The following is a 288,358-nucleotide window of genomic DNA, read 5'->3' on the forward strand; positions in this document are numbered from 1 at the left end:
TTTTTTTTATTTTTCTTTTAAATCGAAAATACGAACAAACCTCTTAGGGCAAAGCCCCTAGAGGCTAGGGGCGAAGCCGCTAGTTTATAATAAAGTAATTGTTTACTCTTTGCTAATCCTAAAAAATCCTTGCTAAAATTTGACTTTTATTTTCATTGAAACTATTCTTATTTTCATTGTCGTCCTTGACTGACACACAAACGATCTACATAAATATAAGATATTACTAACAACTGCGTCGACATTATGTCCAATCTGGCATTACTTGCAGAACTCTCTATATCTGTCAAATATTGCTTTCTAATGATGATATCATGACTATAGCCATATATTGTTACTGGCGGCTACGCCCCTAGGTGAACTTCCCCAAAATAGTTATAAATCTTCTCTGGACACATAAGAAGCTTCACTATAAAGGAGAAGCATATCGGTTTAACGGTTACCGAGATCCTTCGCTCCAGAAAAAAGTTTACTACTTTATATAATCGTATAAATATATAAACATTATTAGCGTCCATCACGTATACAACTATCATGCTAATCAGTATAATACGTTTTTAATCTGTTTTAAATGAACACAGCATAATTGCTAATTTTGTGACGTTAGAAATTCTTTCTTGCGGGACATTTGATAGATATAGTAGAGTAACTTTTTTAGGCTTCATTTAAAACATGAAATTCTTTCCTACATCCTTCTTTATCAGCTTAGCTACTCTATTAATGATATATTCAGCATGTAAGACTGTACGTTTTTTCACTAGAAAATTAGTAAACAATGAAGCTAGTAAAAGTGGCTGACTCAGATTATGACGTCAAAAAAAAAATTACCAATGAGAGGCCAGTATACACTGTAATTGACCAATGGTAAAATTTATAGTGGCCTCTCATTGGGTAATTTTTTTGACGTCATAATCTAAGTCATCCACTTTTACTAGCTTCGTAAACAATAACAAAATATCCTTGATTAATTAACTGATTTTTAATACACCAAACTGCTTGAAATTTAATGTGTTAAATTTTGTCATTTATATAACAGATCTATAGTATATACAGATAACTATATGCCCTCCTTTTCTAAAGACCTTTTTCTTCTGCTAGCAAATTGTTTTCTGCTACTTGGCTGTGTCAAAATTCCGACACTATTGGTTGATTTTCAAAGACCCAATAGAGAGTCGGCACAAGGACCTTGGGATGAAGACATATAGTTATTTAACCCCTTCCCCTCAATGGTTTACTCTAATATTTACCTACAATACCTTCAAAAAATTAAACATTAAGATTTTCTTTAATTTTTTTATATGAAAATGAAATGTTTCGACTTCCTATTTGATCAAATTGTTCTAAATAGTTATTGTTGCCCTACTTATAAACATAATTATCCTTGTCTAAGAATATTTATGTAATCATATTTTGTTTAATAAAAAAAATATAAATATATTTATGTAAGTTCTTTATTTGATTAATCATCTTTTTGTGTCCTAGGCCATATTTGATGATTTTTCAAGAACTATTTTAAAACTTTTTTTATCCACGATTCAAAGACGATAATAATACAATAATCAAACATACTTGGAACACGAACATATTACATTGACAAAATTTCAGAAGCCTATCTTATATGGCTACTTAGTAATTATAACTTCGGTCAAACTTCTTTTGCAATTTGGATATAAAAAGTTAATGATAAATAGAGCTAAATGTGCCTATCATTTAATAAATAAAAATATAACTATTATATTTTATTGCAGCTATTTACATTATGAAAAAATTAGTAAAATTTAACAATTAAATGTTTTGCTATATTCAATCTAACACTTAAAAGAACTAAAATTTAAAATTGGGAATCTTGTTTTCATTCATTTTATTTTCTGATTTCGTTTTGGCATGTACACTTTACTGCAAAGGACGATAAGAGTATTTTCTTAAGAATTTAGAACCCTATACCAAAAAAACAATTCAAATTACTTTTAATTTATAAATGATTGAAAAAATGCTTAGACAATTTCTGTAAGTGCTTTTAGAATAATAAGAAATGAAACATATACATTTTAGGTGGTTAAATTACAACTAAACAACTAGCACTTTTTAAAACGTTTTTTTCACTTTGTGAGTCTTTTTTTCCCCCTTTAGGTGTTTAGTTTATAGACCTGTAAATATAAATATTTCTCACTGCGTGTTTATTTATCATATAAATGAATATGTTTATGATTTGGTGAGAGATGATTTATGTTTATATGAAAGGAGTAGTTCCGTTAAATGTTTTTAGGATACTCTAAATTCTTAACAAAGTATACAAAAATTGAGATTAGGAAAGTTGCCTTTGAAAAAATGAATTGTTAGCATAAATTACAAGAATATCTAGAAACCAAAAAAAGGGATTTCATATAGCAAGTAATTAAGTAACTCCTAAAACTTTGGAATGCTGATTTGGTGACATTAACACCCCTAATCAAGTTAATGTTTCACAAGAGTTAATTTCTATAGTTAATATATTCAAAACTACATAGTCAAAATTGACGGCAAACGCTTCATAAGACTTGTTATAAAGATGAATAACAAGAAAAAATTTATCACCAAATTCGATTTTAAACGATCTTTTAGGAAATACTCAAAAATGAATGAAAATGAATATGATATATTATGATTAAAGGCTAAAAATATATAATTTTGATATGCCTTTGCCCAGGCCACGAAAAACTAAAAAGGCAAACTGTCAAGAGGGGGTCTGATGCCATGCGCCTAGCGATTGCCCTGCATTGCCAAAGTGTTCATGAAAGGGTAAAACATAGTGGCACCTCTTTAACCCCAACAATACGATACAGGCCGGGGGAGAGCATAGGGAGGCCCAATTTAGAAGTTCAGGGCGACTGTCTCTCTCTCTCTCTCTCTCTCTCTGAAAGGGTCAACTTTTCAAATCTCAAATATTGATAAGATGAAAGTGGGGATGGGAGCAAGGAAAAAGGGGGGATGCAATAGGGTTAGATTTTTATATATTTCATTTAATGGAGAATGCCGAGAGGCTAGTACGGAAAAAGGGCAGGAAAATGATGGGGAGGGGGAGTGGGCTTTGAGAAGCTGCAAAAGATATCTCCACTTAAATATCTGTCACAGTGCCTTCGAAGGTGCTTTGACTTTTGTGTCAGAACCTAAATTGCGACATTTCATTACCTTAGGTAAGGTAACTTCATTTCACTTTTCATTAAAATCTAAAATGCAGCCGTTTGCTTTTATAAAGTTCTTCATAAAACCACTCCTGAAGTGAGTTATTTAATGTCTTTTTTATCAGTTGCTAAGGTCACGGAAATTCAGCCTTAAATAAAGTATATATAGAGAGGTTTTATGACAGACTTTATAATAGCAAAGTTGTTCAAAAATTTATATAAATAACCTTTGCTTTTCTTGTCATGATCATGATTTAACTCCTACGGGATGAAAATTGTACTTAAAATTTTCAAATATAATTTTCTCAAAAACGGCTGCATTTTAGATTTAATTGAAAAGTGAAATGAATTTACCTAATCTAGGGTAATGAAATGCACTATGTTCCAATTTAGGTTCTGACACTGAAGTCAAAGCACCTTCATACGCACTGTGCTGTGTCTGAAATTTATCTCGGGTTGTGTAACATTTGGAGCCAATTTTCAGGGGCAAGACAAAACTCAATTTTGTTCACAAGCGCACACACACACTCGGACACATATACACTCACAAACACACACACAAACACACATGAATAGCACACACACACACACAAAGCATAACAAATATCAAACAAGGAAATCAATTTTAATTAGGCGTTCAGACATTTGTTACCGTATTTAAATTTTATAATAGCAAAGCTGAATTGTTAGAAAATGAATTTATTCTTAAAAATATTAAATTATTGAACAGACAGCAATTTTGTGCTTTAAATTTTATGCATTTATTTAATGTGATTGGAAATTTAAAATCTTATTATAACATTTTTAAAGGCTGCTAGCTGACAAACGGCTGAACGTAAATGTCATGCCCGCACACCGTTTTAAGCGGCATAAGAAGTCCTAAAAACAATCTGGAATAGTCAAGATTCAATTATGCACACTCACAGCCAAAGCTTCACCGAAGAAAACGCGTAAAATAAGTTTTTTTTTGCGCATTTATGTGCACTGCGAGATAACTGTGCATTACTAGGTATTAAATGATTATTCCAGATTATTTGTAGGCCTTCTTCCCTTGGGCTTTCAAATTTCAACACTAATTGTAATCTACAGAAGGTGTAATTTTGTGAATATTCCTGTACATCAATTTGTTGGCCATTATCTTTTTCCTTTATATCTCAGACATATATTATACTGAAATGTTAAGTAAATGTATTTACAATGAAACACTAAGCCGCAAGATTATTATCTCAGTTTTCAAGAAATAATGATTCAATTATGAGTTAATTTCATTACTAATGTTCTTTAGTGAACTCAAAGTACTGCAAAATATTATTTTTTTTATTATGTATTTTTTGTTTGAGAAGAAGGGGACATTGGGCTTTTTTTTACTAGTCCCCAATTTTTTAATAACGTTTTCTTGTTCGTTGTCTTAACAACTTTGTGTTAGTTCATTAAGTTGAGTGTCCAGACGTTTCAACCACTAATTGTGATCTACAGCAGGCGTAATTTTGTGTATTATCAAAGGAAAGGTACAGCAATTTATCGGCCATTGTCTTATCCCTTAAGATCCATGCAAACGGCTTTAAATACCTTAAAGGCTTAAGAACTATTTAAACTTATTCTTTTTCATTTCTGTTTAATTGTGTTTATAATGCACTTGTTTAATACTATTGTGTCTTTTATGATAAAGTTACTGCCCGACCAATCATAATCTAAGAATAGCTTCTTAGCCAAAAATTGTAGATATAAACCAAGATTCTCTATAACTTTATGTCAGTCCGACTATGTCATGCAAAATTTGGTGCAAAAAGTATCGATATAAGCATATATAATACACATACAAATATCATTATATTCGAAAAATATCGTTCATGACCACTTTGATGTCATATGTCAGACACATCATTTCAAAACATACAACATCATACAACATATTAAAATATTGTTATTTATTGTTTCAGTGCTACTTATGGATAAACTTATCCTTGATATTTTGAAAAGGAAGTACACCGATGCTAAATAGGCTAATATATAAACTTTATATATACACACAGCACTTAAACTCTCGGCGAGTAAAAAGCTTCCAACGACAAAAAAAATATGACATATAATATCCATATATTTTCTTGTGCAGCTGCTCTATAACTAGGATCTGTAAGAAAGTCAATACTAACAATAAGGAAAGAGACTACATATGTCTTTTAATATATACTAGCGGTTACGCCCCTAGAGGCCTCTAGTGGCACTTTGAATGTTTTTTTATTATTTAAAATATCTAATTACAGAAATAATTGGTTTATGTTTCGTTGGAGTCTTTTTTTCGGGAGGGGTAATTTTTTCTAGGGGCGATTTCTCCTGATAGGGTGGTGGTACCCTCCCCCAAAATAGTTATAAACCTTCCCGGGACTGAAGCTACCCTGTTAAGGAGAACCCGGTCGGTTCAGCGGTAAGCGAGATCCTTCGGTACAAACACACAGACAAACACACAGACATCCTGTTACTTTAGTATAAGGATTGTATTTCTGTTGCATTTACAAATCGTTTTATTAACAAAAATATCTAAACAAGGATAACAACATTCATAAAAGTGAAGATCTAAACATAAGCACTTGTAGCTTGTCAGAATTGAATAAGCAGAATATAAATAAGTCTAAATAAAAGTGGAGGTAAATTTGTTACAAAACTGATTAAATACAGAATACTGTAATAAGGACGTTATACCATTTATAGGACTTGATTATAGAGATGCTTCGCTTATAAAATTGTACCTTGTTGAAAAAGGTTAAATATGTCTCAAATGAACGCAAGAATATTTTGGTAACGATAATGTATTTTCTCGTATTCATTCGAATCCGGTGGATAGGAACCGGTTCTCATCCATACGAAAAAACTATGTCTAGCATCGTATTATATCCAGTTTTCTACGAATATAGAAAAGTACAATCATAAGATTAAAACCAGTTTTTTTAGCCGGTGCCTTCGGCACCACGGGGCTAAAAAAACTAGTTTTAATCTTATAATTGTACATTCTATATCCGCGGAAAGCCGTTTATAATACGATACGAGAAATAACTATTCTACGCTTTCCAAAACGTACTTAACTTCCACAGAAATCATTATGCCAAGTTTGAAATCGATAGGATAATTCTGCTTTTAAAAAATGCTTACAATAATGTGGTATCTAGCGAATTTGCATATTGAGTGATTTATTTTCAATGCTGCCTACACAACTTGAAATTCATCTAAATGGTTTCTTTTGTCTAAACTGATATTTGATAGTTGTTACTGCGATATTTGTGCACATAATTTTCCTTTTTAATAGCGAAGCTACACTATAATTCACTTTGTCTTGTCTGTAACGCTCGGGGGGAAATGTGATTTTCTGCTGTTATTCGGCTGATTTTAGTGTAGATTTTCTGTACCAATAAACAAGTAATTTACTTGTCCGTTAGTTTGTCAGTCCATGATACAAAATATAAATATCAGTGAAAATATAAAATATGTGAAAAACGTTTCATAATTCTTGATTTAAACAAATGCTTTTTAAATCTGTATTTCCATCTATGATTTTTTTGCTTCGCTAACATACTGATGTTGTCATTCTTGTTTCATTTTAATTTTGTTTATTTTTGTGTTTCTAGAAAACATGATAAACATTTTTGCTTATAAAAGTTTCCGCTGAGCCCTACGGACTCACGGATAGGGAAAGTTCGTCTGAAGAAAAAATATTTATCACGTGGTTTAAAATCACATACGGAAATAACCTAAATTCCCTCCAAGTGATGACAAAAAATTGCAGGCGACTTGTGCAACAGCAAACCTTTTATTTTTCAATCTTTTATTTAAAAGTCTTTAATGTGGTGTATGAGGAATTAAACATGTTGATGGGCCAAGGTAGTATACCAATCAATACCTATTCTTGTCGGGAGTCACATAAAATATTTTTCACCCTCAAATTCAATTTTTTTGTTGACATTTCTAGACAATGAAATTGGGGCCAATAGTTTTGTCAAAATTGAGGAAATATAAAGGTTTTTGCCTAGGTGCCATATCTATGTCCCTGTCCAGAGCTGTGACGCAAATTGAAAAGAAAACAATCTGTGTAAAATATTCGCTACCCAGAGCAAAATTTTCAAAATTTATGGAAAAGTAAACATTATGTAAATGCGGTTTTATCAAAAATTATAACTCTATTTTTTAGAAGCGAAGTTACTCTATAATTAGTAGCGAAGCTACTCTATAATTCGAAATGTCCATCTGTCCGTCACGAATTGGGGGAAACGTGATTTTCTCGGCTTATATACAAGATAGAAGGCCGACTTTTTCAGGGATTAAATATGTTAATATTCTTCATATTTTCACCAAGTTTCATCAAGATTCGTTAATTAATTGGGGTGCTAGATCGATTCCTATATTTTTAAGTTTTAATGATTTTTTCAACTATTCACGATAGACGGCTGAAATTTTCAGGGATTGTATACCTTAATATTCTGCATACTTATAGGAAGTTTGATTGAGATTTGTCTATTGGTTGGGGTGCTAATTCGATTTTTAGTTTTTTAAGTTTCATGATTTTCTTTACACCTATTCGAGATAGACGGCTGATATTTTTAGGGATTAAATAAGTTAACAATTTATATATCCCCACAAAGTTTATTTTCCGGATATTTATCCAAAATTTTTGAGCTTCGCTACTTTTGGAGGTTGTCATCCTTGTTTCAAGAATAAACTAATAAGGATTGACTAGAAAAGCATGCAAATCATTTAAGATAAAAAAATAAAATACAAAAAAAAAATATTTTAAAAAGTCAGTATGGGAACCTTTAGTAGAGCATATAAAATAAATAGTCAATTATATATTAGTAGAAGACAGTTATGAAGCTGGAGCCGTAATGCTTCAGTTGTAGCTACAACTCTTATTCATAGAAGCTCAAAGCAACAATGGCTCAAACATGGATGTATGGTCATCTTATTTTCACTGGAGCTTGAGCGGAGCCTGTAAAAATTTCTAATAGAATATGTCAAAGTGCTGCAAAAAATGCAGTTAAAATTTTTATACATTTGAAGTAAAGGTCCATCTACCTATTTCATATTCCCTGTCATGATTAGAATCTTGTAAAAGGATTGGCATTACAAAATACAAAATACAAACTCAACAGGAAATGTCAGGAGGCAAGAAAAAAAGAAATCTATAAAAATAAAAAATCTGAATGTTGCAAGTTCTAGGTCAAACAAACAATAAAAAAGCAGTAAAGTTTCATTAGTAATAAAAAAAAATTTTAGTAGCGAAGCTACTCTAAAAATTTTAATGTCCATCTGTCAGCTACGTTTAGAAGGAAACGTACTTTATCGGCTGCTATTCCAGATAGACGGCTGAAAATATTTGTGAAAATACCTTATACAAATGTTTCAAAAAACTAATTTACTCTGATTCAATATTTTTAGTGACGATTCTTATAAGCTTATACTCTATAACTAAATTCCCCTAAAAGTCTGTATCTATGTATTATCCTATATAACAGAAATGTATTTTCCTCTTCTGAGATATAGACAGAAAGTTGGTATATCAACCGTAAATTTTGGCAACTTAAAGGGGAGTGTATCCACCTTTAAGGTGTGTATTTACACACACCTGACAATGACGCACGCGCAACAGATACAGGGGAAACAACGCCGCGATTATTAATGAAATCATGAAATTTATTTACTAAATATGAAAAATTATACATTAATAATACATGAAAAGACTTAAAATAATTTTAACAAATGCGCTAAATGAAAAGTAGAAAATAATGAAAATGTGTTATAATACGAGGCAACAAAGTTAAACATACAAGTATTTTTTTATTACAATTAACATCACCTAGACTACAACAAAGCGTTTAATAGTACAATTACTAAAACTGGTAAAAACTTTATATTTTAACATATCACTAAAGAATATAAACTATTAAGATATTATACATAACCATGACTACTTAAACTCTAAACATTAACGAACAAATATTATACATTCATATCAAGTTCAGCGATTTTAACATATAATATTACAAAATATAACTGGATTGTTTTTATGAAATAAATGAACTATTTAAAATTCAATTACTATATAAATGTACAATTAAAAGACTAATAAAACTATATTTTCTACATTATCTTTAAAAAAATTATACAAAACGAATAGCATTCATTCAATAGAACTTTTACTTGAATTCGACACGCACTCCTTCAATATCGTTGGAGGTGGCCCAAGCTTTAAACAGCTGCTTAGCTTCCCTCAATACCTAAAGATTAGTCATTCTAAATAACATAACAAAATAAAAACATTTTGTCTTTTCCCTCTAAGTAACCAGTAGAGCACATACCCCCCCCCCCGGCCCCCCCCTTTCCAATTCGAATTCTAATATCACGCAAGGGTTAGGCATAAGAAAATTTTTACCCTTTATTTATTTAGCTGGGTTTTAATTCTCAAAAGGATTGGGAACATCGAGATAATCGCCGAAAATTAAAATTGTAAAGATTAAAAGAAATTTTTAAATTACTAATAAAAGATTAATGTACAATTTCTTCACAGGAATATATCCCTATAGAACAAAATAAAAGATACAATTCAAGTCAAATTTTATAACGTATACGCTGATACAGTATAATTTACCTCATCTCCATGTGGTCGAAGAACGAACAATATTTCTTGGTAGTAGATAGAGGACATTGATTCCTATACAATAATTTTAAATTGGTTTAAAGAGACGTAATCCGACAGTTGAAATATGAATGACTAATTTAAAAAAATTACAAGAAGAACAATTACGTTCAGTAGAGTAAATAATAAATAATAGGTATTTTTGTTGTAATTTTGTAAATATATTGAAAACCTCTTTATATTTTCAATACCTGTTAACTGTATTATAAAAGAAATATTATAGACAATTGCATTATACAATCTTCGATTTAAATATGGGCCTGCTAACATTATTGAATTCGGGAATAACTAACATGAACATAAATCGTAAAGAAAACGGGTTTCAGATATTGTAAGTAATCGGTAAGGGCTAAAATTAGGTATTTTTGTTGTTAGCGTTATTTCTATAACATGTTTGTGTATTGTTTTGGACTATTTCCATTTAGTATCAAATTTCACCACCCCCCCCCCCCCCAAAAAAAGGGCTTTTTAAGCACCTATTTCAAAAATAAATCCCTAAACTAAATCGTTTAATTCGCATCACTTTCTTGCAAAACAACAAAACCATGTATCTATGATATACCAATAAAATAATACCGTAACATATTTAGAATCATAGAACTGGATGCGGCCGTCCATGACAAATGGAACTTTCATCACAGGATTGTTGTTCCCATCACCGCAGTCAACCTTCTTCATACACAGGACTATGTCGTCGGGCTTTAGCAGTTTCCCCTCTTCAGCTATCTTCTCTTTCAGGGTTTTCTAGATATTATCATTATCAAAGCCAAGAATCAAGAATCTTGAGGGGTGAGACAATGGAGGACGAAAGGATGTACAATGTACATCATCTATCCTATGATAATGTACAAAATTACCGCTTCTGTATTTTTAATAAATATTTAATCAAAGTTTGGAAGTCTACTTATGAGATAACATGTTTGGACTCTTATATGGAAAAAAAATAAGCTTTCAAAATCTTATAAGGTATTCATAGTATCTGTTAAATAACTATTCCGAATTAAGAATATTTGTAATAATGTTTATTTTTTTGGCATAAGTTTAAAAGCGAAATTCAGTAGATAATATTCAACAAAACTACTAAAATGATTTTATTTATTTTGAAAAATGTTCTAACCTGAAGGTTCTGGAGTTTTGGTCTCAGATCCTTGCCTTTCTGATAGAAGCAACCTATAAATATAAAACTTGTTTTTACTTAGATTCTTTATAAATGAATTAGCATTGCCCATAGTATTCAGTTTCTTTATATTCGAAGGGGTAGGAAAGAGCAGAAAAATAGCTATAAAAACTCTATCTAAAAATCTAATATCTTAAAACCACTAACGGACATATGAGAAGCTTTATTAAAATGGAGAACTCCATCGATTCAGTGGATATCAAAGTCTTCCGCTAATAACCTAATAGCACAGTTGCTCATAAACTGTCCGTCAAACCGAATTGTTTCTACTTTGCATATTATGAACACTATCGTCCTTGTCCTCATTAGTTAAGTACTAGTTTTGAAAAATTGCTTTTACTTGGTTATATTTAGTTTTCTTAAATTTTTTACAACAGTAAAAAAGTCAACGTTCCATTTACAGGAATATAGAGGCGAGACAATGTTTTTTAAGAATGTCATTTACCATTAAATGCCACCTAAATTCAAATTCTATCCGTGGGAAAATATTGATAACTGTATGTATAAAATAGCAATGCAAATATACAGCTCACCGAATTCAGCTGACCCATTTTAATGAGAAAAAAAAGTCTCACCCAGGTACTTGTACAAATTTCGTTGATTCAGTCTTTGACATATTTCTCTTGCTTAAAACAAAATTATTCAGAAAAAATATAATATGGCTATTTAAACAATTTTATCATCCCGTAAACCAAGTTTAGAAACTTCTTTAAAAGTCTATACATGTTTAACTTGTTAAAAAGGTGTTACGAGGCTCAACAAACAAATTGAATGTTGTAATGTTAATAAAATGACTGTTGTTATTAATAAAAAGAAACAAAATTGTAATCACTAAATCTAAAATCAAACGTACTTTGTGGAAATATTTCATTTGTTAAAAATAAGTAGAAATATACACGAACTGAAAGTGTAAACAATGTTTACCTTGACCATGCTTTCTTCTTCCGACTCTGAATTACTTATGGTTTGGAATACATATTCATCTGTCAGTTTACTAAATACAAAAGATCATAAAAAATTGGAAAGGTAATATTTGCATTTCTTTTTGTGTGCATTATTGATGGTCATTCTATTGTAAAGTAGTAGGATTTTTTAATCTGAAGTTAAAGATCTCATAAAACATTAGACCGAATAGTATGTACTTTTCAGTGAAGCTTTATGATTGTGGGATGGTTTTAGGCTAATTTTAACCTCCCCTAGAGGCTAGAGTTGTGTCACTTGTTTAGAAATAAGGTAGGAATAGGCTTAGAAAATCTAAAAGTTGAATAAATCTTGAATAACTAAATTTGAAAGGTTTTGGTTTGATTCAAAAACATCAGACATAAAAAAATAAATTAATAAACAAAAAATACATCAATATACCATACTGCATAGTATAGTATAGTTGCGGACAGAGTGAAGAAAATATATAAGTTCTCAGTTTATAATCATTAACTTAATACCTGAAAAGTTGCATATCATTAGGAGCCTCTGACAGCGGCACAATTGGACCTAAAAATATATTGAGAATTTTTTTTGTGTGGAAGGCATGGTGAAAAAATACTAATATAAAACTTTATGGCTTTAAACCCTACTTCTTCGGGGTACATTGAGGAATGTAACACATTCTTAAAACTTTGGTTACTTTTAGTGAAGTTAGGAGTACTGTCCAACCTTTTCAATGAATATTTTCAATCTACAGAAAGTGTAATTTTGTTAATTATGATCAAGAATGTACTGTACATTTAACCATACATTACCTTAATCCTTCAGGTTCCTACGGTGGTTAAATTTAAAAAAAAGACCTTAGTAAAAAGGACGAAAGAATGTACCTCAGATCACGCAAAACAAGCAGCATCAGCTTGTAGAGCTTCAGTAAATTTTACCTTTTCTGCCTTTCTGAAGTATGCCAATAATGTGTTTATCAGCAGCAAGTAGCAGATCCAACAACATCCTGGATTTACCGTTGTAAAATACGAATAATAGTACATGTAGATAATTTCATCCATAATTTATTTAAAATATATCTATAATACAAAGTAGAACGATGTCTGTCTGTCCGTCTGTCCGTCTGACCGTCTGTCCGTCCGTCTGTCTGTCTGTCCCTTAAGATCTCGGTAACCGCTGAACCGATCGGATTCTACTCTTCAGGGTATCTACCTATTGGTCCTGTGGTGGTTTTAAGCTATTTTCTCGGGGGGTGGGACACCCCCAACCCCCCCAAAAACCAAAAAATCCCCCCCCATTTTTTTTTTTTTTTTTTTTTTTTTTTTTTGAAGGAGTTTCCATGGTCCTTTATGGTCTCTCGCAATAATTTTTTTTTATCACCTCTTGGGCAAAGCCCCTAGAGGCTAGGGGCGAAGCCGCTAGTATTAAAAAAACCGGGCTAAGACAATAATCAACTTTTCCATTTAATTCTTATTAAACCTATTATCTTACAAATATAATGGATTAAACTCATGGACGTCCAAGCTTTTTAATTTTGAGGGGGGAGGGTAAAAATTTAAACCCCCAAATTCATTTTGGGGGGGGGGGTATTCACCCCTTTATTCCCCCCTCCATTGGACGTCCTTGATTAAACTTCACCGCAATTTTACATCGTGATATTTTATAACTTTTAATATTCATAAAATGTTAAGAAAATCATGTTTGAAATTTTAGGCATTTTACACAACAATAATGGCGAAAGGTCATGATAAATTTCACACAAAAATCCAGCAGTCTATGATAAATAGCAGCTAAGATATTTACATATCCCCCAAGACGTTACAAACAGATGGTACTTTTTGAAATTATAGAGTAGCTTCGCTATTAACATTGTTTTATTGAAAAATAAACTGAGATAAACTTGTGATTCCACGAATCCACACGGTTCCTGTCAGTTATCTTCACTACCCTAAAAAAGTTAGTTTTAATGAGAATAATATTGTAAAAAAAAAATGGTAGAAAAGATGTTTTCATATAAGAGGTTTTTAAGTAACACTGGTATTTATATAATTTATTTCTTTTCAGTAATCGGAAGCCCATTATGTTATTTTAAAACAATTCATCGCCGTTTTTCAATTGTCAGCAGAGCTATATTAAAAATTGTCCAGATTAATAAAAAAAATAGCACACCTATGTTGATATCCGTTCTTGTGCAAACGAGCCCGGTCCTCGAACATTTTCTACAATATGTTATCATTAGAAGATAGATAACAAACTTGGTAAGGTGTATGTTTGATGTGTAGGAAGAAGAACAGTTAATATTTTACATATTTCCCAATGTCTGGTATTTTTGGTCCGATTTTCAAACTTTTTTTGAGATGACAGTATCATAATAATTTTTTTACATTGTTCTGAGCATCCAATATGTAATTTATTTTTACCGTTGGCATGTAAGTCATCACATAAAATAAAACATGGTTTTGTGTTTATTTTCTCCAATAAATCTTTTCTTGATTTTAACAAATACTCTTTAAATCTAATTGTACGTATTCCCATCCACGATTTTTTTGTGCTAATCTACTTTTGGATGTTGTCATCCATGTTTTGATTGTAAATAACAAGCTACATGCATCCTAGATAACAACGTCAGTATACGTAATTGACTCAGTTTGATGAGGACCATATATATAGAGCAGCTTTAGCATGGAACTATTCAATATAAAATATTAAAATCCTACCACTACATCATCGAAAGATTTAGATTCATATGCCAGAATAGTCTCTTCTTTGTAAATTCCAAGCCGAGACATCAACATAAACCTTTTTATATGTTTGTTTATTAGTAAGCTGTAAAGGTTAAAAACTTTCTAGAACCTCCTAAATTTTTAAGTTATGAGTGGAGTTATATGATTGTTATTTATTGCATCGTATTATAGACAGCTTCCCGCGGATATTATAATGAAAAATTATAACCAGTTCTGTTAGACCCGAATGAACAAAGGCTCGGTCTAACAAAACTGGTATTAATTTTAAGATTTTTATTTTCATATTCATGGGAAATTGTCTGTAATACGATGATATACATGATTTTTCAGTTTGACTTGGTTCTAATCCAGTTGTTATTAATCGGATTAATCGTTTTCGAGACCATTCTGGAAAGTAATAAGGATTTTATGAACTTAAAAAACAAAGCATAAAGAAACTCTATCCAAAAAAAGCCTTGAAACTTTACAATAAGATGATTAAATAATTTTGAATTTTACCTTCCTTGATCGAAGGTAAGGCCCAGGTTCATAGCTTGATTGTCCCTTAAAAGATGCATATTATTATTATGGTTTCTTAATAAGGTCTCGCCTTTTTGTGAAAGTTTTTGACGTGAAGAAAGCAAAAATCGTGTGAATAAAAATGTTGCCTGCGGCGGCAGAGTATCATAAGATGTTATAATGAGCATAATAGAAGATTGTCAATCAAAATAATATGTTGCGGTGTAAATCTATTTATGATCACTTGGATCATGCACCAGTTTATCCTGTACTCTAATAAGTACAACTTGTAGAGGGCTAAAATAAAGATCACATCAATCCTTAACCCCATCCCCATCCCTCCTACTGGATGAACAAAATAAATGACGGAAAATAGCAACCTAAATTTACGACAATTTTCCCCTGTCATAATATCCACATATATTAAACATCCATTGCGGTGATCGGATGTTGTTTAAATGAGTAACCCTTATGAAAGAAACAAACTATACCTCCTATAATAGTCCCACTTATCAACGTCAATAGAGGTGCTCTTGTTAGCTACAATCTAAATATGAAGAAACATTAAAATTGTAGTCTTAAATTTTACTTATTAGTGATTATTGTTCTATGAAATGTTAGGTCAGGTAAGATTCAATGAAGAAAGTTGGCTTTAAAAAAAGGCCAGACCTCCCCCTCCCTCTAATTTATCCTTGTAATAAAGTAACATGATCTCTGTCTGTCTATGTGTACTTATGAATCTCGCTAAACACTGAACTGATATGGTTCTCCTAAACAGGGTAGCTTTTCATAGTTCCTGGAAAGGTTTATAACTATTTTAGGGGAGCGTACTACCGATCTCCAAAGAGAAATCGCCCCTAGAAAAAAAATTACCTGGTACAGAAATTGTTTTTCTTTTTCAATCCTACCAATTAGCTGACCATTGTTCCTTTCAAGAGGTCCATAAATGAGCTCCTAATTTTAAAGAAAAATATAAAAAAAATAATTTCTGAATTAGTTGACATTATACCAAAATAAACAATAATAAGGACTGTATAGCTTTAATTTTAAAAATAAAAATATAATTAGGTTTAATAAATTCTTTTCATTGTATAATTCTGTTGATAGTTGTTAATCAAATGTATAAAAAATGATAAATCTATCATAAATGTGAGTTTAGGCCCTAATAAGGAAAGATGTTTTTTTATTCTTGAAAATTTTGAATTATGTTAAAATGCATATTTGGGTATCAGCAACATACTTTATAAAAAAAAATCCTAAAACCTTTTTACCTCAATAAAAGTAATGTCTATTTCATCTAAATCTTCTAATTCTTTGAAAACAGGTCTCAAACTATTTTCCTGAAAATATAGATTAATTTAAGACAAAGATTACTTTTATTGAATAACAACGGCGACTGAAAAATGAAAAATATTCTATGGAGCATTTTGGAAAACATAAATCTGCCCCAAGTTACAAATTATCTTATCAAAATTCTAATCTAAGATATTTAGTCAGTAAAAAGGTATGTTTCTATCAGAAGCTATAGTTTTAAGGCAATAAAAGTTAAATTCAAAAGAAAGTAAATAAAATAAATGTCCAAATTTGCTTTTGGGACAGCCCAAACAGTTTTTTTTTTCTAATTCGAAAAATAATAAATATAAATATAAGAGAAGAAACTACCTTACTTTTCATTTTATTTATATATATTTTTTCTTAAAAATCTTGAAAAATGTATTAAAAAACACTCAAGCTCATTAAAATTGATAATTAAACAAAAATATAACGTTTAAATATAGTCCAGCAATAACAATTAGTGGCCTAACAAAATTGATAAAAAAATGTTCTTTCTAGCTTGAAATGGATCAATTTTGCCGATATTTTTTTTAGCGGAAAGACTATTAATGTAGATTAGTTGCAAATTCTGCATCTACTTATAGTCAATTATCGCATCGTATTAAAGACAGCTTTCAACGGATATTAAAATGAAAAATTATAAGATTAAAACCAGTTTTGTTATACATTTTATGTTTTTTTTATTATTCATGGGAAAATGTCTCTATGATACTACACATTTTTCAGTATACCAGAGAACCGGTTCTAATCCAGAGGATATTAATCGGTTTGAAAGCCAGACTGGAAATAAATTACCTGAAGAAGAAATCTAAACATATCCAGGGAGGTTTGCTCATGCTTGTAGCCACATCCTGAACAATAATATTTACAATTTTTAAAAGCGCAGCTAATTTTCTACTTTTTACAACAAAATATTGTATGATATAATTATCCTGTTCGTCAGATCCTGGAATAACAAGGTACAATATTATAGGCGAAGCATCTAATCAAATTCTAAAAAAAATGAAAGTAAGCCCTTTTACTGCATCCTTTATTTACGCAATTTTGCGAAAAGAAATTTGTACAATTTTGATTAGACTTGCAAATCAATGTTCTGCTTATTATGTTTTGACATTCTACAAGAGTTTTTGTTCGTTTGTCCTTCCTTCTGATTTTAGAGCTTCACTCTTATGTATGTTATCTTTCACCGCATGTTCCTAGGGTTACTAATTAAAAATCGTTGACTATATAACTTTAGCTTGCACTCTATGTTTGCGTTAGATCCTGCCTCTAGCAACATATTCTTATGTTTATTATTGAGTATCAATGATTTATATGAACTTATGCTATATGTAAATATTCTTAATCTGTCATTATCACTGTATTTTAATATGTTGACTGAAATAAATATTTGATGTTGATGTTTGATGTTGTTTGTAACTTGTTTTTTTTATGGCAGTGGATATTACGTCTTTACCCACTAGCCCTTGTCAATCCCTGTCAACAATAAGATCCACAGGCAAACCAACAAATTAATAAAACTTATAGAACAGATTCTAAACATATCATAGCTTTTTCACAGTTTCATAAGACTTGCGGCACAGCTTTTATAAATACCTGGTTTCGCCTCCAGCATGAAAGCTTCAAACAAATGGCTGAACGGTCCGTGTCCCAGATCATGACAGAGACCCCCAATCATCACGCATATTTTATCCTTTCTGGTGCAGCAACCTAACATTAATAACAAGTAAACTTATATTCAGCGCAGCAATGTAATGGTAGACTTTAAAAAGATTTAAAACTGCAATGCAATGTACTGTTTAATTTATATCCATTTAGTAGGTTTTTCACTGAATATAAATTCATGTTAATTTAGTCGACAAAACTTTATTAAACATAAACCTATTATATTCACTTAAAAATACTCACTGCTGGAAAGTGCTTAAAATCACATGCTCTCGTTCGTGTATAGTCCCCTTTGAATAGCCTCAACCAAGGATGTTAAAATTATTTTATGTACTCATTATACTAAAATACTAAAGATTCAAAATAATTTATGTATTTATGAATACTGTATTAAAAGCATTAAGGAACCACTAAATTGTTAATTAAAGGATTTTTCATAAAGGTACAAAAATATCAGGTGGAGTTTTCAAAACTACTTGATACAAAATTAAATTCTTTTAAACACCTTTACCTGGATAATCTTTCAATAGTTCATCAATAAATTTTTCCGCCAAGTGCATAACACCTGACATGATCAGAAAACGTTGCAAATATTATAATTTTAAGAGTTAATTAGCTACAAATCAACAAAAATTAGGTTTAAAACTGCTACAAAGTAATATCAGAATCAGGAAGAAAAACAACTTAAACAAAATAAAACAAGGATGACAACATCCATAAGTAGCGAAGCACAAAATTATGTATAAGAATTTAAAGATTAGTTGTCAAAAACATGTATATTTGGGGAAAATCACGAAACCTTTTCAACATTTGTTTTTAATTTTTTAATCCTTATATATCAGTACTATGACTAACAGACTGACGGTCAAAGTAAATTACATACTGGATGCTCAAAACAACGGGAAATTAAATTTTAATATTTTTAACTAAAAAAATTTTGAAATAGGACCATAAACACCAAAGATATGAGGAAAAATGAAAAAAATATAAAAATAGCGTTAAAACCTGCAAAAAAGCAGTCTGACCCCATTGATGTTTTCTTGAAAAGACAGGAAATTTAATTTTGATATCTATAACTGAAAAAAAATTTGAAATCGGACCATAAACACCAAAGGTATGAATAAAAATGTGAAAAATACAAAAATAGCCTGAAACCTGCTTGAAAGCAGTCTGGCCGCCATAGTTGTTTTCTTGAAATGACAGGAAATTTTATTTTGATATCTAAACTGAAATTTTTTTGGAAATTGGACCATAAACACCAAAGATATGGAGAAAAATGTGAAAAATACAAAAATAGCCTAAAACCTGCTAAAAAGCGGTCCGACCGCCATTGATGTTTTATGGTTAATTGTGCTCCTTAATAATGGGAATGTTGTCAAAAAAGTTCAGCCTTTTATCTTTTGTAGGAGCCGAGAAAATCACGTTTCCCCCAAACTAAGACATACGGACAGACGGACATTTCAAATTATAGAGTAGCTTTGCTACTAAAAATGCTCTAGTGTAATGAAGAACTACGTCTACAGACACACGGTTTTCATAGAGTAGTTAGTAACTTTTTATGAAAATAGCGGTTTTGGCCCTAGCATCTAGAGGCTCCGTGTTCAAAGGGTTAATTAGTTAGAAACAAACAAGGATGACAACATCCATAAGTAGCGAAGCAGAAAAAATATGTATCAGAATTTAAAGATTAGTTGTCAAAAGCATGTATATTAGGAAAAAAATCATGAAACCTTTTTAACATTTGTTTTTAATTTCTTGATATTTATATTTCAGTACTATGACTAACAGACTGTCAGTCAAAGTAAATGGATGCTCAAAACAACGGGAAATTTAATTTTGATATTTTTAACTACAAAAATTTTAAAAATCGGACCATAAACATCAAAAATGTGAGGAAAAATGTGAAAAATATGAAAATAGCCAAAAGCCTTCAAAAAGGCAGTCTGACCGCCATTGATGTTTTTTTGAAACGACAGGAAATTAAATTTTGATATCTATAACTGAAAAACTTTGGAAATCGGACCATAAACACCAAAGGTATGGAGAAAAATGTGAAAAATACAAAAATAGCCTAAAACCTGCTTAAGGGCAGTCTGACCGTCATAATTATTTTATTGAAAAGACAGGAAACTTAATTTTGATACTATAACTGAAAAAACTTTGGAAATCGGACCATAAACACCAAAGATATGGACACAAATGTGAAAAATACAAAAGTAGCCTAAAACCTGCTAAAAAGCGGTCCAACCGCCATTGATATTTTATAGTTAATTGTGCTCCTTAATAATGGGAATGTTGTCAAAAAATTTCAGCCTTTTATCTTTTATAGGAGCCGAGAAAATCACGTTTCCCCCAAACTAAGACATACGGACATACGGACATACGGACATACAGACAGACGGACATTGCAAGTTATAGAGTAGCTTCGCTACTAAAAATAGACTAATATGGGTGTTAAATGATAATAAAATAACCTTAAAACATCCCTTAACCTATGTGAAGCTTCCCTAAAAAGAAATTTAATCAGTTCAGTAGTTATTGAAATCTTATGCAAAAAAAACCTTACTATTTTATATAATAGGTTAAAAGCTTTAGCAAAAATAATCAATTTGACTTCTTTAGTGCAAGTGTTATTATTGAGTTGCAACGCCGATGCTCGTGCCTAAAGAATGTTCCCATCTTGTGTGCTTGCTACACGGATACACGTAGAAACTTGTCCCCAGCTGTTTTATCGAGCTCAGCCGACGAAATTGGTTGGTGTCGATGATTCTCATGCAGATTTCAGGCACCTACATTTAAACAAGATTAAAGTATTGGCTCGGCAGCAATTGTCCAATTTAAACCATTGAAGGTTTTGTTGAGTAAGCTCAAGAGCTTTCTAGAAAAAAGGCTAAACATTAAGACACACAGTTTTAACAACATACTATTTGTGTGGTCGGTTGTGATACTTTTAAAACCAAATATATAGGTCCAATTAACTATCTAAAAAAGGATACAGCGCTGAATTTTTGCTTGTTGGCAACTTTTAAGAGGTACAATGTGGAACTTTGAAGGAACGGTGATTTCAAAAAGTGTCAAAACCCTCACCCCTCCATTCCTTTAAGAGGCCTGTCTTCTCCTTTTTTCACCCCCCAGCAATTTTTTTTTATCAAAGAAGGTATTAAAACACAAATAGTTTTATTATTTTGGTTAACTCACAGGTTACTAAGAAACAGTAAAGATTACATCTTTTTATGTGCAGCAGTAATTTTACCCTTAATTATTAATTACACCTCAATATGGCCGTGAACAGAATCATTGATAAGAGTTTTTTTCTTTAAACTTTTGGAGGTTCCTCTCTTTAATCTCTCCACGTCCTTAAAAAATGTTATGATATTAAAATAATGAAAAGGGAGAAGTAGGTTCTGGGTAAAATCCGTAAAGGTTATGTGTTATAAGTTAAAAACCGTAGTAGAACGATAAAAAATTTATGTTAACTTTTGAAAAAAAAAATTGTCTATAGTTCCTTTTAATAAGAAATACACATATTTAGTGAATATTATCGTTCTACTACTATTTTTAAGCCTTAAAACACACACCTTTACGGATTTTACCCGAAACCTACCTCTCCCTTTGTGAAAACCTAAGAAATTTCCAATGTATACGCAAACAAGGAAACACTTATTCTCAAACAAAAGTATCTAAGAACATATGTACAATTTCATAACAAAAAAAACGAAAAGAAATTTACTTTTTTAAAGAATAAAAATTTTCCAAAATATCAAGAAAATCATATTTTTTGGATAAATGCAACTTATATGGCTGTCCTATTGCCACAAAAACATCATAATGACTATTTTGGTGATGCCTAATTGATTGTAATTTATTGTAATACAAATTTACATATGTTAGATGGTATTCTTTTAACTTATGCTTGCAATCAAACTTTTTAAATGCACTTCATGCAACTATCCCTTTAATCTTTTATATAGTTTCATTTACCTTTGGGGTAGGACTGCCAAATTCATTATTAGTAGAACGATCTAAAAATAATCCATAGCTTACTGTTTCCGAAAACATAGACGTCCAAGGGGGGGGGGGTAATGGGGCGATTACCCCCCCCCCCCAAACGAATTTGGGGGTGCCGTAGGCTCCCCCAAAATTTTTTTCATTTTACCACCCCCCCCATTTAAAATTTACCCCCAACCATTTAGGAGGGGGTATTTACCCCCCCCAAACAATTTTGGGGGGGTATATACCCCTCCCAAAATAGAAAATCTCTAACAAAAAAAATTTTTGCGCGCTTCGCGCGCATTTTTAATACCAAATTTTTGATAAAATTTAAATTACCCCCCCCCAAAAATTTTACCCCGGGGGTAAACAAATTTTACCCCTGCCAACAGATTTCAGGGGGGGTAATTACCCCCCCCCCCAAGCAAATTTTACCCCCGGGGTAAAAATTTGGGGGGGGGGGTAAAAAAAATTTGCGGCGCGCTTCGCGCGCCATTTTACCCCCCTTCCCAAAACCGAATTACCCCCCCTTAAAAAATTTTTACCCCCCCCAAAATAAAAAGCTTGGACGCCCCTGTCCGAAAATATTCATGTAAATAGAAATCTTATAATATAACAACAAAGTTGAAAATATATTTTATGTACAATTTTAGAAAACTAACCCATTGATTTCTTTTTCCGAAATTCTTTAATGTACTGTGGATTATAATATAATATAAAAACCACTTTTAACACCTTTTATGTGATGAAAAGTACATAAAAAAATCAAAAATTCGCAAAAATTACACTTAATTATCTTTAAGCTTGAATAACCTAGGTTAGGAGAGGGACAAGAGCTATCAGAACCAAAGGACACGTTCACTGTAACATCCAAATCTAAAACAAACAACGATATATGCTTAATTAAGTAAAGTATTAATATAGTAGAATCTCTTCCTTTGAGTTACAGATATATCTACAAAATTAGAGAAGTTGACGTCTATTAGTCCTATTAAGACACATTTTATGGTTATAGGAATGCAGTAATCCTTATATAAATAGTAACAGGATGTTAGTCTGTCTGACTCTGTTGAACCGATATGGTTTTCCTTCTCCAATAAAGCTTCCTATGGCTACAAAGATGGTTTATAACTTTTTTTGTTTGGGGGGGGGGGGGACAGTTCTTTCATCCTACCAAGAGCCATTGCTGGAAAGAAATAGTTTTTTTCTTTGTCTAAATAAATCAAGTGAAGTTAGAATTTTTTGGAGGTAATCGATCCGAGAAACATTTTACTGTAACTGATTTACTATGATATTTTGTTACTTTTTAATAATCGACCCTAGAAACATTTTACTGTCATTTAACATGATATTTTGTTACTTACCCTTCCCAGGCGACTCCAAAGATTCCAGAAGTACTTTTTCCGTGGACATTATTACAAAATCAAATAACTTATCTAAATTCATTTAATATGTCAAAACATTTTTTGGCATTCAGGGATTAAATTATACAAAAAAAAGAGCTTATGAAACGATTATGCATGAGCTTCTTCAAAATTAATTTTAAGAGAAATAATCAAATTTATCCAATTGTATCTTTCTTGAAATACTACTTGTCATTCTTTCAGCTGTGTAATGTTTGTATTTTTGTTTACCATCAGCTGTTGCATTTTTTTTTACATTTATCTTTAAAATGTTGCATATTAAGTTTATTGATTTAACATAATAAAAAAGGTGAAAAGTTAATTTTGTACAAGAAATTAAAATTAATTTCATTATTTTCAATTCCAAATATCTTACTCTAAAATGGTGAGCTCTTTGTAATTCAAATACGTTTCATACTCTTTGCAATTTTTTTCATATGTTTAATTTCCAATCGATAGATTATTACTTGGATGTTGCATCAGATCTTAATGGACTCTGATAAAGTAACAATGGCAGCTGGCTAAAAACGATACCCCCATCCAACCACGCCGTTGCCAAATCCCTGGATGAAAGAAATGACCAATAAATAAGGTCCATATTAGCAAGCTAGATTGACGACAAAAAATTTTCAACCTGTCTATATATTCATTGTTACAATACTCACAGCTTAGGTAAATCACAAGAACAAATTTTGAACACTTTTAAACACAATTTAATACAAAATATTTACAAAACCAAACATAATATTTATGTTAATAAGTAAAGTCGATCATACAATCGTATATTACTTGTACTCAATAAAAAAAAAGTCATGAGTTGCAGATGGCAGAAATCCAACTAACTGCAAGTAGCCAAAGACAAATAGGCGTGTCAGGTCAACTACCACCCCCCCCCCCCCGAGATTTTTCTTCTCTAAATGGGATATTTGCATTACCCCTCTTATTTCCAATTTGTTGCACTACCACTACCACTCCCTCCCCCCCCTTCTTCCTTTTCTCATCAATAAATTATTTCCACCAGTAGTAATAATTTGTGCGCGAGGGCGTGTCAGGTCAAACTTTTGTAAATGGTGTCACGACTGCAAGGCGTCTTGACAACAGAAAATTAAAATTTCGCCATATTGCTCAATATTGGGGCTGAAAAAGAAGAGGTGGAGGAGAGGGTGGTGGGCGAAATGAATACTAAGAGATATAAGTTTTCCGGAATTTTAATGTAGGGAGTAGATTTGAAATCTGCATCAAATTTTAAGGATTTTTTATAAAATTCGTTTTTTGTAAAATTCTTTATCTAAAAGCGAAAATACATTTTAAGTTAATTAATTTTGACCAATAGGATAGGTGGATTTTAAACTACCTGCGCTCTAATTGGTTGAATGATGTACGACATCCAATCAGAGCGCAGATTTTTTAAATCCACCAATCACAGATGCCAAAATTAATTAACTTAATTTGTATTTCCGCTTTTAGATAAAGAATTATACAAAAAACGAATTTTATAAAAAATCCTTAAAATTTGATGCAGATTTCAAATCTACTCCCTACATTACAATTCCGGAAAACTTGCCTTGTCTCTTTTTCAATTTTGTAACCCCCCCCCATTACAAACAGACACTCATGGTATATAATTTTGTCAAGATTTCAAAAATAGTTTTAATCCTCTTAGATAACAGTAAATTAATCAAGATAAAAGCAAATAAAGCATTACATAGTTGTAAATTCAGAGCATAAGCATTTGAAAATATTTTCTAAAATAAAAAAATTTTTTACTTAACTATAAATTTTTTAACCATTTAAGCTATTAGTAAAAAACTTTTTATTGTTTGTAAATTTGTTACAAAAATCATCAATAATGAATGAAATACAATATCAAGAAGGCACAAGACATATTCATCAAATTAAAACTATTTTGTACAAGATAAGTTTAATTCATAAGAACTATTTTGGGGTATAGTCCTTTTCACGACATCCCTCCATAAGGAGCGATTCTTCGTATTTTTCACAGTAGCTTTTCTCCTATTTCTAGCCCCTGCAGGGGGCTCTAACCCTGCGGGGCCAATTACCTAACCTTGTTGGGCAATCACCTAACACAATATAACCTAACCTAACCTAAAATAACCTATAAAAAGCCATTTTAAAAATACGAAGAATCGCTCCTTATGGAGGGATGTCGTGGAAAGGACTATACCCCTATTTTGAAACCTATTATTGAGAACAGAGGTATATACATCACATGCGTGCCAGCGCCAAGGACGCCCAAAGGGGGGTGAGAGGGTTATGGGGTGTTTACTTTTTCCCACCCCCCCCCCAAAAAAAAAAAAAAAAAATTATGAGGCACCCTGAAATTTTTTGAAAAAATATTAGATTAACCTACCCCCACACAAAAAAATTGAAAAACATATTTATAGCCCCGACACGCCCCCCCCCCCCCCACCACTGAAAAAGGCTTAAACCTCCTTGGCCTGCGCTATTTAATATCACTGTTTTGACTCTGAGATACATATCATTTGAGACAATATGCCACATCCTATAAAAACAATTTAGGCTAGCCTAGTAATTAAGGTTTCCCAACCTAACTTAGCCCTATTAGGATTTGGAAACCCTAATTTATAGGCAAGTCTAAGATATAGCATAGAATTTGGCCTTCAGGTTGCAAAATTTTGAAGCGTTGGAATGTGTAATGTGTGACGTCATAAAAATAAGAAGAGACAAAATGAAAAGTATGAAAGGAAACCCTTAATAAAGAGATAGATTTTGACGTAGTTTAATGTCACACCTGACACTTTCCAGCGCTTACAATCTTTTTTTATATCAAAGAATTTTCAGTTTCTTATATGCTTCAGAATTTGAAGACCTTCTAGTTTTGGGTTCCAGGTGGTGAATAACTGAATTCCTTCTAGGTGTGCCTGAAACATATGCATAGTTAAACAAGTTTTATATTAGGTAGTGTGGACATTTTTTTTGGAAAAAGATTATTATCTGTTTAAGAATAGTTTATAAAAGGCGTTGCTACAAAACACCTTATATGACAAAAGATCTAAAAGGCAAAAGACTTAAAATGCTCAAAAGACCAAAAAAGAACTAAATAAAAGGTATTGTTGGTCTGTCCGTTACGACTTGCTAACCACTGAACCGATTTAAGTTATCAATCTTTAGGAGATTTTATTTCATCATTAAACTCTTTCGATTTTTGTTCTTCTCCTCCTACCCCCCCCCCCCCGTTGCACACAGAGCCCGTTGATTTTAAAGCAAAGAAGCTTTTTCAGAATATTTAAAATAAGAAACCTTTCAATCTCATTGCATTATATTTAATAATTTGATTCTAAAGACAATCCGAACCAGGTAGACCAAAAACAACCAGGAGGGGGAAACTCTTAAGTGAACTGAACTTTTAGTGATGCCTCAAAACGTGCCCAATCCAAGAAAGATTGGAGAACCATTATGCGTGGCCTACGTTCTGACAAGAACTAAAAGGCAATGCTGATGAAAGACAATCCGCTATATAAAAAACTGTAAGAGAAGCTGTGCATCTACTATTAACAAGTTACCTGATGTCCAGAGGGGCGGAGCAAGAAAAAAAGTTCCTCATCACAAACATTTTCCAACTCCTATGCAAAGAAACAAAATAAAGTAGCATAACACAAATTATATCTAGTACGTTCGAGGATGGGTGGGTGTAATAACCCTCTTCAATTTTTAAAATTTATATTTATCCTCCCCCCCCCCTCCTTTGTTAGGAATGTCATAAACAGAGTGGAGTTAATTCCAATCCCGCAGTCCCTTACTTATTTTTGGCGCTAAATGCATGCAAACAACATGCTACAAAAAATATTGTAAATCCATAAAAAATGTGAAAGTAAAATGTTAAACAGATACTCTTTTATTATGATAATTCGTGACAGACAGCCAATTGTTTTGGAGTTTCCAATTTTAGAGGTCTTTTGGGCCATAAAAAGAAACAGAAAAAATAAGTTCGTTGAAAGCAAATTCTGTACTATAATCTAATTTTTGAAATTCAGATTTATGTTACTCGTTAATAATCGGAAAATAATTGGTTTGTAGATGAAAAAGTAGATTGAAATTAATTGATTACCTTGATATGCTTTTTGTCAGGGGATACTTTTTCACCTTTGGAATTTACCAGAAATACACTAAAAAAACAGTAAAAAATAACAATAAAGACAAAAAAAAAACAAATAAAATATATCAAACTTTAAAGCATTAGGCCTGTCGATTGGCTCGATAGTCGAACATAATGTCACAATTTCAAAACATAACTAGGGGCTGATTTTGAAAATCCTTATAATCGCTTTAAAATCTTATAATTATGTCTGTTATTGCAAAAGAGGGACTCTTACTATGCTGCACTTATATAAAGAAAGATGATATTTGAATTTCTTGATTGGAATATCATTGCTAAGGATCATTTGCTGCACCCTATAACTCCCTTCGTCCGTCCGTCTGTCTGTCCATTATCTATAACGCATTATGCAGATTTATTATTTCGCCAGGTTCCCCTTAAAGATAAGATCCTTTTATGAATGAAAACTTTGGCTATTATGAATCTCGACTCTATGGCTTAGTTTGCTTCTTATGGATATTGTCATCCTTGCTAAAGTTAAACTAAATGGTCTTACCGTTCCATAGGGTTGGATGAACAACCATAGGTGATACGCTTCAAGGTGAGGGGGAGATCAGACGGGGAGAGAGTCTTGCCATTGGCAGATACAAACTCAATCCAGGATTTCTAAAAATTAAGTATAATAGTAGCTGCGGTCCAAGTCTATAGGACAGGGTTAAAATAATCTAAAACCTGATCTGGTAATTGTTCTGTTCAGCATTCTTTAAATTGTGAAACGATCTATCCAGCCATCTGCAGACCATTTTAGCATAATTTATATGATATTATTTGATTATATTTCAATGAGAGTTATGTTTGTTTTAAGAAAGATATAGTTTAGCAAGAATTAATATTTAATATGTCTATTTACAAATGTTCTTCTGTTTTGATTGATAAGTTGTGTAGAAATTCATATTCTTGCTTTTTAAAACTTATACTATCTAAAACTATAACATAAGTTCATATTAATCCTTTCAGTTTGCAATTTTTTCAGCTAATAGTTGCTATGCTATTTTTAAAAACTTTTCCACTATACCTCAATATCATCTATCTTTTTTGCAAGGCTACTCTGTCCCTCATCTATACAGATTGATCCTAAATATAAAAATAATTATTTAAAAATATTCTATATTGGAAGCTATAAGCTTAAGCTATAGTTTTTAAAAAGTAAACACAATTTTATAGATATTTCTTTCTGCTTTTTACGAGAGGTTAACAATTCCTTGGACCTATAAAGATTCACTTTATATTCATAGGCTATAGCACCAGAATCATCATAATTTTTGCATTAACTCACCTATGCATTTGTACTGGTCCCTAAAAGCTATCCGTCTGCAAATATCTCGTGCCTGAAAGGGTAAAAAATGATTGCTTGATTTAACAGGGATGTAAAGGGGTAAGACAATAGCATACAATTTCAACATATTAAACGTCAAGAAACAACATTTTTCTATGAGTAGTTTTGCAGCTAAAACTAGGTTTACAGACAAACATACAAACAAACAGAGTTGGGAAAGCTAATGTTTATATAAAATATCATTACCTCGGATAATTCTTGGGATCTAGAATTTTGTATACTCATTAATAAATGGTTGTCTGTCAACTGACTAAAATAAAAAAAAAAATTAAACATGTAAAGTTAAATTGAAAAACCATCATATTATAATTAATTCTAATGCATATTTACAAATTTTTTTCAGGGAGTGTAGGGGGATGCATCCAGCTTGTATAGGTTGTATTTTAGGCTTCCTAAATCCCGCCTTTGTTGGCTATATATAGATATACAGACAACTTTAATTTTGCAAGGGGGGTTTGAATACACCCCCCTTCTGAAGCAATCTTTATTCATAATAACTAAAATTTTCCTTGGTTTCTTTAGTAGGTTGACATACAGACAATAATTGTGTAGAGTAGCTGAGCTATTAGTTGAATTATTTAACGAAGCTGTTAAGTGCCTATAAATATGACGTCATATTATACAAATGACCAATTATAGGCCAATACACTAACTAAATTACCAAAGGCAGGCCAGTATAATTTTTTTGACCAATGGTAGGCCAGTATGATATTATTTTTATAACTATGCTTATTCACAAACCTGTAAGCGTACATATTATCACAGGCTTCAGATAGGGGAACTGGTTTATCTACAAAATAAACATGGATGGTATAACAGTGGTACTGATGAACAGAATCGATCACCATAGATAGATAGATAAATAAAAAGAAAGAAAGAGATAGAGACAGTGAGAGAGACAGAGAGAGAGAAAGAGAGAGTGATATGCATGCAATGAATTCATTTGGAACAACAGCGGTACTGATGAACAGAATCGATCACTATAGTGTATTTCGCTACTAAATAAAATTCCCAATTGTTATCATTTAATGACTACTCTAAAAGACTCACGGTCCGTAGGTTTAACACTTAAAGGGAGTGTGAACGTAAAAATTTCTCATCTGATTATCAAATCTTAACATTTTCTAAGCACATTTCACTACACTGATCAACCAAAAACGTCCTATTAACAAAAATATCCAGGAATAATGCCTTGATTTTATGGTATTTTGGGAGGGAAAAAGGAAAAAACAGGGAAAATCTGAACGTTTTTGTTTCTTATAATGTTTGTAGGGATATTTAACTTGTCATATATAGTTGAAACAATTTACTTACTGTTAAGGATTTATTTTATGATATAAAATTGCCAATTAGTTTTTTTATAACGTAGTAATTAGGTAATAAAGACCCATTTTAAATTCGTATTATTGACAAAAAAATACCTTACTGTCTACAAAGGGTTGAATCTCATAGGTTATTTAAAATAATAATATCCTTTTTTATTGTGTTGGACAATAAATAACCCACTTTCGAGAATTAGTTTACACTTTTATCAGACTGTTTATATAGAAATATTGCGTCTTTATTATTTACAATTTTGTAATTAAAGGTGGGCGAGAGATGGGCCATCTAAAGTTAATTCGATACTAATAAAAAAACCTGTTTCTAGGTTTGTTATTGTATTTGGTTTTCAATTAAAAATAATGCTTATTTTATCAATTTCTAAGTAACTATACATTAGTTTAAAGCAAGGATTATATTAAAAGTTAGCTTAACTGTTAGGAAAAATCTAGAACTATGTGAAAAAGTTTAATTTTAGCTATAATGGGAGAAAAAAGCAATTTAATGCACATTTTATATAATATGGAAAATTCCTTCCTTTCCCTGTACCTTATAAAAATCGTCGGAAAAAGCCGTTTTTTAAGCAAACAAAAGCGCGTTTTGCTCTATCTGTGAGATATTATGAATAAGATAATGTTAAGATTTGATATTAAGATGAGAAAAATTTACGTTCACTGTCCCTTTAACGTCACTTTCAATAGGCATGTATGAGGTAATAATGTGTATTAATAAGGCAAGATGAATCTAAAAAGCATTGTACTACAAATGGATATTATCGTCATTTTTTTTATCTTTAACAAAATTTGCTTCTACCTTGTTCATCATAACAGAGATGAATATGTTTGTCAGCTAAGCAGAGCATGTCTACGACCATTTGGTCAAACACTTTCACCACCCTGAACAAATTCAATATGTAAAAAATACAATTAAATACATTAATCCATTATAAGAAGTTGGTTAATTTTTTTAAATGATATATTATAATAACAGTTGTAGGATAAGGGACAAAAATCAACATTCTCCTACAATTGTGAAGATTGATTTTAAAAGCTTCCACCTAATTAGTTTTATGTAAAACATCCCCCAGCATATAATCAATCTTTTAATTGTACAACCTGTAGCTTGCAATAACATGCGCCTGTTTTAGGGCTAATCTATTCCTTCTACTTTTACTATTGTTGTCACACACCTGTTATAGCAGAATAAAGTATAATTTTAAACGTCTATTACAATCCGTGGTTTTGTCGATACTAGAAACCGACAACTCTTAAAATGTTAGACATTTAGTTACTAATTAAATGACACTTTGTTTTCTCAAGGGAAGGAGAGGAAAATAGAAATTCTGGTACCCAAAGTAAAAAAAAGTTTCTCTCAAAAATCAAATGAATAGGTTGTACAACATAGCATCATCCAAACTTTGTACAAAAGTTGTACCTGTGCTGATATCCCATTGCGTGCAGATTTGCTCTGTCTTTGAATAAATTCTAAATTAAAGAAAGTGATATAAAATATACGTGAATATCATGACAAGGGAAAAATTGTTGTCAATTTAGGTTGTTTACATGGATATCTTTTATTGGTCAGTTCGTTAAACCAGTAGAAAAGAAGGGGATGGGGTAAAGAGAGGGTGTCTGGGGGATCGTTTTTTTTGACCAGCTACAATTTTTACTTCATTACAATATATGATAATCTGGTGTGATTAATTTTGAAAAAAGACACATTTCTGTCCATCTAAAGCAACATGTTCCCTGTCGATCAGTTAGTATTGTTTTATTCTTAAATATGTTTTGTTGTCAATAGAATCTGCACAAAACAGTACTGATACTGTCATAAAACGCAAAGAGGCAAACAATACCAGGACACAAGTGCAAATTTGGTCTTGAGAAATGGCATTGACATCAAAGATAAGAAAACATATTTGTTGCATGGTTTCGAACCTTTAACATAAAGGTACAAAATTTAATTAATTTGCAGCTGAAAGTTATAAAGTAGCTCCGCTATTAAGATATTAATCTTATGTCTAAATCTTTTATAAAAAAATATCATTACCACAACACTAGAAGCCTCTTTCTCAGCCAAGGCAAGCCGTCTTCTTTTGTTTTCATCCCATTGAAGGTATGACATCAGAATGTATCTCTATAATATTTTATATTAAGATCAAGTAAAAGAATGGATACAAATTTGGCTACTGCCTTTAATGATGGTGGATTAGGTCTAAATAAATAGATTCAACTTAGTGTGGCTGCATTAATACTTTGCGGCTGCGTTTGAGGTTAGCTGCTTCTGAGAAGACTTCGGCATATTGTTTTCATAACAATAATGGAACAGCTTAAAGTCTTTAAAACATAATACAACTGATTTATGAACAGCTTACCTCGTAATCGAAGATTATATTGACGTCCAACGCTTGAGAATCCCTGAAATATAAAATCTAATGATTATACTGCGCCGTAATGCTCTGTCGGCTTTGGCTCCTGGACACGCATTAAAATCTAAGAAACCCCTTTTTGTCCTTGAAATTACAAAAAAGTCTAGCTTACAAAATATTTTTTTGTTATTATTTCATATATTTATAAAAGATTATTATTTATATGATAAACCTTTATAAATTTACCAGCTCCTAGTGGAACCAACAGTGCAACACAGTTCTAGTTATAAATGTTAATAACACTTTAATTTACTATTTCTACTACGGAATCACTTATGGAATATTATGCAAACGATTTCTGAGACGTTTGGGCAATCTGTCAGGCTTACCCTAATTACAATACTGATAATCTAAAGCTCACCGTTTGAAATAATCCCACTTGTCGACATCTATGCTTGTTGTCTTGTTGGCTACAATCTAAAAACAAATAAATCATCTACAACCAATATATATCACAGCTGCTGAGTCAAACTAAAGTCCAATACTTAAATTTTCATATAGGTTTTAGTTACTTGTATAAATTTGAAGTTTAGAAGGGAAATATAAAAAGTTTTGGTCAATCCGTTGCCAATTAAAATATTTTTAATCAGCCTTCAAAGTGTTAGGCTTTTCCCCCTCTTTTTTGTAATAATTCGCAGTTAGAGCCAAGTAGCAATACAAATTATCAGCTTTATATTGTAAAATTGAAATTACCTCATACAAAAAATATTTTTCCGGACCTCTGGCAACATATTCACCTCCATTCTCTGGCAGTGGACCATACATCATTTCCTAAATATTAAAACTATCAAAGGAGAGGAGCCAAAAAATCAATATGAGGGATAAAAGGTTTACAACAAAAACAAAGCGGGAGGTAGGTTGTTTTAAAATTCCGTAGAGGTGTGAGTTTTAAGGCTTAAAAACATTAGTAGAACGATAATATGATCATTAACTTTAAAAACAAATTTTTTTGTCTATGGTTTTATTCAATAAGGAATACACATGTGTGGTGAATATTGTCGCTCTACTACTGTTTTTAATCCTTAAAACTCACACTTTTACGAATTTTAGCACAACCTTTCTCCCCCTTTGTAGCATATTAAAGCTCCGTTTCAAATAAAGTAAATTAGAATATTTTAAAAGTATAAGAAAATTGGGAATAGTCCCTTTCGTGGCAACGACGCTTAAGGGGCGATTTTTCGTATTTTCAAAATGACATTTGATAGGTTATTTTAGGGTAGGTTAGGTTATATTTGGTAAGGTGATTACCCCACAGTGTTAGAGCCCCCCGCAAGGTCTAGAAATAGGAGAAAAGCTACAGTGAAAAAAACGAAGAATTAAGGAGCATTGCCACGAAAGGGACTATACCTATAAAATTTATAACAGAGAAGATGATGTATATCTTATAAAAAGTAATGCTATGGAAGATTCTACAGAAATACGGAGCCAGAGGTAAAGGACTGCGAGTAATTATCGATTTGCACGAGACTACTTTCTACAAGATTAAGAGCAGGGAGGGCACAAGTGAGAGCTGGGTACCCAGAGAGGCCTCCGAGAGGGATGTCCATCTTCTCCAGTGCTATTCAACATATTCCACCAGGTGGTTATGAGACAGGGAGCCAAGGCAAAAAAAAGAAAGGCAGACAAGACAGGACTGGAAGTTGGCATCAGCTACTGCTGGATTCCAGGTAGCACTTTTCCCAGCTCAGTAAAGTGGGAAAAGAGTGGTAACTGTGAAGCAAAAAAGATCGAAATTGATAAAGGACTATTTGCTGACGATACGACCATAGCCGATAAAAAGAAGGAACTAGAACAAGGTGTACAGGAGACTAAGAAAATAATTAATAAATTCGAAGAACGCCACAATGACGACAAAGAAGAGTAGCTAAATTTTGGGAAAGAGGACAGCAGTAAGATACGTATGCTGGGCTGCTACATGGGAGAGGAAGAAGACACGAGACAGAGAATTAAGAGAGCCGGAGCCACATGGTTTAATGTCAAGAATAGGCTGAAGGGGTCAAAAATGTCTAAAACCATGCAGGCAAGAGTAATAGAAGCGTGCGTGGAATCAACCTTGCTATTTGACTGTCAAGCAAGAACCTGGCACGTGACGGAAATAAACAAGCTACAACAGACGATGGACAAAAAATTCAGATGGCTTTAAAGTAAAAAGATAAAACCCCCCCTTATCCAAATGCAAGAGGATGGCTACAACATGCAGGGCGTCAGGAACGAGTTGAATGTGAAATCAGTCAGGTGGAAAATTGAAAAGAGAGTTCTGGAGAGAATAGGTCACGTGTTTAGAATGGCAGAACAGTGAAAGCCATGGTCCTAGGATGGATGGAAGAGCTGGAGAGTTATGAAAAAGTCCCAGATAGGAAAAGAAAAACTATCCTATACTGGAAAAGACTGCTAAAACAATTTTAACAATTTTATAAAAAAAACATTGGCGAACTTGTATAAACACCTTATCGCTAACAAGTTTTGGAATAGATAATCCAGAACCATCCAGTTCAAAGGGAATGCAGAAAGAGAGGGGGTGAATCTAGTTTGAAGAGATCCGAAAATAATTATGTCCGCCATCTTCCTTCATCTTGGAATTGATGCAGAAGAGGAGGAAGAGTTTATATGTAGTAATGAAGACTGTGGGTTAAAATGTGAAAACAAGACAGGTCTAATTATCCACAAAAAACGTGTACATGAAAAGTCAACACACAAAAACCGGTTTCCCAGTGAGAAATGTGGCGAAAGTTTTGACTTCCAAGGATACCTGAAAAATCAACATGACAACATGGACATGTGACAAGTGCAACAAAGTGATTTCGAAGACAAATTTTAGTCGACACTAAAAGTGCTGCAATCCAGAGCCGGAAGGAGCAGCAGTAGGTCAGAGGACAGAAAGGAGACCTTGCGAATATTGTGGAGGACAGATTTCAAAAGCCAATATTGCAAGACACAAGAAAAAATGCAGAATTGATTACAGGTAGTGCCTTACGAGACAGAAAACCCTATCAAGATCAAGATGGTGTTGCAGCGGAGGAGACAGAGGAAGGCTTGTGCGAGGATGAAAATGAAGAAGCTTGTAAAGAATCCCAAAAAAATATAAGGCAATTGAGTTCATCAATTGCAGAACAAATCATGAAAGCCCTAAATCCAACCATCGAAGCATTTAGAAACGAAGTTAGAGAATTATCTGGCAAACTGAACAAATCCGAAGAAGAGCGCCACAAAATGGTCACCGAACTGGTTGAAAAGACTAGTGACATGGTGACTGCTACAGATATTCCAAAAATCACCAACCAAGATGATAGGAAGTCACAAGAGTAGGCCATTGCAGGCAAAACACCCAGCTACATTTTAAATATGACAAGACAAACAATGGCTGTCTATCTGATATTTCAACGGGGATTTCTTTTTACAATTAGGCATGAAGGCTTTCGTAAAGAGCAACACCTACAGATGTTTTCTGGCTACGGAGGGAGATCCAAGCAAAAGTGCCCTAGATTATTTTAGAAAGGCAAAGAAATTGGCGAATGATAGGTATAGAGCCAGGGTAAAGACAGCAATGAGAAGAGGACTACAGAAGGGTCAAACAAAAGAAAGTATCCTGGTCGATCCAGAGGTTTTAACGAGTGGAAATCTCTGTGTGGATATATAAAAAGTAAACATAAACATAAACATATTTATTTGGGCATAAAAATTAAACATAGTCATAAAATCAAATAAAAAAAACATAAAAACACAATTCAAATTACTATAACAATAAACAACCTAAATCCTAATCAGTTCTGCCCGGGTAACCAAGTACTCTGAGTGAATTATTCCTGAAAGCAAAGTAGGAACACGAGAACCCCAAACCCTAAGCCAAATAGAAGAAGAAACATAATCAAGCTAAAATGTGTTCAAAAGTTTTTTTTGCATCTACTGCAGTTCACAATCCGTTTTTTTTATTATTCGTATTGAAATGCATCGATTACGAGATGGTATATATTTTTATTTTTAAAAATGGTGAACCACCGATGAAAAGTGAACTCTTTCCAACCTATATTGCAAAATTTGTTGCAAACATTTAATTAGTAAAAATGCAATTTATGTTTTGATTATCTACGTAAAACACATGATATAATAATATACATATATATTGAAAAAAAAAACGCATTAAAACTCTTCTTGGTGCGATTTGGTACTTTTATTATGTAAAGACATGAAAACTATTTTTTTAACTATCATGCAGTGATTCATCCTATCTATCTCAAGCTTATTAGTAGTAATACAAAGTATATTATATATATATTTAAAATTGTACAATTTCAATAGATTATTATTATTTTTAACAAAAATCATCAAAAAAACTAGAAATTATTGTATACCATTCTATCTTATCCATATGTTAATAACATATGGATGTGAAATATGTGTCAGCTAAATCTAGATCATACTTTTACCATTGGCAAATCAGAATGCCTTTTTTTTATTTGATTATTTTTCTACTTTGCATCTTGCTCAAGGTGTTAGATATTCCAGCCGCCTGTATGTGCACCAAACCAATTAATCTCATCCTGTATATGCAAAACCTTGGGCTGCCATCAGGGAAACCAACAAAAAAAAACAAAAAAAAAGAAACACCTTAACTGTGATGTACAACAATTTGATATATTTCACTCTAAAATCATAAATATGTTAATATGTTTAATAAAATAACCTTTATGAAAAGAATATCATTTGCATCAAAACCTTCTTCTTCAAACAGGGGCATCAATTTGTTTTTCTAAAAAATATTGAAGTAATTAATCATTTAGAACTCATCCGGTTTTTAAACAGTTAATTTGGATAATACATAATTATTAAAAACTAGATAAAAAATTTAATATACTGCAATCCTCTCCTTATGTTTGAAGCCAGCCAATATAAAAAACAAACAGCCATTCTCTGTTGGCAGTACAGACAGATCATATTCGTAGAGTAGAATTACTGTTTAAAATCACTAGAGATACGCCCCTAGCCTTTAAGGGCTTTGTATTCTAAAGGAGAGAGCCTTAAAAATAAACTTATAAAATAGCCTATAACCATCACATGACCTATGTAAAGCTTACCTAATATAGAAAACCCAATCGGTACAGTGGTTATTGAGATGCCAAGCTTCAGACAAAAACCTTACTACTTTATATAATAGGATAAATTGGAATTTTAAATTTGGCAGACCAACCAAATAGTCATAAAGAAAGATAATAAACCAACTAACTTCTGCATTTGCAGAATAGTTTTTCTAAAACTAAACTAAGTGTGTTTACCTCAATGAGATAGTCAAACATTTTCAGGGAAGCCTGTTCATGGGTCCAACCACATCCTAAGATAAATATAATTAAACAATTAAAAACCTTACATAGCTGTAAAGAAGTAAACAAGGACACTCAAAATTAGTGAGACAAGGTTAAAAATCTTGTAATTATTATTTTAAAAATTAATTATTCGTCATGTCAATAAAAAGAGTGATTTTGTAGATATCAAAGGGAAGGGAGGCTAGACTCTTGGTCCTTCACCTCATACCCGTGGTACAGGACATAGCAAACAACCGACCCGTTGATTGCACAATCTTTGTCTGGAGATCCTAACTAGGCATGGTAATGAGTTGCGCCTGTTAAGCACAAAGCAGGTAGGTACTATTTTTAAAGTCTTTGAAAGACGATGGAAGCATAAGTCTTCCCAGCTCTGCAAATGCACATTGACGTTTTAAGCAAAAGCATTACTGACAAGGAAACGGACAGGCCTGTTTTATATTTTAAGTAGCTATGCTACTACAAAAATTACCTGGCCTGGCTTTGTGCACAAAGAACTCCCACAGATGACTGACAAAATTATAAACATACAATATTTGCTTATTTGAACCAAGATATCAACATCCATAAAAGCGAAGATTAGCCAGTCAGAAAAAAAAAACTAATAATCTCCATGTTAAAATGAAGACCTAGATTTTTGGTATAGTCACAGAGTTGCTACTTTTCAAAATTTTCTAAAAAAAGGACTTTAATGAAATTTCTATAATGATTATAGGTAATCAACATCTTAAAAAAAAACATTTTCTATGATTAAGCTTTGTTGCATGTTTTCCTGAATGGCCCATGTCCCAAGTCATGGCACAAACCTAAAAAAATAACATTAAGATTTATTATTTAGAGATGTTAGAACATTTAATGTAACCATGATAATTTTGTCAGTTGGTAACAAAGAAACAACAAATAAAACAATAATTTTGATGAACAAAAGCAATGTAAATGTTATAATTGTATTAACTTAGTGAGTGTGTCCTGTTATATACTATAAACTGTGTAGATATTGTATTAAAAAAAGTTATGTTCCCTATAATATCTAAAAAAAAGTTTTCTGTTATTATATCAGGATATAACCATAATAACATTAGAATAGCGTTTTGTCGATAACATGTCAGCCCATGCCATGTCTTATTACATGCCAATTTTAAATTGAATGTCGACACAATGCTTCAATTGTTTTGACAGGGAGTTGTGCGGACATAACTACAGGTCTCTAGAAAAGAGCTATAAAAACGCCTATCTCAGAAAACGCCTTCTACATTTTTAAAAACAGAGCCTTGTTTTATATCTTACAATATATTATTATGAAAATAAAACAAACAAAAACTTTACCTGCCAGCATTACTGCCAGACGATCCTTTTCTGTACAACATCCTAAACACAAGACAAATTTAAATGCAAATAATTATTCACCTCTTTTCATTACAACAACCATTCGACTTAGAACACAGTAATAGTGGCTGACTGATTATGACGTAACAAAAAAAATTAGCCAATGAGAGGCCACTATAAATTTTACCATTGGTCAATAACGGCCTCTCATTGGCTAATTTTTTTTGTTACGTCATAATCAGTCAGACACTATTACTGTGTTCTTCGACTTAATTCTATTCATTGGGTTATAATTGTTCAAGAATTTGTTTTTCTCGAGATTTAGTAATATTTCATTTGAGATCAAAATACACAATATAGAAGCTCAAAGTTTTCTTACATAAAAGCTAGGCACAACAAATGGAAAGTAAAATAACAAGAAACAATCTTGTTTGACAAGGACATTGAATCTTCTCACTAAGTGAGGGGTCACTGGACAGTAAATTATACTGATACTCAAAGTTTTATAACCACGGCTAAAAAACTGGCTAAAAAACTGTAGGTACTTTTACTGAATTTTGATTAGATGATTTCAAACTTTTAGTGTCTTATTTTTCCACCATTTTGATGTATCTCAATTTAATATCAATAGACTTATCCCTGAAAAACTCTGGGATCTTCTAAATCACAGACAAAGGGTTACGAAGCTTTATAGAAAACAACTTGCTGGTTTAAAATTAAGAATTTACCTATATATTTGCCCATGACGTGATGAACAAACTGACCAGCTCTCTTCATTACTCAGCTTGCTGGTTTAAAATTAAGAATTTACCTGGATATTTACCCAAGAGGTGATGTACAAACTGACCAGCTATCTTCATTTCTCAGCTTGCTGGTTTAAAATTAAGAATTTACCTGGATATTTACCTATGAGGTGATGTACAAACTGACCAGCTATCTCCATTACTCAGCTTGCTGGTTTAAAATTAAGAATTTACCTGGATATTTACCCATGAGGTGATGTACAAACTGACCAGCTATCTTCATTACTCAGCTTACTGGTTTAAAATCAAGAATTTACCTGGATATTTACCCATGAGGTGATGTACAAACTGACCAGCTATCTTCATTACTCAGCTTGCCATGGTTTAAAATTAAGAATTTACCTGGATATTTACCCATGAGGTGATGTACAAACTGACCAGCTATCTTCATTACTCAGCTTACTGGTTTAAAATCAAGAATTTACCTGGATATTTACCCATGAGGTGATGTACAAACTGACCGGCTATCTTCATTACTCCTACACAGTACAATTAAAACGGAGGAATACAAATTTAAAAAATCATTGTTAGCATTCAAACATGGGTAACAGAATCAAAACTTTCAAGATTTTCTACTGCAAAGGTTAATTTTAACTTTTTATAGGAAATAAATTTTCATTTGTATATTAATAGTTTTTAAAAATTCAAAAGATTAATAATAATATTACATAGAAGGCGTCTTAACTTTTTTGCTTTTTATTTAGAATAGCTAGCCGGTGCTTTTAGTAAGTAATAGATATAAAATTTTCCAGAGAATTCAGATATGCTATCGGTTTTTTTTGTAGACCTCTTATTTTTTAAGTAATTTCAGTTTTTAAAAAAAATAATTAAGTCGGTTTTAAGGTACTAAAACGCAACAAAATAAAAGAAGAAAATTGCCAGTGTGAACAAAAATAGTAAGATCTTTAATTTGACACCTTACTTTTAAAATTCTGTTGAGTAGCTATTGAAAAAATCTATTTTTTTAACCTCGGTTTAATAAAAACTTTAGACCTAAATATTTTTTCAAACAGACATAAAAAATATGGGTTCATATATACCTTTAGAATCAGAAAAATATTACGAATCCATCTAAGCAAAATTGAAAAAGTTTTAAAAAAATTTTAATAAAAAATATAAGTTTTTTTTAAGAATCATAATTTTCGGCTTTAAAGGGTTGACTTGAACAAAACCTGAACAAAACCTAAACAAATGTACATACACTGTAACAGATATTTTTTAAACACAAGAAACAATAATGCATTTTTAATTGCATTGTTTTGAAGTTTATAAACAGACTGAAGCATATTTTTTCATAATTTTTCATTCTTTACATGTTATGTAAGTATCACTATTTTTATTGTAGTATCTATTGTATATATTGTATGAACATTATCCTTTTTTTTTGTCAATTCTATTGGTTAAGTTTTGAGGTGAAGCTTCTTGATTTGTCAATTTTTGAGATTTTTGATTGGTTAGTTTAATAATTACAATTAAGTGTTGCCTGTAAAAATATGATATTTTAGGCCATTTATATTTTTTAAAGTTTTTACTTTTTTTCAATTTTGCTTAGAATGGATTCGTAATATTTTTCTGATTCTAAAGGTATATATGAACCCATATTTTTAGTAGCGAAGCTACTCTATAATTCACTATGTCCGTCCGTCCGTCTGTCAGTCAGTCAGTCCATCCGTAACACTATGGGGGAAACGTGATTTTCTCGGCTCCTATTCAAGATAGACAGCTGAAATTTTTAGTGAAAATTCATATGACATATGCCCATCTAATCTATACATTGTTTTGTCCGTCTGTCTGTTAATTGGGGTGCTAGATCGATTCCTAGATTTTTACGTTTTTGTAATTTTCTCGATTCCTGTTCAAGATAAATGGCTGGAATTTTCAGGGATTGAATAAATTTAGATTTTACATATTTCGATTAAGTTTTATTTAGATGCCTTTATTGGTTGGGGTGCTAGATCGATTCCTAGATTTTTAAGTTTTCATGATTTTTTCAATCCCTATACAAGATAGACAGTTGAAATTTTCAGGGATTGAACAAGTTTACTTTATACATAATTCCACCTATTTTTATTAAGATACCTTTATTGGTTAGGGTGCTAGATCTATTCCTAGTTTTTCAAGTTTTTGTGATTTTCTCAACTCCTGTTCAAGATAAACGGTTGGATTTTTTAGTGATTAATTAAGTCAACATTCTTCACATTTTGACCAAGTTTTTTAAAGACTTACTTTTTTTTGGGGTGCTAAATCGAATTTTAGATTTTAACGTTTTTTCTTATTAGCTTCAAAAAACATTATACAATATACATTTTAAAAGGTTTCGGGATTTTTGTTATTGAAGTTTTTTATTACATACTCTATAGATCATTTCCAGTTGTCTATTTATAGTTTTTGAGCTTTGCTACTTATGGATGTTGTCATCCTTGTTTATATCTGTTTGAGAAAATATTTAGGTTTAAAGTTTTTATTAAACCGAGGTTAAAAAAATAGATTTTTTCAATAATTACTCAACAGAATTTTAAAAGTAAGGTGTCAAATTAAAGATCTTACTATTTTTGTTCATACTGGCAATTTTCTTCTTTTATTTTGTTGTGTTTTAGTACCTTAAAACCGACCTAATTATTTTTTTTAAAAACTTAAATTACTTCAAAAATAAGAGGTCTACAAAAAAACCGATTGCATATTTAAATTCTATGGACCATTTTACATCTACTACGTACTAAAAGCACCGGCTAGCTATCTTAAATAAAAAGCAAAAAAGTTAAGACGCCTTCTTTTTAAATCTTATAGCTGTTTTTTTTTGTAAAATGGTTTGTTTAGTATCTAAATTAAAAAGAAATATTTTTTTAATCAACAACTAAACAGGTAAAACTAAAAAAAATAAGGTTAGGTTTTTCTTTAAAACCATAAAATATTTGAAATATCCGTTTCAAATCCACTGTGCCTACTGAATGCTCCCATCTGAAAAAAGGAAGAATTATTATATATTTGACACTAAAAAAGAGTTTTATTCTATTCTTATATTAATATCAACATAATGGGGAATTGAAATAGGATAAGTTAATGAGTATATCTTCTAAGATTCAACAGGGAGTTCACATTATGGAATTTAGGTGCATATAATTATCCAATAAACTTGGTAAAACTTATTTTTACTTATATTTACCTGTTATGAGTGGCTCCTGGGTAGACCAAATAGCTGGTTCCTTCATTTCAATTTAGTTCTGTATATACTTGAGGTTAGGACCCTAGCCGTAAATGAAAAGGGGGGGGGGGAATATCGACCCTCAACTTTTAATATTAGTAAGAAAAAGTAACATTTGGCTGATTTCCTTTGAGAAGATTAAGGTGCCCTCATCCAAAATAGTTTCCCTTGGCCTATAAGAAGCTGCTCTGTAAAGGAGAACCATATCCGTCCAGCGGTACACGAGATTCGTTACAGCTTATACCAACAATGAAATTAATTCGGAAAACAAATCACAAAACCTATACGTGTTTTTCAGCTGTCGTTGGGGGGCAACACAATGTAAAGTTGACGATCTCTTCATTTGCCCCCCAAATATTATTTTATATTAATTTCGCTTGTTGGTTATACCTTATACCTGGATTCGTTATACTTTTATGTAAGGCTAGTGTGTAAGGCTAATTTTTTTTTATTAAAATTAAACTTAACTCAAACCTCAAATGAAATGTGAATAATGTAAAAGAGATCTATATTCGCAAATTAATTAAAATCTTGCTAACCGCCCGACAGATTAGTTATTCCATCAACCCCACAGAAAACAAAGACTTGTATTGTATATTTAATTTTAGAACTAAATTGACCTAGTTGATTGATGTACTTTAAACGACTGTTAAAAGTTAAGCAGATAAAATGGTATAATTAATGTTGAAGTAACATTAACATTAGTAGCTCATAATTCCAGAGTTGGTTGGTTTCATTCAATGCGATTTGGAAGGGTGTAGCGGCTAAGGGAAAATATAGTGCAATGCTATAGAAATATCATTCTAAACCTTTTCATGTAAGGCATAAAAAAATAGATATGTTATTACTTGGATGTTGCACTAGATTTTCCTGTACCTTAAAAAAACATTCTCTCCTTCCTACTGGATTAACGAACTGACCAATAAATGATGTCTATGTTAGCAACCTAAATTGGCGATATTTTTTCCCCTGCCAATGTAACCACGTTTATCCATTTATGAAAATGTTTGCTACATTTTAATGAACTCGACCTTTTTTGTTATAAGTTATCTTAATTTTATCTGCTGCCTACCCAAATTCAAGTGTGTCAATAATAGCTTTACAGATTCGAGGTACCTAGAAATATAATAGATATTTATTGCATTGTATTATAGACAGCTTTCTACGGGTATTTAAATAAAAAATTAAAATCAGTTTTGTTAGGGACTAAAGGCTAACAAAACTGGTATTGATTTATGGTTTTTATTTTAATATTTGTGGAAAATTGTTTGTTATGCTATACATGATTTTTCAGTATTGCTGAGAACTGGTTTTAATTTGCGGTTAATTTAATGTAGACCAAGTAAATAATAAATTGTACGCTTACTGAAAATCTTCATCGAATAATTCATTGCTCTATTATTATTAGCATCCGAGAAATTGATATTTTCTAAATAACAGACAGACATATGTACATTTAGAAATTTAGATTTACTACTAAAAAGTTATTCTTACCTCTAGGTTTCCATGAATATTATCGTTTACCACCAAAGATTTGAACGTTTCGACACAATCTATAAAATAAAAAACAAATTACTATAATCCTAGAAGTGTAGCGCATAACATTAATGTCTATCGTTACATTTTTAATAAGCAATTTTTTGTTTCCTTGGAGAAAAAATGGCAGTTAAGTCCATAAGTAGCGCAGCTAAGAATATGCGAATACAAAGGAAATTTATATCATTATTCTTTTTCTCAATTAAAGAGTATCTGTTTACAATGTATCTTTATATGATATCAGAGCATAACTATTTAATACCCTGTAATACATAAATGTTATTTTTATTCCATTCAATCAATATATATAAAGGTACTCAATCTATTTTTTTTTCAGGAGAGGGAGGGCACTTTTTATCTCGGGGCCATATCTATATTGCATTGGTATATCCCCCACCCTTTCACCCTCCAATTATTCTTAAACCTTCCCTAACAACAATGGGACGATATGTCTATCCGTTTACGAGATCCTTTAGGACATATAGACTGACATGCTTTTACTTTAGAATATAGAATATGATTGTATAATAAGAATATACAAGTGTGTTTATAATGATATCTTTATATATTTTGATAACTCAGCAAAATTTTAATATCAATCATTCTAATCTTGAATTATAATCTTTTTTTATATAAGCGCAAGGCTCCTCATATTTCAACTACTTCTTGTTTCGTCCTAAGAGGGTGCGGGGGCGTGGTGTTACACCCCCATAGAGAAACCATCTTGGAATGCATAAACTAATTCACAAGGTGAAAAAGCAACATAAGCATTATAACTAAAAAATAGCCTAAAACCCTAAGCCGTCAGTATATTCGCTAACAAGAAAAGCAAAATTAGTTCAGCGGTTACCGAGATCTTAAGCTTCATATTAACAGACAGACTTAAAGATAGACATCGTGGTACTTTGAGTTAAAGATTTATTTTCAAGGTTTAATAATCTCGACATAACCAAAAGTTATATAAACCCAACTTCACCTACCCTAAGCTATCTAAGGAAACCTATTTGATATAAGCAGCTACGTCCCTAGTGGCATTTGATGGAAGGGGAGTTACTGGACCCTCCACTTTCTTTGTTATTTTTAAAAGGAAAAAGAATATTGTATTTTTTTTCAAGGGGTTATTTCTCGTGAAAATATGGAGGTATCTTCACCATAAAAAAATTATATACCTATCCTGGGCTATAAGATTCTTCACAGTAAAGGAGAAACAAATCGGTTCAGCGATTGCGAGTTCCTTTGGTACAAACACAAAGACAGACAATATCCTGTTACTTTTATATAACGAAATAAAAAATACCCTGTGTTGTAATATGCAGGGTAACCGAAAAAAAAACATGCTTACTTCCTATAGGATCACAGCTCTGTTTTTCACACATTTTAGCTGAAAAGTAACATAAAAAGTTTGATAATCTTTAAATGTTAGTGAGTTAATTAAACAAAGAACTATCATCGACTGTAACATATCTACTAAGAGATATAAGTTTTCCGGAATTTTAATGTAGGGAGTAGCTTTGAAATCTGCATCAAATTTTAAGGATTTTTTATAAAATTCGTTTTTTGTAAAATTCTTTATCTAAAAGCGAAAATACATTTTAGGTTAATTAATTTTGACCAATAGGATAGGTGGATTTTAAACTACCTGCGCTCTAATTGGTTGAATGATGTACGACATCCAATCAGAGCGCAGATTTTTTAAATCCACCAATCACAGATGCCAAAATTAATTAACTTAATTTGTATTTCCGCTTTTAGATAAAGAATTATACAAAAAACGAATTTTATAAAAAATCCTTAAAATTTGATGCAGATTTCAAATCTACTCCCTACATTACAATTCCGGAAAACTTATATCCTTTAATATCTACAGAGAATACAATAAATGGCCTTATTGCAGAGCAGCTTCGCTTTTAAAAGACATGGCAGAGCTGCAACTGAAGTTTTAAAAAATAGTTAAGATAAAAAAGGTTTCATTGGTTCTATAATCAAATTTCAAGACAACAAAGATTATAAAGAACCTAGTAATAGTGTCTAACATTTTATCTTTGTGATAAAAATCGAAGTATGAGAGGGGAGGTGGGAAAGGAAACCCCTAAAAAAAATTGATTTTTGTTACGTCACAAAGATAAAAAGTTAGACACTATTACTAGGTTTAATATAAATTCTAGATTGTCACATTGTCCCATCCCTATATCCCAGAGGGTGAGTGAATGACTTTTCGCAATAAAAACCGCAGGAGGAACATTGAACAATTTGAAACATGTAGGATCAAATGATCATGCAATAATATTAGAAATAGAAATTTTACACCTACATTTTTAAACGAAGCGCAGCGTAGCTAATCTGTAACAATAAGGTCTGTTTTGCCAAGAAAAATAAGAAAATTAAATTTGCATTATTTAATTCACAGTATTTTTAAATAAATTTTTGTTTATTTAATTTGCTCTAATCGTTACAATTGTTATCTATACAATGTTAACAATCTCTATGGGCCCTTATTTCTTTATGATAGACTAGCGGCTTCGCTAGGAGGGTGGAGTTGAATCCCAAAACCTATTTTTTTAATTAAGATTTTTTAAGTAAAAAAATTTTGGGGGGAGTGTAGTTTTTGTCTAGTGGGGATTTCTTTTAGGAGAGTGGTGGTACCCTCCCCCAAAATAGTTATAAACCTTTCCAGGGCCTATATGAGAAGCTACCCTGTTAAGGAAAATCCGATCGGTTAAGCGGTTAGCGAGATCCTTCGGTACAAACAGACACACAAACACACATCCTGTTACTTTATTATAAGGATAAATATTCTCTAGGAGTAGAATTAGAAAACTAAAGCGAACTAAAACACGACATTTTTTTTTTTTGGGGGGGGGGGAATTTAGTTGTACATCTTTCTTTATATAAAAAATTTGGTTATTCTGCCTTTTCCTCCCCTTAAATTACAAACCGCTGTGCACGCCACTGCATCCAAAGTTGAAGAAAAATCAAAAGAAATTTAGATGCACCTAAAAAATGTTATACCCTCCTTGTGGTTTTTTCACACCCCATGGACAAAAAAATTTAGTGGTTTAGTATATGCATGTAAAATTAATAACCAATAATGTTTTGTCAAATCATTAGATTCTACTCCACTTTAAACCCCTCCTGCACGCCCCTGTGTGTAAGAATGAAATGAAATGCAAAGTTTTAACCATCGCTATGTGTTAAAAAAATGATAATTGTCTTTTCATGGCTAAAGACTTCACGCAACTAAAACTGAAATTATCATGCTGATTTTTTATTAACATTTATAATTACTATTTCATTCTACATTGAAAGTACAAGTTAGGAGCACAACTACTCTAATCATTATAAATTTTATTCGTCTGTTTGTTAAATATAAAACCATGTTTAGAGCACGCCAAACAATGAAAAACATCTAATACCTTTGGGGCTTTTCTATAATTAGGGTGTATTCGTCCGTAAACCTAGAACGGATGGCTTTTTCGTTAATTTAGGCATTTTAGAATTGTTCTATCGATTTCAAACTTTGCATGGTGGTTCCTGTAGTAGATCAGTACGATTTAGAAAGCGTAGCAACTCTATAAACGTTACCAGAATGAAAGTCCATTGATTTTTATCATTCTTAACAACCAATTTTAATGTGATGTAATAATCCGATTGATCTGATTTTTTAATACTGATTCCTATGGCAACAAAATACAATGTTATAAGCGAAGCATCTCTATAATCAAGTCTAAAAATAAAAGTATGTCCTTAAACATTATCATGTATTTAAGCAGTTTTTCAAGAATTTTATTTACAATTTTGTGTCGACTTTTGTACATTTAAATTCTGATTATTCAGTTCAGACACTCTACAAGTGTTAAGTGTTCGTATGTCTTACAATTTCAGAGTTTCTCTTTTATGGATGTTGTCATCCCTGTTTTATTGTTTTCTTGTTTATAAAGGAATAATAATATACACACAGAAGTAAGAAAATGAAAAGTTGTAGGCTAAATTTAGAAAATAAATGGATTCAGTTGTCCTTGTTAAAAGTGAAAGTGAACAATAGGAAATGTGTTAATGAAAAGATAAGAAAAAATATACTAATTTTAAAATGTTTTAATACTTAATCAACTAGAATATCCACCTAAGTTTGATTATTTGTTTAGAAGTACATTTAAATTATACAAATACGTTTGTATTTTTGCTCCCAGTCTGTATATCGAAATCCTTATAATAAAGTAACATGATGTCTGTCTGTAACCGATCGGATTCTCCTTAACAGGGTAGCTTCTCATAGGTACCGGGAAGGTTTATTACTATTATGGGGGAGAAATCCCAAGAGAAATCGCCCCTAGAAAAAAACCCCCCCCCTTCAAATAAAAAGAAAACTCACTCTTAATTTTTTTCTTTTAAATCAAAAAATTGGGCTATCGAATTTAACAGCCCTACCCCCCCCCCCCCCCACTTAAGATTCCCTAGAGGGATGACAATTGATTAAAGACCTATGTTTTAGTTGTTAATATAATTATAAAAAAAGTGGGCTTGTAAAGGAACTATTTGAGATCAAAAAAGGTCTATTTCATAAGCATTTTTGACCAAATAATTATAAAACATATAATAAGGTAACAGGAAAACAGTAAAAGTGTCTAACTAATACGTCAGAAAAAATTAACAATTAACCAATGAGAGGCCGCTATATATTTTACAATTGTGAATACTGGCTTCTCATTGGTTAATTGTTAATTTAATCCGACGTCATAGTTAGACACTTTTACTGTTTTCAGGTAACAGACATATTTTAAATTTTACATATTACAATTTTGTATCAATTTATAGACTTAATATTATATACTATAGATTGAACTTTCCTCTAGCAAGTTGCACTGAAAACTGCAACATTACAATTGTATATCGGGTAGAATCCATTTATTCATCAGTGGGCCACTTAAACCATACCCTATAATATAAAATAATAGCTTGTCCTTGGGTGGGAGGAGTCGACCGCCTTCACTTTCAAATTTAGTTTTAAAAAAGAAAAATAATTAATTTGGTTACGGTTAGTTTCTTCTAAGGGCTTTTTCTCTTTGGAGGGTGGTGGTACCCTTCCCTTAAGTATTTATTAACCTTTCCTTCGCCTATGAGAAGCTAAACTTTAAAGGAGAATTATTTCGGTTCAGCGGTTAGCGAGATCCTTCGGTACACAGACAGGCAGACATCCTGTTACTTTTATATAAGGATTACAAAACTAAGTCTTTCTTTCGTCCTACTATTTTTTAGTAGATTTACTTATCTTAAAGCTATAGATTCATAAATACTGGATTTTCCAAATAAGATATTAATACCAAAGGAAGGAGTTAAAACCTTGCAAAAACGGGATTTTGCAACATTAAAAGGTTAAAACAATTCATTCTTTAAGTTTTAATCTTACTTGTTGAGATTATTATCGTGATAGGGCGTGGTTTATAACTATTGTAATATTGCATGTAATTTGTAATTGTTTGGCATATCAGTAAAACAAGGATAACAACATCATTAGAATAAAAGCTAATTATAACCAATAAAAAACAAGGATGACAACATCCATAAAATCGATAATATCAGAATATAAATGTATAAGAGTCGAAGCATAATTGTAAGTAAATTTGTTGAAAAACTGCTTGATACAGGATAATGTTTATGGACATACTTACATTTTTAGGACTTGTTTAAAAAGTTGTTTTGCTTCTCATATTGTACTTCGTTGTCCTAGGAATCTGTATACCAAAAATCAGATCAATTAGATGATTAGATCACATAAAATTTATTAGTAAAAAAGTAAAAAAATCAACATGATTAAAATGGACGTACGGAATTCTGGTAATGATTATAGAGTTGCTACGCTTTCTAATTCGTACCTAACTACTACAGGAATCTCCATGCAAAGCTTGAAATCGATAGGTCAATTCTAACATGCCAAAATTAACGAAAAAAGCTATCCGTTCCGGACGGACGGACCAACCGACCCTTATCATAGAAATGCTTCGCTTTTCAAAATAATAATTTACACATAAATGTAACCAACAATTCTAAAAGCTCTCACTTTTCATCGTTTTAATGTCATGCTAAATGTCAAACATAAGAACGGACTATTTTCTATCATGGAGTCGCTTTGCCAAATAACCAAAAAATTCATTTATATTCAAAATTATTACAGGCCTATCGTTCTGACCCTAATTATATAAAAGATTCACCTTTAACATTTTTTTTATATACACATTACACATATAAGCTAAGTTAAAAGATGTAGTTATGTTGTGCAATATTTATAAAATTGCAAGTTGGTCTATAATAAATAAATCTTAATAGCAACCAGGGAAAAGGGAATGTGATTCTGACAAACAATTCTAAGTGAAAATTTCCCCTCAACCCCCTTCCCTTTTTTCTACTTTTTTTTATTAACTTCCCTTTCAGTTACACCAAAAAAAACAAGTTTTACTTCAACAAAATATTATTTATCGTTAATTACAAAAGGAATTAATTGGCTAAATAGCAGCCCCTGATAGCAACAAGCTATGCTTTTATCCAGGGATCTAAAGAAATAAGACAAGGCCTATAAATTAATGTAAACCCCAATGATGATACACAACATTACCCCTCCTGTAGATTAAACTTAGTGGTTGAAACGTTTGAACACTCAACCTATTTAATCAACCAAACAAGTGTAATAAACAGCCCATTGTCCCCTCTCTCTCAGGCTTCTATATGTCTGTGTTGTACGTGCGCTTCTTTAATTTTTATTAAGTAACAGGATGGCCATCTATCTGTCTGTTTCTAAATATCTCGCTAACCGCTGGACCAACATGGTTCTTCTTTACAATAAAGCTGTTTATAGGTCCAATAAAGGTTTATAAGACTATTTCATCAAATTCCTGATTAGGAAGTGACCTTGGCTAGCTATTGTGAATTATAAACCCAGTATATTTAAAATGTTTATGACATACAGAAAAATGCGCCAAGCATTCCATCTCAAGTTCAAGTTCATAATAAATGCATTGATTTTCAAATTTGACAGGTGATCAGCTGATTTGTTTGCAGCTCCGCTACAGTACATTTTTTTTGTTTATTGGCGGGTTAAAAAATTGAAACCTAATTTTCTGGAAATTACTTAAATGGTCGACATAATAAACTTAAGCATGTTTTACTTCATTTTTTCATTTCTTTACTGTTTACCATTCTACTATTCCTTTTTCGTTGAAATGATATTTGCTTGTTATTGTTGCGCTTCTTTTGGTCATAATTATCCATGTTCATTTGACAGATAAACAGCTGATCAAATAGGGTTACTAACCTTTCTCGTAAAAAAAGGTTTACGCCAAAAACAATATTTTCAAAAACTATTTAAAATACACTATAATATAAAATAGAACACTATAAATTACATAAAAAGGTATTAATCAAACTAATTATCACTTTAAAGTATATTTTTATGAAAAATGAACATTTAACGTTTAATATAGCAGACAACTTCTGCAGAATAAGAATATTTTACTATTAAAGAAAGGAAAAAAGGAAAGTATTTTTCGACGGAGTCAAAAAGTGTATAAAGAGAGGGGGGGGGAGATAAGTAAAGAAAGAGAGAGAAGGCGGGACAGATAGAGTGGGGAGATTTCAGATTGGGGAGGCAGCTCGACGATGTTCCTTCCCCACCTCCCTTACACTAATGATACGACATACCCTCCCAGAGGGCATTCCCCCCACCTTTCCCTCTGCTATACCCCACTGTGGGTGGTTGGCTACTCTATAGAACAAAAATCTTATCTGAACAAGGATGGTAACGTCCATAAAGCAATTAATTAAAACAACAAAATTCTCTATTTCTTTGGAAAATTGTTACAGTATGTTGCAACATACACTAAACATCTTTTATTATTTATTGGCTATTAAAAATCTCAGATGTAAAGTAGCTGTGATGACAACATCCATAAAAGCGAAGCTCTGAAACGGTATGATAGACTAACATTAACTTTTGCAGAGTGTCAGAACTGAATATATAAAAATTTAAATATATAAGTTTTGACAAAATTATACGTTAATTTGTTGCAAAACTTCTTAAATACAGAATTCTCTTTAAGGACATACTGACATTTTTAGAACTTGATTATAGAGATGCTTTGCTTAAACTATTGTACCTTATTGTAATAAGAATCGTTACTCTAAAAATCAGATCATTCAGATGATTAAATCACATAAAATATTGTTGTTAAAAGTTTTTAAAAAAACATGTTTAAAATGGACGTACGGACATTCTGGCAAAGATTATAGAGTTGCTACGCTTTCTAAATCGTGCCTAACTAATACACAATCATCATACAAAGTTTGAAATCGTTAGGACAATTCTAACATGCCTAAATTAAAGAAAAAAACTATCCGTTACAGTCGTAGGGACCTACCCTAATTATAGAAAAGATTCACTTTTAAAAAGGTAGATAAAAAAGAATAACTAGAAATTGATTTCTTCTCTCTACCTTTTTTTTATTGATTTAACAAAATCTAACACTATTTTATTTAAAATTATCTTATCTTAGTTCAGACTTAATACGGATGTATTTGTACCTTTAATTACAAATATAATAGCTCATCTTTGGTTTCGTTAAATATTTTAGCAAAAAAAGCAAATAAATGATTCTTAATTGTAAAAAAAATTGTGCTTTCCCACTATGTGCCTGTTGTGCTTTAAACTATAACCAATATAACCCGCGCAGTTCCCACCTATTTTTACAAATGTTATGTATGCTTATGTCTAATGGTTAGTAATGAAATAGGTATGAGAGACAGATGGACAGACAAACAATAAATAAGACTAGCTTCTAAAAAAGTAGAAAAAATCAACATGTTTAAAATGGACGTAAGGGAATTCTGGTAATGATTATAGAGATGCTACGCTTTCTAAATCGTACCTAACTACTACTTGATTCACCATGCAAAGTTTGAAATCAATATGACAATTCTAACATGCCTAAATTAACGATGGACCGACCATAATTATAGAAAAGCTTCGCTTTTAAAAACAATCAACAAATAATCAAACAAAATAAATTTATTGTAAAAAAATAAATACACAATTAGAAATAAATAAAAGTTACAAATTAATAATTGGAAAATGAGATCAGATCAAGCCCGTTTTATTATCAACTTTCTTTATATGAATATTTTCAAAGGAGAATAAATAATTACATTTAATGCCGAAGTAATATTTGTAAAATAATCAATGAAGATATTAATGACACATTGATTTCAACAACACATTTGATTCCTTCATAATTTAATGATTATTTTCTCTTTATTGAATAAGGGTTTAAATTTACTGTTTAATATAATAAACACAAAAGATAAAAAATTACTGCTTTAAGGCTACTATTTTTTCAACTTTCAAATATTCCAAAAAAAGTAAGGATAATAAAAAAGATACAATAAATTTAATAAGAAATAATAACAATTTTTAACTTAATAAAATGTTTTAAATAAATAAAATAATAGAAAAAGAATTAAAGAGTTTTAAAAAAATAAAATTTCTGTTATGATATAGTCGTTTGTCGTAGTATTTTAGTCAATTTTAGTCAAAGAGTCATGAGTCAATAAATGGATTTATACAATAAGTCAATAATTATATTAAGTTTACAATTAAAACACATGTATTTTTCTATATCTACATAAGATAGTTTTAATTACTTTTCTTCGGTTGAGTTTTTGTATTAGTCTTTTTTTCAATTGTCAAAGCTTTATGGTTTAAAAAAATTTAGGACGTCAAAATTAATTTCAAACTAAATTTATATCGAGTCAACAAGTCAATTTGGTCGATACAAAAATATACGTCAAATACGTCTTCAAATAAAATAAAAATATGTTATTAAAAATCTGTCTCTGGTCTTTGAAGTTTTTGTCATTTGTCAGCATGTTAGTTTTTCATTTGTTTTGTGAAGAAATTTATACTATTAAGTCATCTATACAATCAAATTGTATAATGCCAGTGTGGCAGTATATTTTTCTTTTTTTAAGTTAAGTTTTTTAATATTTTGGGTCTTGTCATTTCTTCAAATTCAAGTCTTTGTCTTTTGTCGGCAAATGTAGTAATTTATCATTTTCATAGTCATTTGAATTTAAGTCTTGTGTCAGGTTTTGTAGTTCGTCATAAAGTCATTCGTCATTCTTTAGTCTAATTTTACAAGTATAGGATATTAAGAGGATAAGTCCAACTTCTTCCTTCAGGTGGAACAAAATTATCCAATGGAAATGGGAGAGGGGGATTTTCTTGTAATTGAGCAGTGGTAATTTTTCCTCAAAGTATAAATTTATTGTTAATATATGGGTAGAAGTTGAATTTATCTTCCATGGTCTACCCTTCCCTGTAAATTCAACACGCATTAAAAATGATTTCTGCATTATTATAAGATGTAAATTTAAAGGGGGGGGGGGAAGTTCTGACACATTTGCGTAAACGGTGAGTATAGGCTTTATCTTTGGACTGAGAGGATAGGTTATTAGGGATAAAATCATTCTTATATGATGAATTTCCCCCAGATTTAAGATTTTTTTGATAGGCCTCCAGGTTCTGGAGCTCCAGGCCTCCAGGTGGTCTCTGTGCAGGTAAAAATGAAAAAAAAAAAATTTTTTTTTAAAGTTAAAAATCAACTTATAAAACAAAATATGCATATTTTTTCTTCAAATATGTGAATAATATTAAAAAAGATGCATATTTTGTTTTATAAGTTGACCTGTAACTTTAAAAAAAAAAAAATTATTTTTCATTTTTACCTGTACAGAGAACACCTGGAGGCCTGGAGCTCCGGAACCTGGAGGCCTATCCAAAAAATCTTAAATCTGGGGGAAATTCATCATATAAGAATGATTTTATCCCTAATAACCTATCCTCTCAGTCCAAAGATAAAGCCTATACTCACCGTTTACGCAAATGTGTCAGAACTTCCCCCCCCCCCCTTGTTCTAAAGGGGGGAGGCGGATGTGCCACTTTTTGAAACCAAAAGTATAACGCGCATGATCTCAGCTATAGTTATAAAATTCGGCACAGAAATTGCTTTGGTGGAGAACAATATGGAACTGTGAAGAAACGGCGGCGGAACCGCCGCTCCCGCCGAAAACCGCCGTTCCCCGCCGAAATTTTTTTTGCCTTTTCTCGCCATAATAGACAATTTTCAATCATCTGAGAATTTTTTTTTTAAATTTCCCTAATATTTTCACTTGACAGTTATAAGATTTTATACTTAAGTTCATCTCAGATGATTGAGAACTGTCCATTTTGGCGAAAAAAAGGCAAAAAAAATTTCGGTGGGAAACGGCGGTTCCATACTGTTCTTCAGAAAAGCAATTGCTGTGCCGAATTCTATAGCTATAACTCTTTTATGGGCCGAGATCATGCGCGTTTTACTTTTGGTTTTAAAAAGTGGCACATCCGCCTCCCCCCTTTGTTTTGCATGGATAAATATTATAGTCGTTGTCAAAGTTTTTACAATCAAAAGATGAATAGTTATTTATCGCCATGCGTAGCGTAGCTTCTCTTTAACTTGTTATATGTTCATTCCGTCGACATTGCTCTGGTTTAACATCGACAAGTCTCCTATGGATTGGTCATCAAGGTCAACCTGTAAAAAAATAACATGTAGATAAAGTGTCTCAAATATCACCCATGTGACGTCATAAAAATGAGGGATTATCCATCTCTTTTTAGAGGTTTTCTTTCGCACTTCTCCTCTCATCTCCCTCATTTTTATGACGTCACATGACTGATTTTGGAGACACTTTGTCTCACTACATAAAATTATATTTTAAGTTTAAAACTGTTTTAATTTATTTGGGATGTAAGTTTGTCTGTCTTAGGATCTGTCTTAGGAATTTTCATATTTATTACAGACAAGTTTTAATTGGTTTATCTACATAAGTTGTTTATGTTTTTTATTCTAAAGGAAGCTATGTTATGAAGGGTAAAGGGTTGCTTAGATTGAAAGTAATGTTTCAATTTTAAGCATCAATTAGACTCTCCCAACCTAAAAAATCGTGTTCAAGTCCATGATTTCTCCCAATTCTTTCAAATAAACTAAACTTAAGTAGAATTTAAAAGTTTATATGTATGGTTATACAGTATCAAGGAACTTCAAAGTTACAATTACAAATTGGAAATACCCATTTTTGCCTTGTTGTACATAATTCATAAGCGTAGCAACTTTATAATTTATCTAACCTGTTCATCATCATAAGGGCCAAGCATGCTGGGTGTTGGTGTGGGTCCCTCTCCAAATATATTGTCAAACTGAGAGGTCATGTGTTTGCCCTGCAATAATAATATGGTAGAATATCTAGTAAAATTGTCAATCGTACTACACTGCAACCTCCAGGCCCCTCTATCACTTATTTATCAACTTCTGGGTCAATCTTCATACTTTTTCTTAACCTAAACCTAATTTATGAAAAAAACAAGGATGACAACATCCATAAAAGCGAAGCTCTGAAATAGAAGGACAAACGAACATTAACACTTGCAGATTGTCAGAACTGAATTAGCAGAATATTAATGCATCAGTACAAACAATATTTTAAGAAAATTTGTTGCATAACTGCATAAATAGATGATACTGTTTAAGGACATACTTACATTTTTGGGACTTGTTTACAGAGATGCTTCGCTTATAACATTGTACCTTGTTGTAATAGGAATCAGTTTTCAAAAAATCAAAAGAATCGGATAATTTTAACATATAAAAATTTGTTGTCAAAAAAGTTAAAAATCGACATATTTAAAATGGACGTACGGACATTCTAGTATTGTTTATAGAGTTGCTACGCTTTCTTAATTGTACCTAACTACTATAGGAATTATCATGCAAAGTTTGGAATCGATAGGACAATTCTAATCTGTTTAAATTAACGAAAAGAGCCAACTCTCTGTGACGGACGTACGGACGGACGGACCGACCCTAATTATAGAAAAGCTTCGCTTTTAAAAACATTTATATTTTCAAAAAATCTTCTACATGTAGTCAAATTTTCCGATGAAAATTAAACTTTTTGGTGGGCTAAAACCGTATCTGTAGAAAAATGAATTTCAATGAAAAAGTTTGGTGCTTTCCCTGGAGGGGCCTAACGAGCCCTGTAACCAATATAACCTAAATTTATATAAAACACTAACAACATATAAAACTATACACCCACCTTCTGGGATTAATACACACTTTCAGGAGAGCCGCCAGAAGTAGTTTATAAAGCTTTGCTACCAATGTACATTATTATAGTTATTACCTTAGGATCAGCCTTGTCAATAGTAATCTTAGCAGCTGGTCGAACCCCACGGGGCTCTTCTTCGCCCTAAACAAAACAAAAAGTCAAAACTCCATCACAAAATGAATTCATTTTTGAGCATAAAATCAATTTGTACTTCTTTATTGTCATATTAAATTGGCAATTGAATCAAATTGGTATATAAATTTTTATTATATCCCTATTATAATTATGAATGATATGATATTTTATTTTATAAACTAAAAGTGTAAAATAATAAAATTTATGATTAGTCAGTTTATTGCTATATATGTGATATTAATTTGATTAATTAAACAAGGATGAAAACTTCAATAAGTAGCAAAGCACAAAAAAATGGATTGATAAATCAACAAACGGCGGAGATATAGAGCAAATTTTCAGTGGTGCTAAACAGATAGAAAGCAAAAAAAATAAAAGGTGAAAGATAAGACTAAGGGACACCATAATTTGTATATTTTACCAAAAAAAAACAGCAATCCATCTTAATTAAAGCAGTAGGAAATGTCATACTTCCAACGTAGCGTAAGTACGGACAAAGTGAATTATATTGTAGCTTCACTACTAAAAGTTCAACCTTAAACTATTCAGCATTTGCTAAATTGTCTTTTAAATCTAATTTTCTATATTTAGGGTCTATCCTTACGCCCGTTCGTAATGTTAAAATCATACTATCGCCGTCAAAACTTTTCTCATGATTTATTAGATAATAAAATAAAACTATTACCAAAAGGTAAGTTTTATCAATATAAGCTAGGAGACTGTTGGCCTTCTCAGAGAACTGGGTGGTCACGGAGTTGTCAATGTCCTCCTCCTCACTGTCGTTGCCGCCCTGCCCGTCCTCGTCGTCAGGACTGTTAATCTTGATCACAGGCAGGTCACGCTGGGCCAACCTAAATTGATTGATTAATTGATTAACCATAGTTTCTTGGTTTTTTGAACCTAAGTTGTCATGGTGTATGTTAAAACGCTTTTGTACAGCCAATAGAGCAAGCTCAAACATAGTTTGACTTAACATGAACATTAAACTTTAATTCTATTGTATATAGAAATAAATTTAAGAACTACTGAACTGATTGAGCTCTCCATTTCAGCTTTACATATTTCCCTACTCCTTCGAATATAGAGCCCCTAGATAATACAACAATATAAAATTGCATCAAAGTTATGCAAAGCTGTCGTCCTTGTTATGAAACAATTAAAATGATCTTATTTCAATTTGATCTATTGTAACTCAAGACAATGAATTATTTATATAAAACTGCTGTAGTAAGCGTTTTTGAACTATTAAACACACCAATTATCAAAGAAAGATATTTAGTTATTTATATTTGATTTTTATTGTTTACTCATAGTCTTTAAACAATTTACTTTTAATTCCTCCCTTTTCTAACTTTTAAAAATACCCTTTTCTAGCCCCTCCCCTCTTTGATTTTTTTGTTCTCTTAGTTCTATGGGGATGAAAGGGATGATTCATACAAATATTACAAGATTCTAACCAATTTAAATTGCTAAATGTCTATCCCAGTCCGTGTATTACATCAATCAAAAATGTACTTAAACATATTGTATATCATAAAAAAAAATGCTAAGAAAGCTTGAAATATGATTCATTTTGCAAAATTTCATTTTTATATTAATATAATACCTACCCAACCTTTATTAATTGCATATTAAAGAATGTATAACATCTTAACAATAAAATATATTTTTACTTCAATTTATTTGAAAAGAATCGATAATAATTTTTCTCGTATTCATTTGAATCCGGTGGATAGGAACCGGTTCTCATGAATACGAAAAAACTATGTCTAGCATCGTATTATATCCAGTTTTCTACGAATATAGAAATGTACAATCATAAGATTAAAACTAGTTTTAATCTTATAATTGTACATTTTATATCGGCGGAAAGCCGTTTATAATACGATACGAGAAATAACTATTCTCGTATTCATTCGAATCCGGTGGATAGGAACCGGTTCTCATCCATACGAAAAAACTATGTCTAGCATCGTATTATAAACGGCTTTCTACGAATATAAAAATGTACAATCATAAGATTAAAACCAGTTTTTTTAGCCCGTGCCTACGGCACCTAGGGGCTAAAAAACTGGTTTTAATCTTATAATTGTACATTCTATATCCGCGGAAAGCCGTTTATAATACGATACGAGAAATAACTATTCTCGTATTCATTCGAATCCGGTGGATAGAAACCGGTTCTCTTCCACACGAAAAAACTATGTCTAGCATCGTATTATATCCAGCTTTCTACGAATATAAAAAATGTACAATCATAATATTAAAATTAGTTTTTTTTATCCGGTGCCTTCGGCACCTCGGGGCTAAAAAACTGGTTTTAATCTTATAATTGTACATTCTATATCCGCGGAAAGCCGTTTATTATACGATGCGAGAAATAACTAAACACTGCTAAATAAACATCATTGAAACACCTTTCATCCATAAAGGACTGTCTAATGGTTATTTGGTCTGTCAAACACGGTTTTACAGAAGCTGTCTTCATAAATTAATTCTTTTATTTAAATAAGTTCTAGGACACTTTTAAGGTAGAACAGACCGTCGAACAGAATAGTCATAGATTTGCCTGACGACAAAAAAAAAAAAAAAAAAACTTACTGAACTCCCGTAAGTTCTCTGATGCTTCTCTTGATGTAGGTAATAATCTCAAACTTGTTCTGATATCCCTCCTTCTCGTTCTTGATCTCCTCGAACGCCATGTTGATGATGGCCATCATCATGTTGATCAAAATCATGTTTACGACAACTAAATAGATACAAATATATTTAGTCTACACATCCTTTATTTTGAAATAAATAATCTTCCCCCCATTTAATATTCATGAAAATATGCCAAGTAAACCTTGCAAATATTAGAGAAAAGTTTAAATGGCAAAATCCCCAATAGTAGCTGAGTATCCACGCATATTTCCCAAGAGTAGTTGAATATCCACTTTTCCCCTATGGTAGTTAAATATCCACAATAGTTTCCTATTGGTATTTTAATTATATCCTTTCATAATGTTGATTCCCATGACAATAAAGCACATTAATGCAAACAATTCACACCTATCATTTAACTTTAATACTGATTTAGGAAGTAAATATTGAAAATTCATAAAAGCAAAGCTCTGAAATGAAAGGACAAACTAACATTAACAGGATAAAAATGCATAAGTCTATATAAAATTATTGTAATTATAGTAAATTTGTTGCAAATTTGCTTGAGTATACGCTACTGTTTAAGGACATACTAACATTTTTAGGACTTACTCATTGAGATGTCTAACTTATAATATTGTACCTTATCGTAATAAGAATCATTATTCCATAAACTTTTAGATAAAACTTATAAATAAGCCGAAAAATCTCCATCCACTTATTGCACCTTGTACTTTAAAACAAGGATAAAAAAAAATATTAAAAGCGTAGTTGGGCATACAATAATCAATTTGATTTGTTGGTAATTACGTTCTTTATTATGTGCTTTACAAGAATCATAACGCCAAGTTTGAAATCGACGGACGGAAAGATGCACAGACCCTTATTATTAAAAGCTTTGCTTTTTAAAATGCTCAATCTAATGATCAGGGCTAATAATCCATTATTTTTTTTGACTAAAAATCCCTAAAGAAACGATTTTATAGAGTTGATATAATTTCATAGAAATGTAGAAAATCTTTGCTTTCATTTAATACATTATATGACAAAAAAAATTGTTAAAATGTTAAAAAGCAACATGTTGAAAATTGACCTATGGACTTTCTATTATAGAATTGCTACGCTTCCTAGATCGTACCTTTTGTATTAAATCGATAGGACAATTCTAGCATGTATAAATTGACAAAAAAGCTAACCAAAATAATTGTTTAAAATTTTTTTTCCCCCATGGTAGTTGAATATCCACACATTTTCCCAATGGTAGCTGAGTATCCAAAAATGACCCCAATAATAGCTAAATATCCACGTGGATACTCAGCTGGTATTGAGCCGTTTAAATTATCTGCTATTATTCCTTTCTTCCCATGGTGTTATGTAACATATACAAGAATTACTTTAGTAGCTTTGACTCTAAGGGCACTCTAATAGCATATATTTTAATAATTATTTCTCGCATTGTATTATAAACAGCTTTCCGCGGATATAGAATGTACAATTATAAGTTTAAACCAGTTTTTTAAGCCCCGAGGTGCCGAAGGCACGGGCTAAAAAACTGGTTTTAATCTTATGATTGTACATTTTTATATTCGTAGAAATCTGGACATAATACGATGCTAGACATAGTTTTTTCGTATGGATGAGAACCGGTTCCTATCCACCGGATTCGAATGAATACGAGAAAAGCTGTATACAACATATCCTTTGAAAGGAGTCAGTGAGGCAAGCGGATACTTATAGAGATGCTACGCATCTATAAAGGTAAATAAAAAACTTCGGATCTACTGCAGTTCACGGTAAAATATTGCTGGTAACGAATATTGCCAAAAATCTATGAATTTTAAAGGCTGCTGTCTGCCAAATGGCTGAACGTACAGATCATGCCCACACACCATTTTAAGCGGCATAAGAAGGCCTACAAATAATCTGGAATAGCCAAGATCCAATGATGCACAGGGAAATCTTCACTGAAGAAAAACCGCGTAAAATAGGTCTTTTTCGCGCATTTCTCTGCACTGCGAGATAATTATGCATTATTGATTTATGGCTATTTCAGATTATTTGTAGGCCTTCTTATGCCGCTTAAAACAGTGTGCGGGCATGATTTGTACGTTCAGCCGTTTGGCAGCTAGCAGCCTTTAAAATTCATAGATTTTTAGAAATATTGCTTACCAGCAATATTTTACCGTGAACTGCAGTAGAACCAAAACTTCTTAAAGAGATGAATAAAGAAAGAGTAAATGAGATTTTATTTGAGGGATAATAGTTATTTATCACATCGTATTATAAACAGCTTTCCGCTGATATAAAATTGTAGAATTATAAGATTAAAACTAGTTTTGTTATTCCCAAGAAGCCGAAGGCAAGGGCTAACAAAACTGGTTTTAAAATTATGATTGTACATTTTTATATTAGTAGAAAACTGGATGTAATACTATACGATACATGATTTTTTAGTATGGCATAGAACCAGTTCTAATCCAACGGATATTAATCGGTTTCGAAGCCATACTGTAAATAGATATAAATTTCTTACTTGAGAAAGCAAAGAAAATCCAAGCAGCAAACTCGCTGGCCTCCTTCAGGCTGGCAAAATTAAATTTACCAATGGCCATAGCAAGGGTGTTCTGTACAGTTCGAGGCATATCCCTGCAAAATTTAAAATGTCGAGATTTTATACTTTACATTACAGTAATAATAGGATGTCTTTCTATCTGTCTGAAATATGTATGTCTGCTAAAATCTCATTAACAGCAGGACCAGTCCTTACACAATTTTCAGGGAAGTTTTATATTGGTGCAAGAAAAGATTTCTCACCGGAGAAAAAAAGTTCTCTCCTCCCCCAAAAATACTGTTTACTTTTAATAACAAAAAAATAACCTACACTCTGAGCAAAAAAATCTATATCCTCCATTTTTAAATTTTTTATATTAAATAATGTTTTTAAGGTATTAGTTGAGTCATTTTGAATTCTAAATGACGTGATGCACCTTTACAGCGTATCCATAACGCGAGTGTTGGCCTTAACCAAATCTTATTACTATTCTGGGACGCCAAAGCTTTTTATTTTGATTGTGGGGGGGGGGGGGGGTGGCGGGTTTGGGGGCTAAAATGATGGGTTTCGAACGTTTGAGATTGGTATTCTAAATCATTTTTTTAAATTTTGAGAAGGGTAACATAAGGGGTTTCAACGTTTGAGTGGGGGTAAACGTAACTTTACCTTCACCCATGGACGTTTATTCAACTATCACAGGAAAAAAAGACTAACCTAAAGTTGGAGAGGTAAGATGAGAGCATAAAGAAGAAGAAACAGCAGAAGCTGCCAAAGACAATGATGAACTCGACCACGAAGGTGGAGAGGCCAATGAAGCACAGGCGGATGGTGGCAGCAATCTGTCGGAACGCCTTCTGGAAACTAAAATATTCAGAAAATAAAAAAAATTTATCCAGAATTTTGTGCATTTTGGTAAAGACGAGCATTAACGCCAAATAAGTTGGAATTTTATGCTTGTAATGTTCACATGAATAAGTACGACAATATTGAAATAATTTACCTAAGAAGTTTGCAGAGCTTGAGCATAGATGTAAACACAGTAAAGGATGAGCAGTAATCATAAATCTAAAAATAAATATCTTTCAATATGACGACAAGGTCCAAGGACTCCAAGTGGAGGGGGTGGGGGTAAAGGGGGAATTACCCGCCAACTAAATTTGGAAACATATTAGACTTAATTACTCCACCCCTCCCCTCCCCGAAACAAAAATATTGGAAGTCTAGTGATAATTCTTCCTTTTTTAGTAGCGAAGCTACTCTATAATTTGAAATGTCCGTCTGTATGTATGTATTACCCTGTCCCGTTTTAGAAAAATTTTGTTAAAATTTTTGCCCCCAGCCATAATATGGTTAATTTATGCAAAATAATGACCCATGCAAAATATTTTTTCTGTAATGCAAAAATTGAAATTTCATAAAAATCTTTAAAATTGAGATGAAACAAAAGCTTTAAAAACGGTCTTTTTGCAGATTTTAAAAAGTTTGTACCATCTCAATTTTAAAGATTTTTACGAAATTTCATTTCTAGTGTGTCAATATAACCCTAAATACTTGATATCCAGAATTATGAATCAGCCGGATATCTGTATCTATCGATTCCAGCCCAACCCCATTATTTATGTATGAAATCTGGCAATTTTTACTTTGGAAAATTACTTGCTACACCTTCTTCCATTATATGTTAGAATTGAGACTGCCCCCATTTTTTTGGGTAAATTTCAGGTTTATATAGGCACACTAGAATTGAAATTTTGTAAAAATCTTTAAAATTGAGATGGTACAAGAGCTTTAAAAACAAGTCTTTTTTGCAAATTTTAAAAACTTTGCAGTGCTTGTACCATCGCAATTTTTGCATTACAGAAAAAATATTTGCATGGGTCAATATTTTGCATAAATCAACTATATTATTATAAATTATATTTTTCAAATCCGGGACAGGCTAGTTTGTATGTATGTATGTATGTATGTCTGTCTGAAACGTTTTGGGGGAAACGTGATTTTCTCAGCTCCTACAAAAGATAGAAGGCTGAAATTTTTTGACAACATTCCCATCAATAAGGAGCATAATTAAGTATAAAACATCGTTAGCGGCCGAACTGATTTTAAGCAGCTTTTTAGCCGCTTTTAATTTTCAAAACTGATTTTCTTTGCTCTTGTAAATGAGAAAAGGCTGAAACTTCTTGTCAACATTTCCATCAACATGGAGCATAATTATGTATAAAACATAAATAGCGGTTGGACTGCTTTTAAGCAGCTTTTTGGCCGCTTTTATTTTTCAAAACTGATTTGGTCGGCACTTGTAAAAGAGATAAGGCTGAAACTTCTTGTCAACAATCTTATTGATATGAAGCATTATTAAGTATAAAACATCAATAGCGGTCAGACTGCTTTTAAGCAGCTTTTTAACCGCTTTTATTTTTCAAAACTGATTTGCTCGGCTCCTGTAAAAGATAAAATGCTGAAACTTTTTGTCATAGTTTCTATTAATATTGAGCATAATTAAGTATGAAACATCAATAGCGGTCGGACTGCTTTTAAGCAGCTTAGAGCCGCTTTTATTTTTTAAAACTAATTTTCTCGGCTTCTGTAAAAGATAGAAGGCTGAAACTTCTTGTCAACATTCCCAACAATATGAACCATAATTAAGTATTCCTCATCAATAGCGGCCAGACTGCTTCTAAACAGCTCTTTAACTGCTTTTACTTTTTGCAACAGATTTTCTCGGCTCCTATCTTTGGTAGTCTGATTGCTTTTAAGCTGCTTTTTGTTTTTAAAACTTTCAGATATAAACCCCAAGTTTCATGATTTTAAGTTTTTGCATATTTATCTCCTTCTTTTCTTTGTTATGATAACAGTTAATCAGCTATATAAATTACTTTGTCTGTTTGTCTATTTTATTATAGATTTTGTGCTTCGCTACTTATGGATGTTGTCATCCTTGTTTAGATATTAATAGTTGTGGAGAAAAAGTATTAAAAAAGTAGAAGTTTCATCATTTTAAATTTCCTGTTTTATCTAGTTTCTATAAAAGCGCAGAATATAATTATTATCTTTCTTTAAAGACGAACCATCCTCCATAATTGCTTTAATTTTCTAATATTTTCCATCAAATTAGTTTAATTGATTAGAAATAAATGTTTATTCCGAAGGCAATTATAGTTTGTTTAAAAATCAATTATAAACTAAAAGTACTTTTTTTTCGTGCGCAGGCACTATATAGTATCAAACAAGGAAGCTCAAGTTCAACAATATCACAAAAAGTGTCTTATTGAGGACTGACTGACCTCCCCCCCCCCCCTAAAAAAATCAAATTAAAATACCTGATTTATGCTTTGAGCATCGTCAATAGAGATGAAATCATTTCCTCGAGTTTTCTGAATCTCTTGGGTGAATAGAGCCACTTTGTAAAGCTAAAAAATATTTTTTTTACTACAATAAAGGAGTGAACATTTTTCTATTAGAGTCTTACTTTCAGGGGGGGGGGCGATCCTACCCCCTCCCCCTCCCTCCCTCCCTAAACGGTTCGTCCAGCTATTTTTAAATCTCAGCGGACATACTGATACAGAAAGACATTCTGTTACTTTAATATACAGGATTGAAATTGCAATTGCGCATTTTTTCTTAACCAGCAGTATAGCCCAGAGAGAGAAGGGACATTGGCATGTTTATTACATAAGTCCCCAAAGTTTTATATTAACACTTTCTTATTCGTTGGCTTAACAACTTTTGAGACTTTTGATTGGTTGGTTTTTTAAAAAGAGTTTCCAAACGTTTCAACCACAAATTGTAATCTACAGAATGGGTAATTTTTTGTATCATCATAGCGGATGTACATTAATTTATGGACCATTGCCTTTTCCCTTTAGATTCTTATAAAATATCTAATAATCAAGTGTCATGTTTCGCCTCCCTCTAACTTGCACCTATAGCAAGATAAGAACTAATCTACTCAAGAATAATAAATAGGTTTTGTGATTTTCTTTGTTAACATAATTGTCTCTGGTTTCCTTACCTTTACACAATACAGACCGATAGTCATAAGTGACATAGTAATGGTCAACACGTCTACAACGTTCCAAGTGTCACGTAAAAATTCTCTGATAACATAGATTACTATATAGATGAATGATCAGGTAGCTTTCAATGATGTAGTTGTCATAATAATAAGCGAGTTTAAAAATATACTGAAAACATTATGAATTTGCTAAGAATTTCAGAATTTATTAGATTTTGTGTTATTTTTTTATTTAGTACTCACTACTCATACCCTATGTAGTAATATTGGTTTAACTTCCCACTTATTTCTCCCCCCCCCACACCTTCTTACCCACTTCCCTTTAGTTACAGTACAAAACAATTTTTATTTTAGTATTAACCCTCAAAAATATCCATATTTTCAGTAATTCAATATTGGAATTAATTTGCTAAATCACAGCCCTGGGTAAAAGAATCTTTGTTAGGTATTGTATAGTAATCAATGCCTTGCGCCAAGTGATTTAAGCAACAGCAAGGAGTTCATAAGGTAGTAGAAGGTGGAGACAGCAAACAGGAACTCAGCCGTGCTAGTCACGATGCCGCCAAAGTCGAGAATCTTGGTCAGGGTGATGACATCGATGCGGTAGGAGGGCATGATACCACCACCAACAAATTCCGCGATGATCTTGACAATACCGAATTGGTTGACCTGTAAAAATAAATGGTTTGAATTATCAACTGCTAAATACAGACTTAGTGAATTGAAAGAATGTTTAGAAAATTTTGACATTAACCACTTGCAGTTAGAAGGTTAATAGCCTGAAACCTGTCTAGGAATAATACGAAACTAACAATGGAAACACATCTTTGAAAATTTTTAAAACAGAATTTTAAATTTTGAATGAGATGAAATCTTTCTCTTCTTTTGCCAAGGTATCTATACTCTATAGGGATAAGACAATGGACGATAAATTGATGTATTTTCCTGATAACATAAAACAAAATTAATCATTCTGTAGATTAAAATTATTAAATAAAAGTCTCAACACTGCAAGTTAATGAACCAACCAATCAAATTTTAGTTAAAGTACCTACATATTTAATCCAGCGAATGAGATAACGTGATAACAAAAATTTGGTTACTAGTTTCATTAAAATGTCCCCTCCCTAGCTGCTTTTACCTGCGCATTATATACATTAAACTCAGTGATGACAGCCCTGGTCCTGTTATCAATCCAGCTATTATTCTGCAGCACCTCAATCTTGTCCATAAGTTCCCCGATACTGCCCTTCATGCGGAGCTCGTAACCACCACCCGAGTACTTGCGGTACAACGCGTCCACCGGCGAGGATTTTCGGTCAGCCTCGGAAATGAACCCAAATTCTTTCATTCTCTCACAGTCTTCAGCAATTATGGGTTTCCAGCCAAGGCAATATGTTCTAAAAAAAAATAATATTTCCTAATAGGGTAAAGGGATAGGACAATGTGAGATTAATTAAATTTTAGAGGTCCAGCTAAATATTAAAAACAGATTTAAATTGGAATGATTGTGAACAAGTAAAGGGTATAAGAGAAATATTAGATTAGCACAGTCTTATAATGCTTTAAGCATAAATAGCACATTTTTTCTGTGTTGGACTAGAGCAATTGCGCTTAATATAATATTTAATGACAGAACTAACAAAGTAAAGTTTTTTGTACGATAGTACCCCAAAGTCCAAAACAACCAAAGAATGAATGTTAGATTAATTGTTCAAACACTTTATCCCTGAGATTAAAATTAAAAAGAAATGATGCAAGTATATGATCTAAAAACTTTTAAAGTCTTGCGTGCATACAACGAAGTGGAGCAGCTTCGTTTGTCTGTATCAAAATGGCTACGCCAATCTAACTTCTCCCTAATTTTAGATTAGAGAGAAGAAGACGGCTAGAAACCTTTTCAAGATATTTGACAACTAAAAAGAAGATTAATGTAATAACGAAGACGACCTCCAACATAATAAGAAGATTAATGATTGTAAATACGAAGATTGAAGGATGTGATGTTATTAACTTTTGCTGCTAATGATGATGTGTAAACTGTTAACCACTGTCAAATGGATGATGTCTGTTTCAGAATAAAACTTCTAACAACACGAGGTGATGCCTTGATTTACTTTACGTGGTGGCAGCGATGGGATCGTACTATTCATACCTGTCATCTTCTTGAAGTAGAGGAATGGGCAGATCACCCGTGCAACTCTCCACATAATCTCTCATCTGGAGGGGTGCCCGACAGTTGCCATGCTTCTCACGGACCTGACGGACCACCGCGTAACCAATAATACGGTTTACTCGATCGTCAAGATATCTAAAATGTTTTTTTTTATAACAAAATTCTCTACAGTTTAGAAGTCCTATTTTTTTATGTTACGCTATTTAAGTTTACCTTCTCATTGTCATATTTTCTGTTTTTAAATTTAGTTTCCCGCCTTTACTACTATTGTCGGACACTCTGTCATTCATATTTGGAATAGTTATAGACCTCGAGAAAGTCAAAATAACAATAAATAGATAATATATTTATAAGTCACGAAACACAGACTCACAAAGCCTATCTAGAAATAAGAGACTCACAAAACCTAAACATCAGGATGGCGCATATTTGTCTTACCAATGAAATGATATGGTTCACCTTTTCAGTGAAGCTTCTTATATGTTCAGGGAATGTTAATTACTATTTTGGGATATCTCTCCTCGAAAAAAAAATATTTTCCTTTTTTACCTTTTCAATTTGTGACTAAAATTAAAGGTAGTGGTCGAATTTATATGACCTTCCCTTAATTGCCCCTAGAAGGCTTCTAGGAGCGTAGCCGCTTGTATAAATATGAACTTACCCTCTAAGACCATAAGGTGGATCATCGTTGTACCAATTTTGTACCCTCACATTGGGAATCAAGGTTTGGTGCAGCCACACCCAGAATTGATTCACTTCTCGCACCTACAAATAATACTAATTATAGAGAAGAAGTCATTTAAATTTTGTATGTTTAAAGAACAGATCTATAGTATAGATGTGTATACAGATAACTCCCTCCCTCCCTTTTCAATGACCCTTTTCGTCTGCTACCAAATTGTTTTCTACTACTTAACTGTGTTAATATAACCGACACCATTGATTGATTTTCAATGACCCAATTGAGAGTCAACAGGCACAAGGACACTGCAATGGGGAGATACAGTTATTTAACCCCTCCCCCCTCTAGGGTTTTACTCTAATGTTTAAAGTTGCTTAAGTGTCGCAAGAATAATAATTAACAACAACCGTTTGAAATCGATAGAGCGATTCTATCAATTAAATTTTTAATTTCAATATTACAATAGATGTAAGTTTAAAATTGATGGAGTGATTCTACCTTCATAAAATCTATGTATGGGTTGGGATAGTTGGAGCCAGTGTACGGATTCTTCCAGGTCTGTAAGTCCCGTTCTGGATCACAGGGTTCTCCATCCGGGCGCCCACATAACAGTCCACCATGAACCTAAATCAAGAATTTTATATCAAACCTTGCAGAGCATCAGTTAATGGGCAAGATACAAATACCACTAGACAAATTAAAGATTAGTATCAAGTAATCGTTGCAGACTGATGGGCAAGGGTTACTTTAAGAGAAGCTTTATTGAAAAAACTAGTTATCAAAATAAACAACTTTTACTCAGATGAAATAACTAAACTGTTTGTAAAGAAAGATGATTTTTATAGTCTGTTTGTGATAGAGGTCTATAACATTCACACAACTACTATATGAGATTGGCTTAAAACATTAAAACCCCTGGAACACCAAAACTATGTCCTTTTCCGTCTATTTTGCTCATGTTTTTGTATCAGTGCATCTATGCTAATGTATATTGTCAATCATTGTTTTAAGTATAGTCCTTTTCGTGGCAACGCACCTTAAGAGGCGATTCTTCGTATTTTTCACAGAAGGTTTTCTCTTATTTCTAACCCCTGCGGGGCCAATTGCCTAACCCTGTGGGGCAATCACTTAACCCAATATAACCTATAAAAGGCCATTTAAAAAAACCATGAATCGCCCCTTAAAGAGCGTTGCCACGAAACGGACTATTCTCATTGTTTTTAAAAAAAACTAACCACATTGGTAGCAAGGGTATCCTTCATGTAGAAAGAAAGGTTGTTTCTGTTTCCATTTGCAACGGTCAATACAACAATCAGGTAGAGAAGATACACTATTCAATTATATTTCATTTGCATTAGAAACATATCAGGGATCATAAGGGATAAGATAATGGAAGATATTTTGATATACATCCTGAATAATGACCTATGTAGGCTAAAATTGTTGGTTAAAAAGTTTAGACACTACTAATCGGTAATCATCACAGATTAATAAAAGAATACCTAAAATTTTAAGCCAACAAATAACAAGTTTTATTTACAGTCCATTGCCCCCACCCTTCTTGCAAATTAATACAGCAAGAAGAATTATGTCCACAAGTAGCGAAGAAATAATTAGCAAACAACATTTTTAAGATAATAACAATGAATTAAGGACCAATAAAAATATAAATGGCCATTTTCCTTCATTTATAAAACTACAAATGATATTTTATTGAAATTTTATAATTTATGATATAATTTAAAAAACTTTATCAGAAATGAAATATTGCCTAGAATATCTTGGATAGTTGTATTCATCTCTCCCTCCTGCATACGCCGGAATCTAAACATACAAGATTAGTTTACATGAAAACTAGCGCCTTAAAAAAATACTATTATTTTGTTTATAGACATGCAAACCCCTTAGAAAGCCTTGAATAATTATTCATAACATCGTAATATAGACAGCGTTCCACGGATATCAAAATGAAAAATATAAATATTAAACAAGTTTTGTGTTCTTTTAATTAAAAATTATCGTAATACGAGGATATAAATGATTTTTAAGATGGCTGAGAACCTATTCTAATCCAGCGGATATTAAGCCATATTAAAAATTATTTTCTCGTATTCATTCGAATCCGGTGGATAGGAACCGGTTCTCATCCATACGAAAAAACTATGTCTAGCATCGTTTTATATCCAGCTTTCTACGAATATAGAAATGTACAATCATAAGACTAAAACCAGCTTTTTTAGCCGGGTCCTTCGGCACCTCGGGGCTAAAAAAACTGATTTTAATCTCATAATTGTACATTCTATATCCGCGGAAACCTGTTTATAATACGATGCGAGAAATAACTATTCTGACACTACAAGCTAAATAAAAATTAAATTCGGCCGAGATATTACAAAATTTATACAATGTTACAAACATACAAACATTTTAGACATTATCAGTTTTGCGTGTATTGGACCTTTTAATCCTTGTTTTATCAACAAACAAATATTTTACCTGAGAGGTTCCAAATACTCTGGATCATATTCTGTTGGCTCTACTTTCGCTTTAGCTGGTGGCAGATTTTCTAAAACGAGAAATATTATATGAGGCATTTTTCAAACAGATTTAGCCTGTTAGCTACTTATACCTATTTAAGTTTTGTTTTCCTATTCGTTGACTTAACAACTTTAGGGAATTTTATTGGTTGGATCATTTAGTTGAGTGTCCAAACGTTTAAACAACTAATTGCAATCTACAGAAGAAGTAATTTTGTGTATCATCATTGGAAAAACACATCAATTTATCGGCCAATTGTCTTATCCCTTTAGATCCCTGAAAAACAAAACATTATACATTATTACATGGATGTTGTATCAGATTTTCATGCATTCTAATAAAGTGAAACTTACAGCTGGTTAAAATTACGAATACACGAACGAATGAACGGACAGGCAATTTTTAGGGAACCATCATTTCAAATGGCCCAAAGAGCATACAAATGATGAAAAAGAATTGAAAAAATTTCAATCGGTGGAATATGTGAAGGATATACTAAATGCATTTTTGAAAAGGCATTAAAATTAAACCCTTTGCCGATGCACTCATTGTGGATAAATTGTTACTGTTAAAATAAAATTGATTTCATAAGTTTAATTATTAATATTGATTTTATTCTTCAAATTTACTCTTGTATAAATGTTGATAAATTAGATAAAAAAAACGTATTTTGAGAGTTCTGCACGTGATTATTAATATTATACGTTCTTAATATCCAAACTAATTATGAATCAATTCCAAAACAACAAATAATTGAATAATATTTCTATTAAAACGTTTGACAGCAAAAATTATGAAATTCTAATGGCGACTCTCCACTTTCAGCGACTAAATTCTTCTTTGGAGGGCGGAGGTTCTTTCCCACAAAATAGTTATAATCAGCGTTGCGGAGCAAGTTTGATTTTGGTGCGGCTCCGGTTCCGGCTCCGCGGAGCCGTCTGTGATGATGGCGGCTCCGGCTCCGACCTAAAATCAAGAAAAACTCGACATATTTTTTCCCCACGTCTATTTTAGACTTTTGAAGGTTTTAATAATTCAATTTTTTATAAAAATCGACTTGAAAAACTTAAAAGGGGTATTTGCACAAGACAAAACAGAGTTACCAAATTATAATTTATAAAAAATCTCTTTGTTTATCTAGTCCGGAGCCGGCTCCCGGCTCCAGCTCCGCAACACTGGTTATAATAAACCTTCCCGGGACCTATAAAAAGTTGATAATATATTACTTTTAGATTAGAATGTATATGGATGAGAAAAACTGGAATTAAATATCAAACCTGTTGCTTTGCTGCTGATTACTTTCTTGTTGACTATAAATAACTATCACTTTTGATACAATAAAAAGTTTTTTTGTCATGTAATTTAAAGTTTGTACGTTTATTTCATGTTGTATGTGGTGTAATACATATTTTGTAGGGCCTTTCGGCCCAGCATTTTAACTATTATTTTATGAACATTTTATTATATGTATTTACATGCTATAGAATGTGCATGCGCGCGACTACATGCAAAAGCATGCTCCGCACATGAATGAGAGTACAAAGGTTGAGACCCAGGCGAGCATCATGTTGGGCCCGCAGGTCAACATGGACAATTGGCTCCACATCTAGTACATTATAAAGGACCCTCTATTTAAAGAAGCGCAGCAGCGCAATAACTACTGTATGTCCGTCTGTAAGTGTAACGGTACAGTAAATTTTATTCTACTAATTATGTATTGTAGTTAACTGTCCTTTGTCTATATGAAATACTAGCGGCTACGCCCCTAGCCTTTAGGGGGTTTGCCCCAAGAGGTTTGATCAACCTAATTTTTCGTATTTTAGATTTAAAATAAAAATAAAAAATAAGTCGACCCCAATATTTTAATTTTAGTCTTAAAAAGAAATTTTTTTTTGAGGGGGGTATTTTCATTTGGAGCCGTCCGTCCAACCCCCTAAGAAAATAGTTATAAACCTTCCCAGGATATATGAGAACCTACCCTGTAAAGGAGAACCCGATCGGTTCAGCGGTTAACGAGATCCTTCGGTACAAACAGACAATCAGACATCGTTCTACTTTGTATTATAGATTGTTAACTTCGTACCTATTATTAACAAATTAAATTGCTCTACATTATAAAACGATTTGTGTTATTTAATTTATACAAATACCATGTGTTTTTGGTCAAATTTATAGTCTTAACATTTTCTATTTATTCATCAATATTTTTAGATTTTTGCTATACATAATATTTAATTTTATGATTGGTTATTTTTAACATTGAAAAGAAAATATGTTTTATTCATAAAAATATCCAACGGACCATAAATAATTCTTTTCTAATAATAATATAAAAATAACATCTTTTGTAAATAATAAACTTTTTCTTCTTAAACTTTAATAAAAATAGAGAGTCCTTTATTTCCTTTATTTTTTTGTAAATTTAGCTTTCGAAAAAAAATATAAGAAATATTTTTTCACTTTAAATTTAACTTTTAACAGACAGAAAGAAATATACAAGGTACTAAATGTGTAAACTAGAATAATAGATTGAATTTGATATAAGAATAAGATTAGAGATTAAATAATAGGCGAAAGCCCAACCCCCATTAAGATAAATTCAAGAATTAAAATTGCCAGGGATCTAAAGGGATACGACAGTGGCAGATAACTCATTGTACATCCTCAATGATGATACACAAAATTATACTTTCTGTAGAATACAATTAGTGGTTGAAACGCTGGGGTAATTAACCTAATAAATCAATTAATTTGTAATTTCGCGGTTTTGTTATATTCGCGGTTTTGTATCCACTCCAATAAAAGTACCCAAATTTGTAAAGCCAACGAATAAGAAAAGTTATTATTGAACTAGTGTAACAAACAGCAAATGCCCCCTCCCTCCCTGTGAAATTGCGCAAGGTAGCTTTCCTAAAACTCCCTGAGGTGGATACTTAAAACATTGTCGACGTCTTGAAGTCTTGTAGTCTTCAAGTATTTTGGCAAAAAGTAATTCTTAAAAACTTTTTCTTGAAGAGCTACTCTTTGAAGACAAGTCTTCAAGTAGGTGGTTGAAGACGTCTTCGAAGTGTTCTCAATTTACATCGAACAGTGTGTGTATGTTAGTCTGTAAAATAGGCACTTTCCTTCAGTAGGAGGTCATAGGGGGACAAACAAGTATTTTTACAAATTTTTTTATTTAAATATTTATTTAATATTTCCACGGATAGTAAAATTAAATATCATAAGTTTATTATCAATTGCTATTTTCCGAGGGACCGAAGCTTTATTTTATTATTCATTGAAAATTGTTTGTTATACAATACAATATCCAATTATAAATTGTTTTATGCTATTTTCTACCCTTCAAATATAGAGTTCCTAAATGCTAGGTGCGAAATCGCTTGTGATTTTCATTTTGAAAAAATGTAAAAAAAACTTAAGAAAAAAAGTTGTTAACTCTTATTAAACATGAAAATGAGAATGATACAGATAAAATTAGATATTTGGGTTATATCAACCAACAGAGTGAAATTCCTGCAATTAAATTTTTGGGTGTGTTTATTGATTCTCAACTTAACTTTAAATACCATATTGAATATTTAAGGAAAAAAATATCTAGAAGTTTGTTTTTAATCAACAGAGTTAAGCATATATTATGTGAAAAATCCTTAGTAACACTATTCCACTCTTTTATAAATAGCCATTTATTGTATTGCTTGGAGCTGTGGCTTAGAATCATCTATTAAGCCTTTAGTAGTTCTACAAAAAAAAGCTATTAGAATTATACACAAATCCGCTTATAACAGCCATACGCCACCTTTGTTTAGGAAAATTAATGTTTTGCCTATTAAGGAGCTATCTATTTATACAAAACTACTATTTTTTTATGATTTTATTCGCTGGAGGCTACCAAATTCTTTTGATGGTGTATGGATTAGAAATAATCTAAGAAATCAGAGACAACTAAGAAATTCTAGTGAGTTTTATATTCCAATAGCCAAATTTAAAAAAATTGAAAGGTTTCCATTATTTTCATTTCAAAGACTATGGAATAATTTTTGTCATGAAAAAGATCTTTTAAATGAGAATATTCCTAAAAAAACATTTGCATTAAATCTTAAAGATGAACTTTTTAAATCTATATGTAATATTGAAGAATGTAATCAATGTACTTATTAAAACATTTTTTATTTGCCTGGATTTATTAAAAACCTTACATTATTAATTACAGAAATGGTTTTAAAATTTAAGAAAAACTAGCCTTAAAATTTGTTGTAACCCTTCTTTCCTTCTCTTTTTCCCCTGTCCATTTAATTTTACCTACATTTATTTTGACATTATTATTTCTTATTTTTCTTATTAACTTAATGCCAACCTAAAAAAGGCAATGCAAACATCTCGGATACGCATATTCCTACTTTTAGGGAAGCCTAATCAGTGCCACACATAACATCTAGTGTTAGTCATGCAATTTAAATTTATAAATATTATGAAAAATTGTAAAGTACACCTGGGACTAAGCAGTAGCTTGGTGTACTATTGTATGTACTGCTTCGTAAGACGGGGCGTAATCTGTCACTGAATAAATGTTTTTTATGTTATGTTTTTATGTTATTAATGACAGGATAAAAGGTGGGAAAGCAGTAGGATTTTTTAACGGAAAATTACGCGAAACTACACAAAACTTGACGTGTCTTGAAGTGTTTTTAAGAAGAGGTAAAAATTTAACCTCGAGTCGTGGAAGACTGAGTCGTCGAACGTGTCTTCAAGTGTTTTTGATGTTTTTAAGTATCCACCTCTGGCAGGGGACTTTAAATCAAAGATAATGACGTTTACCCCCACTTGCATACTTGGTTAATGTTATGAGTGAAGCTACTCAAAACTCACTTTCATTATAAACAAGGATGTCCAGACGTCCAGAGGGAGTAACAACTTTACATTTAACCCCATTCCAAAAATGACATGGTTTTTATAAAACAGGTAATTTTTAAACATTTTAGATATGTATAAAATTTGTGTGTTTATCCCGTTTTATCAAAAATAATGTTGGGTGGGTTTAAAATGTCCGTTATCCGATTTTATGCCCGTTGCAACTTATCAATATAGAGGGCCCGTCCCTTTACGGATCCTAAGTTTATATAATTAAGCAAGTCTAAACCTAATAGCTATATTGAATAAAATAGTTGCAATTTTGTATGTATATGTATGAAGATGGGAATATTTTGGTTAAAACAAAACAGCGAAAAATTCAATCAGTTTAATTTGTACTAAATGAACGTCGCTTTGCTATTTTTGTGTGTTCCTGTTTTTTAAAGTGTCACATTTCTCTAAAGCTTGACATTTTGACCTAATCATTCAAAATGTAAGAAATAAAACATGACTATTTAAATAATACAACTTCGATTGTTGCGTATTGTTTTAAGAATCATCCTATACCCCAATGGTCAAAAGCTTCTCTTAAAAAACAGTATAGAAAAACCTTTTGCTCCGTTTTGGACTTTTGTGAATTTAAAGGTAATAGAAAGGCAACCCCCAGCTAAGATTCTTCTTCTTTTATTACTATATTAATATTTAAAAAATACTCCCCAACTAAGAAAATTAGTAGATCTACAAGATTCTTAAATTCAAACATAAATTAAAAGCAATTTAATAAATAAAATTGTGGACTAGCTTCTCTATAGCTAAATTTATTTGCATCCGCATTTCCCTAAAATACTTAAACATTTCAATAGCGCCGCAATAATACCTACTTGAATAAGCAGATTTTTGTGGAGTAGAAAGAATCACAAAAATAACGAATGTTAAATCCTAAATTCATTGACTTAATTTTCTATATTATTACTTTTAAAGGCGTGCAGAATGAGGATGTATAGTTATACTGTATACAACCCCCTTGACAAGGGTCTATTCCTCCCTGATACATCATCGTACACTGCCAATTTAAATGAGGTGCTAAGGTGAAAAATCACATCCTCATTTATTTTTATGGGGACAGTGATGCGGAGCCGTTTAATTTTGGTGAAATTAATGGCTCCGGCCCCGGTTTTGGCTACGGCTCCGACCAAAAATATAAAAAAAAACATATTTTTTTTGCCAATGACGGTCACAGGGGCGTCCAAGCTTTTTATTTTGGGGGGGGTAAAATTTTTTTAAGGGGGGGGTAATTTTTTTTTACCCCCCCCAAAATTTGCTTGGGGGGGGGGGGTAATTACCCCCCCTGAAATCTGTTGGCAGGGGTAAAATTTGTTTACCCCCCCCAAAATTTACCCCCGGGGTAAAATTTTTTGGGGGGGTAATTTAAATTTTATCAAAAATTTAGTATTAAAAATGCGCGCGAAGTGCGCAAAAACTTTTTTTTGTTAGAGATTTTCTATTTTGGGGGGGGTATTTACCCTCCCAAAATTGTTTGGGGGGGGGGGGTAAATACCCCCTCCTAAATGGTTGGGGAGGCCTACGGCACCCCCAGGGTAGGGGTAAATTTTAAATGGGGGGGGTAAAATGAAAAAAATTTTGGGGTGCCTACAGCACCCCCAAATTCGTTTGGGGGGGGTAATTGCCCCATTACCCCCCCCCTTGGACGCCTATGGACGGTCAGACTACTTTTTAGCAGGTTTTAGGCTATTTTTATATTTTCCACATTTTTCCTCATATCTTTTAGTGTTTATGGTTCGATTTTCAAAATTTTTTCAGTTAAGGATATCAAAATTAAATTTTCTGTTGTTTAGAGAAAACAACAATGACGGCCAGAATGCCTTTTTTGCAGGTTTTTAGCTATTTTTATATTTTGCAATTTTTTCCCGAATCTTTGGTGTTTATGGTCTGATATTCAATTTTTTTCAGTTATAGATACCTATTGAAATTAAATTTTCTGGCGTTTTTAGAAAAAAACAATGTCGGCTATCTTTATATGTTTTACATATTTTCCCATATCTTTGGTATTTTGGTCCGATTTTCAAACTTTTTTTTGCAATGACAGTATTAAAATATTTTTTCCCATTGTTATGAGCATCTAATATGTACTTTAACTGTCGGCATCATACAAAATAAAACAAGGTTTCGTGTTTATTTTATCCAATAAATCTATTCTTGATTTTAATAAATACACTTTAGATCTACTTGTACATATTCTTATCTACAATTTTTTGTGCTTCGCTACTTATGGATGTTGTCATCCTTGTTTACTTTAAAATATTTTAAACTTTAGGGGAGTGTATCCAACCTTCTCACAGTGACAATGAAATAACACAACCTCCCTTTGATCTTCTTTGATAATAATTCAGTTTAATATTGGAGATGCGATCCTCAATTTTCAAATTCTTTGAACGTACATATGAGACTTTTACAGAAATGCTTCGCATCCACAACTATCTATCTATGCTTGATATAAAGTCAACACTTTATAGAGCAGATTATGAATATTTGATTGACGCGTGCCCTGCAATTATCTAGTAGCACTCAGGGGCAAGACACAATTACTTTAGCTAGGCCCAAGGCATTATTTGTATCAATTTATGCATTCATAGGCCTATCTTTACCTATATGACACCATATATGGGTAACGCTAGCCTATTCATGGTAATCTGTATGTGATTTGCTAATAGTATATGTTTATTAAAGATATTATGTTTATTGTTAATGTAATCATATAAACAATCAGTACAAATATGTATGCCTACAACCATGCCTGATTTACGTCACATATTAACACACAGACATTTAATTGCACAGACAAACACTAAAATCCTGGTCCAGAGCTAATGTTATAGCATGTACCTCTTGAATTTATTCAGTTATTTATTGACTCCCCTACCATCAACTTCTCTTTCTGGCTTTAAAAGGTAATGACTTAGTTGTTTGGCATGCATTGTAGTTTAAATTTAGGCCCCTTAGTACTTAGCATGAATTGAGCTCAGGCCCTATGTTAGAATTATAACACTTAGCACAATTCACTGCTTGGGACTTAGGGCACATTTCTGTCCTACTCTACTTATAATTTTAACACTTATCCTGTAAATATTTTCATACTTACTTATGCACTTGTAATATAAATACACTTTATAAAAACATTTTCCTTCCTTAATACTTAATATACTTATATAATTCTGATCGAATATTAAAACCAACCATTTATTCTTAGGTTAAAGCAACATAATACTTCGCGTGGGTCTTTTGTTGAGCTTCCACCAGCTCAACCAAATTCGTATTATACTTGTGGGAATAGAGGGTTAAGCATTCTAAACAAACGAACCGACGATGAGAATGTCTATGTGTATTGCAGTAAAAGTAGGTTTTTAGTAGTACTCATAGAAGAGCGGTCTCCATACCTAACGTTGGACAAATGCCCCATTCGCACACACAATGGTGCAACTTACCGGTTGTATCTTAGAAAAAATTTTACTTCATAAAATTTTTTTCTTTTTTTCCTTACCGTACCCGAACCGCCTAAGGCAGGTATTTTTACCAAAATCGAATAATTGTAGTTATGGCAAAATCGGATTTTCCAAAACCTGTGAAACTATTTGAGAGCAAGGTTAGGACTATGAGGCGTTTGAAGAGATAGGGACTGAAAGGCACGACACAAATGCAATTGAGAGCCTCGTGTACGAGCAGTTGCACTAGCTGACACTCTAGAGGCCCTAGAGAATGCTAGCATATTTGTGGCCATTGGTCGCCGCCCTATAAGGACACTCGCACTGGTTGACACTCTAGAGGCCCTAGAAATACCAGCACACCGGCACCTCCATGTCCGCCTCTCTTTAGTAAAACACTTGAGTTGGAATAATCTATGATTGAGCTATGTGCAAAATTTTGATTTTTGGACTTAGTCAGAATTTTGAAATCTAGGAGTTGTGCTAGGTGGCGGAGTATATATATAAATCTTCGGACTTAGTATGATTTTTACTTATTCGAAAATTCTCTAAGTGTTGAAATACTTGAATCTTTGATACTTAAACCAGAACTTATTAAGAATCAAGCATGGAGTAACTCTTCATTTATAAGCTATCAAAATACTATTTGTAAAGGACCATTTTGAACTGTCTTATTAAATGAAAACTTAGGAGCAAATCTTATAGAACACGGGAAACGCTGTTAGTTGGGATACATATTGTCTTTGGAGCCATGTTTCTGAAACAATATGCCGAAAGCAGTTAGTACTCTTGAGTCGTAGTAAAGGGCCAAAAGATTATTACAAACTTGTAGCATTTATTCTCAAGTTAAACTGTACTAATACTTTGGTACCGTTAGAACCGATTTTCTGAGATTTGCACTTACTTATACATGCCTAGGACTTATATTCCTAATGTAATTCTGATTTATATGCGGATGTATCAAAATAACTATTTCCTCCAAAATTTTGAGTTAAAACAAAATATTTCAAAGTCTCAGAGATATTCTCAACATCGATCGGTTGGAATGATATAAGTATAAACAAATTACTTTATGCAATCAGCAATAATTCCAAAGATTTCCTGATGCTCTGAACAAAATATTCCACTTTTGGACTTAGCACCGTTCTATTTCTTTTGTTACAGGGAGAATTTTGGATCTCTGGACTTATAGTAATCTTTATGAAATTGGAAACTTGGTTGGAAATTTACCAAAATTCGGACTTGTAATAATTGCAATTTTTCCAACTAGATTAACAAATTTCATTTTCCACACTTAAGAGAAAATTTTGTTTTAGAGTATTTCTGTCTTAGCCAAAATATTCCAATTATGGACTTAGAGAGATTCTATTTCTTTTGGTGAAGGATAATTCTAACACTCTAATACTTTATGACTTTAAAATCCTTAACTTAGCGAGATTTGCACTTAGTCAAAATACTCCAATAGTGGACTTAGAGTGACTCTATTTCTTTTGACTTAAGGGCAACCTCTAAAAGTAGCTTTGTGAATGAACTGTTAGGGAATTTCATCTCGGACAAAATATTCCACGTCTGGACTTAGAGTGATTCTATTTCTTTTGTCCTAAGATAAATTTACTAATTTTGTACTTAGCATAATTTCATTGAAAAGTTTTGGACTTGGTCAGAATTCACTGATTTTGTACTTAGTATAATTTCATTGAAAAGAATTTTTTTTGAACTTAGTCAAACTTCACTAATTTTGTACTTAGCATAATTTCATTGAAGAGTCTTTGGACTTAGTCAAAATTCACTAATTTTGTACTTAGCATAATTTCATTGAAAAGTTTTGGACTTGGTCAAAATTCGCTAATTTTGTACTTAGTATAATTTCATTGAAAAGGAATTTTTTTTGGACTTAGTCAAAATTCACTAACTTTGTACTTAGGATAATTTCAATAAAAAAATTTTTTTTTGACTTGGTCAAAATTTATTAATTTTGCACTTAAGATATTTTCAGGAATTTTTTTTCCCTAAGCCAAAATTTATTGAGTTTGTACTTAGAATAATTTCATTAGAAACTTTTTGGACTTAGTCAAAATTTTCCAACTTTGGACTTAGAGTGATTCTATTTTATTTTGACTTAGAAAGTTTTTAATTCAATCTTAACTTAGACAATTTTTGTTTGTATGTTCCTTACAAACACATACATAAATACAATAAACAGTTCACTCAACAATAAGTAGGACATGAAAACTAAATTTTTACTTGCTTTGTTAATGCTAACATTTCTATTTCATGTACCACCAGGATTCAGCAGTGAAAGTGAAGACAAGTTAATTACTAGTGATAGTGACCATTAGTGATATAAAAGTATAGTCAACAATATAGGCCCTATATGTACTGAATAGCACACTTTAAGAGACAAAGTTCTATAAACCAAACGCAGCAGGAGGTTGCAGCAGCCTACCTTGGGAGAGTAGGACCTCTCTAAAAGAAGTAGCAGAAGTACTACGGAAAGTACCCTACTGTCTTTAAATATCCGGAATCATAAACTTTTTTACATATCGAGAATCATATGTTTACTTAGGCTTACTAGCACACAGACTATAACCAAGTAACATAAAAGTGTGTCTACATATAGCCCAGAGTTTTTATAACCTAACAGATTACCTTTAGATAAATTAGAAAGAAGTGCACTAAAACCAGTTAGATTAGTTTTCAAAAGTATAAGTATCGTTTAATTCAAAGTTGATAGGCTCCTTTGAAGTTTGATTGACAACCTCCACATTATAGGTTGGCCACCTAGTGTAGGATCTCACACTTCCTCAGAGTAAACTTGCACTTGAATATTGTATTACTACTAATTATAATTAGATTACATCCGGTTAGATAATTTTGAAAACAATCTTTACATATATAAATATAGGTGTATCTAAATTGTATATCTTACTACAGTTATAAGAATTGAAGTCATAAGTGAAGCCCCAATTTTGCGCAAATTACTTTATAGGATTGGAAGGGAAACCCCTAATACAACTATAAGTAAGAGGTGGCGAGATCTTTGACATTCAGGCAAAATTGTTGCAATATTATTAGAATATAGACGATCCTTTGGGAGTGAACCTTAGTAAGTTATATTCATAATAGCCTTACAGGAATAAGTAGATCGTAGGCTATAAACACATATCCTTAGAGTGAAGTAAGAATTCAACAAGGATTATAAATTGCTGTTTCTTTTCTCGACAACCATAATTTGCTAGGAACGTCGACTCCTGAGCAAACTAAAGTTAATTTGCGATAGTATATAAGCATACCCAAATTGACTCCGCTGCAAACATTACTTAACTTGATAACCAATTTGAATAGCTAACTAGCTCAAATTGACTCCATAAATAAACCTATATAAAAGTTAAGTAGGAGTGTTTCTACAGTTGAGCTTAATTAAGGATAAGGGTGCATTAGTGCACACTTTAGAATATCAATCAAAGCTCACACGCAAGTATATACGACGTAGAAACAACTATAGGTGAAGCAGATACCACACCCATCTATAGCTAAACACATTTTAAAGCAAAGAATTGTTAGTTTAAACAGATTCTTGACTGTTTTAAACTATACCCATTATTTGTACTCCTCTCGAACTTTCGCTATTTTTATCTTAAAAATAGTACAACATCTCACAGGCATTTAAAGAACTTACAATTAGTTCTAAGACTTTACAACTATTATCATGTCATCTTCCCGCAAGCAAGGCCAGAAGGATGATGAAGCTGATAAGGAAACCACTCCTTGTCGGGGACGCTCGACAACACCTGGTATAAAAACCCCTTCAGCTAATACAGACACTAGAGACTCTGATGCTTACGAGGAAATACAAATATCCAATCTAGAAGAATCAGAACAAATTGGTGAGAGGAATATGAGCCCTGAATTGAATGCGATATCTCTGGCCTCACTATCAACTCAAGCTAACTTACCAGACTCGTGGAAAACTGTTTCCCGCAGGCGGACAAAAGTAGCAGAGCCAGCAGAAGAACTTCTACTCTCACAGAAACTGAACACAATACAACTTGGTAGACCTAACACGAGTGGTTCACTTGAAGTTGGGAGGAATCTCTGCACAAACTGTACAAAGAGTGTAGAACACAAGAGAACCCACATCACCAACACTTTGAAATCTAAAGAGAGAAGAGCTAACTACAGAGACAGACAAATTGCCAAAGTAGAGGCCATCTCAAATTATCATAGAAGAAAATCCACCGTTAGAGAAATGGCTACAAAATCACCCAATCCCAAACCTTATCACAGGGATAACAGGGACAGGCAGTTTCAAAGGAATACCAAGCGGGATTATCAGGCTTCTTATAGATTATCACCTGGACGCTACTGTGTAGCATGTGTACAATATTCTCACAACATATCTGATGGATGTAGATTATTATGTGACGATACAGGAAGGTTATACCCAACTGTATTGACATCAGCTTTCTGCACAAACTGTTATAAGACATATGGTAAAGAGTTATACCATTCTCGACACCTATGTCCTGGAAGGCCAGCCATGATGGAATTGTACCATAGTGGTAAGGTGAAACCTAGTGGTGTCTTCAGGCAAACATATGAAGACTGGGCTAAAGCCAATGCTAAGGAATCATCTAAAGATTGTAACCTCAGTGGAATCAAAGCTGCCACAGCGGAAATAATTCCCAATGAGCCTAACGATCAAGTAGGAGACAACATTACACCAGCAAAGGAGGAAGAAAGAAAATTGTACCTTCATTGCTCTGGTTGTATGCCAGAAGAAATAGATTGTAAATATGACTATGATGTACGCATGACAGCCTTACTTGACTCAGCCAGATACTATAGCAAGTTGTTTGGCATAGTAATGAACGATGATAAAAATCAGCTGGAAGAAAGTCATGAGCTACCAGTCACATGTGAAGATCACAAGATCCCCGAACCCAGAGAAGTAACTGTCATGATTCGTCCCACATCATTTTCAAGCCGTCATTACCCAATTCTCTTTTCAATTGTAGCTGAAGACCATGAGGATGTCGCACCTATGATAATTGGACTGAATGGTATTAGAAGCCTACAGCTAACATGGACTCCTGTCACAGATAAGTACCGGTTAGCGCCATGTTTGTATTCTATACTTCACCCTGAAGGACCACTGAGCAGTATCTTCTGTTCTGAACTTGAGCTCCAGCTCTGTACAGGAGTAGTTAGAAAGATCAAAGCTAAAGAAACCCAAGTGATAGTAATGAATATCAACCACTTTTTCAACCTAGCACCTGGAACACAAGTGATCCTCAGCGACGATCATATTTCAAACAAAAACGCAGGAATTAAGATCTTACCTGGACAAACACAACTCATTATCAATGATGATGGACAACTCAGTGGCAGAGCTCTAATAATCAACAACTCCAATCACACTATCACCAACACAGTTATCACTGGTTACATAGAGTCCAGCGACCAATCTATTGTCAGAGAGGTAGTCGTTGATTTTGACTTCTCAGGATCATTCATATATGGACTACCTATGCTACCAGAAATAGACGAATCTGATGACGAATTGGATCAACTTGCCATAGCCCGAAACACACCAGCTATTAATTAGATCACTCTAGTTACTAGTAACCAACCCAATAATACTCTTATACCAATCTGAAACACAAAATCAATAATCACATTGATTAACTTATCAAGCTGATAGATACACTTTAAATTATACAGCTATCGAACAGGGCACTCACATATCATGAGTGATTTTAATCTGATTATCATCTTAATGCTAATAACATTTCTAGTCTCATCTATTCCTGAATACAGTAAATTCGTTGAAAACATAGATGATGTTGTAGAATTTAGGTTAAGGTGTATGGTCAAGATTGAAACTCTCACACACTAATATTTCAAATCAATATACAAAAAAAAAAAACTTGAATAGTAAGATAGCTAATGTTTTATGGCATAGTTCTAGAATTTTCATACATTCACAAGTAGACAGAAAAGTCCTGGACAATCAACAGTGCCAAAATAACACTGGGATTTTGCCTGAAGACTATTATTACTTGTGAAGCAAATCTTACACTAAAATTCAACCTAAGACAGACAAGACAAAATTGTATAAAAAAAATATATATAAGACATGATCTAGATAGTACACTCCTCCACCCCAGGAGCCAGTATACTTAGGGAATATCATTAAATTGATTGAACTATCTAAGACCGAAATCTGAATCGTTGAGCACACATTTTAGATATTCTGAGAAATACGCACATAAAAGAGAGAAAACTAGTTTAAGAAAATTTCACTTGCTTAAAAGTGTTGTGACTTTTCCTTGGTTCTAAGTTTACACGCCTATCACAGTATAAATTGAAAGCAAACATAGAAGTTTTCAAGAGATATCTGGACTTACAGATCATACTGAAATAAGACTTTTTATGAGCATATTCACAACAGTATGCGTAAACGAACCAATAGCATATTCGATCTCACTCATGTTCACAAGTTAAATAAAACTTTTGTCTCAATTCTAGCACAAAGGTGAAACTTAGCGGACATTAATAGAGTTTTGGCAGCCGGACCAATTTTAGTAGTTTAATTAGCATATTGACATGTAAAATAACCTGTCAAATGAAGCTGGCACCACTTCTAGCTTTTATGCAATAGTCTTATTATAAATTGCATTGCCAGAACTCACAAACCACTTTTATCACCTGATCTAATTCTTACATGATCATACAATACTATATCGTTCCTGGTGATAAGATACCACACTTATCGTTGCATTTGCAAGCTAAGGAAAATAGTATTGGACCACCCGAACTTAAGATTTTTGTTAGCCTAAAAACCCTATGAATTATAATTCTTAAGTAACCTTGTGGTTAACATTAGGTCTAGGAAACATCTCGGATACCTAACCTATCAGCCTATAATAATGCCTGAAATATATGCCCAAAACCGTATTGCGACAAAAGTATATCTAATTTGTATATAATAGTGATAAAGACAAAACTATTGATTAAGGTCTGTACGAACAAAACTATACTTTTCATGCTTTTATTATGAGAACACAGCAACAGTATATATTATGATACACAATTTCACCCATCAATGATTTTATTTAAAGATCTAGTAAATTAGGCAAAATCCATTGCCTACCCTCAAAGAAAATTTCAGTCAAGACAAAATTAAGTTTTTCTTGCATATTGTACTCAGACGTCTTTAAAACTTTAAAACTTCATGCGAAAATTCATTCAGAACTATAATATAACCCAAATACAAATGCATCTTGTCAACAAATGAATAACAGGTATATTACATTTCTAACCAAAGTAAGTTTGAACTGTTATAACAACAAACACAACTAATAATAATGCCATAAAATATTTAAGTTATAAACCATATGAGCTAAATTATAGCTCATACTATAAGAAGAGAACACTTTTGCTCTTCTTTCTTTAAGCGACATTATATGCTGTACGCAATTTCTGATAAACAGGGGCATTTAAAAGTTTAAATAATAAAATTCCCCTAGATCTACTTTAAGAGATACCAAAACATATCAAAACCTGCCTTAGTTGCTAATTAAAGATACAATTACAACTAAAATCACATAAAAATATAAGGTAAACTTACAAAAGGTTCGTGGAATTAATAAAAGCAATACTTTCCACATAAGACCAGTCCTAACATCACACATATCCTCTCACAGTATTAATAAATTGCAAGTTTTCAAAATAAACATGGTTGAAAGGAGATCTGATATAAATACAGACAAGTTAAATACCCTTTCAAAATCCAAGAATTTCAAACCAATTGACTAATATTTTGACACTTTCATAGAGGATACAAAAGAATAATTATAAAGTCTTACAATAAACTCATGGACTAAAGGATAGTTAACTGAACAAATACGTTTCCGCTTATAATTCCGGCTAAAGCAAAATCTGCGACCAGAAATATGTGCACAGTCATCTCTTTATGCACAAATAAGCAGCGGAATGATTACCATTATAACAAAATGCAAATTTAATTAATACAAAACCCATAATTCTAAACACGTACAGAATTCATATATATAAAAAAAAAAAAAAAAAACATTGAACATAAATTATAAATATCAGATATCAAGAGATATAAGTTTATTCCAATAACAATTACTTGCATTTCCGTTTACCCTGTAAACTCGGGAACAATATAATAGTATGTTATTCTAATCTGATAACAGAGATATCATAATTTATGTAGAATTTTCCCACTCAAGGTTATATATCCAGTGGTAAAATTTACGTCTTCTCTATTAACAGGGGGAGACCAACCATATACAATACACGTCGACTAAATAAGTCGATCCCTTCAAAAATATTTATACACAAAAATATATAAAAGGAAAATTGTATATGTATAAGTTTTGAATCTGTATAGTCTAAACAGAGTCAAACGAGTAATACAAACTGTACAAATATACGCATGGTACTACATAACCAATATATACAGAATTGGGTTGAAATACCTAATATGAACCATGTAAATTACACAGACATAACAATATTATTAGACAACCTATATATATATGCCTTGAACTGAGATGAACTTGATTAGTTATTAAGCCTATAACCAATCTACATACAAAAAATATGTCAAAACTTTAATTATAGTTAGAAACCGGAAACGCCCACTCAGGATCTAGCAGTAGCGAAAGTGGGATAATAAATAGATCTGGAAAAATAAGTTAGTTTATCATAGAACTCCAAGCAGTGAAGACCTTATCTATTAGTGTAAGTGTATCAGTCAGAAAAGTAACTTTTGATTGTGGATATAAGCATTTATTAAATAAACTTAGCTGTTTAACAATGTATCCTAAGATAATATTAATAATACTAAGTATGTACTACTATAGTACAACAGCAAACACAATGACAGACTTGATACCCACTCACTATCAAAGTGGAGAGTATATAGGCTACACAGCTGTAGCAATTCAATCCATTCAAGTTGATATATCTGTAGGCAATACAGCGCCTGAAATAGCAATCTATGATGGCCTGAAGACTCAATTAGACATTAGCTACGATGGACGCACATTCACTTCAGCACAAACTAAACTTATAGGCAAGTTATATACCAAAAAGATTAAGGACTTGCTTATTGATGTAATGAAACTTATCCGCACAATCAAGGAAGCTATTGAAACAGTAACTCCCTTAATAAGTTCTAACCGCATTGAAGTGACTAATAACGTAAATAAACTTTCTTATAAGCTAGATCATGATAAGTTTGATTTTACACAGTTATTGCTTGCGGAGATAGTGCCACAAATCGTAAGTGGTATAACTCTTCATGCCAAAGCAGCTAACTTTGTGCAAACAGCAGAATACTCTTATGTTGATAGCCTGAGCAACTTAGCCATCACGAACTTAGAAGAGCTTAAAGCAGATTTAAATTTCAGACTTACTCTAATTCAAGATCTTGCAAAGACGGATATCACAGACTCTATTAAAACTTTTGTAAGGCAAGAGCTTAACTTGGACTATACTCATAATCTTGGATTGGAAGTCCAAAGCCGTTTAAGTGGTGGTACAACATCATTCACCACTATACTATCCATGGAATTAAGTTCTGAGCCAATAAAAATCTACAGATACGCACCAATTCCTTTTGATGAATGCTACATCGATTCCATTTATTATTTGGATAAAACCAAAAGAGTATACAGACAATCTTACTATAACGCTTATCTACCGGTTGAAGCTGACCAGTGCCTTAAGGGACTACTTAGCGTTAATGAAACATTGATAACCAAGCACTGTCCTTTGGCGAAACAGACTTATCCCTATGCTTATGTGCAAGATGGAATTGTCTTTACTAGCTTGAGTGAGAATACTAATCACAGTTTAGAGAATGCATCAATAACTATTACATCCACTCCTTTTATTATAACAGGAGGATCATATAATCTCACATTGGGAGATACGATCACACAATTCGCACTAGGCTATGACCGACAGACCACGGCACGAACTTTACCATTTGCATCGGAATCACTGTGCCCACCTAAACCTAAAGAACCATTGACCATTAGAACCATCTTCGCTCATATAGAAGAAATAGCTATATACGTGTCGATAACAATTATCATGGTTATAATATTAGACAGGATCACTACATTCCTAGTCAGACTCTTGAAAAGAATATTAAGAGTATTTCAGAGGAGTTTGCGTATACGCGGTAGAACGCTTATCCCTCAACGACCAGATGCACATCATCATAACCTAACGGTAATCTACGGCAGGAGAGGTCACCCCGCCGCAACTACCGCTAGTTATCGACCTAGAAACTCAAACAGAATAGTCAGATAAACATACAAGTTAACATGATTCCTATGACTTGATTTCTAATGTATCCGGATGGAAAGACTTACGGACATTCCCAATGATATAAAAGACTTTGCCAAACGGAAAATATAATACTCTCGTACTTACCTATACAATATTATACTTATACTCTTGTACGTTCTTATAAAATTCTCTACGTTATTATTATAGGATTTACCTTAAAAGATAGTGATAGAAACGGTAAGAAAATAAATCGCATATATAGTAACTATGATACCAAAAGAACATAGCAGGTAATATTATTACTTATTTAATCGTTATAAAATAAGCGAATTTTAAAACTAGGCTAAAACGCTTCATAAAGGTAACAATTTAATTTAATTATTATCATTACTAACGTGACAAACGAACAAGTAACGCTTATAGAGTAGCTACGTAAATAGGAATTTTACACAACATATATTAAACCAGTAATTAACAAGTATGTATGTTACTTAAAAATCTCTATATTTTAACAAAAGTAGATAATCTTTAGAAAAAAGTATAAAAATTTGACAAATACTTCTCTTTGGTGAAAATTATAAAGTTAAGACAATTTCGAAAACAGAATATAAACTTTCATTTAACAAATCTTTGGAAACAAAATTGTGATAATAAGAAAGATTTCTGACAAGTTTTAACAAATTTAGTTAATATATTTTTTTTTTGGACTTAAGCTGTATACTGGCACATAAGAAAAATTCCGAGATCATTAAAAATAATTGAGCAATAAATGCAATAACTTATATATATATATAGGCACATAGCCTATCAATGACTCTACTCGAATCAGGAAACTTCTATTTGGTGGAAATAAAACTTAGATTTAGCTTTAATGACAGACCTAAGAAAATTTTACCCCGAAACTTAAAGTTTTACGGCTGTTGTAGTAAGAATTAAAGGGATGTTAAGTTCTATAGTTTTGAAGGGAAATGATATTTACTCTAAACCTTAATAATTTAAACAATTCTTCCTTAATGAAATTACCCGATCAATGATACTGCTTTAGTTGCTCAAATATAAAATTTACAAACAGTCTTTACATATCTCTCTTAAAAGTACTTGAATAAGCATATTTAAATAGCTTTGTCTAACGTCAGTCTTTCAGTCTACTTAGATATTGGTTACAAAAAAAATATATGCTATTTACAAGTCCTCTATATATATCACAGCACAATTAAAATTCACGATTAATGCACAGGGATGGATATAAATGAAAGATTAGAGAAAAGGTACTGAGGCGCAAGTTCGACTAAATATCTATATACATAACCCTTAAAAGCTAACAAGAATGAATAAATTGTGATATAAGGCTGAAATTAAAGTTGTTAATATATTATTGAGAAAAGAAATTTAGTTCATTTATGAAGAAAGTAATTGAGACTACAAGTTTTAAATTAGGGAAAAAGAAAATACAACCTTATACCATTATTTCCTTACATACTAAGTTCCTTACAAGCTAACATGTAAATATATAACAAAATAGCAACGGTGTAAATTATTTGGTCTTGTACAGTATAAAAGTCATAACGTCTAATATTTTACTAAATAGTGATCACTATTTGACTAGTTACATAGATTAAGAGTTTTGTCACACATGTCTGAACAGTTTTTGTCTAATAAAATTACAATGTCTACGACCAAGCTAACAATCGCCACTTCAACGCGTACGCTTAGGGCCGGCAGAACCCCGTCGCCGAGGGACACCCTCAGCATCGGACTCCTCCCTGCTATTATCCGACGAACGCGCAACTGAAGTCAGGCTAGCCGTCTCTGAGGCAGTCTCTGGCGGAAGAGATGGGGTTGGGGTCTCAACTGTAAGACGCAGCCGTTCTAAACCTCCAACAATTCTCTCCGGCAATGGGAACCGAATCTCACTACCCATAGAACCGAACTGGCTGGATGGTATTTCGATCTCGAAAACGTCCACCAGAGGAATTGTACTTTCCGCTTCCTAAAATAGGGAAGTAAATATTAGTTAAACAGAAAGTCTTAACAAATATCTGGGAGAAAAATAATAATGTCTACCCATATAGAAAATTGAGCAATCCTGATACTTTAAAAAAAAAAAAATTATTATATAAATCCTCTAAGGTCATAATGCTAACCATTGGAAAGGGTTAAACACTATAGTTAAAATAACTTATTGTATATAAGCATAGCTAAACTCACCAAATCCTTTACCTTAAGTCACGTAATTTTGGCGAATAATAATATTAAAAGAATTTAGCAAACTTACCGCTGAAAGGTCTGCTGCAGATGGAGAATCAATGCGACTAAGGCATAGAGATGAACTATAGCTGGATCCTTCTGCAGACCCTCCAGTGCTGGGCGGGCTAAACCTTAGCATGGTTGTATAATGCTGCTCCAGGTTAGCTGAATTTGTCGCCTAAAATATAATAGATTTTATTAGTTTAATCGCAACACCAACAAAGAATCTAGGAAAATCAGGAAATGAGAATGCCTAAAATCCTGTAAAGCTATATGATTAGGTAGCGATTCGACCCACTTTATAATAGAATTAAAATCTTAAAACGGTTCAAAAATGCTTATGCAACCATACATTTTAAGATTAATATTCTACCAATAAAGGAATTTTAGTTGCAAATACCTCTAGATACGTGTACAAATATACAGCCTCTTTCTGAAAATTAATATAGAAAAACTAAAGCATGGATACTTACATAAAGACGCTCTGATTGATCAAAGATCAATGGACGGAAACCAGGACTTCCCGACGGGGTGCCCAATCCCGCAGGCACATTACTTCCAGTAACTCGATCCTCAGTGGCAGACAGGCGGTGTACAGCAAACAGCCCAACTCTGGATCTCACCTCAGCTGGAGTTGATGGACTAGCAGAGGGAGCCTAAAACAAAAAGAAAACATTAAAGTCTTAATCTAACATTTAAAACCCCAATGAGAAACGTGCGGCACGAGCAGACTCTCAACCTTCCCAGAGGGAAATACTATTAGTTTGCTAATTAAGATTTTAATAAATGTTAACTGGTATCTCAATTTGATTGCGGTAACCGAGCGGATTTCTCTGGTGACATAAAACGACGACAAACGGTGAGCGATATATATGGAAGAGCCGAAAGTCAACGTTGAGGAAGTGAGAATAGGACAGAACAACCCTGCAACATCATGATGCTTTATTAGACAAAACGGGTGGCTATACAAAAAAAAAAAATACAAAACAGAAAAAAAAAAATATACAACAGAAGAAAAGCTCACCTGTGTATCTGACAGAATATCATCCATCACAGAGGACGCGGCTTCATACATGCCTGTATCCGACGGCTCCACAGTTGGCGACGTAACTCCAGATCTAGTCCTGTTACCGCAGTGAAGAAGCTCAATGGTCCGGACGCCTATATCACGGAGGCGCGTACATACATCTCTTATCCAGCGAGCCAGCGACCTGTCTGAGGTGTTATCTAAACGAGTTAGAGTCTCAAGCCCTACAGCACCGAAGAAGACCACTAAGAGAGCACAAGAAAATAAGCCTAAACCCAACAACATGTTGAACAAGCCATCCATGTTGAGTGCGTCCAGACTCGTCTTCTGGTCTCTCCTCGACTCGGCAGACCCAGAATCACCTCCGGCAACATCGTCACCAATGTCACCGCAGGAGTTCTGCATCACCGAATTGAGGAGAGACCAGATGATTTGTATCGTTCTACTAAGCATCAGTGAGAGATGCTCGTTGCCAAACATCTCCCCTTGATCCCTTTCGGACTCTACAGTATCAAAAGTACTCCCATAGTCATCAACGTCAGCAAGGCTTGGCATCCCAGACGCGTCGCTGTACACTGAACTCGAGTCGTCTAAGGAGGTTTCGAGAAGCGAGGAATTGGCGAGAGTGGCCGCAGCCGCTCTCATCGACTCCTCGAATCTCTCCTTAATATTCTGATGCGCGTCCAGGCTGTCCGGAATATACATAATGAGCGGATGTAAATTTAAAATAGAGAACTAGTGATTCTGAAAGGCAATATAGTAAAATTAATTTTATGAAAAAGACTGTACACACGAATATTTTTTTTTCAGTATTTTAAGCAACTATGGTTGAGCTACCTAACCATTAAAACTTTGATTTATCATTTAAAAGTAAAATTTATTTAAGTTAAAGAATGTGTAATTAATCTTACACGATTCAACGCTTAAAAATAGCTATCGTTAAGCTATTCAAACATTAAAACTTTGTTTTATTATTTAAAAGTAGATTCAATTAAGTTAAAGAATGTGTAATTAATTTTACATGATTCAACGTTTAAAAATAGCTATCGCTGAGCTATCAAAACATTTTCATTATGATGTATCAAGCAACTAAAACTTATGCACTAGCTAAATCTGAATATTTTCAATGACGTTTTAAAAGTACCTACGATAAAGCTAGCTAAATATAACTTTTGTAAGCGACCATTTTAAAATAAATATGGTTGAGTTACTTGTAACGTAAATAACCTATCAATTAGCGTCATTATAACTGAATTAAGTAAAACGAAAATCTTATTTTAAAACCTATAGCACAATTGTTTTAAAAGTTTTAAGTCAAGATTCAATAAAATTTTGATTACAAAAAGGGACGCTGTAATCAAATGTTATACAAATAAAATGATGGAACATATCTGTATCAATATAAGTTTTGCTTATGATGAACGAATTTAACTTTTACAGCCGGAAAACGTAAACAAAACAAGGTACGTCAATCTACCTGATGATTCAGATATGTCCTATCAAAACTACAAATATTATATAAAACAAAATTGTCATAGATTGAAGATATACCCATATTGTTTCTAACCCACTTTCGATCAAAAATATAGTGATAAAGGCCTTATCGACGAAGAAAATAAGATTCTTGAGTCTTAAATAGAGGCTAACGAATGCAATAATGGGCATATCAACAAGCTATAACATAAAAACATTTATATAAAACAAACGGGTTACTATATTTTATCACTTTTATATAAATTCTCTTGGAATTAGCGGTAAAATTAAACACTCGAACGCAAGCTCCGCTCGCAAAGACAATTGTTGATAAAATGAGCATAATTATTGGGCCGCCAGCTTTTTATAACCTCGCTCAAATCCAACCCCTATCACTTTTGACCGCCCAAACATAAACAAAGGGTTGACAACTTATTGTTACATAAAATTTAATTACGGACGTCGAACGATATATTTTGTAGATATTAAGTCTAAAAGGTATACTTGACAGCGATGTAATGTAAGACATTAGTCTTTAAAATGATTAAAATTTATTCATGTTAAAAATAAAATAAATACAGCTAATGCCAACAATGGTATAAACCATATGTACATATACAAAATATACAAACAAGGGTTACCAACTATTGTTTGTAAAATCTTATATTTATACATATATATGAATAATGTAACCAAAGAACTTAATACGATATGTAAATATTAATTGTACTTATAATATTTATATAAAAATATTGTTTAAATTCAGGAAACAGTTATATTTAACAGAAATAGAGATAACTAATCAATCCATTATAGGTCTATCTGTAACGAAAAGAATTTCTAGAATATCCCAGGGATAAAATGATTAATAAAAGATTATTAAAAGTTCTTTTGTTTAGATTACCATAGCCAGGATACCCCAAGGAACCGGTTGGAGCACGCGCACTAACTCTTTTTAGGATCTACCATGGACCAGCCTGGAGATAACCTAGATGATCATGGAGTATTGGAGCCCTACCACCACCCTACCTTGGACGGATTGCGGTTGTGTTCCTGTCAACACCTTGACGCTATAGACGAGAACAACAACATTATCACCACACCAGAGTACGATGGATTCTCAGAGAACCTGTCCATCACCATCAGGAATTTCTTGTTAAATACAGCCCTGAATACCAGAGAAGATAGTAGAGTGGAGACCGATAGTGACATTAGCTCCAGCAGCACACTATCCCTCTCTACCAATGACCTCAACCAACTCTACTATGACCTGGAAAATCACTCAATCACCTTGGACGAGAATGGCAACGAGGTAGCACAAGTGGACGCCCTTAGCTACATATCTACCTCACCCCCAACCTCAGTCTACACTTCGAAAGAGAGCATTTCACCACCTAGTTCATCATCAGAAGAAGCTGAACTATCCAGAATAACCAACGCAAAAACATTTATTGATGTGACAATGTTAGATAAAACTAAACCCCTAAAGAAAAGAATGTATTCTATTTGGGAGGTTTATCATCTTGTATACCCAGCCATGAAAATACGCAAAGCTTACTTTCTCAATGGAAAGCGTATTTAAGTTGGCTTGGAATACATCTATAGTTTATTATATATGCCTATACTGGGACTACTAAACTTTTTCTTTTTCTCTTTTTTCTTTTTTAACAACTTACCCCCATTGGAGATGCGATCCTCAATTTTCAAATTCTTTGAACGTACATATGAGACTTTTACAGAAATGCTTCGCATCCACAACTATCTATCTATGCTTGATATAAAGTCAACACTTTATAGAGCAGATTATGAATATTTGATTGACGCGTGCCCTGCAATTATCTAGTAGCACTCAGGGGCAAGACACAATTACTTTAGCTAGGCCCAAGGCATTATTTGTATCAATTTATGCATTCATAGGCCTATCTTTACCTATATGACACCATATATGGGTAACGCTAGCCTATTCATGGTAATCTGTATGTGATTTGCTAATAGTATATGTTTATTAAAGATATTATGTTTATTGTTAATGTAATCATATAAACAATCAGTACAAATATGTATGCCTACAACCATGCCTGATTTACGTCACATATTAACACACAGACATTTAATTGCACAGACAAACACTAAAATCCTGGTCCAGAGCTAATGTTATAGCATGTACCTCTTGAATTTATTCAGTTATTTATTGACTCCCCTACCATCAACTTCTCTTTCTGGCTTTAAAAGGTAATGACTTAGTTGTTTGGCATGCATTGTAGTTTAAATTTAGGCCCCTTAGTACTTAGCATGAATTGAGCTCAGGCCCTATGTTAGAATTCTAACACTTAGCACAATTCACTGCTTGGGACTTAGGGCACATTTCTGTCCTACTCTACTTATAATTTTAACACTTATCCTGTAAATATTTTCATACTTACTTATGCACTTGTAATATAAATACACTTTATAAAAACATTTTCCTTCCTTAATACTTAATATACTTATATAATTCTGATCGAATATTAAAACCAACCATTTATTCTTAGGTTAAAGCAACATAATACTTCGCGTGGGTCTTTTGTTGAGCTTCCACCAGCTCAACCAAATTCGTATTATACTTGTGGGAATAGAGGGTTAAGCATTCTAAACAAACGAACCGACGATGAGAATGTCTATGTGTATTGCAGTAAAAGTAGGTTTTTAGTAGTACTCATAGAAGAGCGGTCTCCATACCTAACGTTGGACAAACGCCCCATTCGCACACACAATATTTCGTTATTTAAAGGAAGCCTGCAAGAAATACCACGCTTTAACTGCAGAAAGACTGCCACAAGTAGACCAAATACCCCAAAGTTGAAGCCTTCAGCTTCTATAACAAAAAAGTTCTATGCATTTTCAAATGACATTTTATGTACAAAGAAAATTTTGAAAGAATTGCAATGCTCATGTTGAAAACTTAGAAATTAAACTACTTGGCCTAGAAACAAAATTATAAGCTTATTTTTGTCATAAATTTAGGTTTCTAGTAACTAATTATATTTTTACAATAAAAATACTCATTTTTATAGTCAAAATCATTTTAAAAAATAAGTTTAACTTGCGTTGTACCGAGTGTACTGTAGCCAATCAGAAGGCTGAATCAGCTAAGCAACCAATCACAGCTGAGCTTGTTTTAGTTTTCCCCTTTGTTTCTGTTATGATTTTCGTTCACAAATGCAATTTAAATCGAATTTTTTTCGTAGATTTTGACTATGAAATGTGGTGTTTTTATTGCAAATATGTAAATCAGTTACCGGTAATCTAAATTTCGGACAAAGATAAGGTTATAATTTTATGTCTAGGCAATGTAATTTAATATTGTTTTTTCTTTTATGAGCATTGTAAATCTTTCAAAAATTTCATTGTACATAAAATGCTATTTTGAAATGACTAGAACTTTTTTGTTATTAAAGCTGAAAGCTTTAAATTTGTAGTATTGGGTCTACGTGTGGCAGTCTTTCAGCAGTTAAAGCGTGGTAAATCTTACAGGCGTCCTTTAATAGTGTTTCAGTTTTCTATAATGTTATTTTTCATTTTTTATCTGGGATCTTTATTTTTTTACTTAAAAATATAAAATTGCGCATAAAAAATGTATATTTATTTCTTGAAAAGAGAGATTAATATGTATTTATAAAGAATTTAATAAAAAAACGAATTGAAAAAACTTTTACGTCTTATTCTTTTCATTTCTATATTATTTAAAATCAATAATTTATTAATTAAATTAAAATAACAGAGGATATAATTGATTTTTGAAAATCTTCTAAAGTTCATATCTTAAATCGATTCTTTTTAAATTAAAACTGTTTTTATCTTTTAATAAGTGGAAACTTTTATTTTGTGAAATACGTTTTCGATTTTTTTAATTTACAAGGCAATTGAAAAAAATATGTTGGATGAAATCATTAAAAGAAACACCCCGCCCGTCCTACGAGAATTCTACATTAATCGTATAGGTTTGAAGCGTATTAAACCGATTGTTTGGATTTTTTTTGTCTCAACCGAAAGATATCAGAAAATAATTGTCAGAATAGGTTGTACTTTTCATGGAAGCTTTATAAATGTTTTGTGCCCTTTTCCGGACTTCTCCCGACAACTCCCAAGGCTAGCACCTCGTAGTTAATAATAGACTAGCGGTTACGCCCCTAGAAGCCTCTAGGGGAACTTAAGTTGGGAGTGGAAAAGTCGCCCCCACTCCCACATATTCAATTTGAGTTTTTTTTTGTGGGGCGGTACTTTTTTTATTGGGAGGGTAAAGATTCCCACCCTTAAAATAGTTAAAAACCTTCAATGGAGCTTCACCATAAGGGAGAACCGTATTGGTTCATCGGTTAGCGAGATCCATCGCTAAAGACAAAAAAGCTTACTACTTTTTTTGATACAACTAGTGGCTACGCCCCAGAGGCCTCTAGGGGCACTTGAGGAGGGGAGTGTCGAATTTGATAACTTAATATATAATTTTAGATTTTAAAAGAAAAAGTAAAAAGAAATTTTTGAGAGGAAGAATTTTTTTGAGGGGGTGGGGGGTGTCTCCCCCCCCCCATTTTCGATTTTAGTTAAAAAAAATTAACAAATTTTTTTGGGGGGGGATTTTTATCTAGGGGCGATTTCTCTTGGGATGGTGGTGGTATCCTACCCCAAAATAGTTATAAACATTCCCGAGCCCTATGAGAAGATTAACCCTATTAAGGAAAACCCAATCGGTTCAGCGGTTAGCGATATTTTTCGGTACAAACACACAGACAAACAATCAGACATCCTGTTACTTTAGTATAATGATATGGTTTATTTTCTAGTTTAACAGCACTGCTATTCTATAACATTACCTGTCAAGTGTTCAGGGTCCCAGTAAATGGTCGGTAATTCTTCGTCTGAATCCAAATGATCCTGGTTCCAGTGGGCCTTCTTGCGCACACACGCTATGAACACAGTCAGAATACCAACCTTAAGGGGATAACATGTAGTTATAATGAACAAGAACGATTACAACCAATCGTAGCGAAGCTGTTTGAATTCATAAGAAAATAATTTACGGCTACCCATTGAGAGTGTGAGTGAAAATATTAGAGGAAACAAAAGGAAAAAAAGAGACAAAGGGAAAGAAAATAAGGAAACGATATTTGGCTCATCGAATCTCGTTTAAAATACATTCAAATGTTTTTTTTCAGCACGTCGTAAATAAGGTATTCGGAGAAATTTTCTTTTACAATATTTAAAAATTGAATTGTTTGTACTAAAATTTGGATAAACAGCCAGACAGAAGGACAGACAATAGCTGTTATAGAGTTGCTTCAATATTAAAAATACAAATGATTGCAAATATGTAATTAAAACAGCGGCTGTTAGCAGCTAACATTAAAAACGTAATCTTGCCAGCTTTAGCTGCTATTTATTTACTAACAAGCAGCAAATAGTACATAATTGCAGACTGTAACGTTTGAACGTGATATATTCGTTTAGTTTTACCTTAATTGGTGATTCCACGAAGACGTTCCAGAAGAAATTGACCAGCAGGGCAGAAAACCAGGCATAGGTCTTCTCATTACCAAACTGAAACACAGAATTACAATAAAATATGCCCCGCTATTCATTAGCTTGATGGTCTTGACTTTGACAAGTAGCACTGTGCAGAAAACCAACCAAAACAAATAGTGTTATAACCCCCCCCCCCCCCCCCCCCCAAGGTTTGGGCCCCCAGCTGTTAGGCATAGAACAAAAACTAACCTCTCTCCTAATATTTTTAATTTATTTTGAAAATATAGGGGTTGGTGTTTAAGGGAAAGCACCAAATATATGTTCATATAGACACTTACCTGTAAACCATACATAGCAACCATGCCAAGGCCAGCAAATATACAAATGATAGTCAATAGCCAGGCAATAAAATAACAGAATCCAGGCCAATCACCTGTCTTCAATCTAAAATAATATTGTTTAAAATTAAGGTGATAAATCAAATCACAAATTCAGCGAAAAAATCTTGCAATATGTGCAAAGTACACCAAAAAAACTAAAATTAAAAGTTCTAAAAGAAATAGAAAATAATAACAAGCTTCGCTTTATTGGACATTATTGAACTTGTTTTGAATTACAAAATTAAATGATTTAACAGAATCCTATGGTATAATACCTGTAACAGTTAGTGACACATATAAATTGACCCCCCGGCTTGTTTTAAAAAATAAAAGTAAAGGTATTTTTAATTCATTCGTGGATAATAACCTTTCAATACAAGAATGCATCTAATCAAACTTACATGATTACTTGAGCTTTATCTGACCATTACCTTATTTTAATACAATATAAGCCCTTGGGGGTAAGAGGTTGGTGTATTTATAAATACTCCGCTGTGTGTTTATAGGGAAATTACCTAACTTCTTTAATTGCTATAAGTTTAAAATATATATTAGTGTGGGTCTAATATGTGTGAAGGTAAGAAAATTTAAAGAAATTTTTAAAGATTACTCCGTAGGGGGGACTTCATACAAATCATTCCATCCTAATGAGAAAGGTGCAATTTTAGGTTAAAGCTAATTATTAAATTTTTAATTGTTTTCTTCATTTAAAATATGTTATCTAAGATCGTTATACAATTGTTCTAGAGCATACTGTCTGAATCAGCCAATAGGAGAATACTAAAGGTAAAGGTACATTGAAGAGACATCTCATTGTTTGAAACACTTCACAGATCTTGGTACGTAAGGGCATATTTTTTTCATTTCCTTCGAATTATGAGTCAGCTATGGGGTCATATGGACCATCTAGATGTATTATGTCTATTCTAAAAACTTACTCTTCCGGCTGTAGTTCCCTCTTGTAGGTCTGTTCAGGTAGAATAATCTTCTGGTCTGCAGCCGCTGCTTCAACTGTTCGGTCTATACGGCTCGTGCGCTTGCCCATTGCGGCAGATCTAATGAAAATATACATTTAATTTCAGGAAGCCTTACTTACATTAATTATAAGCCACTTTAATTCAATCTGAATTTTACGCAAAAAAGTAATATTTTTTTCCAGTACGGCCTTGAAACCGATCAATATCCGCTGGATTAGAATCTGTTCATAGTCATACTATAAATCAGAATTTTCCACGAATATTAAAATAACAATCATAATATTAACACCAGTTCTTTTAGCCCAGGACTTCACGTATAACAAAACTGGTTTCACTACTTATGAATTTTGTTATCATTTTTCTGAAAAAGTAGCCTTGAAATGCTTACTTTCTGAACAAGAGAACCATAAGAACAGTTGGAACTATTATGATAATACTTGAAATTACTCCCATCTACAAAAAAAACAATATTAATGAAAATTTTGATTTTTGTGTTGTGGTTATTGTCTTATAAATTCTTTATTCTTTTCCAATACTTTTAACAGTGATACTTTTATAAACTTGGATTGTGTCTGTATTTACAGAGCAACATTTTTTGTTTCATATAATTATACCTAATAACAAGGATGACAACATCCATAAGTAGCGAAGCATAAAAATTGTGGATAGGAATACGTGTAAGTAGATTTAAAGTGTATTTATTAAAGTCAAGAATAGATTTATTGGAGAAAATAAACACGAAACCTTGTTTTATTTTGTATGATGAAGACGGTTAAAGAAAATTACATAATAGATGCACATATCAATCGGAAAAATATTTTGAAACTGTTAATGCAAAAAAGTTTTAGAATTTAAAAAAGATATGGGGAAATAAGTCAAACATATAAAAATAGCCAAAAACCTGCTAAAAGGCAGTTTGGCTGCCATTGTTTCTTTTCTTAAAACGCCAGAAATTTGATTTTAATATCTTTTACTGAAAACTTTTTGAAAATTGGACCATAAACACCAAAGATATGGGGGAAAATCTGAAAAATATAAAAATAGCCAAAAACCTGCAAAAAGGCAGTCTGACCATCATTGTTGTTTTCTTCAAACGACAGGAAATTTAATTTTGATATCTTTAACTGAAAACTTTTTGAAAATTGGACCATAAACACCAAAGATATGGGGGAAAATCTGAAAAATATAAAAATAGCCAAAAACCTGCAAAAAGGCAGTCTGACCATCATTGTTGTTTTCTTCAAACGACAGGAAATTTAATATTGATATCTTTAACTCAAAAATTTTGAAAATCGGGCCAAAAACACCAAAGATATGGGGGAAAATGTGAAAAATATAAAAATAGCCAAAAACCTGCAAAAAGGCAGTCTGACCGTCATCGTAATTTTCTTAAAATGACGGAAAATTTAATTTTGATATCTTTAACTGAAAAATTTTAAAAATCGGACCATAAACACCAAAGATATGGGTAAAATTTGGAAAATATAAAAATAGCCTAAAACCTGCTAAAAAGTAGTCCGACCGCTATTGATGTTTAAGAGTTAATTGTGCTCCTTAATAATGGGAATGTTGTCAAAAAATTTCAGCTCTCTATCTTTTATATGAGCCGAGAAAATCACGTTTCCCCCAATTCATTAATTACGGACGGACATTGTGAATCATAGAGTAGCTTCGCTACTAAAAAGGCACTTTACAAGTATAATGATTTTAATCCTTGCATCAGGATTCATGTTGCAATAAGGAATAACTTTGACTGCGTAATTTTTGAGCTTCGCTTTTATGAATGTTATGATGCTTGTTTTAAGGACATTCTATTGAAAGTGTAAACTTTTATTATCCTTTTTCTATAAAAATACGCATGAATACATTTAAATAGTATCAAAATTTTAAAAATCATTGTTTAAAATCTAAAGAAAATGTTAAACAAAGCAATTTTGATTATTCATATAATTAGTAACACTGAACAAATCATAACATTTCATTTACAAGAATAATTATGTTAAAATAACAGTTTAAGAAAATTAGTATGTATATTATTTTTACTACTTTTGTAAACAATTAGGTCAAACATATCACAAGTGATTACATTAGAAACTTGTAGGGGCTAGTCCTTATATAAAAGCAACAGGATGTCTATGTGTGTGTGTGTGTTTGTCTGTATAAGTGTGAAGCGAACGATATCTTTAACGCTGAACAGATATGTTTCTTCTTTAGAGGTCCAGGGAAGGTTAATAAATATTTTAGGAGATGGATAAGAAATAAATTTGTTCTCTTCTTTTCTTTATACAACTTTAAAACGTTGAAGAACGACCCCCTCCCCATTCACACAAGTGCCCTTAAAGGCATATGAGGGCTAAGCCGCTAGTAACAATATAATTGACCTGAATTTCTTCTATAGTAACAGAGAAAATATTGGCCAGTTTTCCAAAAGAGTTGCCTACGTGCTTCTCATTTACCCCATACCTAAAAAATATTTTAAAAACTTAAGAAAAAAGATGCTTATTTAAAATTTAAATTAAGGATAAAGGTTTCGTGATTTTTAATCTAAATAATATAAAGGAATTATCTTCTTAACGAAAATTAAATAGATGACGCTTAAAACTTAATTTTAGCTCACATAATAATTATTTGAATGATAAAATAACTGAAATTAACTGAAATAAGACCGCCAATTATGGAGTAGAAATTTATATAGATGATAAGCATCTAAGTACGACTTACCACATAGCATTTGTCATCATGGCCAATGAGAAGCAAGCCATACTCACACAAGCTCTTTGAGTCCTGAAAACAAACAGCTGATTATAAAATTGTAAATGCAAGAACTTTTATCAGAAAGCCGCCATTTTGAGGCCCTGTTGAAGCCTCTAACAATCTTAAACAATAAGTTTAAAAATAAATAGTCTAAAACCATCCCGAGACTTATTGAAAGCTTTCTTAATATGTAGAACTCCGTTAAGTTCCTAGACCAGAAGCCATACTACTTTATAGAATAGTTTAGAAACCTTAATTATGTAGTCCTGCTGTTAAATATTGTATTCCCAACAAGGTTTTATTATGAGGTAGTCAAACGTTTACTAGATTTTATGAACACGTGACTAGTATAACAAGAAACAAATATTATTTTTAGTAATCATCACCTGGTAAATCTACTTCTAAGAGGTCTTGAGAAAACACTCCACCAAACATGATCATCTTTCAGTGTGTTGAAGATACCCTACAAAATAAATACCCAGGTAATCTACTTGGGTTATTAGGAAAGGAAAAATTAGAGGAATATATGGTTTATTATTCAAATTAAATCTATCGAGAAAAAAATCATAAATAAAATTAATGTTTGATGTGTTTGCGTCAAAAGAACTAATTTGGTGTCGTTTAATGAATGCATTGTCAAACAATTGTCAGTGATATAAAGGGACAAGAAAATTGCCGATAAATTGGTGAACATCCCCAAAAATGACACACAAAATTCCATCTTATGTAGATTACAACGTAAAGAAGCAACCAATAAAAATTCTATAAAAGTCCCCAAAGCCAACGAATAAGAAAAAGTTATTATAAAACTTTGGGGACAAGTGTAATACACAGCCCATTAACCCATTCCTTATTGAAAAATTGTATTTTATAACTTTTCATTATATATGATTTATAGAAATAAGATGTAATTTGATAATACCTAGTAAATTGAAAAAGTAGATATTTTATTAAATTTCTATATATTTTTTTACTTTTTGCTCTATTTGCAATTTCTATCGGACAAAAGCACATATACACAAATACTTACTTTTTTGTCTGTCCGTTAAGCTATGGGAAAATGCGATTTTCTCGACTTCTATTTAAGATAGACAGCTGGGATTTTTTTTATGATTCCCTTAGTCTCGGTCTGTCTGTCATGCTTCAAAAGAAATAGATACTTAATCTAATCTTAATATCTATTACAAAAGTTTTGGGATTTTTAGAAACGATTTATCGCAAATTTTCTATTTTTTTTTCACAACTGAACATTTGCTTTTAAACTCCCTTTGTCTCTTTTTTGTACTTTGATGGATATTTAATCATAATTAAAAAAAAAATTTATTAACCTGTCTCATTAAGAATCCAGCATCACAGTCAGCATTCAAAGTTGAAACAGGAACCTATAATTTTTAATCATTTACGTATGTAATTCCTAGTGTTTTTGCAACTTCTTTAAGGCGAATGACCCCAATAGAAAAAACGCACTTTAAATGCCGCGACAACTTTTAGCGTAGCAACTTTTAAAGAAAAAAGGCTTAGGACTACAAAATAATAAGAATTGCTTTAAGAATAGGTGTAGCCCCCTCCTCTTTTTTTTCTCTTTAAATGATAAATTTTCAAAATGGCATATTCAGCAATAAAATCTGGAAGAGTAAAAGAAAAACTTGTACTTTAAATAATTATATTTTGAATATGAAGCCTAACCTGAATGAGAGAATCAAATGAATCTCTGTCAATTGCAAGCCATCTATCTGCCATAAACCTAAATATTAAATGTGTAAAACTACACAAGTTTTAATATTTTTTAAAACTCTTAAAGTTGATCTATATATTTTTTACAGATTCATTTTTAAATGCGAAGCTTTTCTATAATTAGGGTCGGTCCGTCCGTACGTCCGTAATGGATAGCTTTTTTTTGTTAATTTAGGCATGTTAGAATTGTCCTATCGCTTTCAAACTTTGCATGGTGATTCCTGTAGTAGTGTGGTACGATTTAGAAAGCGTAGCAACTCTATAATTATTACCAGAATGTCCGTACGTCCATTTTAAACATGATTTTTTTTTACTTTTTTGACAACAAATTTTATGTGATCTAATTATCTGATTGATTTGATTTTTGGTACACTGATTCCTGGGAAAACAAAGTACAATATTAAAAGCGTAGCAACTCTATAATCATTACCAGAATGTCCGTACGTTTATTTTTAACATGTTGTTTTTTTTACTTTTTTGACAACAAATTTTTATGTGATCTAATTATCTGATTGATCTGATTTTTGATATACTGATTCCTGGGTCAACAAAGTACAATATTAAAAGCGAAGCAACTCTATAATCAAGTCCTAAAAATGTAAGTATGTCCATAAACATTATTCTGTATCAAGCATTTTTTCATCAAATTTACTTACAACTCTGCTTCGACTTTTATATATTTATATTCTGACTATTCAGTTATGAAACTGTTCAAGTGTTAATGTCCGTTTGTCCTACCGTTTCAGTGCTTCGCTTTTATTAATGTTGTCATCCTTATTCATGTAGGAATAAGTAACAGCCAATAAACGAAATAAATCTAAAATAATATTTGGGCAGCACATACCTAAAAATGTCGTCTTTTCTATTTGTCCCCAAAAATCACGTAAAAATCAGTTGAAATTACCAGCTGTTTTTTCGAATTAATTAAGTTGTTGGTTACAGCTGTTTTGCATGAAAAAAATTCACATCTTATCAATCTCTTTTGTCTTTTTAAATATTTCTACAAAAGTGTGTTTTAGAACGTCCATATTAACTTGCATATTTTAAAGCTTTGATCAAACTGTAAAAAATGTCCTTGCACTTACAAAAGTTGCCAGTTCCAATAACTTACCTGGATTTGATGCCAGTCTGTAGGTCATGAATGATGATATAGGACAGATACCAGGGCTGCATCTCTCTGATACCACTGTTGTCGTGCCAGATCTTTATGTAAGCCAACGGTCCCAGAGGTCTAGAAATTGAAATGTTAACACATATAAGGTAGGCAGCCAAACAAACATCTAGAGGCTGGATTTTTCTAATTGGCATTATGGACTGTTTAGTTACTGGCGTCTGCGGTAGTAGCTGTAATGTGGATACTTTAATAAAGGAAGGATTGCTTGACAACAGCTGACCATATTCTAAGTGGCTAATGTAAAATTTTCAGCTTTCAGCTGCCACCAGTTGCATTGTATTCTAGATTGTGGACTATTTGTTTACTGGCGGCTGCAGTAATAGCTATTACTATAGAGGCTTGCCTAGTTCTGTTAGAAATTATACCTGTCCACGGTCATAAGGAAGGTATCCAGGTCTCCTTTCTTGAAGAAGTTCATATCAGGATCTGAGAGAGTTCTAATCTGTGTCTCACCCTCCTCACCAATCAAGATAAATTGAACCTGAACATAAAATCAGAGTAGGATGGATAATAGATATATCTTATCTGTAGCTACAAAAAAAAGTCTGAAAAAAATCATATTTTGTAGGATTTTCTAGCTCTTTTTTTAGAGGGGTGGGGGAATGTAAGTAGGAAAGTAATTATTTTTTTTTGTTGGTAGGTGCAAATCTTCCTTCTCCTTTTTTTATAATAAGAAGATGATTTTATATTGATGAAGACATCAAGAGGGATACGTTAATTAAAGATAAATAAGAAGAATGCTGGCTATGAAGTCATATAGATCTTATTTCTGTGATGTTATTATGCTGTCTATTTCAATGTAATCCAATACAAATACTAATAGTCTGATGTGTTTCAGAGTGGATTAAGCTTGTAATACCCCAAGAAAGGTGACTTGGTGAACAACATTCTTTACGGGAGGGGGGGGGGGGGGGGTGTATTTGCCTGTGTATATCCTTGAATGATATTGTGTAAAAATTTCCTACCTTTGATTCCGTGCCATGAGAAAGCATAGGACCAGTCTGTACGATAATCTCGTACATGTACGTGTCCTCGGCCAGGTTATCCTTCATCCAATGAGGCTCTTGCTACAATAAAGAATGTTTAGCATATCATTTAAAGTATTGTGTGTAAGTAGGTAGGTCTAATAGTGTTATCCACCTTCGAATCATTGAGATTTTAAAACAGGGAATGAAATCACAGATCTAAAGGGATAAGACAATGGCCGACAATTGAGGTTCCTCCCCAATGATTATACACCAAAGTACCCCTTCTGTAGATTACAATGTGTAGTTGAAACGTTTGGAAATTTAATGGACCAACAAATCAAGTCCCCAAAGTTGTTAAGCCAACAAATAAGAAAACATTATCTTAAAACTTTGGGGACTTAAGAAAACTTTAAAAAAAATATTTTACCTTTTTAAGATCCTTTCTATCCTTGACCATGGCATAGATAAGAATTATGAGGAAAAATATTATAGCAATCAACAGAACCATAAATATTGTTGTGTTATCCTAAATAAAAGTATTATAGCTATTAACAGAACCATAATTATTGTTGTGTTGTCCTAAATCAACAGAACCATGAATATTGTTGTATTATCCTATGTAAAAATAGTATAGCAATCAACAGAACCATAAACATTGTTGTGTTATCATAAATAATAATATTATATTAATCAACAGAACCATAAATATTGATGTGTTATCCTAAATAAAAAATATTATAGCTATTAAGTAGAACCATAAACATTATTGTGTTGTCCTAAATCAACAGAACCATGAATATTGTTGTATTATCCTATGTAAAAATAGTATAGCAATCAACAGAACCATAACTATTGTTGTGTTATCCTAAATAAATATATTATAGCTATAAACAGAACCATAAATATTGATGTGTTATCCCAAATAAAAATATTATAGCTATTAACAGAATTGTTGTGTTGTCCTAAATCAACAGAACCATGAACATTGTTGTATTATCCTAAATAAAAATAGTATAACAATCAACAGAACCATGAACATTGTTGTGTTATCATAAATAAAAATATTATAGAATCAACAGAACCATAAATATTGTTGTGTTATCTATAATACAAAGTAGAACGATGTCTGTCTGTTTGTTTGTGTTTGTTTGTCTGTTTGTAGCGAAGGATCTCCCTAACCGCTAAACCGATCGGGTTCTTCTTTACAGGGTAGCTTCTCATAGGTCCCTGGAAGTTTTATAACTATTTTCCCCCAAAAATGAAAAATACCCCCCCAAAAAAAAAAAATTTTTCTTTTTAAAACTAAAATTAAAATAGTGGGGTCGACTAGCCCCCCCCCAAATTTTTTTTTCTTTTTCTTTTTTATTTTAAATCTAAAATACGAAAATTGGTTTGATCAAACCTCTTGGGGCAAAGCCCCTAGAGGCTAGGGGCGAAGCCGCTAGTCTTAAATAAAATATTATAGAATCAACAGAACCATAAATATTGTTGTGTTATCCTAAATAAAAATATCATAGCTATAAAAATAACTATGAATATTGTTGTGTTTTCAAAATAAAAATATTATAGCAAGCAATAGAACCATGAATATTGTTGTGTTATCCTTAATAAAAATATTATAGTAAACAACAGAACCATGAATATTGTTGTGTTATCCTAAATAAAAATATTATAGCAATCAACAGAACCATGAATATAGTTGTGTTATCCTAAGAAAATAAGTATAAAACAGAAAAGATAGTGTATGTGTGTTTATTAAAATCTTCCAAACCGCTTGGATAATCATAATTTACACCATAATTACAAATGATGCATACCTGTTTTTAAATCAATTAGGTACTAGTTAATAAAAACTAGGTAAATTTTTGTCACGAAAACTGTGTATTCAACAGCCTAATAGAATTTCATGGATTATTTTTAAAAATACAATGAAACTTTTTTTTATGACAGTGGTAAAGGTGTAATTTTTCAGTAAATAAAATATATTATTGTCAATTATACAAATAATTTAATTTTCAAAAAACACAGAGTGTACTTTTCCTAGTTGTAGAAATGACAGCACTTTGATTTGATTTGGAATAGGAAAGTAAATATTACGTTATCAAAACCTATATGTATAGTAAGATATATAAGATGGAAAGAATTTTAATGTTAAGAGTAGATTTGAAATATGCAACAAATTTTAAGGATTTTTTTAAAAATTCTTTTTTGTATAATTCTTTATTTAAAAGCGCAAATACAATTTAAGTTAATTAATTTTGACATCCGTGATAGGTGGATTGAAAACTACCTGCGCTCTAAATGGTTGAATGATGTACGACACCTAAGCTTTTCCAATTGGAGCGCAGATAGTTTTCAATCTAACAATCACAGATGTCAAAATTAATTAACTTAAATTGTATTTGCGCTTTTAGATAAAGAATTATACAAAAAACGAATTTTATAAAAAAAATCCTTAAAATTTGATGCAGATTTCAAATAAACCTCTAACATTAAAATTCTTTCTAACTTATATATCTTAATGTATAGAAACCTTGTTACTCAAAAGACTAATAAAATACTATACCTGGAAATCGAAATCAGTGAAAATGAACTCAAAATCAATCTGATTAGGCATGGGGAAGTACCCAGTTCCAAAGGTGGATAAATGTGTTGACTCACAGTAGGACAACACTGATGTGCCTTTGTCTTCAGCCTAAACAAGGATGACAACAATTATATAATTATTACTCTACATTTACTAGTAAATTGAACAGCAACAAAATTACTACAACACCATGGACAAAAAAAACGATATTTTGTTTGAAAATTGATTCAAAATTGAAAAAAAATTTAAGCCAAGTTTTAGGTTCACAAATAATTATTCCAGTACTAGAGGACTTTCCATTACACTGTATTAAAACATTTCTTGGTGTAGAACAGTTATTTATCGCATCGTATAATATACAGCTTTTCTTTGATAATAAAATACAAAATTATATGGTTAATTTCATATTTGATGGCCCGAAGGGGTACGCAGGGGCAACAAAGCTGGTATTATTTTATGATTTTTATTTTTTATTCGTAAAAAATATCTATAATACGGTGCGAAACATGATTTTTCAGTTTGGCTAAGACAGTACTAATCCTTTGAAGTTTTCTAACCTGCAATCCAATTCCTTCCCACACTTCAGTGGTTTGATTAAAGTAGTAACAACCAGAGGTGTAGATCCTTAACAATAAAAAAACTTCTAAGTAAACCTGGCTTTGTTACAATTTAATGTCAAATTCAAACTTGAGGTTGACTTGATATTTTAAAAATGCATACTTAGTTTACTGTACATTTAAAGGATTAATTTATTTAAGTTCATATTGATAAATAATAATGCCTTGTTTTAATCAGAATAACTTATAGAAATCATAAATACAAGTAAAATTACAATTAGAATATCAGCTTAGAACAAATTAATACACTTTTACCATATAAAGACTTCTATCCTTATTTTTAAAACCGACCTGACACTATAATCTGTAGAGTTAAAATCACTCAGGAGATCGCCAGGTGTAATCTTAGAGCAGACTGATCCATTCAATTTGGTCGCATCAAAATCTGATTTCAGGTTGACCAGACCAAAGAACCAGTCACCAGTTTTGTTCTTTACTTTGTCCACGCCAATAAACCAATCTACCCAATCTATTGAAAAGAGATGTTAGGTAGCTGACAGGAATAAGGCTAAATAAATCTAAAATAATATTTGGGGGGCAGATGGAAAGTTCGTTAATTCTACTATGTGTTGTACCCAAGCGACAGCTGAAAACACAGGCTTCATGATTTTTTCGAATTAATTTCGTTGTTGTTATAAGCTGGTTAGGGTATAGTCCTTTCCACGACATCCCTCCATAAGGGGCGATTCTTCGTATTTTTTTACAGTAAGTTTTCTCCTATTTCTAGCCCCTGCGGGGAGCTCTAACCCTGCGGGGCCAATTACCTAACCCTGTGGGGCAATCACCTAACCCAATATAACCTAACCTAACCTAAAATAACCTATAAAAAGCCATTTTCTAAATACGACAAATCGCCCCTTATGGAGGGATGTCGTGGAAAGGACTATACCCGCTGGTTATATAATTTCACATATTAATATTTAAGTAAACCTATCTCTGCAGAAAATTGCATATTTTTATGACTATTTTAATTAGGTTAGGCTACATAATTCATAGAATAAAATTAGATTTATTCCAAAAATGATAAGAAGGATAAGGGGAGTTAGGGGGGGGGGGGGGTGGTCCAAAATTGTTTTGAGAGAATTAACCAACAAAATAGTATTTATTACACACCTCCATCTCTATTGGTAACATCATTAACTCTTGTAACGAAGTCACAGTCATTAGCAACCATGAGACTTCCAAACTTGGCTAGCACTGCAAGATTGCTAAAAACAAGAAAGATGGTAAAATAAAAGATACAATTTCAAATAAAAATATATAGAAAGGTTTTCAGGTTATGAAAAAAATTAAATAAAATTTTTTAATTATCTTAATTAATGTTTAAAACTACCAACCTTGATGGATTATAACCTCTGATTTGAAAGTTAATTGTAGAGTAGGTTTTGTCCAGCACGATCCTGTGATAAATAATGGGAAGGCGCCCTCTTCTTTTGATTACATCCATATTTTCCTAGAATCATTTAGTTTTGGGGTAACAACGCTCTTTATGGAATGGCAGGGGTGTATAGTCTGCACAAGATTTATTTTTCTTCCCCTGCTGCAAATTGTTTTATTTTTATTCCCCTCCTAGTTTTTTCTAGCAAGGAAGGGTAAAAAAGGAAAAACATTTTCAGAACTATTTATTTTATTCATATTATACCCCCTCCCACATATTCTTTTTTTTCAACAAGGAGGGGAGAAAATATTTTTAGTTGTCTTAATTTTTACATCCCCCCCCCCCCCCCCCAACCTCGTATTTTTTTTATTTTTTTACACCCCCTTTAGCAGGGTCAAATTTGCAGAAATACACCCCTGTTGAATGGTTGAATTGAGACTTCGCCCAAAGCATGGGTTGGTAGAGAACCCTCCCACATTTTTTGTTGTTGAATAAATCAAGGAAAAAAGTGGCTTTTTTCTTTCATGTAGCCAATTCTCTCTCTCTCTTTGGTAAAAGTGTAGGATTAATCATCCCAATATATAGTCAATTATCAACCTGGAGTAAAATATTACACTTTTCTGAAAATTATTGGTCAAGCTTATCTGGTTTTATTTGGACAATCATAATCGCAATCACACAAATTTCTACTTTAAAAGGATATGGATTAACAAAGATTTTATCTTATTTAAACGCAAATGAAATAAATGTATTCAACGGTCAATGTAATTTAATGAAGATTGCAAAAGCATGAAACTTAAATAGGAAAGTGCCAGGACTAACTGATTCAGTTTAAAATACTTGAAGAGAAGATTTGCTAATTTACACTCAATATTAATTGCATATCATAACAAAAATGGCAACAAGACTGAAACACTACACAATACCTGAACATTAACTACGGTTGCTTCTGGCATGTCAAGAACACCTATTCCAACATCCTTCTTTTTCATTCTCTCTACTCTCACCTACAAAATTAATTAACACAGGTAATTGTTGTATTATATCTAGAGACATATTGTCTAAATCAGCCAATATATAGGAGAATACTAAAGGAACATTCAAGACATTTCATTAGTTGAAACCAGTGTTTCGGAGCCGGAGCCGGGAGCAGCAACATTTTTGGTGGAGCCGGAGCCTTATTTTTCGATAAAAACGGCTCCGGCTCCAGATTAGCTAAAAATGATTTTTTAAAGTAATATTATAATTTGGCAACGGTCTATTTCCATATAATAAACTGAAAAACTATTGTTAAAAGCGAAGCTTTTCTATAATTAGGGTCAGTCCGTCCGTACGTCCGTCCGTCCGTCACTCCGTACGTCCGTCCGTCCGTAACGGATAGCTTTTTTCGTTAATTTAGGCATGTTAGAATTGTCCTATCGATTTCAAACTTTGCATGGTGATTCCTGCAGTAGTTAGGTACGATTTAGAAAGCGTAGCAACTCTATAATCATTACCAAAATGTCCGTACGTCCATTCTAAACATGTTGATTTTTAAACTTTTTTAACAACTAATTTTTATATGATCCAATTATCCGATTGATCTGATTTTTTGTATACTGATTCCTAGGACAACAAAGTACAATATTATAAGCGAAGCATCTCTATAATTAAGTCCTAAAAATGTAAGTATGTCCTTAAACATCATTCTGTATCAAGCAGTTTTTCAACAAATTTACTTACAATTTTGCATCGACTCTTATACATTTATATTCTGATTATTCAGTTCTGACACTATACAAGTGTTAATGTCCGTTTGTCCTACCGTTTCAGTGCTTTGCTTTTATGGATGTTGTCATCCTTGTTACTTAACAAATAGACACACATCCTTCTACTTTTATATAGCTTTAATCTAATAAAAGCAAAATATTTTATATTATTTATTTTATTTTATCAAATTCAAGAATGAACAAAAATTGATATATTAATTTTAAGGTAGGAGCCGGAGCCACATCAAAATTAAACGGCTCCGACACCCTAGTTGAAAATTTTTACAATCTTGGTGTGTAAAGGAATATTTTTAAAAGCGAAGCTTTTCTATAATTAGGGTCGGTCCGTCCGTCCGTAACGGATAGCTTTTTTCGTTAATTTAGGCATGTTAGAATTGTCCTATCGATTTCAAATTTTGCATGGTGATTCCTTTAGTAGTTAGGTACGATTTAGAAAGCGTAGCAACTCTATAATCATTACCAAAATTTCCGTACGTTCATTTTAAACATGTTAATTTTTTGGTACTACGTCAAACCCTAGATACGTCAAACAGTAGATGCGACAAACGCTAGACAGACAAACAGTAGACAGACAAACCCTAGACACGACATACGCTAGATACGACTAACGCTAGAGTGCGACAAACACTAGAATATGACAAACGCTAGATTTTTTCTAAAGGCGACAAACAATAGATACGACAAACGCTAGACACAGTGGTCCTCAAGGCAAAAGAAGTTTGACAAAACCTACCATAAAAACGGACTATATGGCCATCAAATATACACATTGGGTGGCCAGGAACTGATTTTCTTAAAATCATAGCTGTTCCTTCTTGGGGTTTATTCCATTTTAAAGTTAACAGACCAAATTCCCTAAAAAAATCAAGGTTGTTTGTCACGATTTTGTTGCTTTGGTTTCAAACCCTTATAACTTTGGCTGTATGAAAGACTCATGAAAGCTAAACCTATCATTGGAAAGCCTATTGAATGACAATTTCAGACATAGCTTTAGATTTTTTGTAGCTTTCTTACTTTTTGCTCTACAAGGAAAATTGTAACGAAAGGAGGAAAATTTATTGATAAATCTATTCTCAGAAAGGCTTTCACTAGGGTATTTTGATGTAAATTTTTCAGGATTTTTCTTATGTTCAGTGATTCTTTTGATGACAAATGCAAAAAATACACTTTTATACATTTAATTTGGTATATTTGGATTTTTTCTACCTTGTGCCAAATTTTTTTTATAAAAATTATAAGTTGGGGTATTTTTTTTTGACCAAAATTGTACATAAATTTCAGGAATAAATATTAAGAACCATCAATTGCTACATTTTACATGTGTAGTTTTAAATTACCTATATCTATGGCTGTGTAGGAGCCTCAAAAATGCTAAACCTACCATTGTAAAGCTTGTTGAACACTGTATCCAGATAAAGCAAAAAATTGACCAAAAAGGCGTGCACAGGATTTATGTTAGGTGTAATAAATTTCACCAAAAATGCTTTCTTTCCTACAAAATTTGGAGTAGAAGGGAGGTTACAAAGCAGTAATAGTTACCACATGTTCTGTTTCAACACCAATCTATGGAGGGGGTGTGCCCCCCCCCCCCAAAAAAAAAAATGTTGCAGGGCTTAGGTGCCCCCCCCCCCCTAAAAGGAGGGGGGGTAACATTTTGATAGTTGAAAATAATGCAAAATTTAAAAATTTAAAAAAATATTTTTTTAAAACCTCAACAAGATATAACATACCCCCACCCTGGCCCCCCTCCCCTACCCCATATCTATGGGGAATAATTCACAGTTGGGGGAGAGGGGGGGGGGTAAAAAGTGCATGAAGAGTCATCATCATTGCCTTTTAGTTCTTGGCAGAACGTAGGCCATATACAATGGTTCTCCAATCTTCCTTTGTTTGGGCACGTTATGAGACAATGCTGAAACATGGAATTTTTTAATCTTTCAGTTCACTTAAAGGGACTGTAAACGTAAATTTTTCTCATCTTAATATCAAATCTTAACATTATCTCATTCATAATATCTCACAGATAGAGCAAAACGTGCTTTTTTATGCTTAAAAAACGGCTTTTTCTGACAATTTTTATAAGGTACAGAGAAAGGAAGAAATTTTACATATTATATAAAATGTGCATTAAATTGCTTTTTTCTCCCATTACAACTAAAATTAAACTTTTTCACATAGTTCTTGATTTTCCTAACGGTTAAGCTAACTTTTAACATAATCCTTGCTTTAAACCAATGTTTAGTTACTTAGAAATTGATAAAATAAGCAATATTTTTTATTGAAAACTAAATACAATAACAAAGCTAGAAACTGTTTTTTTTTATCCAATTAACTTTAGATGGCCCATATCTTGCCCACCTTTAATTACAAAATTTGTAAATAACAAAGATGCAATATTTCTTTATAAACAGTCTGATAAAAGTGTGAACTAATTCTCCAAAGTGGGTTATTTATAGTCCAACACAATAAAAAAGGATATTATCATTTCAAATAATCTCTGAGATTCAACCCTTTGTAAACAGTAAGGTATTTTTTTTGTCAATAATACGAATTTAATATAAATCTTTATTACTTAATTTCTACGTTATTACAGCATGAATTAACAATTTTATGTCATAAAATAAATGCTTAACATTAAGTAAATAGTTTAAACTATATGTAACAAGTTAAATATCCCTACAAACATTTTAATAAAGAAAAACGTTCAGATTTTCCCTGTTTTTCCAGTTTTCCCTCCCAAAATACAAAAAAATTGAGGCTTAAATCCTTGATATTTTTGTTAATAGGACGTTTTTATTTGATCAGTTTATTGAAAGGTGCTTAAAAAATGTTAAGATTTGATAATATGATGAGAAATTTTTACCTTTACACTCCCTTTAAGTGTTCCCTCCTCCAGGTTGTTTTTGGTCTACCTGGTTTCCTCTTTCCTATGTGGGGGTTCCAAGTCAAGGCCTGGTTATATCATCATGCCCTTTCCTTAGAGTGTGCCCCAACCATCACCATTTCCTCTGTTTTATTGTCAGTTTAATGTCTGACATGTCACTGCGCTCTAGAAGCTCAGAATTTGTGATCTTATTTGGCCAAAAGATCTTGTGGATTCTCCTGAGACATTTATTGACATATGTCTGTAGCTTGGAGACCACTGCTGTGTTTAGGAACCAAGTTTTAGCCCCATACAGCAAAACAGAGAGAACATCTTAACTTGGTCTTTATGGAGATGTTGTTGGAATTCCAAATTTTGTTCAGGCTGGCAAAGGCTGTCCTAGATTTGTTAATTCTAGCTTTAACATCTGTTAAAGTGCCTCTAGCTTCATCTATTTTACTTCCAAGATACTCAAAACAATCTACATCCTCAAGAATTTGGTCTCCAATAGTAATTGGTTCTTGGGAATTTGCATTTAACTTGAGTATTTTGGTTTTAGGAACATTAATTTCTAGTCCAATTTTCTTGGAAGTTTCAGCTATCATGTTAGTCCTTCTTTGCATTTGACTTCTATTGCTTGTTAACAAAGCAATATCATCAGCAAAGTCCAGATCCCCCAAATATTTGGGATTGCCAGATAGCTCCCAGCGAATGCCATCATTACTTTCACAGTTCTTCATGATCCAGTCAATGGAAAGGAGGAAAAGGAAGGGAGAATGAAGGCATCCTTGTCTGACACCTGTTACAATCTCAAAAAAGGTTGATAGTTTACCTTTATACATTACATTTCCACCTCCTTTATGAAAGATAGCTTTAATGATATTGATTATCTTTTCTGGAATGCCATAGTGTCGGCAGATTTTCCAGAGAGATCTTCTGTCTAAAGAATCAAATGCTTTTTTGTAGTCAATGAAGTTTACAAAGAGCTCAGAGTTCCATTCCTTGGATTGCTCTATGATGATTCTTAGAGAGGTTCTGGTCAATGTTGGAACGATTTAGTCTAAACCCAGCCTGATTAGGTCTTAGCTTTTCATTAACCTTTTTCTTTATTCTATTACGAAGAATGAAATAAGTATTATCCCTCTGTAGTTTCCACATTGGGTCAAGTGTCCTTTTTTGGCTAGTAATGAGATATGTCCATTCTTCCAGTCCTCTGGGCATAATTCATCATTCCATATCTTTGTGATCAAAGGTAGTAATGCCTCGGCTGATGTATCTAGGTCTGCTTTTATGACCTCAGCTGGTATGTTATCAGGTCCAGCGGCCTTGTTATATTGTCAATGTCAAGTGCATCTGAGGGTGGAATCTCAGTTTCTTCCTCTGGAACTGGAAGATTTAGCAGATCAGTGAAGTGCTCTGCCCATCTATTTGGAATATCTTCATCAGTTTTAAGGAGTGAACCATCCTTGTCCCTGATGTGTGATCCTGATTTGTGTACTTTACCTGCAATGCTCTTAGTAATCTTATAGACATCTTTCATTCTATTTCGATATGCAACATTTTCTGCTTGCAAGGCAAGGTTTTCCAAGTGTTCTTTTTTGTCAATTCTGACACTTTTTTGGATTTCCCTGCTGAGCCTATTGTACAGTTCTTTATCTTCTGGAGAGTTTCTAGAAAGTGTCTTTTGTCTTACCTCTCTTCTTTGATCCATGAGATCAATGGATCTTTGAGTGATCCACGGCTTTTGGTTAGCCTTTTTGAAACCTAATTTTTCTTGGCTAGTATCATTATAAACTTTTTTGATACCTTGCCAAATATCTTCAACTCCATCTTCCTCTTGAAGAGTCAACAACTCAAGTCTGTTCTTTACAGTGAGCTTAAACTCTTGTAGCTTTTCAGAGTTTTGAAGGGTTGTTAAATTATATTTCTTCCTGGGATTAGGCTTTGAGTCCTGCTTTTTAAATCTAAGCCGAACTTTAGAAGATAGAAGATAATGGTCTGAATGGTCCTCTTTCAACCCTGACATCAAGGAGAGAACCTTTAAAACGTCTAGATATACAGATGTGGTCTATCTGTTTAAAGGTTCTTTGATCTGGTGATCTCCAGGTGGCAGTATGAATCTTCTTGTGTTTAAAGATAGTTCCACCAATGACAAGTTTGTTTTCAGTACAAAAACTTACAAGTCTATCACCATTGTCATTTTCCTTACCATTACTTAAGCCTAGGCCATATTTGCCCATGACTTCTTCTAAATTCTCATTAGTATTCCCCTCTTGAGCATTAAATTCTCCTAGGAGCATGGTCAGGTCCTTTTCTTTATGACCATTCTTAAATACAGAGTCAAGCTGGTCATAAAATTCGTTTTTGACCTCTGTATCTGCTTGTTCTGTAAGAGCATATGCTACTATAATTCTCAGATTGATGTTTATATCTGAGGATTTGAAGTAAGCCTCCATGATTCTTGGACCATGGGGTTGCCAACTGATCATGGCCTGCTCTGCTTGCTTGGTCAGCATAAGAGCCACTCCTTGCTTATGTCCTAGATTCTCATTCATATGGCCTGAGTAAAGTATTTTCAAGCCAGAATGATGTTTAAACTCTCCATTATTTGTCCACCTAGATTCGGTGATAGCCAGGATATCAACCCTGGCTTTAAGCATTTCTCGGCAAATGTTTTCTGTCTGGCCTGACTGAAACATTGTCCAAACATTCCAGGTGCAAATTTTTGCTGGTCTGCGGGAATTCAGAATCATCCGCCTGACTAGTCCTTTAGCGGTTTCCCAGCCAAACATCATATTCTTGTTTCCAACCTCTACTTCGTTCCCGAGCCCAAAGTTAAATTGGTCTTTACTTTGTGCTGATTGAACGTGAGCAGGTTTTTTTTCTATGGAAGGATTGTTAGCCCCACCCAAACCCCCTGAACTGGGGGAAGTTACCAGAATTCAGAAGGGAAGAGGTAAAAAAGACAAAAAAAATTCCCAGAGATGTCTAAGGATGTGAAGGGGGGGGGGGTGAAATCACCCCCCCCAAATTAAAAAAAAAATATATATATCAGATAATACCCCCCCACCCCATAAAAGGGTTACCCCTGGGGTAAATATTTTTTAGGAAAATGAAATAAATTTCAGCACTCTTCATGCACTTTTAACCCCCCCCCTTTCCCCCAACTGTGAAAAATCCGGGGAGAGGGCTGGGGGGGGGGGGGGGTGTATGTTATATTTTGTTGAGTTTTTAAAAAAATATTTTTTTAAATTTTTAAATTTTGCATAATTTTCAACTATCAAAATGTTACCCCCCTCCCTTTTTAGGGGGGGGGGAGGGGGGCACCTAAGCCCTGCACCATTTTTTTTTGGGGGGGGGGGGGCACACCCCCCTCCATAGATTGGTGTTGAAACAGAACATATGATAACTATTACTGCTTTGTAACCTCCCTTCTACTCCAAATTTTGTAGGAAAGAAAGCATTTTTGGTGAAATTTATTACACCTAACATAAATCCTGTGCACGCCTTTTTGGTCAATTTTTTTTTAAGTCGTTGCTTTATCTGGATAGAGTGTTCAACAAGCTTTACAATGGTAGGTTTAGCATTTTTGAGGCTCCTACACAGCCATAGATATAGGTAATTTAAAACTACACATGTAAAATGTAGCAATTGATGGTTCTTAATATTTATTCCTGAAATTTATGTACAATTTTGGTCAAAAAAAAATACACCAACTTATAATTTTTATAAAAAAATTTTGGCACAAGGTAGAAAAAATCCAAATATACCAAATTAAATGTATGAAAGTGTATTTTTTGCATTTGTCATCAAAAGAATCACTGAACATAAGAAAAATCCTGAAAAATTTACATCAAAATACCCTAGTGAAAGCCTTTCTGAGAATAGATTTATCAATAAATTTTCCTCCTTTCGTTACAATTTTCCTTGTAGAGCAAAAAGTAAGAAAGCTACAAAAAATCTAAAGCTATGTCTGAAATTGTCATTCAATAGGCTTTCCAATGATAGGTTTAGCTTTCATGAGTCTTTCATACAGCCAAAGTTATAAGGGTTTGAAACCAAAGCAACAAAATCGTGACAAACAACCTTGATTTTTTTAGGGAATTTGGTCTGTTAACTTTAAAATGGAATAAACCCCAAGAAGGAACAGCTATGATTTTAAGAAAATCAGTTCCTGGCCACCCAATGTGTATATTTGATGGCCATATAGTCCGTTTTTATGGTAGGTTTTGTCAAACTTCTTTTGCCTTGAGGACCACTGTGTATAGAATTAATCCTTTTAAAAAATTAAAAGGATGTTTGTCTATACCGAAGGATCTCGCTAAATGCTGAACCAATCGGATTCTCCTTAACAGGGTAGCTTCTCATAGGTCCTGGGAAGGATTATAACTATTTTGGGGGAGGGTACCACCACCCTCCTTAGATATTTTGCCACTAGAAGAAATTACCCCCCCCCCCCAAAAAAAAAGTAATATTTTAAATATACTAAAATAAAAAATGAGGTTGATGGAAGTTTTCTTATTCGTTGGCTAAGCAACTTTTGGCACTTTAATGAATTTAATTGGTTGGTTTAATAAGTTGAGTGTTCAAACGTTTTAACCACTAATTTTATACTATAAGGGATGTACATTTTCGGCCATTACCTTATCCCTTTAGATCCCTGCATTGATAGTAATATAAATTTAGTATTTATGAACGAAAAAATCTTTGAATATTTTTTTAAAGTATAAATTCTAGCGTATGTCGCTTCTAGTGTTTGTCGCACTTTAAAAATTCTACTGTTTGTCACGAAATTGAAAATTCTACTGTTTGTCGTAGTCTAGTGTTTGGCGCATCTATTGTTTGTCTGTCTAGCGTTTGACGCATCTACTGTTTGTCTGTCTAGCGTTTGTCGCATCTACTGTTTGACGTATCTAGTGTTTGACGTAGTACCAATTTTTTACTTTTTTATCAACAAATTTTTATGTGATCTAATCATCCGATTGATCTGATTTTTTGTATATTGATTCCTGGGACAACAAAGTATAATGTTATAAGCAAAGCAACTCTATAATCAAGTCCTAAATATGTAAGTATGTCCTGTATAAAGCAGTTTTTCAACAAATTTACTTACAATTTTGCTTCGACCCTTATACATTTATATTCTGATTATTCAGTTCTGACACTATATAAGTGTTCATGTCCGTTTGTCCTACCGTTTCATTGCTTCGCTGATGACTTCATACAATGACTTCATACAATTGCCCCTTCTGTAGATTACAATTAGTGGTTGAAACGTTTGAACACTCAGCTTAATAAAGCAACAAATCAAAATTCACACTAGTCCCCAAAGTTTTTTTAATACGTTTTCTTATTCGTTGGCTTAACAACTTTGGGGATTTTTGTGAATTTTTATTGGTTGCTTTATTAAGCTGAGTGTTTAAAAGTTTCAACCACTAATTGTAATCTGCAATTTTGTATGAAGTCATTAGGGATATACATCAGTTTATCGGCCATTGTCTTATCCCTTTAGATCCCTGGAAAAAAACCAACTTACTTTGATAGGATCTCCAGGCATCTTGTCAATCTCAACTTTATTATCATTCTGATCATAAATATCAACATCCACAGTCATAGTGAATCTGTTCAAATTTTGGGCGGATTCGGGATAAGTCTGAACATAAAAGTCAAAATTACGCCACTTATTAAAGAGTAAAGCTGTTTTGGTAATTTTTACGATTTATTGATAGTTCACCTCAAAGTGCCTATAAAGCACTGAAACCCAAAAATATAAGGGGGAGAAGGTTAATTTTTCCTAACCCTCCAGTGCCTATACCAGTTGTGCCCTTACCCTTCTAGGCTACCAAGCACCCAATATTACCCAACCTAATATGTTTAAACTAATAAACATACAAATGAAAAAAATATCCCAAAGGTATATTGTTTTTTTTTAGTACACTTTGAATTATATTTTAAAACACGAAACCAGTTTGAGCCTTAAAATGATAGAAGAGGAACATAATATTTTAATTTTATGATGTAATATTCCTTGATATTATTATATTCAAAATATTTTTCCAAAAATTGTGTACACTATAACAAATGAAGATTTGAAGGTATTTTAATGAATGCACACAAATCAAAATAACTTCATCTAATCTGTAATTGCTTCAAAATATTTTCAATTTTCTAATAATATATTTAGTTTATATAATTGTGCCTTTTAAAGTCATATTATATACACTAGGTATTGATTCTTTCAAAAATTAGAACCTTAGTAATACTCATACCTGTTTTATAACCTCCCATTCTTTGATGGCAATGCCCCAAAATCCTTCACACTTCATGTTGATAGGATCAGGATTAACATGCCACTGGGTCTTGCGAGTCCTGTTGAGACCCTCCCCCTCCCACCAGCCAAACTCTACGCCGGGACAGAAGTTGAGCGGGAACTCTACGCGTGTCTGGCTCTCCTTGAATGTGTATACTAGTGGTACGTCTGGGATACCGTCGCCATTCGTGTCTTTGCCGATTGTGTGCGGACCTCCAACCCTAGAAAAAAAATAAGCATAAATATCACAGAGAAAATTTAAAAAGGTATCTATTATATTAAAGATCTCTAAATGTACTTTTGTTGAGATGCTATTTCTTTTGAGGAGGAAGGGGTTTCCTCTATTCTCCGACTTATAACCAAAAAAATAATTCATTTAACAATTACACAACAACCCTGAAAATAGTAAAACTATCCGTCTTGTCTTACGAAATCTTTTAAGGCACACACACAACCTACTACTGTATAGAATAGGATAACCTTGTGTTAATAGACCAATATTATTACATACTTTTCCAATCAAGTAATAAAAATTTATAGATATGGTACGGTATAACTGTACAATGGTTAGAGTGATGAATAATAAACTTTGACTTACTTTGCCATCTTAATTTTACATCCAAGTGGTGCCGCTGTGTCAATAACTTCACCAACAACCAGAGACTTGAGTGTTGTTACGGCAATCTCGTCCACTAGGTTAACCATACTTTTCACCTAAGAATAATATTATGTCAAAGAAAGGTAAGAACTTTAATAACAAAATTCTAATGAACCTAAACAATCTGTAATTTCCTATTATATTTAATTGTATACAAGTAACAGGATGTAGGTAAGTCTTATAGAGCTGAAGATCTCACTAACCGCTGGATCGTTATGGTTCTCCTTTGCAGTAAATCTTCTGAAATGTTCAGAGAAGGCTTATAACAATTTTAGGAGATAGTACCTCCACCCTCCAGGAGAAAGTGCTCAAGGAAAAATACTCTCCTACCCGAACCCCCGAACCTTGAGTTAAACTGTTACAATAAACATTGAGTAAAGAGATTATTAATAATTATCTGTGAATATTTGTACCTGTGCCACAGCATTGAGCCTGGTCAGACGCATAGTGTTTCTATTATTTGTCTATATTTGTACCTGTGCCACAGCATTGAGCCTGGTCAGACGCATAGTGTTTCTATTATTTGTCTATATTTGTACCTGTGCCACAGCATTGAGCCTGGTCAGACTCATAGTGTTTCTATTATCTGTCTATATTTGTACCTGTGCAACAGCATTGAGCCTGGTCAGACGCATAGTGTTTCTATTATCTGTGAATATTTATACCTGTGCCACAGCATTGAGCCTGGTCAGACTCATAGTGTTTCTATTATCTGTCTATATTTGTACCTGTGCCACAGCATTGAGCCTGGTCAGACACATAGTGTTTCTATTATCTGTCTATATTTGTACCTGTGCCACAGCATTGAGCCTGGTCAGACACATAGTGTTTCTATTATTTGTCTATATTTGTACCTGTGCCACAGCATTGAGTCTGGTCAGACGCATAGTGTTTCTATTATTTACTAAGTATATTTGCGATTACTTTTATTTAATGAAATCTTCTAATTTTTAACATGTACAAAACGGCCTGCTGTATTGCATCAAGATCCATGTCAGATCTATATAGGAAATAAATGTCTATAAATGAGCTCAAGTCTTCCAAGAAATATATGTTTAAAACTTATAGTGCTCCAATAATCCATAATAAAATCCCATTGGCCAGAACGATAAGACCCATTATTTTACTCTATTAAAAATAAATTCATTTTTTTCATTTCATGTTGCTATTTACATTATATTGAAGTATTTAATTTCTAATCATGAAAAAGAAAATTTAAATTTATAATATAATAAATTTAAGAAAACTCTATTTTAAAAGAATTCGATTGTGGCGACACTTTGTGTGTTCAAATATTAAACTAAAATTGTAGTAATCATATTAACCCTTTGGTGATGGTATTGTAAAGAAAAAAATATAATTTAAAAAATCTTTTTAAAATCATTTAAATTATTAAATATTTACTTTCTTTAAATAGTAATGCCGGGTGAGGAAAATAGATTTATTGAGAAATAGATATGCATATAGAAAACTAGCCAATAGGGAGATAGTGATATCGAGCAAACTCTAGTTTGTCTATATTTGTACCTGTGCCACAGCATTGAGCCTGGTCAGACGCATAGTGTTTCTTTCGAAGGCTATGTTTTTATCATCTGGAATATCAGCATCATCTAAAATCAGAGTAAATATAAACAAAAATCAGATAAACATAGAGGATAATTATTTCACTTGTTGTCAAAAAAGTAAAAAAACAATATAATTTAAATGAACGCACGGATATTCTGGTAACAATTATAGATTTCCTATGCTTTCTAAATGTACCTGACTGTTATAGTATTCATCATGCAAAGTTTGGAATCGATAGGACAATTCTAACATGCCTAAATTAACGAAAGGAGCTAACCGTTATGGAAGGACCGATTGATGGACGGACGGACTTTTAAAAAGAGTCTACACTAAAATTACAGCCAATCTTGCAATTAATTCTTGTGTCAAATTTTCCCTTCGGACGAAATTAAATATTGGGATGGTAAAAAATAGCCACTATTGACCTCTAGCTCCCTGGAAAAAAGTACACCATTACTGTTTAAGCAAGCATTATATATTAATAAATATTATTTGTATTATATGCTTTTCTAACGTCTAAAATGCACAAAATAAAAACATCTTAAATTCAAAATTTTATTGTTATGACATTATGATGATTATCCGTGTTATTAATGGAAATTACTAAAATTATGTTGGTCCAAATCTTCTAATGGCTTTTCTATAATTAGGGACTAAATGTAACGGTTAGCTCTTTTCGTTAATTTAGATATGCTAGAATTGCCATATCAATTTAAAACTTTGGATAATGATTTCTGTAACAGTTACATAAGTTAGAAAGCATTGTAACCCTATACCCGTTATCAGAAAGTTCATTTAAAACGTGTTTAAATCTGAACTTTTTTGACAACATTTTTTTATAATATTATTTCTATTCTTCTGATTTTTGGAATAATGATTCCGAGAACAAGGTATACTATTTTCAGCGAAGCATTTCTATTAATAAAGTTCTACAAATGTAAGTATGGAATATAACAGCATCCTTAATTTATGCAATTTTACAACAGGTTAAGCAATTTTAAAGTTTTATATTTAGTAGCTTTGTTACTAATGTTGGTTTAAAATGTATTTGTTGTAATATATCTGACCTCCTTCTGGAATATCCGTATCATATGGGAGGCTAGAAGCAGCATCCAAATCTGTCAGAGGCAAGTCTTTAGGGTCGTTGGAGTACAGCACTTGATTCAAGCTCTGAAAAAATGTATAAGTAAAGCAGCATCCATAATATTAAGTTATTCCATCAATGTTAATATTAAATATATATTCTCTAAGCATCTAAGCAGTCTATTCATTTCATAGCTTAGTTTCTATCACCACTGCACAAACCCAAACCCTGCACATATATTTTATAAATCATACAACGCTTCACTGTTCTTTTAACATCTGTATAATAAATGTGCACCTTGTGGACAACATTATCCTTTTCGGTTTAACTAGCTGCTAGAGGCTTCTAGGGGCACTTAAGGGATGAGGGCCGAGGGTGACAAATCAAGCATCCACTTCTAATTTTAGTTTTAAAAAGAAAGAAAAAATATAAATAGTAAGTCTTTTTTTCAAGTTCGATTTATCTTGGGAGATATTATAAGCTACAGACAGACAGGTATTCTGTTTCTTTTATTCAAGAAATATGCTTTGATACTTTTATTTTTAAAGTTTGTTGGTAAATACTCACGTTAAGAATAGCTACAATAGAACCAGTGACACCTTCAATAAATGTCTTCAGTTTATTTGGATCTGTCACTGTCAACTTCTTGAAGCCGGAATTCATTTTCTATGGAAAACTTATTTTTAGATTTTTGTGTGGGTTTTCTTGGCAGTAAAAAATATCAATTTATACGTATAAAAATATTCTAAAATTAAATTGAAATTCCTTAGTGAAAATTTATTACTTAATATATTTTTATTTTCACTTGGAATGGAATTTGACTCATGGAGGAAGGGGTCATTGGACTGTAAATAACCAAATTTGTATTTCTAATTCCAATTAATCTTATGTGTTGGCTAAAAAAAATTTGGTAATTTTATAGAATTTTGACGGTTCCATACTTTTTAAACCAATAATTTTAAGCTACGAAAAGGTAATTTTGTTTATCATCATTGGGGATGTAAATTAATCTATCACTAAAGATCCCTGTTATGTGTAAAGTTTTGCTAAATAGTAGCATGAACCACAAAAGCCTAAATCGCACCTAAATACTACAGGAATCACCACTCCAAGATTGAAATCGATAGGACAATTTTAACATGACTAAATTAACGAAAAGATCTAACATTTCTTACGGACGAGCCGACACTGATTATAGAAAAGCTTCCCTTTAATAAAAAGAATACAACAAAGGGGCTTTTAAATAGTTAAATTATGATTGAATTACTTACATCGACAAGCTCTACAGCTTTCTCTCTTCCCTTCATGTCCAGAGTTTTGGCAATATCTCCGCCTTTTACAAGTTGACTAAAATTTAAGATATAAAAATTAATGATGCCTATAACTAAAGAGAAATGGTGATAATAATTTCATTAATTGGTTGGCCTAACGGTAAGGCGATCATGTAGATTTAGATGCAGCCAAAAATAAGCTATAGCCCACTTCTCTGACTTAGAAGTATATAATCAAGATTCTGTTTTGACTTTGAATAGTTTTTCCAAGCAGCCAATAAGAGGAATAATTAGATATTATATATTAATTGCCTAGGTAAAGAATATTACAATTCAACATGGCTGTTGATATTTGAATCTTATTTTAGGTTAAAAAGGCCAAACCTTGTGATTGTGTAGAGTGTACCAGCACCTTGATCCAGCTCATCAATAGAGTTGAAGTTGAGTGTATCAGCTGCATTACCGATCAATACAGTGTTTTGCTTAAGAAAATAAAATTATTTTAGTGGTTCAATCTAAATTGTTAAGCATTTTGTTTTGTAAGTTATTTTGAATTTACACTAATATCAAATACACTTTAAACTGGAATAAATAATCTTATAAAAAAATAAAAATACAAAATATTTTTAAATAGTATTTTTATTAGTTAAGCATGAAAAAGCCTAAGGTATACATGAAATAATAGAATAAGTAAGTTGCTAAAAAAAGACAAATGAATAAAAAACCAACCTCATTTAAAATCAAAATGAAAAGCAAAGTAATTCTAGAAAGTTTTTTATTCATACAATTTTGAAATTTACATAATTTTTAAATTAAAGCACTTATAATTTAAGAAACCTAAGATAAATTCTTAAAAAAACTTTTGCCCCACTAAAATCAGTTAGGCAAACTAAATATTAGGGTTGGGCCGGATACTTTTTTGGCCGGATACCGGATACCGGATATCCGGCTGATTTCAAATGCCGGATATCCGGTATCCGGCAAATATCCGTTTATCCGGCCAAATTACCGGATATCCGGCCGGATAACCGGCTAAATTACCAGATATTAAAGTAGCAAAAAAAAATATTAATAAACTTTTGAGATTTCATATATAAAATTTACATAAAGATAAACATATTCAAAAAATGTTCTTCTAGCTTCAATAATAAGAAAATTAGAGCCATTTAAAATTTTAAAAAGCAGAGATTTTTGGTGTAAAATATAAAAAAAGTTATAGCCGGATATCCGGCCGGATAGTTTCAATATCCGGTATCCGGCCGGATATTGAAAATGGCCGGATATCCGGCCACACCGGATATCCGGCCCAACCCTACTAAATATTTAGAGGGGATAATTTTGCCTCACTTATATTTTAGTGGGACAAAATTTTTTTTTTAAGAATTCCCCTCTGTAGTTTACTACTGTACAGTCATATCCTATTAATAGAGCACCTTTGCTTCCACATAAATAGAATATAGAAAACACAAACATTTAATAGTTATTTCTCGCATCTTATTATAAACGGCTTTTCGCGGATATAGAATGTACAATTATGAGATTAAAACTATTTTTTTTAGCCCCGAGATCCCGAAGGCACCGGCTAAAAAACTGGTTTTAATCTTATGATTGTACATTTTTATATTCGTAGAAAGCTGGATTGATTGATTGATTGATTAGCCATAGTTTCTTAGGGTTTGGACCTAAGTAGTCATGGAGTAGGTTGAGACACTTTTGTATAGCCACTAGGGCTATCAAGCTCCACATTGAAGCAAATTATGACTTGACTCGCTATCTCATGAGAGCTACTCATTATTACCTCACCCTCGCCAAGTATGGCAGGTGTCCCAAATTAAGTCATCGTAAAGAATGACGCTCTCCGCCGAGGAGCTTGGAATAAGGATAGTACTGATATTGTGTACTTGACTATTAGACTATAAAAGTTTTAAAGATTTTTAATCAATATAATAGATTTGAAATCTGCATAAAATTTTAAGGATTTTTTTATAAAATTCGTTTTTTATATAATTCTTTATTTAAAGGCGCAAATACGATTTAAGTTAATAAATTTTGACCAATAGGATAGCTGGATTGGAAACTACCTACGCTCTAATTGGTTGAATGATGTACGTCACTTAAGCTTCTCCAATCAGAGCGCAGATAGTTTTCAATCCACCAATCACAGATCTCAAAATTATTTAACTTAATTTGTATTTGCGCCTTTAAATAAAGAATTATATAAAAAACTAATTTTATAAAAAATCCTTAAAATTTTATGCAGATTTCAAATCTATTATATTGATTAAAAATCTTTAAAACTTTTATAGTCTATTGACTATTAAGTATCCAAACTTTCTCAATAATCCCCTTCTTACACAACCAGGGGAAGTTGCGTGAATATATTCAACTGAGAAATTCGAGTTGCCACATGGGGACTAGAACTTGAACTCTCATCAGAAAGCTGGATATAATACGATGCTAAACATAGTTTTTTTCGTATTGATGAGAACCGGTTCCTATCCACCGGATTCGAATGAATACGAGAAAAAATATTATTTTTTATGTTTCTTGTGTCAAAGAAACAATAATTTTTATGTTTTTTGTGTTTTATTAGGTAAAAAGCTAACATAATAACATTATCTAGTGAAAACGAATGAAAAACTTACATTAGTTAAATCTCTGAGCAGAGAATCATATTTTTCTCCGGCAGGTATAGACATAAGATCTCTGGGAGTGTCTCCACCCAAATTTTCCAAGCTGAACCAGTTCGCGGATTTTCTTATACTTGCCTCCGCCTAGATAATTAAATATTGAAGAGTATTTTTCCATAATAAAAGATATGGAATCTTAATAAAAATATATTTCATTTTTTGTGAAAAACAAAAATGTACACTTATGACTATTTTGAATTGATGAAAAAACACCAGTTGTTTTAAAAACTAGTTGTAATATTCTTTATATATTTGAATATCCGCGCAAAGCTGTCTATAATATGATGCGATTAATAGCTATTATTGACTCCTTTGTAAAACCTATATTTGGTCAGAAATAGATCATTTATTTATTTACAACTAGGAAATTTTAAAAATGAACCTGAAGCATCATAGCCATTCTAGTTGTGTCTCCTGTATCTTTAAACTTCTTTAATTCAGCTGCAAAGTCGTAAGATTCATATTGATCCCTGAAAAATATAGATACCAGAGCTTGTACTTTTAGTGACCGGTCAGTCGGTTGGTCTTTCTCAAACATTTGAGTTCTAATCAGGGATACTACATAGGCTGATAAATTTATGTACGTGCCAATGATCATACACAAAATTAGTCCTTCTGTAGACTAAATTTAGTGGTTGAAACGTTTAAGCACTTAATTAGCCAACCAATCAAAATTCACTAAAATCCCCAAAGTTACTACGCAAACGAATAAGAAAACCTTATTATAAAACTTTGGGGACTAGTGTAATGAACAGCCACTTGTCACCTGTCTACCTATGGTACTAATATTGTAAATAAAACTTGTTTTACTTACCTGGTGGGCATTTGTACAATGAAGCTGGTATCAATATCCGCCACTGTGTAAGCACCAGCTGACTCATGTATCTCAGCAAACAGATGGAACTTGCCGACACCAAGAACAGCCTTGGAGTTATCAAGAGGACCAGCGTACAACATGGTCGTCTCATTACCTTTGGTAGTCTCCTGGATGGCTAAATAAAACAAAAACGACCCTTTACAATTTAAAATCAAATTTTGGTCAAAGATATTCTGTTAGAGCTTTGAAATCAAAATTTAAAACTCAAATATGGTTAGTAGCATTATCCTTTTTATTAGTTTTATGTAAATCCAATGGATCAAATTAACCCAATTATTTTAAACAATAAACACTGTTAGCACGACCTTTGAGTGAAAATTCTCACTAATAATGGGAATGAATGCTTTGTTGAATATATGAATAGTTAATCAGAGAATATACTAATAAAACTTTGGGTACAATTATAATTTACAGCCGATTGTCCCCCCTCCCCCCCCCCCATGACATATTTACCTACTAAAAAATCTTCTTTCATTAGTTTATGTAAACCTATCGACTTGAAAGTTTACACAATCAACAAAACTCGTTTAATTACAAAAATATTGCTTTTTTTTCTCAATAAATGCACCCTAAATTCATTGTTTGAATGTACAATAATAAATTAAATAAAAGAAACAATTATTATTTTTAAAATGTCCATTCCCATATAAACAACCCCTTAAATAGTGGATGTAAATATTCATTCCAATGCAAAAAACGCGATCTTTGGTTTGTTTAAATGTCCATTTATTTAGCATTTTTCAAGAATGTCAAGCGTGGGGAAATTTTTAGAATGTGGGAACCATTTATTTTGATTTAAATGGTACATATGATTTTCATTTAAATTCATTTTTTGGACCCATGAGAAAATTTTTTTAACGTGAGAACCATTTAATTTTCATTGAATTTCATTTTTTGGAAGTGTGGGAAAAAATGGGAGAAAAAATATGTTTTAGTATAAAGAAATGTTCTACCAGTTTCAAACCTTTTGCATTCGATAGATCATACTGACTTTGGAAAAACTGTCAGACCGATTTTTGAAATTCAATCTGTGAAAAAAGATATTCAAGTTTTAATTTATTGTTTTGAAAATATTATTTTACATGTATTGACGCCATCTTGGATTATGATAATTTTTTTTTGTTAGAAGATTTTTTTCCCAAAATATTTTTAAAAAATTAACTTTTTACAATAAAAATCGTTGAACTTAAATTGACCAATAATTCAAAGATTTTTTCTCTTTGATTTGGAAGATTTTTTATGATTTTTATTTTTAATGTCAAATAAAAACACAACAGTGAAAAAAATGAAAATTAAATGAAAAAACGTTTTATGATTTTATTCAAGAAATTATTTGCTAACATCACCTTTTTGTTGCAATAGAATGTTATTTAAGCAAACAAAATTTAGCATAAATGGATATTTAAATCCCTCGGTATTAAATGATGAGCTAACGCTCGATCATTTAATACATTGGGATTTAAATATCCATTTATGCTAAATTTTGTTTGCTTAAATAACTCATTTATTTCCCGGAGGTAGTCATTTTTAGAAGATTTTTTATTTTTTTGGGAAGATTTTAGAATTTTTATTAATTACTAAAAGAAACTTTATATCAGGGATATAAATGATCATAGCCGGGAAATAAATGAAAATTAAAAACCAAAATTAAACCACATTTTAGCATAAAAAATGAGTTTTTTGTTTAAATGAGAATGATATTCCTGTCCAGTTTTTTGTTTGAGAATGAATATTTCTTACCCTCATGAATAAATTATGACCTATCGGTCCATCATTTATTCCCTCGGGTAAGAAATATTCATTCCTAAACAAAAAACTGGACAGGAATACCTCATTCAAAAACGTGAGTTATAAAATTAATTCTTTATATCTTAAAAACTCCATTCAACAATAATGTTCTTCATAAATTTTTGTCTTTTTGTCAGCTTGGTTAATTTTTTGTTATAAAGTAGCTGCACTTAATTTACAATAAATAAATTGCTTACTTTTAAAAACATATTTGATGATATTGTGCCTATTTGGATCCATCCATCCTTGACAGCTGATATAGTAAACGTCCAGTAGGGCAGTATTTATGCCAGGCGTTATAGGATCATCTGTTTCTGTTACTCCCTTATTCTCAACACTGCAGGAACCTGAAATATAATAAAAGTATGGGCGCTTTCACACAAAGAAACTTGTTTGGCACTTATCCCCCTTTCTGCCCCTTAATGTTGAAATAAACTGAAAATGAAGGAAAGTGTGTTGAATTTCGTTTTTTTGTTTATCACTTTAGTTAAGGTTAGATTATATTGGTTACAGGGTTTGGACCTAGTAGGGTTTAGGCATAGGAAAAAAATAACTATTTCCCCAGAATTTACAAAATAAATTCTTAACTTAGGTATATTGAAAAAGGACGACATATTACTTTTTTTAAGGCTGAATAAAGATCTCTGATTAATGAAAAAAAAGGAAATCATAGTAATTGGATTATCAATCATTTTATAATTGACGGGCAGCTTTCCGCGGATAGTAAAACTAAAAATTATAAGATTAGTTCCAGTTTTATCAGCCCCGAGTGGACGAAAGCCCAGACCAACAAAACTGGAATTAATTTTATGATTTTTATTTTTTTTTTTAAATTACTAAAATATGATTAGATACATGATTTTTGAGCATGGCTGAGAACCAGTTCTAATCCATCGGATATCAATCGGTTTTGAAGACATACTGGAAAGAATCTTATCAATACCTTTGTAAGGTGGATCATTAACGAAGATGGTCATGGTTGAAATACCACTACTGCACGCCTTCTTCCGACCATTTGTAACACATCTTGTGATGTTCAGTGATAGATCAAATTCTTTGACCATGGGGTTAAGCTTGAAATAGTCTGTTGTGACAGAGAATTCACTAGCACTGAGGCCAGTTTTAAATACTGTGTCACACCCAGTTGGTAAGTGGTCAGGAATCAGAACCTTTAAAAAGAAACAATGATGTCAAAAAGTTAACCTATTAAGAAAATATAGTTTTAAAGAATAAGTCAATTTCGCAATCATAGAAATAAATAAGGAAACTGCGTGGAGATAGTATTTATCAATATAGAATGGATTGGAGAATAAAATAGCTTTTTAGTAGCGAAGCTATTCTATAATTCACTTTGTCTGTCCGTAACGCTATGGGGGAAACGTGATTTTCTCGGCTCCTATTAAAGATAGACAGCTGAAATTTTAAGTTAAAACTCCTATGACATATGTTCATCTAATCTATACATTGTTTTGTCCGTCTGTCTGTTAATTGAGGTGCTAGATCGATTCCTAGATTATTACGTTTTTGTAATTTTCTCGATTCCTGTTCAAGATAAACGGCTGAAATTTTCAGGAATTAAATAAATTCACATATTACATATATTTCCACTAAGTTTTTTTAAGATGCCTTTATTGGTTAGGGTGCTAGATCGATTCCTAGATTTTTAAGTTTTATGATTTTTTCGATCCCTATACAAGATAGACAGTTTAAATCTCCAGGGATTGAATAAGTTTACACTCTACATATTTCCAATAAGTTTTAAGATACCCTTATTGGTTGGGGGTGCTAGATCGTTTCCTAATTTGCAAATTTTTGTGATTTCCTCAACTCCTGTTCAAGATAAACGGTTGGATTTTTTAGTGATTAATTAAGTCAACATTCTACATATTTTGACCAAGTATAATAAAGACTTACTATTGGTTGGGGTGCTAAATCGAATAATAGATTTAAACGTTTTTTTATTAGCTTAATGCTTGAAAAGACCATTATAAAATATATAATTTAAAAGGTTTCGTGGTTTTTTATTATTGAAGTTCTTTATGACATATTCTATAGATAATTTTTTCCAGATGTCTATTTATAGTTTTGAGCTTCGCTACTTATGGATGTTGTCATCCTTGTTTAGTGATTAATTAAGTCAACATTCTATATATTTTGACCAAGTTTTACAAAGACTTACTATTGGTTGGGGTGCTAAATCGAATTTTATATTTTAACGTTTTTCTTATTTGCTTAATGCTTGAAAAGACCATTATTCAATATACATTTTTAAAAGATTTCGTGATTTTTATTATTGAAGTTTTTTATATGACATACTTTATAGATAATTTTTTCCTAGATGTCTATTTTTAATTTTTGAGCTTGGCTAATTATGGATGTTGTCATCCTTATTTATTAATGAAGTAGCTGTTATGTGAAACAAAACAAAAAAACTCCGCATTTTACAAATTTTAATATCTTTGTAATGATCTGGTAATGATGTATCATGTTTTGTAAGTAAAGCTTTATATAAATCGATTATACTAAAAAAATTGTAACCTGGGGTCCAGTGTAGTATGGTCTATCCTCATAGATTTCTCTCTTTCTTCTTCTACTTGTTGCGGGTGCAGAACCTTCTATCTCATACGTCACAATAATGCTTCCAGTTGACGTCACAGTTCCAGTATAGGTATTGTTAGTCTCACTGTCAATAAATGTTGCCAGCACAGTGTCAACAACCGGCGGCAGGGTAGTTGTTCGGTCGTCAGAGGTTGTTGTTTCAACTTTTTCAGTAGTTGTGGTTAGATCCATATCACAGGTAACTGTCTCAAGCTGGAAAGGATATTTTAGGGGATCTAATTTGATGTCCCATTTGTAGGTCAACTCCCCACCTTCACAATCTTTAACACAGCCGCTTCTGAAGGCAAGCCTAGCTGTTGGATTCACAAAGATACCTCCAACCGTTGGTGTGCACAAGCCATCATTAGCACAGTCAATTTCAACAACAGGGGCAGGAATAACACCAACATCAACTTTAATATTTGTTTGAGAAATTCTAACATCTTTGCTGACAATTAAAGTAATTTCATAAACTTGAGCATATGTTACAAAACTAGAAGTATTGAGATTCAACTTTGCTGCACTGTGTAATATTCCACCTGGGCCAAATCCAAAGCATCCTGGACCTGGTAACAAAATGGCAGGTTCTCCTGGACGTGGAATTCTCTGTGCCAGGTTGGGTTTGTATTCAGGAAATATTTCAAGAGCACCATCATAATTACTATCAGCCTCGAAGGTATTGACCCATTCTTCTGGGTCTGGATCCACGCGTCTACAGAACCAGGTATAGTTGAAGTTCTTATCTTCAGGGAAGTCAGGATCTGTAGAGAATTCTTTGCCATTAAGATTAACACCCTGTCCCCAGCCACGTGTAACCTTAGACACACTGCCCTTGATAAATCCAGGTATAAGGGGACTGCGGGTAAGATTAAAGTATGTAAAGGCTTTCTTGTATAAGGGCAATTCTGGTACACCAGTATCTATTTCAAGTTTGAAGAACATCTTATATAATCCATAATCTAGGGTATTAGGAGGAATATCAATTAGCGCAGATCTATAGGTAGGAATACTTTCATTAATTTGAACCTCATTTAGTTTTTCTAATATTCCACCAGGGGCAGTAGCATCTTCTATCAGTTCAGTTTTGAAGATGGACCATTCCAATAAGGGTAGAACGGTCTTGTTACACTCTAGGATAGACATGGAGGCAACTTGATAGTTTCTAGACCTAAACATTATCAATAGAATTAAAAGCATTGATTATATTAGAATGTAGGTAGTTAAAGAGTTTATTTACAAGACAACCATACATCTCTTCAAAATATCTAGTAATATAGGTAATAATTTGTGAGTTAGCCCCTAGAATTTTATTTATTTTAAGAGGGATTTTTCTGCGATAAACTTTTACTTAAACCACTTCTTTTAATACGATAATAAACTTTAACATCTAGAGGAAGCTTTCCTAAAAAGCATATATCAAGCCATTAATGATTAAAACTTAGAATGACTTTTTTGCTTAGAATTGTGTTAGTGTAAAAGAGTGTAAGATAGATGGTTTACCCTAATCTTTACCTTAATACCATATCTTAATATCTTGCTTTAAGATGAGATTGAAACATGTAATTTTCCACGTAAATTGCCCAAAAAAATAAATATTCAAATATTTAACCTAAAAACAACAGGAATCCTCTCAGGCCTTGCATAAGACGTTTCATTTACCGGCAACCAAACCATGGGCACTTTACACGGCATCTTAAAGATAGTCAAATCCAATGTTGTATCAGCATAACTTCTCTCATCAAAACCAGTAACAGTCATAGTATACAGGCCACGTGTTTGGAAAACATGCTCTTCAAAGAACTCCTTTGCTACATAGTCCACATATCTAACATCGTCTTCCGTTAGATATTGATATCTTTGTTTGCAAGTGAGAGCATTGCCATAGAACTGCAACCGTGAACCATCTCCCCAATCGATTTGTAGGCAAGTTTTACGACCCATTTTGGAGAGGCGAATATTAAACTCCTTAGTCTCATTAAAATCATTGATAACATTGAAGTCATCAATGAAAATAGGACCAATACGCTCAAGAACCTCTACGGTATATTCTTTATCAAGCCACATCCATTCATCTAGAGGATTCCAAGCTCCAAGATTTACCTTATAAACACCTTCTGTTATATTAGGACAATTCATAATGTCCCAGTTTAGCTTAGGTTCAAATATAGCATAGGCTTCATCTTGATTTGGACAGGTTTTGTGAATACAGGGAGCCATCAGGTTATCCAGGGGCCAGTCAATGTAACAGTCTTCAGGGTTGTAACCTTCAGAATCTGTGTTATTGAATCTGTAGGCAATTCTTCGTGGAGTCCCTGAAATATAGAAAAATATCTAGTTGAACAATCAGATTTATTACCGAAGGCAAAAAAATAAAAGAGTGAGACATACCTACAAAAAAGTATTATGCTATAATATGTCAAGCATTTATAAAGAATCTTTGTAGAAGCCATATTATAAAATATCTTTGAGTGAAGGATAGGAGGTCATCTATATGAACTGACACACATATTTTAATCAAAGAGGAGTTCTACTGAAATCAATGGTGATGTTTATTTATTAAATCAGTGTGTGTTTTTCTGTGAAAAATAATAAGTTAACTAACATAATTTTCTATTTGTAAGCTATTTATAACATTAAACATTTAATCATTGAAACAGATTTGGACAATGACATCCTTTGTTCATTAGATTTTAAAATCAAGACATTCTTACCTTTGAAAATAGTCAACTCAAAGACTGGATGTGATTGGGCAGGCATAAAGAACTTTGGATTGGCAAAATCAAGGTCAACAATGTCATCTGGAGCCTCCAGTGGCAGCACATACTTCAGCTTTCCCTCAAAAGGCTTCTCCATCTGTTCATAGATTTCTACCCAGTTGAGAGTCCATTTCTGTGGAGAGGTTTCGTTGACTATAATTCCATTTCCTGAGTAACAGGTCTCCTCCCCCAATTCGTCTAAACATATAGAAATGTATAAACAAGGATAAATCATGACAATATCCATAAAAGCGAAGTTTAACCATCGCATTTAATACTAAATATAATGAAGAATTTTATGATATTTCCCAAAATTACTTACACACAAAATGCTTAATATAGGATAAGCATACATATTGAAAATTCAAGTAATAATAATCATTAGGTATTAAAAAAATTAAAGATCGTCATAATTAGAATGCATAAATTAACTTTAAGGGATGGATGAACAAAACTAAATAGAGAAAAGCCTTATTTTAAAAAAAGACAGTGAAAATAGAAAAAAATTATTAAAAGGGACTTTTTTTATTTTCTCTCCCCACAGCTTTTATTCTTTACTTTTACAGCTACCACATTTGGTGACCAGGTTATGAAAATTATGTTTAAAGAGCTTTACAGACAAACGACAAACAAAAAAGACTTTTAGGATAGATAGCCTTAAAACCCAAAATAAAGAATAAAAAAATATTAAAATCCATATGATTTGATCTAGCAATCAAGTCAACAAACACTGAAATACAACTTACTCAAAATGCTTTCTCCATTCGCATACTGGAGGCAGTAATCATCCAACTTTCCAGTTGGATGCTCATACCCTGGTCCTCCAGGTAATAACAGCTCAATGGCCTCCGGATAGTCAACAGGGGTATTCAAATCCCATTCAGATGAATAACGAATGCTGAAAAGTAAGAAAATTGTGTTAAAAATTTCATCAATATTTTAATAAAAAAAGAACTGTAAATTATCATGAAATAATCATAACAATGATACTCGAAAATTGCAATTAAAAAGAATTTAATGATTGACATTTTCTAGATTTAAAAAATCAAATGTTAATTGATTTATTACTAAATATTATTTTCCACTTAATAAAATTGAAATTATAATATAATTTAAGTCTTAGGTTTAATTTTAATCTTTATCATAAATTAATTTAAATAGGTACACTTAAGTACTTTTTAAAAATTTATTGCGTAGCAGATACAAAAGATAAACGTATTTTGGTAAAGTAATCGATTATATTTTGAAATTTTTTTAACATAAATGGTGGGTGGATAAATTCTAAATAAAAGATTTCCGTTCCTCATTTGACGTAGTTGTGAATATTTAGTATTTTTATTTTCTATTTATAATAAAGAGTATTTTCTTTTACATTAGATTTGAAACTTTGGTACCTCTATACGCCCTATGTTTATTTGCATTACATTTTTAAAAATCTTCCTAAACAATTTTCTACTCTTTTTAAGTAACTGCACAACTTATGGATATAATAATTTTGTAAAACTTTTTCAGGATTGTTGGGATACGTGATCCTAGCAACTTGATGTATGGAAAGTGAATAATGGAAAGTTTAATACACTAGTCACTAAAGTTTTATTATAAGGTTTTCTTATAAGTTATAACAACTTTGGAGAATTTTACGGAATTTTAAATGGTTGGTTCATTAAAAATTGACTGTCCAAACTATACAATTACTAGTTGTAATCTACAGAAGGGGTAGATTTGTGTATCTTCGTTGGGGATGTCCATCAATTTATCGGCTTTTGTCTTATCCCTTTAGATCACTGCATAATTGTCTTTGTTTTCTACTTACTCAGAAATGCCATTCCAGAATTTGATAGAGAACGCATAGGATCCCGGAAACTTGATGGTAGGGAAACACAGTGTAAACTCAGTGTAATCATACTCAGTCTTCTCAGGGCCTGCTCCTAGCTCTCCGTCAGGACCTAAATCAAACATATGCTAAATAACCGAGAATCACATCTCCTTTTTTGTGTGTTTTATATTAGTGTGCCTGCAAAAAAACATTTTTCAAATTTTCAAAACATAAATTAAACCTTTGTGAGTTTACTATAAGAGTAAAAGGGTCAAATAACTGCATTTCCCTATTACAATGATCCTGTGCCGACTCTCAATTGGGTCTTTGAAAATCATTCAACCAATGGTAACGGGAATTTTAACACAGCCAAGTAGCAGAAAACAATTCGCTAGCAGACGAAAAAGGCCATTGGAAAAGGGGGGAGGTAGTCATCTGTATATACATCTATACTTTAGATCTGTTAGTTTACTACTAGTTTAGTATTATTGAACATTAGGTTTTACTTATTGTGCAGTGTTTTGAACTGATGGGTAATAAGAAGTGTTACGGTCAGAAATGTGGGTCTGACATCTTATGTTGAATTATTCATGGAACGTGGATCTCATATAGTTATAAGATGTCTTTCTCTCTGTAGCGAAGGCTTCTTAAAGGACATGGAAAGGTTTATAACTATTTTAGGAAAAGTTACTTCAAACCTCCCAAGAGAATTCTTCCTTAAATGAAATAACCACAAAACTAAAATTGTAAAAGTAAATGTTCGACCCCCCCCCCCCCCTTCTTTATTTTTCTCTAGAGGCATCTAGTATTATATTCTAAAAAAATATCCATAAGTTAATTATTAAAACAAAAGTTAGCATTAATAAATATTTACATCTCATTGTAATATATGATAGAGCGAGAGCTCATCATTTAATCTTGATGAAAATTACCTGACACCATGTTGGTAGTGCTAGAGTATTCTCCTTTAGTTACACAAGTTGCAACATCAGCTGCACAATATTCCTCAGCATTTTGTACCCCCATGTACCTAAAGTTTAAAAAGGGGGAGGGGTAATTTTGTTGTCAACTCGTAATTCAAGTTATGGAAATTGCAGAAATCTAAAAATTTTAAGAAACAGTTATATCATTGTTTTGCTCAATTTTTTACTATCTTTTTGTGGACATTTTCTTTTTTTTCGGGCAGATATTAGCTTACATTAAAGCAGATTTGATTTAATAAAACTCGAAGACTATTTCAACCTCACCGATATTGAGCATAGTAGGTATCCCAGATTAAGATAAGGTTGCGTTAATTATATTGCAACTTGAAAACGATACTTAATTCTAGAATGCAACTAGAATTCTAATCAAATCTTGATACCAATGCTGTGCATATTAATTTTTGTCACAGCATTTTTATGACTAACCAAAGATAATTAGGTATATTTACTTTTATATACTTTACTTGTTTATATACTTTACTAGCGGCTACGCCCCTAGAGGCCTCTAGTGGCATTTAAATGTTTTTATTTTATTTTAAATATCTAATTTGAGAAATAATTTGTCTATGTTATCAGCTGTTAAATTCATGTCTCTACGCAGCGCGACTACGCTAGCGACACTATGCGGCGGAAATATAAAATTTTTTTTCTCTCGATTTTATTGTGATTTCTCTTGGGAGGGTGGTGGTACCCTCCCCCAAAATAGTTATAAACCTTTCTGGGACCTATGAGAAGCTACCCTGTTAAGGAGAACCCGATCGGTTCAGCGGTTAGCGAGATCCTTCGGTACAGACACACAAACACACAGACATCCTGTTACTTTAGTATAAGGATATGTTTATATACTTTATTAACATCACATAGCGGATACGCACATGAAAATAAAATATTACAAAGAAAAAAATTAGTTTACTTGAATTCATAAACATCATAAAGAGTGGGTGGTGCTTCTTTTCCATATTTAGATACATATTCCTAAATAACAAATATTTCATCAACATATAAAACCAGGAATCTAAAGGGATAAGACAATGGCCGATAAACTCTTATAAATCCCCATTGATTATGCAAAAAAATCCCCTACTGTTGATTAAACTAAGTATTTGAAACGTTTGGACACTTAACTTTATGAACCCAAAAAAATCTAAATTCAATAAAAGTTCCCTAAGTTGTTAGGCCACAAATATGAGGACGTTATTATAAAACTTTGGGGACAGCCAAGGAATAACCCCGTACGGATAGTGCCCCAGCAGGGGTTAATATTGTCTGTTGTTGTTTTTTTAATTAAGGGGAAGGTGGCTTTAGAAAATACTTTCTTACAACAAAATCTAAGATATGAAAATAACTTACCGCTTGAGTTTTGCTATTAAATTCAGAATAATCATCCCTATTGCATAATCATTATAATCGGTTTACTTAATATAAAAAATTCAAAATTCATAGATAAAATCATTTTACTTTGTTTGCTTCACTGTTCTCACTCCTTTATTTGTTAAATAAATGTAAAATTGTGAAACGTCTTATCTTGCATTGATAAAAACAATAGGGGGAGGGGGGGGGGGGGGACTTCTGACACTTTTGGTAGTCTTTTCAGTGAGAGGATAGGTTATTTGGCAAAAAGTTTCCTTTTGGGATGTAGTTTCACTATATTTATTTTATTTGAATTTGGCCACAAACTCAGTAGGCCACTAGGTGGTCTCTGGACAGGTAAAAAATATTGTTTGAAGAGATAGAGTTTGACTTATAAAACAATTTGTGCAACTTTTTGCTGTTGAACTTGAGAAATAAGACCATAAACGATACATTGATGTAGATGCACAAGTATGATCAACAAAATTACCCCTTTTATAGATTGAAATTCTTGGTTGGAAAGATGGGCAAATTTAGAATCAACCAATCAAAATTCATTAATAATCAAATTTTTAAGCCAAGGAATAGGATATCGTAGTTATAAAACATTGGGTACCAGTGTAGTTTACAGTCCAATGTTCCCTCCCTACCCGGATTATGTTGAATCTAATTCAATTAATATAATGGTTTCCTGATATAGAAAGGAACGGTGAAAGCGTCAGTCCATTGTGGGAAGAAAGGGGCATGATCCCACCGTTTCATTGCAGTGCTCTCAGTTTTGTCCAAACCTGAAATATTCAATCACAATATACAAGGACGTTCAAGCTATTTGGTGGGAGGGGGAGTTGGGAAAGTCAAAATGAGGTTTAATAGAATGTAGGCTATTTTTATTTTATTTTGAAGGGGTAAAAGTTTGAAGTGGGTTAACACCCCTTAAATCTTTTGAGGTGTATGACAATATTTCAAAAGCATAGTATTTTTGGGATGTTATACTACTTAATGAGATGATAATTTAATTATAAATGAAATTTTCTAGTTTAGTTCTCACTCCTTTTGGACGGCAGGCATTACCGTTGTCAGAAAGTCCTAAATAGTGTGTACCTACTGTTTTCTATTTATGTCATAATTTTATTAACTTATTAATGTTGCTCTGCTTATGGACACAATTGTTTTTGTTAAATTACCTTTAACTGCATAGACCCTGATTTTTGGCCTGGTAGGCAAATTGACTCCTTTTGCAACTCTCAAAGTAAGATTGAAGGTATTGCCTAAAATATTTTTTTATTTTAAAATAGTTATCTGATGTTTTAAATTAGATTAATTTGAGGCATATTAAATGTCTGTAAAAAAACATACAAAAATTGCAAAATAGGAATGATGTGAAATAGTAATTTAGAGAATGTAGTACCTAAGATTAATCATGTAGATCAACAATTTTTTTTTATATTGACTTTAAACAATATCAGTTTATGGTTAGCATTCCTTTCATAATATAGACTTTCAGTTTCAGTACCTTTTAACATGTTCAATAAAAAACAGTTGCTTTTGATATGTTATTTTAGGGTTAGGTTAGGTAAATGTTAATGATTGCCCCGCTGGGTTAGAGACCCCCGCAGGGGCTAGAAATATGAGAAAACTACTGTGAAAATACGACGAAACCCGCTATTTCGTTTTCTTTCCATGATACATAAGTTATTTGACATATCCTAAGAAACTTTTAACTTACCATAGTAAATCTCAGGCAGATAGTCAAGCTCCCAGTCCGCAGGACGAATAGGGTTACCACAGTGAACCAGCCAGGTCATCTCAATATTGTTCGTCTCTATGTCGTGCAAGTTCCTGCTCTTCAATGTCAGGTTGTACGTGTACCCAGGGATGTCAAATTTTCTTTAAATAACATAAAAAAATAACTTTTAAATGGCCATGTAATTACCTCGTTGGGGCGGGATTCTCCTTTGATTATAAGTGGTCATTTATAAGTAGAAGCATCATCTATTTGTATTAGAACGCAATACTTTAATGCTCATTATAGGATATTAGGATAAAAAACATCCATCAGACAACCAAATCATTGTCTGAAAGTCCTAAATAGCATGGTAATGAGGTACACCTGTTTATGTGCCAAACATTATAATAGCAGGATGTAGTTACCATGTTTAATGCCCCTAGAGGCCTCTAAGGTCACTTGAGGAGGAGGGGGGAGTTGAATTCGAAAACCAATTTTTTCTATTTTCTATTTAAAACGAAAAAGTAAATTTTAAATTTTAGCTATAAACATTAATTCAGCGGTTAGCGAGATCGTTCGGTATAGACAGACAAACATCCGGTTACTTTATTATAATAATACCTTTGTAAATAGATGTCAGTGGCCATAGATTGTACAAAAGTTTGCTTGAACTCAGTTTGCCCCTCAATGATAGTTTTCTCTATATTTGATTTCTCAACGGTTCCATCTTCCTCGGGTCGCGGTCCTAAAAATAGCAAGAATGGCAGACTGACGGATAAACAAGGGATCTAAAGGAATAAGACAATGGCCGTTAAATTGATGTAAAGTACATCCCAAATGATTTTACACAAAATTACCCCATTTGTAAATTATAATTAGTGGTTAAAACGTTTGAAAAATCAACCAATCAAAATTCAATAAAAGCCCCCAAAGTTTTTCGGCCAACGAATAGGAAAACGTTAATATAAAACTTTGGGGACTAAAGTATTGCCCATTGTTCCCTCTCCCTATGCGAATAAACTAGGTATTAGAGTAGTTTTGGTTTGGTCATGAGATTCCGAACAAGAATGAACAAAAGCATTTCTCAATACTGATCGAGTAAATCAATGGACATAGGATACATTTGGATATATTGACAAGGGATAATTTGTCTTGCTAAAGGGGTTAAGTGGGGGGATTAGAGGCCATACTGGAAACTTAATTACCTTGCCAAGGACATTGTGATGAACAATAAGCCATAGAAAGCGGATTGAAATCTGATCAAACATAATATTTAAACTGTTTTTTTTTTTAAATAAAGTTACAAAATCATATTAAATACTATTAATGGAATGAGAACGCTACTACCTATATAATAAGAGTATGTCGACCGTTTTTTAGATTCAGACCTAAAAATATCTACTACATTATATTATAAAATATTATTAGGCCTAGTCTAAAAGGTACTAGCGGCTGCGTCCCTATCATATAGAGTCTATATTTTCGAAAGAGCAGAGAAGGACAGATAAATAGCCTAAAACCATCCCGGAACATATCTGAAGCTTCCCTTAAATGAAAAGCCCAATCGGTTCAGTGTTTATTGATATCTTAAGCAACAGACAGAAACCTTAGTACTTTATAATAAAAGGTATATTATAATTTTCCTGAGTCTACATCGGATGCACACATCCTCAGTTTTTCATCTGTCCCTTCCTAAATTAAAAATCACAAATCAAAGACTTTCTTTTTCTAACTGTATAGTTTTGTTTTAAATCAAAGTTTAGCCTTTAAATCAGTGGCGTGCACAGCGATTCACCATTAAGGGGAAAACATTAAGGGGAAATAAGAAGGGAGGCCTTCCCAATAGCAATTTTAAGTGGGGGTGTTGACATTCACCTACACCCCTGCTACCGCACGCCTCACTAGGGTTTTGTGATCAACCATCAAAAAACAACGTCGTTTGCATCAAATGCTTTGCTAATGTTAAACTGACGTCAAATGCCTAAAAAAATATCCAGTTCATTTTAAAAGTCGTAAACGTCCATTACCCAGTGGCTTACGTAGCTACCGAGCCTTGCTTATATAAACAATTAGGTTCCATAAAAGCATAGATATCTTAACTTAATTTTAAAAAGCTATTACAAACTCTTTTTATTTTCTATCCATTTTTTTACATAACCTCTTCAAAGGACAAAATCTTTTAAAAATTTAAATATTAAATATACTTACAACATCAAAATATGTACATGCGTAGTATAGAACACCAAGAAATCTGAACGGGAAAATACACATAAAATCTGCGTCGTCTAGTGTCAAGCCCTGAACAAAAAACTAAATTAATGATTGATTACCTACTAAAGGATTTTTAAAATTATATTGCTTAGAACTGTATAATTTTAGATATTAATAAAAAAAATAATGTGTAGGTATCAAATATATCTAAATATTTCTTCAAAAAAAATACATATTTAAAAGACATCTTGATTTATTTTGCTGATATAAAAATAGGGAAATTTTTTTTTAATGAATCAAACCAAATCCGAGCACGAAGAAACGTAGTCTTAAATCTGATGCATAATATCTTCGAAATAAAAGAAGTGTTGACTAGTTTCAAAGTAACTATCATATAAAGCCAAAAATCTTTGTTTTAATATTGTTATTTGCTTATTTACCGCTTCATCTAACTTGGCACTGGCAGCGTCTACCAGAGCAGTATTTTCAGGAGGCACGTCAACAAAGCAGTCTTCATCCTCTTGGCTAAATTAAAATAATTAAAAAAGAGCTAGGCAGACGCGCAAGGGTAGCTTTACCGTTTTTAAAATCCTATTATATAAAGTATTAAGGTTTTTCTGTCTTAAGCTAAAGTTCTGATTTGGTTGTAGTTTTCATTCAAATGTTTAAAGACAAATTGCAGAAGCCAGTAAGTCAACATCAAGTTTTTGTCGGGTAGGTGATTGGTTCGAATCTTGGTTCAAAAACAGTATCATAACTTATTACCATACAAAGTTAGAACTTCAAGGCAACAGTCGTGCAACCTGTATAATGTCTGACCGCTTCAACACTTCACTTTAGAGATAGACAAATAAGTACTTATAGTACAGGTTAATTTATGGACAAAATTTTAATTATTCCATTTTAAGATGGTAAAATTTATTTCAGATTGGTGTAGAAGGGGTTATTAACATATTTACACTAAATTTAAGGTAAAACTGTACTAGATACATTAAATAATATGCTTTTTAAAACTACAAATTATACCTGACGTGTTCCGGATGGTCCATAAGAGCCCAGGAAAAGAACATGTGAGAACCCTAACATTTTTCAGATAATTTAATTTTTTTTGAAAATGTGTTCTGTACCTAATATGTTATTTAGGTACGTTAGTAATATACAGATATAAGAGGAGAAAGGTGCTCCACATGTTGTATTGCTGCCATAGTTGTTAACATTTTACTAACACAACTTGGATGGTTTTCTTTTATATTTGGGGGGGGGGGGGGGTGTCTCACACCCCAACAAAAAAGCTTAGAACCACCGTCGCCTCAATATTTCCTTAAAAGCCCAATCGGTTCAGTAGTTACCAAGATCTTAAGCTTCCGACAGATGGACGGACATATATTGTTCTACTTTGTAAGAGCAGAGAGAAGACTTAAAGCTAAAATAATAGCCTAAAACCTTCCTGGACTTATATAAAACTTCCCTGAAATGGAGAACTCAATTGGTTCAGTACTAGTAGTAATAGCAATCTTAAGCTACAGACAAAAAAATACTATTTTATATCATAGCATAGGATCATGAAATTATTCTACCTTCTTTTTAATAAAAAATTAAACTATCAAACAATAGAGCCTTTATATGACAAAAAATTTGAATACAAAACTAATCCTGGCATGTAGGCTAAATAATAGTAATGGAAAATGAAATGTCTGATCATAAATTATCTAATTTCCTTAGTAAATTTGATATGAAAGATGATTGATTCTGTATTTCTCACATTCAGTTCAGCCAGATATTTGCGTGTCTGAAACAAAATTCAAAATTGCTACAAATCTTTTTATAATATTATTATAATTTTATTTGAATTATTCCTTACCTTTATAAGAACGAGCATTCATGCAATGCAAAGTTTGAAATCTATGGGACCATTCTAACATGCTTATATTGAAAACTTTAATGTTTCGAAAGAACAAAAAAACAAAATGAAGAAAAGCTTAGCTTTTAAAATTAAATAATGATTTTAAAGGATTAGCACCTTTAAATGAATCTAAAGTGGGGCAATATTTAGCTAAAATCTAGCCATTTATACCTTAATCAGGCCCGTTTCTGGATCTTTTAGAGAAGCACATTGCGTGCAGTTCGTCTCTTTGGTTAATCTGTACACCCAGGAATTGTTCTGTGTGTTGTTGACCAGCTGTTCAGTAAGGTCAAGCACGCCAGCTACGGGGAATTGACAGCTGAGACGGTCAGTTTTTACACTTCGTACCTGAATAAAATATAAAAGAAATAAGCTAAGTATAATCTCTAAAAATCAGTCTTGCATAAGGGGGTTTGTACTTTTAAGGGGGGGTGTCAACCTCTTGCTAAAAACTAAAATTAGAAATCCCGCGCAAGTATAACAAGCTATGAACATTTATAAGAAACAAGACAACGTATAAAAGTCTATCTAAAATTTCTGTATAAATTAAATATTAATCAATTGAAAAGAAAGTGGCAAGATTCTGTTAATTCTTGTGATTGCCTATACAGTGAACAGAATAAAGTCAAATTATCAGAACGATTAAAATAAGATCCAAATCATATCTGTAACATACGACTAACAAACACTTTACCAAAGTCTAAACTACAGAAATAAACAAAAAACATCATTTTTACATTTGTAGATTAGTTAGATATGAAGTTTAATTACCGTGCCATCATTACTATAATCTTGTACAGTGAGGATGACAGTTTTCTCCGTTGTCCTATCACAGAAAAACTTCTGTTCAATGGCCAGAATCCTATCCTCATATATGAGAGGACGGACAGCTCGTTTCTCTTCAGTTCGACCCATCATTGTATATTCACCATCTAAAATGCAAAGAACATGTTTATGATTGAGGCTGTTCCAAATTTATTTGTCTACGTTATTACTTTGGGGTGTATTGTATTAATTATCAATGCTCAAATAAAAGTACGTGTAATTACTACTCTACTAACCAGAGTGTGTTTTTTGTACAGAGATGAAATAAACTAATAATTATATAAGTATAATATTTTTATGAATTTTAATTCCTGTTTAAAAACGAAGCTCTTTTCGTTTATTTAGACACGTAATGATTGTCCTATCGATTTCAAACTTTGCATGATGATTCATGTAACAATTGAGTAGGATTTAAGAAGCGCAGCAACTACATTATTGTTACCAAAATATCCATAAGTCCAATTAACACATGATGATTTTTAACTTTTTAACAACTTTTTATATAATCAAATTGTCATGTTTATCTGATTTTTGGAATCGTGATTCCTAGGACAATAAGAAATTATAAGCGAAGTATCTCTACAATTAACTCCTAAACATAAAAGTATGTCCTTTTACTGTATCCTGTATTTACGAACTTTTACAACAAATTAGCGTACGATTTTGTTAAAACTAACAAATTAATGATCTGCTTTTTAAGTTTTGACACTCTACAAGAATAATCATTCGTTTGTCCTTCCTCCTAATTTTAGAGCTTCACTTTTATGGATGTTGTCATCCTTATTTAATTCAAAGGCGTAAAATCATATACCTTCATATGTAGCTTGGAAATCTACTAAATCATCACTCGTTTCAGGCCTAATGTAAAAATATGTAAGTATTTAAAATAAAAAGACTAAAATACTATTTGAAAAGACTTAAGTATGTTACATATGTAGTAAAATATACATAATTTTTTAGATGAATAATATTAAAAGTTGAAAATAAATGAAAATTATAAATATAAGAAGAGCAGCTAAAATATTTTAATGAAATAAATATATAAATTAAACTTAAGTTATATTCAAAGTGATTATAGAGTAGCCTCGCTACTATGTATAGTTAAAAACCTTACTCTTTAGCAAGTTTGATACACTCTGATCCGTCATCAGGACATCTGACCGCCAGGTAGTACCATTCAAATAAGGATCTTAACAAAATATTTATTATAGAAAAACTCCTGATTACTTAAAAATATTTACCTAACATTTGATTTAACTTAAAATGCAGAAATGTTAGATTTCAAAGATTTTTTTTGGCAAAAACTGTTCCAATTCTTGTTAAATTACTTTTATTTCTAGGTGATAAAAGTGGATAGATACTTACGGTTCATCGTGGAGTTTTCTTAACTGCTCCCTCTCTGGATCTAATTCAATGGTTTTCTTGATGACTAAATTCTTGGGTTTGAAAAGGTCGGCTTCCGTTGCTGACAGTGTAAAGGTCTTGTTCACTCTGTCAAACAAATTAAATATTTAAAATTGTTTAAATCGGTCAATAAATAAAAAAGATCAATTTAGATAAAATATTTTCTCCAGTTTTCTTTTTATGGAAACTGAATTTGAAAATAAAGTAATAAATCAAGCAATACACAAAAAGTTTTAGTTATAAGTACCATTTGGAACTTAAATTAAAAACGGTAATATCTTGGTCAAGGTCATAGAATATCTCTGATACTGAACATGGTGTAAATAAGTGCCACCTAGTACAGAAGGGGAAGGTTTTTAATGCAACCATCTCGTAATCAATGATTAAATGGAACTTAGAATTCGAATTTCGATCTGAAATTTTTCATGGGTAATCCTTGGTAGGTCTATTTTCCCTAAATCGATCAAAAAGTTGGAAAAGTAACGGCTGGCGGCTCAGCCGTATAGCCGTTTTTTGCATATTTTCAGGGCAAATTCATCATTAATTACGTATGAATCAACTTTTTAAAACATATTTTTGGTTTAATTCATGCAAAATGATAGCAATAACCATTTTTTAAACTTCTATTACCAAGAGCTACCGGCTAGAACCGTTTGATAAGGTTTTTGAGTGACAAAAAGTATTATGTGGAGATGGGTTTCGTGACTAATTTGCTTTTAAGATACCCAAAAATTGGCAAAACGGCTGAGCCGATAGCCGTTACTTTTACAACTTTTTGTTCGATTTAGGGAAAATAGACCTACCAAGGATTATTCATGCAAAATTTCAGATCAAAATTCGAATTCTAAGTGCCATTTAATCATTGATTACGAGATGGTTGCATGGGCCCTTATCTATTTTAGATATTAGAGAAAAACAATAGATAGGAAGGGGTCAAATAAATATATGTCCCCACCACGAGGACCCAGTAGCGAAGCGACTTTATATTTCATCTTTTCAAATCAACTTATAGCATCGGAAATATTAACACAGCCAACTCGCAAAAAAGAGCAGAAAACAATTTGCTAGCAGACGAAAAAGGTCCCCAACGGGGGGATCCATTGTCTGGTTATACATCTATCCTTATAGATTTATATTTTAGACCATAGAGGTAGTTTTGATAGCTTACTTGTATTTAAAAACCACCTCAACATCACCATCTGTTCTTGGTGCAGCCGGGAACAGGCTGTCTCCTCCAAATATCCCTAGATTACAATAAAATTAGTTAAGAGTTTTTTTTTAGAAAAAAATAATGTTGTAAAATATAAAATACAGAGGAAATAAATCTAGTGTTAGGTTTAAGCAATTAGTTAAATTACATAAGTTAGTTTACAGGGATAAGACAATGGAAGATAAATAAATATACATCCCCAACAAAATTACTCCATCTGTAGGTCATAATTTTTTGTTGCACTAGTAGATAGAACTAAACAATCACAATTCAATTAAAGTACCCAACGTTTTTGAGCCAACAAATAAGATAACATTGCTAAAAAATTTAGGTAACCAGAGTAATTTACAATCGATTGTATCCCTGATAATTTAATACAAGACATAACAAAACATTTCATAACTGGGAATTTCTTTTTTATTACCAAATTTTATCCAAACTTTACTAGCATAAAGTAATTTTGCAAAGGGTAAATTTAAATCACCAATCCTTAGGACACTGTTTTTGAGGAATATTTTATCTTTAATATATAATTTTGCAATTACCAATCGAATTAACAGGACAAGTTCCGCCAGGATAGTTGCACATAGCTTCCATTCCACAGAAATCCATGTCTGAAGGACAGGTCCATTCTGAACCCCATAAGGTATCTCTGAATAAGTATTTGTTACTATTATAGCAAACGGCTGCGCTCCTTCCATAAAATGGAGAACTTAATCAGTTTAGTAGTTATCGGAAACTTAAACTACAGACAAAAAAAAGGTACTACTTTATATAATAGGATAAATATGTATTTCTAAATAACTCATTAAAAGTCAATTGTCACTTTCTCTTCTTTTTTTTATTAGATATAGTTACAATTTTAAAATACTTTATAAGCCTTCCATTCATACTAGAATACCAAACAAAAGTGCCTCAAAGACGTATGTTTGACCGATTATTAAATAACAACAAAAAAAGACTTATAGTGTAGCGTTGCTGCTCTACAAATATTCTTACACATCCGACTGCATTTGTAAAGAGGAGAAACAATTAATTTCACAAGCGCCAGTGAGAGGACACCACCATGTGTTAACCCATTCGTCTGTTGCATCCTTCTTTTGCGGACACACAGGGTGAACCAACTAAATAGAATAACCAATGACTGATTTTCTATTATCAAAATAAAACTTTAACTTTAGAAAACAATAACAATTTTCAGTGGCTCCGCTAAATAATATTTTTTGTAAATATTTTCAAATGACACAAATGCATAATTCTGTTTAAAATCTTAACTTTCTAAATTGAAACATCTGTGAAGCCCAGGTATAAAATAAAAAAACTTACATCAACTTCCAGTGAGCCAGCAGTAGCAGGCACAAACATAATCTCGCTCAAATTTGTCATATACTTGAAATAGGTTGACTGGATAATATAGCTGTACGAGGTTGCACTAAAAATATATAAAATAAAAGAGGTTATGCAATAAAGGGTTTGGGTCATATAAAGACGAAATTTTTACGAAAAAGGACAGATTATTACCTTCCTAAGTTTTGACCTCAGATGAGATAGTTATAAGCTAAAATCTTGAAGGTGTTTTTACAAATAACTCGACACAACCTAGGGTATATCTCTGATATTTCAAGTACTTTGAACGACTAAAACGTCTGAAATCTTAACCCTTTACAGTCGGGCCCCTTGCCACACCTTAATCGGTCAGGGGGGGGGGCGTTCAACGTTCAACGCCCCCCCTAATTATCTCAGTTCCTATTAGAGCTAGAGGGCTAAATTTTTTTGTGCAAGTCCCCTGTTTGATAATGAATTTCCGACCTTTTATAAGTCTAAGTCAATTTTCGCTTCCTTCACCCTTTTATTTAACAACCTTTGTTTTTAGGTCTTTTTTTATTTAAAAATTTCAAACGGCTGTAATTTTCTTATTTTTGAAGCTAGAAGAAAAATTTTTTCCCAGAAAATGTTTATTTTTATGTAAATTTTACATTAGAAATATCAAAATATAAATTTCAGCGGCCGCAGCTGTACTTGGCAGCTGCCAGCCGCCGCAGTCGGCGGTCGGCGGGAAAACGGCGGTGGATCTTCATGGAATTTTAATACGTTATGTAGACATGTAAGAAAAGCTTAAGTTTAAAATTTGAAGTCTCTAAGTCAAAAATTGCGGCCACAGGAGCCTTTTAAAGATTTCTGGAGACCTGGAGGATCCTGACCTGCAGGATCATACCTGGAACCTGAAAGTGACTTGAACACCTGTATTTCATATAAGGATGTACTACTAGAGGATTTTTTAGTATTTTGGTATGATAAAATGCTTTGTTTTAGTCAAAAAAATATTTTTGCTCTTTACCTGGATGACCCTGCCAGGTTTGCTGGCATCCTGTGCCCGCCAGGATGGAGATATTCAAAAAATTCCAACTCTCAGTTATGTGTCATACCCATACTTAAAAAGTCAAGCAGTTTGGGCTCTTTATCTTTCACACACAGAAAATGAGATAGAAAAAAAAGGATAGGGGGGCGTTCAACGCCGGGCCCCCCCCCCCCCCGACCGTTAAGGGTTAAATTTAAACGATTTCTTTATAATAGACGTTATTCTACTATTTTTTTCTTTCTTTAAGAATTATAGGTTTTCGTAAAATATAAAAAATAGTACCTACTAATGGAAAAAACTAGCATTTATTACTAAATGACATTTTATAGATTTCATATAAACTCATATTTCTACTGAACTTAAATCCCAAAAGGTTTCTTAAAATAATATTTGACAGGGGAGGAGAGGATAAGGCATATTCTAATTTCTTACATACAAGCTTCCAAATTCAATGTTTAGAAATAATATAAGTTTGGTAGAGGTGGAACGTTAGTTTTACCTATATTTTACTATCTTTCTCTAGTAAGGGCGAATCCCTCTTTGACTTCAAATCCTAAGGGCGACGTCCATTTTAACTATAGGTGTTGCTTTATTACAAACAGATATCTTTGATTGCACGGCCTTTGTCTGGAAGTTTCTACTCAGCATAGTTTTAATCAAGAGGAAATAATAAATTGTAATTTCATGTTCTATCCCTGGATCCTTGATATCTAATAGTAAATTTACCTGGTTTCTTCCAGAGAATATGAATCATTATAAGAATTTGTTTTCAATGGTCCTCCAGGTATAGTCATAAACATTTCAGGTGCCTAAAAGTTTAATTATAAATTTAATTTTTTATTAACAGAACGCAACCGCCAGCCAGTCTATAGCAGTGAAGCACAGCTACAAGTTCAAAATTGTTGGCTAAGATATGGATAATTTTTTAGCCATCAACCTTTTAGTGAATAGGCTGCATATTGCAACAATCAAACAAACGCATTATTAAGTAATAGTAAGAAAGAGAAGAAATATGTGCACCTTGATTCAAAAAATGAATTAATTCGTAAATAATATTTTTAAATTTAAGCACATTTTGTGGGCCTGTCTTAGTAAATACTCTGAAGGATCCCCAAAAACAGCTGAAATCACGAAATATTTTTTTCAAGCGTTAATTCAGTTGTTGGTTATACGTTACGTATAACCAACAACTGAATTAACTTGAAATATGGGAGACATATTGTTTGAAATATAAAAAGATATTGAAATGTAATTATTCCTCGCAAAAATTAGATAAGAGAAAAGTAAATGCTGAACCGATGCAGTAATTCTTATAAAGAACATATCTATAGTATCAAACTTAATATTACCTTAAGTTCACCCGATGAAGTTATCATTTCTGGTTTCAGATCGTCAACCATCTATTTAAAAAACATATGAGACGGTTTGAAATAGGTTAGGTTAATTGTCCACTCCGACGTTTGTCACTCCTGCGTTTTTCTTAGGACATAAAAGAGCAAACATTACTGAAAAGGAACTGAGAAAAACTTTAAAGATAGAATACAAATACATATTGTTAAAGATTAAGTAAATACTCGCAAATACTTACATAATTCATTCGTCCTTATTTTACTTTTATTAAAAATAATATATACTTACATCCAGAGTAAAAGTGATGTTAGATCCTCTAGGAATATCTGCTGTGCATACAAAGAAATCACCGGGTGTAACAACAGGTGGGCACACAACCTTAATTAATGTAATTTAGACTGAAACAAAGCATTTGACTGTAGACAACTAACACAAAATTGTATGAGCGAGCAAAGTATGTTAGTATTTCGTTTTTCAATTTATTTCAAAAATAAGGTGGGGAGGTTGTGTGTGGTTTTATACTCGAATTTTAGGTAAAGATCTCATATGATATTCTCATGTTCAGACAAAGAATCTAAATAAATTGACTGTTTTCAAATAAAGCAAAGCGTATAGTTTGACTAGAAGCTTTTGATGCACTTACAAATCAAAATGTTCTAAATAGGTATTTAAATATTAAATACGCCTACGGTAAATTTTTCAGCTATTGCAAGTTGCAATGTAATCAATAAAATGTTAAAGCTTCATTCCCTTTTTAAAACACATCAATTAACTATACCTCAAGTTGAGTGTCATCGGTGATAGGATCAATAACTTCAACTTCGTACCAGACCTCGTCCCCAGTAAAATCATAATCATTCCGAGCTAAAATTTAAACATAGTAAATTTTAATGAGAAAATAAATAGATTTTTGGATGATTATACAAATAGCAATAACCTATATTTGACATATGTAAGCCTAAAATGGCAAACAATATATATTTTCTGATAAATTAGAGAAAAAAAACTTAAGTAGCTAAATGTAGTTGTCCTTAAAGACAGGTAAATAATATATCTTACTAGAGACATGAACCCAATAGGTTCCAGGTAACTGGTATCTGTGCGTCCACAGGTCTCGTGGTTCATCTCGGGTCCATTTCTGAAAAGATACATCAAAATGATGTTTTTATTATATTTCTATAAATGGAAAATTTATTACATGTTGACCATTTAGTTTATAATAAAAAGGATAACAACATCCAAAAATAGCGAAGCACAAAAAACGGACAAAGGGATTCATTTATTAAGCAGATGTTGACTGATGAAAAGAATTAATATATTAGAAAAATAATATGTCTGTAAGACTGATGAACTAAGTAAACTGAATCTCATTGAATAATAGGTAATCTTCACAAAAAGAGGAGTCTATTTTTAATTGAATCCGACAAAATTACATTTCCCCCACAGCGGATGGACAGATAGTCAAAGTAAATTATAGTGCTGCTTTACTATTATAAAAAAGATAATCTAGAGAGTTTTAATGAATATTGACCTGTTCACCAGAGCCATCACCAAAATCGACTGTAATTTCAACAGGAGGCATGGCTTGGTTGCCATCACTATCCATTATGGCACACTTGGTATGGTCATTGACTCCCGTGTGCACTCGGTTGGAACATTTATACTCACCCAGCTCAACTGACAGATACATTTCCTAACATAAAATTAGAGTTATTTTATTTTATTAATAGTGACTGCGCCCCTAGCATATAGTTGCTATGAATTAGAAGGAGTGGGAAAGTAGATTAATAGTCTTAAACCATCCCAAGACCTAAATCTTTAAATAGAATCGCCAAAAACCATCCCAGGACCTATGTAAAGCTTTCTTAAAATTGAGAACTCAATCGGTTAAGTCGAAATCTTAAGCTACAGACAAAAAAAAACTTACTACTTTATAAAACAGGATTATCGGCTACGCCCCCAGACGCATTTAGGGGCATTTCAAAGAAGGGAGAGCAGATGTCGACCCTCCACTTTCAAAATTAGTTTTTAAAGAAAAAAATATAGGGAAGGTGAAGATATCCTCCACAAAAATTGTAATAAACCTTCACAGGACCTTTCCTATTCTTGATTATAAAGTAGAACCATATTATTTAGCCATTATGCAAGTTCTTGACTACAGACAGACAGACAAACATCCTATTACATTAATAAAAGAATTATCTATGTTAAAGACAGTCCTTTGTCAAAATTGAAATTACATATGAAAAAGCAAAAGAGGATGTAAGAGCCTCTAAACACATCAGAAGAATAGACACAAAAGGAATGATACTGGTTATAAACGTGTCCAATTAACTCGAGAGGTAAGATATAAGAATAAGAGAAATAAAAAGCTAAGGACTAGATAATAATAAATAGGCCTTCTTACCTCGAAAACTTTGAGCTTAGAATGTGCAGTGACATCTGGTGGCTGACTAGGTACAGAGCTTATGTACTGAGACGAGGTGGGTGTAACAACTAGAATAGAAAAGAAACTTGCAGTTAATTTGCAAACAAAGGGATTGTATCCAGTGATTAGGTAGTGAGATCTTAGCCTTTTCCAGAAATGGAATAATCATTAGTTGAATCTTACGCCAGATAATGTTATCTTATAAAGAGAAACGTGTAACTGGTTAAAATAATAATCCCTCCCATCCAGCCCCTTTACCCTTACCCTAATACTTGATGAACAAACTGACGAATAAATGATGTCCATGTTAGCAACCTAATTTGACGTGATATCCACGTATACTTTATATCAATTATTTTAGAACTTTCTATGTGAATTTAAAGGTCTTAGGTAATCAATTTTGGTTTGAGCACTGGAAGAAACTGCCCAATTAGTTAATTTTTTTGCGTCTAACCAAAAGCCTTGATTCAGCAAATTAATTCCATTTGAAATTGCTAAAAATTTGGATATTTCTTGTGGCGTAATTGGCGTAAAACTTGTTTTGTTCTGTATTTAAAGGGAAGTGAGTAAGGGGGGGGGGGGAGAAGAAAGGTGGTTGCAGGGAAATTTTAACTTAGAATCCTGGTTCCAATCCCTGTGTCAAATAAATGCAAAATTTTGATGAACAACACTTCAACAAATAGACTTGCAGAAGAGATTTACGTATCATTATACCTGTAACAGGTGGAGATGTAGGTCCATCAGTAAAACCAACGGTTGAACCGAAAGCTGTTGTTGTTGTTATACCACCTCAAATATTAGATATTCATAAGAGCGAAGTTGTTAAGCGAAATGACTAAGCCTTATTATGCTAGAAATCAATATTTATAAAATCTGATCAAAAGAACGACAAAAATTGCTTACAATTTATGCGAAAACTCGACTAAGGGACAATTATGGGTTTTTAGAATAAATAAGGTATTTATGTCTTATTTTGTTACTAAATAACAACAACAAAGATATTGAAATCTAGCATTAAAGACAGACAGAAAGAAAGGAACACTTGTAGAACATTATCGAAGATAAACAGTTCGAATTTTTCTGCAAAATCTATTATTTTGGCTTGAAATTTAACCAATCCCTACCTGTTGTAAAGAATCCAGTGCTACCTGTGCCTTCTGTAGCAAACCCAGTAGATCCTGAGGCAGCGATTGTTGTAGCTCCTGTCCCGGCAACTGTTGTAGCTCCTGTGCCAGCAGCACCTGTTGTAGCGCCATCAGCATCTGTACCAGTACTTATATCACTTAGCAGCGGTGGCCTGGTTTCAAGTTTATTATACATATATATGAGAAAATGGTTGGTAGCAAAAGGTTTTATTCCAGAAAGAAATTTGGCAACAGATAGACAAAGTGAATTCTTTACTAAATGTTTCAAAACTGTATGTGTAAAGATGACGTTTAAGTGTTGAATTTGCTGGAATTTTGGGTATAGTCTCTCTCTCTCTCTGGCAACGCCCCTTAAGGGGCGATTCGTCGTGTATTTAAAATGGCCTTTAATAGGTTAGGTTATAATGGGTTAGGTGATTGCCCCGCAGGGTTAGAGCCCCCCGCAGGGGTTAGAAATAGAAGAAAAGCTACTGTGAAAAATACAAAGAATCGCCTCTTCTTTTTACTTTTTGGTTCGGATTGAATAAAAAAGATAATATATTATCATATTTATGTATATGAATTCTTTCATTGTGACATTGCTTTTACTATAATCAATAAGAGCAACGTTAATTCCATCCACATCAGTCAGGTAAACATTGAGTCCAAGGGTGACCGGAGCCGCGAAAGCTGCATACACAGACACACGACCATAGTCTCCTCCACACTAAATAAATATTTAAAATCAAATATTGAATCATATCTAGTATGGCTTCGAAACCGATTAATATCCGGTGGATCAGAACCAGTTCTCAGCCAAAATGTTCCACAATTATTAAAATACAAATCCTAATATTAATACCTATCAGTTTTTCATTTTAATATCCAAGGAAAGCTGTTTATTTATAAAACGATGCGATAAATAACTATTCCCTCCCAAAGGAATAAAGCGGCATTAAATTGTGGCGAAGAAGAATCAAAAATAGTCCAAACATCATTATATCAAAGTAAATAACTGCATCATGCTTGGTGAATTTATATTATCATCATATTCTATTTATATTTTATATTTCTGCGATTTAAAACTTTAGGTATAGTTTATTTTATTTCAGGTCTTTTTTGTTACTTGTAACTGAGTTACTTTTCTATATTGTTATTTTTTTCTATTCAATGCAAATATACCTTATAGCTGATACCATCATCGCAAACGTATCCTGTATCTTCACAGCAATCAGTGGAACAATATGTGTCAGCGTCGTCCCCAACATAATTCTCAATATCTTAAATAAAACAATCATCATTTGAACAATAAATGTCAGTGTAAACAATAGAGTAAAACAATAGAGGAGAGAGGGGTTAAATATCTGTATATCCCACCCCAAGGACCCTGGGCCGACTTTCAATTAAGTCTTTGAAAATCAACCAATAGAGTCGGGAATATTAACATAGCCTAAGCCATGTCACTACAAAAGAGCAGAAAGCAATTTGCTAGCAGACGAAAAAGGTTCCCAAAAAGGAAGATCCAGGGGTTAATAGATTTATTGTGTAAACATCCAAATATTTATCAATAATAGCAAGAGTTGCAGCTTCTAGCAAGAAAGTCCACCTGAAAAATTGAGGATAAAATTGACATAGGGAATGGGGGTTATTATCCTCTATATTTTTTGGCGGGTGAGGGGGGGGGGGAAGAAAACACACATTTTGGATGTGAACTGTCAAATATTTACATGAGTTGTAAAAACCATGGTTTTTGATCCTAGTTGTGAACCAGCAAAAATTTTTTGAGTGGTTTTAAAGGGTTCTTGGGGTAAACTTTTTATTGGGGGTGGCTTCTAGTATTAAATATAATAAAAGACATCACTAGAAAAATTTAGTGTCTACATCAACAACGTTTTTACCAGAAATCATAGAGATTACTATCAAGCATATATCTCTCATCAATAAATAAATTACCTCCTTTATAATTTCTTCCAGAAATCATAGAGATAAATAACTAACCTCCTTTGGATAATTTCTTCCAGAAATCATAAAGATAAATAACTTACCTCCTTTGGATAATTTCTTCCAGAAATCATAAAGATAAATAACTTACCTCCTTTGGATAATTTCTTCCAGAAATCATAGAGATAAATAACTTACCTCCTTTAGATAATTTATTCCAGAAATCATAAGGAAATAATAACTTACCTCCTTTGGATAATTTTTTCCAGAAATCATAAAGATAAATAACTTACCTCCTTTGGATAATTTCTTCCAGAAATCATAGAGATAAATAACTTACCTCCTTTGGATAATTTCTTCCAGAAATCATAGAGATAAATAACTTACCTCCTTTAGATAATTTATTCCAGAAATCATAGAGAAATAATAACTTACCTAATTTGGATAATTTTTTCCAGAAATCATAGAGATAAATAACTTACCTCCTTTTGATAATTTCTTCCAGAAATCATATCCACACAAACAGTATTGTCCCTGGCTTATACCAATCACAAGACTCTTGTCATATCTCTGCAAAAGTTTAGAATTTTGTAAAAACTATTGATCTTAATTAAGATAATTAGAGCCTTGTTAACAGTACACCTAACTCTTAAATAAAGAATAACTCTTTTGTTTTAAATTGTACCAGTAAAACAACAACATAAATTCCAGAAAATAATACATTTGACTGAAGATTATTTTGACTTGCCAAATTAGTTTTTCTTTAAAGGCAGTATACACGGTTCTATTATAATTCAGAGCTCACTTTTAGTTTGCGACACCTATCCCTCAAAAATCAGAAAAACTGCCTAATTAAGTTTAAAATTTCAGGGAAGTATAATTTAAATTTTCTGGTTGTTTTAGGGTTTTTCTTTCCATCAGGCTACGCGAAGATTGTATTAATTCATAGATGGAGGTTAGGACACAAACGGAGAGATAGGCTCCCCTTAGTTATACTTGGTTGTTGGAAATTACGTTAAAGTGTAATGGAAATCAGCCTCGCCCGTATGTGGTATTTGACGATGTAGTACAAACCTGATGTAATTCTTGGGACATACAATTTTGTAGGCAGTCATATGGACTCATAGATTTGCTCACACCACCAGAATAACTAAACACTGGCTCCTCTGAACATAATTATTAGAATTTTTTGCAGTTTGACAATCCACAATCCTAAATATATGATGAAAAACAGACTCTTGCAACGTATAATACTGTTAGCAATTTCACAAGATTATTTATTGTGAATATTTTTGTTGGTACTACAGGTTTGCTATGCAGATAATTTATATAAATTGAATGTAAATCAAATTGTTTATTCTCCATTAAACTGTTTGACCTGTGGTTGAGATAATCTGCATCACTAAATTAAAAAAGAGGATCTAAGGTTCTAATCATGCTTCTTACATAAATAAGTTTTTATCCTTGAAAAAGACATAATGAGACGATAACTACCAATATTTGGAACTAGGCTCTTTAAACTTAAATATTAACACTTGTAGATTGTCAGAACTGAATTATCAGAATTATGCATCAGTACAAACAATATTTTAAGTAAATTTGTTGCAAAACTGGATAAAGAGATGATAATGTTTAAGGACATACTTACATTTTTGGGAGTTGTTTATAGAGATGCTTCTTCGCTTATAATATTGTACCTTGTTGTAATAGGAATCAGATTTTAAAAAATCAGAAGAATCCGATTATTTTAACATACAAAAATTTATTGTCAAAAAAGTTAAAAATCGACATGTTTAAAATGGACGTACGGACATTCTGGTATTGATTATAGAGTTGCTACGCGTTCTAAATTGTACCTAACTACTACAGGAATCATCATGGAATCGATAGGACAATTCTTACCTGTTTAAATTAACGAAAAGAGCTAACTGTGACGGACGGACGGACCAACCCTAATTATAGAAAAGCTTCGTTTTCTAATAAAATAATTGCAAACCTCCGGCATCATTTATACAAGCATCATGGGTTTTCCATGTTCCAAGCTGACCCAACACTGGCGGGTACACAGTTAATGTGTACAGAAAGTACACAAATAAACAACTTTTTATCATTGTGTTGTCATTAGTTCATTTTACTCTTCTTCTATTAAAATGGTATAAAAATTATATTTGCCAAAATGGATGCAATATATGTAGATAGTATGACATCCAAAATTTTGCCGTCAATGTAGGTTGCTAGTTTAGTCCTTATTTATTGGCCAGTACTTTCCTCCAGTGGGAGAGGATTGGGTAAAAGGGGAGGTTGGGGGTGGTATTGTTATAGTAGCTAGCTGGAAGAAAATAAGGGGGGGGGGGAAGTTTTGACACATTTGCGTAAACCTGGTTCCTAGGCTTTATCTTTGGTCTGAGAGGATAGGTTATTAATGATAAAATCATTCTTATATGATGAATTTCACGAAGTTTTAAGAATTTTTTGGGTAGACCAAATGTGTCAAAACTTCCCCCCCCCCCCCCCTTATATATCGATTTAAAAAAAATAAGAGATAATTTTGTTAAAACATTCATGAAATCAATACTATCTAACAGGGAAGTCCAAGGAGGGGGGGGGGGGAGTGAAAAGGCTGATTATCCCCAACCCCCAAATAAATTTGGGGGTCGTATACATCCTCAAAATAATTTTTTTTTACTTTCCTCAAATATATAAAAGCTTTAACGTCCTTGCTATCTAATGTTGGTAAAATTTACCTCTAATAATTCAGATGAAAACAGACGGATACAATGATAAATATTTTTAACCTGAGAAAAAAAACTAGGATCTTAAATATATATTAGGAAAACTCATGTTTAGACTAAATAGCTATATCGCGGCTTCTCTTATTTTATGTATCTCTTTTAAAAATTCAAGGCATATGTTCATCAAAATCAATATTCTATAATCCAAAAAGTTTATAATGAAAAAATTATTAATACTTATGGAGTAAGTCAGACTGAGTAAAGAAGAAGGGCGATTCGTAAGACGCTATCCCTCCAAAAATTCCTTTAAAAGTCTAAAATTCTAAAAATTATTAATACTTATGGAGTAAGTCAGACTGAGTAAAGAAGAAGGGCGATTCGTAAGACGCTATCCCTCCAAAAATTCCTTTAAAAGTCTAAAATTCTCAACTTTAATAGGAACATAAGTTAATGTTATTTCGCAACTTGAAATCGACATAAAATATGTCTGATTAAATATTACTGATCACTAGGAAGCTGTCCCATACAAAAATAACTACAACACATTTGTTCACCATATCAATCAGTTGGGCAGCTCAAAAAAATCTCTCAAAAAAGTGTATTTATTAAATTTAATAGTTGACCAATAAATAATGCACTTCAGTTCAGAGGATTAATTTTTTTTAAATCGAAGCCTGAATTGTAATTCGTTAATTGCATTAATAGTAATGTAGGCTTGTTAAAATGTCCTATCAACTTTGATGATTCCTGTAACAAATGAGTATTATTTAGAAAGCGTAGCAACCCCGCAATTATAACCTGAAAGTCTCCTCATACATCTAAAACATGCTCAATTTTTATTTGATACCAATTTTTATATGATATAATTATCCTATTCATCTCATTTTTAAAACAATGATTTACAGAAAATGATAATATTGGAGACATTGTCCATTGTTATATTACTAATTCCTAGCTAACAACATTTTTCCAAATACTGCATACTGCAAAACTAGAGGATATAATAGTTAGAATTTATTACATTTTTTTGTATATTTTTTTGTCATCACATCAATAAATTTTCATTAGGCTTAAAAAATATATTGAAGAGTAATCAAAAGTGATAATTTGGAAGTAGGATTGTTATAAATTGATATTAGTGTTATCTGCCCCACTGTAAATAATGTTGAAAGTCAAGGGTTGGTGTGACCAAACAACAACAATTGTTTATGATAACCATGGCAATTTTGTTTAGCTGTCTTGTCTATACATAATTAATTAACTCAATATTCTTTATACAATTTTGACAATACTTAAATACTTGAATGCAATAAATATTGCCATTATAAAATTCTTAAACATATAAAGGATCCAATTGTCATCTGTTTTATATTATTTATATAAAACATAGACCAAATCCTTCTTTTGTTTACTTTGATTTTTCATTTTTTTATCAACATTAAAATAATAAATCGTTTTATGAAACATCACTGGGAATTGTTTAGAAGAGAAGCTGAACCAAGGGAGAAGTAGCATGTGCTTGTATTGCGTAAAATCGTGAGCAAGCTTCAGTCAAAAGCGATTATTAAGTCTAAGTGTTATCAAATATGCGTTTTGTCAATATTAAGAACACTTAGACTTAATAATCGCTTTTCACTGAAGCTTACTCATGATTTTATTAAGACTTTTTACCTTCTTTAGTTTTTACATATCTTATTTTTCCTATATGTTCTATGTATTCCCCTTTATCTTTGACTAGTTGCTTCCCCTTAACCTCCAGGGTAGGGAGGGAGTGTTCAGAAAAAATAGACTAAAACCACTCCAAGACAGTTTTAAAGCAGCCATAAAAGGACAAACTATTCAGGCCCGTATTTTCTGAGATCCTTACCTTCAGACAAAAAAAAACCTAATATGATACTCTTAAATGAACACGTTAACATATTTAGTTTAGAATTTGATTTCTTAGGCCTTAAAAAACACAAATATGTACACACCCACCACGCACATACACATACACAAACACATACACACACACAAACACACACCACACACTAACGTCATCCATTAATAATTTATTAAATTAATAGGTTTGTTGTCTTTTTATTTGGTACAAAATATTGTATTGGGCAAATTAATTTACATTTTATTTTTCACATTACTTAGTACATACATTATATGTTAATTAATGTAATTTTGACAATTTCATCCATAAGTATTTAGAGTTTATTTTGCTTTTTGCAGATCATACATAATAATATAAAAATCTTCTTTTTCAATAAAAAGTGTGTCCAAAAAGGCAGTGTTTATGAATGTTTTCTAGGGTGATATTTTATTCTAATGAATTAAAAACATGTTATATTCAACAAAGCTCTGATTTAAATTAAGATTACACCAAGTTTTGATTATTTTTGTCGATTTTTAAATAATAAATAAAGAAACTATATAAAAAATGAGGTTCTTATTCTGATTTTGGTTTCTCAGCTTCGGCTTCTTCGGTCTTGGGTTTACCATAGAAAGTTTCCTTAAAATATAATTATTAAATCTTGCAATGAAATGTTTATAATTTAATTTTATGCAGAAGGGACTTTATTATCTAATAAAGAAGTTCTTCAAATAATTGCCTAAATATTTTAAGCGTGTTATTTTTTTATTAAAGAATAATTCTAAACCTATCAAAACAAAAAGTACCATATTGTACAAAAAATACTAGGTAGTAAAATCCTGAAATAAGATCAAATCAGATAATTATTGTTCTTGATAACATGAAAACTAATATTTTCCTTCCTCATAGAAAAGGTAACATTATATGATTTGAAACACTATACTGCACTGGTTGTATCTATTTAGTTTTTATCAGAATTAGAAAAGGTAATTTTATTCCGATTAATATATTTTTTTAAGATGTTCAGTTTTTCTTTACAAGGAACAGTTCTATGAAAAAGATTATACTAATATATGTAAGTAAATGCAAAAAGTTAGAAATAAATAGAATGTATTTTAAGGAATATATTTGGTTTCAGTTAGATTTTATTTTTCTTCTTAATACAAGCCAAATATATAAGATGATTTTAAATGTCTAAAACCTAATAAACCATAACAAGACTTAACCTAACCTATTTTATGCTTATCATTTGTAAAGGGTGCCATTTCGTTTAGACCAGAGAAACATTGGATTACTTATCTATTGTCTTCCAAAGGGTGCTTTCCGCTAAAGTGCCTTGCAAGCACCAAACCACTATTCCCTCCCTTATTTTCTTTTAAAATTAATAAGAGAGCACCGAAGTTTTTTTTCTTGTGCCTAACCCCCAGGGAGCTACCCAGTACCTAACCAAATCTTATCTAAAGAAAAATAAAAACACCAAAAACTATCCTTTATTTTTAATTCATCTTTAAATAAAATAGGGTGTCATGTGTTCGACTAGACATTTATTTCGAGAGAAACCGCAGACAACAATCAGAGCGAGGTAAGGTAGACATGCACAGAAGCATCCAGCTAAAGTGAAAGTGAATTTCATTGCAGCTTATTGGCTGTTTTTCAGCCTTCGCAATTGTTCATAATATTTACCTGAAAGACGTCGACAAGACCTCCCATAAAGATGGCACAGAACAGGTTTTCAAAAGGTACAAATGGATCAGTGATGCCAAGCAACATTGAGGACAACTAAAATATTTAAATGTTGATTTTTGCAATACACATAGTTAATTTAAAACTAAAACCAATAACAGTATGAATAAGCTCTAGTTTAGTGATGAATTTATAAAATAGTTTTAATTAATAATAAGATATTCTATCGAATAGGCAACTGTTATCCTTGTAAAATTTTAGATTTTCCTTATATCCAAAAAGATACAGGAAAAATATGAAAATATGTGTTACTTATTACAAACAAACTTTTATTTTCTAATGGTTGCTTTATAACAATATAAGTTAATAGATGTATTTTTACTTGGATCCTTAACCAGGTTTCATATTATCTAATCAAGTAAAACACGCAGGAGGCTAAAATAATGATTTCCCCTCCTAATGAATGAACGAATTGGCCATTAAATGTCAAATTAAATAGCAACCTAAATTGACAACAATTTTCCCCTGTCGTAATATCCACGAATATTCTACATCCATTTCAAAGTTGATATATTGAGGTAGAGACAGGGGTGTATATTCTGCACAAGATTTATTTTTTCCCCGGCTACAAATTTTTTTATTTCCCCCCCCCCCCCTAGTTTTTTCTCACCAAGTAGGGGGGAAAATGGAAAAATATTTAAAGAACTCTATTTTTTATACTCCCTCCTACCACACATTTTTTAAATTTTTTTTCACCAAGGAAGGATGGGGGAAATATAAAAATGTGTTCAGTTTTCTTAATTTTACATTTTTTTCCCCTCCAACCACTTATTTTTTATTCCCCCCCCCCCCCCCCTGAGCAGGGGATCCCATGTAGAATATACACCCCTGGGTAGAGAAGAATAAAAATACTCCCGATCACTTTATTGACAGACAGACGGGCAAAATTAGTAATAAATGATAATTAGTTGGGAAAATTTGCAAATAGTTTACATAATTTTGTCTGATGAAATGACAATTCCGATTTAGACATTGCATTAATCATTAATGGCAGGCAACCTGAGTTATTTCTCCAAAGATTAGGTATTGACAATCCCAGAAAATCACGTTTCCTTATATCCATACATACAAACAGACAAAGTGAGTTATTGAGTAAATTTGATGCTCATGATAATAATTACCTTGAAGTAAACAAAGAACAAGACAATTCCGAAGTGAACAATACTGGCGGGAGCAGTGATGATGTCTGACTGTTTGTCAATCACGTAAATCAGGGAGGCAAGCAGACAAGCTTTGGTAGAACTGAAATAATATATTTATCTATTCTTAAAAGTCTAGGAGGCAATTTAATTGAATTTAAATTTTATAAAAGAGATTTAGGTAATGTTTATTTTCCATTTGGTATTTATTGAAACAATAAAATAGGAATCATTTATGTTAATTAGACATAAGTAAAGCATTTGACATAAACAGGTTTCGTGATTTTATACTAGAAGACTGTTTCCTACAAATAAATACTCTTTTTTTCTCTTATCATGTAATAGTTTATAGGTAGTTCTAATCTAAATTTAAATTTGCCCTGACATTTATAGGATGGTTCAAATATAGAAACAATATCAATAACGACGTTTTGGTTATTTTTTTTCTTGTTATTAGGTCGTGAAGCTCGTTTGACGTTTTAAAACATTAAAAAAAAAACTTACAAGTTAGGAGCGAGGAATTCGACAGCTGAGGGCGTCCACACCCCCCTGCACAGTCTCTCCAAAATCTTTACAAATCCAGGACCATTACCCTTAACGGCACCCACAATAATCATAATGACGTAGGCACTGGGGTAGATCTTGCTGGCGTGCACCACTCCATCGTGAACTTTCTTCGCTCTGAAAAAAAAAATACAAAGCCAATAAGATAAGTCATAACTTAAGATATGTTTTTTTCTCAATGTTGATGTCGAGCACTTGACTACCCCATTATTTTATTAAAATCATGAAAAAACGTGTAATTTTTTTCATGCATAACCCTTGCGAGGGGCTCTATAGAGGATATACTCTAACCCAGCGGGGCTGAAATCAGGGATGGCAAAATAAAAACCACGTGGTTTTATTCAAGTGGTTTAAACCAAAAAAAAAAAGCTAAAAAAACCAAAAAAAACCAAGGTGGGATGGTTTAAATGTTTTTTTTTAATACAAAGGCATATCTTTCCAGTTATATCCTTATAATAAAGTAACAGGATGTTTGTATGTGTGTTTGTGTGTTTGTATGTTTGTACCAAAGGATCTCGCTAACCGCTGAACCCCCCCCCCAAAAAAAAAATGTTCGCCCCCCCCCAAAAATTTTTTTTTTACTTTTTCTTACAAAATATAAAATGAAAAATTCAATTATTAAATTCGACTCTCTCCTCCTCAAGTGCTCCTAGAGGCCTCTAGGGGCCTAGCCGCTAGTCTTTTTATAATGTAAAAAATACAGTCAAAAACATAAATACCTAATTCAAAATTCTTTTAATAGTTTAAATCTTTATACTGAAGGGGTAGTTTCATGAAATGCATTTGAACTTAATTTAGTGAACCGCATATTTTTTCTTAGTTAATGGGGTAAACTACATTTAAATAGCATATATTTGAAATAAATTTAATTTTCTACCACGTAGTTTTAAAATATCAAGACCTGAAAATTGTCTTTTTGTGATATATGATCGACTCGTATCGATGAAAAATTCCATCGATACGAGTCAAGGCGTAAGTATACTAAATTAGAATACTTTAATTTGGATATTATTAAAAAAAAACCAAAAATATTATTAAAAAAACCAAAAAAACCTGGTTTTTATTAATAAAAACCAATAAAAACCGGTTTAAACCAAATAAACCACACTGGTTTGATCTTTTTAAAAAAAACCTGGTTTTTTCCCATCTCTGGCTGAAATACCCAATACACAATGGAGTTAAGCTCATATAAGTGTAAGGCTCCATTTATGAAAATATGGAAAATATTCTGTTAGCTTGTTTTAGGGTTTACGTTTATTTTAAAAATTATGTCAATTTACATAAAAATAAATAGTTTTCTGCGGTTTACACGTCGGTTTAGGGTATTTTATTATCGTATAAAAATACACAAATGCACATTTTAAAAATCTTACAATTTACACCTATAAGAATTAAGAAATAAACAAGTCTGCTATAACAAGGACAATTATATTCCTAAGTAGCACACCAACTGCAATCTTAAGTATTTGATGTATAGCAAAATAATGCATATTTAATAGATAAAAATTTATAAATTCAAATATAGTAAAGAGATAGTTGCATGAAGAGCATTTCAAAAAAATTATTTCAAGAATATGTTACAAATATACCATCAAACTTGAATGATTTTGTATTATCTATAATACAAAGTAGAACGATGTCTGTCTGTTTGTTTGTGTGTTTGTGTTTTTGTTTGTTTGTTTGTAGCGAAGGATCTCGCTAACCGCTGAACCGATCGGGTTCTCCTTTACAGGGTAGCTTCTCATAGGTCACGGGAAGGTTTATAAATCTTTGGGGGACACCCCCAACCCCCCAAAAAATTAAAAATACCCCCCCCAAAAAAAAAATTTTCTTTTCTTTTTAAAACTAAAATTAAAATAGTGGTGACAAAATGGTTTGATCAAACCTCTTGGGGCACAGCCCCTAGAGGCTAGGAGCGAAGCCGCTAGTAACAAATAAAAAAATAATTAGACATCACTAACTTAGTCGTCAGGCTGTTTTTTTTTTTAAATAAGCCAGCTATATGAATTACATATAATATAAGAATACGCTTTTAAAGTCTTGATTTTTTAAAACTACATGGTAGAAAATTGAAATTCTTTCAAATATATGCCTTATAAATGTAGTTTAAACCCCTGAACAGGAAAACATATATAATGTAGTTCACTAAATTCAAGTTTAATTGCATTTTGTGAAACTACCCCTTTGAGCTTTAAAAACCTTTAAAAATTCCTTTATGAACAAGACGTACAGCCAACCTATGATACAGATTAGACGCACTACTAAAAATAATGGCCTGCTTAAATTCCACGACTTTTAAGCCTAACAAATGCTTTACCTGTAAATTTCTTTCAAAGCTGCACAAACAACTTTCACTGGCAAAAACTTGAAAAATTTAAAGCCAACATCGAATGGAGAGTAGAAAATAAGATACCTAAATTAACAAATTGTCAATGTATTGAGTAGATTTATTTTAAAATGTGCACAAAGTTTAGAATAGAATTATTTGTCTGTCAAATCTTAGAATATAAAAGTCACTGAATGAAAATGCTTTGGTTATTAATAAAAGGCAAAATCACTGAAAGTATTTAAAAATTGCTAGGTATTTAAATTAAATGATAAATAAAATAAATTAATAGTTATTTCTCGCATCGTATTATAAACGGCTTTCCGCGGATATAAAATGTACAATTATAAGATTAAAACCAGTTTTAATCTTATAATTGTACATTTTTATATTTTATATGGCTTTCCGCGGATATAAAATGTGCAATTATAAGATTAAAACTGGTTTTAATCTTATAATTGTACATTTTTATATTCGTAGAAAGCTGGATATAATATGATGCTAGACATAGTTTTTTCGTATGGATGAGAACCGGTTTATATCCACCGGATTCGAATGAATACGAGAAAAGCCTTTAAAATATTTCATATTTAAAATAAAACAGCAAAACAGTCGCACCACTTGAAAGCCGCTTATATTTCAAATAAGATACATCAAATTGTAATAAAAATATATTCTTTTATATAAACTTATTAAATCCTCATCATTGACTTTAAAAGGTTGCGTGTTTTTTAAGTTTGAAGCTACTTAATAAATCCAAATGTGCGTCTTATAAATATATTAAAGGAAACGTGGTTTTCTCGGTTTCTTTTTAATATTTCTCTTACCAAAGAGAATCTAGTCAATTAAGGGGGGGGGGGGGGGGTAATGCAACCATCTCGTAATCATTGAGCAAATGACACTTAGAATTCGAATTTCCATCTGAAATTTTGCATTAGTAATCCTTGGTAGGTCTATTTTCCCTAAATCATACAAAAAGTTGGAAAAGTAACGGCTGGCGGCTCAGCCGTTTAGCCGTTTTTTTTGTTGCCTATTTTCAGGGTAATTAAGTAGGAATCAACTTTAAAACTTATTTTTGGTTTAATTCATGTTAAATAAACCAATACCTACCAAGGATTACTCATGCAAATTTTCAGATGGAAATTCGAATTCTAAGTGCCATTTGCTCACTGATTACGAGATGGTTGCATTACCCCCCCCCCCCCCGCGACTTTGGCCCCTCGAAGGTAACAAAACTAGTTTAAATCTTTTTTTATTTTTGCGGAAAACTGTATATAATACGATGCAATAAACAACTAACTTACCAGACTATAGAGGATAAAAGAAGTTGATTATTTGCTTTTAAAGGAGCTATGATGGGTTCACCCAGAAGAAGGTTTCCCAGAATTCCACCAGAAAATATAACTAGAAACAAATATTAAGGTTAGAAAACAAAAATGGGCGCATTTCCTTAAATTGCCTAGCGAGCACAGAAACCTCCATATTCATAAAGTAAATTGAAAAAGGAGGGGGGAAGGTTTCTTTATGCCTAGCCTCTGTTGGGGGCTCTAGCCCTATTCCCTTTGACCTATACCTGCGTTGCATCAATCCTGCTGGGCTACCCGGTACCCAATATAACCTTACTAAACCCGACTTACAGTAAAACACAAACACGAAAAACTATCTATTCCATTATTTTAAATCAAAGGGGTGGGAGAGGGGGGGGGGGGTGACTAGGCACTTGAAATGAAACCGCTCAATAATCAACCAAATATTACACTCTGTGTAGTTCCTTTCAAAGCACAACTTATATGATCATTAAAAAAGACACCTGCCACGGTTCAAGGCTATGCAATGGTTTGAAATAGATGTCTGATGACAGGTAATAAAATGATAAGAAACTATGTTGGGTCAAATCAATTTCAATTTAAATAAGCTTGCCAAGTTAAAGAAGCCTGTAATTCCTTATCTGACACATAAACTATCCATTTATAAAGGGGGAGGTAAGTTAGGCTAAAATTCCGTAAAGGTGTCAGTTTTAAGGCTTAAAAACAGTAGTAGAACGATAATATTAATTAAATATGTGTATTCTTTATTGAAAAGAACTATAGACATTTTTTTTTTAATTCTTATCGTTCTACTACTGTTTTTAAGCCTTAAAACTCACACCTTTATGGAATTTTAGAACAACCTACCTCCCCTTTATCAAACATACATTTAGGGAAAAATAAACTATCTTACCTAACATAGAGCTGACCCAAAGTGACAATGGATGCTTTCTGGAAAAAGGTTGAGATCCTGAAAATTAAAAGATTAGGTTATCGATGAAACATGATGGGAAGGAAAAACAAGCTTTGATACTACCTACTTACTAAGTTTATATGTTATAAGACCTATATTATTCGTATAATAATACTATTAAGAGTAAAAAAGAAGTTGAACGGTTAAAACACGTTATACAAAGCCGTTTTCATAATCAGAAAGAGGTTAATTTATGACAGATAATTTAATCTACAACTAGACTCACCTCAATCCCCTCTTTCCCTGATACGTAATAATATGAAAAACTAGATTTCACTCGTAAGAATGGAGGGGGGAGTGCGTGAATAAATAATCGTCCAATGTCCTTTGCCTATATCCCCGGTTGTAACATATTTGACTTGTTATGTGAATCAATAAAAGTAAAATACTTGAGATTTATGGGATGCTAACATGTCACATATTTAACCAAACAATACATTTTTATGAATTAAGATGCAATTTATTTTATGCAAAGATTTCGCAATCCTCTTTTGATTGTCGTAATAAAACAAGGATAATTAAATCCATAAGTAGCGCAGCAGAGACAAACTAATGCCATTAATGATGATAAGAATTTAGAATATTTTCACAGATGCAACAAATACTGAATATGACAATGTTCGGAGATTGCATTAAATTGATATTTGAGAGTTTTAATCTGGAACTAAAGAGCAGTAGAAGTCATATTTGATTCATATATGGATCACAAGAGGTGTACGTACGGACAAGCCCTTGTTATAAAGAATCTATGCTACTTCTGAATAAAAAGCTTAAAAAAAATAATTTGTATTTTTCTGTTATTCAATTTTAGCGAGAAAATATTAGAAAATCATTCTGTCTTAAAACACAATTCATTATCTGACTCAATTTGAATACATTTCTATATAACTATTTCTTTTACATAAAAATGTAATTCTAGCTTCTAGCGTCAGAAATAATATTGATCATAATTTTGTCAATATTATATCTACGCATTGAAAAATCTTAAAAAACATATGGTTGTACCTGAAGATAAATCTTCTCTGACCGCCAGGCAGCAAAGGGCCGCGTGTGCCAGGTCAAAGTAAGGATACATCTTCAACTTGGTCACCTTAATAAACATGGTTACAAATAAAAATGATCAAGGTTTTTTGGCATAAGATACCTATGCAACCAGAAATAAAATGATGCCCGCACAATTTTGGCAGTCCATACTTTTATGATTTTAATTAAAAGATCAAAATTATTGGACTAATAAGATATTGATATACGTAAATATTGGGAATAAACTTAAATTCCCTTATATTGCTTTCCCTAAAACTTAATATCATAGGTGAACTATGATTATGAAAATTCTATTGGGTTAACTTTATGCCCCTAGATTAGGCACTTTATTTGATGCAACTTGATTTGTCCTTTGTTGCATCCTTTAGCAATTTAGACAACCAGTACTTTAATTGTGCGACCTTTATAACATAATTGAAGATTTTACCTGGTTGGCAAGGTCTAGGAAAGCCTCTGGATCCATTTTGAAGGATTTTAGCCTTCCCCACTCCTTCTAATCTAAACCCTGAATAAAAATTATATATAGAATCATTATTCAGCAATGACCAAAATTTTTTATTATAACATCTTTTCTGACGATAATAGTATTATTTACTATCTATGAAGAAAACAAGGATGACAATATCCATAAATAGTAAAAAACATGGCCCTTCATAGTAAGTTATAAAGCATATGTTCTGTGGTCAAGAATTATATTTTTAAAAAACAAGAAAAATTATATACTAATTTTGTAACATTATCGAACCAAATAAATTTCATTTTGGATGCTTATTGTTCTGTGGAAATATGCTATCAAAAATTTCAGCATTCTATCTTTTAGAGAATTCAAGATATTCACGTTTCCCCATATCGGTTTTAACGGACGGAAGGACCATAGACGTCCAAGGGGGGGGGATAATGGGGCGATTACCCCCCCCCCCCCCAAACGATTTTGCAAAATTTTTTCATTTTACCCCCCCAATTTAAAATTTACCCCTACCCTGGGGGTGCCGTAGGCACCCCCAACCATTTAGGGGGGGTAAATACCCCCCCCAAAATAAAAAATCCCTAATAAAAAAAAAATTTGCGCGCTTCGCGCGCATTTTTAAAACTATATATTTAATAAAATTTAAATTACCCCCCCCAAAATAAAAAGCTTGGACGCCCCTGGGAAGGACATTTGAAATTATGCAGTAGCGTAACATGACAACATTTAAAATTACAGTATGATAAATTGTAACTTCAAATTGATGTCTAAAAATGCTTCAATACAAATATGTGATTTTAATTAGAGAATTTTATGGCCAGACAGACTCAATAATTCAATTCTTATTGTTAAAGTTTATTTTCATTATTCAATTCAGACTCAATAATTCAATTCTTATTGTTAAAGTTTATTTTCATTATTCACTTTCGATTTTTAACACATTTTTATTATCCAATATTAAAATTTAATTGGCTTTTAACTGTTCACTACTTCAACATTCCATAAAAATGCATTCTGTTCCGAACATTTACCTGTTTTATGAACAAGGTATGTTAGTATAACTCTTGTCTACCTGAAGTGTACAGACACACCTGTATGCACTTTAAAAATCCAGGAAAGCAATGTTATAATTATGTGTGTGTGTGTGCGTGTTTAAACAGCTGATATTCTCACCTGGCCGCCAGGCTAGTTGGCTGGTTACTGCTCCCTCTAGTCTAGCTGACCTGCACGGCACACACACTCAAACTCTCGAGGACAGACACTCTGCCTGATAACACAAATAAACATAAACATTTTGACACGCACACTTTAACATGTACACAAATACACACTGAGCATCATGGGCAAACACATGCACACATTGAAATGAACATCAAACACACTTCCGGACTTTCTTTCACTAATTCATTAAAAGTGTTTATATATAAATCTAATACAAGGAAAATTAAAGAGTTTATCAATAATATTCATTGGTCTAATAGAGAGCGATTCACAATTTTTTTTAAAGGCAAAATAAAACAACAAATGATAATTACAAGTAACACCACAGCAAGTAGCATTTGAAATACATAAGTAATAGAAATACTTAATTTGTCAGTTTTTAATATGTGTGTTTAGGTATACAAAGTCACTTGTCATATCTTCTTCTATATAGCGTTTAATTCTGCTTGTTGTGATTTATTGTATTGTTGTATTTTTTTAAGACAAACCTACAGACTTAACTTAACTACAGACTTATAGAATAGCTTTGCAACAACTGAAAAAAAAAACAATCTTTAGACAATGCATGAAAAGAATGTGTAAGAGTGAAAGTCATTTTAATCAGACAAGAAAGGAGAGAATATTTGGAGCGAAGATTAATCATTTGTAATTAAAAACCTAAGTATTTATATGTCCAGTAAGATCTCATGAAAAATGGACTGTTCAAAAGTTTTTAGGGCAGCTTATTTCAGGTTTTAGAAAATTCATTGAATATCGAGAGATAAAGCTTATTTGTAAAATATCACTAACGAAACTTTCAACTACACTCCCCCCCCCCCAAAAAAAAAATCTTTTTAATTATCTGTAGTAATTTCCCTCATAGTGCTTTGCGAGCACCTCTCTGCTGGGATACCCCGTACTCATATAAATACTAACACACGAAAAATACCACCCTCCTATCGCTTTTATTCAATCTTTTTTTCAAAATTAGAGGGGGGGCCAGAGACTGTGTGCTCGCACTTTGGGGAAAATCTTGAAGGATTGGGTGTTTCGGGAGAGGGTTCCACAAACAAAAAATAAATTGCGGGTTTTGATACTGAAATATCACCATTTATTGTATTTGAGTTTAATATATATAAAATTGATATATACATAATTTTATCATTTAACATAAAATACTAACAAATTGCATTAGAGGTAAAGGGGTAGTTGCACGAAATGCATTTGAATTTGGAATATGAGAAAAATATATTTTTACTGTTCAATGGTTTAAACTACTTTTTAAAGACATATATTTGAAAGGATTTCAATTTTCTACCGCGTAGTTTTAAAATATCTTGAAAAAATCATACTCTTGTGATATATGCAACTGTGGTATCCGCCTAGGGTAAATGGCAGACACCAGAGTTCGAATAAAGACTACGGCAGTGTGAACAGACGTGGACACCTTACTATAGAGAAGCTATGCTTCTCTAGCATTCACTAGACAAGAATCAACATCTATTTCAGTTGTCACTTTATTGAAGGTGTAAAGGATACTGAGGCTATATACAACAAACAATAACTACATGGATAGGAATAAATGATCATAACATAAAAGCATTATAATACATATACAATAGTCAGTTTGGGCAATCATGATTCCCCATCCCTGGAAAGGGTGGGGGGGATTAAGAATACAGTTAACCATAATATAAATACATATGGATTAGGAATAAAGATAGTTAAAGATAAATCATACAGTAAAACATAGATAATTGCAATGGTTAGGTAGATGGCTATCCCTGTCTGGGGCAGGCAGGATAGCCCATGGAGCAGCACAATAGGTAGATAAGCATAGAGGGGTTGAGTGGTAGGTCTGGGTACTAAAGAGGGAAGGTTTGATAATTACTTGTGACAACAACAGTCTGTGTGGGGGTGATTCTATCAGGTGAGGGCAGGTTTAGATCCTTTATCCTCAGGGTTGAGATGGTGCTGATAACTTGGTGGTGGAAGGGGAAGGTTCCGGTGCTTAAGATGGGAGAGGGAGGGGTAACACCCCCTCCCTCCATTTGCAGGACAACTGAGAGATGAAACCAGTACCGTTATCTGACATATTTTCAGGTGGCCTTATAATTGTAGAATAACAGGATTTAGCTAGGTGCGTAGCATCACTATAATGTCCTGGTTTCTGCATGGTCCAGAGCTGCCGCATACCACAACTCTCCCCTCGGAAGGCTGGAGGGGTTGTCTGCACCGCCAGACTTCCGACAGTGGTTGCGGCCTTCAGTTTGTTGTCCTTGTGGAATGGGTCCGCCAGGATACCAGTTGCTGGACGGTGGTGGACTCCAGCCCTCCCCAGGTCTAACGGAATCGGCTATATCTGCTGGAGTAGCTGGTCCTGTTGGATATTCTGGCCGTTGGATGTGTACCTCTGAGGCCACCCTGTCAACCTCCAGGGGTGGCACAGCACACGAGGGGGCTTGGACCAACAGCCGCCTGGTATACACCTCTTCAGGTTTCTCCACTGGGCTGGTGGTCTCCATCGTGTTGGTCACCTTGCTGCTGGCAGGCTGGCTACTGGATGCAGGCGCAGTTTCTTCGCCCTCGGGGCTGGTCAGGTTCATTCGGCTTCCAGGGTCTCTGTCAACGCGGGCAGGTGGTGGTTGCCATACTGTAGGAGCGTTGCCTCCTTCAGGCTCATTCTGGACATTGGCAGGGTGGTGCATGGCAGTCCGACCTGCGGGGTAGGGAAAGGTAACAGTCCCTCCTTTATGCCGGCGGCTGTCTTGGATCTGCAAGGGTGGCTCCGCTCTAGTTGGCTGGGAGACAGGCCCATCCACGAACACTGCTGCTGGTGGACTGGAGGCACCAGGCTCCGGATTTCCTCCCCTAGCCTGAAGGGGTCCAGGCACATTGTCTCCATCTTGGGTAGACATAATTGTTGGAGATCCTCTACTTCTATGGTTAGGCTCGGCACTTGGCGCACCTAGTTGTGTTACTCCCCAGGCAGCGGTCAAAGCTTCTTCAGTTTGGCTGGTAATGGCTGATACCCTGGCTCCTGGGGCAGATGCAGGGGGCGCAGGCAAGTTTGGCCCAGCCCAAACTTCCTGGTACACCAGTGCAATACAATTACCCTGGCTTGGTTGAGGGAGGTAGACAGCTGGATGCAGTTGAGGGTGTGGGACGGCTGGACTCTCCCTGCTGGCTGGGGGCTCTGGCTGGCTGGGGGTGACGGGTGTCACCCCTTCCTCTGGGGCTGCGGGCTCCTTCCGGGGTCCAGGTATCTCGGTGGCGGCGACGGTTGTCGCCCCAGGCACCAGTGTGGGGGTGCTGGATAGCACCCCCCAGTCTTCACAGGGGTCCAGGTCTCTCGGTGGCGGCGACCGTTGTCGCCCCAGGCACCAGCGTGGGGCGCTGGATAGCACCCCCCAGTCTTCACAGGTGGCGGCGACGGTTGTCGCCCCAGACATCATCTTGGTGGTGCAGGGAAGCACCTCTCGTTCCTTCCAGGTGGCGACGCCGGTTGGCGTCCCATACATCGACTCAGACTCGCTGGCTAGCGCCTCTTGCCTCTCCCACTCGGCGGCCGCCAGGGCCTCCTCGTCCACCGTCCCGGTGGCGCTGGGTAGCGCCCCTCGGCTCTTGCTGGGGGTGACAGGGGTTACGGACACCGGTCCCCTGTGGTTGCGGCTGCGGTCCAGGCCAACCCGGTTGGGTTCAGCCGCTCCTCCCAGCACGTTGATCCTGGCCACCATGGTCCCAATCTGAGACACAGACTCCTGGGTAGCCGCGGCCCCAGCGGCGGCAGCTAGTTGGGGTGACGGCTGGGCATCTCCCTCCAGGTGGACCTGGGTGGCAGACTGGTTGCATGCAGGTTGTTGGGCGGCCTGGTGTTTCTTCATTGCCCGGTCCCAACCGGTTCTACACTTGGCGGCTGTGTGGCCGTTGAAGCGGCAGCGCCCCTTCGTCCAGCTGAGTCCCATCAGGCCGGCTTCCCCAGGGTGTATCAACCTGCCAGGCCTCTCCTCCTCCAGTTGGGGCACCAGCTGACAAACAGGGTCTCCCCTACTAGGGGTCAGGCGGTGCCGGGCTGCTTGTGGTGGCTCCTTGGTTACATTCAGCCTCCTCCCCATACACACAGGTTCCTTCCATCCAACAGCGGCTCTCCTCCCCTGGGTGGCGAGGCCAGCCTCGGCCTTAGCTTCTGCAGGTGCTTCTCCACATGAGGGATCCTGCCTCTGGGTATGCCAGGTGGTTGGTAGCAAAGGCCGTTGATGGTGCCAGTCGGAAAGGGGGCTATGATCTCTGGGGGGTACCTGTGGCCAGTGTGTGGACAGGTACCCACAGGTGGACCAGCAAGGCCCAGAAGATGCCATACTGATGGTAGCCTGAACTGTATTCCGGACTGTCAGCAGACTGTTGGTAGCCACCTGAGTTGGGCCAGAGTTGCCAGCTGGTATTGCGTCCCTGCCAGGCTCCGTCAGTTGCTGGTGGGGAGCCCCTGCGGTGGTTCTGGTTTTGGCAAGGGGTGGCCTTCTTATTGACTTCCCTGGTTGGAGCTCTGCATCCTGGTGGGCCTCCATCTTCAGCAGCATGGGGGAACTTGGCTGGGACATGTGCAGTGGTTCAACAGAGTAGCGGCATCTGGTCTTGGAGTGTGGGGGAACAGCCTCACTGCTGCTGGTCAACCCTGCTCCCTCCGTGCTGGGTAAAGTCTTCCACTGCAGCAGGTCACCAGTCCCCATCCTTAGGCCGGTCCCCAGTCGTTCCATGCCTGGGGGCTCCCAGGGAGGCTTGGGTGGCGGCTCCCCCACCCCCAGGTACGCGTCGGGCATCTGGGTGAAGAGCCTATTCCCCTGGGACAGCTCCCCATCCTCCAGCTTGGTGAGGCCAGCGCCAGGGAGGACCTTTCCACCCCAGAAACAGGTGGTACTGGCCCTAGGGCTGGGCCCCGTTGGAGTCTCAGTTCTGGTGGTAGTGTCCATCTTGGGGCTGGCCACTAAGTCTCTGAAGCTTGTCACCTTCTCATTAGGCTCAGTTGCATCGTTCAACACCCCCAGGAGGACACCTACAGGTTCAGCAATCCCCAGTCCAGTATTGCTATTTCTCGTGCGTGGAGCACCAACTGAACAGGAGCTGTGCAGCGGACATTCAGTCACCCTTCCAGACAAGGGCATCTCAGGGACCAGGGGTCTGTGACCTGGCATGTGTTTGATGTTCACTGTACTCAACACAGTAGGCCAAAGTAATAACAGAAGTAGTATCTTGTAGATATAGAAGCAGAGTAGAGTAGCCGCGCCGCAAGGAGGTTCGAGCCGGCTCACCCCTAGTATAAATACTATAGCTGTGTAATTAGGGTGGTAGTCCACGTAGCCGTAGGCTCGGTCCTCCTGGCTCAAGAGTTTCTGTGGCTGGCGCGCCCCCATGATAAGTAGCAGGGTGTTGGTCTGTTGGTGCCAGCGTCTTGTTTAACTGTTGAGCCTGAGTTGTTCTCCTTTCCAGTATAGCTCTTGATTTCTGTGGTAACCAGCGGATCTTAGCTATATTCGCCCTTTAAAGGTAACAGGGAATATGTTAGGCATCCACAGATGTCTCTAGGAGCGTATCCACTAGTAGATATATGGATAGGTAGGCTATCTATATATATACATGGCTACACGCCCATATATATATATATATACGTGTATAGGAATATCCCCAGAGCTAGCTAGCTTTTCCTCCTTGCTCCAAAAAAATCACGCTTCCTCTGTATATGGTTCACAACTATGAGGGTCGATGGTCCAGGTACACACCACCACTGCCCAGTGTGGGGCAGCAAGTCAGGCTATGTCCACAGGGTGGGCGTACTTTCGTTCAGTTACCATATCAGTTTCCAGTGTTGTTTGGTGAGGTTAGTATTCACTTGATTGTACCCATGATACAAAAAAAACAACATTATTTATCACTTGGGTATTTATATATACATATATTTGTTTCACTAACCACTCAGCTTTGAAGTAGGGTTGGCAGAGCTAGGAGATGTTGAGGGTCTGAGCGGGTTCAAGGAACTGGTTTAGTTTTCCTTATCACACTGTAGACAGGGAGGGAGGAGCTTGCAAGTTTTTCTCCTAAAAAAATATCTCTGATGTATGCTATAGAATGGCCCCTCTCCTGTGTGGGTGTGTGTGTGTGTGTGTGTGTGCGTGAAATCTCCTGTCCTTGCAACGCGCGTCCGCACCGTCAAATCCGCGCACACGGGGAAAACGCGCTCTCACCCCTCAACTCGCTCTCTCATTGGTCAGCTTCGTCCGTTGGATTTATGATATTTTCCGCACTCTGTTGCGCTACCCGTGAATGGCGCTCTGTGTGTCCGATCGCTAGCCCCACACTACAGACGGACTTAGTCTAGTGTGGGTAGGAAGGGGGAAGCGCGTAAGGGGACGGGGGTAACTCCGTCCGTTCCCCCTGTGAGGGAGGGGGGTAACTGTGGGCTGGTGTAATATTGCCTTTTCTTCTTAATCCTAGGTTTATCTATTATATCACCCTGATTGTATTTGCCTTCAATGGAGAGGGGCTTCTCCCCTTCCCTTGGAATAAGGGGTGTATTGTTATTGTGCTGTGGGCTTGAGATGTTTTGATTGTATATCAGGATCTTTATTATATTACATCTAGATTCTATTTTTGTCCTTATCACAATTGCATAACAGATTTGTTTACCAACTCTGTTCTATTTTTAGCTGTTATCACAATACACAATAATCCAAGCCTGGTCTATTCTTAGATTTATCACAACACAACAATTTGTTTGCCAAGCTTTGCTCATAAATCTATTGTTTGGCCATCACATCAGGGTGGTAATCCCTGCAATGTAACATAATATCTGTTTTTCTAGATGGGTGGCTGCGTTGTAGCTTCTCAGGATACTTGGAGTTGACGTAGTTTTTCTCTGTTCTGGTGAACTACACTCGTATGTTGGCTCGCAGCTTGCAGCTATGTGGCGTGTTTCAGCCTATCGGCGGCAGGGAATGTCCCGTCCTGCTAGCGCCGCTTGCAGCTATGTGGCTTGTTTCAGCCTATCGGCGGCAGGGAATGTCCCGTCCTGCTAGCGCCGCTTATCCAAATCCAGCTGATGGCGGCAGGGAATGTCCCGTCCTGCTAGCGCCACTGGTTCGGATCCTGCTATCTCTTGCAGTAAAGTTGGCCTATTTCCAGCCGTTTACACTTATTTGGCTTGTTTCAGCCGGTCCGCAGGCCTGTTTCAGCCCTTTTGGCGCTCAATTCTCCGTTAGATATCAGCGCTGCTCGCGGTTATTCGTCAAATTTCGCTGTCTCGCTTCCACAACTGCCGGATGCAGAGTTAAACTTTGCTGTCCAGGGTGGGTAATTCAGGTTGCTTGCGTCAGTTTTGCCAGATTCACTGCTGGGAGTACCTTAGCCTCAGATACGCGTCTGCTCTACACTTGTGGTTCGCCGTAATCTCACACAGCTGTCACCAAAGTTGTGGTATCCGCCTAGGGTAAATGGCAGACACCAGAGTTCGAATAAAGACTACGGCAGTGTGAACAGACGTGGACACCTTACTATAGAGAAGCTATGCTTCTCTAGCATTCACTAGACAAGAATCAACATCTATTTCAGTTGTCACTTTATTGAAGGTGTAAAGGATACTGAGGCTATATACAACAAACAATAACTACATGGATAGGAATAAATGATCATAACATAAAAGCATTATAATACATATACAATAGTCAGTTTGGGCAATCATGATTCCCCATCCCTGGAAAGGGTGGGGGGGATTAAGAATACAGTTAACCATAATATAAATACATATGGATTAGGAATAAAGATAGTTAAAGATAAATCATACAGTAAAACATAGATAATTGCAATGGTTAGGTAGATGGCTATCCCTGTCTGGGGCAGGCAGGATAGCCCATGGAGCAGCACAATAGGTAGATAAGCATAGAGGGGTTGAGTGGTAGGTCTGGGTACTAAAGAGGGAAGGTTTGATAATTACTTGTGACAACAACAGTCTGTGTGGGGGTGATTCTATCAGGTGAGGGCAGGTTTAGATCCTTTATCCTCAGGGTTGAGATGGTGCTGATAACTTGGTGGTGGAAGGGGAAGGTTCCGGTGCTTAAGATGGGAGAGGGAGGGGTAACACCCCCTCCCTCCATTTGCAGGACAACTGAGAGATGAAACCAGTACCGTTATCTGACATATTTTCAGGTGGCCTTATAATTGTAGAATAACAGGATTTAGCTAGGTGCGTAGCATCACTATAATGTCCTGGTTTCTGCATGGTCCAGAGCTGCCGCATACCACACAACCTAGACGTTAGGCTTAATTTTACAATATTATCATTTATCATATGATATTCTAAAAAAAAACATTTAAAGGGGCACTACTCCAAGTACCCAAACTTGTAAAATACCCTTTGTTCGTGCAACTATCCTTATAAACGTTTAAAATAATGAAAATATTATTCATGAGCATAAAAGAAACATGAAAAACTTTCAGACAATAGCAAAATCTATTGAAGTCTCATAATAAAATTAAAAGTTACATAGAAAAAAATCGATAAATATATTTTTTTACATATAATACTAGTCATACAAATATTGTACAATTTTACACCAGTATTGAAATTCATTAAAAATGGCATTGTTAATCTATTTTTTGGGTTTAGGAAGACATTTTCTGAATGTGTTGTCCTTGTTGGCTATAAACTCTTCACTTTCCTAAAATATTAATTCTTCATTAGTTTTAAGGGACACAAGTTTATACAGGAATCTGAACGGAAAAGACGATAAATTGATTTACATCCCCAATGATAATAAACAAAACTACCAACAAAATTACATGCATATATCCTAGAAAGGGTTAAGGTTATTTTTCTGCCCCTTCCTTCCATTTTCGAATACATATAAACAAGATGCTTGGGGCTTAACCACTTGTAAGTAAAAGTAAATTTGCTGTGTTTTATTTTTAAAAGCGAAGCTTTTCTATAATTAGGGTCAGTCAGTCCGTCCGTCCGTCCGTCCGTAACGGATAGCTTTTTTCGTTAATTTAGGCATCTTAGAATTGTCCTATCGATTTCAAACTTTGCATGGTGATTCCTGCAGTAGTTAGGTACGATTTAGTAAGCGTAGCAACTCTATAATCATTACCAAAATGTCCGTACGTCCATTTTAAACATGTTGATTTTTTTACTTTTTAACAACAAATTTTTATATGATCTAATTATCCGATTGATCTGATTTTTTGTATACTGATTTCTGGGACAACAAAGTACAATATTGTAAGCGAAGCAACTCTATAATTAAGTCCTAAAAATGTAAGTATGTCAACATTTTTCTGTATCAAGCAGTTTTTCAACAAATTTTTGCATCGACTCTTATACATTTATATTCTGATTATTCAGTTCTGACACTATATAAGTATTAATGTCTGTTTGTCCTACCGTTTCAACGCTTCGCTTTTATGGATGTTGTCATCCTTGTTTTTTTTTACATTTTATGTGAATCATTGTTTAAATAATCCACCAAAGCCTACATAAGTAATTTACAAAATCAAGAAATTTCTATAAATTACGGATTACCACTTTTAGCTTTTAATACATTACATCAGATAATAGATAATTAGAAAAAAAACATAAAACGGAAAATGAATTCAAGACTATAAGCTTTTTAATTTTAAATGATTCGCTGTTACCTTTATGGTGTCACATAGCACAGTGTCCTTAGTTTCAGGTAGGACAAGTGTAAGTACGCCAGCTATCAAGCTCACAAATGCAAATAGGTAGATAGGACTTCGACCGTCAAATTTAGCCTGATAAAATAGTGAAAGATTAGGTTAGTTTCAATTAGTGACGGACTAACCCTGAGATGAATTATGTGGCAGCCAACAAAATTAGTTTGTCTTACTTTTCAGTATTTTGATTTTCAAAAGTAAATTTTGTCAATTTTTTAACATTAATCTATTTTAAATTTTAAATTGTGATATCGAAGTATGCATTTTTAAAATCTATTTCTAAAATGTCGTCTTACCAGTTCTCTGCCAGCAAAAGGAGCACTGATAGACCCAACTCTCGCCCAGAATGATGAAAATGCCATTCCAGAATTTCTTAAAGAATAAAATCTTTTTATAAAGCGACACAAGTCGTTGTAACGTTTCTTGGTGCTCAAATTCTATTCCAAATGTAAAAACAATGGGTTTAGTCCTTTTCGTGACAGCGCCTTCGAATTTTCACAGTATCTTTTGATACCTAGGTTATTTTGGGTTAGGTTAGGTGATTGCCCGGCAGGGTTAGAGCCCGCTGAAGGGGGCTAGAAATAGAAGAAAACTACTGACAAAAATGCGAAGTAACGCCCCTTAAGAGGCAAAGTCACGAAAGGGACTTTACCCCCAAAAAAACTATATTTGACAATAAAAAATCTTTAAATATTATGATAGGTTACTAGGTAACAATATTTTTTTAATTTAAAAAATCTTCGAATTTGAATTACCTTAGTACAGTTGGGAAAAGTTCAGCAGCATAAAGATAGACCATTGCAAAACCACCAGTGATGGCAAACTTTCCCAGCTGACCAAATGCAAGTCTTACTAAATGAGGAAAAAAAACATATTTAGACTTTAAATTCTGATATTAAAGTCTTGATAAACATAGGATTAGTAAGTTAATATATTTATGAATTTATTGCCTTTTGTATTTTGAACTTTAAATTTGTTGATTATTTTGTTAGTTTTATGAAATCCTATATCAATCGGAACTGAGACTATTAACGACACAAAACACTTTTGTGCAATTTAAGAATGCATTCTTATCGAATTAAATTTAAAAAATAATCCACTTTTCGATGCGCATCATATCTATACGTGTCCTACTCCCTTTCTGACTGACAGATTCTTCCTAACACAATAATGCTTTCGAGGCATCTCTTTAAGTGTCCGGATTCCTTTCTTCCTGAATTATTCTTGCACTCTTTCTCTCCCATAGAAAATTCATGTGCAAGACAAATATGTGAATTTTTCCATCACGAGCGTTTTGGTTCTTTTTTTTACCAAACATAATCACATTATAAAATACAATTAATGCAAATGATTGCTTTATTTCTTCACCTGTATCACCACTTTTATCCTCTTCATTGCTCTCATTAGGATCTCTGTAGCCAATCAGAGCTAACAGAAGAGCAGCTCCGCCAAACAACATTGTAATGCTCATTGGGAACCTAGTTTTAAACATTATCAAATCAAGTTTAAAGAGCTTATCATATGTCATAATTGCACTATAGTCAAATAACCCATTAAAGGAAATTTAAAGTGTTAAGAACAAAACAAAGTTATTGTGAAGTGATGAGAATGTGTGTGCATGGTGTCAGCTGAAAACATTACTAAAAAGGATTGAATGTACGAATCGGCCATAGTTTTAGAATAGCCAGGATAACATTTTTTCACCATCAAAGCGTAGTAATGCTATAAGCTTGATGAAAATACACATAAGATTCAAACAGGCAGACGAAAGCACATTCAAACACCTAATACCGAAGAGCATATTTCCAAAAAAGCACTCCATAAATTGATATTCTAGACATAGTTCCTGTATATAGAGTAGATGGATTAAAAAATTACCTTCTTCCTCCATAAAGAAAGACCAAAGTTGTGATGATATAAGCCAAAACTTCCAATACTCCAGACACAAAGTTATTGATATAGATATCTCCTAAAATTATAAAAAGATTTAATTCATTGTAACAAAGAAAATTATGTTCATATGATTTTTAGCGAAAAGTTTTCAATTAACCAATGAAATACTTTATATCAATCACTCATTAGGTATAAAATTATACTTTAAGTAAGAAAAATCTGTCTAAAATTAGGAATGTTACAGAACATTTACTTAGGTAATCAAACAGACATACGGACGGACAATGATTTGTCATAGATTGGCTTTGCTACTAAAAAGTTAAAATACCTGGTAACAAAGAGCCAGCATTCAAAAGCATACCATAGTAAACAAGACTATTAGCAAACCATAAATAGAACATCACTGAAGAAATATTTTTCATTGTAATAATTTTTTTGATAACATTAACAAGTAAAATAGGTACGAAGAGTAAATTACGTCAAATGTATTAGTTGTTTAGAATACAATTTGACTTTGGCAACGCAGTTAATCATTTTTTTACACTTTCTTTTTTATTTTTATTCATCCCCTTCTTCTATAACTGAAGTGAGTTTCTTGTCTTGTAATTTCTATTAAATGCTTTACTAGGATTACAAAAATTTAAACCCTTTTTCGGAGTTATTTGAAAAACGTTTTTTTCTGTAAGCAAGTTTATTAAGAATTAAACGGTGATATTTTTTACTAGGCCTGCTTTCACATTAGCCCATGATGGGTTTTAATTTGATTAAAATATTAAAAACCAATCATTTTCTAATCATCATTAAATAAGTAATAAAGATGCGCTATTCAGAGTATTCATACTGCATTGGTCCTTGTATCACCTTCCACTATGCATTTTTACACTTTAAGACAAGAGTGAGATTGATCTTATCACCTATAACTTTTATGATAAAAAAAATGAAAATATGCCTAAAGAGCAGACAATAGTGTGTGGACTCTTGAAAAGATCAAAGTAGGACCATTTTTCTGGAACTGGGGTTCCTCCACCTGATGAAAGTGAGATATTATTATTAAAATATTGACAAACATTTACCAATGGATATAGAAAACATGGATATATTGACAGGTGAACATTTGTCGTCAAATAAATTTGCTAATATGGACCTCATTTTTTGATCAGTTCGTTCAACCCAGGGAAAAGGGAATGTGATTCTGACAAACAATTCTAAAGGAAAATTTCCCCACAACCCCATTCCCCTCCACTTCTTACCCACCACGCTTCAGTTAAATAAAAAACAAGATATACCCCCCACCTTACTTCCAAAGGTTTCGTGATTTTTTGTTGAATTGATTGTTAAAATAGCTAGGCCTGCTTCAACCATTAGGAGGCGAGGGGATGGTGTAAAGTTGTATTGGGGGAGGGGAAAGTATCGTTATTTTAGCCAGCTGCGAGTATAACTTTATTAGTGTTCAGTTCATGAAAATCTGGTGCAACATCCTAGTAATCGGTAATCGAAGTAATAATAATCGATCCATTTACCTTTTTCAAGATTTTGTATATTCGCCAATGGAGGCATGCCATTCATTTCTGCTGCTCTGTCCAGTATTTCTTCTGCCTTGAAAATAAATTAATTAAAATTAAACGTTTTTTTTATAAGCAGGGTTTGATATTAGAGTGAGTACCTAGTATTTCTCTAAATATTTTAAAAAATACCGTAATCGTATTGCATCTTTTGAATCGCAAGGACTTCACAAAATCTTTATATACTATCTAGGGATGGCAATCCGTCAAATCTTGGACCGGATTCAGATTCGGATTCTTACAAGAATCCGTCAAAAAAAATGGCGGATTCCGGATTCTTATTTTTAGCGGATTCCGGATTCGGATTCCGGATTCTAGCAATATTTTAAAAGGCTTTTTTAGAAAATTAAAAAAATTAATTGCTACATATGTCCTAAAAATTAATGTTCTTGGTGTTCTCTATAATTCACTTCCGAGAATCGAACCAGATTTTAAAAGATTTTATATATAATGATGATAATCTTTGCCTTCAAAAAGCAGGAGTTGAAAGAAAAAACTCAAGACGCTAATTTTAGCCTACCAATTAAGAATCCGAATCTGCTAATAAAAAACGGATTCCGGATACGGATTCCAAAATTGACCAAAAATTGGGCGGATTCCGGATCCCGGATTCGGATTGTCAACCCTAATACTATCAAATCAGTTCGTCCGTACGGAATTGCGATTTTCTCGGCATCTATTCAAGATAGAATATTATTTTTTTAAATAAGCATCCAGTAGGTATATTGTATACTTGGTCCGTAGGTCTGTCAGTCATGATGCAATGATTAATATTATAAAATATAAAAATAGATGTGAAAGGTTCCGTGAGTATTTTTTTATTCACCTGTTTTATCATTGTCTCTTTAAATCACTTTGTCCGTATTCCTATCCATGATTTTTTCGGTTCTTTGCTACTTATGGATGTTATCATCCTTGTTATATCATGAAATATTTGACTTTTTCTGAGGTTCTGCAAAAAAAAGATTTCAAGCACTTCTTGATTAAAGTTACCTCTTTTTCGTATCCATTTGCCAGGAGCCATTTAGGAGATTCTGGAACTAGGTTTGGTACCAGAAGTACTCCAAGAAATAACAGGCATGGCAAGGATATAACAATCTAAAATTTAAAAATTAAAATTACAATGAATATTTTATTTGAGATTATTTGTATCTAGTGAAGCTACACTTTTGATCGACAAAGACAGTCTTGATTTTCAAGAACTATGATTTTCTCTGCTACTATTAAAGATAGAAGGCTGAAACTTCTTATCAACATTCCAATTATAATATAGCAAAATTAACTATAAAACAACATCCATGACAGTCGGGCTGCTTTTTATCTATTATTGTTTTCAAAAATTACTTTTTCAACCTCAGTGTCAGAATTCTTACCAATGATTTTTGTGCTTCGCTACTTATGGATGTTGTAATTTTAATAAGCACCCTAAAATGGGCTACCTGCAGATGTGCCCAGTATGGAAGAGCATAAGCTAAGCCAGGTAGGATCATGTATGCAACAGCCCAGGGAATTTGAAATCCTATACCTGAAGAAAACAAAACATATATTAAACTTAACAAGTTGTAAATGAAAAAGAACTTTGAAAAATGTATAAAAACTACTTATATGAATATCTTTGGCTCTTATATCTGTCACGCGTACAAATAGTAGAGTAATGTGGAGAATATGATCTCAGAGCAGCCGCCATTCTCTAATAAGTCAAACTAACACACAATCACTCAACATACAAATATTTACGAAAAGTCATATTTAATAGTTTACGCCCAATTTTAAGTTTTGCGTAAGATTCCACAATAATACCTTCCAATATCTTAAAAACTCAAAAAATTTTAAACAACAATAACGGGTTTCGTCATATTTTTACAGTAGTTTTTAATAAGTTATTTGAGGTTAGGTTAGGTTAATGTTAATGATTGACTGCAAGGTTATAGCCCCACACAATGGCTAGAAATAGGAAAAAAGCTACTGTGAAAATACGACAAAACCCACTACTCCGCTTTCTTTCCATGATCTCAACAATTACCTATGAGTGTATTCCATATACCGCCAATCATCTCCATACTGTAAACATAGCAGGTTGTGTACAGTGCTATGCCAGACATGGCTACAAAGAACCTGAAACAAATTAGTATAAAACAAGGAAAATTAAGCTTCAAGGAAAATTAAGCTTTTAAACAGTACAGCAAATGTAAGGATTATCACGAAAAAAGGTATACAAACTTAATTACAAATCTCAGCAGGTTTTGTCAATATAACAATGTAAACGCCATTCAAGCAAAGTTTTTATACTGCTGAAGAAAGACTAATATTTAAAGGATCTAAAGGAATAAGACAATTGGCAATAAATTGATGTATATTGTACATACATCCCCAATAGTGATTCATCAATGTACCCCTTCTATAGATTACAATTAGTGGTTAAAACGTTTGGACATTTACCTAGATGAACCAATCATTTAAAATTCAAGAAAAGTTTCCAAAGTTGGTAAGCTAACGAATAAAAAACATTAATATAAAACTTTGGAAACTAGGTGTAATAAACAGCCCAATGTCTCCTCCCTCCTTACCTGAGTGCCATAAACTGATATATGGTGGTACAGGCTGTCACACAACAGCTTATTATGGAAAATATGATGGCAGTTGCAATCATCAGCTTTTTTCTGGAATTAACAAATAGTAGTTAGGAATTCTTTTTTCCAGTCAATTATCGTACTTTAAATCTATCGCATAAGAAGAACTTTTCCATCAATTTACTAAGAAACATCAATAATAAATATGTAAAGGGATCTTTTGCATTCCATTACAAGAAAACATCATATAAGAATTAATTAGCTTTAACTTAATATAAGATAACTAAGTTTGATTTTTAAATTGTCCTTGAATCCTAAATGCAATTAGGAACAATGTTATAAGCATAGCAGCCTGGTTACATATACATATACCAATAGAACATATGCCGACAGGGATGGCAAAATAAAAACCACGTGGTTTTAATCAAGTGGTTTAAACCAAAAAAAAAGCTAAAAAAACAAAAAAAAAACAAGGTGGGATGGTTTAAATGGTTTTTTTAATACAAAGGCCTATCTTTCCAGTTATATCCTTATAATAAAGTAACAGGATGTTTGTATGTGTGTTTGTATGTTTGTACCAAAGGATCTCGCTAACCGCTGAACCGATTGGGTTCTCCTTAACAGGGTAGCTTCTCATAGGTACCGGGAAGGTTTATAACTATTATAACCCCCAACCCCCCCTGGGAAAAAAATTTTTTTTTTTAACTTTTTAACTAAATTTAAAAATGAGGGGGGGGGGGCAACCCCCCCCCCAAAAAAAAAAATGTTCGCCCCCCCCCCCCAAATTTTTTTTTTTGTTTTTTCTTACAAAATATAAAATAAAAAATTCATTATTAAATTCGACTCTCTCCTCCTCAAGTGCCCCTAGGGGCCTAGTCGCTAGTCTTTTTATAATGTAAAAAATACAGTCATAAACATAAATACCTAATTCAAAATTCTTTTAATAGTTTAAATCTTTATACTAAAGGGGTAGTTTCACGAAATGCAATTGAACTTAATTTAGTGAACCGCATATTTTTTCTTAGTTAATGGGGTAAACTACATTTAAATAGCATATATTTGAAATAAATTCAATTTTCTACCACGTAGTTTTCAAAATATCAAGACCTGAAAATTGTCTTTTTGTGATATATGCAATTTAAAAAGACGATTTTCAAGTCTTGATATTTCAAAAACTATGTGGTAGAAAATTGAAATTCTTTCAAATATATGCCATATAAATGTAGTTTAACCATTTAACCAGGATAAAATATGCGGTTCACTAAATTAAGTTCAAATGCATTTCGTGAAACTACCACTTTATACTAAATTAGAATACTTTAATTTGGATATTATTAAAAAAAACCAAAAAATTAAAAAAAAACAAAAAAACCTGGTTTTTATTAATAAAAACCAATAAAAACCGGTTTAAACCAAATAAAACACACTGGTTTGATCTTTTTAAAAAAAAACCTGGTTTTTTCCCATCTCTGTATGCCGATTATCATTTTTAATACAGATTTACATCAAATATATTGTTATGCTTAACTTATTTACTATTTATAATTCACTGCAAGTTGCAAAGAGCTTTACTGTCATCTTTTTACCTTCCAAAAATATCAGATAGAACACCCGAGAAAAGAGTTCCAGCCATCATTCCTCCCATAAACACAGCTTTGGTTATGGATCTGAATAAATACTCAATCTACTTATCATATGATATTAAGGTATACAAATCTAAACCACCTTTACATGTATCTTTTCACTATTCACCCATTAAACTTAGGGATAAGACGTAAAATCCACGTGAGTTATCTTAAGCATGAACAAGTATTTCTCAAGACAATTTCTCCGACTCCATGCGATATCAAGTATTAACAAATATATAGTACTTTATCCGTTTAGTTGATTTTTTAGGAAACATATCATTAACCAGGAGTGATGGAACGAACAGGACAAAAGCTGATGGCTGTTATATAAAGATTTCAGATACTTACACTAAGCCCTCATTTTCACAGACCAGGTTAAAATCTTGAACTAAGCTTCCATCTGATTCAAATACCCATTTTGTACAGGTCTCGTTTCTGACAAATAAGTAACATACGTTAAAATCTTTAAAATTAGTCGTCACGTCAGGGAGGTAATAGGTTGAGTACCGGCTCATGATAAATCATAAATGGAGATGTTTGTTATTTGTAATGCTAAAAAATGACAGGCGTACCTGCAATAATTTTAATTTTTGAACAATCATCCTAATAATAAAGCAACAGGATCTGAGCTGCGTGTGTACCGAAGTATCTCACCAACCACTAAACTGATATGGTTCTCATTTACAGTGTAGCTTCTCATAGGTCCTAGGGAGGTTTATTACTACTTTTGGGGAAGAGGGAGGGGGGGGGGGGTTGTACCACAATCCTCCCAAGATAAATCGCCCTTAGAAGAAAAAATAGTCCTCTAGGGGGTGTATCCGCTTGTTTAATAATAAACTAAGAAGATGTTTAATGGTGTAACATGAGTTTTAAGTAGTCGCTAAAAATTAGAAAATTACTTACCGTCCATTAATAAGGATTGTACATTGGTCTGACGAAACTTGATATTCTGATAATAAATGCTGTGTTTCATTCCATTTTAACCGAGGATCTAAAAATAACAATAACATGATATTCAATAACTCATGTCATTATACTAGTTGCTACACCCCAAGTATCTTGATTTTAGAAAGAGAAAATAACTTAAAACATGGGCTGGTTCTATAAAATTCTTCCAAGAGAACAAAATCGATTAGGTTGTTATCGAGATCTTAATAAACAGACAAAACACCTTAATGTTTGATTACTTTCAATGAAGTTTTTTGTCTGAAGCTTAAACCACGGTGGTTTTAGGGTACTTTATTTTTAGATTTAAGTTATTGGATTGTTTTAGACTATTTTTCTGCTTAAATAGGGAGACCCTAGATGTAAGGGGTGAAGCCGCTGGTAGGAAAATATCTATGATGTTTACATTAACCAACTAAAACATTTTTATGGTTCGACTGCGGATTTTTTAAACTGGAGGTTCATTAGGTAGAGTTTACGTTTTGGTGTCAGCTGCAAACGAACAAAAATAAACAGCTGTGGCGTTTATTGGTTGGCGGTTCGTGACCCCCTTCTTTTGGACAATGTCATCCTTGTTTATAATGATTACCTAATATTTTGTCTGACAAGACAAGATCGTCTGGGACACAGTGAAATTTCAGCTCTGGAAGTTGAAAACTGATTGCCTGCAAAATAATTTTTTAATTAAATGAATTTTAAAATTTTGCTTTAATTTATTTTTAACAAGGGCAATAACATCCATATTCAATTCATCAATAATGAAATAGTGTATACTAATGTATATTACTAAAATGGGATAGTTAAATAACTTGAAATTATAACTTTAAATAAAAAAAATTATGCTGAAGTATAATAATTCAATAAATCTCAAGACACTGGACTGAAGAGTCTTAGGGTTTTTAATTGCAGAAACAAAGAAAGCTTAAGTCTACAGTGTTATCCCCATTTCCTAATAGTGAAATTGTCCTACCGTACGGCGTACATACCCTATAGTGAATAAAAGCATATGTTGTATACAAATGCGCCCAAAAAATGTTTTTTTCTTCATGTTTATACTAGCAGACTAGGAGTAAATGTAGAATAGCCTTTGTGCTTTAGAAAATTAATATATGATAATTTAAAAGTAACATGTAATTTTAGCATCAACAAAATTTTGCAGTTCATCACGCAATCTTGCATTATCTAATTTAATTTTTAAACTACATTTCTGGAGTTTCATAACTAGTTGGTTTAAGTAGCGAAGCTACTATACAAGCCTTGTTAATCATTTATTAACTCACATCTTCTATTTGGAGTGTCACCCACACGTGAGAAAACCATGTTGTTAACTCAAACTTTATAAGCGATCGCAAGTTCCATTGAGGCTAAGGTGATTAGTTCTCGGGTTCTCGAGACTCAGAGCGGCATAATCATTAACATTGAGACTTCAAAAGTTATACATCACTGTAGATAGAGAAGTAATGACAAGTTAAAAGGTTAGTGAGATCCTTCGCTCGCTACAGACAGACGGACACACGCATCCTGTTTCTTATTTATAAGGGTATGTCGTGGACGATAAAGAATACTCACCAAAATTTGCCATGCGCCAAGGGCGGAGGATACCAGCATGACACCAAGTACTCGCCACTGCCATTTTCCTATGATTCCAATCCGCCGGGTAATATAATCTTCTTCCTCCGTCATTCTATATTTGAAAATGAAACAAGGATGACAACATTTATGAATAGTTAACAATGATGACAACATCCATAGAAGCGATGCTCTCAGACGGTAGGACAAACTAATTTTAACACTTGTAGAGTGTCAGAACTGAATAATCAGAATAAAAATTTATAAGGGTCGAAAAAAATTTTAAGTAAATTTGTTGAAAAATGTTTCATTACAGGATAATGTTTAAGGACATATTTAAATATTTAGGACTTAATTATAGAGATGCTTCGTTTATGATTTTATTTATTACCTTGTTGTAATAGGAATCAGTATTCCAAAAATAAGATTAATCGGATTATTATATTATGTAAAATTTTTTTTTAAAAAAGGTAGGTATATATCAACATGTTTAAAATGGACGTACGGACATTCAGGTAACGATTATAGATACAGGAATCGCCATGCAAAGTTTGAAACCAATATGACAATTCTAACATGCTTAAATTAACGAAAAAAGCTATCCTATCCGGATGGACGGACCGATCCTAATAATAGAAAAGCTTCTCTTTTAAAAATAGATAACTTTTTTGTAGAATTGTTAACTGCTATATCTACAAGGAAATGTATTTAAGTTCGTATTATTAGAATTAATAGATATTATCCAAATATATGTATATTGTTATGAAATTGATAATATTCTAAATCCTATCTTTTTAGACAATCTGAGCTGAGTGAAAAGAAAAAGTTGAAAACCTGTTATAAGCTCATAGTATTAAGTAGGTATTTATGCTTCAGTAATTTATTTAAATTCAATATGGCAACATCCAATTGGACGATTTAAACAACCCGACCCACCCGCCCTTCCCCCACTAACACAAGTATAAGTTGAGAGCATATACCAACAATGAAATTAATTTTGGAAAAAATCACGAAACCTATACGTGTTTTTTCAGCTGTCGTTGGGATGCAACACATCGTAAAATTGACGACCTCTCCATTTGCCTCCCAAGTATTATTTTAGATTTATTTCGCTTGTTGGTTATACGTTATTCCTGATATATTGAAAGACAACGTATATATTTCAAGCTATCCACTGTTTGACGGATTGGTATACCTATCCAGATCTTACTTGGTAAATTGCAAGATTATTCGCCATCCTCTTTAAGACAACCAACTTTTCTAATTTAGAAAACCTTTGTCAGGAAGTTCAAACCATGCATTGTAATAAGCTAATACTGTCATGTAGCGTATCTGACATAGCAGCAGTGGTTACATTTCTTTTTACTTTTTTAGATATGAAGAGAGATTCGAACACAACGTCTCATCACAACAAGCAAACTATCACTATAATTTTTGTGATTATTCTTTAGGAAAAGATCCCTTACAAGGTCTAAAAATATCTTTTGAAAACAATGATAATAAAAGGGGTGTAAAATTTAAGTGGATATATAAGTGGGTGAAGGGGGTCTTTATTTTAGCCCACTACAAGTTTTACTTTATTATAGAACGTGAAAATCTGGTGTAAGATCCAAGTAATAATAAATCTAATATTATAGAAAGTTGTATCGGGTCAACTGTTGATTTAAAAGGGACTCTGCCATTATAGAAATTCAATTCTAAAAAAACACGCTATATAAGAATTTTTAAGTAATCTTTAATCTTTTTTAGGGGTGAAGTTACAACCAAATTCTTGGATAATAATGTCTATCACAGGGTTGGATGAACAATTTCACAAAAAACGACTATCTAGATATAAGAACATAAATTACAAAAAATTGAAAATTTAAGTTGAAAATGAACACCATTAAACTTTACCTATATTTACGAAAAATGCTTTTAAAACAATCAGTTGTGCTGGAATTAATGAGCAATAATCTATTTTTAAAATTCTATTATGTTAACTGTATGCAGCGAGGGAGTAAACAATCTGCCGTTTATTTCACTGGTCCCTAAAGTTTTATAATAAAGTTTTCATATTCGTTGGCTTAACAACTTTGGGGACTTTTTATGAATTTTGATTAGTTGGTTTATTAAGTTAAGTGTCCAAACGTTCTAACCATTAATTTTAATCTATAGATGGGAAATTTATTGTATTAACATTGGGGAATGGGATGTACACCACCAATTTATTGTCATTGTCTTATCCCTTTGTATCCCTGGTTATATGGTAAGTATTGTAAATGAATCACCGAAAATGACAATTTATTAGCTAGTTGCTGATCTGTTTTAAAACTATATGCTTTTTAATTACAAAAATAGTCTCGACACACCGTAGTTCAAACCTTAGTTGTAAAAAGCTGTGCTACACTCCCTAGGATAGCTAAGCTCGATTACTGTGCACAGTTTTATTCTTGTTTTATTTTCGGTTTTATTTACAACAAGATTATTATATGAAATAAATTATTGAAAACACGAAAAAAAACTTTTGTCGTGTAAGATATCAAATTTCACATTAAATTGAAACATAAGTTATTGTCAAGTGAATGCAATGGTGTGTAAAAATACTGTTATTAATGTCCACTTTACAATGACAGCAACATTTTTTGTGCTTTAATTTTAATAAAGCCATCAATCAATGAGTTTTTCAGCTTTAATTTGACTCACTACTTCCAATTACGTCGAAATTAAGAAATATATTTATTTTTTTATTAAATAACTAAGAATTCTTTTAGTGATATCAAAGAAAATTAAGTCAATTCTAGTAACCATGCAACTGATAGATTATGATAGAGTAGCTACGCTAATATAAAGACAGTTTCGGTAAAAGTTATTCAACTAATAGCTTGGCAAATTCTGAGCTAAATCAAAATCAAATACAATATATCCTTGTTAAATGAAGCCTCAAGCAGAAAATATTATATAAATCATGGTCTAGTTAAAAAGTAGGTAATCAATAAAGCCACAGAAAAAAAATATTTTTTTTTTATTGTGAATGGATGTCAGCTGTCTTTTTGGTGGCTTTTGGGTTAATCAAAAACTAGATTAATAGGAATCTAAATGTCTTAGGCTATTTTTCATTATTCGAATAAAGATCCCATGGATGGTAGTGCGCAGTCACTGGTTTATAAAAGAAACATTATTAAAAAGCTAAAGAAACAACTGTAAATAACTCACAGTAAGAATAAAAACATAAAAGTAACAGTTATACGATTCTTATTATAACATGGTTTATAAGGAAATATTGAAAAATGTTTACAATGACACGATTTTATAAGTATAATAGATCTTTAAAAACAAGGATGACAGTATCCATAAAAGCAAAGCTCTGAAACGGTATGACAGATGAACATTAAATCTTGTAGAGTGTCAGAACTGAATATACAAAATATAAATATATGAGTTTTGACAAAATTATACGTAAATTTGATGCAAAACTTCTGAAATACAGAATTATGTTAAAGTACAAACTGATATTTTTTTGGACTTGATATAGAGATGATCCGCTTTTAATATTGTACCTTAGTGCAAAATCAAATCCATCGGATGACTATATCACAAGAAAAATATTGTTAAAAAATCAACATGTTTAAAATGGACGTACGGACATTCTGGTAACGATTATAGAGTTGCTACGCTTTCTAAATCGTACCTAACTACTACAGGAATCACCATGCAAAGTTTAAAATCGATATGACAATTCTAACATGCCTAAATTAACGAAAAAAGCTATCCGTCTCGGACGGACGTACCCTAATCAAAGAAAAGCTTTGCTTTTAAAAACCGAGAATTCCTTGCGTAAAACGGTGCGTATAAAAATATAAAAAATACTTGTTACAAAAATGACCAGTCATGACTTTTAGAACCATAGAAGGCCTGGATAAGCAAAAGACTAACAAATTAATATTTATTTTTAAAATGTACACAACCATGACTACTTATATTTGTTTAAATGCAAATGTAAATAATAAAAAAGGAAACGCATTGTTGCTTTATATCCGTTTTTAAACGAATATCAAAGTACCTAATGTTATTTATAAATAGTTTTAATAAATACTATATAATGTAAGGTTTTACCTTTTAAAAAATCTATTTAAAGAAAAAAAAATATAATGTGACCACTTTATATTTTTATATTTTTGTCTAAACATAGCGTAGCAAATGTAAAAAAATAACAGTGAAATAGTTTTAAAGACAAATTCAGTAAATGTAATGTTTAATCGGGTTAATCATAACTGTTTAAAAACATGACGCAAAAAGAAAACTTTTCTTCAGGCAGTCATACGGGTAATCCTTAGATATACTATTACTGCGCTACTAATATAAAATTATCAAGTTCCTTTTCATAATTATAGTAACTGTAAGAAGACTGTAATTAAAGAATAAAATAATCACAATAATTTGGACGTCAATTTTTTTATATACGGGAAAAGAATTAAAAAGAGTTAAATTTAGAGGAAGTCAGTTTTTTGGCCAAAAAGTATATTTTTAACATTGTAAAGAGGGGAAATGGTTTATTATTCTGTAATATTTAAACCAGTAATTATCTAAATTAGTTAATTTGATGTAATTCTGGATAATTTTGCCACTTTTATTAATTCATTTTCACTATAATATCACAAAATAGTTGTATAGTTCAACGACTCCTTGTTAAAAGAATTCATTCGATTTCACTTCTGGTTTAAGTTCTTCAATTTTTCTTACATAATACATATGTTAGTATACATCTTACTAAAAAGGGACGTGAGTAGCGTCTTTTGTGTAAAATCGCCGCAGGGCGCTTTTGTTGTAGCTAAGATGGATCTTTTCTACCAACTAAAGCCGTGATTTGATGTTTACAGTTTTAGTGTATGTACGGATCTTATTGTGTACGCAACAATCCGGGAGGGCGGGAACAATGCAAGATTAATAAAACTACATATAATTTTACAACCTATGAAAAAATGGGACTATTTCACATAAGAATTGTGGGAAAATTATTTTACTATGGTTCTATCCCGATATCCCTGAAAAGAAGGTAAAAAAACTACCTCTGTTTTGCAACAAAACTAAACAAGAAAAAGCAAATAAGTTTCAGTATATTATAGAAGATTCTCTGTGCTAACTTAAATGAGCCTAATTTAATTTAAAGAAACTTAAATTAATATAATAATGGCTTTCATTTTCTTTATTAAATCAAAGGGGTAGTTTCACAAAATGCATTTGAACTTAATTTAGTTTAGTGAACCGCATATTTTATCCTGGTTAAATGTTTAGGATTAACCAGCTTTGTTAGTTCTGAGGTGTCAAATTTCAGACTAACAAATATGATACGAAAGGGGTAGTTTCACGAAATGCATTTGAACTTAATTTAGTGAACTGCATATTTTTTCCTAGTTAATGGGTTAAACTACATTTATATAGCCTATATTTGAAATAAATTCAATTTTCTACCACGTAGTTTTTAAAATATCAAGACTTGAAAATCGTCTTTTTAAATTGCATAATCACAAATATACAATTTTCAAGTCTTGATATTTTAAAAACTACGTGGTAGAAAATTGAATTTATTTCAAATATAGGCTATATAAATGTAGTTTAACCCATTAACTAGGAAAAAATATGCAGTTCACTAAATTAAGTTCAAATGCATTTCGTGAAACTACCCCTTTCGTATCATATTTGTTAGTCTGGAATTTGACACCTCAGAACTAACAAAGCTGGTTAATTCTATAATTGCTGAGATCTTTTACTTCAAACGAATGAATATAGAGCCATCGTTATACTATTTAATAAAAATATTATTATTTGTATAAACACATTTAATTTTTTAACTATTTATTGGTGGAATACATATGTTTCTCTATAAAAATAGATCATCAGTTCCAATTAAGATGTATAAAATAAGAGTTAAAAAGATATATGTCCATGCATTTTGAATCCTTTAATAAAATATGGGGGACGGGCTCTGTTGATTAACTTTTTAGGTACATCAATTCTAAAAATTCCTTGAAGCCAAAAAAATTTGCGAATGATTTGCTTTGCAAGATGTTTTCTTTTTAAAATTTGCGAAGTAAACAACTCTAAATTGAAGGTTCAATGTAATGATAATACCAAAATTTTAGATCATATTACATTTTTATCTTTAATTTTCTACAGTAGGTAATCTAAATCAATTTAGGAAATAGATTTTTACATTTTGAATAACAGGAAATAACAAATAACTTAGGAAAAGACACAAAAATGTAAAACACGACGCATTTTTGTAAAAGCTGATGACATAACTAAAACATTAAGTGTGTAGGTAAGTAGTTTTCTACGTAATTACAAATTTAAAGGGAAATCACCAAACAAAATGAAAAAGAAATATAACAAAAATTTAATTTCTCGTATTCATTCGAATCCGGTGGATAGGAACCGGTTCTTATCCATATGAAAAAACTATGTCTAGCTTCGTATTATATCCAGCTTTCTACGAATATAAAAATATACAATCATAAGATTAAAACCAGTTTTTTTAGCCAGTGCCTTCGGCACCTCGGGGCAAAAAAAAACTGGTTTTAATCTTATAATTGTACATTCTATATCCGCGGAAAGCTGTTTATAGCACGATGCAAGAAATAACTATTACAACAGACCTAAACTTAAGCGGATTTAAAACCCGAAAAAAAAACAATAATGACCATTTCCATTTGTAGCAAAAATCATAAATAATAACAGCCCGTGAGACGTACGGATAAAAGGAGTTTAAAAATAAATGTCTTTGGTATCTAGTTAAAGGACATAATAGTTATTTAACGCATCGTATTATAGACAGATTACCGCGGATATTGAAATCAAAGATTATAAGATTAAAACCAGTTATATTAGCTCATATGTTCCTAAGGCACGGTCTAAGAAAACTTGCGGATATTAATTGGAAAGTAATACTAGAAAAAATTCTTTATTTAGCTGTTAAAAAAGTCGAGTTTCTTAGAAAGCGTTTTTACACTAGGTAAACAAGGATGACAACATACATAAAAGCGAAGCACTGAAACGGTAGATCACATAAAAATTTGTTGTTAAAAAAGTAAAAAAATCAACATGTTTAAAATGGACTTGCGGACATTTTGGTAATAATTAAAGAGTTGCTACGCTTTCTAAATCGTACCTAACTAATAAAGGAATCACCAAGCAAAATCGATAGGACAATTCTAACATGCCAAAATTAACGAAAAAAGGCTATCCGTTACAGACGGACGGACCCTAATTATAGAAAAGATTCGCTTTTAAAAATTAATAAAAGTAAAAGTAAATTATTTTTGATGAATACAATGTGTCCATTGTTAATGTTATGTAACATCATTCAATTTGCAAATTTAGCAGACAACATGAAGTTTTCTGTTGCGAAGCTCTTCTAAAAGTATTCTTGGTTGGCTGTTTTTCCATTTTTTGTTTCGGGAAAAGCAGTAAAACTTTTTAGTGGACTTTTTGTCGAGGGACGGGAAATATACCTTCGTACCGTAAAAATACAAAAAGAATGTTTAAAAATAGTATTTAACTTCCAGAAAATAAGTTCGAATAATCCTTATAGAAAATCAACAGAATGTCAGTGTGCCTGTCTGTACCAAAACGATATCGCTTTACTCTAGAATGGAATTACTCTTATTTATAGGAAAGCCCTTTCTGGTCCTAAGAAGGATACCACCACTTTCCCAAAAGAAATCCCCTGGTAAATACCCCCTCACCCAAAGATTTCTAAAAAAAATAAGAGCTAAGGTGATGGACCAACCCCGCCCCCCCCCCACCCAATGCAACACAATTATTGTCATTTAGCTGTGGGCGCAGCCACTAGTGCATACATTGCATAATAAAATGCTTACCTTTTAATCTAATGATGTTTCTGTTTTAAACTAATTGTCATCTCATTCTAACATGAAATAAAATAAATAAATAAATTACAATTCCATAAAATCATTTTTAAACAATTTAGAGATATAAAATAAAACAATATCATGGGCTGCTTAAAAACTCTTTATAAGATATTATGTTAATTATCTCTTTGTTTTTTTGAAGTAATAACATCCTTTAAGCATTTAGATGAATTTGCTATATCCAAAATCTTAGCTCTAACATTTACATATTTTAACTCCCAATCCTTTGTTTCAAAAAATACTTTAAGAACTATTTCCCTTAAAGCACTGGGAAGATGAACTCCTTCAAGCAACATAAGTGCTTTGCTATATGGAGTTATTGCATTGTTTAATCGTTTACAACAGTACTCAAAATCTAGAATAAAATCTTCGATATCTTGTTCCTGACGCCTGGGAGCGTTAAGAGCTTCATGAACAATATAAACCGTCACACGTTCATTAACTTTATTCTCCAACCATTCCATTACTAACTTCAATCCATTTGCTTTTGACATATTTTCAATTCCAACTTCTCTCTTGCAAAGAATATTAAGTTTATTGCCATACATTTTGGATTTGTAGGGCAGAGAATAGGCCACCAAGAGCCCGCGTTTATTTTTAGGTTGATTAGTACAGGCGTCCCATAATTCTACCATGTCTTTGTATTCATCAAAGTTGCTGAAGGTGTTTAGATTAGGTAGAGGTTGCGAGAGTATTTCCTCTGAAAATATTTCCACTGATGAGGTCTTCTTAGATTCTACCTTCTTCATCTTATTACTCATTTTAAATAATAATAAAACTAATATAGTTTTTTTTTCTGAAAACGTAAAGAGTACAAACTGTACTTAATGCCGGAGAAGCTATGTATAAAACGATTTATAAATCATTTAAAAATTAAATTTGACACGTAGTTGTAATATATTTATATATACAATATATATAATGGGTAAAATTACAGAAAATTAAAATAAAACAAAAGAAGCGGGTCATGTACTTCAAGTATATAAAGTAAATAGTCTAATCCGCTCGTCATCGGGGATGAGAGAGGTTTGAATCTAGGCTTAACACCGCGTTATGACCTAAGATGTTCAAAATAATTCCTACTGCTACCATTGTCAGAGTAGGGGGGAATGCCTTGTCCCAAAATAGGCGCAAATCAATACAATGGACAGTTAGGACTTCTCAGACAAAAGTCGTCGTGCAATCAAATAGTTGGTTGTCTGAATGGGTGATACTTAACCTAATGCACCCCAGGTGTTTGGACCGAAAAGGAGACATTGAACCCACTTTGGTTATCCTGGGTTGTAGGACCATGGCGCTTGAGTGTCACGGGCACCATCCCAGCCCGTATGAGGTAATTGTGAGGAAAATTGTCAATTCAATTTGTTTTAGCATGATATGATTGAGTGGCAAAATTTTCCGATAGACATAATTTTCCTTTTTTATTTTAAGTAGCATAATTGTATTCTATGCTTATTAATTCCATATCATATCTTATTTTAAAAACGAGCTTTTCTACATTTTAGGCAAATAACTGCAAGCAAATAGGGAAGGAGGGAGTGGACACATGTATTAATAACACGATCGATCTCTCATGTTATGCCTTAAAAACTTGATAATTTGTTTCGAATTAACTAGAAGTGTCCAAGCAATATTAAGTCTCGAGATTAGGATTTTCCATAATAAGAGTTTTCTATATGTGAGCGCAACAATTTTTTTCCAATGCCCTTTCCTTTAAGACCTCTGAATCATGATTTTAATGTCCCAGTTTAGTTCTATTAAAAATATTAATTTTATTACATTTACGCAATTATAATATATGATCTAACTTTTTGTAACAAAAAAATCACAAAAAGATATTAAAATGAAAATTCCTTACATAAATAAAATACAATAGAAAATAAATTACAACTGAAAATATGTATTTTTTAACACTTGTTCTTACTACTACCGCACGTCCGTCAACATTTGTTTACAAATTTTAGCAGAAAACACGGTATATGTTTCAAATGTCGTCGTTCACATAAGGTTTTCAAAATTTTAATCAGAGTGTCGTCTATACTCTATGTATATCAATAATGAAGATCTAATTCATGAAAGGTTTTTTATTTATATGTCGCTTAAGATCTTGACAACGTCTTACTTGATTAAGTTTCAATAATTAAAAGAGTTTTTTATATTGCTCCTGTACAGATTTTCAAAAAATGGGATTAAACCACCTCTCTTTCTTCCCCCCATATTCAGGGATAAGGGATGGGAAACGTAAGAAAATATTATTCCAGGCCTATTTTCCAACTAGGCCTAAAAAACTAGTTTCGGGATGACGCAGTAGTTAGATTTGAAAACTATGAACAATGATGAAATAGCTATTATATGAATGCAAAGAAAAAAAGTATAGAATATAATTCAGGTAGTTGATTTCACCTATCATAAAATACAATAAAAACTTTTCAAAGAACCAATATGTTAGTGGCTTTAAGTAGAATCCCGTTATTACTTTGCCAACCCCCCCCCCTCCCCCCATTTAAAAAAAAGTTTTTTTGAGATGGTTAAATCTGATTTATTTTCAAACATTTTAAGGGGGGATCTACTTTACCCCAAAATTTGTATCTAGAAATAAACACCGCTTTAGCTCCCCAGCTTTAATAAATAAATTAAGTAGAATTGAATAAGTACATGGGTAACATTCTATCAACTAATTGTTCCATAGCAAACATATAAATTAAGAATTTAAAAAAAAAATTATTTTACGTTAAATATTAACAGAAAAGTTCAATTAAGTGAGCAATAATTTTTACCAAAATTAATGAAATTTTTTTTTTAACAAAACACAGTACACTTTTATTTACATATTGAACTAGTTTTGTATTTGTGATCATTTAGATGGGTTATCAATTCCACATGAAATGTAACTTTTTAATTGTCTAAAGACATGAGTTTTTCACATTGTTCTAAAGTATAAAATGTTGAATCCTACTCAGTCTTCAAAAGACGATCTCTCAATTTATGTTTTGCTATATGGACATTTATTAATGTGTAAATTTAATAATAAGTTGATGTGATTGAACGTCATATATATTGTTGTCAATCTGATAGCAGAAAGTTTCCATTGTTGTCTTTCTAATAGCAGAAATTTATGTTTGGTTGAATTAATTTAGCCAATAATGAACTGGGGAACGCGTTTGTTATTAATTAATTGGTTAATGCTAAAAGCAAGTTTCAGGCTATTGGATATTGGCCTACAGCCAATGAGGAACTGGGGGAAATGAGTTGATTTTATAGGCAAAAAAGAAAAGTTGCCCCATCACTTTTAAAAGGAGGCTGAGACCTAATTTTCGGTCAGGTTTCCCATCCCTTATCCCTGCCCATATTAAATTACTCTTTAGAAGCACAACCGCTTGTAATTTTTATTTAATTAAGAAAATAGTCAAAATTTCAACTCAATCTATGCCGTTCACAATTCTGAATGTAGGTTTCTTTGCATATCCGTCAAAAACGTTCCAAGGGAAAATGTAATTTAATCGGAGCAGCTATTCTATAACTCGGTTGGTTCTTATTTTCATGGCAAGCACATGGCAGGAGATTTTAAAAAAATAAATTGAAATAAGGGTGTGGGGTGGTTTTTGCTCTAACCTTACGGAGCAACCCTGTACCTATTATAACGTAATCTAACCTGACCTAAAATATTAAAACCGCACTGAAAACTACCCCCCCCCCCCCACCCTCCCACTATTTAAGGAATCCGCCAATCGCTGTGTGTGTCTGTTTGTCTTTATATATCGTGAAGCAGTATAAAAAATGCATATAAAAAGGCTTTTAGTCAGTAAACTATTTTTTTCGCAGCATGACAAAATCAAGAATACGTTCATATCTATTATACAAAGTAGAATGATGTCTGTCTGTCCGTCCTTTAAGATCTCGGTAACCACTGAACCGATCGGATTCTACTTTTCAGGGTAAATACCTATTGGTCCTATTTCCCCCTACCACCCTCCCCCCAAAAAATTGTTTTTAGGCAGTTATTTCTAAATAAATAGTAGCACCAGAAATACTTTTATTTTCAAATTTTTTTTTCAAATTACCTCTTAGGGCAGAGGGGGGGGGGGGGTACAAAATTTAAAAAAAAAATTCTAAGAGGATAACGCCTAAATAGTACACAAAAACATTTTGTTAAAAAGTTTCTATGAGTGTTATAGCTATTAACTTAATCCAATAAACAGTCCAACCCATCAAAAAAGTTTTATCTTCAATTCCGCGGCGATATATAACACAGTTTAGTCCAAGAACACATTTCTCTCTAGTACTCGAGCTTTTATAATATCATATTTTTTGCTACAACATTACGTTAATCACAAAATTGCCCCAATAAGAAAGAAAGATTTAGCAATATCCCACTATATTGGACTACAGATATATTCATGAGCCTTGTGTTAGGTTAGGTTAATATCCTTTATAGAGGGTTAGATCTTCTATTAGGGAGGAAGGGAAAAAGTGTGCGTGGTTTAATTAACTTATTAGCAACTAAAACTGTTTGACTTTACCGTGAAGGTATGTACATGTCTTGCAATGATTTTAGGACATTGTCCCATCTCCCACTCCCATGTGAAATAGCCCCCTGAAGATTAGAGCTGTACCTCCTATTTGAAAGTGCACATTTTAACAAATGATAAATATGCTTGAAGCAGTAAACAGCAATTTGTTAGTGAATATAATATATCTGTAATAGATTTCTTACATTTTCTTTGGTAAAAAGAAGATGGTCTAATCTATAATAAGACTAGATTAGGTTTTTGCTATCAATATGTGAGTGTTACATGTTATCAAGGAATACGAGGTCCAAATATGGCTCAGCAAAAGAGATTTATAGAAATACACATAAACAAACAAATAAAGAAAGAAATTAGACGGACTTATGACTCAGAAGCTGCCAGCCATCTGTCATTTTACTGATGTTTAGCTGCTAAAATGATGACATATGAAATGAATTGTTGAACGGCCAGGTAATTTTTGGTGGTTCCTTGGCCAAAGGCTGGCATCGGAATTACATAAATAATTCTTATCCTCAAAGGCATAAATTTAGCACTGAACCCCTCATTTGTTTCGAAATAAATTGAGAATAAGGGAGTATGATAACCTGAACTAAAGTTATAAACAAACAAACAAAAACTTCCGCTGCCCATAACATTGTTAATTCATTTCAAAATGCTATGAAATCAACAATGAGTACTTTGTCGGAAACAGTCACATAAATTGTAACAAAATATTTATGTGACTTTGTAAGGGAAGTAAACTCCACTAGAGATACATGGCATTACAAAAAAAATGATTGGGAGAGGAGGAGGTGGGACTGGGAGGCTGATTAAATATAAATATGATCATCTGCTGATACCACAATATTATTTACTTTTTGTACAGCTTTGTAGAACTTTTTTTAAAGTAGCGAAGTTACTATACAAGTCCGTCTGAAATCAATCGTTCATAACGCAGATATTAAATTGCCCTCATATTACTTGAGTATTGTAGATCTCGATCTATTCTTAAACCAACTAACTATCCCTCTGTACTTCCGTCTGATTCGGCAATTGTTGTAGTGGTTGTATTGTGCTTTAAAGGAAATATAACTTTTTTAAGGTGTTACGTTTTTTAGAGCCCCCTCCAGAGAAATCGTCCCCTTCAGCATAACCGCCAAAAATTTTATATGATATTAACGTAAATGTAGAGAACCAATTTTAAATGTAGGAGTTAGATGCGTGAAGCCGATTCTCATCTAATCTAGTGCTGTATGCTTGATTTTTTACCGTTTATTATTCTTCCCTTATGTCATTTCTAAGACTTTTTTCGCTTTTTAACGATTTTTTCAATTTTTTAATGTCGATTTTTCTTTAAGTTTTTTTACCAATTTTTCTACAATTGTACAAAAATGCCTAGCTTGGGATAAATGATAATTATTTGTAAAGATGTATCTTCCTGAAAACTGCTTACATAGCTAGTAGTAGCCATGCAAAAAACTTGATGAATTGGGGCGAGTTTTTTGCTTTCCCAAGCCTCCTCCCCCCGTCACTCCCTTACCCCCCACACATATCCATGCTACTCTTAGATAAGAGGTTTCTTCTTCAACTTTTTCCGTAGTATCCTTCTTTCGGTTTATGGACCACCAATACAGCCCCATCCCCCTTCACGTAAAATGAAAAAAAATACATACAAAATTTTTCTTAAGTATTGATATAAATGGGGAAGAACTAAAAGAAGTATGGTGTCCCTATCCAGCCCCCACCCCCCCCTCCCAAAAATATTTGGCTACTCTTAAGGAGATAAAGTTAAATAAAAGGGAGATAGTTAATACTTACTTGTAGGTTTACTTGTGTCTACTGCCTAGCATTGCGGGGCAGCTATAATCCATCTTACCTAATCTAACCAAACAAAACCAAAAATTAACAGTGCTAGTGCTTAAATTGTACAGTGTTAGAACTGAAAAATCAGTATGTAAATGTTTTAGAGTCGACGCAAAATTGTAAGTAAATTTGTTGCAAAGCTGCTTGATACAGGATAATGTTTATGGACATACTTACATTTTTAGGACTTGATTTTAGAGTTGCTTTGCTTATAATATTGGCCTTTGTTGTTGTCCCAGGAATTAGTATAAAAAAAAATCAGATCAATCGGATAATTAGATCACACAAAAATTTGTTGTTAAAAAGTAAGAAAAATAACATGTTTAAAATGGACGTACGGACATTCTGGTAATGATTATAGAGTTGCTATGATTTCTAAATCGTACCTAACTACTACAGGAATCACCATGCAAAGTTTGAAATCGATAGGACAATTCTAAGATGCCTTAATAAACGAAAAAAGCTATCCGTTTCGGACGGACGTACGGACCGACCCTAATTATAGAAAAGCTTCGCTTTAAAAATATCACAGGGGGAGGGGTACAAGGAGGGTCTCAACAGACAATTAGTTGGTTGTTGCCACTTTTTCTATATTCCAACTTCCCTTTATTATTTATTTGATAAAACACACAAACAGATCACCATATTCTTTTTGGTGCATTACTGCCTACATTTTTTAGGCAGCGCAGCTACTCTGCATCTAGAATATGACCATACGTCTGTCCATCTAAGACTGTAAATATTTACATGTTAAAATCAATTTTAACCATTTGTATTTGTAAACTATTAATTTAAGTTTACGAAGTTTAACGTCCATGTTAACCTTCCAAAACTTTAAGACCCTCGTTTTACCCCCCCCCCCAAAAAAAAAAAAGCTTGGACGTCCATGCATAATAATTATTTTGACACTGGACGGACAATGTATAATTATCCTCTAAATTTTATAATAAATAGTGATTCTCAAAACGATTAGACACTATCTCTGCAACTACTTTTAGAAAGAAAAACAAAACATATTGTATTTTTTTCAGCAGAAGAATAGCGCATTTTTGTGAAGACTTCATTTCTACGTTTTTGATATTGTCATCATTCTTGTTCATACATCTTTTATATATTTTTTGTACCATATAGCTTCAAATATTTAGGTCATTATTGTCTTATAGCTAAAAAATCTTGGCATTCATAGAGATATAAATAAAAACATGATTTTGTATAGAAATGTTTCTATTACAATACGAACTTATGTACATAATTATATTTATAAAAACTAATATAATATTATATATCAGTTTTTTTGAGAATTCAAAAAAATGGTTATTAAACATACACAGTATTGGCTTTAACTCTAAGAGCATAATAATAGCATATACAATAATAGCGTTACATGTGTAACGCATTTCAGACATACAGTCCCTGATGATAATTAGTCAATTAATATTAGAACAACAAAATTATATATTCTTTTAATTAGCAATCATGTCTACCTTTCATTAGAAGAATTAAAACCAAGTATTGGCAGCTGCACCAATGGTTAGATGGTTTTTCTAATTCAGAATGTTAAACAACCGCAAAAAAAAATCCGCAGCTGCAATGACTGCGTCGAAAGCCATCTGTAAGCGCAATTTTTTTCAACAAAACAACCGGGCAGGTTTTTTACCATTTTGTTTATACAACCGCAGCAAATCCAATTCCATTTTTTAAAGTTGGCAGTAAGTTAACCGACAGCACTAATATTGTCGGATGATAACCTTAATTAAAACCAAATATTTTATGAATCATCAAAGAATATTGAAACAAACCAACAAAAAGGTTCCACCATTCAATTATACAGAAACTGGGCCAACAATTTCATAAAATTGCTTTCAATATAAATCCATTTATTTTATCATTCGTTTATCCGCCGTCTTAATTTCATCAGATGTCTGCAGGTTTTCAAAAGCGTGGCTTTTCTACATGCTGTAAATGTCTCTACCTTTGTCTGTCATTTTAATCATGTTTGACTTTTTCTTCCATGTCCAAAGATTACAATCTATTATACAAAGTCGTATGTACAAAGTAGAACAATTTTTGTATGTCTGTCCCTTAGGATCTCGGTAACCACTGGACCGATCGGATTCTACACTTCAGGGAATAGACCTACTGGTCCTGTTGTGTTTTTAGGTTATTTTCTCTTGGGGGTTGGGACATCTTCACCCCTCTCCCCCCCCCCAAAAAAAATATCCCCCTAAATTTTTTTTAAATAGAAAATGGTGGGGGCACCTCCAATTTTTTATTTCTTTTTAATTACCTCATGGGGCAAAGCCCCTAGAGGCTAGGGGCGAAACCGCTAGTCAAATGTACAAAGTAGAACTATTTGTATGGCTGTCCATCCGTTTGACTGTCCTACTTTTCTTTAAATTCTCGCTTTTCGATAAATGAAATAAATTTTGATTTTCAGGGAATTTACCAATTGGTCATTTTTTTTACCCTGACATTTATAATTATGCCTGTAGTAAATTTTCTAAAAGTAAAAGAGTTGACTCTATTTGTGTTAAAATCAGTTTGTCTGGTTTGTTAGGCTTCACTTTTATGAATGTTATGATTCTTGTATTATTATGAAATTAGACCATCTCAATCCACCCACCAATTTTCTTCAAATTGGCAAAAACTGTTTTTATTAAAAAGTTTTCCAATTGAACCGCTGGGAACATAATATCAACAAGGATGATAACATCCATAGAAGCGAAGCTCTATAAATCAAACAGATATTGATCACTATAAAGTAACAACGGTTTCAAACATCAAACATATCTGAAAGTCGAAATAAAAATTACTTGAATGAGGGATGCATAACACGGACATTATAAAGAGGCATCACTTATAACAAAGTAAATCTAATCGTGATAGGAATCTTTTTGTAATGATAATGATTGTAGAGATGTCAAGTTTGGAATCGAAAGGACAATTCTAACATGATTAATTCGGCGATAAGATCAATCTTTGTAGACAATGAATTTGAAAACACAATAGAAGCTTATAAAAGAATTAGAATAATATCAAACTCGACCGCTAACCCCCTCATCCTACATGAGTTATGTAAATAATTTGGCTCTTATAAGTCCTGATTATAGAGAAGCTTCGCATTATACAAGAAATAAGCTTCTGTCTGGAAGATACAATACACGCACACACACACACACACACACACACACACATAATAAGATATTCTCAATATATTGTTTATGAAAAAATTAAAGTACATTGTCTTGTCCTATTTATTTAGTTGAACATTTTCAGTTTTAATGAATATTTAATTCAAATTATACACATAAGAAAAACGTTACTATATTTATGTATTTAATTATTTGAGTAGATAAAGCTTGAATTTTACTGAGGCAGTTAGTTTCTTCAGAATAATAAAATGCGATACAATCGATCAATAGATTTCCATCTTTGCAAATATATTTCTATTATACTTTTAACTCATATATCGAATTTACTCTTAACATAGATCAACCTTGTAAAGAATTTTGACCTCCATGATTTCTTTGTTGAAATTCTTTTTAATAATATATTTATTTGTCTAATTTTTATGGTTCTACTGAAAATTCAACCTAAATAAATGATATGCCATTGCCTTGAAATTTCGTTGTTCTTCAATAAAAAGTGTTGTCAAAAATAATCCAAGATTTTAAAATAATGTCTCAAAATGTTATTTTTGCACAAAGCATGTTGTATTTGGTGGTCAGCAGGAATATTGGGATAGGGAACTAGAGGGTAAATTATTCTCCCCTTCTCTCAATTCTAATTTGAAAAGGTTCCTTAAATAAAGCTGATAAATAATAGAGAAATTTTGGGGATAATAATGATTTATTTACCATTGTCCTCTCCCTCCCCCCTGATGGTTGGTAACACTTAATGGAATTGCGTAGGCACTGCTCAAGATATGAAAGGGTGCCCAGACACAAATATTTCTTAAAGTTTGTCAAGGTTTTTATACAAGTTTTAGCTTTAATAAAGTAAAAAAAAATATGACCTAAAATTTATAAAAATCAAGTAAAATAAATGTTTTGAAGTTCACGTAAGACTTTGCTCGTATGTTTATGAAATAGACATAATATACTTAAAAATTCGTTGAACTAATAATGTACAAACTAATTAAGATATAGGATAAAGTCCTGCCTTAAAAACATTTGAATTAAACCTCAATTTTGTAATAAGTTACTTCAATAATATAATGATTTAATATCTATAAAATATCAAATGCCAACAGATAGATTGAAAGAAAATTAGGGTTGCATACATACAACAACAAAGACAGAGTGAGGGAACTGAAAACTAAATCTTGTATATAACCTTGTGTGACAGGATGTAAGGAGACTTACTTACAAAAGTCCAATTGATGGCCCTTTGTTAACATATTTCACATGGTCTGCCCAATGTCGAAAAAGGTTTTATATATTAGCAAAGCAACTCTAAGAGTGTTCCATACTCTAAGGTCTGTCGGTCAATAAAAAAGACATGGAAAAAGAAAGAAAAATAATGAAAGACGTTCTAGATAATAGTAAAACGGAAAAGCTTTATTTAATGCCAAGTATTTGATAGAGATAGAAAAAAGGCACTGTAAACAAAAGAACCAAAAGCAAAAAAGTTGAAAAAATTGGATTCCAAATTTGGAACTGTTTTTAATATACTAGCTACCCATTTTTCCAGTTTTACACAAAGACTAGTATATTTCCCCAGCCAGGGGCGTCCAAGCTTTTTATTTTGGGGGGGGTATTTACCCACCCAAAATTGTGGGGGGGGGGTAAATACCCCCTCCTAAATGGTTGGGGGTGCCTACGGCACCCCCAAGGTAGGGGTAAATTTTAAATAGGGGGGGGTAAAATGAATAAAAGTTTGGGGGTGCCTACGGCACCCCCAAATTCGTTTGGGGGGGGGGGGGGGGTAATCGCCCCATAACCCCCCCCCCCCCTTGGACGTCTATGTCCCTAGCTACTTCATTTTCAAAAACTTTGCTACTAATTTATTCTTGTTTACTATAAATGTAGTCGATATGGTTCCCCTTTAATAATCTGCAAATCATACATTTACGTTTTCCTAGGAAATATAATGTGACCTTGGCTATTGATGTCAAAACCAAATAATGTCAAATGTTAGTTGTAATAAAAACAAGGATGACAGCACAAAAAGTAGCTTAGCTCTTAAATGTAAAAGAAAGACCAGAGGTGAATTCTTTAAAAACTTTTGCCACACTAAAATCAGTGAGGCAAACTAAAAATTTAGAGGGGATAATTTTGCCCCACTAAAATTTTAGTGGGGCAAAAGTTTTTTTAAGAATTCACCTCAGCACAGCAAAGGGAAGAAAAACAGAACAAAATTAGATATGAGCAATTGTACAGATGCTCATATTATTCTCCACAAAAGACTTTAGTATTCTATCTTTGATGAATAAGAGAAAAACACACATTTAAAAAAAAATGAATTATAGAGTAGTATTGATAGATAAAGGATAAATATATTTTTGTCAGAAATTTTTTCACCCAAAAAATCAGCATTCAATAAATAACAGAAGAGTAAACAAAGTTTTCCAAAATTTTATGTTCTCTAGACCATTACAGACATTCACAGATATACAGACCAAGTGAGTTATAGAGTAAATGCTCCACAAATACGTTCAGCCGTCTATCTATAAAGCAGTTGGATAGGTCAAATTTTTCCTTAAGAAATAAGCATAACCGATACACTGTCTGATCAAGTAAAGTATATACTGGATGCTCATTAGTACAAGGAACCTTAACCAAATATTTCAGCTATCTAACCTAAATAGCAATCTAGAAAATCACGTTTATCCCTAATTTTTTTTAATCGATCAATGGTGCTTTGGATAAAGGGAAATGAAATAGGTGGAGAGCATAATTTTGAAAATTCAATTTATGATTATTATTGGGTTTCATTATTTTTCTGGTAATTTTCTTAAAGTGTTCACGAAGCTGGGAAAAAGTTGATATATGTCACTGATTAATGTTTTTTAAGAGTACTATTTTGAGAATTAAGTCTTAAATACTTCCCATTTAAAAATAAATCAAACTTTAAAAAAACGAATTTATTCCCTTGAAAACATCGTTGTATTTTGAGTTTTATTATACATATCTTAAAACCTATCAAAATTGACAAATAACAATCTTTTTGTTGAAGTTTACTTGCAAATTTAGAGTAGAATAAATTCTTTTGTTACATACATATTAAACTAACCAAAAAAGTTTGTAATTTCTTTTTACGGGGAGATTAAATGATTTTTACCGATAATCGAAAAGATATTACCAAATATGGGTATAAGGTCAGCTGATTTATAGTTGTCGATTGTGTAACATAGCACCCTCATCCTATCTCAATATTTACTACTTGCTAAAAAAGCTTCAACATACTGCAGAGCTAAAAATACGATTAGGCCACCACATAATTGGGGGATTTTACTATAGATTGAGAAAGTTTTTAGCTATTATGGTTTATTATTTTGGGGTAAAATTCTTGCTTAGATTATATTTGATTAATTAACTAAAATCTATAAAAGATATTTAAAAGAAACAATCTTTGAAACATGAATTAATTTGCTATAAGCGTTTTCTAAGTACAGCCAGGTTAAATCAAATACACACACACAAACATACATAGGACTCCACAGAACTTGATTGTTTAATACTTCAAAACATGGAATAAGATAAAGAGCACACAAATTATATTCTTTTAATATTAATCTGTTATTCATGGATGTACATTAATTAAAGCAAGGCTTTTATCTTAATCCTAAACACAATGTAAAGATGGTTCCTGAGGTAATAAATCAAGTCAGTTAGCAATAAACCTATACAAAAATTGAAATAAAATAACATGTTTTTTCAGTTATGGGAATAAAATTATTTACTTTTTATAGCTATTGAAATTTTCCCGTACTGGTCCAAACTTACAACTTAAAATACACTGAAAGGACTGCGACTTTTACAATATTCAGTAATGTTTGGTTTCTATACTTCAACTTAACAAAATCCGTTGGTACCATTTGTACCACAAAAGATTAGGAGGGGGGACGGAGAATGGAAAAGGGAAACATGAATGGCCAATGTAAGTGAATGAGTGTGTGTGTGTGTGTGTATAATGACAGATATTTAATTAAATTCGACACATTATTTTACGATGATAAAAAGCTTTTTTTTATGTAAATACTATAGAAAGACTGCTATATTTTATGCTGAATATGTGCAGCAAATGATATTTGTGTATTCTATTTAAACATTTTAATTCTTAAATATCATGCTTTCTACAGATTTAAACAATTTTTCTTTTGTCACTATACCTGCATAAACAAAGCGGTATTTGGTTAATGATTTTATAAAATAAACCAAACTTTTTCATTACATTTTAGAGAAAGTTCAAAGATAAATATTAATAGAGATATATTACAAAAATATTTTCTAAGTATCAATTTTTTTGTTTTTATCTGCAAGCAAAGAAATAACTTATTTTCTCTTAGTTTAATTGATGCTCAGATTTTAACATTATTTTCATGTGGAAATACTCTCCGCATTTTAAACTGATTTTTTTCTAACTTAACTGAACTTTTAAGGCATAATTCTTTGAAAATTACTTAAAATATAAAAAAAGGTAAACGAAAATGCATTTTGAAAAATTAAATTCGCGATCACTTTAAAGATTTCAATTAAAAAAAAAGAAAAAAGAAACATTATATATCTAAATCAGATTTTTCAAAAATAGACTTTTTGTATGTATTATTTACTGATTTACAGGACGATTAAGAATGAAAACTTTTGTTTTTGAATTATGTACAAATATGTTAGTTTGATAAGTAGTCTTGGGTTGCGATGGATCAATAGCTTTTAAAACGACTTCAATAAAAGTTGTTTAACATACAAAAAAAAACTGAAAAAAAAACTAATTTTATACTATTTTGAAAGGCCTAGCAACAGACAATAATAAATTTTGACCTCAACCATAAAATGTAGGTTAATATCGGCCTAATTGTCAATGAAACATTTACTTTAATCTTTCTTAAAAGCAAAAAAGTTTGCACCAAACACATCGTCGAGACCACTATCTGATAAAAATCATAGAATATAAAATACACCAGAATTGTATTGAGGTGTTTTGTCTTTGTTCATTTGTACTACTTTAAAACTTTTAAATTACTGGACCTTAAAGTCTTTACATATAACTAGCGGCTACGTCCCTAGAAGCCTCTATGGGAACTTAAGGTGTGAGGGAAAAAACCCTCCCTATGTTCAATTTGAGCTTTAAAGATAGAAAATAAAAAAAATTTGGTGGGGAGGGGGTAATAGTTTAAAACCTTCCTTGGATCTATATGAAGATTCACTCATACCGGTTCAGCGGTTAGCGAGATCATCGCTACAGACAAAAAAGCTTACTACTTTATATAATAGTATTGAAGGAATTTTCGTAAGACAACAAACTCTTTAATTGCACCACCTTTGTTAAATAATAAATTAGCTACAGACACAGTAACGAATTGGGCTAGACTAATGTAAATATTTCTCCTTACTCTTTCGATATCAAGAGCCTGTCATAGCTACTGTTGATTCTGTCACTTTAATTTAGCAGAATAAGCTACCTGATAATCCATCTATAGTAATATATGGATAAAATTGTTTTTAACTTCTTTCCTCAAAAATAAAAGGTCTGTAGACTTTAAACTGAGGATAAAAAGTTATATTTTCATTAGTCAATAATAAAGTGTTGAAGTTTAATTTTGTTTAAAAATATATCTGACATAACGACCACTCCTTTATTTGGAAAACTAGCGGCTTCGCCCCTAGCCTCTAGGGGCTTCGCCCTATATAGTTTTGGGAAGTCAACCCTCCTTAATAGAAATATTCAAAAAATTATTCTTTGTTAACTTACTCTGTGGTAAAATTAAACCCAGGTTGTGCCTTAAAGCACAAAAATTTTAATTTGTACAAATTAAACCCAGGTTGTTTGCCGTATACACAAAAATTTCAATTCGTAAAAATCAGACCTAGGTTGTTCGCTTACACAAAAATTAAAATTTAAAAAAAAAAAATTTTGATTTTTTTTTCGGGGGGGGGGATTCATGGGGGCTTCGCCCCATGTTGCAGTGGGGTTCCCCCACCCCAATTACTGGTTTTTGTTTTAAAAAAATTTAAAAAAAAAATTTTGGAAGTGGGGATTTTTTTATTTTTGGGGGGGTTGGGGTGTCCCACCCCCCAAGAAAATAGCTTAAAACCACCAGAGGACCAGTAGGTATATTCCCAGAAGGGTAGAGCCCAATTTGATCAGCAAGTACTGAGATTTTACAAAAAAAATGTAAAAAAAAATTGGGGGGGTTGGTTTTTTTTTTATTTTTGGGGGGGTTGGGGTGTCCCACCCCCCAAGAAAATAGCTTAAAACCACCAGAGGACCAGTAGGTATATTCCCAGAAGGGTAGAGCCCAATTTGATCAGCAAGTACTGAGATTTTACAAAAAAAATGTAAAAAAAAAATTGGGGGGGTTGGTTTTTTTTTTATTTTTGGGGGGGTTGGGGGTGTCTCACCCCCCAAGAAAATAGCCTAAAACCACCACAGGACCAGTAGGTATATTCCCTGAAGAGTAGAATCCGATCGGTTCAGTGGTTACCGAGATCTTAAGGGACAGACAGACAGACGGACAGACAGACGGACAGACATCAAGCTACTTTGTATTATAGATAACAAGGATGAAAATACGTACATAACCGAAGTTTAACAAAACAACATTTACAATTATAGAGTAGGAAGGCTTTAAATATTAAAAAAACAAAATATTATCTAAAATAAATTAAAGAACTTGCCTTTAAAACATTATTACAGAAATGCTACGCTTTTGTCATCATGCCTGATTTTCCACGAATAACCTTAAAAATAATGATAATATTTCCCATTTCAAAATTTTGTGGTAAATGTTAAAAAGCAACGTATCTTAATGTTAAGGGATCTTCATAGAAGATTTGAAATAGATAGGACGTTTTAACATGTCCAAATTAATGATGAAAGCTGTCCGTTATAGACAGACGGACAGACAAACCCCGTGTCTGAAATAGTGACCACGCCTTTAATTTGTGTTGTAAGAAAAACAAAGAGTTCATGAACCTTTGTCCTTACACAAATAATTCTCCAGGTTCCAAGGGATAGGAAACTGGAAGAATAAAAGGGACGTTAGTTAACGGAAAATAACGTGTCCTAACTTTTGTAATTAAAAAAAATAGCTCTTTGGTGTTTTTACTTTTTAGTAAGTAGTAGATGTAAAATGATCCATAGAATTTAGATATGCAATCGGTTTTTTTTGTAGACCTCTTATTCTTGAAGTAATTTTTTTAAATTTAGTTAGTTTTAAGGTACTAAAACAGAACAAAAAAAGAAGAAAATTGCTATTATGAACAAAACTAGTAAGATCTTTATTGAATTTTGTTGAGTAATTATTGAACAAATCTATTTTGTTGAACACTGGTGAATCAAAACTTTGAACTTTGGGAAAATGGGTTTTAAAAAATTCACGAAAGTTAGGACACGTTCTTTAAAAAAAAGAGACATCATAGTTATTTTTTGATTAATTCGTCAGTTTTGTAACTTTTTGGCAAAACATATAAATTGCTGAAGATTAAACACTAATTAATAAAAATAGCGGCTGCGCCCCTAGCATCTATGAACATATACAATGAAAATATAAAAGAACTAAATTGATCTTTAGGTAGCAAGATCATACCAGTCAGACAAAAAAGATCTAGTGGAAAGGAGGGAAGAAGAATACCAAAACTATTCCTACCACTGCACTGCACCGTCCTCGTTGATTTGAAAAAATATATTTTACTTTCTTTTCCTTTAAACCTCTGTGAAATTCTCCCTTATTAAAACCTTTGGAAAACTTTGTTGTACTTTACATAATAAATGATTTCTGCTCCTTTTTGGTGTCCCTTCACTTACGCATATTAACATCTGCATAGCGTTTTATATGTGCAAAAATAAAATGGCTGTATCAATTTGAACTGTGAATTAGATAAATGTATACATAGCACACATGGATATATTGACAGGGGTAAATTAGTCGTTAATTTAGGTTGCTAAAATGGACCTTTTTATTGTTCAGTTTGTTCATCTTTTGTTCAGTTTAGAGGGAAGTAAGGGGAAAATAGGGGTTATCGTTATTTTAGCCAGCTATGAGTATCACTTTATTCGAGTACATGTAATAATATGTATCGATTAAGATTCTATCTCCCCTTTTTCTCTTTCTTTACAAAAAATTGCTTTTTAATGCGTTTTAATGCTGCGCTTGCTCTACTTATGATCATGATTGTCCTTGTTGTTGATTGAATTTATATGCGGTGCTTATGATTTTATGATGCGGAAATGACTACACACCTGTCTCCTCATAATAGGATAAAAACTTTGTTGTAATGCGTAATTACGCAATATTACTGGAAAGGAAAAGGAAAGTAATATTAATTCAGTATTACCTCGTACGGGCGGGATTACAGTCCAGAACCATTTCGACTTACTTGGTGTACTGTCTAGGTCCTGGTCCAGCAATCCAGGAGAACTAAGGATGACTGTTACGCACCCTTCTCTGTCCAAACACCCAAGGATATTAGGTTAAGTAACATGATGATTAATTCAGTATACTAACGGTTGCGCCACCGGTCCTTATGTTAAAAATAAGATTTAATTATTTAAATATTAGATTTTGAAAGAAAAATTAGTTTCTAAATTTATTGAGGATATATTTGCATGTTAAAGATAATAACGGTTCAAGCAATTATAAAGATCTTGGGGGACAAACACACAGAGGGAATTTTCGTTTTATTGGCAACAAAGCTTCGCTATTTTCATGTCTACTCGTTATTGATAAAAATTAGATTTATTCATAATACATAAATAAGCATATTTTGTGCCGTTATGGTATCAATAAAACTAATAATGTCATTATTATGTCTGCTTAGCAAAATTCTATAATTCTATTTACACAATATTTTTTAAAAAAGTAACAGAGTAATTGCCATTAAAAAAAATGTTGATAAGAGAGCTGGCCACAGAAATCTTTAATTTATTTACATTTGACTTTATAATAATGTTTGATAATATGATAATCTATATTTAATCCTAATTGTTTACATATATCTTTATAAAAAAGTAGACCATTAATATAAATTATTTCTTGTGTTCCCTCCCTTGGTAAAAAGTAGGACAAACATAATTATGATATAAATTAGTTAATATCATCAAGTATTTTGTTGGTGTAAGGTGTACTCTGTGTGTTCTATTACAAAAAGTGTAGAATTATGCCCTGTTTAATACTGTTTTTCATACTAGGTCTTAACATCACCCCCCCCCCCCCATTATACCCTCTCTCTTTATCACATCCTCAAATTTTTTATCACCTGTCCGTTTACATGTTTTTGCTTCATCTTGCAAGCAAACTATTCCTTACCTCCCTCCCTCTCTCACTCTTTCTCTCTCTCTCTCTCTCTCTCTCTCTCTCTCTCGCTCTCTCTCTCTCTCTTTCTCTCTCTCTCGCTATCCCATTTTTTATATTACCTATATTATAATGCAGTTAAAAAAAAACGCTTCCCCAAATGTAAACTCTCCACCCCCTTTTCTAACCCCGTACCCATGTTTTCTTCTTGATAAGAATTCCCTTGGGCCCCGAGGTCCAGCAAAAAACCAGGTAAAAACTTCCGGCTTCTTTTTATTTTCTCCTCCTCTCCAGTTTCTGCCGCCAGCCTTACCCCCAACTCCATTAATTTCTTTTCCCTGGAGAATATTTTGTGTGTAAAAAATTGAATATTCTCCTTTCTGACATGTGAATGTTGGCAGGGAAAAAGGGATATGTACATTGAGAGAACATTAATATTACCCATCAAATTTACAATATAATCAAAAAGTAGGTGTAAGTTTTGACTGGAGGGAAGATTGTTTTTTTTTAATTGACATGTCCCAACCTCTCTAAAATGTTTGCCTAAATTACAAGGATTACTTAATAAGTTTATGAAACAAACAGGTTTAATGAAAAAATCTATAAAATTGCACTTAAAATATATGGACGTTTTAAAAAGTATATAAAAATGTTGAAGATTTAAATAGATATGTATTTTAGTATTTTTGTGCAATTATTAACTTTTTGGTATATTTTTTTGCTTCTTAAGCGATCAAAAATGTAATAGAACAGTTGGGCAGTTGTTTTCTATAAAAAAGTTAAATTACATTAGCTTTTTAATTTCAAATTTTAAAATAAATTTTGCTTCCATAAAAAAATAGTTTATCTGCCTAAATCTTCGTTAAATAGAATTTTAATGAAATCACCTTGCAACTAGACATATTTAAATTCTATTGAAAACTATAAAGAATTGGTTATATTTGCTTTTATTAATTTGAAAATTGGTTGTAACATGTTTAAAATATTTGATTTTACCTAAGAAATGCAAAAAAAACCATATAAGTTAAACAAAAATGAGGTTTCTTCGACTCTTTTTTGGAGGGAAATTTATTTTAAAGGATAAATAAATTATGTTATCTGCCCAGCTGTAAAAAAAGTTGTTACCGGCCCCAGCCAACCATCTTTTTTGGCTCTTGGGAGAGGAGGAGGGAGGTTACCAACTCCCTTCCATTAAATAGGGAAAAGCTGAGCTAGCAGCAAAAACCAAAACTGTTTAAGAACACATTTACATATACACACATACATTGTAGATTTAGTGCTACCATAGATTATTATAGTAGATAGAAAGGCAGGTACATCTACATTTACATATACACACATACATTGTAGATTTAGTGCTACCAAAGATTATTGTTATAGGTAGAGAGCCAGGTACAGCTATATTTACATATACACACATACATTATAGTTTAAGTGCTACCATAGATTATTGTAGAATATAGAAATCAGGTACTGCTCAATCACACTTTAAAATAAATTATAATTCAAGTGCCAGCACAGTATAGATGATTAAAAACTATACAGATGAAAAGTTAGGTAGCTTAATCTATGTGTATTTTTTTGCTAAATCTTCATATTTATTCCATGGTTACTAGCTATAATACTATTCTTTTTTAAATACAACTTTTATTTTGTATTCTATATTATTCTATGGTTACCAGCTGTACTAGTATTTAGGTCAATTTCTACAGATTATGCCAGGTAGCAAAAAGGTGTAATTGTGATTTATCACAACATCACATCTTGTTGTGTATGTGTTACATTCATTAAGAAAGTATATATGTCAATTATTTTGATATTAATCTAAAATTAAACAATGCCGTTTTCCCTCAAAGTGCCTTGTTGAGCATAGAGAATCACACCACCTTATTTTGAATATGAATAAATTATAATTGTAAATTTTTAGGTTAGGTTTAATAAAACATGGGCACTGGTTAGACCCTCAGGTATAGGTCCCCGGACTGGAGTTAGGCACATAAAGAACCCCCCACCCCTCCCTCCTAAATTAACTTCATTTTTTAAAGGTATTTAGGCCTCATCATGTATGCTTTGAGGAAAAATATAAATATTAGAAGAGGAGAAGGGTCTTTTCATAACAATTCTAATTTTCTGCCAAGCCCTTTTAGAGCTTTAGGTTATTGTAAATATAGATACATTTAATTTCGAATTAACATTAAAAGTAAATTGTCGCATAATTTGGCTTTGACTGATAATTATATAATTAGCGGCTGGTATAACAATCATGTTTGGTATATCAAAATCTTAAAGTTAGAATGTTTTTCAAACTATTTTTAATAAGATTACACTATTCTAAGACATGGGGATATATTTATATTTTAGCAATCGTTTTCTGACTTCTGTATTAGCTTGGTCGTTTTAGAATTTTCATAGTATATTTTACCTAAACAAGTATTCATTATAAATCTTTAAACTTACATTTATGTCAAAAATATTGTATATTTATATATTGGGTTTACAGCCTTACCCATTGTATCATAATATTTAAGGCTCGCTACCCTGTCCATGCATATACTAAGGGACGTGCACACGAATTTATCTGGGGTTGGGGAGGGGTTGAGAATATGTCATTGCTATCCCTCCCCCCCCCCTCACTCTTAAATCTTTTAACCCCGACAGATAATTTTTGATACCTCATGAATTTAGTATCTTTAGCCTATACAGTTTTTCTTGGGGGGAAATATGGAATACACTTTTCCCAAAAAATAACATGAGGGTGCCAAACTACCCCTTGATAAAGTTAAGTGCACGCCTTTGCATTTACAAGCAGGCAATGATAATTTTAGAACATTTTTCCAACATATTAACAATTTTAAAGGGAGTAACAATTTGAGGGTAAATCACCTCAAAAATGCATTTTTATGTGAGTCCCACCCAGAATAAATGTTCAACATCTTTTTGGGCCATATTCTTTAAACTTCCACTCATTCCACATTTAAATATTTTAGAAATGATAGTTTTTTTCTCCCATCGTATTAAACAGCTCTCCGCGGATATAAAATGTACAATTATAAGATTAAAACAGTTTTTTAGCTCGAGGTGCCGATATAATTTTTTCGTATTGATGAGAACCAGTTGTAATCCACCGGTTTCGAATGAATACGAGAAAAAAGATTAGTACTTTTTTTATTTGGAATAATCCCTATTATTGACAAGTGGACCACAAAACATTCCCACCTTTTTATGTGTTGCTAGCTCCTATGTCTTGAACTGCACCCTGCCCTTCTAAGCACTATTTTACCCTGAAAAAAGTATTAAAAATATGTTTGTTTTTCTTCAAACGTTTTTTTTTAATTTTAGAGGTGTTAGTTAACTTCACAAGAGTTTAAAACATTGTTTTTAAAGAACAGTAAATTGTATCATTAATAAAAAAATAATAGCTAAAATAAGGAAGTTAGCATGTAAGATTTCCGTTATAGAGTAGCTGCAATACTAGTTTTGAACCATAAACTTAGAAAATTGAAGAATATGTCCATAGCCTGGACTTCTAACTAACAATTATGTTTCATTATTTGGAAGATAAATTTATCGGTGTTTGTCCATTGCACAGAATTTTTTTTTTGCAATTAGGCTCAATAGCAGAGTTGTTTGATATCTTATTATATCAAGAAGTAAGTTTTTTGTTTGTTTGAAGCTTAAGATTTTTAAAACTACATAACTAATTGAGTTCTCATAATATCCTATTATTTCAAGACGTAAGTTTTTTTGTTTGAAGCTTAAGATCTTGATAACTACAGAACTAATTGAGTTCTCCTTCTTAGGAAAGCTTCACATATGTCTCGGAATAATTCTTAAACTATTAAAAACAGAGATGCTACTGGCGCAGCAAGGTAAAATTGGCATATTGTGCTGTTGTACTAATATGGGGAGGTGATAGTATATACACCAAATTTAGCTCGGCTTTACTCAATGCAACCAAATTCATGCCATCAGTATTAGAGACGGATATTCAGACATTTTAATCAATTTTAATCTTTAACATTTCTAGTTTTTTTCTGTCTGAAACTTTTTTAGGGAAACGTGATTTTCTTGGCTCCTATTCAAGATAGACTTCTGAAATTTCTTATCAACATTCATATTTTTATAGAGCCTTTTTTATTATAAAACATCTATGGCGATCAAATGGAGTATGAGCAGCTTTTTGCCCCTTTCATTTTTTTTATTGTTGGCTTTTTTATGCCTTTCAGGGCCGACAAAATAGGAATCAATCTGAAGAAATCTCTCTATTTACGATTCAATGAATATATATAAAATTTTAAATTTTTTAATTTGCCAAAAATCTTCCCCTTCCGAGGGATATCAGGGCCTTTAAATAGCCATGGCATGCTGTAAATTGATATTTTAGATAAAATATGTAAAAATTATATATACATAGTAAAATATCCCAAATTTTCATTCATTTATTAACAATTTATGTTGTGTCTGTTTTAAGCATAGTTTTTAGATATTTGTTACAGAAATAAAACAGGTCGAAATAGTTAACAGGCACGATGAATTTCAAAATAAGCAAAATCAATGCAAGTCAATTTATCTTTTATTAAAATTTTTCTAATATACTATATAAATATTACAGATGATACAGATGATACACAATAGCAACAAATTAACTTCTTCTTTATTATTTGCCTTTTATAAGGAAAAAACAACAACAAAATTTTAATACTATCTAATATAGCTGTTGAGTACATTTGCCAGATACAAATTTCACTTCCTTAGTGTAGGTAAACATAATGAAAGTTGTAGTATAGACGATCATTATATAGGGGATACAGTTTATTAAAATTATGCTGAATTATTACAAAACAAGGATGACAACATCCATAAAAGCGAAGCTCTGAAACGATATGACAGACGAACATTAACTTTTGTTGAGTGTTAGAACTGAATATACAAAATATGAAAATATAAGGTTTGACAAAATTATACGTAAATTTGTTGCAAAATACGAAATTCTGTTTAAGGACATACTGACATTTTTAATACTTGATTATAGAGATGCTTTGCTCATAATATTGTACCTTATTGTGATAGCAATCAGTAATCAAAAAAATCAGATCAATCGGATGTTTTTATCACACACAAAAATTGTTATTAAAAAAGTAAAAAAATCAACATGTTTAAAATGAACGTACGGACATTCTGGTAATGATTATAGAGTTGCTACGCTTTCTAAATCGTACCTAACTACTACAGGAATCACCATGCAAAGTTTGAAATCAATAGGACAATTCTAACATGCCTAAATTAACGAATAAAAGCTAACTATCTCGGACGGACGGCAGTACGGACGGACGTACGGACCGACCCTAATTTTAGAAAAGCTTCGCTTTTAAAAATCTTTAATTGGCGGACTAACAGGTTCACAGACATATGTATGAATTCTAAAGCAGCTTCGCCGCTGAAAAGGTTAAATGTGAAATCTATAAGTATTCTATATTTGAAGATAACTACCCGAGGAGAATTGAGAAAACTATTAATGACTATTAATGGATATTAATGGGCATTACAAACTGTTTTTTTGCACATTCAGTAATTAGTCTAAAGCAATTACTTTCCTTTCAAATAGTTCTAACAGCTTTTACTATTTTTAAAGCGAAGCATTTCTTACATGTAGGAAGGCGTGTTCGTCTGTAAGTCGCAGAAAACTCAGATATTTATGTAGTAAAATTGATCTGAAGCCTTACACAAAGATTCCTGAAACAGTAAGATAAAAGTAGTTTGATTAATCTATAATCTAGGACTGAATACGTACATATTATAAACATGCAATTTTCTACTGAATGTAATTTTGATTACCGTTAAATTTTGTTCAGATTTCTAAATAGCACGAAGTTTCTTCAATATTAAAAGAGCTGAACAACTCTATAATTGTTTATGTATTATTTTTCCATCTACCTAATTTCTTCATATTCGCCCTATGTATCTTTTCATCCTTGTTATTTTCTTCTAACAAATTTGAGAGCATTAACATTTTTCTTTCCTAAAAATATTGTTTCAATACTTTTTAATTTTTCTTTTTATTCGAGAAAGCTTTCCTATTACTTTTTGTTTTTTCTAATGACTTTCAACCCAACAACCCAATATTGTTGAAAATAGATAAAATTTAAACTATTTAGTGAAAAAATTATTCACCCAACTTTATATTATCCTTATTTTTCTTCATTTTATATGTTAGCTTGTTATTTATATGGCAGCTTCTTATAAATTGTAGTTTTTTATGTAACAGATTATGAATTTCAAAAAAGCAAGACTATTTAATAAAATGATTTAAACCTTTAAAGAAGTCATCTTTTGAAATTCTTGAATAATTCCTTAATTTTATGAAATCAGAATATCCAGTAGTGAGGTTGAAAACCTGAAATTTAAATAGGTTTAAAGGAATTTTTAAAAAATAGTTACATTTATAAAGCTATGCAAAAAAGAATGCTTTTTAAATTTGTGAAGAATATTCCTTTAAATGCAATATTCTGAACACCTGACGTATTAGAACAGTATAGAAATGCTTATATGATTGCCCAAATATCCTAGAATTTTATTATTTCATACACCATTTAATCCTATTTCGAGGCTATTTTAGCCCTCCTACTATCTTGAAAAATCAAAAAAAAAATAATTAAGGCATATTAACTAAAAATCTAAGTTGCTCAACAAATCTAGGATCAATTTTAACAGCATTCTACAACTATTTACATTTTTTTTCTCCATCTTATATATCTTTTTTCATGCATTACAATTACTTTTAATAGAAAAGAGTTACTTTCAACCTCCCAACTGATATAAAGAGCATGTTTTCAACTTTCACTTGAATATAAGAGGAAAAATATTTGAGTATTTGTTGAAAAATGGTTCAAATTTAGTTTGAAGGGTGAAACTCATGCACTCCTGGGGTGAACCAATACATTACCTACCCCCCCCCCCCCCCCTCCTCGCTAACCTAACCCTTTCTCCTGTCAACTTTATATGGGCTCTAAAAAGCCCTTGCTCCCCCCCAAATTTCTTTAATTTTGTGTCCCTCCATTTTTTTGGGCCACACACACACATACATACGGAATTAAATACATTAACAATTTCAATATTTTCTATTTTCAAGCTTTACAAAAAATGTATTTTTGATCAAAGATTACTATAGGTAGAACTTAGAGGGGTATTTTCATACTTGAAATCATAAAACAATTAAAAAATGTAGAAAGGGTTAAAGAAGGAATTCACAAAATTCTCAATCTTCAACAACCAAAAAACAAACCGACTGATCATTCATTGACATTAATTGTAAAGAAGATTCGCTTCTTAGAATTTCCTCTTAAATTTTATTGTATATTATCAGTTTTATCTTAATTCTAACCAATAATCTATGAATCTCCATAATGGGAACGGGGTGTGCGGTGAGATCAACATGAACAGTGAACACAGGGATATGAAAATGGGTGATAAAATATGTCTTACCATAATTTCATTTGTTGAAAAATTGTCTTTAACTGTCCATAGATATTTGGGGAAGAAAGGGTTAAGTGTTTAGTTTTATAAGTATGTCTCCTTTTCCCTGGCTAACATCAAGCTTCAATCTTTAAATTAGTGCGTTTACCGCGATCAGATTGGTTGGGAGGTAGGGGTGGGGTGGAGATATGGGAGGGCGGAGCACCCATAAGGGAGAACCGTTTCAAATAGGATATTTATGACTCCTTAAAGTATTTTTTTATCCCTCTCTTTTCTTAAAGAATGTAATTTTGGGATGCATTTTTATCGACCTTCGAGTTTTTAAGATTTGAAAAGCAAAGCATATCTATACATTTGGTATTGTCCATCAGTATAATAAAAAATGCAATTTTGTGGTCATTATTTATAGTTTGCCAAGCTGATTTGATTGAATTATTTAAGCGAAGATTCTCTGTAACCAACGCACAAATGAGAAACTAATAGTTATTTCTCGCATCGTATTAAAAACGGCTTTTCGCGGATATATAATGTACAATTATGAGATTAAAACCAGTTTTTTTAGCCCCGAGGTGCCGAAGGCACCGGCTAAAAAAACTGGTTTTAATCTTATGATTGCACATTTTATATTCGTAGAAAGCTGGATTTAATTTGATGCTAGACATAGTTTTTTTTCGTATGGATGAGAACCGGTTCCTATCCACCGGATTCGAATGAATACGAGAAAAATGTATTCTATGCTAATTAATTCTATACATTTATTATACCTTTTCAGCAAATATTCTGTGGAGTTATTAATGCTACGCAACTTATGAACATACATGTTCTGTTTTATCTTAAAAAGAAATCTAAGGATATTTTATGAATATAAAAATATTCATGTAAAAAGTAAAATATGTTTGGGTCATTAACAAACATTCTTAGAATAGTTGGATTTTAAATTCCTTTAAACTTGGAAACCTGAAAAAAAGTAAATACTATTCTTTTAGATATATCAATATGTTAAGTACAATTTAATTAAGTTTTGGAACCGTGTAAATTTTAAGAAATCTTTTTTTGCAATTAATTTGGACAAACCCCAATCGCCATCGATATCGTTGCAGAGTATGAAGCGAAGTCGCACAATAGTAGCATAAATTAAAAGAGAGAGAGAGTGAGAGAGAGGATAAAAAAAGAAAAAGTGAGAAATAAGAGCTGAGAGGCATTATGCTTTAGAAAGAACCGAATACAGAGGAGCATTATGATACTCTGCTACGATATCGATGGCGAACTCGCATGCTACCTTTTGCTTGAAAGGCCGATTTTCCAACGTTTATCGCCAAAAAATTAGGTGGTTATTCATAAGCTACCATTTGAGATATCGAACAACGTAGCATGCTACCTTTTTTTTAAAGTTTCGCTGGGTAACTACTACAGGAATCATCATGCAAAGTTTAAAATCGATAGAACAATTCTAACATGCCTAAATTAACGAAAGGACATACCGACCCTAATTATAGAAAAGCTTCGCTTTTAATAAGTCTAAATATGTTCTGAATCAATACATTAGTTTTGGTATTATTTAATTAGATATGTGATAAGAAAACTCAAATAAATTATCTGTATTATATTAACTTTATATAAAACCTAAAATCACTTGAGATATATAAGAGAGAAAAAGCAGGGGCCTATAGGGATAAAAGATAATGGACGATAAATTGATGTATATTACCAATGATGATAGTCAAATTTACCCTTTCTGTACATTAATTTTTTGGTTAAAAAGTTCAGCTACTAATAGAGTACTAACTTATCAAAATTCAATTAAAGTAATCAATGTTTTTAAGTCATCGAATATTAAAACGTGGTTACAATACTTTGGTTACTAATGTAATTTCCAGTTCGATGTCCCATCACTCTCTGGAGAGAGGTCTGTACGACAGTAAGATACTCTGGTGGACCTGTATAAACAAATATATGCCTATACTCCCCTCACTCCCTGGAGAGAGGTCTGTATGACAGGTAGATACTCTGGTGGACTTGTGAGAGAAATATATGCCTATACTCCCCTCACTCCTTGAAGAGAGGTCTGTATGACAGGTAGATACTCTGGTGGACCTGTATAGACAAATGTATGCCTATACTCCCCTCACTCCCTGGAGAAAGGTCTGTATGACAGGTAGATACTCTGGTAGACCTGTATAGACAAATATATGCCTATACTCCCCTCACTCCCTGGAGAGAGGTCTGTATGACAGGTAGATACTCTGGTGGACTTGTGAGACAAATATATGTCTATACTCCCCTCACACCCTGGAGAGAGGTCTGTATGACAGGTAGATACTCTGGTGGACTTGTGAGACAAATGTATGCCCATACACTCACATCTTTTTATATGAGAAAATATAATACGTGACAAGAATATGCGGAATCAAAGGACAATATGTTAGATATTCTGGAATATAGGAATTGGGAAAGAAGAAAAATACAATAATAGTTTGAATACGTTACTACGTCTGTCTGTGTGATAAGTAAGTTATACAGTATCGCTTCCGAATGTATGTCTTAAACTTTAATGAATTTTGAACCAGATTTTTATCATTTTCTGTTTGTAGAAGTCTCAAAAGCTAAAGGGCTATATCTAACTATTTTTTTCAAATAGATAATTGAAAAACATGTAAAAGTTGAAATTTTGGAATTTTTGAATCTGCAAAAAATAGAAAACAACTAATACTTTTCTTCCCTGATTAGTAAATGTGAAATGTTAAGGTATAATATATATGTGGCAGAAAAAGTGGACATAAAAAGGAAATCTGTATGAAGGAGGGGAGAAATATATAATGTAATAGAATATTATCATAAACCTAAAAATAAAATTATAGAATATACATATAAACAAGAATGGCAGTATCCATAAGTAGCGAAGACAAAATAGGTTATGAACCAGATGTTCAGTTGCAGAAGCAAAATAGTTGTATAACTTAAATAGCAGCTGAGAAAATCAATCATGGCAATCATGCAATTCAAGATCTTTAAAAATAGAGTTGACTTTTCTTTTTCAAAAATATAAGTGATATTTTAAATGTAAAATAATATCAAAGAGGAGGAATTTTTTTATCAAAAGAAGCTTTGATATTATCTAATTTAATCACATAATGGAAAAAAAATTGGGAAAGAAGAAGAAACATGACAAAAAGGTAGACTTAATAAAAAGCAGGCTTAATAAGATATAGATATTACTCTTTCCTATATTAAAGAGTGAAAACAAATATCAAAACTGTTTTTGCTCCTTTTAGGATTAACAAGATTTGAGAGGTACGTAGCAGTTAGATAAATTTATGGATTTTTGTGTACTAGCATAGGCTTACATACTCTTATTATGTTTTATAAGTGTCTAGGTGCTTCAATATGGTTTAGTGCATTTTAGAGGTGAATTTTTTTTCTGAATATTATCATTTATAGATGAGCCATCCTCCTGTTTATACTAATAGCCTAAAACCTTCAAAGGTTGAGCTTTACTGATCCTTTAAAGTTTAGATTTAGAAAAAATTCATTTGTATCTGGAAAATATCAATTCATTAACTGATTGCCTTCTGATATTAAAAAAAAATTGTAAAAATATTCTACTTCACTAAAATCTATTTGAGTACCTAACTAATGTAGAGCAGTGTAGCTTCTTGGACATTAAAAAGTATCAAAAGTAAGACAGGTTAAGAATTTAAGATGAGATATGTGCTCGGGGGTGTCACAATTTTCTTTCATACAACCGTAAAATTTGAACGGCCACCAATCAAATACGTCAAAAGGGCTAAATCTAAACTATGATAGAAAGTATGAAAGTATTTTGTTTGATAATAAAGTGCAGTCCATTTTTTCCCCACTTTCCAGGTGTGCTTTATTTCCCGATCTCCCCGGCCCGTCAAATCCTAGAGGGTATTGGCGAAAGAACTGTATTAAAGCATTTGGACGCACATCATTTCTATTCAAAGAAAAGCTAATAGCTAAATAAAAATAAATTTTTAAAGGGGTGGAAGCAAATGCTTTTCTTAATGGTATCTAAAACGTAATAAATAAAACTTCCCTACAAAATGCAGACCTTATCTTACTCGACAATAACTGACACGCTTTTGGAATATATAATTCTGATTGAATTGATAGAGCCTAATCTTACAAGCTGTAGTAAAATAGTTTTAGCATTTTAATGCTTCCTTTTGACATTGCTCCTTCAAATCATAATATCATGGATTATTTTTTGATGTGACACCCATGTCGGAGTAGCGTATCCTGTATACACCTATTTTTGCTCTTGTGACCATTTCTTTTTAACATTCTTCTCTCCCCTCTCCCCCAATACAGGAAATTGTATACATTTGAGAAAATATCTGAATTTTATAATATTTTCTAAGACTTTTATATTTAGCAGCGAAACTACTCTTTAATATAGGTCTATTTCGTCTGTTTGAGTGTTGAATAATAAATATTTCAAAAGCACAATTTGATTGTCCATAAGATTTTCAGTAAATGGTGTTTACATGAGATAGACATATAAAATTCCTCGTTTCGAGTCCCATGTGTTTTGAGCATCTGCAAAAAAGCTAGTTTTGTTTATACTTCTGCACATTTTCATACCAAAAAAATTTATAAGAAATTCTTTTACGAAGATTCCCTTACCCAATGATCATAAACGCATTTCGAGGCCTCGCTACTTTTGGATGTTAGTATTGTTGTTTGTTGTCGTCTAATAAATTTAAAGATATGTTTATAAGTTTCTACCTTTTCATATATTACAAGAATAAAAACGACCATAAGTAAGAAAATGATTAAAACTATATAGGAAAACATTTCAATAAAATCAATTTAAGAGTTCTAGGCAAGTAAAACCAAGATAAAAGCAAATTTTAAAATCCACATATGGGGGATAAAAATGTAAGGAGCTAATAATCTCATAATATTTTTATGTATAAAGAATTACTTGTATTTTGTGGTCATTAAATTTTAGTATTGTAACGCGTCTTGTTGTTAGATTGACCGCTAACTTAATTTGTTCTCATTTTTAAATTGAAATAGGTATATTTTGCAAAAAGACGTACAATAATAAATCCAGTACAGCTTTGCTTTTGTTAAAAGTATATGGTAAGGATATAAACAGAAAAGTTTTGGCCAGTAATTGTATAATTTTAATCTATAAGCTCAGACTATTTTATTTTATGACTCAAAACTTTTTTATTCCACAGAATAGAAAGAAATTAAGAATATATTTACTATTTAGGTATGTATGTGTGTGTGTATGTTTGTGTGTTTTCAGTTTTTGTCAAAGATTTTCTTTCACTAAATGTATTGTTGTTAAAAGCGAGGCTTTTCTACAATTAGGGTATACTTATTCAACCGTCCTTAAAAAATCATTTTAGAGTTAACTTTTAAAAAATTGTTGTAATCATGAATTTTCAATTTTAAACCTTGTATTAGAATTCTATTAATAATTGGACATAACGAGACATAAGCATAGTAATTTTGGAGTCCTAATATGGTAGATTCTTTTTATTTTTTTTTAAACTCTAAACTATGAAAACTTTCTTATCCACTTAATTTTTGAAAAATTATTTTCTGGACAATTAAAAATGTGTTGTAAGCGATAGATTTATAGAATTGTTTTTTTTGGTATACGATTGTCTGATAATTAATGTTGTCATCCTTGTTACATATATATCGTATGCTATTCATATATATTCTATAGGTAGATATATATAGCTATTGTATCTACCTAAAATATCAAATTTAATGCGTAAATATCACAAGAAACAAGAACAATTATTTCCATATGTAACAATAACAACCTAACACAAATTTTAGATAAAATAAGCACAGTTTAAACTTGATAACATAACAAGGGTAGTATCAGCCATAAAAGTGAAGCTCTAGCGAACATTAAAAGCAGAAATTATAATTATAAATTTACGAAATCATATATAAATTAGTTGCAAAATTGCTTAAATACTGATTAAAGACATACGTCTACATTTTTAAGTTAAGTAAGCAAATCTTTGATGACTTAACCCTTACAGATCGGGCCCCTATTCCCACCTTAATAGATCTATCTTGGCTTCTGTTACAGATAAAGACGTAAAATTTTTTTCTGGTGGTTCATGTGTATTTTTAGAGAAAATTACTTTTTCTAGTCATAGCAGTCAGGCCGCTCCTTAGCCGCTTTTTAGCGGCCAGCCGCTAAATTTTAAAACAGCTGTAGAGCGGCCAATTTTGCAGCTAGGATGATCAAATTTTAGGAAGAACTTTTATTTTTCATAACAAAAAAATTACTTTTTCTGATCATCGCCGAAAAACGGCAAATAACGGAAACCGCCATTTTCGGCGGTTACGGCGGTAAAACGGCGGTTGGCGGCGCCAATTAATATTTTTATCTGTTTATTGTTGCTCAAGAATTCATCAAAAAAATGTATAGGTCTCTAGCTGTAATAGAAGCCACGATATTCATGATATATGTCTGTAGTAAAAGCCGGACAAAAATCGGTCATAAAGTCGGTCAGGGTGTGGTCAAACGGTCATAACACCACTTTTCTCATAAGGTCATTGATACTCAGTATTCACCAAAAAAAATTTAGGTTTCTACCTTATACACAAAAGTCATAATGTAGAAATTAAAATTTATTTAGAATTTTTTTTAAATTTTGGTGCTACCCAACCGACTTTGACCGGACACCACGACCGACACAGACCAGATATCCTAATAAAATCAACTCCTGCCGACGCATAATTACTAAACTTAAAAAGTCATGAAGTCACAGCTCTCCATCTTACCTACAAAAAAAATGACATTAAAAAAACTAGAGGGGGGGGGGTCAATATGACCCCCCCCCCCCGATCTGTAAGGGTTAAGAGTTAAGACTAAATTTTGAGCAATTTAATTTTTAGATAATTAAAATTGAGTAGTTAGTATTAAAAATGCATATATTGTCATTAAATCACTTTTCACCGAATAAGAGAATAAGACAAATGTATAGATGCTACGAACCTAAAACAGGTTGATAAATTTTATTTTAACTGTCCGTTGCACAACTTAATTTTATAATTCACTTCCCCCCCCCCCCCTTCATAATTATTTCTACGGTCGATGACAAATTAAATCCACGCTGTATCACGGGTTGGGGGCGTGATTGAAATGTGAAATATACTCCTTTGATTAAACTCAATTTACGGGTTTTTATATAATTGCAACGTAGTTATAAGACTTTTGGTAGCAATAAATTGAGACGTTGGGTATCCCTCTAACTGAACCGATTTTTGATTAGTCAACGGTCTAAATTTGACTCGGCCAGGATATGATTAAAAGCCTAAATCGGCCAAGGAATAGCCGATTACAATATTTTTAAACTTAAAAAATTAAAAATAAAGAGCTAAATGATTTATTGCGTCTTTCTCTTTTTATCGACAGACGCACTTGGATATATTATTTTCATAATTAATTATATGTATTTCCCATGTTAACGTCACCTTATGTGTAAATTTGGTGAGCTACGTTATTGAGTAGCGTTGTTAAGTTAGGATGGAAGAATTTTGTAATGAAAGCAAAAGTGGGGTAGAGGATAAGGGATGGGGTAAAACGGGTTATCATAATGTTTTATTTTCTTGACTTTAAGTTAAACTCTATCATTTCTACGACCTTTCCCAAAAATAGTGACTAATAAGGATCACAAGGACGATATTATTAAATATTAGCGAAGCTTTGAAAACCAATCTACTGTGTAAAGTGAAACAGACAGAATAATATTTTCTTTGTCAATGTTGTTCAATCAATTTTTTACTACATTTATCAATCTACATTTTCTGATTGCACATTATGTGAAGAAAATTATGAAAATTCTCCCTAAGAAATTTAATTTAACAAATGGCAGAACGAGGTTATAAATATACAGCTATGGAAAAGTTTTGTCTATTATTGTACTTACTTGCAGATTTCTCATCGCCATTTTATTGAATACATAGTTACCTTTGCAATGGAGAGTTCTCTTTCTTTTCCTAGGCTGTGTTTGACACACGCCATGGAATAAATTTTTTTGACAACCAATGAAACAACACAAGAAATGTAGAGTAGCTTGGCCCCTAAAAAAGGGTTGAGTGAATAGAATTGAAAAGGAAGTTACACTCACTTTTCCCCCCTAATCCCCTATCTGCCCTAAAATCATTTAGTTCTAAAAAGGTGCCCTATAAAAAATACACTAATTATAAGGAGCTTGTTAATGTTCCATTATATAAAAAATGCTTTAAAATCATTTTGTACCTATACTAAAAATGTAGCTAAAAGTATAACAATGTTTTGAATAAATTATACATTTAACTGGTCTAAAGAAATAATTTGGAAATTTTAAGATTCAGGAACATATGATACTACCCTGTATTAATAGAAAAGGACACAAATTTTCACACACACCCACACCCAAACACACCCATACATCTCACCCACACACATACACACACACACCCATACACACACACACACACACACACACACTTGCATTTCCTTCTAATCCTGCACTCTTGCACTCTGTATTATAATATTTTCCCATCCCTACCCCTGACGCACAAATTAGGGAACAGATTCCTTTTGTGCACCAAATCAATAGCGCAGCTTCCATTTAATTGTAGTTTGTCAGTAGTATAAAATGTTACTGCGCTGCCTCTATTAAATTGTGTATTTGCATGTGAAAACTTTATTTGCAATAAGTTTTTGATATATATTTTAAGTAAAATATGATTTTAACTTTATTGTTAATAAATCACTAAATATGACATATACGTTGAACACTTACAACCTTTATCCAAAAATATCGTTCATAAACAAGGACAACAGTAGTTTTCTACTGACTTGTGTATGGATCAATAGACTTACAGAAATCATAATTTTAATTGCTGCGCTACTTTCATAAAACTGTATGAAAGTTCCTTGTTCCATAAGGAATAATGTCCCAAATTAAATATTATAATGTAAAATTAAAATTGTAAGTTTCCGGACCTATTCATATATTTTTAAGGTGGACGCTTATAATTGTCACTAAAGGATTAGGAACTTTCCATTTTTTTCAAGGTAACAAAATATTTCTCATTATAAATAGGTTTATAAATGAAGAAAATATTCTCACGAAATTAAACGTTTTAATTTTTGAAAATTTGTTTCTGAAAGTTATATGAACAAACATGGAGACTTTTTCGACAGATCAAAGTTATAGTTATAGTTTAACTAAAAATAATAAAAATCTTTTTCAAAGTAAGGTTTTTTTTTGTCTGTAGCTTAAGCTTTCGATAACTACAGAACTGAGCTGGATCTTTAAATCATTTAGTGGTGAGCCAGATCGAGGTGAGCCGATCCGATCTGGCTCACCACTAAAATGATTTAAAGATCCAGCTCTGATAAAGTTATAATTTTTAGGGAAGCTTTACATTGGTCCCGGGATGGTTTATGGCATTGGCTATAAAGTTTTAGCAATTTTTTCCTTTTCATCCAGCCATGAGTGAGCAATGAAAACATCCCCCCAATTTAAAAAAAAAGAAAATAAGGAGGGGAAGTAGTTTTTATGCCTAATCCCCATGTACACAATATAAACTAACCTAACCTGACTTGAATGGAAGAAAAAATCTAGACACAACCCAATCTTTCCCGATTTTGTATAACTTTTTTGAGGAACACGACTCCAGTGACGTCATATTTTTCTTTCCCGAAAAAAAGGAAGGGGGGAAGAAAAAAAGATATGGGAGAAAAGGGGGTTTTCCCCATCTCTTTTGAAGAGATTTTCTTCCCCCCTTCCCTTTTTCGGGAAAGAAAAATATGACGTCACTGGAGTCGTGTTCCTCAAAAAATTATACAAAATCGGGAAAGATTGGGTTGTGTCAAAAATCTAAAACTACAAAATTCTGCCTCTTTGACTCTTTAAAAATATCTACTTTTCCCCATCCCTGTATTCCTGACTTTAAACCCAAACTTTTTCAAATAAATGGAACATTTCAATCACCATAAAGTTGTCAGCATGAGTTTTGCAAATTGTCTTTGAATTTATTTTAGACTGCGTAGCGTCTCTAGAATTTTTAGGTTTTCATAATAACGCCAATTTGTGTAATTTTGTTTATAATACAGTAAAGTGACTGAATGTGCATATATTCGTCCAATAAGGTATCGAAAAGAACTTGATTGAAAGATTTAGAAATTTTATTAAGGTTTTCTTGTATTACTGTTTAGGATTTTTTTCATTTTTTAGATTAAATGACAATAACACACTATTAGTTTTCATCATCGAATTTACCTCGCTTGTTAGTGTATTGGATGGTCTGTCTGTTATGAATATAAAGTTTTTATTTATCAAAACTTACAGGGTTCACAAAAAAGCTTCTGACAGGTTGACCTATCACTAAATAGATTTATCTAATATCTAATAGTAGCACAAACGTTTTATATGATTCAACCTCTAATATTGTATAATGTTTTGTCCTTGTTTTGAATATATTGTCTATACATACTATTTGTATGTATTTTCTATATTTGCTCAAACTTTAATTATTTCCAAGGGACACTAGGAATTTTAGGTTCTGCCATCTGGTGATAAAATATTAAATTATGAAATGGTGTAAAGGAATTGATTTTTTATTACTTGGATCTTACACCAGATTAGCATGTACTCTAATGAATTGATTTTTGTAGTTGGCTAAAATAACTACTTCTTTACCCCATCCCCTCCTCTTCTACTGGAGGATAGAATAGACAAAAACATGATGTCCATGTTATCTAAATAAATTAAAAACAATTTCCCCCCTGTCATATTATCCACGTATATTCTTTATCCATTGGTGAAGTGGATATTTACTAATGGTGAGCTTCCTTTTAAATTATTAACTTTATAGCAAAGCAAATATGAATAACTCTGAATCATTAAATAAACTCTTATTATTGGATATAAATATTTGATATTGGTTCTATTATGCTTTGGTGTATTTAGTCCAGAAAATTGACAGCTAATAACATCATTATTAATCAATCTATTTCAATATTTCTTTATTAATATACTTTATTTATTGCTATATAACGGCTACGCCATAGGGGCCTTGATGTATTTGAGAGGGGAGGTTATTTTTAAAAGCGAAGTTTTTCTATAATTAGTGTCGGTCCGTCCGTCCCTCCGTCCGTACGTCCGTCCGTCCGTCCGTCCTAGATATATAGATTTTATTCGTTAATTTAGACATGTTAGAATTGTCCTATCGATTTCAAACTTTGCATGGTGATTCCTGTAGTAGTTAGGTACGATTTAGAAAGCGTAGCAACTCTATAATCATTACCAGAATGTCCGTACGTCCATTTTTAACATGTTGATTTTCTACTTTTTTAACAACAAATTTTTATGTGATCTAATTATCCGTTTGATCTGGTTTTTGGAATATTGATTCCTGGGACAACAAAGAACAATATTATAATCAAGTTTAAAAAATGTAAGTATGTCCATAAACATTATGCTGTATGAAGCAGTTTTTCAACAAATTTACTTACAATTTTGCTTTGACTCTTATACTTTTATTTTCTGATTATTCAGTTCAGACAGTAAACAAATGTTAAGTAGAACTATATATGTACAGCGGTTAGTGAGATCCCTCGGTACAGACAGACATGCAAACAGACAAACATCCTGTTTCTTTTTTTCTCGGCCATTATCAAATTCTGATTTCGTATTTGCATATAATTAACTTGGTTGTTAATTTGATTAAACAAACCAGAATTTATCTACAAATCTAGAATATAACACATATTTCCTAAAAATGTTAAATCTTTTTAAAATTCAGGTGAGACCCTCTTTGCAGAGAGCGACAGGACAATGGGTATTAAATTAAACCACAATTTTCTTTATTACAAAAATGTTTTTCCAACTATTACTGCCAACTACAATACCTTGCAATTTTTTTGGGAATATTAATTTATATTCATTGTCCTATCCATAAAACTCTCTGTGACTGTTAAATTAATTTGAGTGAGCTCAGTTTGAATTCAGTGTAAACCTAAATTTTACAGCCATCTCCAACAAATATACAGACAGACATACAGAAAGACGTACAGACAGACAAACATGCAGACACACAAGAATGACAACAACCATAAAATAATACTTTTGTGAGTAAACTTACGTTTTGAGCAGTAGTGATTGAAATACTACGCTTTTAAAATCAAGTCTTATCGGTAAAGGCAATAATATTACAAATATTAAATAATTAGAGTGATTTCATCAAGTAAAAACTTAATTTCAAACAAATAGTAAACTGACCATCAGACTGATAATAAAGAGCTCATTCGCTTCCATTTGTATACCCTAACTTAACAGGAATCTTCATACCAGTTTTAAATTCGATAAGATTAAATCAACATGTTTTAATTCACGATTACATTTAAGGGTGGACAGAGTGACCAACTTAAAATTTTGAAAATCTTTGAAAAACATACAGACAAAGAAACAAACAGATTTGGCGGGACTTTGTGTGAGACAATTTTACACTTTTTGACTAAACTCATCTTTTAGGATTAAAAGAGATTTTGTTTAAATTTTATTATATACAACTCCTACAGCTTCGGGTAATTGGAATTTACTCGGAAAATTGGAACCAAATTTTGTTTTGTTAACAAACACAATTTTTCGGAAATCTTGATTTAAAAAAAAAACAGCATAATTCAATCATTTCAATTTTTAAGGGTATTTTAAATTCATGATATATTCCTGTGATTTTTTTTTTACCTTCAGAATTCTGTGCTTATACAACTTAAAAGTCTGTCAATAATCAAGAAAACATAATTGTTCTAGAAAGCTCCTATAAATGCAAAGAGTTGATAAAAAGAATTTAATTGAACATTTTATATAAACTGATATATTGAAATAAATTTGTTGTTGTTGTAAATGCTAATATTTGAAAAAAATCAAGTAAAAAGAATTCAATAGAATTAAAGCGTAAGAGTTTAAATACAAATTTAATTTTGGGATCACAGATACTCTTTAACAACTATATAAGTTGCTTATTGTATTTGTCTCAACCATGACACTTTGGTTGAGCTTGACTTCCGAATTAGCGGGAAGTTCACGAGATCAGTTGGCGAACATACAAACCCCCAATACCAGGAACCATCAAGTTTCAACAGCAGGTTTGAATATAGATTTATTGATGAAATTATTTCAAGGTCCTGAAATTACAAAATCAATTAGTTCATAATTCCAGTTATTTATAACCACGTAATCTTAATTGCTTTTTAAAATCATTTTTCTCTACGGTAAAAATCTTTGGAAACTTTGGCTTTAAGGGAAATTTATTTGGTTTAATAAATCATTGTTAAATGCAAAATAAAGGCACATAAAATTACTAAAACATATATTAATCATAATTAAGTTTCATGCTTAGCTGGCTAAAGCCTTTTTAAAACTACATATAATCGTCCTATACACCATTCTTCCTAATAAAATTAACAAATTCTACCTGAAGTTCTTATGGTTTCAAATCCCTGATATACTAGGGTCGTTCACACACTATGAGACCAATGATAGGCCCAATTTTGTTCTCCGAAATCTTCACACTCTCATATCTCATTCAAAAGTAAAGAACGTGCGCATCAAAATAAACAAAACACTCCATGCCGCGCCACATTATGAAGGGAAAGCCAAAAAAGACGACATTTGCGCTTAGTTTTAGGATAATGATAAGGAATTAATTTCGAACTTGATAAACACAAAGCTTCCTCGAAAAGAGGTTAAGACACACCCCCCGTTTGAAAGTCAAATTAACTTCCTTAACGAGATTCAAGGTTTTTTTGCGCTGAGCACTAGCAACATTTCTCACTAAACTCAACTCACCATAATCACATGAGAATGGCCACATCCCGAAAACGTGACAATTTTGCTCCTAACTAAATGAAACCCCGTGAAATGCATACACAATATTATACTCCTCACTAGGACTCATAATACCTCACATTTTAGGATAGAAGGATGGGGATTGGTTTGTACCATACAACATTCCATGCACATGACAATCACAAGATCACATACACAAATCCTAAAATAGATAATCCTATTAATCATGATGTTGTAAATATAACAACTATACTAAATAATAATCATTTCATAATCAATAGGTAATAAATCATTATTAATAAATCAATAAGTACCTACGAAATCAGGTTGAAATGTAAATGTAAACAATAATGGTAAAAATAAAACGAAATAAATCTTAGACAAGAAAATTAAGATTTATAGGTACTTAAAACTAAATTTGTTAAGCATCAAAAAGAGTAGTAAGAAAAAATATTTCAAAATCCTTGGGCAGAAAGTTTTTCAAACCTAATGAATAAGAACTGTAATATCTTAATCAACAATAAAACTTTTTGATACTTAAAGAATAGCAAATAATAATATCTTCGTTAGAATTTTCATCGGAATTAAAAAAAAACCAATTTTTCTTTGTAAAAAATATGAGACTTTAAATATGAATTTTCAATCATTCCTTGATCTGAATAAAATGTTTTACTTGATTGAAATTCATATATAATTTTAAAAAAAATCTGCTAAAATATACTTGATTTTTTTTCTTAGAATAAATATCGAATCACGCAACCTCGACACATTTATTCCTTTTTGTTAAACTTTTCAGGTAAGTTTTATAATGAATTGTACTTTTGAAAAGAATTTAAACTCAATAAAATTAAATTTGAGCATATGAAATAGAATAAAATTCAATCGCATTTCATTTGATTCTTATTTTAGGCATAAAAATAGGCATATGAAAAATGTGGCTTTTTACTAAAAAAAATCTCAATTTCCATAAAATAAGAATCAATTATTAATCATAATTTTTAACAACTGCCTGACTGATACAGCATGTTCTTCTAGGGGAGATTTATCTGTCAGCCTGAACAAGACTCTTGCAGTCTTTCTTCCATCCTCAATTCTCGTCACTCGGCCCATCCTCAAACATCTCATCAGCGGATTGGTACTCGTAACCAGAACTATATCTCCATCAGCTAGTGGCTCCGCCATCTCATCCTTCCACTTGGACATCCGTAATATCTTCGGTAGGATCTCCTGGCGGTAGGCAGTCCAAAACTGGGCAGACAAATCTTCCAACAACTTCAACCTGGAGGAAATTTGGTCCTCCGGTTTCATCGCCACATTGCACAACGGCTGGCGGTCAACATTTCCCAGCAGCTGGCCAGGGGTAATCAGCCGCCAATTCTCCACGTCGTTCGCAGCTTCAATCGTCAATGGTCTGCTATTCATCAACTTGCTAACCTCCGCCAACAGCACCAGGAGCTCGTTGAAATTAACAGAACTATTCACCAACTTCTTGGACAGCAATCTCTTGGTTAATCCCACCATTTTCTCAGCTTGCCCAATGAAATGGTGGGCTCGGGCCGGGATCTGAGACCAAGAAAACTCTACCTGGCTGCCCAACTTCTGCTCTAAAACCTTGCGAGCACCGGATAATTGTGTGCCCATGTCGCTTACTATGATCTTCGGCAGACAATGAACAGCTTCCAACTTGCGCAGGGACAACAGGATACTGCTGGTATCATACTTTTCCAAGGCATCTAACCATAACGCCCCTGAGAACCTGCAGACCACCACGAACACCCACACCTTCTTCGTTGCTGTCTGACTCCTCGTTTTGGCGGCAGCTCTCCTCGTAACCAGCGGACCCATCAGGTCGACTTGCACAGCTTCAAAAGGCCTGCTCGGGACCAACTTGTCAGGTAACACATCCTTCATGGTAGTACGACATTCCTTAGCCCTCTCAACACTGCAGGGCCAACACTTCTTCACTTCCATGATGGACAACCTCCTTGCCTTCACAATCCAGCACCAACGGCGGCTCTCAGCTAAAGTTCCACGGACACCAGAGTGAAGCTCAACATGCGCTTCTCTCATAAAAACAGCAGCTAACCAATTACCAGGCTCCAAAATTATTAAACCTGGCATGTCTTCAAATATCATTTTACGGCCACCAGTAATGGCGTCAATGACTGGCTGTCCACGACCAACCATTTTAAGAATCCTCATCTCCCTGGTCACATAATTTCCTCCGGGACCAACGACAGGCCAGGTCAATGATACTTCATGCACTAATGGATTTAATGACGCATAATTGCCTTTAGCGTCATTTATCCACTCATCCTCTTGGCTTCGTGACACAATGAAAAGTTCCGCCGCCGCCATAAAATTGTACAAAGACGGCTTGTACACAGAATCTGCGGCTGCTACATGACTACCAGCAGCTGTAGTCTTACCTTCTTGTCTGCTCTTTAGCTTCTTCAACCAGGCGTTCGCAACTTGCAGGACAGCTGCCATAATACGTTTGGCCTGTCCAAATGATCTCCTGTGCTTAAACCTAAAGACATCTTCAGCGGCTTCTCCGGCAACTTTCATTGAACATAACTTAACCATTTTGGTATTCAACTCCTCTGGGGGTAAAACCTGCTTGACTTCTTCGGCAGTTTTCACCGGCCACGCACTTTCATCCTGGCGCAACCATTCTGGGCCCAATCTGTACCTGGAACCTGGTCCCAAATCTGATACCTTGCAGGTGCTTCTGGTGCCCAAATCTGCAACATTGTGCGTCCCCGGGACCCACCTCCAGTCATCCTTGTTGGTTGCAGATTGAATTTCTCCAATACGATGAGAATTAAATGTGTTCAACATAGCACTGTTGGAAACTATTTGTGATAAAACACACGATGAATCAGTAAAGTACATCACTCTGATAATATCAAAGGGCAGAGCATCTCTGACGGACTTTGCCAACCTTGTGGACATCTGGCACCCCATCAACTCAAGGCGTGGAATTGATTCACACTTGACCGGCGCAACTCTTGACTTGGTGGCTAGCAGAAACGTTTCAAATCCTTGTCTAGTTGGCCACCTCAAATATGCATTACTTGCATAAGCCTCTGATGACCCATCCGAAAACATCATCAAGGATGGAAGGCCAGTTGGTTCATCCGGGACCACACAGCGGTCAAACTCCAACTTAGCGACCTCAGCTCTGTCCTCCAGCGACTTAACAAGTTCATCCCGTAGACTTTTTGGAATGAAATCTTGCCAGCCCAAATTCAGCAAACATGTTTTCCGCAGGACAAGTTTAATTCTCAACAGAATAGGGCTGCAAAGTCCGATCGGGTCGAAGGTTTGGGCGGCGAACCTGTGGACCATCTTCTTTGTCAGATTCTCGTCCAAGGCGTCCTGGAGGTTGTACAAATCAGCATCCTCTTTCACCTTCTTTCCCTTGACCTTACCATCTTGGTTAACTCTTGTGGCGATGGACAACACATCAGTGGCTGGCTTCCATATCAGCCCGAGAACCTTGGTAGGCTGGCAATCATCTCCAGAATAAATGACTTGTTTAAAGGAAAAACTACCTTTGCCGATAATTCTGTCGGCCTCTTTCATCATCTCCTTGGCTTCTGGCTTCGATCCTGCTCCCGAAATAACGTCATCTATGAAGCTGTGCTTCTCAAGCTTGACTGCAACTGGAATCTGAGGTAACTTGAATTCCTCATCAGGGTAGGTAGGTATCGGTGGCTCCTTCCATAACTCAGGTTTAGCAACAATTTCACTACCGTTTATCTGCCCCTCTCCATACATCTCCTTGACCTCTGCTTCACTCTTTCCGCCGAACAGACGGGACGTCAACTTCAGGGCTGTAACTGCCAAGTTTCCCGCAGCCAACTCGCCGAAATTCACAACTTTATTCAGGTAAATTTCAAGTGGACCATCTGGCGTCGGGGAAAATAAAACTCTCTTCATCTGGCTGTCGAACTCTGTGGCCAGGATGGAGTTATAAAACTTGGAAATATCCGCGGTTATACCAACCTTGTAACCGCGGAAAAGCATCAAATGATAAAAAATCTTCTGCATTGGCGGCGGGCCTCCCAGCATTATGTTATTAAAACTGGTACCTTTGAACGTCAGAGAACTATTTGCACACAATCTCATGGGTGTGGAACTTGAATCCTCTTTGAAGGCAACCACTATTGATGAACAAGACTTAGGTCCTTCATACTGCAATTCTTCAGGCGTGGCTTTTTGAAATACGCCTCTTTTTATGGCGTCGTTGAATACCTCCACATACATTCCATAGGTACCTTCCTTGACCATCTTGGCACGATCCTTTTCAGCAATTTTGCGGGCTAAACTCTCATTGTAGGGTAAAGTGTGAGGATCTTCAATATAAGCATATTGACCTGTCCACTTGTTGGACTGCAAGTCTAGTGTTAAACCTGCCTCAATTATCCTCTGCCTCTCACGCTGGTCCCAGGTAGTGCCGTCGGCCATAGCCTTGCACTCTTGACAGGCAGTACATCCTGGACAAAGTGCCTGCGGCTGTACGCCAAACGATTCAGACGTCAGAAAGTCTGGCAAGGTGCCTCCACTGACACTGACAGCCTTATAAGCCGACTTTTGATCTCCAGCTCCACCGTCAGCACTCGTACAGATAAAACCACTACCAAAAATGGTTCGCCACAACATAGACTGGCCCACTTTCTGGTAGGTTGAAGGAAACACGTCAGGATGTGTATTTCCAATGATGATATCTAAGCCTCCACTAATATATGTAAACCTCTCTGGCGGCATTTTAAATATCTCGGCGGCAGTTTCAGGGTGGACCGAGCGCATCTCGTTGGCCCCGCCGAGGGTAGGCATGACAGCTGCCTCAAACTCCCTCAAATTGCCGTCCCTATCCTTCAGATAAAACACAACATTGCGGCAGGAAGACTCACTGCCGTCAGCTACAGAAATAGTTGTATATCTGCCGGTAGATTTCAGCTTCAACTTGTTGGATAACTTCTCAGACACAAGTGGCAAATTTGCCCCGGAGTCAAACATTACCGTGGCGTGGCAGGTGCCGCCGCCAGGTGCTACAACAGGAACTAACTGAAGTAAGAAGGTACAGGGGCTGGGTGCAGAACTTGACTTGTAAACTGTATTCACACCAGCACTAGCCTCATGGAGTAACCTGGAATGGTATCTGTCGCAATTATTGGTACCACAAACACCAAGCTTATCCGATTTATTACATTTGTCAGCAGTATGGCCGTCACATAGGCAGAGTTCACATAACTTCTTCTGCTGGACAACTTTCTTTCGGTCAACCACATCCATCTTCTTAAACGTGAGGCAACGGAAAATCGGGTGTTTCTCCTTGCAGCTCTCCACAGGACATGTACTGTTCCACTTGGAAGCCTTGTCCTTACCAGCCTTTCCATTCTTATTGTCGCTGCGGCCAGATACTTGCGCGGCGGCAGCTCTGTCACGATTTCTCTTGCCGGCGTTAGTGTCATAGGACATATCACCGGCCAACATGGCACCCCTGGTCCTCTCCAGCAGTTCTACAATCTTCGGGATGTTTGGTTGGTTCATGCTACCTAGCTCCATCATAATTTTGTCTCTCAAATTTTCAGGGCACTTGTCTTTAAAAATATGAATAAGAGTTAGGTGATTGTAATCCTTAGCTGCAGAACCAACGATGGTTTCTACCTCCTGCATCATGCTCTTGAAGGTAGCAATTGCGCTAACCACGTCCACAGGTTTATCCACAGGTTTCATCTTGTTTAGCTTAGTTAAAATCCTCATGAACCGGCGAGTGTTTGATAAAAACATCTGATCAAGAAACGCCCATTGTTCATTATGATCTCTAATCGCTGACACTTGCTTGCGTAGTTCCGGGTTGGTTATCACCTTCTCCATACACAACATCAGACTTAACCTCTGGTCAGCAAATCCATAACCAGAGCATAGATCCTTAAAGACCTGTTTAAAGTTTGGGTAATCCGTGTCAGTACCGTCGAACGACGGCAACAAACTGTTGTCCCAGCGCCCATACTGCGGGTTGGAACTCCGAATATCCACGGCAGACATACTTCTGGAGAGCATGGCAGGTGTCCCACTCTCATCCAGATTAGATGAACGACGTTCCATCTCTCTAAGCCTTCGGTACATATCACGTACTTCTTGGCGCAACTCCACGGAAATTTTAAGCACTCCCATGTCCATCTTCACCTTCTCAATGACGTCGAGGTTCCTGGCGACAGTGCTTGACCTCGCGTCGTCTGAATCATTGTCAAGCCAGTACAGAATTTTTGTACACTGCTCCAACGACGCATAAACTTTATCTGCAACAGTTTTCTGCTCACTAGCTTCATCCAAATCACGCTTGAACTCGCGCAGCTCACTAGTCTCCACGGCAGGCTTTAGACTTTTTATTAGGTCAGATTGGTCCTTGACCTCACTAAAAATGTCACGAATTGATTTTACATTCACATTTTCACATGAATTAAAACTTTGGCAGGCTTTTAGATTGTCATAAAACACTTTTAACTGTTCGTCAAACACTTCTAGCCTTTCACTGCCAATAGCGATAGCTCGCTCAATTTTCTGCTTTTTGGTTAGTGGCATATTGATTCACTAGGTACTTATTTCACAGAAAAATTGTCACAGTTTATTGCATCAATAATTCACTGGATGCTATTGATCTCTTGATGAATGCTAACGCCTATTCATCAGATACCTTGAAATTGTCTCAACCATGACACTTTGGTTGAGCTTGACTTCCGAATTAGCGGGAAGTTCACGAGATCAGTTGGCGAACATACAAACCCCCAATACCAGGAACCATCAAGTTTCAACAGCAGGTTTGAATATAGATTTATTGATGAAATTATTTCAAGGTCCTGAAATTACAAAATCAATTAGTTCATAATTCCAGTTATTTATAACCACGTAATCTTAATTGCTTTTTAAAATCATTTTTCTCTACGGTAAAAATCTTTGGAAACTTTGGCTTTAAAGGAAATTTATTTGGTTTAATAAATCATTGTTAAATGCAAAATAAAGGCACATAAAATTACTAAAACATATATTAATCATAATTAAGTTTCATGCTTAGCTGGCTAAAGCCTTTTTAAAACTACATATAATCGTCCTATACACCATTCTTCCTAATAAAATTAACAAATTCTACCTGAAGTTCTTATGGTTTCAAATCCCTGATATACTAGGGTCGTTCACACACTATGAGACCAATGATAGGCCCAATTTTGTTCTCCGAAATCTTCACACTCTCATATCTCATTCAAAAGTAAAGAACGTGCGCATCAAAATAAACAAAACACTCCATGCCGCGCCACATTATGAAGGGAAAGCCAAAAAAGACGACATTTGCGCTTAGTTTTAGGATAATGATAAGGAATTAATTTCGAACTTGATAAACACAAAGCTTCCTCGAAAAGAGGTTAAGACAGTATTATATTATAACCTATAGGCTTTGAGCGAATCTATTAGTAAAAAAATTAAATAAAAAAAACGACTTTGATTTTGTGTGTTATTTTTGTATTATAAGTTTTGTTGGCATGTTCAACAAATTCCATATAGTCTCACTCAATGGATTTATTATTACTTGGATCTTACACCAGATTATCTGATATTCTAATACAGTGAAACGTGTAGCTGGCTAAATTAACGACCCCTCTACACTCCTACTGGATGAAGGAACTGACCAATATATAATGTAGGTATATATTAGCAACCTAAATTGACGACAATGTTTCCCCCTGACATAATATCCATGTATATTCTATATCCATTTCACACACAAAACAAGTAAAACAAGGACTAATAAGTGATAAAGTTGCAAGGTTTTCTATTAAATTTGAAAATATATCCAAAAATTAAGACGTTTTAGGTTGTCCTTTTCGGGGATACTATCCATTATTCTATGGTTGGTTTTAGGCTATTATCAGGCCTATATAAACTATGATAATGTGCGTGTATGTGCCTGTTTTGTGTGTAACCCAAGGACCTGCACTGAACTCATTTTACAATTGCTACAGTTAATTCTACCAATGCAGATGAATTACAGAGTAGCTTTGCACACAAAAACTTGTTGGTATTGTTGAATTCTAAAAACAATTTCTCTACTTATGCATTATGTATTTTTATTTATTTATATTGTATACACGAGAATTACAAAAAGTTGATTCTATAAAAAAAAATTGGGCCATAGTGTTTTTGTAAGGATGGTCATAGAATATGTTAGAGTGTTATTGTCGACTTGAAACCAATTGTTTTAAGCGACACCTACAGTATTATTAAATACCTAACTATGCATATATCTTTGTCTAAGAGATAGGTTTAATTAGAGTATAACCTACGAATCTTGCATAATTATCTATGGGTGCAGGCTAACCTAAAGTTATATCTATATTTTTCTATTGATTAGGTTTACTTATTCTATTAACTACCTATCATCCATATATATTCATCTATGTAAATACACCTTCCAGTACCAGCTACATAACTGTCTATCTATGTTTATCTATGGGGATAGGTTCACCTTCATATTCATATCTATGTTTCCTCGAATGGTCATCTTCCAGTATCAACTACATGGCTGTCTATCTATATTAATCTATGGGGTAGGTTCACTTACAGTATTGTCAGTTTTCATTATTCATAGGATTCTGAGTTTATAGGGGAAAAAACGAAGATTCACAGTGAATTATTTTTGGAGTATATTAATTCTTTTAGTCAATTTGAATCATGTAATATTTTTTTAGAAGTTAAGAGAAAAATAGTATGAGAAGTAGATGCACAACTAAAAGATTGCAAACAATAACAAAAAGCTTTAATTCGTCATTACAATAAAAAAAAACATAGAAGCTTAACAAAAGTCCTTAGCCATAGTGCCATTACGATAAAAATATCGATTAATGATATAACAGCGAAGGCTACTTTTATCGACACAAACCTTAACTAATAAAAATTCCAAAAAAACATAAATATTCCATAGTTGTTAAAAGAAGATCTGGTAAAAAAAAGGTATTGGGATATGAATCAAGATTGGCTTTTTATATACATTCATTTCCATTCCTTCAATATGTTCCCCCCTTGAGAAATAGATACATGTTGACAGATAAGGGTGAGTCCTGTAATAAAAATATTTAAGTAGATATATCTAAGACCTACCATATCTGTTAAATACACATATACACGATTGGGGCAACCTGTAATGCATCAATATTTTAAATTCGTAAAATCTTTATATCATAGAGGGAAGCTTTTTTATTTGGGGGGGGTAAAATTTGAAAATCAAATTCACTTGGGGGGGGGGGGGGGTAATCACCCCTTTACCCCCTCCCCTTGGAAGTCTATGCCTTCAAATTAAAACTTCATTGAAATATTTGCGTTTTGCTCCTAAAGTATTTTACACATTTTGAATCTCTTAAAGTTATTGCAATACACGTTTGTGGTTTTTGTTTGGCTAAATTTGTTCATAAAAATTCAAAATGAAGGTTTCACATATCAACCCCCCTTTTTTATAGTGTAACCATGGCCTACATGAGCACAGCCAATAATTAATTGCATTATTCCAATACGCGTTTAAAAAGCTTTGCTTGTTCAATATATTCTTTTTTTCTGTTTAAAGTCAACATTAACACCTGTTATGCTACACAAAAAAAGTAATGAAATATAATTCTATATAAAAAGAAAGAAAAAATGTGGAGAAAAAAATGTTTTTTAATCTAAGATTGTAGAGTGACTCTGTCTGATTCATGTCAACTTCTTCTCCTCCACTTTATAGTCAGGCAGATCATAACATTCTTATGTCTTTAAAACTGCTAGCCATATTTTTTTTCATTAAAAAGGAGATTTTTTTCATTGGAAGAAGATTTATATTTCTATGGTTTATTTATCTGGTTAGGTTGAAGGTACACTCTTCTAAAATAGACCAAACCAAGACCTAATAGTTGCCAAATTGGTCCAGTGGCGAGATCTTTATGCAAGAGAGACAGATGGACTTTTATTTTTAAAAAATGTTTTATCAATGATTTAAGCAAATTTAACATAAGATATAAGGTTAATTTAAAAAAAATGAAATACCAATTTTAGCAATCAATTGCTGGTTATGAAAATTGCCTGGAAAACATAAAAAATGTTTTTTTCAATGATCTAAGCAAATTTAACATAAGATATAAGGTTAATTTAAAAAAATGAAATACCAATTTTAGCAATCATTTGCTGGTTATGAAAATTGCCTGAAAGACAATAAAATATAAGATTTGGTTTTCTTATTAATAAAAGAAAGTTTGTATAGCTGCCAAACTGTGAAAAGCTCTCCCATGTTGATACAAAATACTCAGTAAAAATTGCGGCCAAAAATATCTTTAGTAAAAAGTGGAAATTAAATTATTCAGTAGGCAAACTATAAACATGCAGGGATACAGGGATAGGGCAAATAAAGAAAAATAATATTTTTCATGCAGAATATTATGTGTGAAATAATTCTACCTAATAGTTTCCAACCGGCTGCGCTCCTAACATATAGGGGCCTTGTATTCGAAGCTTCTCTAACATGGAGGTGGTTTGTGAGATCTTAACGGACGAATATCAAGAAACTTTAATACTTTATAATATAGAATATATCATAAATTGAATTATTTGCCATTGAACCATCCCTCCCTGACAAAAATGTAAAAGTATACATTAGGATGGTATATATTTTTTTCAAAATCTTTTCTGAAATAAACTAATGTTTTTACAAAAAAAAGCAACAGAAGTTAACTAACAACATTTCATATATTTTAAAGGAATACTTTGTTATATTTTTCCAGGTAATTAGATTAAAAAAAATGTACATGTTATTATAGATATTTTCCTTAAAATAATTGACGTAGTTAAATAATTTAAGCATGGTTTGTCTTCGACTACAGTCTTTAAAGAAAAGGTCGTTGGCAGGTATACTTGGCACCAGAATTACATGTTACCCACTCTTGTTTGCTGACTTTAAATGACCAAAAAGTCCTTTTTTTTATGTGTATGTATATCATTATTGATTAGATTACATATTTTCCTAGTTATTTTATGAAATATAAAATGTTGACCAATCTAAAAAGATTTTAGTAAAAAAGATGAATCACGGTGCTCAGAAGTGGATCAGAATACGAAGGATATATAACCAGGATAAACTCAGGGTGGAAGGGGACATTTGGCTGTTTAATACACTGGTCCCAAAAGTTCATCAAGTTGGGTGCCCAAACGTTCCAACCACCAATTGAAATCGGCCATTGTCTTATCACTGGAGAAAAACTCGAGAGGACGGGATACAACATTAGGTCTTTAATATTAGGTTAATTATACATTATGATATATAAGTTAGAAAGAATTTTAATGTTGGAGGGAGATTTGAATTCTGCATCAAATTTTAAGGATTTTTTATAAAATTCGTTTTTTGTATAATTCTTTATCTAAAAGCGGAAATACAATTTAAGTTAATTGATTTTGACATCTGTGATTGATGGATTGAAAATTATCTGCGCTCTGATTGGAGAAGCTTAAGTGTCGCACATCATTCAACCAATTAGAGCGCAGGTAGTTTCCAATCCACCTATTCTATTGGTCAAAATTTATGAACTTAAATTGTATTTCCGCTTTTAGATAAAGAATTATACAAAAAACGAATTTAATAAAAAAATCCTTAAAATTTGATGCAGATTTCAAATCTCCATCTAACATTAAAATTCCTTCCAACTTATAAATATATATCCTATTATACATACCATAATCAACAATAAGATCTATTCTTCAAGCATTAACGGACGGAGAAACTGATTATTATTGTAGGACAGCCTCGCTTTCAAAAAGTTAGATTCATAAACAAATGTATGAATTAGAAAATAAAAAAAGCCATAACTTAAGTATAGAAAGCTAACTAGTTGGATAAGTTTATGGAAAGAGAGAAAGAAAAAAGATAAAAGAGAAAAAAAATAATAATTAAAAAAAGGTGACAAACATTGTAAATAATAGGATAAAACAAAATTGAAATAAATAAAATACAAACCAAACCAACAATATAATAATTGATTATTGAAACTGTTAAGTTTACCATCCGTTAAAATCCGTTCAGTTAAATAAAAATACCTCTCCCAAGAAAAATAAAATGGAAAAATTATTTAATGTAAATGTATACAGATTCTGTATTACGCTTTTTAGACTTTTTATAATCTGAGATAGGGTCACTTTTTCTACACTGAATAAATAAAACTATCTACAAAGAACACGTTGACACTTTCTTTCAACCTGATTCAGTAGGGCAGATGAAAGTTACCTGTAATAAAAGAAGTTTGTCTGACTGTTAACATCTAGTTAATAATTTCTCACTTTTGGTTTTATTTCTAACTTACAGCTTATAGTGCCCCATAAAAATGACGTTATACAATAAAAATGACTAATGATAGGCCAGTATACATTGTAATTAACCAATAGAAAAATGTATCCTGGCTTATTATCATTCATTTGTATTGTATGACGTCATTTAGAGGAGGTAAGGAAAATAGCCTAAAACCACCCCCAAGACATTCATAAAGCTTCCCTGAGAAGCACATCAAATACGGATGAGCATTTTGCGAGATCTTTAGCTTTGGACAAAAGCCTTACTACTTTGTATAATATCTATAGACACAGTGTTTTGCCCTTTTAGGGCTCATCAGTATGGCTAAATTCATCAGAGTTAATTTTGCACGTGGTGGGTCTTGAACCAAGAACCATTGGATTCCAGGCCAACACCCTACCCATGTTAATTATTTCTTATTTCCTCAACTCCTCCCCCTCCCCTATAAACCTAACCCTTTTAAATGAACAAAGTTTGTCCTTAATGAAAGTAAAACTGTTTTGTTGCCCAACTGAAGAGGGTGGTAGTATTCCCATCCTGATTGACAGTATCAACATACAAAGGAGAACTAGCAAATAAATAAAAACTGAAGGCCAAACGGATTTTTGGAAGGGCTTTTTAATTTGAATATATTTATTGGCAGAGTGTGGGATCGAATACTGACTTCCCTTTTATAACCGAAAGCGTTGATATGCAATTTCAAAGAGTTTGTGGACAATATGGCTTTAATTGAAGATGGTCATCACTGACTTTATATTGATATTCCACTTTTCTAATTACTGTTTATTACATATCGTCTATATGACATATATGCTTATGGTACTATGATAAATTTTAAAGAGTTAAAGAGCGTCAAAACTAAAGACGTTAAAAATTTACATATTACTATTATTGCGCTTTTCATTTTTGATAAGATTTTAATAGCCTGTCTTGGTTCAAAACAGTTACAAATCACTACATTTAACAGAACCGTCAGTACTTCCATGTTAAGGCAGCGCAATCAAAGAGTTGTTTCTGAGCAATAGTTATGGTAAATACTACATCAAATTTATATTCCACGTAGTTTAAAGTAGCCTCGCTACAAAACATATGTTTTATTTAAAAGAAACATTTAGACATAAAATTTACATTTCCATTCAATATAAAATACAACAAAATCTTTTCATTTTAAACTTTTCTCAAATTCATCCAGTTAAATGAAAGAATTGATTTCCAGAGAGAAAAACTTACATGTTGAAATAAGATATAAATCAGTGATAATTTAAACCTAGTTAATTTCTTATTTCAATTAAGTTTTTGTGCCAGCTCTGTTTATACAAAATGAAGAAGTCAGTTTTTATCCTACGTATTTAATCTTTATTGAAATCTTAACACATTCCTAACATTTACATACACACAACTTTAGATAAGTTTTTATTCAACCTGTTTTTATTTACTAAGTATATTTGCGATTACTTTTATTTAATGAAATCTTCCAATTTTTAACATTTACAAAACAGCCTGCTTTATTGCATCAAGATCCATGATCTATATAGGAAATAAACGTCTATAAATGAGCTCGAGTCTTCCAATGGTAAAGTGTTTAAAACTCATAGTGCTCCAATAATCCTCATTAAACTCTCATTGACCAAAGCGATAAGACCTTTATTCTATTTGTTTATGGAATGAATTAAGTTTTTCACTTCATTTAGATATTTGAATTACATTGAAGTATTTAATCCTTTTTTCATAAATAAAAAAATATACGTTCATAATAGAGTAAATCTAAGAAAACTGTATTTTAAAAGAATTCGATTGTGGCGACACTTCCTTTGTGTTAAAATATCAAAACTAAAATTTTAATCATATTAACCCTTTGGTGATGGTAATGTGAAAAAAATATAATTGAAAAAATATTTTTAAAATCATTTAAATTAATAAATATTTACTTCTTTCTTTTAGATAGTAATGGCGGGGGAGGAAAATTGATTTATTGAGAAATAGATAAATAGATATGTACTTATAGAAAACTAGCCAATAGCGATATAGTTATATTGAGCCAACTCTAGTATTTTAATACTCCTCCCTATTTTATTCTATATGTACCATGATGATGGTTTAAATCACATCTCAATAATGTACAGTGCAAAAATTTTGAAATAATTTGAGTTTTCTTTTATTTTTCAAAAATCATTCACTTGAGTGTGCAAGAAAAAATAACAGTTTAACTATGTATAGCCGCATTAATTTAGAGTGTTTTTTACTTTGTACATTTTAAGCATGCGTAGATTCTTGGTCTATTGGATCTTTTTATATTTTTATTGCAAAGGTGACCCTTCTTTCCATATTATTTAAACGTTTGTCCCAAGAGCCATGGTAGTTTATATAGAGTTGCTACGCACGATTTAAAAACTATATATACAAAAAAAGTCCTAAATTTACATAAATCTTATGTAACTTTTAACACCAAACTACGTGACCTATAAACCCTAAATATACTTAACCCTTTTGTATTATATGATTTATCATTTTAAATGGCTTAAAAGGCAGTACACACACAGACACACAACACACACACACACACATAACCTGGTGTAGGTATACTGACATGGATCGGCAGCAGCCTTGATATCATCACTCGACCTATTAATGAAGCCGCAGCAGTATCCTAATCCAGTACAAAAACATACAAAATACACAGACGTAAGCCAGAAAAACATTTTCAGGACAAACAACATCCAAAACAGCAAATAGTAAACATAATTTTGTATTTTTTTCACTTAATTAGAAAAGATTACCATAGTTACTTCAAAGAATAGCATTAAAGCTGACGGACCATGTAATATTATTTATTAATGAACCGCTGTAAAAAATGAATAGCAGCTGTAAAATTAACGTATCTCCAATTATGGTATAAAGTAGATTGTCTACAAAATATTTACAACCGCGCAACCTATTTTAACTACCCGCAACCGCAAACAGCCTAAAAATGGGCGGCTGTCGAGCCCTGGTATATTGTATTGTGGTGGTATGTATAACAAATGTAAAAGATCACCAATATCCTTAAAATCCTATTTATGACCCACAACATAAATTTTCAAAGCCTAGTGGGAGGGAAGCGCAGCACCAATATTAGGAACATGAGCGAGGGTGGTATACAGGGGATGGATGGGGAATAAATGAACAGTTAAATGAGTTAATTTCAAAATTCTAACTAGAAAACTGGTGGACTTCTTAATTTCCAATTTCACTATTTATGATAATTCCTCTGACGATTTGTCTCAATTAGAAGCGTAGCAACCTTACAACTGGGCCGCGGACGTACATTGTGATTTACCAGGGGTGTGTGAAACCATTAAGGCATAAAAAAGGGAATGTAGACCTTCCCAGTTTCATTTTTTGAGTTGTTTTGATTTTAAGTATTAAATGTCTTTACCTTTATAATCTAATAAATTGCTGAAGCTATTCTTTAATTAAGACACATTTTAATATTCTATAAGCTGGACCCCTCCAAAACCTTCTTTTTTAAATTTGATTTTGCTGTATTTGTCTATCCATTGATTTGTGAGAGGAATTCACTAAATTTGGTGAATTTGGGTTGGGCGTTCAAAATGTTGGTCTTTAGTTTGACATTGTTAAATAGACCAATTTTCTTACAATATAACATTTTTAAGGGGTAATGGAATTAAGTGAAAGTGTTCGGTGTCCAATCACCGCCACAAAAAAATACTCTTTTTATAGTGCAGCTACTCTATTACTAAGGTTTGCCCATACGTCCATCTGATCGTACGTTACTGATAAATCTTAAATAAAAATAGTCATTACAATTTTGCAAGAAGCGCAGCTACTCGAGAAAGATAGTCTTAGAAGGACTGTGTCGTCATTATTTATTTCCTTTTTTATTTACAAGCCTTTTATTTCATTATCTAGAGTCGTTAGATCTGCAAATTGTTACCAGAGCAGCAAATTGCTTCATCTTATTATTAAAACTCTTAGCATTAATCTTGCGAAGACAATCGACCACAAAAGTGTTCAGATTCGGGGTTAAGATAGTGCTTTATGGAGCTCAAATACAAATTTTATCAAGTGGTCTCTAAATTGGGTTAAATTGGAAAGTTTTTGGGGTGGTTTGGCTAATTGTTTTAATTAATCTGTATACATAAGTTTAAACAACCCCACATGTAAAACTTAAAAAAAGGGTTTTCAAAAGAAAGATTTGGTTTCTTCTTTGAAGACGTTAATAGTATTTTGCAATTAAAAAACTGATTTCAATTTAAATATATTTTTACTTGAGTTCAACAGCTTCGAATCTGCGCATTAACCTCTTAAGCGCAGTGAAGAAAATCTATGTCTCGCAAAGAGACGCAATAAAAAAGTAAAAATCTTGCTTTTTTGCTCTCTCTATTAAAGGTCTTATGTACCACAGTATAAAAAAATATCTCTCTTTATATTTGTATCTGCGGACTGTCTATAAACCTGTATAATTATACAATATATAATTTAAAGAAATCAAGGGTTACTTAAATTTAAATTAGAAAGAACAATATTGTCAGGAAGCACAGAAAAAAGTACAAAATCTTACAAAAAAAACTATACTAAAAATCACAAAACCTTGCCAGCAATGGCCTTTACCATAGCCTTTAGGAGCTTCAAATAAAAATATTTTAAAAGAAATTGATCTACATCATAACTCTTTTGATTGATAATTGTCCTCAGCTTGCATAGGGGGGGGGGGGGGGGGTTAGGGAGATTAAAAAATGTATGCCAGGAACGTTTTGTCCAAACCACAAAACAAATTAGCTTAAGACCATCCAAGGGGAATTTTATTTTGGAGTATTCTCTAAAAAGAACGACCTTATCGGTTCAGTGGCTTTAAAGATCAATGAGATACGATCGGATAGACATATGTATATCTTTCTTTTAATGCACTAATTACATATGTATTGTATATCATAGTTTAATTTTTTTTATATTTTGATCTTTTCTTAGTCTGAAAGTTTCTTCTTCTAGGGGCTAATTATCTTAAAGAGGTGACTGGCACTACCCTCCCCAAAAAAAGTTATGAACCTTCCCAGGTCCTATGAGAAACTACATTGTGTAGAGAACCATATCGGTTCAGCAAGATCCTCCGGTACAGACACTCAGAGGAGAGATAACATTGTAGTTCAATATCTTTTTTAATTGATTAACAGAAAGTATAACAGTAGTTCTATATAGATTTTATACTTATAGTAACATTATTTTAATCGCATCCTGTGAAAAATATAAAAGTTTTCAAAAACTGCCAATAAAAGAAAGATTTTTATAGAGGTATAAAAGATAGGTATAATTCCTTTAAACATACGAGGGTACCACAATCCCCCACCCACTTTGCATTCAATACATCAAAAATAATCTTGGGTTTCTAGCTCTGTGGGAAATGCGCTGCAGTACTCTCATTATCATTAGTAACATAAAATAATAATTTAAAATTAGTTTTTTTTTTCTGAAAGTAGTACTTTGGTCCTCAGTTTAGGGTAACTGCAAAAAAGAATTTTTGAAGAGGTGTGTGCAGGAATATAGAAGGAAAATGGGGATGAGGGCGAGGTTGGAGAGGGGAGAGTGTTTGATAATTCTGTGATATTGACAGGTACAGGGTTACAGGGAAAAGGCACGTCCAAAAAGAAAAAGAGGGACGCATCAATATAGTAATTAATCTAAAACACTCCCCCCCCCCCCAAACATTATTTAAAGGTACCCTTAAATAAATGCCTATTTCCCTGATATAGAGACAAGATTTTGCCATTATTCCAATGTCAAACTACACAAAATCAGAATTATGTCTAATATTCATTTTAAGTAATTTAAAGTTATTTTTGTATTGCAATCCTGTGCAAGTAGCTTAAAAACTTCACCAGACCGTTACTAAACATCCCTGAAATTTATGTAACGATTGTATAAGCCGTTTACTAGAACTTAGCGGACAGAATTTACTACTTTAGGATTCAGGTGTTATCAAGCTGACTGCTAATATAATTGTCATAATAGTAAGCTTTGAATTACTTGGGAACAGAAATTCATAATTTTTACACTTTTTTATGTAGTCAGAAAATAATTTTAAAAAAATATTAATAAAAGGATTAATTGCTTAATTGATAGTTGGATAACAAAAGGATTATTAATCCGCTGCTATTATTCTCGTATCTATATTTATTATTGTTCAAACGTTTATACCTGACTAAATTTGTTTTAGAAACATGTCATATGTATTAATGTTTTAAAAAAAAGATTCTTTGGATTCTCTGTTCAAATTTTCTTAAACAGAGGCGTGCACAGTGTTCTTCATGGGGATGATTGTGGGTTGTAAAAAGGGGAAGGTAGGCCTAACAAATTTCAATATTAAGGAGGGTATGCTTAAAGACCAAGATATAAATAATTTTTGTTTAATATCTTCCCTGTGAAACAGGCGTTCTATTGCAGATACAAATCGTATTTCCGAACTTATTGGCCTGTTCAGAATAGAATCTTTAGTTTTATATTGAAAATATTCTATACAGCAGAAAAATCATTCTTTCTGTGTGTGTGTATGTATGTGTGTGTGTGTGTGTGTGTGTGTGTGTGTGTGTGTACAGTATGTGTGTTTTACATTTTGGAATTCAAAGCTTTCAATCGGAATCTAACTAGAAACATTTGTATTCAAACTGCTTCTAACCAATTTTACCAATCACATTTTCTTTGAAATAAAAACTGAGCAAATCTTGGATTTCAGAATTGTAGGCAGAATTTCCAAACTTATGTATTGTAAAGGGACACTCTGCTATTTAATTAATTTAAAATTTTTTTGTTGTCAATTGCTGTGAATTATTTATTGAAATTATATTGTATCATTACCAATTTAAAATAAATGTAAGTAAGTGTAATTGATCATTTGTGGTTTTTATTCAAATTGACAAAAATAATGGATTTTAATTTGCTTTATTTTATTAATTTCTCTTTTAATAATATTTTACTAGAAAATAATTTTAAATATTCATTTTTATCAAGAAGTAAAATGTTGTATTCTGATCTTCTTTCTTTTATTTCCTTTTTTACACAATTTATTTAAAAGTACAAAAAAAAAGAAAAATGCAAAACAAATATTTTTAGAATTAAAACTTTAGCAAAATATTTTCGCATTAATATTCATGACTTTTTTTTCAAGGGAAAAAAACTGGGCGGACGCTCCATTTCTAGTCGGGGCAATGCAAACTAAACCCAGCGGGTGAAAGAGAGGGGGGGGGGGCGGGGAGGATTCTGGCATTAAGCCCCCCTTCTATTTTATAGATCGTAAATTCAATACTACTATTTGAAATTTCATGCAAATGCAACCAAATCCCAGAGGAATAAACGAAAAATATAAAACTTTTTGGGGGATAGAAAAAAGATTCCCACATTTTTACTAAGTCTTCAGTTTTAGTATATGAGCTACTCTATAACTAAGTTGTATTATTTTGTATTATTGATTCGTTTATCCTTCTGACCAAGTCTCTGATGTAATTTTAATGGAACCTTGGAAGACGAAGAAAGTCACTCAAAAAAAAATTATGACGTCATAAAAATGAAGGATTAGGAGAGTAGGAGTGGGAAAGAAAACCCCTAAAAAAGAGATGGATAATCCGGATAATCCCTCTTTTTTTATGACGTAACATGCTGATTTTTTGAGAGACTTTCTTTGTCTTCGTAACCTTGTTTTGACACATTTTTTTAAGTGTAAGGTCATACATAAATTGCTTAAAATAAAAGCAATCATTTGAATTTCATTGGCAATGAATGGTCAAAATTTTAAAGACACCACTACTTTTTTTTCTAGTGTTGCTGCGCTACTAGTAAATATAATTGTTCTTTTTAGGATATATTTAAATATTGGACCTTCAAACAAAACTAAAATGTGTTGGAAAGGTAATTTTGAGGTTTAAGGAAAGTGGCAAAATTTGAACCTAATTTTAACCACAATTTTCTCATAGGCCAGAGTATTTTATTACACTATTATAAAATATGTTATAAATCATTCTTTTTCACATAATAAAGACTTTTCCATTAGACTCATACATCCAACATTTTTCACAAATAGCCAAAAACCATCCAAAAAACTTTATAAACTATTTCATATCTTCAATGTTCTCATTTTACAAATTACAATTTATAATTAGTGACTAATTTTTATGTTTAATGTTTATTATTTTACAACAAGATTATATCATTTCCAGATAAAAATCTATTTTTACTTTATTTTTCTGTTAGGAAAAAGCTATTAAAAATTAACAAGAACAATTAAAACCCGGCTGTAATTAAACAATCTTAAACATTTCAGGGAAATTTAGTAAAGTCCTAATTTTTTTAGTTTTTGACTTGTAGTTTTACATGGATGAGACAATGATCAATAATTAAAATCTCAATTTTCATGTGCGATTTGGTAGTGATGTCTAGTAAAAAAAGAATAATTTTATTTTCATTGTACCATCCATGACTAAATTTTTCGATTTCTTTACAGTTTCAATATTTTTATGATAAGTCACGTATCCATTCTTACATTTGTACTATTGTTAGACACTTTTAACTTACCTCTAGAGTTGCTTTGCTAAAAGTTAAAAAATGGTTAATTTCCGTCTCTTTTACAAGGAGAAAATGAAAGGGTTGGATAATAAAATGTTTGCTGCGTTTATGAAGGAAACAGGGACTTATATTCAATGATTTGAATCAAAAAAATGTTTTTTTGCCTTAACTTTTTTTTAGAAAACATTACTTTTATACCTCTACTATGAGTTAACCATGTTTTTTCTTTAATAATTATGACAAAAACCTAAGACCAAATATTTGGGAAAATTTTGACAATGATGAAAATCAAATTATGGAAAATATATTATTATTAGGTTCTTTTGACTACACGACCTTTGTCTAGAAGTCTTAAAAATGCATAATAATAATCGGCCAGGGTATCTTATCACACATTTGAAGGGATAAGACATTGGACGATATATATATGTACATCCCCAATGATGATAAACAAAATTACTCCTTGTTTTTGATAATTTAAAATGATCTATTGAAATGTCTGAATGTCTGTACCCATCCCTGTGCATTCGAAGAACTTTCTGAGAGAAAGAACACAAATGTTTAGATTAACAAAGACAATGTTATCCATTAATAGCGCAGTAACAACAAACTTTCAGCAACAAAAGAGTCTATTCAAGTTATTGAATATAATAATTTTTTTATTAATTGTTGATTTATTTTTATTATTCCTTAACAGACATAAATTAAAACGGTCATTCTCGATGGGTCAGACGTCAAACAACATCTACTTATAGAGCAGCTGCGCTACTTAAATCATAAAATAAAATTGTAGAATACTTAAAGTACATATCTGGTGGAAATTGTATTGAAAACATTCAGCATTACAAAACTTTTCATTCAACTCAAATATTCTGGATTTGATCTTTGCAAACAAGGACGATTAGATCTATTTTTAGGAAAATTCTATGCCCCTATAAGCCTCGAGGGGCACTTGAGAAAAGGGGGAGAGTTGGAGGGAAGTTGACCCTCAACTTTCAATTGATTTCCAAATAGAAAAAGTAATCAAGAATTGTCTTGCTGAATATTAAAACAATAGAGTAAATCATAAAATATACATATAGGAATACCTATCACCACTAACAGATATTGAGATAGGTAGGTATAACCATCTTCGCAAATGTTTACCTATCTACCCCTTTTTAGGTACACATAACATCATAATAGGTTTACTTTTTCCAAGTAGGAAGTTATCATAGTGAGTTTTACATTAAATATATAATTTTTAACAAAAAATTCTAGATATAAATAATCTATGACGGAGACAAATTTTATTTTGAATGAAAGGTTGAAGTGACACACACACACACACATACACACGTCCCCACTAATTTGTTGAAGAATCACGGACTAGTCCTAACAAGGGGGTATAAATGTATAAATGCGACACTCAACATAATTAGCGGAAAAAGTAATAAACTTTTTATAACCAAACAACGATGGATATAAAAACAAGGACAATTATGCAAATATGTGACGAAGCAATAACACTTTATTAGAATTTTTTTTGTCGTTCAGTATCTAATATTTATTGACTGAGTTATTCATATTAATTACATTTGAGTTAAAACTGAGTATTAAGTGTAGAACTTAGACTGTGCAGGGACTGTGCTCGCAAGTTTCTTTGGATCATGGAAAGAAAACGAAGTAGCTGGGTTCTTCGTATTTTTACAGTTTTTCATAGGTTATTTTAGGTTAGGTTAGGTAAATCTTATTGATTGCCCTGCAGGTTAGGAAATTAGCCCCGTATGGTTAGAGCCCCCTGCAGGTGCTAGAAATAGTAGAAGAGCTACTGTGAAAATACTATAAATCCCGCTACTTCGTTTCTTTTCATGATCCGTTTCTTTTAGTGACAGGTTTTTAGTTGGAGGTAAGGAATACGATGCTGTGAGTATTGGTGCAAAAATATGACGTAACAAAAAAAATTAGCCAATGAGAGGCCGTTATTGACCAATGGTAAAATTTATAGTGGCCTCTCATTGGCTAATTTTTTTTGTTACGTCATATTTTTTGCACCAATACTCACAGCATCAAGGAATACCCAATTTATAGAGCATCTGCGATGCTTTCAAAAGGAGTACATTAATTTCCAAGTATATTGTCTTATTTAGTGGTTATTAACATTTTGACTAATAAAGTTATCATTGTCGTAATAAATAAATTTATTTACCTCAACGGCTTAGTCGTTATAAAAAAAGAAATTGAAGCATACAATAAATATTTTAATGAATTTTACTTTACACTAATTGGTTTTTATTCTCATTAAACGTTAATTTTTAAATATTCTAGTTTTAATGGACAACAATTTAAATTTTTGAAGGTATATTTTTGTGGCGATAGAGGACAGGTACACTCCCCCCTCCCCTTTTAGCCATGTTGACCAGGCATGTTGATCTCTACCTTCCACCCCTATCCCTTAACCGACTAATAGCCTAAAACCTGCCCTGGACCATAATTTTAAAGAAATTGTGGACTAATCAGTTTATCTATTATCGAGATCTTACTGGACAAACAAACAAACATACATCCAGTTTGTTTTGTACACAGGTTTTTCTCCCTTCAGCTCCTTATGTGTAGGAAAGTATGTGGAATATTGGTTTTTACACAAAAAGATAAATGAGAAAAGCATGGCCACGTATCTTCCAATTCAAATCAAAACAAACTTAAGTAATTCAAACAGCGGCGTTTGGTATCAACACCCACCTTAAAATTCAAAATTAAAAGTCTTCCACAAATGTTTTTACACCACTGTGCACGCCACTGAGTTTAAATGCAAGATGAACTGAATAAGGTCCAAGTAGTTAAAAAAAAAGAAACTACTAAAGGTCAAATAGCAATGCTTTTCTTCACTTGGTAATATGTTGATTTCTAGGGCGAATAGGCACAATATTATTAGCAAAGCATAACTCTATATGTATGTCTTAAAATTTAAGAACGTCTGTTCATAGTATCATATAATTATCAAAGCAACAGCAATACATCAAATATCTTAATTGATTTTAAAAAAGGAAGAACACTAATAATTAGTAACAATAATTTATGGTAATTTTGTAATCAAAGAGTTTAATTTGTTAAGCCTTGTTATTTTTTATTTTACTGTTAATTTTGTTTTAATTAACATAATAATGATTATTTTATGCTGGGTCAGTTTAAGAGAATTTAAGGATATTACTATGGACGATAAATTTATGTACATCCCAATAATGTTAAACTAATCAAGATTTTAAAAAACTTCTCTAGTTTTTAGGCCCACGAATGAGAGAGTATGGTCTCTTTCCTTTCTGGTCAGTTTTGGCAAACATCACTAATGGAATCTTTGTTTCGTTTCAATTCAAGCTGTAGCATTTATTTCTATATATAATATACATCTCCAGAACCAGGTTAGGCCAACACTTTTTGTCCACATTTGATGATGAAGGGATAGGTAACTAGAACATTTTTAATCTGTCCTCGAGTTTATAATCAATACTTTGAAGCTGAAAAATTCCTGTTGAACAAAAAAATTTAAATTACCTTCATTGGCTTATCCCTGTATCCCTGTTTCATATCCTAGGTCTTTTACCTCTCCGGAATTTCAGGTTTTTTGCCTTATTCTCTGGGTAATACATTTATGAAGGAACATTCTAGAGGAATCTTATAAAAATTAGGTATAGTCTATACTATAGGTGTAATAGAAATTCATATTAATTTTGGAGGTACACCTTGACCCTGAATGAAGCCGCTAAAAGCTAAAGCAACTTCATATTATTCATCAGAATCATATCAATAAGAAGCCGGAACCAAAATATATTTTTTGCTGGAGCCAGAGCTGGAGTAAAGGTCCGTTTTACCCGGAGCCAGAGCGAAGCTCCATCTCCTTAAAGCATATATAGCTAGTTTTGTGTCTCCATCTATATAAATAACGAAATACACAGACAGTAAGGGTCTCTTATAGAGTAGTATTGCCTTTAAAAACTCAAAAGAAACATACACAATTTAATTAGAACAACAAAGTTGAAATTAAAACCAGTGTCGACAAAATAAATGGTTCTCAATTGTTTTACATGAATAATGGCAGACCAAAGAAAATGATATCTTGACCAGACCAAGAAAGCAACATTTAATACAGCGAAACCCTGAATTGAATTAAATAATCTTTGTTCTAACGATAAGAGTAGAATTAGTTGTAGAATAGCTCTGCGTCCAATATCAAGAACAAAACCTAATCTAAACAACAAAAACACAACATTGTTACTTAACTTTCATAATCGTGATTTTTCCAATTAAAAAAAAACAAATATCTAAAACAACAACTCTCTAAATGTGAAGTAATACGCAAATTATATAGTAGAATCGCTTTTCAAAGTGTTTTCATTTGGAAAAACAGATAAATTATACCATTGAGATTGTTGAAATAATTTTAATTTATGACTTTTGTGTAAATGTATTATGAATTTTTCATTTCTGTACATTTTAAACTTGCTATATCTTAAGACATGATTCTAATTTTATTTACAGTTTAAACAAAAATGATTAAAACGTAGCATAGGAATAAAATGCTTTCTAACCGCGCAATGAGAAACTGCTCTGAAACTCAAGTAAAGAGTTCAGATTGCAAAGCGACTATAGTCTATCCTATTATATAAAGTATTAAGCTTTTTTTGTTTGTACCGAGGGATCTCGCTAACCGCTGAACCGATAGGGTTCTCCTTTACAGGGTAGCTTCTCATAGGTCCTGGGAAGGTTTATACCTATTTTCTTAGGGGGGGGGGACACCCCAACCCCCCCCCCCCACGAAAAAAAATATTTTTTCTTCTTCAAATTTTTCTTTCAAATCTAAAATACGAAAAATAAGGTTGATCAAACCTCTTAGAGCAAAGCCCCTAGAGGCTAGGGGCGAAGTCACTAGTATTGAATATACCAATAATTATAAAGCCTTAATTTAATCTGTGTATTTTCTGAGGTTACGAGAAGCTATTTTGAATTAACGAATCAAACGCTTTGATATAGTCAAACAAACAGTTTTTCATATTATGTTTTAATCAACCGTTCTATGACAGTCAAAGAAAAATTTTTTTTTTTTCAGCTAATAGTGTGTAAAAATGTAGCCGAACTATCTCGATTTATGTCATATTAGAACCGGAATAATTTGGCCAAACATTTTAACATTTGCTACTTTTTTAGAGACATTGTAAGTTGCTTCTGCCCCATTTTAGAATAATGTAAAAGATTTGCAAAAAAAAGCACAAGAAAAGAAAATTGTTTTATTTACCTAAAAATAAGGTATTGTTATGCCCACAATGATAAAATTGTCTAAGAAAAGAAACCTATAAACAAAATTAAAAGAAACTTAAGAAAAGAAAAATGTTTTATTTACCTAACCATAAGATATTGATAAGCCCACAATAATGTAATTGTCTAAAAGAAACATAAATTGAGGAATTCGATAAAATGAGTGAGTCTGGACAACGCCTCCACTGTGCGGCATTTTTTCACAAAAAAATATTTTATACTTTTCATTTATTGTTTCGAAACAGATTAATATCAGCTGGAATAGAACCAGAGCTGGTCCATACTGAAAAATCATGTATTAGAGACAGTTTTCCACGAATAATAAAATAAAATTCTTTATATTTCTATTATTTTTGTTAGCCCCTCGGGGATAACAAAACTGCTATTAATTTAATAATTTTTCATTTTACTGTCCGCGGAAAGCTGTCTATAGTACGTTGCTATAAATAATTATTCTGATTTTCTGAATGTCATATTCTTATGTTTTTTCCTAACGGTATTATTAATATCATCTTCAATAAATCAATAAAACAGACAATATATAGCTTGTCTGATGACAGATTTGAAAAAAAATAGGAAAGGCGTTCATGACTAAATGTTAAAATATCAATATGTAGTGTTTTGTTGATAATAACTACCTAGTTTGTCTCTAGCTGTTCTCAATAGCTTACTGTTTGATGGTTCCCATATTGCTCATATGAATATGTTTTTTTAGCTTTGAACTTTGGACAACAGATCTATAGTATGGATGTATTTACAGATACCTCCCCCCCTTTTTCAATGACCTTTTTCGTCTGCTAGCAAATTGTTTTCTGTTACTTGGCCGTGGTAATATTCCCGATTAGACCCAATTAAGAGTCGGCACAAGGTCATTGCAATATGGAAATACAGTTATTCAACATTTTCTCCATTTAGTGATTTACTCTAATCTTTGGACACCATCTGTAAATCAACACCCACAGTATGTAAGAGAGGGAAGGAGGGGAGGGGGGGGGGGGGTGCGGAATCGAATAATCAAATATCTTGAAAACAAAGAAAAATGTACAAAGCTTTGTTTTTGCAAAAACTTGTGTAAAACTATTCAATATCAATGTAATTTATACAGAATTAGGTCACCGTTGTTGGGGGATAAAAAGTTGATTGGTCCATCAAAAACAGATGCTTTATTGACATTAATACAACAATTTTTACAAGATATACCACAACATCATTTCTATGCGCAGTTGGGCAGATAGAAATAACTAATTAAGATTTAATTTAGGCAATTTTCATTTACAAAAATGAAGTATATTTCATATTACTTAAAATAGTATTTTTTTATTAGGAGAACTATAGCTATAAATTTTAAAATCAAAGTTTCATATTACTTAATTAATTACTAATTTGTAATTATACTAACCCCCTAGAGGCTTCTAGGGACACTTTAGGTGATGAGGGGTGGAGGAAGTCGACCTTTTACTTTAAATTTGATTTTAGTTTTGAAAAGAAAACAGATAATTTTTTTTTTGGGTGGGAAGGGATTTATTCTAGGGGCTATCTCTCTTGGTAGTGTAAAGATACCCTTCCCCAAAATAGTTAAAACCCTTCCCGGGACCTATAAGATGCTTCACTGTAAAGGATAATCATATGGGTTCAACGATTCGCGAGAACCTTAGCTAAAGACTAAAAAACTTTTCTATTTTATAGAATAGGATTCAGAGCAATTTAGTAATGAACAAGGCACTTTAATTTTTAATAATAGGTATGTTCTTTGTATATCTATTCCTCTGAAATAAAATTTATTTTCATCTACCCAGCTGTATCATAACTTAACAGGTAGAAACATGTCTGTATTTGGCGCCAATTTTAGGTTTTGCTCAAAATAGGGATAAACTGATAGGTAAATCAATTTTTACCCTGATCTCAAATATAGATTTACCAAACCTTAAACAATTGTGACTAATAAAGGTACTAATTTATCTGATATCTCTGTCAACATTATTACCAACATAAAATACTAATGATGAATTCTATCAATATCAAATAACGTTACTAAACAATATTTTGGGAAAAAATATCTAATAATTATCTGCCAAAATGAGAATGAATAGGTTTTTATTTGATGGTTTTCTAGCTGAAAATGTACACTTCGAAATCCCAAATGATTTATGAAACTTTAGAATTTTAAAACCCTGAGAAAGACATTATTCTAAAACTGTACAAAAATTAGATTTGCAGGGATCTGCAATCGCCATTTAACTAAAACGACGATATTTTACTATACGAATACTAATGTCATAATAAAGTTGAAAGTCACTTTTAACTACGCTTCTAATAGAGATAGTCAGTAATATTTAGTATGTCCATACAACATAATTTCATTGAGCTATTAAACCAGAGAGATATATAGATAGAGAGAGAGAGAGAGAGGCCAATGGGCTGTTTATTATACTAGTCCCCAAAGTTGTATAATAACTTTCTCCTATTCGTTGGCTTAGCAACTTTGGGGACTTCAGTGAATATTATTGGTTGGTTTATTAAGTATAGTGTTCAAACGTTTCAACAACTAATTTTAATCTACAGAAAGTGCAATTATGTGTATTATCATTGGGGATATACATCAATTTATCGGCCATTGTCTAATCCCTTAGATCCCTAGTTTAATACGCTTTGAAGCGGCTAGCAAGCCCTAGTTATATGTGTTAAGTTTAACTCTCTAAATAGAGTGACAAAAGATTATTATTAACCCTATTATTAGAATCAATTACTTTCATTTCATTACCAACTTCAATAGGATCAATGGTTTCAACATCCATGTTAAACGTTGGATCTTTTATTGTGTCATTAAGGAGTCAAGAGACTAAATATATAAAGTCATTTGGCGCAAATTGACTGGAGCAGTGATACCCACTACCCCCCCTCCCTCAGCCACGACTTATTTTTAGAAGAAATTGAAACCAAGGTGTTTTTCGTTATTTTGTCTGCAACTTTAGGTCAGGTTATATTAGGAAATGGGCACCGCATGTATAGGCCCCGCAGTGGTTAGGCATATGAAAAAATGATCCCCCTTCCTCCCAGGAACATCCAAGTGGGGGGGGGGAGTAAAGGGGTGATTATCCCCCCCATGAATTTGGCTATGATTACCCCCAAAATCTTTTTATTTTTAGTTTTTACCCCCCCCCCCCCAAACTTGGAAAAAAAGCTTGGACGTCCTTGCCTCTTTGATATAAAGATTACCCTCCCATAATTTCAATTTTTGATTTTTTACCCCCTCCAAATAAAAAACCTTGGACGTCCTTGCTTCCTTCCTTATTCCCAATTTATTTCAAAATGAGTGAAAGGAAGGGCGGGAGTTTTACTTTGCTCAACAAGTACTTTGTGTGTAATCAAAAATCAATTTTAGGAATATCATTACATTATCGTTATATACATGTGTCCACAATGTCGACAGTATAAAATTGTATGTCAATGGTGTTATAAAATCAACAGGGGTTATCATTATTAATGTTTTAGTGTTAGTAATGTTTTGTGTATTAAATAGTTGAGGTGCAATTTAAACTCTTTAATTTTGTACTCTTAATGTACTTAGAAGAAAAGCAAGGACAATTTCATTTATAAAAAGCGCAACAATGCTTGCTAACAAATTTTACAGGAAAAATAAATTATGCTTTTAGAATTCTAAAACCTAAAAATTAAAACCAAAAACGATTGTATAAATTTGTATTCAAGATAGATTTGCTGCTTATTGAAGACTTACCTTCAGCCGCGCCGTTTACATGAGAATTAGACGCAGGCGTGTGTATTGGAGGAAGAAAAAGCCGCAGCCATCCTTAGCCACAATCAGATATTTTTTAAAACCTCACCTATAGCCAAGCCCTGGCCATAATCGTTCTTGTTAACTTTTTAAATTATTCATATTTATATCTTTTGATTTATTTGTTGATGAAACTACAAAACTAGAAAATTAAAAACAAAAATTAAACAAACATATAGGTTAAGTATACATTATGAAAATTAAATTACTTTTAATTGATTTTTTTTATAATTAAAGTGCAACTATTCTTTTGTGAAGCCACTCTATAGATTATTAATATTTTTTTTAATGCAATTAACAATAAACTTATCTCCAATTATATTTATTATTTGCAAAAGTAAGCTTTTGGTAGCTAGTTCATGATTTGCTAACATATTTCTCTCATATCATCCTATAATATAAAATAGTAAGTTTTTTTTGTCTATGGCTTATGATTTTGATAACTACTGACCCGATCGAGTTCTCCATTATAGAAAAGCATCACATTGGTCTCGGTATGGTTAAAGAATATTAACTTTAAGATTAAATTCTGAGAATTGTTTTATTATATTTTGTTGTCTTGAATACAGAGCCCCTAAATGCTAAGGGTGCAGCCGCTAATATAATCATAAGGGTCAGTCACGCGGCTTAAAGAAGTCTTACAATCAAGCCGCAGCTGCACCAACATTCAAAATGAAAACTTGAACATATCATTAAAATAAAAATACTAGCATGATAGTTTTGATTAATTTTTGTTCTTGTTGGAGCCATCACTTTATATTTGTTTTATAAATTACATATTTTCATAGCATTACTCATTTATGCTCAGAAATGCACTTTTTATTAACTTTATTTTATTAAAATTATACATGCATAAAAACACTGCTTCGAAAAAATTTACTGAAACTTAATTTTTTATTTGGTCATTATTAATTTGCCCTAATTGCAAAATATCCTTTTTCTGTTAGAATTTTTATCAAAGAGTCTTAACAAAATAAGGATGATAACATCCATAAAAGCGAAGCTCTGAAACGGTAGGACAAGCGGATATTAACACTTGTATAATGTTAGAACTGAATAATCAGAATGTAAATGTCAATGCAAAATTTAAGTAAATTTGTTGAAAAACTGCTTGATTATAGAGTTTCTTTGCTTACAATATTGTACTTTGTTGTCCCAGGAATCAGTATACCAAAAATCAGACCAATCGGATAATTAGGTCACTTACAAAAATGTTTAAAATGGACGTACGGACATTCTGGTAATGATTATAGAGTTGCTACGCTTTTTAACTCGTACCTAACTTCTACAGGAATGACCATGCAAAGTTTGAAATCTATGGGACAATTCTAACATGCCTAAATTAACGAAAAAAGCTATCCGTTATGGACGGACGTACGGACGGACCGACCCTAATTATAGAAAAGCTTCGCTTTTAAAAAGTCGGATATCCTATGCAGCTATCATATTGTCCTAAGTGTTCTCCTTCGTGAAATAAATGGGTTGCACTTATTCCTATGAGAAGACACATACCCTCCCGCTCTCAAATTTTGGAGAAAAAAAACATACTTCTTGTACTATTGAGTCCTAACTTTATGTGGTACTTTACCTGCGGGGTTTCCCTAACCATTACTTAATCATTCTCAACCTGAAATATTGTTAAAAAGATTTCTATTGTACATATAGGGCATAAGGCAATTTTTATAAAACGTTTGAAATTTTTCATTGTTTTTGTCTAAAATCAAAAACACTTTTTCGAAGCAGTGTAAAAGTGTTTAGAATAAAGTTATATTGTTTTTACAATTACAATTGTGACTGTTTTTACAATATGTGCATTTAATTGCATATAATTCACTGGATCATAACAAATCTAATAATAGAATATGTTTTAATTGTTATTTTATTCCATCTGCCAGTTATTTAGATGGAATATTTTATCAGATTTCAATAAATAGTGAGTCTCTTTAGAGTTATCTTCTAATTGAAAAAAAAACCGGAAAACAGTGCGAATTTTAAGAATTTTAAGTTAATAATAAAAGATCTAAGGTATAGATATAAATTTATGTCAGAAAGTATTATTATTTAGAGTATTGTAGACTTGTTCATTTCAATTTCATAGATAATTTGTGATGGTCTTTTCACCATTGCTTGATTGCGAACAATATTTTGTCGAAAATATCAGTAAAACAGCTATTATAAGTCCATTCTTAATTTAATCTTTGCTTTGTAACTTAGTCACCTTGGTCTTTATTTAAACTATTGTAACGGTAAAAAGAATATTTGTTTAAATGGATTACTTTACAATAAAAATATTCGAATTTTAAAAATCATCAATTAGAATTAAGGATATTGTTATTGAAGAAGTTTAAAATATGATTATAAAATCGCAGAAATAAAATGATTAAACTTTTATTGAAAAACGAAAATCATTAAAGTAAAAATTAAGGCGAAGTTCTTTTTTGTAAACATAATATTTTTGACATGTTTTGTCTATGTAAAAGAAATAGCGCAAATCTAATTTTATATTTTCAAAAATTTCCTAATAAACTAGACTTTGGCGTTCAGATATAAAATAATTAATTCTCTTCTTAAAAATTATCCACATTTCTTTGTTTCTCAATAACTTTGTTCGGCATTTCTTCTTTATCTTTTTCGCTGAGCAATTATGCCATAAAAGTATTAATTTTAACAATCTATTATGAATAGAAATAAAATTACAAGCGGCGACTAGACCTTTTTTTATAATGAATAGATTTCTGCAAACTTTTTAGCAAGTGTATGTGTGTGTGTGCGAATGTTTAAGCAAATTACAAAGAAATTTTGAAATGAATAGGAAAAAACTAAACATGTATAATAAAGGACCTATAGAATTAGCTATGTTGAACTATAGAAACCTGATTAGAGAATATGTAATATGATGCAAAAAAATGGTCTAAAAATTTAACATTATACCTCCCATAATTTTAGGGTTTTTGCAGAAAGCATAAATTCTTCAAAAAAAACTTAATCTTATTGAATTTTTTTAACCAGGCTTCATATACCTTAAAATTAAGCTCTTTACTGTCTAATAAAGTAACAGGATGTGTGTTTGTCTGTGTGTGTGTTTGTATGTTTGTACCAAAGGATCTCGCTAACCGCTGAACCGATAGGGTTCTCCTTAACAGGGTAGCTTCTCATAGGTCCCGGGAAGGTTTATAACTATTTTCTTGGGGGGTGGGACACCCCCAACCCCCCCAAAAAATGAAAAATCCCCCCCCCCCAAAAAAAAAATTTCGCCTCCTCCCCAAAATTAAATTTAAAAAAAAAAATCTAAAATAAGAAATTGAATTATTAAATTCGACTTTCTCTTCCTCAAGTGCCCCTAGAGGCCTCTAGGGGGCGTAGCCGCAAGTATAAGAATAGTTCATTGTATCCCCTTTTATATAGCCAATATAAAGAGCTTACTTAAAAATGAAAACTTTTTGTTCTAAAAACAAATCAAATTGAAACTTGACTATTAATAATCTGAATTTTAAATTTTTCATAAGCATTCATATTTTAGGTTCATGTTTCTGTACTGTAACAAGAACAATTTCTGATTTCCTGTAATGTATAATAATAATTATAAACTAAAATAGTAAAGCTAACTGAACCATGTCTAATATATGTCTGCACAGGACTCGGCAAAAATTAAAGCAATTTTTTTCTGCTTAAAAGAAACTTTTGTTTGAAATTTTACTGCTTTACAATGTGTAATTAAATGATATAAAGGCATTCTTCGAATTGGTATTTTAGTTAAATAAAAGAACTGGTCCAATTATATGTATAATTCCTAGGTATACAGGTGCAAAAAAATCTGCCATCTGCAAATTAAAGGCTTGCAAATTGTAATTTGCAAAACTTTTATTCTCGAAATTAATTTTATAAATTGGGGACTCTTTTTGAAAGCGAAGCCTTTTGCATTAAGGGTGTGTTCTTACGTCATTTCAAACATCCATAACGTATACCTCTCATTTCAGATAATGAATATGTGCATTGTTGAGAATCCTGTACAATAATAACAATCAGGTCTAACTTTGATACTAAAATTTTACAATTCAGATGAATATAATAATTTGTTCTGCTCAATTTTAATTACCAAACCCATTGGGGAAGCTGTTCTAGCCATGGTTCTAGGAATGTTTTTATCCTTGTTTGTCTGTTTGATATTCTGTTAGTGAATTGCAGAATCATTTAAAATTATTTCCCATAAGTAAATATATGAACAAGGATAACAATTTACCAAAAAATAACCTCTATAACACATTTAATTAAGTTGGCAAAAATATGAAATTAAACATTGAAAAGCTCATAGCATTAAGTATTTGAGTACAGTAGAAAAAAACTAATAGGATTCTTGTACACCTTTATAATTATTGCTTCAGTTCTAGAATGGCTCTTTCTAAGAAATTTTACCATTTCGTCTAAGAATTATGCATCAATGTCAGGGAACTTTTAAAAGTGACGGCAAAACTTCATTAATAGAAAATCGTTGCAAAAATACTATAATAGAATTTTAATTAATTTTCATGCTCTAAAAAATATTTGTATATAAAATATATCTTTGTCATTTTTCACAAAAACAAGGATGACAACATCCATAAAAGCGAAGCAAGGACATTAACACTTGTATAGTGTCAGAACTGAATAATCATAATATAAATGTATAAGAGTCAAAGCAAAATTGTAAGTAAATTTGTTGAAAAACTGCTTGATTAAGGATAATGTTTATGGACATACTTACATTTTTAGGACTTGATTATAGAGTTGTTTCGCTTGATACATTATATTTTGTTGTCCCAGGAATCAATATACCAAAAATCAGATCAATCGGATGATTAGATCACATAAAAAATTTGTTGTTAAAAAAAGTAAAAAATCAACATGTTTAAAATGGACGTACGGACATTTTGGTGATAGTTATAGAGTTGCTATGCTTTCTAAATCGTACCTAACTACTAAAGGATTCACCATGCTAAATTTGAAATCGATAGGACAATTCTAACATGCCTAAATTAACGAAAAAAGCTATCCGTTACGGACGGACGTACCGACGGACGTACGGACGGACCGACCCTAATTATAGAAAAGCTTCGCTTTTAAAAACCTTTCAAATGAAGAAAAGCTTTGAAATAAAGTTAATTAATAAAACTAATATATGAATATTTAAAAAAAAAATTTATTTTTATTATTTTAAAACCAATTGTTGAGTTGCTGCAGTTAGTAAAATCTATCAATTATGCCAGAGCTTGATCTTTAAATGTGTAGCCGTTGCCGTTGCCGCTACTAGAGGTACAGCCACTAACCTAATAGCGATCTTTAAATCAAATTAGCTACGCGTGGCCACGGCTATATGCGATCTTTAAATCACAACTACTTTTTGAATTTTATAAAAAAAAATATGAATTTAATAATAATAATAATACGTAAACACTTCAAACATTTAAAAATCCATGTTTTATTGGCAGCACTGGCAGTGGCGATGGCTACGGAAACTGCTACGACTATGGCCACGAATACGGCTACGGCAACTGCTACACATTTAAAGATCCAGATTAAATTCACGATTAACTTAATATGCAACCTATTCTCCCTAAAACTTACGAGCTACAAACGGTAGGAATTAGGTGAAAGATTAGTTTATCATACACTAGCGGCTACGCCCCTAGAGGCCTCTAGGGGCACTTGAGGAGGAGAGAGTCGAATTTAATAACCCAATTTCTTATTTTAGATTTTAAAACAAAAAGTAAAAAAAAAAAAATTTTTGGGGTGCGAAAAAATTTTTTTTTAGGGGGGGTGCCCCCCCCCTCATTTTTAATTTTAATTTAAAAAAAATTTTAAAAAAAATTTTTTTGAGGGGGGAGGATTTTTCATTTTTTTGGGGGGGTTGGGGGTGTCCCATCCCCCAAGAAAATAGTTATAAACCTTCCCGGGACCTATGAGAAGCTACCCTGTTAAGGAGAACCTTCGGTTCAGCGAGATCCTTCGGTACAGACACACAGACACACAGATACAAAGATACACAGACACACAGACATCCTGTTACTTTAGTATAAGGATTGTCCTATCACTGTATCATTGTATTGAACCCAACAATATGTAATATGTAAGAGAAATTTTTATGTTAGGGATTTCTCCTTTCAGAAAAGGTTTACTATTCGATAAAAAAAGAAAGATTTATAGGGATAAGACAATGGACGATAAATTGATGTATACCTCTAATTATGATAAACAAAATAACCTCTATCGTACATTAAAATCATAAGTGAAAAAGTTTGGACTCTCCTAGTCTGAATCAGTATTTGATAAAAGGACCCAAAACTGTTAAGCCAACGAATGAGAGATTGTGTTTATAAAATTTTCGTTTTTTATTAATAAGTGCTAAGTCTCCTCCCCTTCCCTGACGAAAATTGCCTCTGATATGTTATTATATACAAGGACAAGGGACGGGATATACAAAAAAAAAAGTCAGATAGTGAGGAATTATTTGACTTTAATTTATTTGATTATTTACTGACATTTTGGTAAAACTAACAGTGTTCATTTTTTTCTATTATTTTTTTTATCATGACTGTAGACGTAAATCAGTTAATCGTCAATTGCCCCCTCCCCCCATCAATGCAGTTATATTTTTTACATATTGAAAATTAATAAAAGTGTAGAATAATCCTTTTTTCCTCAGGTGTCTATTCCCTTTCCCTGAAGTGTATAGCTACTGTGTATAATCTCTCTTTTTTACACTTATTGTCTACTCTTATTTTACGACAACTAATTTTCTCTACTTCTTCACAACAATTTCTCTCAAGGATAGATCCAGAAAGTATTAGAGAAAACATTTATAAAAACAAGGATGACAACATCTATAAAAGTGAAGCTGTTTAATCAGACAGTAGGACTAACGAATATTAACGCTTGTAGAGTGTCAGAACTTAATAAGCAGACTATCAATTTATACAGGATATTGTTTAAAGACATACTTACATTTTTAGGATTATAGAGATGCCTCGCTTATTTTATTTATCGTGTTGTCCTAGGAATCATTATTACCAAAATCAGATTAATATGACAATTATATTAAACAAAAATGCTGTAAAATCAATATGCAAAGTTTGAAATCGACAGAACAATCATTATAAGCCTAAATTAACGATAAGAGCAAATTACTACAGACAGACAGACAGATGGATGGACGGACCGACTCTAAATGAAGAAAAGCTTTGTTTCTAAAAAATTGCTGGAAGACTGACATATGAAAAATGTCAACAATGACCACTTTTGTTGATGTTATTTGAATAGTATCAATTCGACAATCGACACAATATGTCAATGTTATCAGGTATTTTAAGGTATCATTACAAGAATAATAAGCGTGTTAAAATACGACAAAATTTTTAGTTACATTGTTATGTCAACTAAACATAAAACTTAATAGATAAATAATCAAAACAAAATAATCTAAAAACTCAAATAATTGAAAAATTTAGTTTTTTAAGACTGAAAAATATAATAAAAATTAACACATAAATCAAAATTCAAAATCATAACAAGGATGGCATTATCCAATATCCATAACAGCAAAGCTGAAAAAAAAGAATATTTACAATTTATTTTAAGAAACAAAGTATTCTTTAGAATAAACGTTTTTAACTTTTTATAGGCACAAATTCAATTTTGACTATAAGATGCCTCATTGTCCTAGGAATAACCAAATTAAAAATCAGGTATATTGGGATGTTTTTGTCAAGTAAACTTTTGTGATAAAATAAAACAAAAAAAAATAAAATGACGTCGTTTGGTCGGTACTAATTATTATTCTACATTGAAATACATCAAAATCATATCTATCTCTTACGGACGAAAGGACACACCCGAAGTATAAAACATTCGCCTTAAAAATAGTATCTTTACAGTACACGTTGTTCTTAAATCATGCATCAACGACTATTTTAATTTTTACATGGTGTAATTAGTTATAACTTGTAAAATTTTCTCAACTTTTAACGAGTTTTTCAATGGGAAGCTTAACCGCAAAACAGGTCATATATAAAAAAGACTCACCTCCCAGTTTCCCATATTAAACAACGGTTTAGTAGCCGCTATTTTGTTGACATATTATCCGCAGTAGTCGGTTTATTTTGTTTCTTTTATCTTATAGCGGCTTAACTGATTAGTTGGCTACTACTGAAAATCAAATTTAACTTTGTCGCGGTTGTAATTCGTTTTGGAATACTACGTCGTTTGATTGTTGACTTAATGTATTAGCTGCAGATTGTAGAAATAGCTGCGATAAACTACAAAACGTGAAGCTGCGGCTATCGGGCCATAGTTTTGACAAAAAAGACATAAGATAAGCCGTTAATGAACAGCTTTATAATAGGAACTCAGTAAAACATAAAAATATAATACGTATATTAAAGTCTTAAATTATTCAATTATATTTATTAACATTGGGAGCTGCCGACCCCTTCAAACTGCAATATAGCAGCCGTGAACTTGGCGGAAATAATAGTTGTGCCATATATTCTGTCAAGATATCAGAACATAATTTACTAACCCAGGCATACAGTTTTTTTCTCTCGATGAAATGTATTTTTTAGAAAATATAGCAAAGCTGCTCTACAAATCTCTTGTGTTTGTCTGTCTTACAATGTTTTATTTAATTGGCAGCGCAACTTGTTTTGCTTAATTTTACTTTGAGGGAAATTTAACAAAATTAAATTTTGATGAGAAAATTATATTAAAAAATAGCACAGGAATAATGACATTTTTTATATATAAAAATTGTATGTCTGAATTGTTTCATTTAATTTTCAGCTACTTATGTTTATAGATTATAGACTTCTTTTGGACTGTTAAGGGTACAGGAGGTCAGACCTTTCATAGAATCGCTACGCAACTTTAATAAAAAAACAAGATATTATGATGTTTTTTCTTTTGATTTGACCTAAAGTTTCGTTAATGTTAAGAATTATTATTCTTGTTTTGTATGAACTGATGTTTGATTAATTGATTTTCAACAAGAGTTTATTAATCATACACAAAATGTTTAATTTCAGTAGCTACCAGGGATATAGGGAAGGGCCAATTGATGATTAATCACATTACCAAAAATTAAAAAAGACATCTTTGATTAAAAGTAAAGCAGCAACAGCAAGCATATATTTTTGTCAAATTAAAAATAACAATTAACTTTATTACAGTAAAAAGGAGTAAATCTGTACACTCAATAAAACATAAATATATGTATTTTTAGTTTACATTCGGTTATATGAACAGTTAAACCTATGGATTGGCTCTATTTATGAAATAAGTAGCTGCGCTACAAAAAAGGTGATGTTTATCCATTTACCTATCCCTAAATCCCTGGGGGTTTTTAAACAAGTCAAGTTGATTAATTTCTTATAAAACGGATTCTAGTTTCTTCAACGATAAATTAATTTTTAATTTTAGTTTAATCAATGCGCGGTTTGTTTTGAAGCGAGGCTACTCTTAAAGTATGTCTTCTAAAGGTTGAAAATTTAAGCAAGTACAAATAGTTAGCACAATGCTAATAGTTATCAAAGTAATATGAATCGAACAGTTTTTCAAAATCAAAAGAATGGTTATAAAGTAAGAATTGAGAAAAGTTTTGTCAAGAAGTAATCATAAAAGACATTTTTATATAGGTAGTATTATACTAATTTTAAGGAATAATAGCTAATCACTAGCTATACTTTAGTAAACATTAAAACATAGAATGAAACAATCAAACAAAAAATTGGAAATTTCATAAAATGGATTTGAGGCATTTTGCAAGCTGCTAAGCATGTATCATTATACCATTTCATCAGGGTAATCATCCCCCAAAGTTTAATTATCACTATCAAAGCTATATAAGAAATGCTAAGGGTTGAACAAACTAACATTGGATTAATTGCAAAGTTTTACTATGTTAGGAATAGAGGGATCAGTAAATCAGTAAATATTTTTCGAAAGCAGAAAGCGTGCAAATTAATCTGTCACAGAAAGTGAACCTCAAGGATTGAAAAAAAGTCCCAAGACATTTTTTTAGAGTGGCCCAAGGGCCAACACCCCCTCCCGCATGCCTCTGTTCCAAATTTTATCTATATCATTTTCGGTCATTTTCCTGGATACAAATACTTAGCTATTACATTCTACATATATATATTGTCACTGTCTTGGTCATGTGCTACGCTATTGTGCAAGGGTAAGAGTGTTAGGAAGTAAGGGGGACATGATAAAGACCTATACAAATTTTCTTTTCTTTTGAAATCAATATCGCCTGAAACTATCATCCACTAATTTAGGGGAAACTTTAGGAGAAACCAAAGGCAGACATTTGCAAAATAATCATCTCTTGTCCTATCCCTTTATCTCTAAATTGATCTCATGAAAACTAAAAGTGGAAAATAATGTTTGGTACATGTGTATAATTGTATATGTAGTACCATCTGTAGTACAGCTGGGCAGATGAATACTCTCACTAGAACATAATATTTAGTACATGTGTATAATTGTATATGTAGTACCATCTGTAGTACAGCTGGGCAGATGAATACTCTCACTAGAACATAATATTTAGTACATGTGTATAATTGTATATGTAGTACCATCTGTAGTACAGCTGGGCAGATGAATACTCTCACTAGAACATAATATTTAGTACATGTGTATAATTGTATATGTAGTACCATCTGTAGTACAGCTGGGTAGATGAATACTCTCACTAGAACATAATATTTAGTACATGTGTATAATTGTATATGTAGTACCATCTGTAGTACAGCTGGGCAGATGAATACTCTCACTAGAACATAATATTTAGTACATGTGTATAATTGTATATTTACTACCATCTGTAGTACAGTTGGGCAGATGAATACTCTCAATGGAACATAATATTTAGTACATGTGTATAATTGTATATGTAGTACCATCTGTAATACAGTTGGGCAGATGAATACTCTCACTAGAACATAATATTTAGTACATGTGTATAATTGTATATGTACTACCATCTGTAGTACAATTGGGCAGATGAATACTCTCGCTAGAATATAATACTTAGTACATGTGTATAATTGTATATGTACTACCATCTGTAGTACAGTTGGGCAGATGAATACTCTCCCTAGAACATAATATTTAGTACATGTGTATAATTGTATATGTACTACCATCTGTAGTACAGTTGGGCAGATGAATTCTTTCACTAGAACATAATATTTAGTACAAGTGTATAATTGTATATTTACTACCATCTATAGTACAGTTGGGCAGATGAATACTCTCACTAGAACATAATATTTGGTACATGTGTATAATTGTATATGTACTACCATCTGTAGTACAGCTGGGCAGATGAATACTCTCACTAGAACATAATATTTAGTACATGTGTATAATTGTATATTTACTACCATCTGTAGTACAGTTGGGCAGATGAATACTCTCAATGGAACATAATATTTAGTACATGTGTATAATTGTATATGTAGTACCATCTGTAATACAGTTGGGCAGATGAATACTCTCACTAGAACATAATATTTAGTACATGTGTATAATTGTATATGTACTACCATCTGTAGTACAATTGGGCAGATGAATACTCTCGCTAGAATATAATATTTAGTACATGTGTATAATTGTATATGTAGTACCATCTGTAATACAGTTGGGCAGATGAATACTCTCATTAGAACATAATATTTAGTACAAGTGTATAATTGTATATGTACTACCATCTATAGTACAGTTGGGCAGATGAATTCTTTCACTAGAACATAA

At 32.6% G+C, this 288,358-nt stretch overlaps 5 protein-coding genes across 8 annotated transcripts; all 5 read right to left on the reverse strand.

The window, feature by feature from the left end:
- Nucleotides 1–8,818: 8,818 nt before the first annotated feature.
- LOC145323867 (deoxynucleoside triphosphate triphosphohydrolase SAMHD1-like) lies at nucleotides 8,819–24,461 on the reverse strand. The gene is made up of 23 exons (XM_080166455.1): nucleotides 23,544–24,461; nucleotides 22,993–23,055; nucleotides 22,171–22,211; nucleotides 21,462–21,545; nucleotides 20,852–20,978; nucleotides 18,701–18,754; nucleotides 18,121–18,234; nucleotides 17,320–17,375; nucleotides 16,461–16,529; nucleotides 16,063–16,143; nucleotides 15,681–15,736; nucleotides 15,190–15,234; nucleotides 14,665–14,746; nucleotides 14,117–14,166; nucleotides 13,873–13,895; nucleotides 12,886–12,951; nucleotides 12,463–12,511; nucleotides 11,944–12,014; nucleotides 11,596–11,646; nucleotides 10,961–11,013; nucleotides 10,420–10,587; nucleotides 9,796–9,858; nucleotides 8,819–9,424 (listed from the first exon to the last, which is right to left on the reverse strand). Exons 1-23 carry the CDS (start codon nucleotides 23,623–23,625, stop codon nucleotides 9,344–9,346), a joined length of 1,629 nt encoding a protein of 542 aa, XP_080022581.1. The 5' UTR covers nucleotides 23,626–24,461; the 3' UTR covers nucleotides 8,819–9,343.
- A 917-nt stretch (nucleotides 24,462–25,378) lies between these two features.
- On the reverse strand, nucleotides 25,379–46,376 carry LOC145323876 (deoxynucleoside triphosphate triphosphohydrolase SAMHD1-like). 2 transcript variants are annotated; one of them, XM_080166466.1, is made up of 26 exons: nucleotides 46,329–46,376; nucleotides 44,945–45,003; nucleotides 44,523–44,566; nucleotides 44,071–44,096; nucleotides 43,412–43,451; nucleotides 43,190–43,206; nucleotides 40,674–40,727; nucleotides 39,446–39,487; nucleotides 38,892–38,925; nucleotides 38,592–38,629; nucleotides 38,075–38,130; nucleotides 37,486–37,551; nucleotides 33,498–33,575; nucleotides 33,166–33,221; nucleotides 32,751–32,793; nucleotides 32,426–32,512; nucleotides 31,811–31,860; nucleotides 31,190–31,272; nucleotides 29,798–29,846; nucleotides 29,243–29,306; nucleotides 28,997–29,048; nucleotides 28,736–28,794; nucleotides 28,217–28,326; nucleotides 27,673–27,730; nucleotides 27,128–27,187; nucleotides 25,379–26,485 (listed from the first exon to the last, which is right to left on the reverse strand). In XM_080166466.1, the coding sequence occupies exons 1-26, from the start codon at nucleotides 46,360–46,362 to the stop codon at nucleotides 26,402–26,404; spliced, it is 1,443 nt and encodes a 480-aa protein (XP_080022592.1). In that variant the 5' UTR covers nucleotides 46,363–46,376; the 3' UTR covers nucleotides 25,379–26,401. The 2 variants fall into 2 exon arrangements, with proteins under 2 accessions (XP_080022592.1, XP_080022600.1); XM_080166474.1 differs by lacking the exons at nucleotides 40,674–40,727; nucleotides 43,190–43,206; nucleotides 43,412–43,451; ... (2 more) ...; nucleotides 44,945–45,003; nucleotides 46,329–46,376 and adding an exon at nucleotides 40,423–40,486.
- Nucleotides 46,377–56,356: 9,980 nt separating this feature from the next.
- Nucleotides 56,357–165,431, reverse strand: LOC145331742 (uncharacterized). The gene is made up of 92 exons (XM_080176577.1): nucleotides 165,272–165,431; nucleotides 164,350–164,441; nucleotides 163,758–163,845; nucleotides 162,517–162,614; nucleotides 161,924–162,061; nucleotides 161,335–161,506; nucleotides 160,925–160,999; nucleotides 160,190–160,278; nucleotides 159,314–159,475; nucleotides 158,842–158,920; nucleotides 158,561–158,646; nucleotides 158,071–158,160; nucleotides 157,782–157,832; nucleotides 157,159–157,241; nucleotides 155,400–155,505; nucleotides 155,073–155,197; nucleotides 154,619–154,725; nucleotides 154,032–154,107; nucleotides 152,825–152,950; nucleotides 152,574–152,648; nucleotides 152,271–152,317; nucleotides 151,406–151,566; nucleotides 150,806–150,982; nucleotides 150,448–150,520; nucleotides 149,758–149,809; nucleotides 149,172–149,256; nucleotides 148,729–148,818; nucleotides 148,164–148,212; nucleotides 147,726–147,776; nucleotides 147,142–147,265; nucleotides 146,521–146,681; nucleotides 145,979–146,062; nucleotides 145,485–145,582; nucleotides 144,795–144,830; nucleotides 144,358–144,419; nucleotides 143,394–143,491; nucleotides 142,459–142,591; nucleotides 141,392–141,543; nucleotides 140,601–140,843; nucleotides 139,499–140,201; nucleotides 137,830–139,057; nucleotides 136,235–136,460; nucleotides 135,489–135,638; nucleotides 133,441–133,618; nucleotides 133,009–133,096; nucleotides 132,582–132,710; nucleotides 130,321–130,418; nucleotides 129,937–130,012; nucleotides 129,233–129,331; nucleotides 128,649–128,751; nucleotides 127,543–127,625; nucleotides 125,956–126,071; nucleotides 125,317–125,578; nucleotides 124,584–124,700; nucleotides 115,342–115,422; nucleotides 114,375–114,490; nucleotides 114,151–114,245; nucleotides 113,329–113,506; nucleotides 112,978–113,044; nucleotides 112,400–112,528; nucleotides 110,261–110,359; nucleotides 109,831–109,932; nucleotides 109,231–109,346; nucleotides 108,803–108,922; nucleotides 107,644–107,701; nucleotides 107,286–107,339; nucleotides 106,344–106,420; nucleotides 105,925–105,987; nucleotides 105,585–105,666; nucleotides 103,592–103,656; nucleotides 103,165–103,281; nucleotides 102,185–102,290; nucleotides 101,838–101,921; nucleotides 101,198–101,315; nucleotides 72,873–72,942; nucleotides 72,148–72,200; nucleotides 71,612–71,706; nucleotides 70,875–71,000; nucleotides 70,356–70,459; nucleotides 69,674–69,829; nucleotides 68,660–68,918; nucleotides 67,985–68,187; nucleotides 67,516–67,600; nucleotides 66,824–66,913; nucleotides 64,504–64,568; nucleotides 64,218–64,364; nucleotides 63,486–63,598; nucleotides 60,911–61,058; nucleotides 58,995–59,160; nucleotides 58,250–58,315; nucleotides 57,195–57,284; nucleotides 56,357–56,598 (listed from the first exon to the last, which is right to left on the reverse strand). The coding sequence occupies exons 1-92, from the start codon at nucleotides 165,384–165,386 to the stop codon at nucleotides 56,524–56,526; spliced, it is 11,703 nt and encodes a 3,900-aa protein (XP_080032703.1). The 5' UTR covers nucleotides 165,387–165,431; the 3' UTR covers nucleotides 56,357–56,523.
- A 2,639-nt stretch (nucleotides 165,432–168,070) lies between these two features.
- Nucleotides 168,071–178,736, reverse strand: LOC145323897 (trimeric intracellular cation channel type 1B.1). Of its 3 annotated transcripts, none has more exons than XM_080166506.1 (10): nucleotides 178,604–178,736; nucleotides 177,392–177,469; nucleotides 176,926–177,010; nucleotides 175,861–175,917; nucleotides 174,945–175,044; nucleotides 173,632–173,727; nucleotides 171,255–171,431; nucleotides 170,733–170,853; nucleotides 169,552–169,647; nucleotides 168,071–168,507 (listed from the first exon to the last, which is right to left on the reverse strand). In XM_080166506.1, the coding sequence occupies exons 2-10, from the start codon at nucleotides 177,425–177,427 to the stop codon at nucleotides 168,445–168,447; spliced, it is 831 nt and encodes a 276-aa protein (XP_080022632.1). In that variant the 5' UTR covers nucleotides 177,428–177,469; nucleotides 178,604–178,736; the 3' UTR covers nucleotides 168,071–168,444. The 3 variants fall into 3 exon arrangements, with proteins under 3 accessions (XP_080022632.1, XP_080022638.1, XP_080022624.1); XM_080166512.1 differs by having other exon boundaries at nucleotides 178,503–178,632; XM_080166498.1 differs by having other exon boundaries at nucleotides 178,462–178,632.
- An 8,183-nt stretch (nucleotides 178,737–186,919) lies between these two features.
- On the reverse strand, nucleotides 186,920–206,506 carry LOC145323889 (organic cation transporter protein-like). Its single transcript, XM_080166485.1, has 19 exons — nucleotides 206,374–206,506; nucleotides 198,515–198,629; nucleotides 197,535–197,610; nucleotides 196,904–196,991; nucleotides 196,349–196,435; nucleotides 195,959–196,039; nucleotides 194,370–194,462; nucleotides 193,826–193,917; nucleotides 193,242–193,327; nucleotides 192,796–192,900; nucleotides 191,761–191,836; nucleotides 191,190–191,267; nucleotides 190,569–190,643; nucleotides 190,226–190,316; nucleotides 189,716–189,825; nucleotides 189,103–189,199; nucleotides 188,644–188,719; nucleotides 188,309–188,425; nucleotides 186,920–187,335 (listed from the first exon to the last, which is right to left on the reverse strand). Exons 2-19 carry the CDS (start codon nucleotides 198,626–198,628, stop codon nucleotides 187,267–187,269), a joined length of 1,611 nt encoding a protein of 536 aa, XP_080022611.1. The 5' UTR covers nucleotide 198,629; nucleotides 206,374–206,506; the 3' UTR covers nucleotides 186,920–187,266.
- Between the last annotated feature and the right edge of the window lie 81,852 nt (nucleotides 206,507–288,358).

The sequence above is a fragment of the Acartia tonsa genome, chromosome 1 (genome assembly GCF_053477335.1).
Source record: "Acartia tonsa isolate MP-2025a chromosome 1, ASM5347733v1, whole genome shotgun sequence".
Classification (NCBI taxonomy): domain Eukaryota; kingdom Metazoa; phylum Arthropoda; class Copepoda; order Calanoida; family Acartiidae; genus Acartia; species Acartia tonsa.

What these genes read in the sequence shown, in the direction of transcription:
- LOC145323867 (XM_080166455.1), bottom strand. Translation starts at nt 23,625, where the DNA reads ATGAATTTAGATAAGTTATTTGATTTTGTAATAATGTCCACGGAAAAA. An exon ending in AGTGAAGATAACTGACAGGA is followed by an intron (nt 12,952 to 13,872) that starts ACCGTGTGGATT and finishes GTAAATCCAGGA; the next exon opens with TGTTGTTGGATCTGCTACTT. An exon ending in ACTTCAGAAAGGCAGAAAAG is followed by an intron (nt 12,512 to 12,885) that starts GTAAAATTTACT and finishes ATATATTTTTAG; the next exon opens with GTCCAATTGTGCCGCTGTCA.
- LOC145331742 (XM_080176577.1), bottom strand. Translation starts at nt 165,386, where the DNA reads ATGATAAAAAGTTGTTTATTTGTGTACTTTCTGTACACATTAACTGTG. An exon ending in CAGAAACGGGCCTGATTAAG is followed by an intron (nt 150,521 to 150,805) that starts GTATAAATGGCT and finishes ATTTTGTTTCAG; the next exon opens with ACACGCAAATATCTGGCTGA. An exon ending in TATGATGTTTATGAATTCAA is followed by an intron (nt 143,492 to 144,357) that starts GTAAACTAATTT and finishes TTTAAACTTTAG; the next exon opens with GTACATGGGGGTACAAAATG.
- LOC145323889 (XM_080166485.1), bottom strand. Translation starts at nt 198,628, where the DNA reads ATGACGGAGGAAGAAGATTATATTACCCGGCGGATTGGAATCATAGGA. An exon ending in CAAATGGATACGAAAAAGAG is followed by an intron (nt 191,837 to 192,795) that starts GTAACTTTAATC and finishes TTTATTTTCAAG; the next exon opens with GCAGAAGAAATACTGGACAG. An exon ending in GGATAAAAGTGGTGATACAG is followed by an intron (nt 189,200 to 189,715) that starts GTGAAGAAATAA and finishes TTCCTCATTTAG; the next exon opens with TAAGACTTGCATTTGGTCAG.
- LOC145323876 (XM_080166466.1), bottom strand. Translation starts at nt 46,362, where the DNA reads ATGTGTGAAAAACAGAGCTGTGATCCTATAGGAA. An exon ending in CTGACAAAAAGCATATCAAG is followed by an intron (nt 27,188 to 27,672) that starts GTAATCAATTAA and finishes TTCTTTGCATAG; the next exon opens with GAGTTGGAAAATGTTTGTGA. An exon ending in TCCGCCCCTCTGGACATCAG is followed by an intron (nt 26,486 to 27,127) that starts GTAACTTGTTAA and finishes CATATGTTTCAG; the next exon opens with GCACACCTAGAAGGAATTCA.
- LOC145323897 (XM_080166506.1), bottom strand. Translation starts at nt 177,427, where the DNA reads ATGGATCCAGAGGCTTTCCTAGACCTTGCCAACCAG. An exon ending in CTTTTATCCTCTATAGTCTG is followed by an intron (nt 173,728 to 174,944) that starts GTAAGTTAGTTG and finishes TTGTTAATTTAG; the next exon opens with GTATCTTATTTTCTACTCTC. An exon ending in GCTTTGAAAGAAATTTACAG is followed by an intron (nt 171,432 to 173,631) that starts GTAAAGCATTTG and finishes TTTTTTTTTCAG; the next exon opens with AGCGAAGAAAGTTCACGATG.